Genomic DNA, 288,358 nt, shown 5'->3' on the forward strand with positions numbered 1-288,358 from the left:
TTGGGAGTCCTTGGGCATGATTCCCAAAAAGCTAACATACAATTCAGCAGGTAATAGGGAAGGCAATGGAATGTTGGCCTTTATTTCAAAGGGAGTAGAGTATAAAAATAGGGAAGTCTTGCTAAAACTATACAAGGCACTAGTTAGACCACACCTAGAATACTGTGAACAATTTTGGTCCCCTTATCTAAGGAAAGATATACTGGCATTGGAGGCAGTCCAGAGAAGGTTCACTAAGTTGATCCTGGGTGTGGAGGGATTTTCTTATGAGGAGAGGTTGAGTAGGTTGGGCCTGTACTCACTGGAGTTTAGAAGAATGAGAGGCGGCCTTATTGAAACATGTAAAATTCTTAGGGGGCTTGACAGGGTAGATGCTGAGGTTGTTTCCCCTTGTGGGAGAGTCTAGGACCAGAGGGCATAATCTCAGAGTAAGGGGGTGTCCATTTAAGACAGAGATGAGGAGGATTTTCTTCTCTCAGAGGGGAGTGAATCTGTGGAATTTTTTACCGCAAAGGGCTGTAGAGGCTGGGTTGTTAAATATATTCAAGGCTGAGATAGACAGATTTTTAATCAGTAAGAGAATCAAGGGTTATGGGAAAAAGGCAGGAAAGTGGAGTTGAGGATTATCAGATCAGCCATGATCTCATTGAATGGTGGAGCAGACTCGATAGGTCAAATGGCCTCCTGCTCCTATGTCTTATTGTCTTATAATCTTATTTAAATGACTGTGAAATACAGAGTAAAATTTCAAAATGTGCTGATGATGCCAGACTAAGAGGAGTGGCAACAGTGAGGATAATATCAATTGTATAAAACAGGATATGGATAGGCTGGGAAGCCAAGTAACAGATGGAATTTAATACGGAGAAATATGAGGTGATGCATATTGGCTGAAGAGATTGGAAGAGGAAACCTAAACTTGATGACACAAATCGAAAGAGTGTGCAGGAACAGGGGGAAACAGGGGTTCATGTGCATTGATCTTTGAAAATGGCAGGACATATTGAGAGAGTAGTTAGAAAGGCACTTGTGTTCAGGGGGTAATAGAGCAAGAATATTATACCACAGAGAGTATTAGTGCTGGAATGTTATACCACAAGGGGTAATGGGGTCCTCGGCCAAACCACATTCTTTTTTTAAATTCATTCATGGGATGTGGGCTTCGCTGGCTGGGCCAGCATTTATTGCCCATCCCTAGTTGCCCTTGAGAAGGTGATGGTGAGCTGCCTTCTTGAACTGCTGCAGTTTATGTGGTGTAGGTACACCCACAGTGCCGTTAGGAAGGGAGTTCCAGGATTTTGACCCAGTGACAGTGAAGGAACGGTGATATATTTCCAAGTCAGGATGATGAAACAACATTCAGTTGCTTCATCAATGACCTCCCTTCCATCATAAGGTCAGAAGTGGGGATGTTTGCTGATGATTGCACAATGTTCAGCACCATTCGCGACTCCTCAGATACTGAAGCAGTCCATGTCCAAATGCAGCAAGACCTGGACAATATCCAGGCTTGGGCTGACAAGTGGCAAGTAACATTCGCGCCACACAAGTGCCAGGAAATGACTATCTTCAACAAGAGAGAATCTAACCATTGCACTTTGATGTTCAATGGCATTACCATCACTGAATCCCCCACTATCAACATCCTGCGGGTTACCATTGACCAGAAACCGAACTGGACTAGCCATATAAATACTGTGGCTAAAATAGCAGGTCAGAGGCTGGGAATCCTGCGGAGAGTAACTCATCTCCTGACTCCCCAAAGCCTGTCCATCATCACAAGTTTCAAGTCAGGAGTGTGATGGAATACTCCCCACTTGCCTGGATGAGTGCAGCTCCCATAACACTCAAGAAGCTTAACACCATCCAGGACAAACCAGCCAGTTGATTGGCACCCCTTCCACAAACATTCACTCCCTCCAACACCAACGTACAGTAGCAGCAGTGTGTACCATCTACAAAATGCACTGCAGGAATTCACCTAGGCTCCTTTGATAGCACCTTGCAAACCCATGACCACTACCATCTAGAAGGACAAGGGCAGCAGATAGATGGGAACACCACCACCTGGAAGTTTCCCTCCGAGTCACTCACCATCTTCACTTGGAAATATATCGTCATTCCTTCACTGTCGCTGGGTCAAAATCCTGGAACTCCCTCCCTAACAGCACTATGGGTGTACCTACATCACATGTACTGCAGCAGTTCAAGAAGGCAGCTCACCATCACCTTCTCAAGGGCAATTACGGATGGGCAATAAATGCTGGCCTAGCCAGCAAAGCCCTCATCCATAAATGAATGAAAAAAAGGAATGTTATACTACAGGGAGTGCATAGGAACATATGACTTAGGAGCTGCAGTCGGCCATTTAGTCCTTTGAGCCTTCTCTGTCGTTCAATAAAATGGCTGATCTAGTTGTGGTCTCAACTCCACTTTCCTGTCTGCCCCTCCATAATCCTGGATTCCTTTGTCTAACAAAAATGTGTCTAACTCTGCCTTGAATAAGTTCAATGACTCAGCCTCCACTGCTCTTTGGGGAAGAAAATTCCACAGACTAGCAACCTTTTGAGAGAGAAAAAAAATCTCCTCATCTCTGTCTTAAACGGTAGATCTCATGCTCAAACTCTGTCCCTTGGTTCTATCTTTCCCCACAAGAGGAAACATCCTCTGGGTATCCACCCTATCTAATCCCCTCAGGTTCTTATATATTTCAATAAGGTCACCACTCGTTCTTCTAAACACCAGTGGATACAGGCCCAACCTGTTCAACCTTTCTTCATAAGATAAGCTCTTTATCCCAGGAATGAGTCAAGTGAACCTTCTCTGAACTGCTTCTAAGGCAATTATTTATTTTTTTCAATTAAGAGGTTAAAACTGTACACACTATTCCAGATGTGGTCTCACTCAGGCCCTGTACCGCTGCAGTAAAACTTCCCTATTTTTATATTCCATTCCTCTTGCAATAAACACCAACATTCCACCAGCCTTCCGAATCACTTGCTGTACCTTTTTTTCCCTCTTATTCTTTCAGGGGAAGTGGGTGTCGCTGGCAAGGCCAGCATTTGGTGCCCATCCCCAATTGCCCTTGACCTGAGTGCCGTTTCAGAGGGCAGTTAGGAGTCAACCACATTATTGTGGGTCTGCAGACAGCAGATTTCCTTCCCTGAAGGACATTCATGGACCAGTTGGGTTTTTATGACAATCAATGATAATTTCATAGTTACCTGCACTGGGACTGGCTTCTAATTCCAGATTTATTACTTGAATTGAAATTCCACCAGCTGCCGTGGTGAGATATGACCCCCATGTCCCAAGAGCATTAACCTGGGTGTCTGATTAACTGCTCCAGTGACATAACCACTATGCCACCAATTCCCCATGTGCATACAAACTTTTTGTGATTTGTGAACCAGGACGCCCAGGTCCCTCTGTCCTACCAAATTCTGCCATCTCTCCATTTAAATAATATTCTGCTTTTCTATTCTTCCTGCCAAAGTGGACAACCTCACATTAGAGTCATGGAGTCACAGTCATAGCGTCATAGAGGTCTCCAGCACAGTAAAAGGCCCTTCGGCCCATCGAGTCTGCGCCAGTCAAACAAGTACCTAACTATTCTAATCCCATTTTCCAGCACTAGGCCCATAGCCTTGTATGTCATGGCATCACAAGTGCACATCCAAATACTTCTTAACTGTTAAGAGGGTTTCTGCCTCTACCACCTTTTCAGGCAGTGAGTTCCAGATTCCCACCAGCCTCTGAGTGAAAAAATTATTCCCCACATCCCCTCTAAATCTCCTGCCCCTTACCTTAAATCTATGCCTCCTGATTATTGATCCCTCCACCAAGCCCCAAAGAAACCTCTGAAGAGGAATCTGAAGGCACTGTCCCTGAAATCCCATCGCAGCGTTCACCCACACCCTCCACCAGCGCAGAGACACATACCTCGGTTTGACCTAGCTTTTGAACCATAGAACCATAGAAAAGTTACATCACAGAAGGAGGCCATGCGGCCCATCTTGTCCATGCCAGCCCGAGGACACCCAGGTGCCCTTTCTAATCCCACCTTCCTGCACCCGGCCCATAGCTCTGCAGCTTACAGCACTTAAGTTGCAGATCCAGGCATTTTTTAAAAGAGTTTAGAGCTTCTGCCTCTACCACCAACTTGGAAAGCGAATTCCAGACACCCACTACCCTCTGCGTAAAAAAGTTCTTCCTTATGTCCCCCCTACACCTTCTGCCACTTATCTTGAATCTATGTCCCCTGGTTCTAGAATTCTCCACCAAGGGGAACAATTTTATCCTGTTCACTCTATCTATTCCCTTCATAATTTTATACACTACATTTACCCACATTATACTCCATTTGCCAATTTTCTGCTCACTCACTTAACCAGTCTACATCCTTTTGCAGACTCTCTACCTCCTCTGAATTTCCTACCTATCTTGGTCTCATTGTCAAATTTAGCTACCATGCTTTTGCTCCCTTCATCCAAATAATTTATTTCAATTGTAAATAGTTGAGGTCCAGCATTGATCCCTGTAGCACACTGCTAGTCACAGCTTGCCAACCTGAAAAAGACCCATTTATCCCATCTCTCTGCTTCCTGTTAGCTGACCAATTCTTTATCCATGCCAATATGTTAGCCCCTACATCATGTAATTTTATGTTGTGCAGTAACCTTTGATGTGGCACTTTATCAAATGCCTTCTGGAAATCCAAATACATCACCTCTTCAGGTTCCCCTTTATCCACCTTGCTTGATACTTTCACAAAAAACTCTAATAAATTAATTAAATACAATTTCCCTTTCACAAAACCATGTTGACTCTGCCTGATCCCATTATGATTTTCTAAGTATCCTGCTATAACCTCCTTAATCGTGGATTCGAGCAATTTCCCTATGGCAGATGTTAGATTAACTGGCCTGTACTTTTCTGCTTCCTGTCTCCCTCCTTCCCTGAATAAAGGTGTTACATTTACTGTTTTCTTCCACTGGAACCTTTCTAGGATCTAAAGAATTTTGGAAGATTATAATCAACATCTCTACTATCTCTGCAGCCATTTCTTTTAAGACCCTTGGATACAAGCTATCCGGTCCTGGGGACTTGTCAGCTTTTTGATCTAATAGTTTTTCTAGCACCTTTTCCTGGGTGATGGTGATTGTTTTAAGTTCCACCCTCCATTGAAGGCAGACTCAAAATACCCATTCAATGCCTCCGCCATTTCCTTGTTTTCCATTATCAATTCAAGCTTTAGTTATTCTTTTCCTATTTAAATACTTGTGAAACTCTTACTATCTACTTTTATATTACTAGCTAGCTTTCTCTCATAATCTGCTTTCATCTGTTATTTTTTAGTCATTCTTTGCTGACCAATCTTCTGACCTATTACTCATCTCTGGAGATTTGTACAGTATTTCTCTGATACTAGGTAGATACTTGATTTGATACTCAATTAGATACTATTTGGTGTAGGAATTTTATGCCATCTCATCTCTGCTCTTCTTAAGGAGCAGAGCGAGAACATCAGTTTAAGGGAATTGGAAAGAGATTTGAAGAGGAAGAATATAAGAAACTACCAGAAATGGGTAGGGAAATTTGATTAATATCTCCAATAGAACAGCATAGGTATGATGGGTCACCAGGTCTCCTTCTGTTTCATAATTTCTATGGTTCTATGAAGCCTGATATCCCCTCCCAGCCATGTTGAAATGCTCTACTTCCCCTTGAAACAAGTTGGCACTTTGCCATTTACAATGATCACAATGTTAAAATCGCATTCCCCTTCTGCATCACTGGACCTTGTTCACTCCTCTACTCAATACAATGGAATAACAATGGTCCTCACAGTTCCCATATACAGTGTCAGTAACTCAGCTCTCTCCCAGTAACTCAAGATGCTCTCTTACTTTACATTTTATTAAGATGGATTTCTCTTTGAGCATCATCTCCCTGTGGAACTGAATTTTATACCTGGTAGCAGACTAGCGATGTAGTCTATCAGCGCTCCCACGCTCAATATCCAGCATTTCATATTCCCCAAAATATAAACTGTTAAATATACAATGACCTACATAACTGGAAAAGTACATCTGCTCATGAATATATCAGAAAAACAGTTGCTGCAATACAATTATTCCAATTACCAACAAGACAGACCTATGATCAGATTTCCACTGTACCACACCAGGTGCTCTCACATTTATCAACGATAAATTCCACCCTACATTAACTCTAATATTTTACAGACTCCATTCTCACTGTCTATGCCGAGTCACACTTCCACATCACTGTCTTTCATGTTGTACGTTGTGTCGCAGTATCCAAATTTAAAATTCTCATCCCTTTTGCGCATTTTTTCATGGCCCAGCCCTCCCTATCTGTATAAACCCTACGCCAAACTTTACATAGGGCAGAATTTTGCCATCGTCGGGCAGGCACGGCAGGGGCGAGGGGAGCGGCCACAAAACGGACTGCTGCCTGGGTTCGGGCCGTGACCGCGATTTCACGTTGGGCGGACCAATTAAGGCCCGTCCAGCGTGAACACCAGCTGCAGAATGTTCGAGAAGGGGTGGGCATGGGCGGGGGTCTGTTGGCTGCTGGGTCCAATGGTGACCCAGCGGCTGGTTCAAAAACAGCGCAGGCAGCCCCAGAGAGGCTGCCCACATCAGAGTTGCTGCAACGACATGGCTGCAAACGAAGGTACAGAGAGCAGGCAGGAGGTGAGGTCAGGTGGGCACTTGGTCCCCTGTTTCTCAGCTGAGTGTTTCACTGCCCTCTTGGAGGAGATGGCTGCCAGAAGGGACACCCTTGCCCCCAGGGACAGGAGGAGGAAGCCACTGCACCTCACAAAGAGGGCAAGGGAGGAGATGGCAGCCTGGCTGAGCAGCCACGACATGGCGCGGTGCACCTGGGTGCAGTGCCGGAAGCGCTTCAATGACCTGCTGCGCTCAGGAAGGGTGAGTATGTGTTGATGGTGGACAATTAAATAGTTAACAGGTGGAGAAAGATCCAGAAACATCCGGATCTTCAGTGATGGATGCACACTAAAGCATTTGCAAATTTACCCAGAAGTGCTGAGTGGGTGATTTATTGGCCTCCATTACAAGTCTACATAGGATTATAGAGGATCTATAGCACAGGAACAAGTCATTTAGCCCAACCAGTAATGCTGGTGATTATGCTCGAATCTCCACCCATCTTCACGGAAACACAGAATCACAGTGCAGAAGAGGCCCTTCGGCCTATCGAGTCTGCACCGACACGTGAGAAACACCTGACCTACCTATTTAACCCCATTTACCAGCACTTGGCCCATAGCCTTGAATGTTATGAAGTGCCAAGTGCTCATCCAGGTGCTTTTTAAAGGATGTGAGGCAACCCGCCTCCACCACCCTCCCAGGCAGTGCTCCAGACCGTCACCACCCTCTGGGTAAAAACGTTTTTTCCTCACATCCCCCCCTAAACCTCTGCCCTTCACCTTGAACTTATGTCCCTTTGTGACTGACCCTTCAACTAATGGGAACAGCTGCTCCCTATTCACCCTGTCCATGCCCCTCATAATCTCGTACACCTCAATCAGGTCGCCCAGGTTTCCTCTGGCTGGGGGTCTAGAACAAGGGGTCACAGCCTCAGGATACGGCCATTCAGGACTGAGATGAGGAGAAACTTCTTCACCCAGAGGGTGGTGAACCTGTGGAATTCTCTACCACAGAAGCTGTGGAGGCCATGTCATTGAATATATTTAAGAAGGAAATAGATATATTTCTGGACTCTAAAGGCATCCAGGGGTATGGGGAGAGAGTGGGAGTATGGCGTTGAGATAGAGGATCAACCATGATCACATTGAATGGCAGAGCAAGCTCGAAGGGCCGAATGACCTACTCCTGCTCCTATTTTTCTATGTTTCTATGGGTAGAATTTTTCACTCATCAGGCGGGTGCCTGACCCAAATGAGCGTAAAATGATGCGCGATGACGTCGGGATCGTGCACTCATGCAATATTTCATTTGGTGGACACACCTGGGTGTCAGAGCTGTGCCCGCCATTAATTAAGAGGCCAGTTAAGATCCTTGACTACCCAATTGATGGGGATTTAACGTTGCTCGTGTGCTTTTTTGCTTGTCACATGGGCAAAACGGGCAGGCGGGCAGCCCACAATTTGCAAAACCTCATCCATGGGCAGGATAAGAAGAGTCAGCAGCATCGCTAGTGTGAGTGGTGAGGGGTTTTGGAGATGACTTGCTGCTGGTGGCTTATTGGTACTTGTCAGCTTCATCTCTGATTGAGGCTTCATTCTTAGCATTTCCAGGCTTCATTTCTAGACTCATTGCTGTCTGCCAGGCCCCCTGAGAAGTCGGACCATGTGGACCTTTTCAGGTATCAGACAGCCTTCCCTTTCCCTGGTAATGGGGATTGTGGTCTCTGCTGTAGGCACCACCTCTGAGGAGGAAGAGAGGGGCAGAAGGGAGAGGAGGCCAGGTGACCCAATGCAGCTTCCAGGGGAGGGACCTGTGGGAGGAGAGGCGCAGGCACAAGGGGCGCAGGGCCAGCAGGTAGTCCAAGGCAGAAGGGGCAGCAGAAGGTGCCACTATCCTGCTGCCAGAGTTTACAAGCGGCGTTGCAGCTACCTCAATATGTCCGACGTGCAATGCTGAAGGAGGCTCTGTCTTTCCAGGGAGATTGTGACCTCCATTTGCCAAATGATTGGGCCTGAGATCAGCTCCGACTGTATGGGCGAACACCCAAAGCCAGTGGCTCTGAAGGTCACAGTGGCCCTCAGCGTCTATGCCTCCAGCTCTTTCCAGAGGTCAGTGGGGGATCTGTGTGGAGTCTCGCAATCAGCTGTCCACAGCTGTGTCAAGCTGGTGACAGAAGCTCTGTTCAGGCGTGCACTGCTTTTCCTTCACTTCTACATGGACAAGGCCAGCCAGGCTGGATGAGCCAGAGGCATTGTAGCAATGGCTGTGTTCCCCCATGTCCAGGGTGTGATTTTTTTTTAATTCATTCACAGGATGTGTGCTTCACTGGCTGGGCCACCATTTATTTCCCATCCCTAGATGCCCTTAGAAGGTGGTGGTGAGCTGCCTTCTTGAACCGCTGCAGTCCATGTGCTATAGGTACACCCACAGTGCTGTTAGGGAGGGAGTTCCAAGATTTTGACCCAGCGACAGTAAAGGAACGGCGATATGTTTCCAATTCAGGATGGTGAGTGACTCGGAGGGGAACTTCCAGGTGGTGGTGTTCCCATCTATCTGCTGCCCTTGTCCTTCTAGGTGATAGTGGTCATGTGTTTGGAAGGTGCTGTCTAAGGAGCCTTGGTGAATTCCTGCAAAGTATCTTGTAGATGGTACACACTGCTGCCAATGTGCGTCAGTGGTGGAGGGAATGAATGTTTGTGGATGTGGTGCCATTCAAGCGGGCTGCTTTGTCCTGAACGGTGTCAAGCTTCTTCAATGTTGTGAGAGCTGCACTCATTCAGGCAAATGGGGAGTATTCCATCACACTCCTGACTTGTCTTGTAGATGGTGGACTGGCTTTGGGGGGTCAGGAGGTGAGTTACTTGTCGCACGATTCCTAGTCCCTGACCTGCTCTTGTAGCCACAGTATTTATATGGTTAGTCCAGTTCCATTTCTGGTCAATGGTAACTCCCAGGATGTTGATAGTGGGGGATTCAGTGATGGTAATGCCATTGAACATCAAGGGGCGATGGTTGGATTCTCTCTTTTTGGAGATGGTCATTGCCTGACACTTGTGTGGCGTGAATGTTACTTGGACCTTGTCAGCCCAAGCCTGGGTTTTGTCCTGGTCTTGCTGCATTTGGGCATGGACTGCTTCAGTATCTGAGGAGTCGCGAATGGTGCTGAACATTGTGCAATCATCAGCGAACATCCCCACTTCTGACCTTATGATGGAAGGAAGGTCATTGATGAAGCAGCTGAAGGTGGTTGGGCCTAGGACACTACCCTGGGAAATTCCTGCAGTGATGTCCTGGAGCTGAGATGACTGACCTCCAACAACCACAACCATCTTCCTTTGTGCTACATATGACTCTAACTAGTGGAGAGTTTTCCCCCTGATTCCCATTGACTCCAGTTTTGCTAGGGTTCCTCGATGCCACACTCTGTCAAATGCTGCCTTGATGTCAAGGGCGGTTAGTCTCACCTCACCTCACCTCGGGAGTTCAGCTCTTTTGAACCAAGGCTGTAATGAGGTCAGGAGCTGAGTGGCCTAGGCGGAACCCAAACTGGGCGTCAGTGAGCAGGTTCTTGCTAAGCAAGTGCCGCTTGATAGCACTGTTGATGACCCCTTCCGCTACTTTACTGATGATGGAGAGTAGACTGATGGGGTGGTAATTGGCCGGGTTGGGTTTGTCCTACTTTTTGTGTACAGGACATACCTGGGCAATTTTCCACACAGCCAGGTAGATGCCAGTGTTGTACCTGTACAGGAACAGCTTGGCTAGGTGTGTGGCAAGTTCTAGAGCACAAGTCTTTATTTCCTTGTTCTTTATCATAAATTCCCCCCTTTCGGACTGTAAGGGACCTACATTTGGCTTCACTAATTTTTTTCTTTATCCATGCTTATAGGAGCTTTTACAGTCCTTGCAAGTTTACTCTCATACTCAATTTTTCCCCTCTTAATCATTCTCTTGGTCCTCCTTTGTTGAATTCTAAACTGCTCTCATCTCCCATTCCCCGCTTGGAATTTGCCCTCAGGTCCCATCCCCCTGCCAATCTAGTTTAAACATGACCCCACCTCCTGTGCCCCCCAACAACACCAGCAAATCTCCCTGCGTGGACTTTCGTCCCAGTCCTGTTCAGGTCTAGACTGTCCAGCTTGTACAGGTGCCACCTTCCCCAGAACTGGTCCCAATGCCTCAGAAATCTGATGCCCTCCCTTCGACATCAGCTTACCAGCCACGTGTTCAATCTTTCAATCCTCCTATTTCTGTGCTCACTAGTACATGGGACTGGGAGTAATCTTGAGATTACTGCTTTAGAGATCCTGCTTTTCAATCTCCTTCCAGCTCTCTATGATCTGCTTTCAGGACCTCATCCCCTTTACTACCTAAATCTTGGTCCCAATGTGGACCAGGATCTCTGGCTGATCACCCTCCCCGAGAAGAATGTCCTGCAGCCGATCTGTGACATCCTTGACCCTGGCACCAGAGAGGCAACATACCATCCTGGAGTCACGTCTATGGCCACAGAAACACCTGTCTACTCCCCTAATAAATGAATCCCCTATCACTAGTGCTCTTCCTTCCTCTTCCTCCCGTCCTGTACAGCAGAGTCACCTGGGGTGAGCCTCAGCAGCACTGTGGAGCTGACGCTCTGAATAATTACACTTTATTCTTACTCTCTGCTTTCTGTCTTAAAGCCAACTCATAATCCATTCTGCCACTTGTCCCCTGACTCCAGATTTTGTGACCTTATTTATTTGTCTATTATGCGGCACCTTCTCAAAGGCCTTTGGAAAATTCAGATATTTTACATCTGCTGCATTATCGTTGTCTACTCTCTGTTACCTCCTCAAAAAATTCAATAAGGTTGGTCAAGCAAGATTTTCCCTTTAGAAATCCGCACTGACTATCCATTACTATATTTGAGGATAGCTGAAAAAAGACACGTGTCGAAGCTTTTCATCTTGCACTCATCAGGACATTCACAAGGATACCAAATGTAAAGGAAACAACAATTTCTAATTCATGAGAAGACAGTGCTGAATGGTTGGCAAGTAGACTCTGATAGGTAGAGGTGTTGCCATGAGAATGCACCAGTTAATTGAAGAAAGTTCAGAGAATGTTTACCAGACTAATAGCAGGAATGGGCGGGATGTCTTATGAGGAAATGTTGGACAGGTTAGGCTTGTATCCACTGGAATTTAGAAGAGTAAGAGGTGACTTGGTTTAAACCTTTAAGATCCTGAGGGGTCCTGACAAGGTGAATGCAGAGAGGATGTTTCCTCTTGTGGGAAAATCTAGAGCTAGGGGTCACTGTTTAAAAATAAGGGGTCACTCAGTTAAGACAGAGATGAGGAGAAATATTTTCTCTCCGAGGGTCATGAGTCACAGTATCACAGAATCTTTACAGTGCAGAAGGAGGCCATTTGGCCCATCGAGTCTCCACTGGCTCTCTGAAAGAGCATTCTGCCTAGCCCATTCCCCTGCCTTATCCCCATAACCTTGCACATTTTGTCTTTTCAGGTAGCAATCCAACTCCCTTTTGAGTACCTCGATTGAACCTGCCTCTATCACCTTTCAGGAAGTTTGTTCCAGACTCCAACCACGATCTGGGTGAAAAGATTTTTCCTCACATTGCATTTGCTCCTTTTGCCAATTATTTTGAATCTGTGCCCTTTAGTTCTTGATGTTCTCTCGAGTGGGAACAGTTTCTCACAATTTACCCTGTCCGTACCCCTCAGGATCTTGAATACCTCTATCAAGTCTCCTCTCAGCCTTCTTTTCTCCGAGGAAAAGAGTCCTAATCTCTCCTCATAGCTACAGTTCTTTATCCCGGGAACCATTCTTGTGAATCTCCCCTGTACTCTCTCCAATGCCTTCACATCCTTCCTCGAGTATGGTGCCCATAACTGGACATAGTACTCCAGGTGAGGCCTGACTAGTGTCTTATACAAGTTCAACATGACCTCCTTACTCTTGTACTCAATGCCGTTATTAATAAAGCCTAAGATACTAGATGCTTTATTAACTGCTCTCTCAACATGCCCTGCCATCTTCAATGGCCTATGTACGCATACACTGAGGTCCCTCTGTTCCTGCACCTCCTTTAGAGGCTCTCCCTTTATTTTATACTGTCTCACTATATTTTTCTTGCCAAAACGAATCACCTCACACTTTATTGCTTTGAACTTCATCTGCCACTTGTCTGCCCATTCTACCAACATGAGGGGCCTGGACAGGGTGGATTGGGAGCAGCTGTTCCCCTTAGTTGAAGGGTCAGTCACGGGGGGACATAAGTTCAAGGTGAGGGGCAGGAGGTTTAGGGGGGATGTGAGGAAAAACTTTTTTACCCAGAGGGTGGTGACAGTCTGGAATGCACTGCCTGGGAGGGTGGTGGAGGCGGGTTGCCTCACATCCTTTAAAAAATACCTGGATGAGCACTTGGCACATCATAACATTCAAGGCTATGGGCCAAGTGCTGGTAAATGGGGTTAGGTAGGTAGGTCAGGTGTTTCTCACGTGTCAGTGCAGACTCGATGGGCTGAAGGGCCTCTTCTGCACTGTGTGATTCTGTGATGTCTATGTCCTTTTGAAGTTCAAAACTATCTCCATCACAGCTGACAACATTTCCAATCTTCCTATCATCTGCTTTCCAAGCAGGCAAATTTTGAAATCATGCCCTGCACACCACAGTCTAGGTCATTAATATACAACTGGAAGAGCAAGGGTCCCAACAATGACCCTTGAGGAACTCCACTACAAACTTTCCTCCAATCTGAAAAAACACCATTTATCACTACTCTGTTTCCTGTCACTCAGCCAATTTCTTATCCAAGTGCCTAATTTCCCTTTTGTTCCATGACCTAGGATTTTACTCACAAGTCTACTGTGTGGCACTGTATCAAATGCCTTTTCAAATCCATATGCACCACATCAACAGCGTTTTCCTTATCAACCTTCTCTGTTACCTCAAAAAACTCCAGCAAATTAGTTAAACGTGATTTTCTCTTGATGAATCCATGCTAACTTTCCTTAATTATCCTGCACTTGTCTAAGTGACTGTTGATTTTGTCCCATACTATAGTTTCCAGAAGTTTCCCTACCACTGAGGTCAAACTGACTGGCCTGTAGTTGCCAGCTTTATCCTTGCACCCCTTTTTGAACAAGGGTGTAACATTCACAGTTCTCCAGTCCTCTGGCACCTCCCCTGTGTCTTAGGAAGACTGAAAGATTATCACTAGTGCCTCTGCAATTTCCACTCTCACTTACCTTGGATGCCTTTCATCTGGTCCTGATACCATATCTATTGTAAGTAAAGATCACCTTTCCAATACCACCTTTTTCTCAATTGTAAGTTCTTCTAGTGTACCAGTTATATCCTCTCTCACCTTGACCTGGGTAGCAAGTTCTTCCTCTGTAAAGATAGGTGCAAAGGACTCGTTCAACACTTCCACGATTTATCCAGCCTCCACATGCAAGTTCCCTTTTTTGTCCCTAATCGGCCCTACTCTTTCTTTTACCACCCTTTTATTATTTACATGCTTATAGAAGACCTTAGGATTCCCTTTTATGTTCGCTGACAGCCTCTTTTCATGCTCTCTCCTTGCTTTTCTTATTAGTTTCTTCACTTCCCCTCTATTCCTTCTACATCCAGCTTGATTCTCCATTGTATTTTCCACCTGACATCTGTCGTACGCGCACTTCTTCCTTTTCGTCTTCACCTCTATCTCTCTTGTCATCTGGGGCATTCTTGATTTATTTGTCCTACCTTTCCCCTTCAAGGGAATATACCTTAACATTGCCTGCAATACTTTGTCTTTGAAGGTGGCCCATTGTTCAGCCACCATCTTTTCTGCCAACATTTGATTGCAACTCACTTGACTCAAATGCATTCTCATCCCATCAAAGTTGGCTTTCCCCCAATTAATTATCTTTGTTCCGGATTGTTCCCTGTCCTTTACCATGATTAACCTAAACCTTATGATACAATGGTCATTGTGCCTTAGATGCTCTCCCACTGATCCACTTGGGCCAAATCATTCCCCAGAACTAGGTCCAAAAGTGCATGTCCTCTTGTTGGACTGGAAACATACTGCTGTAGAAAATTATCTTGAACACATTCCATGAACTCTCGCATCTCTTATCCCTTTGTACTATTCCTATTCCAGTCTATATTTGGACAATTGAAGTCCCCCATGATGATTACCCTATAACTCTTGCACCTCTGCGTAATTTCTTTGCAAATTTGTTTCTCCACATCCCTTCCACTCAGGAATATGCACCATTTCCAGGTCCCAATACTACGTCAATTTCCAGTGCTGAATTCCAGTTTGTCCTCTGGAGTGACCTTCTATCATGTGGCCTCCTAACTGGCCATCTCCGTGTTCACTGTCCAATGAGGGACAGCAGGCAGATTCCCGAGGCTACAGAGCCAATCAGAAGGGCCAAAGCTCTGAGAAGCAGGCAATTCCCACTGGGACAGGTGGGCACTGCTCAGGCAGAAAGGAAAGTGTGACGGAGCCTCAAAATGCATCAGATTGATAAAATGATGAGGGTTGAAGCAGGTAGGCCAATCAAAATGGAAGGGAGATTTCTCCTGAGGAGTAGTTTGGGCTGTGGGTGCAGCCTTTCCTCCTAAAGACCCAGCATTGGGGGATAGAGTCTCTGCTTCTGATGGGTAACTGGCTTTCCAGTGGGAGACTGTTGGAATCAGCACCCATTACTGCCAGCCAGCTCACCACCTGCCCCCTGACACGATTGCCCAAAGGCAGAAAACCGTCAGCACACTGACCTGATGCCCTAATCTCCAAGTTTGAAAGCAATTTTTGTGAAACCAACTTTTGGCCTCCTTGCCATATTATCCACTCATGTCCACCACGACACCCGCCACCAACTGGCACGGAAAATTCCAGCCCTAATCTCCAAGTTTTCTCCTGATCCTGTGTTCAAAGGTGCCAGGAGTGGAAAAATCTGCCCTGTTGTCTGAGTTCTCTCATTCTGGCTCTTCCTCTCTGAAACTCTGTCTCTCTCCTTCCCTCTTTGTGTCTCTAACTCCTTCCTGACTGAATTTGTTGCTGTAATTCCCAGTGATCCATTGCTCCTGCTCACACTGTATTCTGTGGCCCTGTCACAAGGATAACTATTTCAATAGCTCTTTCCCTGATGTTGGAGTCCAGCCCAGTCTCTTCCCCAGGGTGTGAGAACTTGTTCAGCAGCTCGGCGTTGACAGTCCAGTCCACTCCAGGCAGCAGCACAAACGCAGGGAACGTAGCCTGAACTGCCACCCAGCCCAGAGTGTCACCCAGCCCGGACTGTCACCCAGCCCAGAGTGTCACCCAGCCCGGAGTGTCACCCAGCCCGGAGTGTCACCCAGCCCGGAGTGTCACCCAGCCCGGACTGTCACCCAGCCCGGAGTGTCACCCAGCCCGGAGTGTCACCCAGCCCGGAGTGTCACCCAGCGACGCGATCCCGGACCCCGGATCCAGCCCATCGGCAGCTCCGCAAACCGGCTTCTGGAGTAAGTTCCGCCCCGGAGTTTTCGCCTCTTCAAATTTTTGGTAAGTTTTTCTTTTTCTTTGATTTCCCAGAGTTGGAAAACTATTGGAATCGTTGTAAATTCGAGCTTCCATTCAATAGGAGTTAGTCTGAACCCTGACCACAGGATCATCTCAGTACAGAGCAGAGGGGGATCGAGTCCGAGCCAAGTCTCTAAACGCTGCTCAGTGACACGTTTACCGACTCCAGCTCATGGCTTAACATCCAAAACAGCAGCTAAAGCGGCAAGAGGACAAACAAAACTAAAACAAATTAGAAAAATGCTAAAAATTGGCACCGACGCTGCCATTAAGACTCAAATAGGGAAGGATGGCAAAAGATAGTAATTGAGCTACAAAAAGGGGATATGAGAAGAAACTTGTAAGAAAGTAAGAGATATCAAATCAGCAGAAACCATGTTTACAATGCCATTAGGAAGAGGGAGGTGAGGAGCAATGTAAACGGTGAACAAAAACAGAAATACCTGGAAAAACTCAGCAGGTCTGGCAGCATCGGCGGAGAAGAGCACAGTTGACGTTTCGGTGACATTGGCAATGGAAAGAAGGAAATGGGAGATGCGAGGAATCATTTTTTTGCCTCAGTATTTATGGTAGAGAAAGAGTTTAAGGTGCAGGGCATCCCAAGGAGACTAATCTTGAACCAGAGACAGGGATGTGCATAAATTATAACAGATTGCAGCCAAGGAGAGGAAAAATCCCACGAAAGTGCGACAAATCCCAAAGCTGAGATGGTTTCCATCCCAGGTTTCAAAGGGAAGTATTATTTTATACATTTATAGGATGTGGGCTTCGCTGGCTGGGCAAACGTTTATTGCCCATCCCTAGTTGTCCTTGAGAAGGCGGTGGTGAGCTGCCTTCTTGAACCGCTGCAGTCCATGTGGTGTAGGTACACCCACAGTGCTGTTAGGGAGGGAGTTTCAGGATTTTGACCCAGCGACAGTGAAGGAACGGCGATAAATTTCCAAGTCAGGATGGTAAGTGACTTGGAGGGGAACTTCCAGGTGCTGGTGTTCCCATCTATCTGCTGCCCTTTGTCCTTCTAGATGGTAGTAGTCGTGGGTTTGGAAGGTGCTGCCTAAGGAGCCTTGATGAATTTCTATAGTGCATCTTGTAGATGGTACACACACTGCTGCCACTGTGCGTCGGTGGTGGAGGGAATGAATGTTTGTAGATGTGGTGCCAATCAAGTGGATTGCTTTGTCCTGGACGGTGTCGAGCTTCTTGAGTGTTGAAGGAGCACTAGTCCAGGCAAGTGGGGAGTATTCCATCACACTCCTGACTTGTGCCTTGTAAATGGTGGACAGGCTTTGGGGAATCAGGAGGTGAGTTACTCGTTGCATGATTCCTGCCTCTGACCTGCTCTTGTAGTCACAGTATTTATATGGCTAGTCCGGTTCAGTTTCTGGTCAATGGTAACCCCCAGGATGTTGATAGTGGGGGATTCAGTGATGGTAATGCCATTGAACATCAAGGGGTGATGGTTAAATTCTCTCTTGTTGGAGGTGGTCATTGCCTGGTACCTGTGTGGCACAAATGTTACTTACCACTTATCAGCCCAAGACTGTGACCCCTTGTTCTTGACCCTCTGGCCAGAGGCAACATCATCCCTTCATCCAGTCTGTCCATCCTTCCCAGAATTCCATATGTTTCAATGAGATCCCCTCTCATTCTTCATCTCCAGTGAATACAGGCCTAGTCGGCCCAATCTCTCCTCATATGACAATCCTGCCATCCCAAGAATCAGTCTGGTGAACCTTCGCTGCACTCCCTCTATGGCAAGTATATCCTTTCTTAGGTAAGGAGACCAAAACTGTACACAATGCCCCAGGTGCGGTCTTACCAAGGTCCTGTACAGCTGCAGTAAGACATCCTTGCTCCTGTCCTCAAGTCCTCTCACAATGAAGGCTTACTGCACCTGCATGCTTGCTATCAGTGATTGGTGTACAAGGACACGCAGGTCCCTTTGTACATCAACATTTCCCAATCTATCACCATTTGAATAATACTCTGCCATTCTGTTTTTCCTACTGAAGTGGATAACTTCACACTTATCCATGTTGTACTGCATCCGCCATGTATTTGCCCACTCACTCAACCTAAATCGCCTTGAAACCTCTTTACAATCTCCTCACCACTTACATTCCCACCTAGTTTTATGTCGTCAGCAAACTTGGAAATATTATATTTGGTTTTCTCATCCAAATCATTGATATATATTGTGAATAGCTGGGGCCCAAGCACTGATCCCTGCGGTACCCCACTAGTCACTGCCTGTCATTCTGAAAAAGACCCATTTATTCCTACTCTGTTTCCTGTCTGTTAACTAATTCTCAATCCATGCCAATATATTACCCCCAATCCCATGTGTTTTAATTTTACACACTAACCTCTTATGTGGGGCTTTATCAAAAGCTTTCTGAAAATCCAAATACACCACATCTACTAGTTCTCCCTTATCTATTCTGCTAGTTACAACCTCAAAAAATTCCAGTAGGTTTGTCAAGCATGATTTCCCTTTCATAAACCCATGTTGACTTTGTCTAATCTCGTTGATATTTTCTAAGTGTCCTTTTATTACATCTTTTATAATAGACTCTAGCATTTTCTCCACTACTGGTGTTAGGCTAACCGGTCTGTAGTTCCCTGTTTTCTCCCTCCCTCCTTTTTTAAATAGTGGGGTCCTCCGGAGGAGGCCAATCATCCACTCAGCACCTCTGGCTGAAGATTGTTGCAAATGCTTCAGCCTTATCTTTTGCATTGCTGTGCTGGGCTCCTCCATCATTGATGAGAACATTACAGATGCCCTAATTATAACTTTCTTGATTTGGATACTGTTACTTAAGATTTGAAAATTGAGGTTGTCACTCCGCTATTTAAGAGAGGGAAACCAGGGAATTGTAGGCCAGTTATCCTAATGTCTGTAGTCAGCAAATTACTGGGGTCTGTGATTAAGGACCTGAATAACTGATCACCTTGAACATTTTCATCTTATCAGAGAGCGTCAACATGGATTTGTAAAGGGTTGGTCATACCTGACCAAACTGATTGAATTTTTTGAAGAGGTTACTAAAGTAGTTGGCAAGGGAATGTCTAAGAATGCTGTTTTATACAGATTTCGAGACGTTTGATAAATTTCCTCATAAGAGACAATTAGGTGAAATTATGGAATTCAGTGCAATTTATTGACCTTCTTAGGAAAATGCATTTGGCAACAGAGAGTAGGTACAAAGGGCAGGTACTCTAATTGGCAGGGTGATGTCTTGCGAAGATCTGTGCTGGGGTCTCAACTATACACTATGTTTATTAACAACTTAGATGATATGATTGAAAACCACTGCTAATGATATAAAGATAGGTGATATTGTAGCAGTGTAGATGGAAGCATAAACTTAAAGAGTGATCTTTGATGGATTAAGTGAATGAGCAAAACTTTGGCAAATGGATTTCAATCCATGCAAATGTGAGGTCATTCAATTTGGACTTAAAAATGATAGAACAGTGGACGTCTAAATGATGAAAAGCTAAATAAGTGGAGCACCAATGAGACTTGAGGATATGAGTTCTGTAAAGAAAATAATCAAAAAAGGCTCATGAAATGCCAGCCTTAATATCCAGAGGACTAGAATACGAGGCGGTAGAAGCAGGATTCAAAATACAGGGGGACAAAATCAAAGCCTGAGATAAAAAATTCAAAATATTGAAAGAAAGATCACCCCTGAACATCAATAGTAATTTCTCCAGTCTGGAAACACCAGTTGTCTGGAATTTTTAATCAGCCATCCTGCAATTCTCAGGCTTGCCACTGGGTGGCACAGCAACAATGCTGGACAGACTGGATCGATCATGAGACCATACGAATTCGGAGCAGGAGTGGGCCATTCGGCCCCCCAAGCCTGCTCCACCATTCAATAAGATCATGGCTGATCTGACTGTGGCCTTAACTCCACTTTCCTGTCTGTCTCCCATAACTCTTGGCTCCCTTGTTGATCAATATCTGTCTAAGTCAGCCTTGAATGTATTCAATCACCCAGCATTCACTGCTTTCTGGGGAAGAGAATTCCAAAGTCTAATAACCCCGAGAGAAATAAATTCTCGTCTTCTCAGTTTTAAGTGGGAGACCCCTTATTTATTAACAGCACCCCTTAGTTCTAGGCTACCCCAGAGGGGGAAAAGTCTTCTCAGTATCTACCTGTCAAGCGAGGATTGGCTGTAGTCTCCAGGAATTGAAGATCAATCTCCAGGACACAGTTGCGTGCAACCCTGAAGAAAAATCATCGGGACATTAAAAATGATTAATTTTTAGTCATTTTTGTTGAACATTCCTTTCTATTAGATATAAGAGCATTAAAATGGGAAAAAGGCTGTGTGACAATCAAGCATCATTCAAATGGGCAATGAGTCTTTTTGATTTTCAACTGTGCAGGAAGGTCGTGTGTCACAAGGGTAGATGAGCTGGCCGACTAATGGCTGGAGTGTAGGGGCAACTCATGTGATGGAACCTCTAGCAATATGTTTATTCCCAGGCAGAAACACTAAGTCAAGCCTCCTCAAAATGTTATATGTTTCAATAAGATCACCACCCATTCTTATAAACTCCAGTGGGTACAGGCCTAACCTGTTTAACCTGAATATTGACGGGTATGTGACAATTAGGAAGGGCAGGAAGCTAGGAAAAGGTGGAGGGGTGGCTCTGATAATTAATGATGGTAGTGACGCATTAGAGAGGGATGACCTAAGTTCAGGAAACCAGAATGTAGAAATGGTTTGTGGAGGGATGAGAAATGATAAAGGCAAGAAGTCACTTGTGGGTATGATGTACAGGTGCCCTAATTGTACATGGTAGGACGGGATATAGAAACATAGAAACAGAAAATATGAGCAGGAGTAGGTCATTCAGCCCTTTGAGCCTGCTCCGCTATTCAATATGATCACGGCTGACCCTCTATCTCAACGCCGTACCCCATTCTCTCCCCATACTCCTTGACACCTTTAGGGTCCAGAAGTCTATCTATTTGCTTCTTAAATATATTTAGTAACTTGGCCTCCACAGCCTCTGTGGTAGAGAATCCCACAGGTTCACAAATCCGAGTGAAGAAGTTTCTCCTCATCTCAGTCCTAAATGGTCTTCCCCATATCCTGAGATTGTGACCCCTTGTTCTTGAACCCCCAGTCAGAGGAAATATCATCCCTGCGTCCAGTCTGTCCATCACTGTCAGAATTTTATACATTTCAATGAGATCCCCTCTCATTCTTCTAAACTCCAGTGAATACAAGGCCTAGTCGCCCCGATCGCTCCTCATACGATAAACCTGCCATCCCAGGAATCAGTCTGGTGAACCTTCACTGCACTCCCTCTATGGCAAGTATATCCTTTCTTAGGTAAGGAGACCAAAACTGCACACAGTACTTCAGATGTGGTCTTACTAAGGTCCTGTACAGCTGCATTAAGACATCCTTGCTCCTGTACTCAAGTCCTCTCGCAATGAAGGCCAACATAACTTTTACCTTCTTAACTGCTTGCTGCACCTGCATGCTTGCTTTCAGTGACTGGTGCACAAGGACACTCAGGTCCCTTTGTACATCAACATTTCCTAATCTATCACCATTTAAATAATACTCTGCCATTCTGTTTTTCCTACCGAGGTGGATAACTTCATACTTATCCACATTATACAGAATCTGCCAAGTATTTTTCCATTCACTCAATCTGTCTAAATCACCTTGAAGCCTCTTAACACCCTCTTCATCAGTCACATTCTCACCAAGTTTTGTGTTGTCAGCAAACTTGGAAATATTACATTTGGTTTCCTTCATCTAAATCATTGATATATATTGTGAATAGCTGGGACCCAAGTACTGATCCCTGCGGTACCCCACCAGTCACCACCTGTCACTCCGATAAAGACCCATTTATTCCACCTCTTCATTTCCTATCTGCTAACCAATTCTCAATCAATGCCAATATATTACCCCTAGTCCCATGTGCTTTAATTTTGCACACTAACCTCTTGTGTGGGGCATTATCAAAAGCTTTCTGAAAATCTAAATATACTATATCCACTGGCTCTCCCTTATCTATTCTGCTAGTTATGTCCTCAAAAAACTCCAGTAGGTTTGTCAAACATGATTTCCCTTTCATAAATCCATGTTGACTTTGTCTAATCCCACTGATATTTTCTAACTGTCCTGTTATCACATCCTTTATAATAGACTCTAGCATTTTCCCTACTACTGATGTTAGGCTAACCGGTCTGTAATTCCCAGTTTTCTCCCTCTTTTAAATATTGGGGTTACACTTGCCACCCTCCAATGTACCGGAACTATTCCAGAATCTGCAGAATTTTGGAAAATGACAGCCAACACATCCACTATTTCCATGGCCACCTCCTTTAGTTCCCTGGGATGTAGATTATCAGGCTCTGGGGATTTATCAGCTTTCAGTCCCATTAATTTCTCCAACTCTATTGTTTTTGGAATACTAACTTCCTTCTATTCTTCCTTCGCTCTAGACCCTTGGATCCCTGGTATTTCTGGGAAGTTATTTGTGTCTTCCTCTGTGAAGACAGAACCAAAGTATTTGTTTAATTGTTCTGCCATTTCCTTGTTCTCTATTATAAATTCTCCCATTTTGAACTGTAAGAGACCTATATTTGCCTTCACTAAGCTTTTTCTTTTTACATACTTATAGAAGCTTTTACTGTCCGCTTTTATGTTCTTTGCAAGTTTACTCTCATTTTCTACTTTTTTCCTCTCAATCAATCTCTTGATCCTCCTTTGCTGAATTCTAAACTGCTCCCAATCCTCAGGCTTGCTACTTTTTCTAGCAACTTTATATGACTCCTCTTTGGATCTAATACTATCCTTAATTTCTTTTGTTAGCCATGGTTGGGCCGCTTTTCCTGTTGTGTTTTTGCACCAGAAAGGAATGTATAACTGTTGCAATGCATACATTAATTCCTTAAATATTAGCCATTGTCTATCCAGCATCATGCCTTTTAATGAAGTTCCCCAATCTGTCATCGCCAACTCACACATCATATCTTCGTAGTTTCATTTGTTTAGATTTAGGACCCTAGTTTCAGATCAGACTACTTCACTTTCCATCCGAATGAAGAATTCTATATGTTATGGTCACTGTTCCCTAAAGGACCCCACACAACAAGATTATTAATTAACCCCTTCTCATTGCACAATACCAAACCTAGGATAGCCTGTTCCCTAGTCGGTTCCTCGACATACTGATCTAAAAAACTATCCCATACACCCTCCCGGAATTCATTCACCACAGTATTATTGCTAATTTGGTTTGCCCTGTCTGTGTGTAGATTAAAGTCACCCATGATTACTCTAGCACCCTTGTTACATGCATCTCTAATTTCATGTTTATTGCCATCCCCTACCTTACACTACTGTTTGGAGGCCAATAGACAACTCCCACTGATGTTTTCCACCCCTTGTTGCTTCTTAGCTCCATCAGACTGACTCGACATCTAGATTTTCTGAGCCAATATCCTCTCTCATTATTGCATTGATTTCATCCTTAACTAACAATGCGACGCCACCTCCTTTTCCTTTTTGCCTGTCCGTACCCTTGTTTGAGTACCCTTGGATATTCAGTTCCCAGCCTTAGTCACCCTGCAGCCATGTCTCCGTAATCTCAACCATATCATACCAGTTTACATCTATTTGTGCTGTTAATTCGTCTAACTTATTGCGAATGCTCCGTGCATTCAGATACAGTGCCTTTAGACTTGTCTTTTAACATATTTCCAGATCTTTTTTTGTACTATGGCCCTATTTGCTGCTAGCCCTTGTTTCCTCTGCCTTCCACTTTTACTTTCCACTTTTCTGTCTTTATTTCTATCTTTGTTTCCCTCTCTTCTGTCTCCCCGCTCAGGGTCCCATCCCCCGCCACTCTAGTTAAACCCTCCCCACAGTACTAGCAAATAACCCTGCAAGGATATTGGTCCCGGTCCTGCTGGGGTGCAACCTGTCCAACTTGTACAGATCCCATCTTCCCCAGAATTGGTCCCAATGTCTCAGGAATCTAAATCCCTCCCTCCTACACCATCTCTCCAGCCATGTATTCTTTTTGTTTTATTCATTCAGGGAATGTGGGCTTCACTGGCTAGGCCAGCATTTATTGCCCATCCCTAGTTGCTCTTGAGGTGGGGGTGAGCTGCTGTCTTGTACTGCTGCAGTCCATGTGATGTAGGTACACCCACAGTGCTGTTAGGGAGGGAGTTCCAGGATTTTGACCCAGCGACAGTGAAGGAACGGCGATATATTTCAAAGTCAGGATGGTGAGTGACTTGGAGGGGAACTTCCAGGCGGTGGTGTTCCCATCTATCTGCTGCCCTTGACCTTCTAGATGGTAGTGGGTTTGGAAGGTGTTGTCGAAGGAGCTTTAGTAAATTCCTGGAGTGCATCTTGTAGATGGTACACCCTACTTCTACTGTGTGTTGGTGGAGGAGGAAGTGAATGTTTGTGGATGTAGTGCCAATCAAGTGGGCTGCTTTGTCCTGGACAGTGTCAAGCATCTTGAGTGTTATGGGAGCTGCACTCATCCAGGCAAGTGGAGAGTATTCAATCACACTTCTGACTTGTGCCTTGGATAGGCTTTGGGGAGACAGGAGGTGAGTTACTTGTCGCATGCTTCCCAGCCTCTGACCTGCCCTTGTAGCCACAGTATTTATATGGCTAGTTCAGTTCAGTTTCTGGTCAATGGTAACCCCAAGGATGTTGATAGTGGGGGATTCAGTGATGGTAATGCCATTGAACATCAAGGGGCGATGGTTGGATTCTCTCTTGTTGGAGATAGTCATTGCTTGGCGCCTGTGTGGCATGAATGTTACTTGCCACTTGTCAGCCCAAGCCTGAATATTGTCCAGGTCTTTCTGCATTTGGCCATGAACCGCTTCAGTATCTGAGGAGTTGCGAATGGTGCTGAACATTGTGTAATCATCAGCGAACATTCCCGCTTCTGACCTTATGATGGAAGGAAGGTCATTGATGAAGAAGCTGAAGATGGGTGGGCCGAGGCATTCAGCTGGTCTATTCTCCTATTCCTGATCTCGCTAGCTCGTAGCACTGGGAGTATATATTCTGCTTTCAGGACCTTGTCCCTCTTTTTGCCAATGTCGTTAGTACAGATATAGACCTCGACCTCTCACTGTTCCCCCCTCCCTTCAGAATTTCCTGCAGCTGCTCTGTGACATCCTTGACCCTGGCACCAGGGAGACAACATACCAGCCCAGTGTCACGTCCGTGACCGTAGATGTGTCTATCTGTTCCCCTTACAATAGAATCCCCTATCACTATTGCCCTCCCACTCTTTCCCCACCACCCCCACGCTGTGCAGCTGAGCAACTCGTGGTGCCACAGACTTGGCTGTTCCTGCATTCCCCTGAGAAACCATCTCCTCCAGCTGTATCCAAAATGGAAAATCTGGTGGAGAGGGAGATGCACCCAGGGGACTCCTGCACTACCTGCCTAGTGCTTTTACTCTGTCTGGTCGTCACCCATTCGCTTTCTGCCTGTGCAATCTTTACCCGCAGTTTGACCAGTTCACTGTACATGCTATCCACGAAGATCTCATCCTCACAAATGCTCCGCAGTGACTCCAGCCGCAGCTCCAGCTCCGAAACATGAATTTCAAGTAGCTGCAACTGGAGACACTTCCTGCACACGTGGTCACCCTGGACACTGGAAGTGTCCCTGACTTCCCACATCGCACAGAAGGAGCATTCCATTTGGTTGAGCTGCCCTGTCATGACTTACCCTTAAATTACTCCCTTTACTTTTACTTCCTCTAGTTTAGAGAATATTAAGGGCTGAAAAACACTTACCAGGTCTTACTTATCAAGGCCTTCGCTCTTCTTACTGAGGAAAGGTAGAAAATGAAAGGATCACCTCCTTCCCTCTTTGGCGAACTCCCTCTATCACCAACCTCCAACTGAAGCACTCTAATGCAGCCCAAAGCAGCACTCGAGTGCAGACAAAAGCAGCACTGTAGATGGCTTGCTTTTATGCTGTCTGAATCTAGCTTTTGAAAAACTATTTAAGCCAGTTAACTAATTTATTAGCTGCAGCTACAAGCAGAGCCTGTATAACCCCTGTTTTAAAGCTGGACTAAAACTCACCTTCTCCTGACCCAAAGATCAACTTTTAGTTAGTTGCTAAATTTAAAGAAAGATTAGACTTTGGATAGAAATTAACTCTTAAAAGTCCCTCTCTCATCAAACTCCAACTGAAGCACTATAATGCAGCCCAAAGTAGCTCTCCAGTATAAAGTAAGAAATAATGGGAGCTTGTCAGAAAGGTACAATGATAATCATGGGGGATTTTAATCTACATATAGACTGGAAAAATCAGATGGGCAAAGGTAGCATAGATGAGGAGCTCATAGAATGTTTTCAGAATAGTTTCTTAGAACAGCACATTCTGGTGCCAACCGGAGAGCAGGCTATACTAGACCTGGTAGTGTGCAACGAGATAGGATTAATTAAAGACCTCATGGTGAAGGTGCCTTTAGGTACCAGTGATTATATTATGATTGAATTTTACATTCAGTTTGAGGGTGAGAAGAGTGGGTCTAAGACTAATATTTTAAACTTAAGGGCAATTATGAAGGCATGAAAGCAGAGCTAGCTAAAATTAAGTCACAAATTAGGTTAAGGGATAGGTCAATAGAGATGCTGTGACAGACATTTACAGGGATATTTCAGAATATCAGGAATATTTCAGGGATACACAGAATAGATACGTTCCAATGAGAAAGAAAAATTCCAAGGGGTGGGCCCACCATCCATGGTTAACTAAAAAGATCAAAGACAGTATCAAACTTAAAGAAAAAGCATACAATTAGACAAAGATGGGTGGCAGGTCAGAAGATTGGACAGAATATCAAATACAACAATGACCAAACTATTGACAAGGAGGGAAAATTAGAATACAAGAGAAAGCTAGCTGGAAATATAAAGGCAGGTAGTAAGAGTTTCTATAGATATTTTTAAAAGAAAGAATAAACAAAGTGAGCGTTGGTCCTATAGAAAGTGAGTCTGGGAATTAATAATGGAAAATAAGGAGATGGTAGATGAATTGAACAAGTATTTTGCATTGGTTTTCACTATAGAGGATAAAAGTAACACCCCAGAATAGCTGTAAATCAGGAAATAGAAGGGAGGGAGGAACTCAGGAAAATAGCAGTCACCAGAGAAGTGGTACTGAGCAAATTGGGGGAGCTGTGGGCTGACAAATCCCTGGGTCCTGAAGGGCTTCATCCTAGGGTCTTAAGAGAAATGGCTTGTGACATAGTTGATCCGTTGGTTTTAATTTTCTAAAATTCCCCAGATTCAGGGAAGGTTCCATTTGATTGGAAAATAGAGAATGCAACTCCTTTATTCAAAAAGGGAGGGAGACAGAAAGCAGGAAATTACAGGCCAGCTAACTTAAAATCTGTCATAGGGAAAATGTTAGAAGCTATTATTAAAGACGTTATAGCAGGGAACTTGGATAAGCTCAAGATAATCAGGCAAAGTCAGCATGGTTTTGTAAGAGAGAAATCATGGCCAGGATTTTCCAGTCATTGGGCAGGCTTGGCAGGAGCAGGCAGGGCGGTCATGTAGCCAACTGTCGCCCGTGATCGGCTCCGTATCGCAATTTCATGCGGGCGAGCCAATTAAGGCCCGCCCTGTGTGGACCATGAGCAGTAGTGCTGAGCGCTACCTGTGTGCAGGGGAGGAGGGGGAGCCGGGCCTCACGCACGGTTCATGCATGCGAAAGAGCGCTTCAATCTCCCTGAGGCAGAATCTGAGGCAATTTGAAATTGAAGCGCTTTTTAAAAAAATAAATAAAAACATTAAAAATTTAATGAAACATGCCCCCTCATGTGACTGTATCACAAGAAATGGGACATGTTTTTAATTTCAAAAGAAAGTTTTTATTTAATTTGTAATTGCTTTAGGAAACCTCATCCCGCTCGTGGATAAAGTTTCCTAAAAAATGTAAAAGCCACTTGGCCTTTTCGCCTGCCCGCCAACCATAAGGTTGGACAGGCAGCATAAAATTCAGCTTAATTAGGTCCTTAATGGCCTTAATAGGTCTTTCAATTATCGGCCGGTGTGCAGCCGACTCCAGTGCACGCCCACCAAATGAAATATCGCGCAAGTTCACAATGACGTCTGGACGCACACCCGAGGTCATCACGCATCATTTTACATTCCAGCGTGTCGGGTGCGTACCTGCAAGCCGAATGTAAAATTCTGCCCCATGTTTAACCAATTTATTCGTGTTGTTTGTAGGAGCCACATGGGCTGTGGATAAACGGGAACCAGTGGATGTGCTGTACTTAGCTTTCCAGGAGGCATTTGATAAAGTGCCACATCAAATGTTATTGTGAAAAATAAAAGCTCATGGTATAGGGGGTAACATATTGACATGGATAGAAGATTGCCTAGCTAACAGGAAACAGAGTAGGCATAAATGGGTCTTTTTCAGGCTGGCAGGATGTAACGAGTGGTGTGCCACACAGGTCTGTGTTGGGGTCTCAACTTTTTACAATTTATATAAATGACTTGGATGAAGGGGCCAAAGGTATCATTGCTAAATTTGCTGACGACACAAAGGTAAGTAGGAAAGTAAGATGTGAAGATGATATAAGGAGACTAAAAAGGGATATAGACAGGTTAAGTGAGTGGGCAAAGACCTAGCAAATAGGCTATAATGTGGGAAGATATGAAATTGTCCATTGTGGCAGGAAGAATAAAAGAGAAGCATATTATCTAAAAGGTCAGAGATTGCAGAGCTCTGAGATGCAGAGGGATCTGGGTGTCCTAGTGCATGAATCACAAAAAGCTAGTATGTAGGTACAGCAAGGAAACGAAATTAGGAAAGCTAATAGAATGTTATCATTTCTTGCGAGGGGAATTGAATACAAGAGTAGAGAGGTTATGCTTCACTTATACAGGGCATTTTTATCATTCATTTACAGGATTTGAGCTTTGCTGGCTGGACCAGCATTTATCGCCCATCCCTAGTTGCCCTTGAGAAGGTGGTGATGACCTGCCTTCTTGAACCGTTGCAATCCATGTGGTGTAGGTACACCCACAGTGTTGTTGGGAAGGGAGTTCCAGGATTTTGACCCAGCAACAGTGAAGGAACGGTGATATATTTCCAAGACAGAATGGTGAATGTCTTGGAGGGGAACTTCCAGATTGTGGTGCTCACATTTAACTGCTGCCCTTGTCCTTCTAGATGGTAGTGGTCATGGGTTTGGAAGGTGCTGTCTAAGGAGCCTTGGTGAATTCCTGCAGTGCGTCTTGTATATGGTACACACTGCTGCTGCTGTGCATCGGTGGTGGAGGGAGTGAATGTTTATGGATGTGGTGTCAATCAAGCGGCTGCTTTGTTCTGGATGGATGTCAAGCTTCTTGAGTCACGTGGGAGCTGCACTCATCCAGGCAAGTGGGGAGTATTCCATCACACCCCTGACTTGTGCCTTGTAGATGGTGGACAGGCTTTGGGGAGAGTCAGGAGGTGAGTTACTTGTCACAAGATTCCTAGCCTCTGACCTGCTCTTGTAGTCACAGTATTTATATGGCTAGTCCAGTTCAGTTTCTGCTTAATTGTAATCCCCAGGACAGATAGTGGGGGATTCAATTATGCTAATGCCATTGAACATCAAGGGGCAATGGTTAGATTCTCTCTTGTTGGAGATGGCTATTGCCTGTCAATTGTGTGGCGCGAATGTTACTTGCCTCTTGTCAGTCCAAGCCTGGATATTATCCAGGCCTTGCTGCATTTGGATGTGGACTGCTCCAGTACCTGAGGAGGTGCAAATGGTGAACATTTTGCAATCATCAGCGAACATCCCCACTTCAGACATAATGATAGAAGGAAAGTCATTGATGAAGCAGCTGAAGATGGTTGGGCCGAGGACACTACCCTGAGGAATTCCTGCAGTATATCCTGGAACTGAGATGACTGACCTCCAACAACCACAGCCATCTTCCTTTTTGCTAGGTATGACTCCAACCAGCGGAGAGTTTTCCCCTTGATTCTCATTAACTCCAGTTTTGCTAGGGCTCCTTGATGCCACACTCGGTCAAATGCTGCTTTGATGACAAGGGCAGTCACTCTCACTTCACCTTGGGAGTTCAGCTCTTTCGTCAATGTTTGAACCAAGGCTGTAATGAGGTCAGGAGCTGAGTGGCCCTGGCGGAACCCAAACTGGGCATCAGTGAGCAGGTTATTGCTAATCAAGTGCCGCTTGATAGTGGTGCTGATGGCCCCTTCCATTACTTTACTGATGATCGAGAGTAGACTGATGGGGCGTTAATTGGCCGGGTTGGATTTGTCCTGTGTTTTGTGTACAGGACAAACCTGGGCAATTTTCCACATAGCCGGATAGATGCCAGTGTTGTAGCTATACTAGAACAGCTTGGCTAGGGGCACGGCAAGTTCTGGAGCACAAGTCTTCAGTACTATTGCCAGAATATTTATTGTCATGGCCCATAGCCTTTGCAGTATCCCGTGCCTTCAGCTGTTTCTTGATATCACGTGGAGTGAATTGAATTGGCTGAAGACTGGCATCTGTGATACTGGGGACCTCCGGAGGAGGCCAAGATAGATCAACCACTCGGCACTTCTGGCTGAAGATTGTTGCAAATGCTTCAGCCTTATCTTTTACACTGATGTGCTGGGCTCCTCCATCATTGAGCCTGGGGATATTTTTGGAGCCTCCTCCTCCTCCAATGAGTTGTTTAATTGTCCACCACCATTCATGACTGGATGTGGCAGGACTGCAGAGCTTAGATCTGATCTGTTGGTTGTGGGATCGCTTAGCTCTGTCTATCACTTGCTGCTTATGCTGTTTGGCATGCAAGTAGTCCCATGTTATAGCTTCACCAGGTTAACGCCTCACTTTGAGGTATGCCTGGTGCTGCTCCTGGCATGCCCTCCTGTACTCTTCATTGAACCAGGATTGATCCCCTGGCTTGATGGTAATGGTACAGTTGGGGATATGCCAGACCATGAGGTTACAGATTGTGTTCGAGTACAATTCTGCTGCTTCTAATGGCCCACAGCACCTCATGGATGCCCAGTCTTGAGTTGCTAGATCTGTTCGAAATCTATCCCATTTAGCACAGTGGTAGTGCCACACAACATAATGGGGAGGGTATCCTCAATGTGAATGCGGGACTCCGCCTGCACAACGATTGTGCGGTGGTCACTCCTACCGATACTGTCATGGACATATGCATCTGTGGCAGGCAGGTCGGCGTGGATGAGGTCAAGTATGTATTTCCCTCTTGTTGATTCCCTCATCATCTGTTGCAGACCCAGTCTAGCAGCTATGTCATTTAGGACTCGGTCAGTATTGGTGCTACCGAGCCACTCTCGGTGATGGACATTGAAGTTCCCCACCCAGAGTACATTCTGCGCCCTTGCCACCCTCAGCACTTCCTTCAAGTGGTGTTCAACATGGAGGAGCATTGATTCATTAGCTGAGGGGGTGGTGGTACATGGTAATCATCAGGAGGTTTCCTTGCCCATGTGTGACCTGATGCCATGAGTCTTCATAGGGTCCAGAGTTGATGTTGTGGACTCCTTGGGCATCTCCCTCCTGACTGTATATCACTGTGCCACCACCTCTGCTGGATCTGTCCTGCCAGTGGTACAGGACATACCCAGGGATGGTGATGGTGGTGTCTGGGACATTATCTGTAAGGTATGATTCCGTGAGGATGACGATGTCAGGCTGTTGCCTGACTAGTCTGTGAGACAGCTCTCCCAATTTTGGCACTAGTCCCTAGATGTTAATAAGGAGGACTTTGCAGGGTCGACAGGGCTGCGATGCCGTTGTCATTTCTGGTACCTAGGTTGATGCAGGTGGTCTGTCCGGTTTCATTCCTTTTTTGAGGCCTTATAGTGGTTTGATACAACTGAGTGGATTGCTAGGCCATTTCAGAGGGCATTTAAGAGTCAACCACATTGCTGTGGATTTGGAATCACATGTAGGCCAGACCAGGTAAGGACGACCGATTTCCTTCCCTAAAGGGCATTAGTAAAGGGCATTAGTATGAGTGTGTGTGTCTGTGTGTGTGTATGTGAGAGAGTGTGTGTGAGATAGTGTGTGAGAGATAGAGTGTGTGTGAGTCTGTGTGTGTGAGAGTATGTGTGAGTGCTTGTGAGAGAATGTGTTATCACACAGCAGTCGGTAAAGGCTCAGTTACTTAAAATCCCAGAGGGAAACTAAACAACAGTCATAACCTATATTTTGAATTGGCATGTTTGAGATGCAGCTCTGAATTCAGGAATAAAACCCACCAAGCCTAAAGAGGCTTTTTATATAACTTAAATTAACCATTTATTTATTTAACAAGGTATTAAACACATACACATCTCTACAAATTACTATCATAATAACTATTAAACAAATCCCCAAATTAATCACTCCCAGGTAATCTTCCTCAAGGCAACAATAACCCATAGACTTAAGCAGACACCAGGCAAAGCACACTTTATCTTACAAATTCAACATAATATTCCTTTCAATTTGGTTCCTCCACACAGTGGTAGGGCTTACAGGTGGCTTAGATCTCACATGACTGACTTCCACACACAAAACTCTTCTGTATACACCTAGTCTTCCCTTTGAATGCAAATTCTCATTGTATCACAAGGCCCTTTGAACTCCACCTCTTCTAACAATAAAACCCCTTTCATAGTACTAATTTTATTAGTAATATAAATATATTGCTTGGTGTTTCCTAGCTAGGTGCAGTCTTTGAATGGTTTATTCAAAAAATGCCAAGGTACCCTCTCCCTTACTGTTTAACATCTCAAAACTATTATACATCAAAGCACTCAGATTAGCTGGCTTTAATCCAATTAATACACACGCATTCACACCCATAGATGCAGACCCTACTACAAGTCCAATTTAAATTAATTTAGAATAACATTATATACATTAATATCTTCATGACAAAGAGTGCATGAGAGGCAGTGTGTGTGTGTGTGTGTGTGTGTGTGCGCAAGGGGATAGGGGCTGATCATTGTATGCGTGTGTGGGAGTGTGTGTGTGGGAACGTGTGTGTGTGTGTGTGTGTGTGAGAGTGTATGTCTGTGAGAGTGTGTGAGTGTGAGAGAGAGTTTGTGTGAGAGTGTATGAGCTGAATTTTGCCCTTGACGGGCGGGTGGGCCCATCCGACTCAGCGGCGGGCAGGCAACCAATTGCCGCCGCCGAAACAGGTCCCACTGTCAATTAAGGCCTGCCCAACGTGATGCCCGGCGGGAAGTGTTATGCGCTTCCTGTGCAGACGGGGGCGGGGATTCCCCAAATGCGAGAGTGCTCTTTCGCGCATGCACACAAAAGAGCCCACGTCTCCCTGAGGCTAAGTGGTGCCTCGGGGAGATCGCTGAAAGGCTGTGAAAGACTAAAAATAGAACAATAAAAAAATCATTAACATGTGAAAATGTCACACGAGATGGGACATGTTAATGAAGCACACAAAAACTTTATTAAACTTTTTAAAATCCAAAATCAAACCTCATCCTGCCACTGGATGAGGTTTGTTAAAAAAATCACTTACCCACCTGCCCGTTGGGCCCGTGTGCCAAGCCGAAGTTTGCACGAGCTCCTCAAATTCCTCGTCAATTGGTGACTTAATGGCCTTAACAAGGCCTTTAATTAATGGCGGGCGCACGTCGCCCGCCGACCTAAACATCGCAATGCTGCACGCTGACGTCAGGACGCGCGCGCAACATTTTAAGTGATGACCTGCGGGCTCCGCCACCCGCACATCAGCCAGAAAATTCAGCCCTATGTGTGTGTTTGAGAGAGAATGTGTGTGTGAGATGTATGTGTGAGAGTGTGTGTGTGTGAGTGTGCGCGTCTGTGTTTGTGTCTGTGTGGCTGTCTGTGCGTGAGAGTGTGTGTGTGAAAGTGTGTGTGAGAATTTGTGAGAGAATTTGTGTGAGTGGGTGTATCCATTTGAGTGTGTATGTGAAAGTATGAGTGAGTGTGTGTGCTGGGTGACAGGGGCTGATGGCCGGATGAGATGCATCCAAGGATATTGAAGGAAGAGAGAGTAGAAATTGCAGGGGACCTGGCCATAATCTTTCAGCCTTCCCTAGACTCAGGAGAGATGCCAGAGGACTGGAGAATTGCAAACATTACACCTTTGTTCAAAAAAGGTTGTAAGGATAAGCCCAGCAATTACAGACCAGTCAGTTTAGCTTCAGTGGCGGGCAAGATTCTAGAAACAATTATTCGGGATAGAATTAGTAGTCACATGGAAAAATATGGGTGGATAAGGAAGAGCTAGCATGGATTTCTAAAGGGGAAATCGTGGTTGACTAACTTGCTCGAGTTTTTTGAAGAGGTAACAGAAAAGGTCTATGAGGGTAATGCTGTTAATGTGGTGCATATGGACTTTCAAAAGGCATTTGACACAGTGCCACACAACAGACTTGTGAAAAAAGTTACTGCTCAGAATAAAAGGGACAGTAGCAACGTGGTTACAAAATTGGCTGAAAAATAGGAAGCAAAGAGTAATGGTCAATGGATGTTTTTCGGGCTGGAGGGAGGCTTGTAGTGGAGTTCCCCAGGGGTCGGTATTGGGACCCTTGCTTTTCCTGATATATATTAATGATCTAGATCTTGGTGTGCAGGGGCCAATTTCAAAGTTTGCAGATGATATGAAGCTTGTGAACTGCGAGGAGGATGATGTGGAACATCAAGAGGACATAGACAAGTTGGTGGAGTGGGCAGATAGGTGGCAAATAAAGTTCAATGTGGAGAATTGTGAGGTGTTGTATTTTGGTAGGAAGAACATGGACAGACAATATAAAATAAGAAGTGAAATTTTGAAGGGGGCGCAGGAGCAGAAAGACCTGGGTGTATATGTGCATAGATCATTGAAGGTGGCAAGACAGGTGGAGAGAGTAATTAATAAAGCACATAGTATCCTGGGCTTTATTAATAGGGGCATAGAGTACAAGAGCAAGGAGGTTATGCTGAATTTATATAAGACCCTCGTTAGACCTCAGCTGGAATGTTGTGTACAGTTCTGGGCACCATATTACAGGAAGGATGTGAACACATTGGAGAGAGTGCAGAAGGGGTTTACAAGAATGGCCCCAGGGATGAGAAACTTCAGCTATGAGGATAGACTGGTGAGATTGGAATTGTTCTCCTTGGAGAGAAGGCGACTGAGAGGAGACTTGATAGAAGTTTCCAAAATCATGAGGGGGCTGGACAGAGTAGATAGGGAGATATTGTTCCCGCTTGTAAAAGGATCAAGAACGAGAGGGCACAGATTTAAAGCGTTTTGCAAAAGAAACAAATGTGATGTGAAAAAAAACTTTTGGGTCTGGAATACACTGCCTGAAAGTGTGGTGGAGTTTCAATCGAGGCATTCAAGATGGCATTAGGTGATTATTTGAATAGAAACAAGGCGCAAGGGTATGGGGCACTAGGTCACAATGCTCATTTGGAGAGCTGGTGCTGACATGATGGGCCGAATGGCCTCCTTCTGTGTTGTTAAGATTCTGTGATTCTGAGAGTGCGTATGTGCGTATTACTAGGATGTTGCCAGGTCTTAAGGAGTTGAGTTACAGAGAAAGATTAAACAGGTTAGGACTTTATTCCTTGGAGCGTAGAAGGATGAGGGGAGATTTGATAGAAGTTTACAAAATTATGAGGGGTATAGACAGAGTAAATGTCACTTAGATTAGGAGAGATAAACACGAGAGGACTTGGCTTTAGGGTGAAAGGGGAAAGGTTTAGGCGGAATATTAGGGGGAACTTCTTCATTCAGAGAGTGGTGAGAGTGTGGAACGAGCTGTCATCTGACGTGGTAAATGTGGGCTCACTCTTAAGTTTTAAGAATAAATTGGATAGATACATGGATGGGAGAGGTCTGGAGGGTTATGGACTGGGTGCTGGTCAATGGGATTAGCGGAATAATATTTCGGCACAGACTAGAAGGGCCAAGCCTGTTTTCTGTGCTGTAGTGTTCTATGGTTCTCTGGTTCTATGTGAGAGTGCGTGTGCGAGTGCTATCCACTCTTAATTAGCACATTCTTTTAGATAATATCACCACCTTCAACACCTCTTTGTTCTTTTGTCTGTGACATCTTTTGGTTATCTCCTCCTATCACTGCTTGCTTGTCCCAACAACCACCCCCCACCTTCTCCACCCCCCCCTTAAACCAGCTTATATTTCACCCCTCTCCTATTTGTGTGCGAGTGCATGTTGGATCCTCGTCACTAGTTTGGTTTTTTTCATTCATTCACGGGATGTGGGGCTTCACTGGCTGGGCCAGCATTTATTGCCCATCCCTAGTTGCCCTTGAGAAGGTGGTGGTGAGCTGCCTTCTTGAACCACTGAAGTCCATGTGGTGTAGGTACACTCACAGTGCTGTTAGGAAGGGAGTTCCAGGATTTTGACCCAGCAACTGTGAAGGAACGGTGATATATTTCCAAGTCAGTACAATGAGTGACTTGGAGGGGAACTTCCAGCTAGTGATGTTCCCATCTATCTGCTGCCCTTGTCCTTGTAGGTGGTAGTGGTCATGGGTTTGAAAGGTGCTGTCTAAGGAGCATTGGTGAATTCCTGCAGTGCATCTTGTAAACGGTGCACACTGCTGCTACTGTACATCGGTGGTGGAGGGAGTGAATGTTTGTGGATGTGGTGCCAATCAAGCAGGCTGCTTTGTCCTGGATGGTGTCAAGCTTCTTGAGTCTTGTGGGAGCTGCACTCATCCAGGCAAGTGCTCCTGACTTGTGCTTTGTAGGTGGCGGACATGCTTTGGGGAGGCAGGAGGGGAGTTACTCTCTGGAGAATTCCCAGCCTCTGACCTGCTCTTGTAGCCACAGTTGGACTTATGGACCCAGGTTGCACGCTTGTTTCAGGTGGCTGAGTTGGTACCATGGACAGAGTAGATCAGCAGACAATTCTTAGGTAGAACACATTCAATTTATTTACAAAGGAACTCAACAGTTACTCTTGTGTGCATTCAATTCAAACTCTAACAATAGGGTACTGACTACTGAGGTAGCCCACACTACTCCGCTATTGGGTATTAAGATCATGTGATCTTCCATTATAACATTCTTAAAAGGTATATTACATATCAGATTACCACATCCCTCCCCCTTTTACTCAAATATATTTTACAGTTACAATTTTCTCAAAATATCAAACTATTTACACAGATAAGTAATTTACAAATTCAGTCTTTCTGGGGGTTTCCTTATGCGTGTAGAATGTCTCAGCGCTACAGCTTCAGATGCTATGCCAGGAACCTCCTTTTCTGGAGTCGTCTGAACATCAGGTTCTTCAGTGGCTCCTGCAAATCTGTTTCCTCAACTCTTGCAGGTACAGCCGATCCTTCAAACACATCTGTACTCAGTGGAGTTCTTTCAAGAGGAAATATTGACACTGTCGTGAACACTGATGGTATTATTTCTTGGTACTTTGTTTCTCTTCTCCTGATATGATCGCATGTCTCCATATAATTCGGTCTTCCACTTTCACATGGTAAGATAGGGGTCCAGTCACTACACTTATTTCACCCGATAACCACTTTGTTTCTTCTCCAAAGTTCTTCATGTATGCTGTCTCTCCAATGGTAAACTTCCCACCACAACTGTGCCAGTCATGTCCAGTTTTCTGACTTCCCTGACTCCTTTCCACCTTCCCCCTAAATTCAGCATTATTAAGCTCAATCTCGTCTTGAGATGGCAGTTCATCAACAATTCAGCAGGTGTAACACTTGTAGTGTGAGGGGTAGTCCTATAATGGAAAAGAAAATGTGCTAGCTTGGTTGCTATGGAATCTCCAGTTAATTTCTTCACACCAGCCTTGAACATTTGAACCACTCTCAGCCAGTCCATTTGAGAAAGGGTGATATGGTGAAGCTTTTACATGAGTGATACCATTGAGGCTGATAAACCATTGAAACTCAGCACTCTTAAATGTTGTGCTGTTATCTGACATGACCACTTCTCATAGTCCGTTGCTGGTGAAACTTTGACGTAGCTTGTCAATTGTAGCAAATGTCGGTGACTTTACTTCATATATGTCAATCCATTGAGTGAGCATCAACAATAAGGAGAAACATTGTTCCCACAAAAGGTCCCACATAGTCAATATGTAATCACACCCATGGCCTTCCTGGCCACTCCCCGGGTGTAACGGAGCTGTTGGAGGTAACTTTCGTACTTGCTGACACTGGATACAACCTCTCACTCAGCTCTCTATTTCTCCATCCATTCCAGGCCACCATAGATAGCTGCATGCTATAGTCTTCATTTGGGAAATTCCTGGATGTGCACTATGGAGTTCAGTTAACAATGGCTTTTGCCCTTAAGGAATAATCACTCAAGCTCCCCAAAATAAGATACCCTCCTGGCTAGTTATTTCATATCTTCTGTGAAAATATGGTTTCATTTCGTCAGATTCCTGCTCTTGTGGCCAACCAAGAGGAGCTTGTTCTCGTACTTTGGAGGACTGGGTCTCGACTTGTCCAATCCCTGATCTGTCTAGCACATACCGGGGATGAATCTAAGAAGTTCAATAATAAAACGAGTTCTTGAGGGACTGGAACATCCTCATCATTTTCTTGCAAGGGCAAACGACTAAGTGCATCAGTGTTTGCAATTTGATTTCCAGGCCTATGGATGAAAGTATACTCATACACTGCCAAGTTCAACGGCCATCTCTGTATTATTGCTGAGGTTATGGGTGGTATAGCCTTGTCCTTGCTGAACAATCCTAGCAATGGCCTGTGGTCTGAAATGATAGTAAAATGACGACCGTGTACAAACTGGTGACATTTCTTGACATCAAAGATGATTGACAGACCTTTTTCTGTGAGCATTCCCCTTCTGCTGTGTGCATTCTTGATACATATCCTATAGGCTGTTCTGAGCCATTGTCCCATCGAGATGCATCAGATGTCAACACCAACTCTTTTCTCTGGTCAAAATAGACCAATAGTGTGGATGAATGCAACAATTGTTTCAACTTTGTGAAAACTTCTCTGTGGTGTTTGCCAAGACCAACATTGGTTTTTCTTGAGTAGGTAATGCAGGGGTGTCAGTTCTGTCGACAAATTAGGCAAGAAACACCCATAGTAATTGATCATCCCCAAGAATGATTTGAGCTCGGAGGTGTTCTTTGGCGCTGGTACCTCTCTATGGCTCTTATTTTTTCCTCAATTGTAGTCTCCACAAATTCAAATGCTTTGGTCGGGTTTAAGGACAGGGATTATTGGTGCTGCCCATTCTGAGAACTGCACAGTCGTATAACTCCCAGTTTCTCTAATCTGTCCAGTTCAGAGTCAACCTTATCTTGCATTGCATAAGGTACTGGTCTTGCCTTCACAAATCAGGGGGTTGCTTCTGGATCCACATGGTTTTTTTCTTGCAGCTCCTGGATCTTCCCAAGTTCGTCCTTGAAGACTGGAGGTATATTTTTGTAGAAGCTTTGGTAGCCCACTGGCTCTCAGCTGGAAGATTTCAGCTCATTCCAATTTAATTTCATTCAGCCAGTTTCATCCAAGGAGGCTTGGCCCTTTGCCTGCTACCACCATCAAGGGTAGTTTTACTGAATGGCTTCCATACTGTCCAGTAAGATTGTTTGTGCCTTTGAATTTGATGTCTTCTCCTGTGTAAGTTTTCAATTTGGTATCTGTTTCTTCCAAATTTAATTTACATTCCCCATAATTCAAATATTTGAAAGTATGTTCACCAATTACTGTAGTGGAAGCTCCTGTGTCCACTTCCATTCTAATAGGTCTATCATTCACTCTCACTGTTACATAGATTGATTGTTCTTCCCACCTTCAAATTATAAAACAAATAAATATCTGAATCTGTTACTTCAAGCTCTTCTACGTTGTAGATCCCACGAGCTATTTTCTTTTGTTTGAAAGTCTGTCTGATTCTATCCTTACATTGTCTCATGAGGTGTCCGTTTCAATGACAGTAAAAACATTCGATTTTTTAAAACTTGCATTCATTACAAAGTTGTCTGCTTCTGCCTCTGTCGCCATTATTCCATGTTTTCGCTGCTAAGTCATTTAACATAGCATAAGAACATAACATAAGAGATAGGAACAGGAGTAGACCATTTGGCCCCTGGCAACACTCCCAGGTTTCGTATCATCTGCAAACTTTGAAATTGTCCCGTGCACACCAAGATCTAGATCATTAACATATATCAGGAAAAGCAATACTGATCCCTGCAAATTCCGCTACAAGCCTTCCTCCAGCCTGAAAAATATCCATTGACCATTACCCTCTGTTTAATATTACTCAGCCAATTTTGTGTCCACGTTACTACTGTCCCTTTTATTCCATCAGCAATAACTTTTCTCACAAGTCTGTTGTGTGGCACTGTGTCAAATGCCTTTTGAAAGTCCATGTACACCACATCAACAGCATTACCCTCATAGACCTTTTCTGTTACCTCTTCAAAAATCTCCAGCAAGTTAGTTAAACATTATTTCCCCTTTAGAAATCCATGCTGGCTCTTGCTTATCAACCCATATTTTTCCATGTGACTACTAATTCTATCGCGAATAATTGTTTCTAGAATCTTGCCCACCACTGCAGTTAAACAGACGGGCCTGTAATTGCTAGGCTTATCCTTACAACCTTTTTTGAACTGGCTGCAGGACAACAAAAACTGGGTCCTTTATATTGAAGGGTAAATGGCATTCAAGAACTATAGGAAGCTAGGTAAAGGTGGAGGGGTAGCACTGTTAATCAGAAGGCATTGGTGCAATAGTTAGAGATGACCTTGGTTCATGAGATCAGGATGTAGAATCAGTTTGGGTGGAGATGAGGAATAGTAGGCGAAATAAGTCATTAGTGGGAGCAGACTACAGGCCCCCTAACAGTAGCCAGTGTAGAACAAAGTATTCAAGAGAAAATATTGTGTGCTTGTGATAAAGGCAGTAATCATGGGTGATTTTGATCTACACACAAACTGGAAAAATCAGATTGGCAGTAATAGCCTGGATGAGGAGCCCTTAGAATGCTTTTGAGATAGTTTCTTAGAGGAGCATGTTCTGGAACAACCAGAGAGCGAGTTATATTAGGCTTGTTATTATGCAATGTGACAGGATTAATTAATGAACTCAGAGTAAAGGCACCCCTAGGTAGCAGCGACCAAAAGATGATTGAATTTTACAGCCAATTTGAAAGGGAGAAGAGTGGGTCTAAGACTAATATCTTAAAACTTCAATAAGGGCAACAATGTGGGGATGAAAGTTGAGCTAGCTGAAGTGAACTGAGAAACTAGGCTACAGAATAGTTCAATAGAGAAACAGTGGCAGACATTTAAGGGGATATTTCAGAGTATTCAGAATAAGTACATTCCTACTATAAAGAAAAATTCTGAGGAGAGGACCCACCATCTGTGGTTAACTAAAGATGTTAAGGAAAGCATCAAACATGAGGAAAAAGCATGCAACACCACAAAGATGAGTGGCAGGACAGAAGAATGACAGAGAATGACTAAAAAGTTAATCAGGAGAAAAAAATTAGATAAAAACAAAAAACTACTGCGGATGCTGGAAATCCATTAGAGTTTGAGAGGAAGCTAGCTAGAAATGTAAAAACGGATAGCAAGAGTTTCTACAGGTATTTAAAAAGGAGAAGAGTAAGTAAAGTGAGTGTTGGTCCTTAAAAAGAGTGATAGTTAGGTGTTAATAGTAGATAATAAGGAAATGGCAGAAGAAATGAACAAATATTTGGCTTCTGTGTTCACTATCGAGGATATGAAAAACATTCCAGCATTAGCTACAAATCAGAAGGTGAACAGGAGAAAGGAACTTGGTGAAATTGAAATCACTAGGGAAATGGTACTGAGCAAATTGATGGAGCTACAAGTCTGAGCCTGGGGACCACATCCTAGGATCTTAAAAGAGGTGGCTAATGAGGTAGTTGATGTGCTGGTGTTAATTTTCCAAAATTCACTAAATTCTGGAAAGGTTCCATCAGCTTGGAAAGTAGCAAATATAATCTCTCTATTCAAGAAGGGAGGGAGGCAGGAAACAGGAAACTATAGACCAGTTATCTTGACATCTATCGTGGGGAAGTTATTAGAACCAATCGTTAAGGAGGTTATAGCTGGGCACTTAGAACAGCTCAAGACAATCAGAAAGAGTCAGCATTGTTTTGTGAAAGGGGAATCGTGTTTAACCAATTTATTGGAGTTTTTGAAGGAGTAACATGTGCAGTGGATAAAGGGGAGCCTGTAGACATACTGTACTTGGGATTTCCAGAAGACATTTGATAAGGTGCCACATGAAAGATTATTGCAGAAAATAAAAGTGCATGCTGTAGGGGGTAACATATTAGCATGGATAGAAGATTGGCTGGCTGGCAGAAAGCAGAGAATATGCATAAGTGGGTCTTTTTCTGATTGGCAGGATGTGACGAGTAGAGTCCCACAGGGATCTGTACTGGGGCCTCAACTTATTAAGATTTACATCAGTGATTTAGATGAGGTGAGTGAAGACATGGTAGCTAAATTTGCAGATGACACAAAGATAAGTTGGAAAGTATGTTGTGAAGAGGACCTGAGGAGGTTGAGTGAGTGGGCAAACATCTGGCGAATGGAGTTTAATGTGGGAAAGTGTGAAGTTGTTCACTTTGGCAGGAAGAACAAAAAAGCAGAGTATTACTTAAATGGAGAACGGCTGCATAATTCTGAGGTGCAGAGAGATCTAGGTGTTCTAGTACGTGAGTCACAAAAGGTTAGTATGCAGGTACAGCAAGTAATTAGGAAGGTTAATGGAATGCTATTATTTATTACGAGAGGGATTAACATAAAAGTATGGATGTTATGCTTCAGTTATAAAGGGCATGGTGAGACTGCACCTCGAATACTGTGTGCGGTTTTGGTCTCCATATTTAAGGAAGGATGTAAATGTATTGGAAGCGGTTCAAAGGAGGTTTACTAAATTGATACCTGGAATGAGTGGGCTGCCTTATGAGGAAAAGTTGGACAGACTGGGTTTGTTTCCACCGCAAGTTAGAAGAGTGAGGGGTGATTTGATTGAAATGTACAAGATCCTGAACAGCCTTGACAAGACGGACATGGAAAGGATGTTTCCTCTTGTGGGTGAGTCCAGAACTAGGGGGCATTGTTTTAAAATTAGGGGTCGCCCTTTTAGGACAGAGATGAGAATTTTTTTTTCTCAAAGGGTCGTACGACTTTGGAACTCTCTGCCTCAGAAGGTGGTAGGAGCGGGGTCACTGAATATTTTTAAAGCAGATGTAAATATAATCTTGTTAGGCAAAGGAATCAAAGGTTATTGGGGTTAGATGGGAATATGGAAATCAAAACACAAGAAGATCAGCCATGTGTGTGGCAAGAGGAGTGTGAGAGTGTGGGAGGGCAGTGTGATTGTTGGGGAATGGGGCTGATCATTGTGTGCGTGTGGATCTGTGTGGGATTGTGTGTATGACATGTCTGACAAATTTGCTAGAGTTCTTTGAGGATATAACAAGCAGAGTTGATAAAGTTGATACAGTAAATGTAGTGTATTTGGATTTCCAAAAGGCATTCAATAAGGAGCCATATAAAAAGTTATTGCACAAGGTAGGAGCTCACGGTATTGGGGATAGTGTATTAACATGGATTGGGGATTGGTTAACACAGAAGTTGGAGAATCGGGATTAATGGTTGGAAAGGTTGGAAAGATATAACTAGTGGAGTGCCATAAGGATCAGTCCTAGGGCCTCAATTATTTACTACCTATATTAGTGACTTGGAGGAGGGGGTCAAAGGGTAATGTATCCAAATTTGCTGATGATACAAAAATAGGTGGAAGGGCATGTTGTGTTGAGGACACAAGGAATCTGCAAGGGGATATAGACAGGTTGAGTGAGTGGGCAAAAACTTGGCAGATGGAGTTTAATGTAGGAAAGTGTGACGTCATGCACTTTGGTAGGAAGAATCAAAAGGCAGGCTATTATTTAAATGGAGACTCCAAAAAAGTGCAGCACAGAGGGATCTGGGTGTTCTTGTGCATGAAACACAAAAAGTTAGCATGCAGGTGCAGCAAGCAATTAAGTCAAATTGAATTTTGGCCTGTATTGCTAGGAGCTTGGAGCTTAAAAATAGGGAAGTCTTGTTACAACTGTACAGTGTTGGTGAAGCCACATCTGGAGTACTGTGTACAGTTTTAGTCCTCGTTTTTAAGAAAGAATATACTGACATTGGAGGCAGTTCAAAGAGATTCACTAGGCTGATTCCTGGGATGAAGGGGCTGACTTATCAAGAACGGCTAAACAGGTTAGGCCTTTATTCATTAGAGTTTAGAAGAATGAGGGGTGATCTTATTGAAACATGCAAAATTCTGAGGGGGCTTGACAGGGTAGATGTTGAGAAGAAGTTTCCACGAGTGGGGGAATCTCGAACGAGGAGACATAGGGGAGAATTTTCTCCCCGTTGGGCGGCCTGGTTGAGAGCAGGTGCAGATGGACGCGGAGCCGATCGCTGCCCATGATCGGCTGTGTGCCACCATTTTATGTGGGCGGGCCAATTAAGGCCCGCCCATCGTGATGCGCACCTGAAAGCGCTCAGTGCTACCTGTGCAGGTGGAGGGAGGAGGGAGAGTCAGAGCACAGAGCTACCTCAGGGATATTAACTTAAGTTTTAAACATGGAAAAAATAAAAAAATAAAACTATTCAGACATGTCCCCTCATGTGACAGTGTCACATGAGCTGGGACATGTTTATGAATTTTCATAAAAATTTATATTTAATTAATGAAACCTCATCCCACCCGTGGATGAGGTTTCATGAAAAATACGAAGGCTGCCTGGGCTCTTCTCCTGCCCGCCAACCTTAAGGTTGGACAAGCAGCTTCCTCAATAGGCTTATTTAATTCATTGATGGCCTTAACAGGCCTTTGACAGTTCGGGATTGCGGATGGTCTGAAAGTGGCTCAACCCCACATTCCTGCCTACCCCCCTGATAACCTTTCACCCTTCTCACCAGTTCCCTGTATAACTGAAGCATAACCTCCCTACTTTTGTATTCAATTCCCCTCACAATAAACAAGAACATCCTATTAGCTTTCCTAATTACTTATACCTGCATACCAGCCTTTTGCTATTTATGCACTAGGACACCCAGATCCCTCTGAATCTCAGGGTTCTGCAATCTTTCATCATTTATATAAAAAGCTTTTTTTATTCTTCCTTCCAAAATGAATAATTTCACATTTGCCCACATTATACTCCATTTGCCAGATCTTTACCCACTCACTCAACCTCCATATGTTCTCGTCACAATTTACTTTCCTACCTATCTTTGTGTCGTCAGCAAATTTAGCCACCATTCCTTCGGTCCCTTCATCCAAGTCATTTATATAAATTGTATATAAAGTTGAGGTTCCAGCAATGATCCCTGTCGCCCACCACTCGCCACATCCTGCCAATCAAAAACTCTCTGCTTCCTGTTAGCTAGCCAATCTTCTATTCATGCCAATATATCAACCCCCTACACCACAAGCTTTTAATTTCCACAATAACCTTTGATGTGGCACTTTACCAAATGCCTTCTGGAAATCTAAGTATAGTACATCCACCAGATCCCCTTTATCCAAGCACATCTGGCTCCTTCAAAGAACTCCAGTAAATTGGTTAAACATGATTCCCCTTTTTCCAAAACCACGTTGACTCTGTCCGATTACCTTGAATTTTTTTTTAAGTGCCCTGCTATAACATCTTTAATAATGATTTCTAACATTTTCTCTATGACAGATGTTAAGCTAACTGGCCTATAATTTCCTGCTTTCTGTCTCCCTCCCTTTTTGAATAAAGGTTAAAGAATAAAAATTTGCCATTTTTCAATCTAATGGAATTTTCCCCAAATCTAAGGAATTTTTGAAAATTAAAACCAATGCATCAACTATCTCACTAGTCACTTCTTTCAAGACATTAGACACTTCCTTCAAGAAATAGACAAGTTGCAAAAAATGTTTTGGATTGGGAGAGAGTGGATTTTAGTAAAATAAGGCAGGATCTGGCCAAGGTAGACTGGGAACAGCTACTTGTGGGGAAATCTACAGAGGAGCAGTGGGGGATGTTCAAAAAGGAAATGGGGAGGGTACAGATTCAACATGTTCCCTCTAAGGTGATAGGAAGGAGTAACAAGCCCAGAGAACCATGGATGACCAGGGACATTCAGGATACGATGAGAAAGAAAAGAGAGGCTTTTAGCAGGTACAAGGGGAGCAAATCAGCAGAGGCATTACTGGAGTACAGAGAGTGCAGGGTGGAGCTTAAGAAAGCAAATAGGGGAGCAAAGATGGGATATGAGAAAGCTCTGGCTGGTAAAAGTTGGGAAAATCCCAAGATATTCTATAAGTAAATCAATGGGAAGAGGATAACCAGGGAAAGAGTAGGGCCCATTAGGGACCAAGGGGGCAATCTATGGGTGGAGCCAGAGGACATCAGTAGAGGGTTGAACGAATACTTCTCATCCGTCTTCACCCAAGAGAATGAGGATGAAGTTATCGAACTTGGGGAAAGAGACTGAGGTTATTGAGCAAATTGATATAGGGAGTGACAAGGTATTGGAGGTGTTGGCAGGCTTAAAAGTGGACAAATCTCCAGGTCCAGATGATTTATGTCCCAGACTGCTGAGGGAGGCAAGGGAGGAGATCGCAGGGGCTTTGACCCAAATTTTAAACTCCTCTCTGCCCACAGGGGAGGTGCCAGAAGACTGGAGAAAAGCTAATGTGGTTCTGCTATTTAAGAAGGGTTGTAGAGAGAAGCCAGGGAACGACAGGCCAGTGAGTCTGTCAAATGCAATGTTGGCATTTATTTCGAGAGGACTAGAATATAAAAGCAGGGATGTGCTGCTGAGGCTTTATAAGGCTCTGGTCAGACCACATTTAGAATATTGTGAGCAATTTTGGGCCCCGTATCTCAGGAAGGATGTGCTGGCCCTGGAGAGGGTCCAGAGGTGGTTCACGAGAATGATCCCAGGAATGAAAGGCTTAACATATGAGAAACGTTTGAGGACTCTGGGTCTATACTCGATGGAGTTTAGAAGGATGAGGGGGGATCTGATTGAAACTTACAGAATACTGAAAGGCCTGGATAGAGTGGACGTGGGGAAGATGTTTCCATTAGTAGGAGAGACTAGGACCCGAGGGCACAGCCTCAGAGTAAAGGGAAGACCTTTTAGAACAGAGATGAGGAGAAACTTCTTTAGCCAGAGAGTGGTGAATCTATGGAATTCATTGTCACAGAAGGCTGTGGAGGCCAGGTCATTGAGTGTATTTAAGACCAAGTTAGATAGGTTCTTGATTGGTATGGGGATCAAAGGTTACGGGGAGAAGGCGGGAGAATAGGGTTGAGAAACTTATCAGCCATGATTGAATGGTGGAGCAGACTCGATGGGCCAATTGGCCTAATTTCTGCTCCTATGTCTTATGGTCTTATGGTCTCACGTCAGTGGTAGGGAAATTATTGGAGAAAATTCTGAAGGAGAGAATCTATCTCCACTTGGAGAGACAAGGTTTGATCAGGGATAGTCAGCATGGCTTTGTCAGAGGGAGGTCATGCCTAACAAATTTGAATTTTTTGAGGTGACCAAGTGTGTAGATGAAGGTTGTGCAGTTGATGTCCTTTAAATGGATTTCAGCAAAGCCTTTGACAAGGTCCCACATGGGAGACTTATAAAGAAGGCAAATGCACATGGGATACAGGGTAATTTGATAAGGTGGATTCAAAATTGGCTGAGTTGTAGGAGGCAGAAGGTGATGACAGAAGGATGCTTTAGTGACTGGAAGCCAGCGTCCAATGGCGTACCATAGGGATCTGTGCTGGTTCCCCTATTATTCATCATTTATATAAACTACATAGATGATTGTGGGGGGTAGGATTAGTAAGTTTGCGGATGACACAAAGATTGGCTGGGTGGTTAACAGTGAGGTTGGGTGTCTTGGGCTACAGGAAGATATAGATGGGATGGTCAAATGGGCAGATAAGTGGCAGATGGAATTTAACCCTGAAAAGTGTGAGGTGATACACTTTGGAAGGAGTAATTTGACAAGGAAGTATTCAATGAACAGCATGGCACAAGGAAGTTCTGAGGAACAAAGGGACCTTGGCGTGTGTGTCCATAGATCTCTGAAGGCAGAGGGGCATGTTAGTGGGGTGATGAAAAAGGCATACGGGACACTTGGCTTTATCAATCAAGGCATAGATTACAAAAGTAGGGAGGTCATGTTGGTGTTGTATAGAACCTTAGTGAGGCCACAGCTGGAGTACTGTGTGCAGTTCTGGTCACCATATAATAGGAAGGATGTGATTGCAGTGGAGGGGGTGCAGAGGAGATTCACCAGGATGTTGCCTGGGATGAAACATTTAAGTTATGAAGAGAGGTTGGATAGACTTGGGTTGTTTTTGTTGGAGCAGAGAAGACTGAGGGGCGATCTGATCGAGGTGTACAAGATTATGAAAGTCATGGAGAGGGTGGATAGGGAGCAGCTGTTTCCCTTAGTTGAAGGGTCAGTCACGAGGTGGGATAAGTTCAAGGTGAGGGGCAGGAGGTTTAGGGGGGATGGGAGGAAAAGCTTTTTTTACCCTGGGGGTGGTGACAGTCTGGAATGTGCTGCCTGGGAGGGTGGTGGAGGCGGGTTGCCTCACATCTTTTAAAAAGTACCTGGATGAGCACTTGGCACGTCATATCATTCAAGGCTATGGGCCAAGTGCTGGTAAATGGGATTAGGTAGGTAGGTCAGGTGTTTCTCACGTGTTGGTGCAGACTCGGTGGGCCGAAGGGCCTCTCTGCATTGTGTGATTCTGTGAAGACCTTAGGATGAAGTCCATCCAGACCTGGGATTTGTCAGCCCACAGCCCAGCAATTTGCTCAATACCACTTCCTTGGTGATTGTAATTTTCCCCGAGTTCCTCCCTCCCATTTCCTGATTAACAGCTATTTCCGGATGTTACTTGTGCCCTCTATAGTGAAGATTGAAACACAATACCTGTTTAATTTGTCCACCATCTCTCTACTTTCCATTATCAATTACCCAGATGCACTCTCTATAGGACCAATGCTCACTTTGTTAACTCTTTTCTTATTTAAATATCTATGGAAACTCTTACTATCCATCTTTATATTACTGGCTAGCTTTCTCTCATACTCTAATTTTTCCCTCCTTATTAATCATTTTGTCATTCTTTGCTGTTCTTTATATTCTTTTCAATCTTCTGACCTGCCACCCATCTTTGTGTCATTATTTGCTTTTCCTTTAAGTTTGATACTATCTTTAACTTTTTTAGTTAACCATGGATGGTGGGTCCTGCCCTTGGAATTTTTCTTTCTCGTTTCTCTGTGTATTCTGAAATGTCCGTTTAAATGTCTGCCACTGAACTTCTATTGACATATTCCTTAATCTCATTTGTTAGTTCACTTTAGCTAGCTCTGCTTTCATGCCCTCATAATTACCCTTATTTATGTTTAAGATACTAGTCTTGGACATACTCATTTCTCCCTCAAATTGAATGTAAAATTCAATCATATTATGATTGCTGCTACCTGGGGGTATCTTCACTAGGAGGTTATCAATTAATCCTATTTCATTGCACAATACCAGGTCGAGTATAGTCTGCTCTCTGGCTGGCTCCAGAACGTGCTGTTCTAAGGAACTATCCTGAAAACATTCTATGAATTCCTCATCTACGCTATCTATGCACATCTGATTTTTCCAGTATATATGTAGATTAAAATCCCCCATGATTATTGCTGTACCTTTCTGGCAAGCTCCCATTATCTCTGCTTTTATACTCTGCCCTACCGTGCAGTTACAATTAGGAGGCCTGTACACCACAAGTGACTTCTTGCCTTTATCATTCCTCATCTCAATTCAAACCGTTTCTACATCCTGGTTTCCTGAACTTTGGTCATTCCTCTCTAATGTGCTAAAACCATCATTAATTAACAGAGCTACCCTTCCCTAACTTTGTGTCCTTCCTAAAATGTCACGTACCCATCAATATTCAGGTCTCAACCTATGTCATCCTGTAGCCATGTTCCTGTAATGGCAATCAGATCATACTTATTTATTTCTATTTGCGCTATCAGTTCATCTGTTTTGTTTCGAATGCTATGTCGCTTTAGATGCAGAGCCTTTAGTTTTGTCCTTATTATTTTTGTAGCATCTAGCTTTATCTGCTGATTTATTCTTAGATTTTGTACTCTGTCCCTCCCTGTCATGGTCTGTTTATCATTTCCCATATTAATACCTGTCTCTCTTGTCTTATCTCTACTCTTTGGTCTAGCACATCTTCCTAAATTTGATCCCTTATCCCTACTATTCAATTTAAAATCCTCTCTACTTCCCTCATTAGTGGCTCGCAAGGTCACCAGCCCCAGCACGGTTCAGGTGTGGACAATCCCAATGGTACTGATCCCACTTTCCCCAATACTGGAGCCAGTGCCCCATAAACCAGAACCCACTTCTCCCACACCAATCTTCAAGCCATGCATTCATTTCTCTAATCTATTTGCCCTATGACAATTTGCATGTGGCCCAGGTAATAATCTAGAAATTATTACCTTTGAGGTTCTGCTTCTTAATTTGGTGCCTAGCTCCTCATACTGACTATGCAGAGCCTTCTTCCTCATTCTGCCTATGTCATTGGTACCTTCTTGGACCATAACCACTGGATCATCCTCCTCCTCGCACTGCAAGTTCCTCTCCAGCCCTGAGCAGATGTACCAACCCCTGGCACCAGGCAGGCAACACAGCCTTATGGACTCTCGCTCCTTGTGAACATTGTCAATCCCCCTATACTGTCCCCTACTACCACTACATTCCTTTTTGCTCCCCCATTTGGATGGCTTCCTCTACCACAGTGCCATGGTCAGTTTGCTCATCCAAACAAGCTGAGAGAACCTCATACCTGTTGGACAATTGCAGAGGCTCACACTCCTGCTCTTTGGGTCACTCACAGTCACACCCTCCTGTCCCCAGCCACTGACCAAATCAGAAGACCCTATCTCCTAAGTGGTGTGACTGCCTCCTGGTACAAAGCATCCAGGTAACTGTCCCCTCCCTGCTGTGTCACAGAGTCTGCAGCTCAGCCTCCAGCTCAATGACTCTGAGCCGAAGTTCCTCAAGCCGCAAACACTTACTGCTGATGTGTTTGCCCTGGATCACAATTGTCCAGGAGCTCCCAGATGCTGCAATTTAACACATCACCTGTCCTGCCATCCTTAATGTGTTTTAAATAATTAATTAGTTATATTAAACACTTAATTACATTGTTTTAGAAACAGAAACATAGAAAATTGGAGCAGGAGTAGGCCATTCAGCCCTTCGGGCCTGCTCCACCAATCATCATGATCATGGCTGATCATCCAGCTCAATAGCTCCCGCTTTCTCCCCATATCCTTTGATCCCTTTCACCCCAAGAGCTTTTTTCAACTCCTTCTTGAAAGCATACAATGTTTTGGCCTCAACTACTTTGTGGTACCGAATTCCACAGGCTCACTACTCTCTGGATGAAGAAATGTCTCCTCATCTCAGTCCTAAATGGTCTACCCATATCCTCAGACTGTGACCCCTGGTTCTGGACTCCCCCACCATTTCCTTTCTGCATCTACCCTGTCTGGTCCTGTTAGAATTTTATAGGTTCCTATGAGATTCCCCCCTCACTCTTCTGAACTCCAGCGAATATAATCCTAATCGACTCAATCTCTCCTCATATGTCAGTCCTGCCATCCCAGGAATCAGTCTGGTAAACCTTTGCTGCACTCCTTCTATAGCAAGAACATCCTTCCTCAGATAAGGAGACCAAAACTGCACACAATATTCCAGGTGTGGTCTCACCAAGGCCCTGTATAATTGCAGCAAAACATCCCTGCTCCTGTACTCAAATCCTCTGGCTATGAAGGTCAACATACCATTTGCCTTCTTTAATGCCTGTTGCACCTGCATGCTTACCTTCAGCGACTGGTGTACAAGGACACCCAGGTCTCGTTGCACATTCCCCTCTCTCAATTTATAGCCATTCAGATAATAATCTGCCTTCCTGTCTTTGCTACCAAAGTGGATAATCTCACATTATACTGCATCTGCCATGCATTTGCGCACTCACTCAGCTTGTCCAAATCACATTGAAGCATCTCTGCATCCTCCTCACAGCTCACCCTCCCACCCAGCTTTGTGTCATCTGCAAATTTGGAGATATTACATTTAGTTCCCTCATCTAAATCATTAATATATATTGTGAATAGCTGGGGCCTCAGCACCGATCCCTGCGGTACCCCACTAGTCACTGCCTGCCATTCGGAAAAAGATCTGTTTATTCCTTCTTTGTTTCCTGTCTGCAGATCAGTTTTCTATCCATCTCAATACACTACCCCCAATCCCATGTGCTTTAATTTCACACGCTAATCTCTTATGTGGGACTTTGTCGAGAGCCTTCTGAAAGTCCAAATAAACCACATCCACTGGCTCCCCCTCATCAACTCTACTAGTTACATTCTTGAAAAATTCAAGTAGATTTGTCAAGCATGATTTCCCTTTCGTAAATCCATGCTGACTCTGTCCGATTCTGCCACTGTTTTCCAGGTGGTCAGCTATTAAACTTTTTATAATGGACTGTAGAATTTTCCCCACTACCGACGTCAGGCTGACTGGTCTATAATTCCGTTTTCTCTCTACCTCCTTTTTAAATAGTGGGGTTACATTAGCTACCCTCCAATCTGTAGGAACTGTTCCAGAGTCTATAGAATCTCGGAAGATGACCACCAATGCATCCATTATTTCTAGAGCCACTGCCTTAAGTATTCTGGGGTGTAGGTTATCAGGCCCTGGGGATTTATCAGCCTTCAATCCCATCAATTTCTCCAATATTATTTCCCTACTAATACTGATTTCTTTCAGTTCCTCCCTCTCACTAAGCCCTGTGTTCCCCAACATTTCTGGTATGTTATTTGTGTCCTCCTTTGTGAAGACAGAACCAAAGTATGCATTTAGTTGGTCAGTCATTTCTTTGTTCCTCATCATAAATTCCCCTATTTCTGACCTGTAAGGGACCTACATTTGTCTTCACTGATCTTTTTCTCTTCACATACCTATAGAAACTGCTACAGTCAGTTTTTATGTTCCCTGCAAGCTTACTCTCATACTCTATTTTCCTCTTCTTAATCAATCCCTTGGTCCTCCTTTGCTGAATTCTAAACTGCTCCCAATCCTCTGGTCTGTTGTCTTTTTTTAGCCAATTTGTATGCCTCTTCCTTGGATCTAATACTATCTCTAACTTCCCTTGTAAGCCATGGTTTGGCCACCTTTCCTGTTTTACTTTTGCACCAGACAGGAATAAACAATTGTTGCTGTTCACCCATGCGCTCTTTGAACATTTGCCATTGCCTATCCACCGTCATCCCTTTAAGTAACGTTTCCCAATCCATCATAGCCAACTTGCGCCTCATTCCATCGTAGTTTCCTTTATTAAGATTCAGGACCCCCCCGCCAGTCTCAGAATCAACTACGTCACTCTCCATCTTGATGAAGAATTCTATCATATTATGGCTACTCATCCCCAAGAGGCCTCGCACAACTAGATTGCCAATTATTCCTTTCACATTACACAATACCCAGTCTAGGGTGGCCTGTTCTCTAGTTGGTTCCTCAACGTGTTAGTCCAGAAAATCATCCCGTATACACTCCAGGAATTCCTCCTCTACGGTATTGTTACTAATTTGATTTGCCCAATCTATATGCAGATTAAAGTCACCCATAATTACAGATGTTCCTTTATTGCATGCATCTCTAATTCCCTGTTTAATGCCATTCCCAACATCACCACTACAGTTTGGGGGTCTATATACAACCCCCATTAATGTTTTTTGCCCCTTAGTGTTTCTCAGCTCATACAGATTCCACATCGTCGGAGCTAATATCTTTCCTCACTATTGCGTTAATTTCCTCTTTAACCAGCAATGCAACTCCACCGCCTTTTCCTTTTTGTCTGTCCTTCCTAAATACTGAATACCCCTGGATGTTCAGGTCCATCCCTGGTCACCCTGCAGCCATGTCTCCGTAATCCCAACTATATCATACCTGTTTACATCTATTTACGCAGTTAATTCATCCACTTTATTGCGAATGCTCCTCGCGTTAAGGAACAAAGCCCTAAGGCTTGTCTTTTTAAGATTACTTGTCCCATTCCCACTATTTTTCACTGAGGCCCTTTGGAAATGACACCAAGATAGGTAGGAAAGTAAGTTGTCAAGAGGAGTTGAGAGTCTGCAAAGAGATATAGACGGGTTAAGTGAGTGGGCAAAAATTTGGCAGATGGAGTATAATGTGGGAAAATATGAACTTGTCCACTTTGGCAGGAAGAATAGAAAAGCAGGATATTATTTAATGGAGAGAGATTGCAGAACTTTGAGGTACAGAGGGATCTGGGTGTCCTGGTACATGAATCACAAAAACTTAGTATGTAGGTACAGCGAGTGATTAGGAAGGCAAATGGAATGTTGGGGCAGAATTTTGCCCCTGGCGTGTGGCCTCGGCAGGGGCAGGCGGGGGCAGGGGGCAGTAGGGATGCCAACCGCCGCCCGCGATCGGGCCCGGAAGGCAATTTCACACTGGCGGGCCAAATAAGGTCCGCTCAGTGTGAAACACTCAGCGCTGCCTGGTGGGTTTGTTGGGGGGGGGGGGGCGGCCGGGGAGTGTGAACGGGGCGAGCATGACCTTTGCGCATGCGCGCGACTGCATGCTACATAATCTCCGAGGCAGCTTTCTGAAGAGATATGAAAAAATATAATTAAAAAAGTAAAAATGTAATGAAACATGTCCCCTCATGTGACTCTGTCACATGATCAGGGAGATGTTATTAATGAAAAAATAAAGTTTTTATTTGATTTTTATTTGCTTTTGGAAATCTCATCCTGTCCATAGATGAGGTTTCCAAAAAGGTGCAAAGGCCGCTTGGCCTTTTCACCTGCACGTCAACTGTAAGGTTAGACGGGCAGCAAAAAACGTATTTTAATTACCTTTTTAATGGCCTTAATAGGCCTTTTAATTGTCGGCGGGCGCGCTGCTAGCTCTGGAGCGAGCCTGCCGACTGAAATATTGCGCGAGTGCACGATGACATCAGGATGCACATCGAACGTCATCACGTGTTATTTTACATTCGGTCGGGTCAGGCATGTTCTTTGTGCAAGGTATGACTCCAACCAGCGCAGCTTTCCCCCTGATTTCCATTGACTTCAGTTTTGTTAGGGCTCCCTGATACCATACTCGGTCAAGGCACTCACTCTCAGCTCACCTCTGAAGTTCAGCTCTTTTGTCCATGTTTGGACTAAGGCTGTAATGAGGTCAGGAGCTGAGTGGCCCTGGAAGAAGCCAAGCTGGGCATCAGTGAGCAGGCTATTGCTCAGTGAGTGCTGCTTAATAGCACTGACAGTCCGTTCATGATCCAATATACTTCAATCAAGTCACCCCTTAACCCACCTAAATTGCAGTGGAAACAAGCCCAGTCTGTCTAACCTTTCCTCATAAGACAACCCAATCATTCCAGGTATCAATTCAGTAAACATCCTCTGAACTGCCTTCAGCACTTTTACATCCTTCCTTAAATAAGGAGGCCAAAACTGCACACAGTATTTCAGTTGTGGTCTCACAAATACCCTGTATGACTGAAGCATAACTTCCTTATTTTTAATGTTCAATTCTGCTTGTAATAAAGAGCAGCATTCCATTAGCCTTCTTAATTACTTAATATACAGAGAGAGGGTATAACGGTAATAATATAACTGGGAGAGAGGGTATAACAGTAATAATATAACAGAGAGAGTATAAAAATACTAATATAACAGTTTATATATTATAACTAAATATAAACTAATTCGGCAGGGGGTGGGGACACAGAATGTTAGCAGAATAGGGACACATCATAATACAGTAAAACAACCAAGTCAGAGGGAGTACAGCTGCAATAAGCTTCAAGGGAGTAAGGCAAGGCTGGATGGCCTCTACTTTAATGCCAGGAGTATTACGGGTAAAACAAATGAGTTAAGGGTGAGGATTGACACGTGGAATTGTGATATAGTAGCCATCACTGAGATGTGGTTGAGGGAAGGGCAGGATTGGCAGCTCAACATTCAGGGATATAGAGTCTTCAGGCGAGACAGGGGTGGGGGTAAAAGAGGAGGAGGCATTGCATTATTAGTTAAGGAGTCAGTTACTGCAATAAGGAGAGATGATATCTTGGAGGGGGCATTGAATGAAGCTTTGTGGGTAGAGCTTAGGAATAAAAAAGGGGCAACCACATTATTAGGTATTAGACCCCCAGATAGTCAGCAGGAAATTGAGGAGCAAATATGTGCACAATTAGCGGAGGTGTGTAAAAACAATAACAATAGGGTAATTATATTAGGTGATTTCAACTTTCCCAACATTAATTGAGATAGACATGGTGTTAAGGGCTTGGATGGAGTGGATTTCTTGAAATGTATACAGGAGAACTTTTTAGGTCAATAGGTACAGGGTCCATCAAGGGACGGTGCATTGCTGGACCTAATTCTGGGGAATGAAGCCGGACAGGTGGCTGAGGCGAGGGTGGGCGAGCATTTTAGCGACAGCGACCACAACATGGTACAGTTTAAGTTTGTTATGGACAAAGAAATAAACAAGTTGCAAAAAAATGTTTTGGATTGGGGGAGAGTGGATTTTAGTAAAATAAGGCAGGATCTGGCCAAGGTAGACTGGGAACAGTTACTTGTGGGGAAATCTACAGAGGAACAGTGGGGGATATTCAAAAAGGAAATGGGGAGGGTACAGGCTCAACATGTTCCCTCTAGGGTGATAGGAAGGAGTAACAAGCCCACAGAACCATGGATGACCAGAGATATTCAGGTTACGATGAGAAGGAAAAGAGAGGCTTTTAGCAGGTACAAGGGAAGCAAATCAGCAGAGGCATTAGTGAAGTACAGACAGTGCAGGGTGGAGCTTAAGAAAGCAATTAGGAGAGCAAAGAGGGGATATGAGAAAGCTCTGGCTGGTAAAAGTCGGGAAAATCCCAAGATATTCCAGAAGTATATCAATGGGAAGAGGATAACCAGGGAAAGAGTAGGGCCCATAAAACACCAAGGGGGCAATCTATGGGTGTAGCCAGAGGACATCGCTAGAGTATTGAATGAATACCTCACGTCCGTCTTCACCCAAGAGAATGAGGATGAAGGTATGGAACTAGGGAAGAGAGACTGCGAGGTTCTTGAGCAAATTGATATAGGGAATGACAAGGTATCAGAGGTGTTGGCAGGCTTAAAAGTAGACAAATCTCCAGGTCCGGATTATTTGTGTCCCAGACTGTTAAGGGAGGAGATCGCATGGGCTCTGACCCGAATTTTTAATTCCTCTCTGGCAACAGGGGAGGTGCCAGAGGACTGGAGAACAGCTAAAGTGGTTCCGCTATTTAAGAAGGGTTGTAGAGAGAAGCCGGAAATGACAGGCCAGTGAGTCTGTCAAATGCAATGTTGGCATTTATTTCGAGAGGACTAGAATATAGGAGAGTGTAACAGTAATAATATAACAGAGGGAGTGTATAACAGCAGCTCCTTCATTGTCTCTTAACCTGAGTACTGTCCTACATCGACTCTTTACCTTTACTCTCTAATATAAGTTGACACCTCCAGATCCTGAGTTAAATGTTGAAGACTGGAGTAGGTGATAAAGGATCCATCAGTTCTTCTTATCTCTGCTCGGAATGCATCACGATATTTATCCTTTGACTATTCTTCCTGACCGAAGATTGCAAACATCCTCTGTGAATAGTAGGTTAATGTATTTCATGGTCTCTGGTTTGACTTCACAGCTGTATGTCTGCAGCAGTTTGGATCTCACGCTTGTCGGATTAACCAGGACATCCTACATCCGGATTGGTGTGAATGACTAAAAACAGTGCAGACGAGACTATTGCTGTAAAAACAATGGAACGCATCCATCACGGCTTTCACAAGCGCACAACATTAGCTAAGAAACGGGTTCAGAGGATGTCCACAGACGATATGAGGAAATTCATGAAGAACAATGGATTTGTGCTGTTCACTGTGGTGGCTGTTATTATTGGTTAGTACTGTCAGGTACTTCAACCTAAAATCATATTAATGACCTTTAACATATCAGTGGGCAAACAGCCCCATTTGCACACAGTCATGTCCTTCCCCAAACCACCCAGCTTTGCCTCCCAAAGATTCCCATCACTCATTTTTGAGAAGGATAATAACGTCTGCCCAATGCCTTCCATCACTTCCCTGTGGCACCCCATCACTATTTGTTCCTGTATTAATCTCAACCTATTCTCACTACCTTGTCCTGTCCCCAAAGCCTTGTCTCAATCCTAAACTAATCCCATGCCCCGATACCCTCCACTCCTCACACCCCAGCACAATATTCCAATATATTCGTGAAATAGGTTGGTCTCCTTCTGCCTAGGCTGATTCCCGTTCTTTGTCCCCAGGTATCATACTCGGTTTCTGTCTCAGGGAATATCAGATGGATTTCCGACAGATTAAGTACTTTTCCTTCCCTGGGGAATTACTGATGCGTATGTTACAGATGCTGGTGATGCCGCTCATCATTTCCAGCTTGGTCACAGGTAGGATCCTTATCACAATACAAGTTCATTTTGTTTAATCTTTTTCAAGTTCCTTCTCAGTGTCAGCAATCCTCTGATTTTACATTCACTAAGTTGGTCAAACAGAAACTGTGCGTTTATATAACACCATTCATGGTCCCAGGACTTGCCAAAGTGACCGGCAATGAAGTTGATTTGAATTACAGCCACATTTGAAATATAGAAAAGACAACAGTCCATTTCCACATAATAATATGCCAGGTAATCATCCATGGTATGTTGCCTTCCTGGTGCCAGAGTAAAGGCAACACTGAGAAGGTGCAGAACATTTTAAGAGGGGAAGGAAACAGCCAGAAACGTGGGCCATGCCGGAACCAATGACATAGGAAGGGACAGGATTGAGGTCCTGCAGTCAGAATTTCAGAAATATAGGAAATAGAAGCAGGAGAAGGCCATTCGGCCCCTTGAGCCTGCTCCACCATTCAATTCGATCATGGCTGATCCTCTATCATAATGCTATTTTGTCTTTATTATCTAGAAATCTATCAATCTCTGTCTTGAACATACTCCATGACTGAGCCTCAAAGCCTTTTGGCGTAGAAAATTCCAAAGATCACCACCCTCTGAGTGAAGAAATTCCTCCTCATCTCAATCCTGATTTGGCCTGACATTAGGGAGCCATTTAAAAAGCAGAACTTCAAATTTAGTCATCTCTGGAGTTGTCCCAGTGTGTATAGGAATAGTAGGATAAAACAGGTGAATATGCAGCTGGAGGAATGGTTCATGAGGGAGGGTTTCAAATTTCTTGGGCATTGGAACTAGGTCAGGGGCTGAAAAAACATGTTTAAAGTGGATGGGTTGCCTCTCAACACAGCTTGGACCAATGTCCTCAAAGGGAGATTAATTGGTACTTTGGGGGAGGGTTTGTAATAATTTGGCAGGTGTATGAACAGCTGGATGAAGGAAGAAGGTGCACAGAGGATTGGGACAGAAAAATAGCACTGGAGTAAAGAATTTTTCAAAAATAGAAGGGATAAGAAAGAGGACAAAAACAAGGCATCCATGGAATGCGGATCTTTATTCATTCACAGGAAGTGAGCATCACTGGCAAGACCAGCATTTATAACGAACCCATAACTGCCATTGAGAACATGGCGACAAGCTGTCTCCTTGAACCACTGTTTAGCAATTTGGTTCCACTGAGTGACTTGCTAGGCTATTTAAGAGTCACATATCACAGAATCACACAACTGTTATGGCACAGGAAGAGGCTATTTGGCCCATTGTGTCTGCACCGGCTCTCCAAATTAGCAACTCACCTAGTGCCATTCCCCAGCCTTCTACCCATAACCCTGCACATTCTTCTTTTTCAGATAACAGTCTGAAATGCTTTTGAATGCTTCAATTGAACCTGCCTCCATCATGCTCTCAGGCAGAGCAATCTAGACCCTAACCACATGCTATGTGCAAAATTTTCTCCTCCAATCACTTTTGCTTCTTTTGCCAGTAACTTTAAATCTGTGTCTTCTGGTTCTCAATCCTGCCACCAATGGGAATAGTTTCTCTCTATCTACTCTGTCTATCCCCCTCATGTTTTTGAATACCTCTATCAAATCTCCTCTCAACTTTCTCTTCAAGGAAAATAGTCCCAACTTCTCCAATCTATCTTCATAACTGAAGTTCCTCATCCCTGGAACCATTCTCACGAATCTTTTCTGCCCTCTCTCCAATGCCTTCACATCCGTCCTAAAGTGTGATGCCCAGAACTGGACACTATACTCCAGTTGAGACCGAACTAGTGACTTATACAGATTCAACATAACCTTCTTGCTCTTGTACTCTATGCCCCTATTAATAAAGCCCAGGATACTGTATGCTTTATTAACCGCGCTCTCAACCTGTCCTGCCACATTCAATGATTTATGCACAAATATGCCCAGGTCCCTCTGCTCCTGCACCCCCTTTAGAGTTGAACCCTTTATTTTATATTGTCTCGCTATGTTCTTTCGATCAAAATGAATCACTTTACATTTCTCTGCATTGAATTTCATCTGCCATCTGTCTGCCCATTTCACCAACTTGTCTATGTCCCTTCGCAGTTTTACACTATGCTCCTCACAGTTCACAATTCTTCCAAGTTTAGTATCATCTGCAGGTTTTGAAATTGTTCCCTGTACACCAAGGTCTAGGTTATTAATGTATATCAAGAAAGTCAAGGGCCCCAACACTGGGGAACTCCACGACAAACCTTCCTCCAGCCCGAAAAAGATCCACTAACTTCTACTCTCTGTTTCCTAGTCACTCAGTCAATTTCATAGCCATGTTGCTACTGTCCTTTTTATTCCATGAGCTATAACATTGCTCACAAATCTGTCGTGTGGCACTGTATTAAACACCTTTTGGAAGTCCATGTACACTACATCTACAGCATTACCCTCATCAACCCTCTCTGTTACCTCTTCAAAAAACTCCAGAAAGTTAGTTAAACATGGTTTTCCCTTAAAAAAACTGTTGCTGGCTTTCTTTAATGAACCTGCATTTCTCCATGTGACTTAAATTTTGTCCCGAATTATTGTTTCTAGAAGTTTCCCCACCACTGAAGTTAAACTGACTGGCCTGTAGTTTCTGGGCTTATCTTTACACCCTTTTTTGAACAAGGGTGTAACATTTGCAATTCTCCAGTCCTCTGGCACCATCCCTGAATCTAAGGAACACTGAAAAATTATGGCCAGTGCCTCTGCAATTTCCACTCTCACTTCCCTCAGTATCCTTGGATGCATCTCATCCGGTCCTGGTGCCTTATCCACTTTAAGTCTAGATAACCTATCAAATACCACCTTCTTATTAAGCAGTTGAATGGTTGGGTCGAGGACACTACCTGAGGAACTCCTGTTGTATTGTCCTGGAGCTGAGTTGGCTACCTCCAACAACGGCAACCACAACCATCTTCCTTTGTGCTAGATATGACTCCAACCAGCAGAGAGTTTTCCCCCTGATTCCCATTCACTCCAGTTTTGCTAGGGCTCCTTGATGCCACACTCAGTCAAATGCTGCCTTGGTGTCAAGGGCAGTCACTCTCACCTCACCTTGGGAGCTCAGTTCTTTTGTCTATATTTGAGCCAAGGCTGTGATGAGGTCAGGAGCTGAGTGGCTCCAGCGGAACCCAAACTGGGCATCAGTGAGCAGGTTATTGCTAAGCAAGTGCCGCTTGATAGCACTGTTGATGACCCCTTCCATTACTTTACTGATGATGGAGAGTAGACTAATGGGGCGGTAATTGGCCGGGTTGGATTTGTCCTCCTTCTTGCGTACAGGACATACCTGGGCATTTTCCACATAGTCGGGTAGATGCCAGTGTTGTAACTCTTTGGAGTAAAAACCAAATAAACTAAATTAACAAATCAGGGGACAAATTAAAAGGCAGCCCCCTAAAGGGAAACTGCAAAAACAAAAGACAAAATTTAAAGGAAACTTACCATCGTTAAACCAAAATGTGATTAAGAGGGTCAATAAAAACCCCCGGTCCCTGCGGTGCCCACCGAGGATGGAAAGCCTCAACAGTGCCGGCAGACACTGTGTGCTCCCTAGCTATACTAGAACAGCTTGGCTAGCAGTGCGGCAAGTTCTGGAGCACAAGTCTTCAATACTATTGCCAGAATGTTGTCAGGGCCCATGCCCTTTGCAGTATCCGGTGCTTCAGCTGTTTCTTGATATCACGTGAAGTGAATTAAATTGTCTGAAGACTGACATCTGTGATGCTGGGGACCTCCAGAGGAGCCCGAGATGGATCATCCACTTGGCCCTTCTGGCTGAAGATTGTAGCAAATGATTCAGCTTTATCTTGTGCACTGATGTGCTGGGCTCCTCCATCATTGAGGATGGGGATATTTGTGAAGCCTCCTCCTCCAGTGAGTTGTTTAATTGTCCACCACCATTCATAACTGGATGTGGCAGGGCTGCAGAGCTTAGATCTGATTCATTGGTTGTGGGATCGCTTAGCCCTGTCCATCACTTGCTGCTTATGCTGTTTGGTATGCAAATAGCCCTGTGTTATAGTTTCACCAGGTTTCACCTCATTTTGAGGTATGCCTGGTGCTGCTCCTGGCATGCCCTCCTGCACTCTTCATTGAACCAGGGTTGATCTCCTGGTTTGATGGCAATGGTAGAGTGGGGTATATACCGAGCCATGAGGTTACAGTTTGTGTTCGAGTACATTTCTGCTGCTGTTGATGGCTCACAGCACCTCATCATACATGTCCAGTCTCGATTTGCTAGATCTATTCGAAATCTATCCCATCTAGCACGGTGGTAATGCCACACAACACGATGGAGGGTATCCTCAATGTGAAGGTGGGACTTCATCTCCACAATGACTGTGCAGTGGTCACTCCTACCAATACTGTCATGGACAGATACATCCTGCGGCAGGCAGGTTGGTGAGGATAAGGTCAAGTATGTTTTTCCCTCTTGTTGGTTCCTTCATCACCTATCGCAGACCCAGTCTAGCAGCTATGTCATTTAGGACTCAGCCAGCTCTGTCAGTACTGGCGCTACCGAGCCACTCTTGGTGATGGACATTGAAGTCCCCCACCCAGAGTACATTTTGTGCCCTTGCCACTCTCAGTGTTTCCTCCAAGTGGTGTCTAATGGAGGAGCATTGATTCATCAGCTGAGGGAGGGCAGTATATGGTAATCATGTTTGACCTGATGCCAAGAGACTTCAAGGGGTCCAGAGTTGATGTTGAGGACTCCCAGGGCAACTCCCCACCGACTGCATACCACTGTGCCACCACCTCTGCTGGGCCTGTCCTGCCAGTGGGTGGTGATGGTGGTGTCCGGGACATATTCTGTAAGGTATGGTTCTGTGAGGATGGCTAAGTCAGCCTGTTGCCTGACTAGTTCAGCACTAGCCTCCGGATGTTAGTAAGGAGGACTTTTCAGGGTCGACAGGGTTGCAATTGCAGTTGTTATTTCCAGTGTCTAGGTCAATGCTGGGTGGTCCGTCCTTTTTTGTGACTTTGTAGCGGTTTGTTACAACTGAGTGGCTTGTTAGGGCATTTCAGAGTCAACCACATTGCTGTGGGTCTGGAGTCACGTGTAGGCCAAACAGATTTCCTTCATTAGTGAACCAGATGGGTTTTTACAAGAATCGAAATTAGACTTTTAAAGATCAGCAAAGATCTGCTTTGGTGGGATTCGAACCCAGGTCCCCAGCGAATTACTCTGGGTCTCTGGATGACTCGCCCAGCGACATTACTACTATGCCATTGCCTCCGCCTGATTTTTTTACCATCCATTTGCTTCTTTTACCACCCTTTTACTATTTATATGCCTATAGATGACTCAGTCTCTTTCCATACTCCCTCTTTGTTTGTCTTATTTCTTTCTTCACCTTGCCTCTGAACCTTCTATATTTAGCCTGGTTTTCAATTGTGTTTTCTACCTGACTGAGGAACATAAGAACCTAGGAATACAGGAGGAATAGGCCATTCAGCCTATTGAGCCTGCTCTGCCATTCAATACGATCATGGCTGAGCAGCCACTTGAATTTTTTTTAATTCATCCACGGATGTGGGCTTCGCTGGCTGGGCCAGCATTTATTGCCCATCCCTAGTTGCCCTTGAGAAGGCGGTGATGAGCTGCCTTCTTGAACCGCTGCAGTCCATGTGGTGTAGGTACACCCACAGTGCAGTTAGGAAGGGACTTCCAGGATTTTGATCCAGCGACAGTGAAGGAACGGCGATATATTTCCAATTCAGGATGGTGAGTGACTTGGAGGGGAACTTCCAGGTGGTGGTGTTCCCATCTATCCTGCTGCCCTTGTCCTTCTAGATGGTAATGGTCATGGGTTTGGAAGGTACTGTTGAGGGAGCCTTGGTGAATTAGTGCAATGCATCCTGTAGATGGTACACACTGCTGCTACTGTGCGTCGGTGGTGGAAGGAGTCAATGTTTGTGGATGTGGCGCCAATCAAGCGGGCTGCTTTGTTCTGGACAGTGTCAAGCTTCTTGAGTGTTGTGGGAGCTGCACTCATCCAGGCAAGTGGAGAGTATTCCATCACACTCCTGACATGTGCTTTGTAGATGGTGAACAGGCTTTGGGGATCCAGGAGGTGAGTTACTCGCTTCACGATTCCTAGCCTCCGACCTGCTCTTGTAGCCATCGTATTTATATGGCTAGTCCAGCTCAGTTTCTGAACAATCATAATGCCCAGGGTGTTGATGGTGGGGGATTCAGTGATGGTAATGCTATTGAAAATCAAGGGGCGATGATTGGATTCTCTCTTGTTAGAGATGGTCATTGCCTGACATTTGTGTGGTGCAAATGTTACTTGCCACTTGTCAGCCCAAGCCTGGATGTTGTCCAGGTCTTGCTGCACTTGGATTGCTTCAGTATCTGAGGAGTCGTGAATGGTGCTGAATATTGTGCAAACATCCCCACTTCTGACCTTATGATGGAAGGAAGGTCATTGATGAAGCAGCTGAAGATGGTTGGGCCTAGGACACTACCCTGAGGAACTTCAGTGATGTCCTGGAGCTGAGATGACTGACCTACAACAAACACAACTACCTTCCTTTGTGCTAGGTTAGACTCCAACCAGCGGATTCCCATTGACTCCAGTTTTGCTAGGGCTCCTTAATGCCACACTCTGTCATATACTGCCTTAATGTCAAGGGCAGTCACTCTCACCTCACCTTGGGAGTTCAGCTCTTTTGTCCATGTTTGAACCAAGGCTGTAATGAGGTCAGGAGCTGAGTGGCCCTGGCAGAACCTAAAGTTTGTGTCAATGATCAGGTTATTGCCAAGCAAGTGCCGCTTGATAGCACTGTTGATGACCCCTTCCATTACTTTACTGATGATCGAGAGTAGACTAATGGGGCGGTAACTCGCTGGGTTGGATTTGTCCTGCTTTTTGTGTACAGGAAATGCCTGGGTAATTTTCCACATAGCTGGGTAGATGCCATTGCGCAGCTGTACTGGTACAGTTTGGCTAGGAGTGCGGCAAGTTCTGGAGCACAAGTCACCACCATTCACGACTGGATGTGGCAGGACAGCACAGCTGACCTGTTGGTTGTGGGATCGCTTAGCTCTGTCTATCACTTGCTGCTTATGCTGTTTGGCACGCAAGTACTCTTGTGTTATAGCTTCACCAGGTTGACACCTCATTTTCAGGTATGCCTGGTGCTGCTCCTGGCATGCCCTCCTGCACTCTTCATTGAACTATGCTTGATCCCCTGGCTTGATGGTATTGGTAGAGTGGGGGATATGCCGGGCCATGAGGTTACAGATTGTGTTCGAGTACAATTCTGCTGCTGCTGATGGCCCACAGCATTTCATGCATGCCCAGTCAGGAGAAGACATACAAGTCAAGGGCATATGTAAAGTCACAGTACAATACAGAGGTCAGACAGTGAAATTACCTTTAATGGTAGTAGCAGGCAAGGGACCTAGTCTCCTCGGAGGAAACTGACTGAAAGAAATTAAATTGGAGTGGACAGGAATCTTCCAACTGAGAACTAATGGGCTATCAGAGCTACTACAAAAATATGCCTCAAATTTCAAGAATGAACTTGGAAAGATTGAGGGTCTACAAGCAAAAATTCATGTAGATCCAGAGGCAGCACCAAGACTCATGAAGGCAAGACCAGTACCTTATGCAATGCAGGAAAAGGTAGACACCGAACTGGACAGATTAGAAAAACTGGGAGTGATACACCAGTGCAGTTTTCAGAGGGGGCAGCACCAATTGCACTTGTTCTCAAACCTGACCGAAGTATTCGAATTTGTGTGGACTACAAATTAACAGTCAATAAAGTGGCTAAATTGGGCAGACGTCCAATACCAAACATTGAAGACTTGTACACCAAACTGGCAGGTGGAACTACCTACACGAAGCTTGATCTGAGTCAAGCCTATCAACAATTGGGATTAGAGAAGGCCTCCCAGATGTTCATCACCATTAATACACACAAGGGGTTGTATCAATATACCAGTTTACCTTTTGTTGTATCATCAGATTGTGCCATACTCCAAACAACCATGGAAAGTTTACTACAGGGATTACCCCACTTTGTAGTTTATTTGGATGACGTTCTTGTGACTGGATTCACTGAAAAAGAACTTGGAGGAAGTTTTGAAACGCTTTTCACAGGTTGGAGTGAGGCTGAAAAAGGATAAGTGCACATTCCAGGCGAAAGAGGTGACTTACCTAGGTCACAAGGTACATTCACAAGGCCTACATCCAGTTGAAGAAAAAGTGAAAGCAGCAGCGCCAAAGAATACATCTGAACTGAAATCATTTTTAGGAATGATCAATTACAATGGCACCGCTGTATTACTTGTTCAAGAAAAACCAGTGACGGTCTTGACAAACACCACAGAAAGAAGCTTTCACAAAAGTCAAACAGTTGTTACAATCACACCTACACCTACAACAATCTACGCCTCCAGTACATTTTGACCCAAAAAAAGATTTTATATTAACGTGTGACGTATCTCCCCTATGGAGTGGGAGCAGTGCTTTCCCATCGAATGGATGATGGATCAGAACGACCTTTCGGATATATCGAGAACACTCAATACTGCAGAAAGAGCATACTCCCAAATAGAAAAAGAAGGCCTGTCAATCATTTTCAAAGTTAAGAAGTTTCACCAATATGTACATGGTCGCCATTTTACTATCATACTGGACCACAAGCCATTATTGGGATTATTCAGCGAAGACAAGGCTATACCCGCTATCGCCTCAGCAACTGTACAAGAATGGACATTGATAGAGTCATAGAGGTCTACAGCACAGAAAAAGGCCCTTCAGCCCATCGAGTCTGCACAGGTCAAACAAGTACCTAACTATTCTAATCCCATTTTCCAGCACTAGGGCCATAGCCATGTATGCCATTGCATTGCAAGTGCACATCCAAATACTTCTTAAATGTTATGAGGGTTTCTGCCTCTACCACCCTTTCAGGCAGTGAGTTCCAGATTCCCACCACCCTCTGGGTGCAAAAATTCTTCCTCACATCCCCTCTAAACCTGCTGCCCCTTACCTTAAATCTATGCCCCCTGGTTATTGATCCCTCCACCAAGGGGAAAAGTTCCTTCCTGTCTACCCTATCTATGCCCCTCATAATTTTCTACACCTCAATCATGTCCCCCCTCAATCTCCTCTGATCCCAGGAAAATAATCTCAGTCTATCCAATCTCCCCTTATAACTAAAACCCTCCAGCCTGGCAATATCCTGGTAAATCTCTTCTGCACTCTCTCTAGTGCAATCACATCCTTCCTATAATGCGGATTCCAGAACTGCACACAATACTCTAGCTGTGGCCTAACCAGTGTTTTATACAGTTATAGCATAACCTCCCTACTCTTATATTCTATGCCTCGGCTAATAAAGGCAAGTATCCCATATCCCTTCTTCACCACCTTATCAACCTGTCCCACTACCTTAAGGGACTGGTGGACATGCACACCAAGGTCCCTCTGATCCTCAGTACTTCCCAGGGCCCTACCATTCATTGTGTATTCCCGTGCCTTGTTTGTCCTGCCCAAGTGCATCACCTCACACTTATCCGGATTAAATTCCATTTGCCACTGATCAACCCATCTGACCAGCCCGTCTATATCCTCCTGTAATCTAAGGGTATCCTCCACACTATTTACCATCCCACCAATTTTTGTGTCATCTGCGAACTCATTGATTAACCCTCCTACATTCAAGTCTAAATCATTTATATTTACCACAAACAGCAAGGGACCCAACGCCGATCCCTGTGGAACCTCACCGGACATAGGCATCCAGTCACAAAAACACCCTCCGCTTCCTGCCACTCAGCCAATTCTGGATCTAATTTGCCAAATTGCCTTGGATCCCATGGGCTCTTACCTCCGTTATCAGTCTCCCATGCAGGACCTTATCAAAAGCCTTCCTGAAGTCCAAGTAGACTACATCAAATGCATTGCCCTCATCTACACACCTGGTCACCTGTTCGAAAAATTCAATCAAATTGGTTAGACATGACCTCCCCTTAACAAAACCATGCTGACTGCCCTTGATTAATCCCTGCCTCTCCAAGTGTAGATTAATTCTGTCCCTCAGAATTGCTTCCAATAGTTTCCCCACCACTGAGGTTAGACTGGCTGGCCTGTAGTTCCCTGATTTATCTCTTCCTTCCTTCTTGAATAACAGTACCACATTAGCTGTCCTCCAGTCCTCTGGCACCTCTCCTGTAGCCAGAGAGGTATTAAAAATTATTGCCAATGCCCCTGCTATCTCCTCCCTTGCCTCACTCAACAGCCTGGGATACATTTCATCCGGGCCTGGAGATTTAGCTACTTTTAAGCCTGCCAGACCACTTAGAACCTCCTCTTTTTCTATGCTAATTTCTTTAATTATATCACAGTCCTTCTGCCTGATTTCCATACCTACGCGTCCCTCTCACTTGTGAACACTGACACAAGGATTCACTTAGAACCCTACCTAAGTCTTCCGGCTCCACACACATATTACCACTATGGTCCTGAATGGGCCCTACTCTTTCTCTAGTTATCCTCTTACTCTTAATGTACTTGTAAAATAACTTTGGATTTCCCTTTATCTTACCTGCTAATGTTTCTTCATGCCCCCTTTTTGCTCTCCTAATTTCCTTTTTAAGCTCCCCCTACACATTCTATATTCCTCTAGGGCTTCTGCTGTTTTGAGCCCTTGGTATCTGCCAGAAGCCTCCCTTTTCCCCTTTATCCAATCCTGTATATCGCTCGACATCCAGGGTTCCCTGGATTTGTTGGTCCCACCCTTAATCTTTACTGGAATATGTTGGCCCTGTACTCTCCCTATTTCCTTCTTGAATGAGTCCCACTGCTCTGATACAGATTTACCTAAAGGTATGCTCCCAGTCCACTCTGACCAAATCATATCTGATCTTATTAAAATTGGCCTTCCTCCAATTTAGAACTCTGATTTCTGGCCCATCCTTGTCCTTTTCCACAACAACCTTGAATCTAACAGAGTTATGATCACTATCGGTAAAATGCTCCCCCACTGATACCTTTACCACTTGCCCGGCTTCATTTACAGAATCAATGTGCAGAAGAGGCCCTTTGGCCCATTGAGTCTGCACCGACACGTGAGAAACACCTGACCTACCTACCTAATCCCATTTACCAGCACTTGGCCCATAGCCTTGAATGTTATGATGTGCCAAGTGCTCATCCAGGTACTTTTTAAAGGATAAGAGGCAACCCGCCTCCACCACCCTCCTAGGCAGTGCATTCCAGACGGTCACCACCCTCTGGGTAAAAAGGCTTTTCCCCACATCCCCCCTATTAGTGAGAGGCAGCATAGTTTTGTGAAGGGGAAGTCGTGTCTCACTAACTTGATCGAGTTTTTCGAGGAAGTGACAAAAATGATCGACGATGGAAGGGCAGTGGATGTTATCTACATGGATTTCAGGAAGGCTTTTGACAAGGTCCCTCATGGCAGACTGGTACAGAAGGTAAAGTCGCATGGGATCAGAGGTGAGCTGGCAAGATGGATACAGAATTGGCTTGGTCATAGAAGACAGAGGGTAGCAGTGGAAGGGTGCTTTTCTGAATGGAGAGCTGTGACTAGTGGTGTTCTGCAGGGATCAGTGCTGGGACCTTTGCTGTTTTGATTTGGAGGAAAATGTAACTGGGCTAATTATAAAGTTTGCAGACGACACTAAGGTTGCAGGAGTTGCAGATAGTGAAGAGGATTGTCAAAGGATACAACGGGATATAGATCGGTTGGAGACTTGGGCGGAGAAACGGCAGATGGAGTTTAATCCGGACAAATGCGAGGTAATGCATTTTGGAAGGTCTAAAACAGGCAGGAATTATACAGTAAATGGCAGAACCCTTAAGTGCATCAACAGGCAGAGGGATCGGGGTGTATAGATCCACAGGTCACTGACAGTGGCAACGCAGGTGGATAAGGTAGTCAGGAAGGCATATGGCATGCTTGCCTTCATCGGCAGGGGTATTGAGTATAAAAGCTGGGAAGTCATGCTGCAGCTGTATAGAACCTTGGTTAGGCCACACTTGGAATATTGCGTGCAATTCTGGTCGCCACATTACCAGAAGGATATGGAGGCGTTGGAGAGGGTGCAGAGGAGGTTTACCAGGATGCTGCCTGGTCTGGAGGTTATTAGCTATGAGGAGAGGTTGAAGAAACTCGGATAGTTCTCATTAGAGCGACGGAGATTGAGGGGCGACTTGATAGAAGTTTACAAAATTATGAGTGGCATGGACAGAGTAGATAGTCAGAAGCTTTTTCCCAGGGTGGAAGAGTCAATTACTAGGGGACATAGATTTAAGGTGAGGAGGAAACTTTAAAGGAGATGTGCGGGGCAAGTTTTTTACGCAGAGGGTAGTGAGTGTCTGGAATTCGCTGCCAGAGGAGGTGGTAGAAGTAGGTACGATAGTGGAGGGGGGTGCAGAGGAGATTCACCAGGATTTTGCCTGGGATGAAACATTTAAGTTATGAAGAGAGGTTGGATAGACTTGGCTTGTTTTCGTTGGAGCAGAGAAGACTGAGGGGCAACCTGATCGAGGTGTATAAGATTCTGAGGGGAATGGACAGGGTGGATAGGGAGCAGCTGTTCCCGTTAGTTGAAGGGTCAGTCACGAGGGGACATAACTTCAAGGTGAGGGGCAGGAGGTTTAGGGGGGATGTGAGGGAAAACTTTTTTAACCAGAGTGTGGTGACAGTCTGGAATGCGCTGCCTGGGAGGGTGGTGGAGGCGGTCCTTTAAGAAGAAAGGCACATCCTTTAAAAAGTACCTGGATGAGCACTTGGCACGTCATAACATTCAAGGCTATGGGCCAAGTGCTGGTAAATGGGATTAGGTAGGTAGGTCAGGTGTTTCTCACGTATCGGTGCAGACTCGATGGGCCAAAGGGCCTCTTCTGCACTGTGTGATTCTGTGAAATCTAAAGCCCTCCCTCCTGCACTATCTCTCCAGCCACACATTCATCTGGACTAACCTCCTATTTCTATACTCACTAGCGCGTGGCACCAGAAATAATCCAGAGATTACTACCTTTGAGGTCCTGTTTTTTAAATCTGCTTCCTAGCTCCCTAAATTCTGCTTGCAGGACCTCATCCCTCTTTCTACCTATGTCATTGGTACGACTATGTACCACGATCTCTGTCTGTTTGCCCTCCCGCTTTAGAATGCCCTGCAACTGTTCAGTGACATCCTTGACCCTGGCACCAGGGAGGCAACATACCATCCTGGAGTCACATCTATGGCCGCAGAAATGCCTGTTTTGTTCCCCTTACTATCGAGTCCTCTACCACTATTGCTCTTCCCCTCTTTTTCCTCCCCCACTATGCAGCTGAGCCACTCACAGTGCCATGAGCGTGGCTGCACTCCCCAGAGGAACCGTCACTCTCACCATTTTCCAACACAGAAAAACAGTTCTCGAGCGAGATGCACCCTGGGGATTTCCTGACTACCTGCCTGACACCTTTCTTCTGACTGATGGTCACCCATTCCCTCTCTGTCTGCACTTCTGTAAGCTGTGGGGTGATGAAGTCTAAAAACGTGCTATACACAAAACTCTCAGCCTCGTGGATGTACCTCAGTGCCTCCAGCTGCTGCTCAAGCTCCGAAACTCGGGGCTCAAGTAGCTGCAGCTGGTGGCACTTCCTGCACACGTGGTCGGTCAGGGCGCAAGGAGTGGCTAGGACTTCCCACATGTTGCAGGCGGTACATAACATGGGACTGAGCTGCCCTGCCATGCCTCTAGTTGAAACAAATCCCTTAATTTAAGTTAAATACAGTAAGAAAATGTTAAATTATTTATGTACTTTAAATAAAAACTAGAACTCTTACCTTTCCTTAACTTAATCTATTTTTAGCTGGAGAAAAACGCTTACCCACTGCTCACCAATCAGCTCTCACCTTTGTGCTGACATCACCTTTTGAAGCTTCCCCGCTTCTAGGTTCTGATCTCTTCACTGCTCTCTCGCGCTGTCTTGTGATGTCACTCTTGTTATTTTCAACAAGAACTGACTGCAGGACACTCTTCCCAGACTGCTTCACTGCGATGCTGACTGCAGGACACACTTCCCAGACTGCTTCACCGCGATGCTGACTGCGGGACACTCTTCCCAGACTGCTTCACCGCATTGTTGACTACAGGACACTCTTCCCAGACTGCTTCACCATGATGCTGATTGCAGGACACACCTCCCAGTCTGCTTCACCGCGATGCTGACTGCAGGACACTCTTCCCAGACTGCTTCACCGCGATGCTGACTGCAGGACACTCTTCCCAGACTCATCTTGGCAGCATACGAGCATACTTTTATTCATAGACCCGGAAGTCAAATTGCAAATGTAGATGCACTCAGTTGCTTGCCCATGCAAGTAAAAGATGAGGATGTTCCAATTTCCCAAGAATTCATTTTACTATCGAACTTCCTGGATTCATCACCGATATGTGCTAGACAGATTAAAGATTGGACAAATCGAGACCCAGTCTTATCCAAAGTGCGTGATCAAGTTCTTCATGGTTAGTCACAAGAACAAGAACCTGATGAAATGAAACCGTATTTCCAGAGAAGATACAAATTAACCAGCCAGGAAGGTATCTTATTGTGGGGAGCATGAGTGATTGTTCCTCCAAAAGGACAAAAGCCATTGTTACCTGAACTTCACAGTGCACATCCCGGAATTTCCAAAATGAAGGCAAATTGAATGAAAACTTTTTTTGAAAAATAAAAACATCCCTTCTCATGTGACACAGTCACATGAGGGTATATGTTTCATTAAATTTTTAATGTCTTAAATAATTTCTTTAAAAAGCGCTTCAATCTCCCTGAGGCAGCTTCGTGCCTCAGGGAGATTGAAGCGCTCTTTCGCACGCATGCGTGCAAAAGAGCGCCTGACCCGACTCTCCCTCCTCCTCGCTCAGTGCTACTGCTCGCGATCCACAATGGGTGGGCCTTAATTGGCCTGCCCACATGAAATCGCGGTGCCGAGCCGATCGCGGGCTGCGGGCGGCTCCGCAACTGCCCCTGCCTGCACCCGCTGAGCCCGCCCGACCAATGTAAAATCCTGGCAATGATCTTGAAAGCCAATAGCAGAGCAGTGCAAGCTACCTCTGTAGTCAGTAGTCTTGAGTTAGAGTCTGAAGAGTAAAGACAGAGTTTTGAGCTATAAGCACACAAGTGTAGTTGCTAAGTTCCTTTTTTCAATAAACAGAGTGTGTTTCTTCTAAGAACGGTCTGCAGATCTTCTCCGTCTTGGTGCCTTCTCGGTCACCCTGAAACAAGCGTGCAACCCAGATCCTTTAGCCCCAACAAATCAGGGCACTAGATCCAACACTGGGATAGACAGGTCTTTGGTGTCTCAGGGAATTAAAGGATATGGGGAGCCGGTGGGAAAGTTTTATTATTCTTTCACGGGATGTGGGTGTCACTGGCAAGGCCAGCATTTATTACCCATCCCTAATTGTTCTTGAATTGAGTGACTTGCCAGACCATTTCAGAGGGCAGTTAAGAGTCAAGCACATCCTTGGGGGTCACAGAGTGGCTGCAGGACATTCTGCTAAGGGAGGGTGATCAGCCAGATGTCGTGGTCCACATTAGAACCAATTACTTAGGTAGGAAGGGGGGTGTGGTCCTGAAATCAGAATTTAGGTAGAAAATTAGCAAACAAGACCTCAAATATTGTAATCTCCGGATTACTCCCAGTGCCACATGTCAGTGACTACAGAAATGGGAGGATAAGGCAGATGAATGCGTAGCTGGAAAGATGGTGCAGCAGGGAGGGCTTTAGATTCCTGGGACACTGGGATTGGCTCTGGGGGAGATGGCACCTGTGGAAGCCGGACGGGTTGCACCTGAACAGAGCTGGGACTGAGTTCCTTGCTACTCCTGTTAGGAGGGCTTTAAGCTAGCTCGGCAGGGGCGTGGGAACCAAGTGTCAATAGAGAGGAATACCAGGGTGCACAAAATACTGTGAAGGACAGGTAGCACTAATATAGAGAATAGTAAGTTAATAGGTAAAGTTGGGGCAAGGGAGAAAGTAACAAAATCTAAATCAGGATTACTATGCATGTATGTGAATGCACGGAGTATAGTAAATAAGATTGGGGAGTTACAGGCGCAGATTGCCATGTGGAAATATGATGTTGTGGTGATAACGGAGACCTGGCTCAAGAAAGGGCAGAACTGGGCATTAAATATTCCCAGGTACAAGGTGTTCAGAAGGGATAGGAAAGGAAGGAAAGGAGCAGGTGTGGTGGTATTGGTTAAGGAGAGCATTGCAGTGCTGGAGAAAGAGGGTGTCTCAGAGGGTTCAAGGACAGAATCAATTTGGCTCGAGCTAAGGAACAAAAAGGGCTCAATTACATTGTTCGGTGTAGTCTATAGACTGCCAAATAGTGAGAAGGATGTAGAAGAACAAAACTGCAGGGAAATTAAAGAGAGATGCAGGCATTATAGAGTAGCTATAATAGGTGACTTTAATTACCCAAATATAGACTGAGACAGTGGTAGTGCAAAGGGCAGAGAGGGGTAAAAGTTCCTAGATTGTGTTCAGGAGAATTTTCTACAGCAGTATGTGTCCAATCCAACAAGAAAAGATGCACTGTTGGACCTGGTTCTTGGAAGTGAGTTGGGTCAAGTAGATCAAGTGTCAGTGGGGGAACATTTAGGAGACAGTGATCGTTGTATTGTACGTTTTAGGATATAGAAAAGGGCAACAGGCAATCTAGAGTAAGAATAATTAATTGGACAAGAGCCAACTTCGATGGGGAAAGAGCGGAGCTGGGCCAAATAGACTGGAACGAAAGATTGGCAGGGAAAACTGTAGCTGAACAATGGGCTACCTTCAAAAAAGAAATGGTTCGGGCACAGTCAAGGTAGATTCCATCGAAAGGGAAAGGTAGGGCAAACAAATCCAGAGCTCCCTGGATGAAAAAGGAGATTGAAATTAAGATAAAGAAGAAAAAGTGTGCTTAAAACAGGTGTCAGGTAGAAAGTACAATTGAGATCCAAAAGGAATACAGAAGGTCCAGAGAGGAGGTGAGAAAGCATATTAGAGAAGTGAAGAGGGATTATGAGAAAAGACTGGCAGCCAACATAAAGGGGAATCCTGAAGTCTCCTATAGACATATAAATAGTAAAATGGTGGTAGAAGGAGGAGGAGGGCCGATTAGGGACCTAACAGGGAATTTACACATGGACGAAGGGACCATGGCTGAGGTATTAAATGAATACTTTGCATCCGTCTTTACCAAGGAGGTGAAGGCTACCCAGGCCATGGGGAAAGATGAGGAGGAAGCTCTGTCACTAGAAGGGTTCAAAATTGATTAGGAGGAAGTGTTGAATAGACTGTTGGTACTTAAAGTTGACAGGGCACTGAGACTGGATAAGATGCATCCAAGGATATTGAAGGAAGTGAGAGTAGAAATTGTAGGGGCACTGGCCATAATGTTTCAGTCTTCCCTAGACTCAGGGGTGGTGCCAGAGGACTGGAGAATTGCAAACATTACACCCTTGTTCAAAAAAGGTTGTAAGGATAAGCCCAGCAATTACAGACCAGTCAGTTTAACTTCAGTGGTGGGCAAGATTCTAGAAGCAATTATTCGGGATAGAATTAGTAGTCACATGGAAAAACATAGGTTGATAAGGAAGAGCCAGCATGGATTTCTAAAGTGGAAATCGTGTTTCACTAACTTGCTGGAGTTTTTTGAAGAGGTAACAGAAAAGGTCGATGAGGGCAATGCTGTTGATGTGTACATGGACTTTCAAAAGGCATTTGACACGCAATTGTGCCACACAACAGACTTGTGAGAAAAGTTATTGTAGCAACGTGGATACAAAATTAGCTGAAAAATAGGAAGCAGAGAGTAATGGTCAATGGATGTTTTTCAGGCTGGAGGAAGGTTTGTAGTGGAGTTCCCCAGGGGTCGGTATTGGGACCCTTGCTTTTCCTGATATATATTAATGATCTAGAACTTAGTGTGCAGGGGACAATTTCAAAGTTTGCGGATGATACGAAGCTTTGGGAGTGTTGTGAACTGCGAGGAGGATGGTGTGGAACTTCAAGACGGCGGACAAGTTGGTGGGGTGGGCAGATAGGTGGCAGATGAAGTTCAATGTGGAGAAGTGTGAGGTGATGCATTTTGTTAGGAAGAACATGGACAGACAATATAAAATAAGGGGTGAAATTTTGAAGGGGGGGCAGAAGCAAAAAGACTTGGGTGTATATGTGCATAGATCATTGAAGGTGGCAGGACAGGTGGAGAGAGCAGTTAATAAAGCATATAGTATCCTGGGCTTTGCTAATAGGGGCATAGAGTAGAAGAGCAGGGTGGTTATGCTAAACTTATATAAGACACGCTTTAAACCTAAGCTAGAATATTGTGCACAGTTCTGGATGCCACATCATAGGAAGGATGCGGGCACATTGGAGAGAGTGCAGAAGAGGTTTACAAGAACGGTTCCGTGGATGAGAAACTTCAGCTATGAGGATAGATTGGAGAGGTTGGGACTGTTGTCCTTAAAAAGAAAAAGGCTGAGAGGAGATTTGATAGGGATGTTCAAAATCATGAGGGGGCTGGACAGAGAAGGTAGTGAGAAGCTATTCCCGCTCATAAAAGGATCAAGAACGAGAGGGCACAGATTTAAAGTATTTTGCGAAAAAAGCAAATGTGACGTGAGAAAAAACATTTTCATACGATGAGTGAATTGGGTCTGGAATGCACTGCCTGGAAGTGTGGTGGAGGCAGGTTCAATCGAAGCATTCAACAGGGCATTAGATGATTATTTGAAAATGCCATAAGACCATAAGACATAGGAGTAGAAGTAGGCCATTTGGCCCATCGAGTCTGCTCCGCCATTCAATGAGATCATGGCTGGTCTTGATAATCCTCAACTACACTTTCCTGCCTTTTCTCCATAGCCCTTGATTCCCTTACTGATTAAAAATCTGTCCATCTCAGCCTTGAATATATTTAACAATCCAGCCTCTACAGCCCTTTGCAGTAAAGAATTCCACAGATTCACTACCCTCTGAGAGAAGAAATTCCTCCTCATATCTGTCTTAAATTGGTGCTCCCTTACTCTGAGATTATGCCCTCTGGTCCAAGGGGAAACAACCTCTCAGCATCTACCCTGTCACGCCCCCTAAGAATCTTATATGTTTCAATAAGGTCGCCTCTCATTCTTCTAAACTCCAAAGAGTACAGGCACAACCCACTCAACCTCTCTTCACAAGAAAATCCCTCCATACCCAGGATCAACCTAGTGAAACTTCTCTGGACTGCCTCTAATGCCAGTATATCTTCCCTTAAATAAGAGGACTAAAATTGTTCACAATATTCTAGGTGTGGTCTAACTAGTGCCTTGTATAGTTTTAGCAAGACTTCCCTATTTTTATACTCTACTCCCTTTGAAATAAATGCAAACATTCCATTTGTCTTCCCTATTACCTGTTGAATTTGTATGTTAGCTTTTTGGGATTCATGTACAAGGACTCCCAAATCCCTCTGTGCTGCAGCCTTCTGCAGTCTTTCTCCATTTTAATAATATTGAGCTCCTCTATTCTTCCTGCCAAAGTGCACAACCTCACATTTTCCCACATTATATTCCATCTGCCAAGCTTTTGCCCACTCACTTAATCTGTCTATATCCCTCTGTAGACTCCTTGTGTCATCCTCACCAATTGCCTTCCCACCTATTTTTGTGTCATCTGCAAACTTGGCGAAAGTACATTCACTTCCCTCATCTAAGTCATTTATATATATTGTAAATAATTGAGGCCCCAGCACTGATCCCTGTAGCACACCACTAGTTATAGGTTGCCATCCTGAAAATGCTCCCCTTATCCCAACTCTCTTTATTCTATTAGTTAGCGAATCCTTTATCCATGCTAATATACTACCCCCAACATCATGGGCTCTTATCTTATTAAGTAGCCTTATGTGTGGTACCTTATTGAACGCCTTTTGGAAATCCAAATATATTACATCTACTGGTTCCCCTTTATCTATCCTGCTTGTTTCCTCCTCAAAGAATTCTAATAAATTTGTTAGGCATGATTTCCCCTTCATGAAGCTATGCTGACTCTACTTGATTAGATTATGTATTTCTGAATGCTCTGCTTTGCATCCTTTATAATAGACTCCAACATTTTCCCAATGACAGATGTTATGCTAACTGGCCTATAGTTACCTGTTTTTTGTCTCCCTCCGTTTTTGAATAAGAGTGTTACATTGGCCATTCTGCAATCCTCTGGGACTTTTCCAGAATCTAAGGATTCTTGGAAGATTACTACCAGTGCATCCACTATCTCTGTAGCTACTCCCTTTAATATCTTAGGATGCAACTCATCAGGTCCAGAGGATTTATCAGCCTTTAGCCCCATTAGTTTCCCTAGTACTTTTTTCTTGAGTGATAGTTATTGTATTTATTCCCTCCCCTCCTTTTGCCCGTTGATTATTTAATATTTTTGGAATGTTATTAGTATCTTCTACCATGAAGACTGAAGCAAAGTATTTATTCAACTCTTCTGCCATTTCCTGGTTCCCCATTATTATTTTCCCAGCTTCATTCTCTCAGGGGCCCAAGTTCACTTTGGCCTCTCTCTTCCTTTTCATATATTTAAAGAAGCTCTTAATGTGCATTTTTCTATTACTTACTAGTTTACCCTCAAAGTTTATTTTCTCTCTCTTTACTATTTTTTTGGTCATCTTTTGTTGGTTTTTAAAACTTTCCAAATACCACTAATCTTTGCCACATTGTATGTTTTTTTCATTCAATTTGATACTGCCCTTAACTTCCTTGGTTAACCATGGTTAGTTTATCCCCTTCCTTGAATTCTTCTTCCTCACTGGGATATATCTTTGTTGAGAGTCATGAACTATTTTCTTAAACATCTACCATTGTTCATCAACCATCTTTTCTGCTAAACTGCTTTCCCAGTCCACTCCAGCCAACTCTGCCCTCATTCCATTGTAATTACCTTTATTTATGTTTAGCACAGTTGTTTCCGACCAAAGTTTCTCACTCTCAAATTGAATACTAAATTCTACCATATTATGGTCACTGTTTCCTAGGGGTTCTTTTAATCTGAGATCATTTATTAAACCTGCAGCATTACACATTACCAGGTCCAAAATAGCCTGATCCCTGGTTGGATTCACAATATATTGTTCTAAGAAACTGTCCCGAATATACTCTATGAATTCTTGCTCATGTCTACCTCTGCCAATTTGATTTTTCCAATCTCCATGAAGATTAAAGTCACCCATGATTAACGTACTGCCTTTTTTACATGCCCTCATTATCTCCTGATTTATCCTCTGCCCTACAGTATAATTACTGTCAGGGGGCCTATAGAGTACTCCCATCAGTGTCTTCTTCCCGTTGTTATTTCTTACCTCCACCCATATGGATTCTACATCATCTGATCTAAGATCCTTTCTTGCTATAGTACTTATTCAATCTTGTACTAACAAAGCTACCCCACCACCCTTTCCTTCCTGCCTGTCCTTTCAAAAAGTCACATGCCCCTGAACATTTAGTTCCCAGCTTTGATCTTTTTACTATGTCTCTGTAATGGCTATAAGATCATATCCATTAACCTTTCTTTGTGCCGCTAATTCATTAATTTTGTTCTGAATGCCACTTACACTTAAGTAAAGAGCCATTATTTTTTGCCTTTTTACCACTTTTTCCACCTTTGACCCTATTTACTGTTTTTTTGTATATGTTTGTACACTCTGTCGCTTCCTGTCACACTCTGGGTATTATTACCTAAGTAGCTGCCCTGCAAGGCTGCCATGTCCTTTTGCTTTGTAAGCCTATGCATCCCCTTTCCAGAACCCTGCCCCCCTCCTATTTAGTTTAAAGCCCTCTCTACAGTCCTAGTTATTCGGTTTGCCAGGACACTGGTCCCAGCACAGTTCAAATGAAGCCTGTCCCACCGGAACAGCTCCCTCCTACCCCAGTACTGGTGCCAGTGCCCCATGAACTGAAACCCATTCCTCCCACACCAATCACTGAGCCATGCATTTAACTCCTTGACTTTATTTACCCTATGCCAGTTTGCCCATGCCTCAGGTAGCAATCCCGAGATTATTACCTAGCAGGTTCTGCTTTTTAATTTAGCTCCTAACTGTTCAAATTCTTTCAGCAGAACCTCCTTTCTAGTCCTGTCAATGTCGTTGGTACCAACATGGATGACGACAACTGGATCCCTCCCCTCCCACTCCAAGTTCCTCTCCAGCCCTGAGGAGATGTCCTTAACCCTGGCACTGGGCAGGCAACACAGCCTTCAGCACTCATGCTCACGGCTGCAGAGAACAGTAACTATCCCTCTAATTATACTATTCCCTACCACTACTATGTTCCCATTTGCTCCACCCACTTGAATGACTCCCTGTACCATGGTTCCATGGTCAGTTCGCTCATCCTCCCTGCAGTCCCCACTCACATTCACACAGCTTGCAAGAACCTTGTAACTGTTGGACAGTTGCAGGAGCCAAGGCTCTTCAAACACAACCCAATGGTCCCCACACTTGTTTCACCTGCAGTCACACCCTCCTGCCCCTGATCACAGACCAAAGTTGAATTACCTAATCTGAGAGGTGTGATCACCTCCTGAAACAAAGTTTCCAGGTAACTTTCCTCCTCCCTGATGTGACGCAATGTCTGCATCTCAGACTGCAGCACCTCAACTCAGATCCGAAGCTCCTCGAGCTGCAAACATTTACTGCAGATGTGTTTGCTCTGGATCACCTTGGTGTCCAGCAGCTCCCACATGCTGCAGCAGCCACACCTCACTCGTCCTTCCATCGCTATTGTATTTTATTCAATTTATTAATTAATTACTCTAGTATCCCCACTCTTGAGACTTTACTATAATTAATTTTTATACACACCAGTATCGATCTTGTACTTAACAAGCTATCTTTAAGAAAACGAGAAAAAAAGAAAAAAAAAGAAAAAGGAAAAAATAGAATAGAATAGAAACAATGTTCAAGGGTAATGGGAAAAGGCAGGGCAATGGCACCAGGTCATAATGCTCATTTGAAGAGCCGGTGCAGACACGATGGGCCGAATGGCCCCCTTCTGTGCCATTAAAATTCTGTGATTCTGTGGAGTCACATGTAGGCCAGACCAGGTAAGGATGGCAGATTTCCTTCCCTAAAGGACATCAATGAACAAGAGGTGGTGGCATAGTGGTATTGTCGCTAGACTGGTAATTCAGAGACCTCGAGTAAAGCTCTGGGGACCTGGGTTTGAATCCCACCACAGCAGATGGTGGAATTTGAATCCAACAAAAATCTGGAATTAAAAGTCTGATGATGACCATGAAACCATTGCTGATTTTCATAAAAACCTGTCTAGTTCAGTATTGCCCTTCAGGGAAGGAAATTGGTTATCCTTGCCTGTGTCTGACTATAGATCCACAGCAATGTGGTTGACTCTTAAATGTCCTCTAAACAAGGGTAGTTAGGGATGGGCAATAAATGCAGGCCTAGCCAGTGATACCCACCTCTCATGAATGAATTAAAAAAAAGATGGGTTTTTACAGCAATCAATGGCAGTTGGCATGGTCACCAAGACTGGCTTTATTTTCCAGATTTTATTAAATGAATTAAATTCCACCAGCTGCTATGGTGGAATTTGAACCCTGACTCAGAGCATTAGGCTGGGCCTCTGGATTACTAGTCTAGTGACATTACTACCACATCAACATCTTCCCCTAAAGATCAGCCATGGTCATATTGAATGGTGGAGCAGGCTCAACAGGCCAGGTCTACTCCTGCTTCTATTTAAGTTGCTATGCTCTGTACTTGCATTGATCTGTCAGCAACATTACCAAGAACATGCACAAAATGGCCATAATAGGCAGTGCAGTGTAACTAGATTGCAAAAGTTGTGGAACTTTTGTGGAATGTGAGAATTCTGGTACATGTTGGTGAGTATATCTCAAATCAAAATTTAGATAAACATTTGGGTTTTTATTAAAACTTTACAAACTGTAAAACAATGGCCCAGCAGCTGATTGGGGTCTGTTGGGTTGGGGGAGGTGGTGGTGAGAAGGGGTTCTCTCAAGTGATCTATCCAGCACCCGCACCCCCCCCAACATACTCTCTTCCTAAACCCACCACATTGTCCTCGACTTGGTCCAGGCTAATGCAGGCTGCCCACATTGCTGGCTGGGAATCCTGGTTGGTCAGGAATGGGGCCTTAATGGATCTCATAATTCAATTTAATTAGCCTCAACTGACTGCTCACCATCTCCCAATGGGAAGCCAATCCAACCCCAAGCCGAACTCTTTTGAAATGGCTCAAAGCTGTGATTGTGGTAGGGAACAAGCAGGGAGGCCAGCAGTTGCAAATTGCACATCCACTCGTCTCCAATCCAGACCCTGAGCCCTTTTAAAAATCCCGGCCAATGACTCTAGGACTAACCTGTTGGTGGCACTGTGTGCTATTGTACCAGCAGAGGTGAGCTACATGAATGGCTTTGTCCAAATCTTCTCACATAAAGTGATTGGCCTATGTGAAGCATCACAGGTTCTCAATTGACCAATGACTGTCCTTGCCCAAATGGGAGGATGCAGCGGATTTATTATGAGAGGACAGCTGGAATCTCCCAGTTAGGTTTAATTTGAGACTATGACATTGGGTGGGTTAGTGAGAGTGTCTGCAATTCAGAAAAATGCAGATAAATGATTAAAAACAAAGCCATATTGAACAGGAGTGAAGTTGAGATAAATCAGAGAACACTTAGAAAATATTGAAATAATAAAGTTTAACTCAACCACAACTGTTATACAAATACTGCACAGATTACAGGTTCCAACCCCAGTACTGTAATACCCATAATGCACAGATTACAGGTTTTAACCCCAGTACTATAATATCCATAATGCACAGATTACAGGTTCTAACTCCAGTACTGTAGTATAAATACTCCACAGATTAGACTCCAGTTTTGTACCACAGACACTGCACAGATTACAGGTCTGTATCCTGAACTGTAATACATATATGGCACAGATTACAGGTTTTAGTATCCAGTACTGTCATACAGATACTATACAGATTGCATGTTCCGACTCCAGTACTGCAATACAGATAATACACAGATTACAAACTCTGACTCCAGGGCTGTAATACAGATGCTACACAGATTACAGTCTCTAACTCTTGAACTGTAATATAGAGACTAGACAGGTTAAAGGTCTATATCCAGTACTGTAAGAATATAAGGACATAAGAAATAGCAGCAGGAGGAGGCCATTCAGCCCTTCGAGCCCGCTCCACCATTCAATGAGATCATGGCTGATCTTCTATTTCAACCCCATTTTCCTGCACTATCCCCATATCCCCTGATGTTTTTAATATGTAGAAATCTATCAATCTCAGTCTTGAACATGCTCAATAACTGAATCTCCACAGCCCTCTGGGGCAGAGAATTCCAAAGATTCACCATTCTCTGAATGAAGGAATTCCTCCTCATCTCAGTTCTAAATGGCCTGCTCTTTACTCTGAGACTGTGTCCCCTGGTTCTTGACCCCCCACAGCCAGGGGGAACATCCTTCCTGCATCTACCCTGTTGAACCCTGTAAGAATTTTGTTTGTTTCAATGAGATCACTTCTCATTCTTCTAAACTCCAGAGAATAAAGGCCCAGTTTATTTAACCTTTCCTCCTAGGACAATCCCTCAATCCCAGGAATTAATTTAGTGAACCTTTGTTGCATTCCCTCTAATGGTAAGTACACCTTTCCTTAGGTAATGAGACCAAAACTGCACACGGTACTCCAGGTATGATGGGGAGGTGATAGTATAGTGGTATTGTCACTGGAATGGTAATATACCTAAGGTAATACCCTGGGGACCTGGGTTCAAATCCCATCATGTCAGATATTGGAATCTAAATTCAATAAACATCTGGAATTAATGATGACCATGAAACCTTTGTTGATCATCTTAAAAATCTATCTGGTTCACTAATGTGCTTTAAGGAAGGAAATCTGACATCCTCACCTGGTCTGGCCTACATGTGACTCCAGATCTGCTGTAATGTGGTTGACTCTGAAATGGCTTCATCAAGCCACTCAGTTGTATCAAACTGATACAATAAAGGGAATGAAACTGAAGGGGGTGATAAGCTGCCTTCTTGAATTGCTGCAGTCCATAAATATCCCCATTAGTACACCCACTGTGCTGTTAGGGAGGAAGTTCCAGGATTTTGACCCAGCGACAGTGAAGGAACAGCGATATATTTCCAAGTCAGGATGGTGAGTGACTTGGAGGGGTACTTCCAGGTGGTGGTGTTCCCATCTATCTGTTGCTCTTGTAGCCACAATATTTATATGGGTACAGGATGCTGATAGTGGGGGATTCAGCAATGGTAATGCCATTGAATGTCAAGGCTGTAATGAGGTCAGGAGTTGAGGGGCCCTGGCAGAACCTAAACTGGGCATCAGTGAGTAGGTTATTGCTAAGCAAGTGCTGCTTGATAGCACTATTGATGACTCCTTCCATCATTTTATTGATGATCGAGAGTAGTCTGATGGGGTGGTAATTGGCTGAGTTGGACTTGTCCTGCTTTCTGTGGTAGGACATATCTGGGCAATTTTCCACAGTGCCAGGTAAATGCCAGTGTTGTATGTACCGAAACAGCTTGACTAGGGGTGAGGCAAGTTCTTGGAGCACAAGTCTTCAATACTATTGCCAAAATGTTGTCAGGGCCCATAGTCTTTGCAGTATCCAGTGCCTTCAGCCTTTTCTTGATAGCATGTGAAGTGAATCGAATTGGCTAAAGACTGGCATCTGTGATGATGGGGACCTCAGGAGGAGGCCGAGAGGGATCATCCTATCGGCATTTCTGGCTGAAGATTGTTGCAAATGCTTCAGCCTTATCTTTTGCACTGACATGCTGGGTTCTCTCATCATTCTGAATGGGGATATTTGTGTAGCCTCCTCCTCCGGTGAGTTGTCTACTTTTCCACCACCATTCATGGCTGGATGTGGCAGGCCTGCAGAGCTTAGATCTGATCCGTTGGTTGTGGAATCGCCTAACTCTATCTATCGCATACTGCTTAAGCTGTTAGGCATGTAAGTAGTCCTGTGTTGTAGCTTCATCAGGTATGCCCTCCTGCATTGAACCAGGGTTGATATCCGACTTGATGGTAATGTTAGAGTGGGGGATGTGCCGGGCCATGAGGTTACAGATTGTGTTCGAGTACAATCCTGTTGCTGCTGATGGCCCACAGCACCTCATGATTGTCCAGTTTTGAGTTGCTAGGTCTGATGAAATCTATCCCATTTAGCGTGGTGGTAGTGTCACAAAACACGATGGAGGGTGTCCTCAATGTGAAGATGGGACTTTGTCTCCACAAGAAATGTGTGGTGGTCACTCCTACTGATACTGACATGAACAGATGCATCTGCAGCAGGCAGATTGGTGAGGATGAAATCAAGTAAGTTTTCCCTCTTGTTGGTTCCCTCAAACCACCTGCCGCAGACCCAGTCTGGCAGCTATGTCCATTAGGACTCAGCCAGCTCAGTCAGTAGTGGTGCTACCGAGCCACTCTTGGTGATGGACATTGAAGTCCCCCACCCAGAGTACATTCTGCGCCCTTGCCACACTCAGTGCTTCCTCCAAGTGGTGTCTAACATGGAGGAAGCACTGATTCATCAGCTGAGGGAAGGCGGTATGTGGTAATCAGCAGGAGGTTTCCTTGCCCATGTTTGACCTGATGCCATGACACTTCATAAGGTCCAGAGTCAATTTTGATGACTCCCAAGGTAACTCCCTCCTGACTGTATACCACTGTGCCACCACCTCTGCTAGGCCTGTCCTGCCAGTGGGACAGGTCATACCCAGGGATGGTGATGGTGGTGCCTGGGACATTATCTGTAAGGTATAATTCCGTGAGGATGACTATGTCAGGCTGTTGCTTGACTAGTCTGTGAGACAGCTCTCTCAATTTTGGCAGAAGCCCTCAGGTGTTAGTAAGGAGGACTTTGCAGGGTCGACAGGGCTGAGTTTGCCGTTGTCATTTCCGGTGACTAGGTCATTGCCGGGTGGTCTGTCTGGTTTCATTCTGTTTTGTAGGCTTTAATACAACTGAGTGGCTTGCTGGGACATTACAGAGTGCCAATGAGAGTCAACTACGTTGCTGTGGATCTGGAGTAACATGTAGGCCAGACCAGATAAGGACGACAGATTTCCTCCCCTAAGGGACATTAGTGAACCAGATGGGTTTTACAACCAATTGGCAATGGTTTCATGGTCACTATTACCAAGGCTAGCTTTTCAATTCCATATTTATTAATTGGATTTAAATTCCATTTGCTGCCATTTTTGTATTCCTTCATGGGGTGTGGGTATTGCTGGCTAGGCTAGCATTTATTGCCCATCCCTGGTTGCCCTTGAGAAGGTGGTGGTGAGCAGCCTTCTTGAACCACTGCAGTCTACATGGTGTAGGTACACCCACAGTGCTGTTAGGAAGGGAGTTCCAGGATTTTGACTCAGTGACAGTGAAGGAACGGCAATATATTTCCAAGTCAGGATGGTGAGTGGCTTTGAGGGGAACTTCCAGGTGGTGGTGTTCCCATGTGTCTGCTGCCCTTATCCTTCTAGATGATAGCAGTCGTGCGTTTGGAAGGTGCTGTCTAAGGAGCCTTGGTGAGTTGCTGCAGTGCATCTTGTAGGTGGTACACACTGTTGCCACTGTGCGTTGGTGGTGGAGGGAGTGAATGTTTGTGGATGTGGTGCCAATCAAGCGGGCTGCTTTGTCCTGGATGGTGTCAAGCTTCTTGAGTGTTGTGGGAGCTGCACTCATCCAGGAAAGTGGAGAGTATTCCATCACACTCCTGACTTGCCTAGTAGACAGTGGACAGGCATTGGGGAATCAGGAGGTGGGTTACTCATCGCACTATTCCTAGCCTCTGATCTGCTCTTGTAACCACAGCATTTATATGGCTAGTCCAGTTCAGTTTCTGGTCAATGATAGCCCCCAGGATGTTGATAGTGGGAAATTCAGTGATGCTAATTGAACATCAAGGTTGATGGATTCTCACCACCCCCTTCTCAAGGGCAACTAGGGATGGGCAATAAATGCTGGCCCAGCCAATGAAGCCCACATTCCATGAATGAATTAAAAAAAGTCTTGCTACAGTTATCCAGGACTTTGGTGAGGCCCAACCTGGAATGCAATGTATAGTTTAGGTCTCTGTATTTAAGGAAGGGCATACTTGCATTGGAGGTGGTACAATGAATGTTCACTAAATTGGTCCCAGGGATGAGAGTTGGGTCTATATTCTTTGGAATTTAGAAGAATGAGAGGTGATCTCATTGAACCATACAAGCCTCTGAAGGAGTTTGACAGAATAGACACTGAGTGGCTGTTTCCCTGGCTGCAGAATCTGGAACGTAGGGACACAGACTCAGGTGTGTAGGGCAAATCATTAGGACTGAGCTGAGGAGAAATTACTTCACTCAAAGGGTTGTGAATCTTTGAAATTCTCTACCCCAGAGGGTTTTGGATGCTCTATTGTTGAATATATTTAAGGCTGGGATAGACAGATTTTTTGGTCCCTCAGGAATTGAGGGATATGGGGAGCAGGTGGGAAAGTGCAGTTGAAGCCCAAGATCAGCCATGATCATATTGAATGGAGGAGCAGGCTTGATGGGCCAAATGGTCTATTCCTGTTCCTATTTCTTGTATACTTAAGGCTTTTCTCCCGATTCTTTACCCCATGTTCTCTTTGGCTCAGGAGAGGCTGCTCTATTCTTGAGCCCTAAGTTGAAATTCTTTCAATTGTGCAGTGTTTTTTGGTGGCTTTACTGAATGAGGTAAGAGCCTGGTAATGGAGAGATTTCCAGAACTGGAGCAACGTCTAAATGCAGTGATGTGAGATCAGTGTGGGAGCATGAGCAATGCTGCAAGACATTTTACCTCCTGCTAAACCATTCTGTGCAAGGTAATACTCAGACAATAGATCCAACATTCTAGAAAAGCTGGGGAAACTATATGGCTTTCAACTTCCAGTCATTCACTGACTTCCTGTGCTTGGGATAAAGTTTACTGAAAATGAGAGTTTAGGCCACAGGAGATTGATCAAGACTTGACACAAACTATGGAAACAAATGGAAAGGTTCTCTGAGTGCTAATTCACAGTTAAAGTTATGGAGCAAGCCGTCTGTTGGTTCACAGCTCAAGGTCAAAGTTAAGTCCAGAATACTAGCAACAGAAAGGAAATGGTCACAAAGACCCCTGCCCTGAAGCTGGACCCTTGTTTTCCCAGCTACATGCTGCACTTCTTACCCACGGGCTAGAGAAGTTGATGTGCAACATTGAATCCATTTATTGGGTTTCAGTCCTCCTGTACCTGTAACTACTGCATACAATTAGCAGTGGCCCCAGAAAACTGTCCATGATCAGATGGGCTAAACAAAGCACAATGCACACCAACCACAACATTCCTGACCAATGATGCATACATGGTCATGTACAGTCACTGCACACATGCAATTTCACACACACATGCATGCATGCACACACACGTACACACAAACATGCACACACACGCACACATGCAATCACACAGACACACACAAACATGCAGTCACACACACACAAACATGCAGTCACGCACGCACACACATACAAACGTAGGCATACACATGCATGCTGTCTCACACACGCACACAAACATACACGCACACATGCAGTCGCACACAAACATACAGCCACATACACACAAACATGCAGACACACAGACATGCACACACACAAACATGCAGTCACACACACAGACACACACACAAACATGCAGTGTCACACAAACATGCAGTCACACACACGTATAGTCAGACACATGCATGCTGTCACACACACAAACATGCAGTCACACACATGTATAATCAGACACATGCATGCAGTCATACACACACAAACATGCAGTCACACAAACACAAACATGCAATCACACACACAAACCCACAAACGTAGTCATACACATGCATGCAGTCATACACACACAAAACATGCAGTCACACACATGTATAGTCATACACATGCAGGCTGTCTCACACACACAGATGCACACACACACGCATGCAGTCACACACATACATAAACATGCACGCACACACACACATAAGCATGCATACACACACACACACACACACACACACACACAGAGTCATACACACACATGCAGTCACAATTGTGCTTGTTCTGTAATAACAAAGAACAAAGAAAAGTACAGCACAGGTACAGGCCCTTTGGCCCTCCAAGCCTGCGCCAATCATATTGCCTGTCAAACTAAAACATTTTGCACTTCCGGGGTCCGTATCCCTCTATTCCCACCCTATTCATGTATTTGTCAAGTTGCCTCTTAAACACCACTACCGTACCTGCTTCCACCACCTCCTCTGGCAGCGAATTCCAGACACTCACTACCCTCTGCATAAAAAACTTGCCCCGCACATCTCCTCTACAGTTTTCTCCTCTCACCTTAAATCTATGTCCCCTAGTAATTGACTCTTCCATCCTGGGAAAAAGCTTCTGACTATCTACTCTGTCCATGCCACTCATAATTTTGTAAACTTCTATCAAGTCGCCCCTCAATCTCCGTCGCTCTAATGAGAACAATCTGAGTTTCTCTAACCTCTCCTCATAGCTAATAACCTCCAGACCAGGCAGCATCCTGGTAAACCTCCTCTGCACCCTCTCCAACGCCTCCATATCCTTCTGGTAATGTGGCGACCAGAATTGCACGCAATATTCCAAGGGTGGCCTTACCAAGGTTCTATACAGCTGCAGCATAACTTCCCAGCTTTTATACTCAATACCCCTGCCGATGAAGGCAAGCATGCCATATGCCTTCCTGACTACCTTATCCACCTGTGTTGCCACTTTCAGTGACCTGTGGACCTGTATACCAAGATCCCTCTGCCCATCGATGCACTTAAGGGTTCTGCCATTTACTGTATAATTCCTGCCTGTATTAGACCTTCCAAAATGCATTACCTCGCATTTGTCCGGATTAAACTCCATCTGCCATTTCTCCGCCCAAGTCTCCAACTGATCTATATCCCGTTGTATCCTTTGACAATCCTCTTCACTATCTGCAACTCCTCCAACCTTAGTGTCATCTGCAAACTTACTAATTAGCCCAGTTACATTTTCCTCCAAATCATTTACATATACTACAAACAGCAAAGGTCCCAGCACTGATCCCTGCAGAACACCACTAGTCACAGCTCTCCATTCAGAAAAGCACCCTTCCACTGCTACCCTCTGTCTTCTATGACCAAGCCAATTCTGTATCCATCTTGCCAGCTCACCTCTGATCCCATGCGACTTTACCTTCTGTACCAGTCTGCCATGAGGGACATGTCAAAGGCCTTACTGAAATCTATGTATATAACATCCACTGCCCTTCCATCGTTGATCATCTTTGGCACTTCCTCGAAAAACTCGATCAAGGAAGGGTGGGTGTCTATTGAAGGATGAATGAACTTTGTGATGTGGATACAGCATTGGAGACCCCTCTTCCTGTTTTTCTCCCTGTAAGACCCTCTTTCAAATCTGCCTTTTTGTCAAAGCTTTGAGATCTCCTTATTGTGTTCAACATCACTTTTTTAATTTTGGTTTTTTGAAACAACTTAGGACATTTTTCTGTATAGATGCTATTTAAATGTAAATTGTTGGCTTCACGAATTGGTTTTGCTCACAATGTTTTCCTTCCTGTTGCTTACGCATACAATTGTGATCTGAATGTTTCAATGTGACAGGTATGGCTGCTCTAGACAGCAAGGCCTCTGGAAAAATGGGTCTTCGTGCAGTGATTTACTACACAACCACGACTGTCCTGGCAGTGATAACCGGGATCATTATGGTGTTGATCATCCATCCTGGAGGAGGAGGCAAGGAGAAGATGCACCGGGAGGGGAAGATTGAAAAAGTGCATTCAGCTGATGCATTCATGGATTTAGTCAGGTCTAACATGCTTCAAACCTTTCTAACCACAAGCAGAAAGTCAAATTCATGGATCTGGAAATCATATTGTCCCCTTCAGCTTAAAATCATTTGTCCCAGTCACTTCAAACCACAATGATAATTTTTTAATTGTGTTGTTGTTCTTTAACTGATAAGAAACACAGACACTAATGGAAATATACACAGACACACACACTCACATACACAATCACACTCACACACAATCACACTCACACACACACACACACACACATAATCACACACAAATAATCACAAACACACAATCAGACAATCCCACTCACATACAGACACACACTCACATACACACACACTCACATACACACAGAATCTCATACTCAGAATCTCACACACACACACAATCACACAAACAGAATCACACACAGAAACAGAATCATACACACACGCCCTAATACACAATCACACGCACACAATCGCACACACAGACACACACTGCACACACACACACACTGTAACATACTCACACATGGCTTTGAACATACATTTAAATTACATGGAGACACTGGAGAAACTAGAATTGTTTCCCTTACAGCAGAGACAGTTAAGAGATATGTTAAAATTATGAGAGTTTTGATAAATAAGGACAAACTGGTTCCAGAGATGGAAGGGTTAGCAAACAGAGGGAACAGATTTAAGGTAATTGGCAAAAGTATCAGAGGTGAGATGAAAATAATTTTTCTATGTGGCAAGTGTTATAAATAGAACACACAGTCTGAAAGGGCAATGGAAGCAGACTCAATATTAACATTCAAAACGGAATTGGACAAATACTTAAATTGAAAAATTTGCAGGGCTGTGGGGAAAAGAATAGGGGAGTAAGACTAATTAGAAAGCTCTTTCAAAGGGTAAGCACAGGTACAATGGGGTGAATGGTCACTTCTTGTGCTGTATCCATCTATGATTCTATAAATCACTCTGTCACCATCATTAACAAAATTGCTCTTCCTCATGCCCTCTTTTTTTCTGCCTAATACCTACTACGTATCCCTTGCTGTAATCCGTCCAGCCAATGTATCCTGCCTAAAGGGCGCAGAGTGTAATCGGCCTGCCCTGGACATCCCCAGCATCACAGATGCCAGTCTTCAGCCAATTCGATCCACTCCACATGATATCAAGAAATGGCTGGAGGCACTGGATACTGTAAAGGGTTATGGGCCCTGACAATATTCCGGCAATAGTACTGAAGATTTGTGCTCCAGAACTTTCCATGCCCCTAGCCAAGATATTCCAGTACTGCTACAACACTGGCATCTACCTGGCTATGTGGAAAATTGCCCAGGTTTGTCCTATCCACAAAAAGCAGGACAAATCCAACCTGGCCAATTACCGCCCCATCAGTCTACTCTCGATCATCAGTAAAGTGATGGAAGAGGTCATCAACAGTGCTATCAAGCGGCGCTTGCTTAGCAAAAACCTGCTCACTGATGCCTAGTTTGGGTTCCGCCAGGACCACTCAGCTCCTGACCTCATTACAGCCTTAGTTCAAACATGGACAAAAGAGCTGAACTCCCGAGGTGAGGTGAGAGTGACTGTCCTTGACATCAAGGCAGCATTTGACCCAGTGTGGCATCAAGGAGCCCTAGCAAAACTGGAGTCAATGTAGTCAGGGAGAAAAGTCTCCGCTGGTTGGAGTCTTATCTAGCACAAAGGAAGGTGGTTGTGGTTGTTGGAGGTCAGTCGTCTCAGCTCCAGGACATCACTGCAGGAGTTCCTCAGGGTAGTGTCCTAGGCCCAACCATCTTCAGCTGCTTCATCAATGACCTTCCTTCCATTATAAGATCAAAAATGGGGATATTCACTGATGATTGCACAATGTTCAGCACCATTCACGGCTCCTCAGATACTGAAGCAGTCCATGTCCGAATGCAGCAAGACCTGGACAAAACCCAGGCTTGGGCTGACAAATGACAAGTAACAATTGCGCCACACAAGTGTCAGGCAATGACCATCTCCAACAGGAGAGAATCTAACCATCGCCCCTTGATGTTCAATAGCATTATCATCACTGAATCAGAGGTGTCAGCCGTGGCTCAGTTCATAGCACCCTCGCCTTTGAATCAGAGGGTTGTGGGTTCATGTCCCACTCCTGGAAAAACCAAGAACTGTGATTGTACTCGAAAAGAGTTGCAATCTGTGACTGTTGATAACTCGAAAAGAGTATCAATTGTTAATATGGCAATCATCTTGTTAAAACCAATTGCTAGTTAAACAGGTGATGGGCATTAATTATCCCAACTGAATAGAATAAAAAAGGTACAGCTGGAACAGTTTGTGTGGAAGCTACTAGGAAGTTAGTAGCACTGGGGAGTTGTTTTGGAAATAAACCAGCTTTAACGAAGAGAGCAGTCTGGATTAATTCTTCCACCACAACCTCTTATTGTGAGTAGCATGGTAGCAGAGGATGAACTTTAAGCTTTGCTGATTGATTGCTGTATATGAAGCTTTCTGTCTCAGTCCTCTGAGGGAAAAGAAGTGCACTGTTGCTAACAATTTAAGTTACAGATTGGCGGAAGGATGGTGCAAAATCACAAGCTTTAACCATCCACCAATTTTTTTCTGACTCCGAACCTTATCAGCAATGGAAGGCTGTAGTTGAAATGTGGACCCGGGTTACTTCCATACTCCAGAAGGAGCAAGGTATGGCTTTGGCGTTATCGTTACCAGCCAAAAGTAAGATAAGGAGTAAAGTACTTTCAGAGTGTAAAGTGGATGATTTGGGTCATGAAGAGGGATTAAACCATCTGATACAATTTTTGGATAAGTTCTACAAAAAGGATGAGTTATTGGAAGTGGATGAAGCTTGGATGATCTTTGATAGATTTAGGAAATCAGATCAGTCCATGGAAGATTATATCATGGATTTTGATAAATGATACAGGAGACTACAGCGATTTGAACTTGAAATTCCAAAATTGGTATTGGCATTTAAATTACTGGACTGTGCTCACATTTCCTATGTTGATAGCCTTTTAGTACTAACAGGGGTTCAGTTCCAGGGAAAGAATCTCTCTTCAATCAAATGGTTGCTGCCCTAAAAGAATTTCTGGGGAAACAGTCGTTCCCTGCCACTTTTTTTAACAAATGTGAACAACTATGCTGTAAAACAAAGGATAGAGGATTCGATGGTGACTGAATTTTGCGGTCGACCAAATATTAGACAAAGATCCCAATACAAAGATGGGTTTCATGACAAAAGGTCTGAAAATGGTCGTAACCCTAGCCAATTTGAAAGTCGGAACAGAAAGTGTGTCTGGGATGGTGACTGTAGATGTTTAAACCCAAAAAATGCACAGGGAATGGTTAATTGATGTTTTTGGTGTGATTCCCAGTACTATTATGCAATGAACTGCCCGCAGGGAAGGAATCATGTTTTTGAAGTGATCCACGAGATGGATTCATCTGAAAATGGTGATGGTGACTGCCGTGATGGAATTGTATTCATCACTTAAGAGTTTGAATCCAATGATGAGTTTCTTGATGGTAGATTCTTTCAACTGTGCAGTTCTGGACAGTGGTTGCACTTCTACAGTGTGCGGCATGGACTGGCTTGACTGCTATCTGGAGTCTCTCGATGAGGCAGACCGGCGAAAGGTCAAGGAATATGAAAGCTCTACCTGCTTCAGGTTCAGAGATGACAATACATTAACCTCCTCCAAACGGGTGGTCCTCCCTTGTAAGATAGCAGAGATCAATCTGTTTATCACTACTGATGTGGTTTCTGGCGAGATACTGCTATTGAGTCAATCTGAGATGAAGAAGGTTCAGATGACGCTAGATATGAAGAATGATAGAGCAGTTGTGTTTGGGGAAAAATGTGGATCTACATTTCACTCGGTCAGGCCATTACTGCTTGCCACGAAGGAAGCCAGAGATTTCTCATCAAAAAGTTCATGAAGTTTTGTTAACTGCTGAGAGTGAGAACTTGGTGGACAAAAAGAAGATCATTTGGAAATTACATAGACAGTTTGCACATCCAGCACCACAGAAACTGAAGACTCTGCTTCGAGATGTGGGAGTGGTCGAAAAAGGATATGATGATCTTATTGAGCGAATCACTGCTCAGTGTGAAATTTGCCTTAAATATCGCAAGGCACCACCGCGTCCTGTTGTGAGCTGCCACTAGCCAGGGAGTTTAACGATGCAGTGGCAATGGACTTGAAAGTTTGGGACAAGGATAGGGGTATTATTTTACTACACTTCATAGATATGGCAACCAGATTTAGTCTATCCACTGTGATCATACTAAAGACAAAAGGACCATTGTCGATAAGGTCATGTAGAAATGGGTAGGAATAGGAACACCAACGAAGTTCCTCACAGATAATGGTGGGGAATTCGCCAATGAGGAATTTTGAGATATGTGCGAAAATTTAAACAATGCAGCTGAGAGCCCATTTAGTAATGGTCTTTGTGAAAGAAACCATGCAGTAATAGATGACATGTTACATAAAATATTAGCTGATCGACCAGGTTGTAAACTGCAAATGGTGCTAACGTGAGCGGTGCACGCAAAGAACTCTCTGCAAATGGTTGGAGGGTACAGTCCATACCAGTTGGTGCACAGAAGAAATCTAAAGTTACCTTCGGTGTTGTCAGTGCTCTAGAAGGGACTAGCATTAGCTCCACTTTTTCTGCTCATCTGAACGCTTTGCACATGGGCAGAAAAACTTTAATTAAAGCTGAGGTTTCAGAAAATTCAGCGGGCCCTACAGCATCGCATAAGACAATCAGGAATACAGTTTAGACAAGGAGACATGGTATATTATGAAAGGGAAGGCCAGAAAGAGTGGAAAGGACCAGGCAAGGAGTGATGGGAAAGTAGTAATTGTGTAACATGGCAATCAGACTGTTAGGGTACATTCTTCACAGTTAATTGGTCACAGTTAATTTGGTACTGACTATACCTTTAACAGGTTCTGAACAGGACATAGAACACGAGGAGGCACCATGCACTTCACATACACTGGGTAGTTATGAGGAGTAGATGACGGCAGATACAGGGTTGACTGACTTTGAACAAAGTAATACTGAGGTACAGGACAATGCTATTCGTCCAAAAGGGCAACTACCCAAAGTAGGAACAAAGGTAACACATGCCAGAAGGGACCAGTGTGTGGAGGGATGCCACCATTATAGGGAGAGCAGGAAAGGCCACTGGTAAATACAAACATTGACTAAATGTGCAGGATGAAGGACAGGAACAAGACCCATCGACTGGCAAACCGAGGTAAAGATGTGGAAACCCAGAAAGCGCAGTATGAGTTCTGACAGTGGACCAGAAAGTGGTCTAGAAAAAGATCATGGACTTGCGAACGGAGTTCTGGTCGCAAGGGAGGACGATCATATAGTCAGTCCAGAAAGGGAGAGGAATGTGAGTAGAGGCCGTAGCTTAAGGAGGACTAGAGAGCAAGCTGTGAATCTCAATAGATGTACAAGTCCTTCTGACAGAGAGATTCCAGTAGCTGCTAATAAATTGGAAAGTAAGCTGATAAAGGAAGCCAAATGGGAAGTTAGAAAGTTGGAAGGAATTTGGGGTATATTCTGAAATATCTGACAGAGGACAGCCAGCTTTATCTCACAGATGGATCTGTACAGAATAGGTACTCCCAGAGGGCACATAAGGCCAAAGTGAGATTAGTAGCCCGAGGCTTTGAAGAGAGACTAGGAGATCAGGATGTCAGAGTGGACTGGCTGACTGCAGGCAAAGTGAGTTTGAAGATTTTTTAGCTATTTTGGCATCGTATTCCTGGGAGTGCAAATCGATTGATATATAAAGGCTGCATTATTACAGGAGAAGAAGTTTCAAAGGGAAGTTTTTTTAAACCACCCAAAGAAGCCAGGGATGTAGAAAGAAAGCAATGGGAATTGAATAAGTGTGTTTATGGGTTGAATGATGCATCACAAGGTTGGTATTTTGCCGTGAGGTCTGTCTTGTTGAAAATGGATTGCATTCAGTTAAAGGCAGATCCTGCGATGTTCTACTGGTATCATAAGGAGAAAAATTCCAGTAGATTTGTCAAGCATGATTTCCCTTTCGTAAATCCATGCTGATTCTGTCTGATTCTGCCATTGTCTTCCAAGTGTTCAGCTATTAAATCTCTTATAATGGACTCTAGAATTTTCCCCACCACCAACGTCAGGCTGACTGGTGTATAATCACCTGTTTTCTCTCTAATTCCCTTTTTAAATAGTGGGGTTACATTAGCTACCCTCCAATCTGGAGGAACTGTTCCAGAGTCTATAGAATCTCAGAAGATGACCACCAATGCATCCACTATTTCCAGGGCCGGTTCCTTAAATACTCTGGGATGTGGATTATCAGGCCCTGGGGATTTATCGGCCTTCAAACACATCAACTTCCCCAACACCATTTACATACTAAAACTGATTTCTTTTAGTTCCTCCCTCTCACTAAACCCTGTGTTCCCCAACATTTCCGGAATGTTATTTGTGTCCTCCTTTGTGAAGACAGAACCAAAGTATGTATTTAGTTGGTCAGCCATTTCTTTATTCCCCATTATAAATTCCCCTGTTTCTGACTGTAAGGGAACTAAATTTGTCTTCACCAATCTTTTTCTCTTCACATACCATTAGAAACTTTTCACAGAATCTCTCAGTGCAGAAAAGGCCCTTCGGCCCATCGAGTCTGCACCGACACATGAGAAACACCTGACCTACCTGCCTTATCCCATTTACCAGCACTTGGCCCATAGCCTTGAATATTATGACATGCCAAGTGCTCATCCAGGCACTTTTTAAAAGATGTGAGGCAACCTGCCTCCACCACCCTCCCAGGCAGCGCATTCCAGACTGTCACCATCCTCTGGGTAAAAAAGTTTTTTCCCCTCATCCCCCGCTAAACCTCCTGCCCCTCACCTTGAACTTATGTCCCCTTGTGACTGACCCTTCAACTAAGGGGAACAGCTGCTCCCTGACCATGCCCTTCATAATCTTGTACACCTCCATCAGGTCGCCCCTCCGTCTTCTCTGCTCCAATGAAAACAACCCAAGTCTATCCAACCTCTCTTCATAACTTAAACGTTTCATCCCGGGCAACATCCTGGTGAACCTCCTCTGCACCCCCTCCACTGCAATCACATCCTTCCTATAATGTGGTGATCAGGACTGCACACAGTACTCCAGCTGTGGCCTCACCAAGCTCTATACAACTCCAACATGACCTCCCTACTTTTGTAATCTATGCCTTGATTGATAAAGGCAAGTGTCCCATATGCCTTTTTCACCATCCCACTAACATGCCCCTCCGCCTTCAGAGATCTATGGACACACACGCCAAGGTCCCTTTGTTCCTCAGAACTTCCAAGTGCCATGCTGTTCATTGAATACTTCCTTGTCAAATTACTCCTTCCAAAGTGTATCACCTCACACTTTTCAGGGTTAAATTCCATCTGCCACTTATCTGTCCATTTGACCATCCCGTCTTTTTTCCTGTCGTACAAGACACTCAACCTCACTGTTAACCACCCAGCCAATCTTTGTGTCATCTGCAAACTTACTAATCCTCCCCCCCAACATAGTCATCTGTCGTTTATATAAGTGACAAATAATAGGGGACCTAGCACAGATCCCTGTGGTACACCACTGGACACTGGCTTCCAGTCACTGAAGCGTTCTTCTGTCATCACCCTCTGTCTCCTACAACTAAGCCAATTTTGAATCCACCTTATCAAATTACCCTGTATCTCATGTGCATTTGCCTTCTTTATAAGTCTCCTTTTATAAGGGACCTTGTCAAAGGCTTTGCTGAAATCCATATAAACTACAACTACACTACCCTCATCTACACACCTGGTCACCTCCTTAAAAAATTCAGTCAAATTTGTTAGGCATAACCTCCCTCTGGCAAAGCCATGCTGACTATCCCTGATCAAACCTTGCCTCTCCAAGTGGAGATAGATTCTCTCCTTCAGAATTTTCTCCAATAGTTTCCCTACCACTAACGTGAGACTCACTGGCCTGTAGTTCCCTTGCTTATCTCTACAACCCTTCTTCAATAGCGGAACCACAATAGCTGTTCTCCAGTCCTCTGGCACCTCCCCTGTGGCCAGAGAGGAATTAAAAATTCGGCTCAGAGCCCCTGCGATCTCCTCCCTTGCCTCCCTCAGCAGTCTGGGACATAAATCATCCGGAGCTGGAGATTTGTCCACTTTTAAGCCTGCCAACACCTCCAATACCTTGTCACCCCCTATATCAATTTGATTAAGAACCTCGCAGTCTCTCCCCGAGTTCCATACATTCATCCTCATTCTCTTGGGTGAAGACGGATGTGAAGTATTCATTCAACACTCTAGCGATGTCATCTGGCTCCACCTATAGATTGCCCCCTTGGTCCCTTATGGGCCCTACTCTTTCCCTGGTTATCCTCTTCCCATTGATGTACATATAGAATATCTTGGGATTTTCCCTACTTTTACCAACCAGAGCTTTCTCATATCCCCTCTTTGCTCTCCTAATTGCTTTCTTAAGCTCCACCCTGCCCTTTCTGTACTCCACTAATGCCGCCACTGATTTGCTTCCCTTGTACCTGCTAAAAGCCTCTCTTTTCATTCTCATCATAACTGAATATCTCTGGTCATCCATGGTTCTCTGGGCTTGTTACTCCTTCCTATCACCCTGGAGGGAACATGTTGAGCCTGTACCCTCCCCATTTCCCTTTTGAATGACCCCTACTGCTTCTTTGTAGATTTCCCCAGAAGTAGCTGTTCCCAGTCTACCTTGGCCAGATCCTGCCTTATTTTACTAAAATCCGCTCAGCCCCAATCCAAAATTTATGTTTGCAACTTGTCTATTTGTTTGCCCATAACAAGCTTAAATTGTACCATATTGTGGTCGCTATCACTAAAATGCTCCCCTACCACCACCTCAGCCACCTGTCCGGCTTCATTCACCAGAATTAGGTCCAGCACTGCGCCGTCCCTTGTTGGACCCTCTACATATTGACCTCAAAAGTTCTCCTGTACACATTTCAAGAAATTGACTCCATCCAAGCCCTTAACACTGTCTATCCCAATTAATGTTGGGAAAGTTGAAATCACCTAATATAATTACCCTATTGTTATTGTTTTTACACACCTCTGCTAATTGTGCACATATTTGCTCCTCAATATCCCGCTGACTATCTGGGGGTCTATAATAAACACATAATAATGTGGCTGCCCCTTTTTCATTCCTAAGCTCTATCCACAAAGCTTCATTCGATGTCCACTCCAAGAAATCATCTCTCCTTACTTCAGTAACTGACTCCTTAACTAATAATACAATGCCCCCTCCTCTTTTACCCCCTCCCCTGTCTCGCCTGAAGATTCTATATCCAAGAATGTTGAGCTGCCAATCCTGCCCCTCCCTCAACCACATCTCCGTGATGGCTTCTATATCACAATTCCACGTGTCAATCCTCACCCTTAACTCATCCGTTTTACCTGTAATACTCCTGGCATTAAAGTACTTTTACAGTCAGTTTTTATGTTCCCCACAAGCTTACACTCGTACTCTTTTCCCCTTCTTAATCAATGCCTTGGTCCTCCTTTGCTGAATTCTAAACTGCTCCCAATCCTCAGGTCTGCTATTTTTTTTAGCCAATTTGTATGCCTCTTCCTTAGGTCTAATACTATCTCTATTTTCCCTTGTAAGCCATGGTTTGGCCACCTTTCCTATTTTACTTTTGTGCCAGACAGGAATAAACAATTGTTGCAGTTCACCCATGCGCTCTTTGAATGTTTGCCATTGCCTGTGCACCATCATCCCTTCAAGTAACGTTTCCCAATCCATCATAGCCAACTCGCGTCTCATACCATCATAGTTTCCTTTATTAAGATTCAGGACCCAAGTCTCAGAATCAACTATGTCACACTCCATCTTGATGAAGAATCCTATCATATTGTGGTCGCTCATCCCCAACTAGATTGCCAATTATTCCTTTCTCATTACACAATACCCAGTCTAGGGTGGCCTGTTCTCTAGTTGGTTCCTCAATGTATTGGTCCAGAAAAACATCCCGTATACACTCCAGGAATTCCTCCTCTATGGTATTGTTACTAATTTGATTTTCCCAATCTATATGCAGATTAAAGTCACCCATAATTACAGATGTTCCTTTATTGCATGCATCTCTAATTTCCTGTTTAATGCCATTCCCAATATCACTACAGTTTGGGGGTCTATGTACAACCCCCACTAACATTTTTTGCCCCTTAGTGTTTCTCAGCTCTACCCATACAGATCCCAATCGTTGGAGCTAATATCTTTCCTCACTAATGCATTAATTTCCTCTTTAACCAGCAATGCAACTCCACCGCCTTTTCCTTTTTTTGTCTGTCCTTCCTAAATACTGAATACCCCTGGATGTTCAGTTCCCATCCCTGGTCACCCTGCAGCCATGTCTCTGTAATTCCAACTATACCATACCTGTTTACATCATTTGTGCAGTTAATTCATCCACTTTATTGCGAATGCTCCTCGCGTTAAGGCACAAAGCCTTAAGGCTTGTCTTTTTAAAATTACTTGTCCCATTCCTGCTATTTTTCACTGACGCCCTGTTTGATTCTTGCCCATGATTTCTCTGCCTATCACTTTTCTTATTCCCCTTTCTGTCTTGTTCTTGATTCCCCCTCCTCTGACTCCTTGCATACATTTCCACCCCCCTGCCATTTTAGTTTGAACCCTTCCCAACCACTCTAGCAAATATTTCCCCTAGGATATCAGTCCTGGTCCTGCCCAGGTGTAACACATCCAATTTGTACTGGTCCCACCTCCCCCTGAACCGGTCCCAATGTCCCAGGAATCTGAAACCCATCCCTCTCACTATTTCTTCAGCCACGTATTATCCGATATATCCTGCTATTTCTACTCTGACTAGCACATGGCACTGGTAGTAATCCTGAGATCACTACCTTTTGAGGTCCTATTTTTCAACTTACTTCCTAACTCCCTATATTCTGCTTTTAGGACTTCATCCCTTTTTTTACCTATGTCATTTGTGCCAATGTGTACCACGACCACTGGCTGTTCACCCTCCCCCTTCAACATACCATACTGGAGTCTCATTTGCAGCCACAGAAACATCTATCTATTCCCCTTATAATTGAATCCCCTATAACTATTGCATTCCCACACATTTTACTCCTGCCCTGTGCAGCAGAGCCAACCATGGTGCAACGAATTTGGCTGTTGCTATTTTCCCCTCAGGCCATTCCCCTCAACAGTATCCAAAGCGGTATATCTGTTTTGCAGGGGAATAGCCACAGGAGATTCCTGCACTGCCTGCCTAGTCCTCTTGTTCTGCCTGGTGGTCACCCATTTTCTTCTTGCCTGTGGACGCTTAGCCTGAGGTGTGACCACCTCTCTATACGTGCTATTCATGATACTTTCTGCCTCGTGGATGCTCCGCAGTGTCCCCAGCCGCCGCTCCAGCTCCGAAACCCCAGCTTCCAGGAGCTGCAGCTGGAGACACTTCCCATACACATGTTGGCCCCAGGCACTAGAAATGTTCCTGGCTTCCCACATGGAGCAGGAGGAGCACACCATGGCTTTGAGCTCTCCTGCCATGACTTACCCCTATTAAATTAAACCTTTTCGAAGATACTTAATATCAAATAATATCAATTATCTAGGGCCCTTCTTCCCAGTTCCTCTTTGTTACAGAATATAGCCCTTACCAACAATAAACCACAAAATAAGACCTTAAAAACTAAGCAATAAAAGTAGTAAATACTTACCTGACCGTACTCAAAGGATCACCTTGTTCCCTCCTCACTGAGCTCCCAAAGCAGTACACCAGTGCAGACTGTGATGCTGACTGCAGGACACTCTTCGCAGACTAGTTATGATGTGTTGGAGCTGAGTACCATGATGAAACATGCTACAGTTGAGAAGTTCTGAGAGCAAATAAAACACTTAAGATTAAATTCTGAGAGATATGTGTTCAATTTCCAGCCTTGGGTGATCCAGAGGATATGAGGTTGGTCATTTTTAGTGGTGCTTCACATGCCAGTCTTCCAGATGGGTACTCTAGCACAGCAGGGTTCATCAGATTCTTGGTGGGAAAGAACAATAAATGTTGCCTGCTGGCTCGGGAGGCCAAGAAAATAAAAAGGGTAGTAAAAAGCACCTTAGCTGCTGAAACGTTAGCCTTAGTAGGAGCATTAGATATGGGGGTTTACTTTGTCAATATATTGACAGGAAATATTAGATAAGGGGCAATGTTGGAAAAGTTTGCCCATAGAATGTTATGTTGATAACCAGTCTCTTTGGGACTTTCGTTCCACGAAAAGTGTCACCGGAAAAAAGGCTACGAATAGACTGAGCCAGCATAAATGACATGTTACAGAGAAAAGAGATCTCTAAGATAAAATGGGTTGAAACAAGTCACCGACTATCAGACTGTTTTACAAAGAGAAGTGCCTGCTGTAAGAGATTATTAAATGTGTCTTGGAAATACACCAGTTTTAACCAAGAGACCAGCCTGGATTAATTCTATTACCACAACCTCTTATTGTGAGTAACATTAATATCTTGGGGGTTACCATTGACCAGAAACTGAACTGGACTAGCCATATAAATACAGTGGCTACAAGAGCAGGTCAGAGGCTAGGATACCACATCCATAAGCATTCACTCCCTCCACCACTGACACACAGTAGCAGCAGTGTGTACCATCTACAAGATGCACTGCAAGAATTCACCAAGGTTCCTTAGACAGCACCTTCCAAACCCATGGCCACTACCATTTAGAAGGACAAGGGCAGCAGATAGATGGAAACACCACCACCAGGAAGTTCTTCTCCAACTCACTCACCATCCTGACTTGGAAATATATAGCAGTTCGTTAGGACATCACAGTCCTAACAGCACTGTGGGTGTACCTACACAACAACTGCAGCGGTTCAAGATGGCAGCTCACCACCAACTCAAGGGCAAGTAGGGATGGGCAATAAATGCTGGCCCAGCCAGTGAAGCCCACATTCTGTATGAATAAAAAAAAACTGATCCTCATTATCATCTTACCCCAAAACCCCACCCCCACCATATCTTTCCTCACCTTCAAAATCTTCCTTAAATTTCACCTTTGAACCCTCATATAAGATAAGAGCAAAATACTGCGTGTGCTGGAAATCTCAAATGAAAACAGAAAATGCTGGCAAAACTCAGCAGCTCTGAGGGACAGGAGGATGTGACTGTCATTGAGGCAGGTAATGGGACCAAACTGACAGTAGTGGAGGAGCCTCAGACTTTGCAATTGTCAAACAGGTTGAGGTGCTCACAATCTGTGTGGATGAAAGTGAAATCTGCAAGGTGGATGAGCTGGCTGGCCATGGCACTGTGGTACAGGAAGCCGTTCAAGCGGACGGAGCAGACAAGAATGTAGTTGGAGTAGGGGACAGTATAGTGAGGGGGATTGATACTGTTCTCTGCAAAAAAGAACGAGAGTCCAGGTGGCTATGTTGCCTGCCTGGTGCCAGGGTTCGGGACATCTGCTCAGGGCTGGAGAGGAACTTGCAGTGGGAGGAGAAGGACCCAGTTGTCATGGTCCATGTAGGTACCAATGACATAAGTAGAACTAAGAGGTTCGCAAAGTCGGTATGAGGAGCTAGGTACCAAATTAAGAAGTAGAACCTCAAAGGTTAGAATCTCTGGATTATTACCTGAGCTGAATACAAACTAGCATAGGGCAAATAAGATTAGAGAGATCAAAAACTGGTGTGGGAGAAGTGGGTTCCAGTTTGTGGGCACTGGCATCAGTATTTGGGAAAGTGGGGGCTGTACTGTTGGGACGGTTTACACCTGAACCATGCTGGGACGGGTGGCCTCACAAATCACACAATTAGGGAAGTAGAGAGGGCTTTAAACTAAACAAGAGGGGTGAGGGATCAAGTTTGGGTAGAGGTAGCAATTCAAGGTGTAGAGTCAAGACAGGAGAGCAAAATAGTAATATGAGAAATGAGGGTCAGAGAATGGCAAGAAGGGGCAGAGGAAAAAAAACCTAAGAATACATCAACAGTCAAGACTAGATATTACAAAGGTAACAAGAAGACAAAACTGAAGGCTCCTTATCTGAAGGCATGTAGCATTCATAACAAAGTATTGGATTGATGGCCCACGTTGAAGTAAATAAATATGATCTGATAACAATTACGGAGACGTGGCCGCAGGACGTCAAAGATTAGGTCTTTAATATTGAGGGATACATGACATTCAAGAAGAATAGGAAGCTCGGTAAAGGTGGAAGGGTAGCACTGTTAATCAAAAGAGGGCATTGGTTAGAGATGACCTTGGTTCAGGCGATCAGGATGTAGAATCAGTTTGGGTGGAGATGAGGAACAGTAGTCATTAGTGCGAGTGGTCTACAGGCCCCCTAACAATAGCCACAGTATAGGGCAAAGTATTCAAGAGAAAATATTATATGCTTGTGATAAAGGGACAGCAATAATCATGGGTGATTGTAATCTGCACATAAACTGGAAAAATCAGATTGGCAGTAATAGCCTGGATGAGGAGTTCTTGGAATGCTTTTGAGAGAGTTTCTTGGAGCAGCATGCTCTGGAACCAACCAGAGAGTAGGTTATATTAGACTTGGCATTGTGTAATGTGACAGGATTAAGTAATGACCTCAAAATAAAGGCACCCCTAGGTAGCAGTGACCACAATATGATTGAATTTTACAGCCAGTTTGAAAGGGAGAAGAGTGGGTCTAAGACTAATATCTTAAACTTAAATAAGGGCAACTATGTGGAGATGAAAGCTGAGCTAGCTGAAGTGAACTAGGAAACTGGGCTAGAGGATAGATCAATAGAGAAGCAGTGCCAGACATTTTAAGGGGATATTTCAGAGTATTCAGAATAAGTACATGCCTACTACAAAGAAATATTCTAAGGGGAGGACCCACCGTCCATGGTTAACTAAAGATATTAAGGAAAGCATCAAACTTAAGGAAAAAGCATACAACTCCGCAAAGATGATTGGACAGAATATAAAGAACGGCAGGTAGCTTTGGAAAAGGACAAAGATGGACCAGAAATAAAGATCCTGAGTTGGGCGAAGGCCGATTTCAATATGATGAGACAGGATCTGGCCAAAGTGGACTGGGAGCAGCTACTTGTAGGAAAGTCTACATCAGAGCAGTCGGAGTCATTCAAAAAGGAAATAGTGAGTTCAGGGCCAACATGTTCCCATAAAGGTGAAGGGTAGGACCAACAAGTCCAGGGAACCCTGGATATTGAGGATTGGGTAAGGGGGGAAAAAAAAGGAAGCTTATGGCAGATAGAGGGCTGAAAACAGCAGAAGGCCTAGAGGAGTATAGAAAGCGTAGGGGGGGATAACTTAAAAAGCAATTAGGAGAACGAAGAGGGGGCATGAAAAAACATTAGTGGGCAAGATAAAGGAAAATCCCATGGCCTTTTATAAATATATTAGGGGCAAGAGGATAACCAGGGAAAGAATATGGACCCAAGTGGCAATCTATGCATGGAGCCGGATAAGATAGGTGAGATTTTAAATGATTACTTTTCATCTGTGTTCACTATGGAGAAGGACAATGTAGGTGTAGAAATTGGAGAGGGACTGTGATGTACTTGAACAAATTAGCATTGAAAGAGAGGAGGTATTAACGGTTTTAGTGGGCTTAAAAGTGGATAAATCCCAGGCCCAGATGAGATCTATCCCAGGCTGCTATGTGAGGCAAGGGAGGAGATTGCAGGGGCTCTGACACTAATTTTCAAATTGTCTCTGGCCACCTGAGAGGTGCCAGAGGACTGGAGGACAGCGAATGTGGTACCATTATTCAAGAAGGGTCATAGGGATAAACCAGGTAATTACAGGCCAGTGAGTCTAACATCAGTGGTAGGGAAACTATTGGAAAATATTCTGAGGTACGGGATTAATCTCCACTTGGAGAGGTGAGGATTAATCAGGGATAGTCAGCATGGCTTTGTCAGGGGGAGATCATGTCTAACAAATCTGATTGAATTTTAAGGGGAGGTGACTAGCACTGTAGATGAGGGTAGTGAAGTTGATGTAGTCTCCATGGACTTCAGTAAGGCTTTTGACAAGGTCCCGCATGGGAGAATGGTCAAGAAGGTAAGAGCCCATGGGATCCAGGGCAATTGGGCAAATTAGATCCAAAATTGGCTTAGTGGCAGGAGGCAGACGGTGATGGTCGAAGGTTGTTTTTGCGATTGGAAGCCTGTGACGAGTGGTGCGCCGCAGGGATTGGTGCTGGGACCCTTAATGTACACATGAATATAGGAGGTATATCAGTTAGTTCGCAGATGACACGAAAATTGGTAGTGTTGTAAATAGTGAGGGTGAGGAGGAAAGCCTTAGATTACAGGATGATATAGATGAGCTGGTAAAATGGGCAGAGCAGTGGCATATTTAATTTAATCCTGAGAAATGTGAGGTGATGCATTTGGGAGGACTAACACAGCAAGGGAATACACAATGAATGGTAGGACCCTAGGAAGTACAGAAGATCAAAGGGACCTTGGTGTACATGTCCAAAGATCCCTGAAGGCAACAGCACACACAGGTAAAGGTGGTTAAGTACACATATGGGATACTTGCCTTTATTAGCTGAGGCATAGAATATAAGAGCAGGGAGGTTATGTTGGAGCTGTATAAAACATTACTTAGGCCACAGCTGGAGTACTGTGTACAGTTCTGGTTGCCACATTACAGGAAGGGTGTGATTGCACTGGAGAGGGTGCAGAGGAGATTCACCAGGATGTCGCCTGGGCTGGAGCTTTTCAGCTATGAAGAGAGACTGGATAGGCTAGGGTCGTTTTCCTTAGAGCAGAGAAGGCTGAGGAGGGACATGATAGAGGTAAACAAAATTATGAGGGGCAGAGATAGGAAGAACCTTTTTCCCTTAGTGGAGGTGTCAATAACCAGGGGGGATAGATTTAAGGTGAGGGGATTTGAGGAAGCATTTTTTCACCCAGAGGGTTGTTTAAATCTGGAACACACAGTCTGAGGGGGTGGTAGATCCAGGAACCCTCACAACATTTAAGAAGTATTTAGAGGAGCACTTGCAATGCCATAGCATACAGGTCTATGGGCCAAGTGCTGGAAAATGGGATTAGGATAGATAGGTGCTTGATGGCCAGCACAGACATGATGGGCCAAAGGGTTTGTTTCTGTGCTGTATAACTCTATCTCTCTATGGCAGAGAATGGCTAAAAGGTTAATCAGGAGAAAGAAATTATAGTATGACAGGAAGTTAGCTAGAAACGTAAAAAAAGATAGCAAGAGTTTCTGCAGGTATTTAAAAAGGAAAAGAGTAAGTAAAGTGAGTGTTGGTCGTCTGGAGAGTGATGGTGGGGAGTTAATAGTAGATAATAAGGAAATGGTGGAAGAAATGAACAAAAAAATGGAATTAGTCCAATTTTTATTTAATCCAATATTTATTTACTTATATTTTATTCTTTCACTTATTGGTTCATTTTTTTCATCCTTGTTCCCCCTCCCCCCGAGGGCCATCTGTCACTTGTTTCTATCTTGTGCTTTCACAGAGTGCTGCCCCTAGTTTTTTTCATTCATTCATGGGATGTGGGCTTTGCTGGTTGGGCCAGCATTTATTGTCCATCCCTAGTTGCCCTTGAGAACGTGGTGGTGAGCTGCCTTCTTGAACCGCTGCAGTCCCTTTGGTGTAGGTACATCCACAGTGCTGTTAGGAAGGGAGTTCCAGGATTTTGGCCCAGAGACAGTGAAGGAATGGTGATATATTTCCAAGTCAGGATGGTGAGTGACTTGGAGGGGAACTTCCACGTGGTGGTGTTCCCATGTGTCTGCTGCCCTTGTCTTTCTAGATGGTAGTGGTCGTGGGTTTGGAAGCTGTTGTCTAAGAAGCCTTGGTGAATTCCTGCAGTGCATCCTGTAGATGGTACACACTGCTGCTACTGTGTGTTACTGGTGGAGGGAGTGAATGTTTGTGGATGTGGTGCCAATCAAGTGGACTGCTTTGTCCTGGACAGTGTTAAGCTTCTTGAGTGTTGTAGGAGCTGCATTCATCCAGGCAAGTGGGAAGTATTCCATCACACTCCTGACTTGTGCCTTGTAGATGGTGGACAGGCTTTGAGGAGTCAGGAGGTGAGTTACTCGTCACAAGGTTCCTAGCCTCTGACCTGCTCTTGTAGCCACAGTATTTATATGGCTAGTCTAGTTCAGTTTCTGGTCAATGGTAACTCCCAGGATGTTGATAGTGGGGGATTCAGTGATGGTAATGCCATTGTACATCAAGGGGCGATGGTTGGATTCTCTCTCATTGGACATGGTCATTGCCTAACACTTGTGTGGTGTGACTGTTACTTGCCACTTGTCAGCCTAAGCCTGGATATTGTCCAGGTCTTGCTGCATTTGGGCATGGACTGCTTCAGTATCTGAGGAGTCGCGAATGGTGCTGAATATTGTGCAATTATCAACGACTATCCCCACTTCTGACCTTATGATGGAAGGAAGGTCATTGATGAAGCAGCTGAAGATGGTTGTGCTTAGGACACTACCCTGTAGTGATGTTCTGGAGCTGAGATGGCTGACCTCCAACAACCACAACCGTCTTCCTTTGTCCGTGACAAGGAAGTATTCAATGAACGGCATGACACGAGGAAGTTCTGAGGAACAAAGGGACCTTGGCGTGAGTGTCCATAGATCTCTGAAGGCGGAGGGGCATGTTAGTGGGGTGGTGAAAAAGGCATATGGGACACTTGCCTTTATCAATCGAGGCATAGATTACAAAAGTAGGGAGGTCATGTTGGAGTTGTATAGAACCTTGGTGAGGCCACAGCTGGAGTACTGTGTGCAGTTCTGGTTGCCACATTATAGGAAGGATGTGATTGCACTGGAGTGGGTGCAGAGGAGATTCACCAGGATGTTGCCTAGGATGAAACTTTTAAGTTATGAAGAGAGGTTGGATAGACTTGGGTTGTTTTTGTTGGAGCAGAGAAGACTGAGGGGCGACCTGATGGAGGTGTACAAGATTGAGGGGCATGGACAGGGTGGATAGGGACCAGCTGTTCCCCTTAGTTGAAGGGTCAGTCACAAGGGGGCATAAGTTCCAAGTGAGGGGCAGGAGGTTTAGGGAGGATGTGAGGAAAAACTTTTTTTACCCAGAGGGTGGTGACTGTCTGGAATGTGCTGCCTGGGAGGGTGGTGGAGGTGGGTTGCCTCACATCCTTTTAAAAAGTACCTGGATGAGCACTTGGCACATCATAACATTCAAGGCTATGGGCCAGGTGCTGGTAAATGGGATTAGGTAGGTAGGTCAGATGTTTCTCACATGTCAGTGCAGACTCGATGGGCCGAAGGGCCTCTTCTGCACTGATTCTGTGAATCATGACCTGACTGTTCACCCTCCTCCCTAAGGATGTTCTGCAGCTGCTCTGACATCCTTGATGCTGGCACCAGGGAGACAACATATCATCCTGGAGTCACGTCTACAGCCACAGAAATGCCTGACTGTTCCCCTAACTATTGAATCCCCTATCACTATTCCTTTTCCACTCTTCTTCCTTCCGTCCATGCAGCTGAGACACCAGTGGTGCCCCGAACGTGGCTCTTGCTGCACGCCTCTGAGGAACCATCACCCTCACCAGCATTCAAAAGGGAAAAATGATTTGAGAGGTAGACTCAGGACTCCTGCACTACCTGCCTGGTCCTCCTAGACTTTCTGGTGGTCACCCATTCCCTTCTGGCTGCATGCTTCAAACCTGTGGTGTGACCACCTCCCGAAGCATGCGATCAGCGTATCCCTCAGCATCACGGATGCTCCACCATGACTGCAGCCGAAACCCCGAACTCCAGTTTCCCCAGCTGGTGATGCCTCCGGCACATGTGGTTGTCTAGGCCACATGAAGTGTCCACGACTCCTCACGTGCCACAGGATGGGCATTTCATGCGACTGAGCTGCCCTGCCATACTCTGGAGCAGTTCCTACAGATTGGAGGGTGGCAAATGTAACCCCACTATTTCAAAAAGGAGGGAGAGATAAAACAGAATTACAGACCAGTTAGCCTAACATCAATAATGGGGAAAGTGCTAGAATCTATTATAAAAGGTACGGTAACAGAACACTCGGAAAGCATTAACGGGGCTGGACAAAGTCAGCATGGGTTTATGAAAGGGAAATCATGCTTAACTAATCTACTGGAGTTTTTGAGGATGTATCTAGTAAAATAGATAAGGGAGAACCATTGGATGTGGTATATTTGGATTTCAAGAGGGCTTTTGATAAGGTCCCACATAAGAGGCTAGTGGGCAAAATTAAAGCACATGGGATCGGGGGTATGATACTGGCATGGATTGAGAATTGGCTGACAGACCAGAAACAAAGTGGGAATAAATGGGTCTTTTTCCGGATGGCGGGTGGTGACGAGTGGTGTACCATAGGGATCAGTGCTTGGGCCCTAGCTATTCACAACATATATAAATGACTTGGATGAGGAAACCAAATGCAATATTTCCGGGTTTGCTGATGACACAAAACTGGGTGGGGTTGTGAGGAGGATGCAAAGAGGCTTCAGGGTGATGTAGACTACTTGCGTGTGTGGGGAAAACACATGGCAGATGCTGTATAATGTGGATAAATGTGAAGTTTATATGCTTCAGTGTGAAAAACAGAAAGGCAAACTATTATTTAAATGGTGATATATTGGGAAATGTGGATGTACAAAGGGATCTGGGTGTCCCTGTACACCAGTCAATGAAAGTAACTAGGCAGGTGCAGCAAGCAATTAGGAAGGCAAATGACATGTTGGCTTTCATTACAAGAGGATTTGATGTCAGAAGTAGGGGTGTCTTACTGCAGTTATACAAGGCCTTGGTGAGACCACACCTGGAGTATTGCGTGCAGTTTTGGTCTCCCTACCTAAGGAAGGATATACTCGCTGTACGGGGAGTGCAGCGAAGGTTCACTAGGCTAATACCGGGGATGGCAGGATTGTTGTATAAGGAGAGATTAGTTCGACTAGGCCTGTATTCACTAGAGTTTAGAAGAATGAGAGGGGATCTGATTGAAATGTATAAAATTCTAACAGGGCTTGACAGACTAGATGCAGGGAGGATGCTTCCTCTGGCTGGGGAGTCTAGAACCAGGGGTTCTAGACTCAGGATACGGGGCAGGCCATTTAGGACTGAGATGACAAAAAATTTCTTCAGTCAGAGGGTGGTCAACCTGTGGAATTCTCTACCACAGAAGGTTGTGGAGACCAGGTCACTGAGTATATTCAAAGAAATTGATAATTTTTTGGATATAAGGGGCGTCAAGGGCATCCTCCTTTTACTACTGATGTGCTTATAGAATACTTTGGGATTTCCTTTTGTTAGCTGCAAGTCTTTTTTCATAATCCCTCTTTGCTTCTCGTATTTGCTTTTTTACATCCCTTCTGAACCTCTGTATTCAGCTTGGTTCTCAATTGTATTTGCTACCTGACACCTGTTGTAAGCACACTTTCTCTTCTTTAACTCAATTTCTAACTCCTTTATCATCCAGGGAGCTCTGGATTTGTATGTCTTACCCTTCCCTTTTGAGGGAACATACCTTGACTGCGCCCAAACTATCTCCCCTTTGAAGGCAGCCGATTGTTCAGCTACTGTTTTTCCCACCAACCTTTCGTTCCAGTCTATCTGGCCCAGCTCTGTTTTTGCCCCATTGAAGTCCGCTCTGTGCCAGTTGATTATTCTTACTCTGGATTGATCAATATCCTTTTCCACTAATCCTGAACCTTATGATACAATGATCACTGTCCCCTAAATGTTCCCCTACTGTCACTTGATCTACTTGCCCATCTCATTCTCAAGAACTAGGTCTAGCAGTGCCTCCTTTCTTTTTGGACTAGACACATTCTGCTATAGGAAATTCTCCTGAACACAATCTAGGAATGCTTGTCCTTCACTGCCCCTTACACTACCACTATCCCAGTCTATATATGGGTAATTAAAGTCCCCCATTATAACAACTGTATGATGTTTACACCTCTGTAATTTCCTTGCAGATTTGTTCTCCTCTATCCTTCCCACTTGCTGGTGATCTATATAGTACACCCAGTAATGTAATTGCACCCTTCTTATTCTTTAGCTCTAGCCAAATCAATTCTGTCCTTGAATCCTCTGACACTTCCTTGTTCTCCAGTACTGCAATACTCTCCTTAACCAAAAACGCCACCCCTCTTTTTCCCCTTTCCTATCCTTTCTGAACACCTTGTAACCAGGAATATTTAACACCCAGATCTGCCCTTCCTTAAACCAGGTCTCTGTTATCGCCACAACATCATAATCCCACAAGGTAATCTGTGCCTGTAACTCCCCAATTTTATTAACTATACTTCATGCATTCAGATACATGCAGTGTAACCCTGATTTAGACTTCATTACTTGCTCCCTTACTCCGACTCCATCTATTAACTCACTATTCTCTATTTTAGTGCGATCTGCCTCTCCCAACATTCCATGCACCCTGGTATTCCCCTCTAATATTCTCTCCTGATTCCCACACCCCTGCTAAATTAGTTTAAATCCTCCCCAGCACTAGCAAAGCTACCTGCAAGGAACTCAGTCCTGGCTCTGTTCGGATGAAACCCGTCTGGCTTGTACAGGTGCCATCTCCCCTAGAGCCAGTCCCAATGTCCCAGGAATCTAAAGGCCTCCCTCCTGCACCATCTTTCCAGCCACCCATTCATCTGTCTTATCTTCCTATTTCTGTAATCACATGCACGTGGCACTGGGAGTAATCTGGAGATTACTGCTTTAGAGGTCCTGCTTGCTCATTTTCTACCCAGCTCCCTAAATTCTGATTGCAGGACTACATCCCCCTTCCTACCTATGTTGTTAATGTCAACATGGACCACGATCTCTGGCTGTTCGCCCTCCCCCACAAGAACGTCCTGCAGCCGCTCAGTGACATCTTTGACCCTGGCACCAGGGAGGCAACAAACCATCCTGGAGTCACATTGATGGCCACAGAAATGCCTGTTTGCTCCCCTAACTAAAGAATCCCCTATCAGTACTGCCTTTCCGCTCTTCTTCTTTCCTTCCCCTCCTGTACAGCTGAGCCACCCGTGGTGACACAGGCTTGGCTCTCGCTGCACTCCTCCAAGGATCCATCACCCTCACTAATATCCCAAATGGAAAACCAGTTAGTGAGCGGGACCTTTGGGGACTCCTGCACTACCTGCCTGTTTCTGTTGGACTGTCTGGCGGTCACCGCTTCCCTATCTGCCTGCTTGCCCCTAACTTGAGGAGTGACCACCTTTCTGAACGTGCTATCCACGTAAATCTCTGCCTCATGGATGCATCTCAATGACTCCAGCCACTGCTCAAGCCCGGAAACACGGAGCTCAAGCTTGTGTAGCTGGTGACACTTCCTACACATGGACCCGTCTGGTCACGAGAAGTGTCCACGACTCCCCACATGCCTCAGGATGGGCATTCCACTTGGCTGAGCTGTCCTGCCATGCCTTAACCTTAAACTTTTAAATCCTACTTAATAAACCTTACCAAAAAGTGCAGTTCCTACTTTATTCTAAACCTTATGAACAGAATAAACCTTACTAGATACTCACCAAACAGCTAGCTTCTTCTCCAACCAGTCAAATTGCTTCTTTTCTGTGACATAACAATATGTTTTTCAGTCAGAGGGCAGTGAATCTTTGGAATCCTCTACCCCAGAGGCTGTGGAGGCTCAGTCATTGAGTATATTCATAGCAGAGGTCGATAGATTTCTAGATACCAATGACATCAAGAGAGATGGGGATAATGCGGAAAGATGGTTTTCAGGTAGAAGATCAGCCATGATCTAGCTGAATAGTGGAGCAGGTTCAAGGGGCCAAATGGCCTACTCCTTGCTCCTTTGTTCAGATGCCACTCTATGGAGCAATCTAGTCAGCTCCATTCCCAACTCCATCCCCATAGCCCTGCAAATTTATTTCCACAAATGCCCATCCAATTTCCTTTTCAAACCATTGATCACGTCCACTTCTAACATCTTCATAGACAGTGAATTCCTGGTTATAGAGTCAGAGAGTCATTTAAGGAGGCCATTCAGCTAATCGAGTCTATGCAAGCTCCCGTGTAGCAATCCAGTCAATCCATTCCTCTGCTTGATCCCAGTAGCACTTAAAAGTTTATTTCCTTCAAGTACCCATCCAATTTCCTTTTGAAATCATTATTTCCACTTCCACCACCCTCATGGGCAGGGAGTTTCAGGTTATTAACACTTGTTCTGTGAAAAGGTTCTTCATCATACATGACATTTCGGAAGGACAGGAATCTAGGAAAAGCTGGAGGGGTGGCTCTGTTAATTAATGATGACATTAGCACATAAGAGAGGGATGACCAAAGATCAGGAAGCCAGGATGTAGAAGTGGTTTGGGTTGGAGATGAGAAATCATAAAGGCAAGAAGTCACTCGTCAGAGCAGTGTATAGGCCTCTTAATTGTAACCACACGGTAGGACAAGGTTTAAAGTAAGAAATAATGGGAACTTGCCAAAAAGGTGCAGTGATAATCATGGGAGATTTTAATCTGCATGTAGACTGGAAAAATCAGATAGGCAAGGGTAGCTTAGATGAGGAATTCATAGAATGTTTTGGGGATAGTTTCTTAGAACAGCACGTTCTGGTGCCAACCAGATAGCAGGCTATACTAGACCTAGTATTTTGAAACGAGATAGGATTAATTAGTGACCTCATAGTGAAGGTGCCCCTAGGTAGCAGTGATCAAAATATGACATTCACTTTGAGAGAGAGAAGAGTGGGTCTAAGACTAGTATTTTAAACTTGAATAAGGGCATGCACAAAATTCCCTGGATTCGGGGAAGGTTCCATCAGATTGGAAAATAGTGAACATAGCTCCTTTATACTTCCTGGTAGTGGGGAAAATTCTAGAGTCCATTATAAAAGATTTAATAGCTGAGCACTTGGAAAACAGTGGCAGAATTGGACAGTCAGCATGGATTTATGAAAGGAAACTCATGCTTGACAAATCTATTGGAATTTTTCAAGGATGTAACTAGTAGAGTTGATGAGGGGGAGCCAGTAGATGTGGTTTATTTGGACTTTCAGAAGGCTTTCGACAAAGTCCCACATAAGAGATTGGCGTGTAAAATTAAAGCGCATGGGATTGGGGGTAGTGAATTGAGATGGATAGAAAACTGGTTGGCAGACAGGAAACAAAGAGTAGGAATAAATGGGTCTTTTTCCGAATGGCAGGCAGTGACTAGTGGGGTACTGCAGGGATTGGTGCTGGGGCCCCAGTTAATCACAATATATATTAATGATTTAGATGAGGGAATTAAATGTAATATCTCCAAATTTGCAGATGACACAAAGCTGGGTGGCAGAGTGAGCTGTGAGGAGGATGCAGAGATGCTTCAGTGTGATTTGGACAAGCTGAGTGAGTGGGCAAATGCATGGCAGATGCAGTATAATGTGGATAAATGTGAGGTTATTCATTTTGGTAGCAAAAACAGGAAGGCAGATTATTATCTGAATGTCTATAAATTGAGAGGGGAATGTGTAACGAGACCTGGGTGTCCTTGTACACCAGTTGCTGAAGGTAAGCATGCAGGTGCAGCAGGTGGTAAAGAAGGCAAATGGTATGTTGGCCTTCATAGCCAGAGGATTCGAGTACAGGAACAGGGATGTCTTGCTGCAATTGCACAGGGCCTTGGTGAGACCACATCTGGAATATTGTGTGTAGTTTTGGTCTCCTTATCTGAGGAAGGATGTACTTGCTACAGAGGGAGTGCAGCCAAGGTTTACCCGACTGATTCCTGGGATGGCGGGACTGACATATGAGGAGAGATTGAGTCGATTCGGATTATATTCGCTGGAGTTCAGAAGAATGAGGGGGGATCTCATAGAAACCTATAAAATTCTAACAGGACTACACAGGGTAGATGCATGAAGGATGTTCCCGATGGTGGGGGAGTCCAGAACCAGGGGTTACAGTCTGAGGACATGGGTAGACCATTTAGGACTGAGATGAGGAGAAATTTCTTCACCCAGAGTGGTGAGCCTGTGGAATTTGTTACCACAAAGTAGTTGAGGCCAAAACATTGTATGTTTTCAAGAAGGAGTTAGATAAAGCTCTTGGGGCGAAAGGGATCAAAGGGTATGGGGAGAAAGTGGGAGCAAGCTATTGAGTTGGATGATCAGCCATGATCATAATGAATGGTGGAGTAGGCTCGAAGGGCCGAATGACCTACTCCTGCTCCTAGTTTCTATGTTTCTATTTAAAACAAAGCAGGAGACTACAGGCCAGTTAGCTTAACATCTGTCATAAGGAAAATATTAGAAGCTATTTTTAAAGATGTTATAGCAGGGCACTTAGAAAAATTCAAAGCAATCAGGCAGAGTCAACATGGTTTTGAGAGAGGGAAATAATTTTTAACCAATTTGTTGGAGTTCTTTGAAGAAGTAACGTGCTGTGGATAAAGGGGAACTGGTGGATGTTCTGTACTTAGATTTCCAGAAAGCATTTGATAAAAGTGCCACATCTAAGGTTATTGCAAAGAATTAAAGCTCATGGTGTAGGGGTATCATATTGACGTGGATAGAAAACTAGCTGGTTAACAGGAAACAGATTGGCATAAATAGATCATTTTCTGGGTGGCAAGATGTAACAAGTGGTGTGCCACAAGGATCAGTGCTGGGACCTCAGCTTTTTACAATTTATAAAAATGACTTGGATGAAGGGACTGAAGGAATGGTTGCTAAATTCACTGATAAAACAAAGATGGGTAGAAAGTTGTGAAGAGGACATAAGGAGGATACAAAGGGACACGAACATACGAATTGGGAGCAGCAGTAGGCCAATTGGCCCCTTAAGCCAGCTCCACCATTCAATAAGGTCATGGCTGATCTGATTGTAAGCTCAACTCCACATTCCTACCCCCGATCACCTTTCGCCCTCTTGTTTATCAAAAATCTATTTAGCTCTGCCTAAAAATATTCAAAGACTGCTTCCATTGCTTTTTGAGGAAAAGGGTTCCAAAGACTCGTGACCCTCTGAGAGAAAGAATTACTCCCTGTCTCTGTCTTAAATGATATAGATAGGTTCAGTGAGTGGGCAAAGATCTAGCAAATGGAGTATAATGTGGTCAATTGTGAAATCGTCCATTTTGACAGGAAGAATAAAAAATAAGCTTATTATCTAAATGGTGGAGATTGCAGAGCTCTGATTCCGAGGGATCTGGGCGTCCTGGTGCATGAATCACAACAGGTTAGTATGCAGGTGCAGCAAGTAATTAGAAAAACTAATAGAATGTTATCGCTCATTGCAAGGGGAATTGATTACAAAACTAGAGAGGTTATGCTTCAGTTATACAGGACACTGGTGCGACCACATCTGGAGTGCTGTGTGCAGTATTGGTCTCCTTATTTAAGGAAGGATGTAAGTGTTGGAAGCATTTCAGAGAAGGTTTACTAGACTAATATTAGAAATGGGAGGGTTATTTTATGAAGAAAGGTTGGACAGGCTTGGACTGTATCTGCTGGAGTTTAGAAAAGTAAGAGGTGATTTGATTAAAACTTTTAAGATCCTGAGGGGTCCTGACAGGGTGGATGTGGAGAGCATGTTTCCTATTGCGGAAGAATCTAGAACTAGGGGCCAGTGTTTAAAAATGAGGGGTCTCCCATTTAAGACAGATGAGGAGAAACTTTTTCTCTCAATGGGTTGTGAGTCTTTGGAACTCTCCCTGAAAAGGCGGTGGAAGCAGAGTCTTTGAATATTTTTAAGGCAGAGGTTGATAGATTCTTGATAAGGGGGTGAAAGGTTAAGGGAGGGGGAATGTAGGAATGTGGAGTTGAGTTTACAATGAGATCTGCCATGATCTTATTGACCATAACATAAGACCATAAGACATAGGAGCAGAAGTAGGCCATTCGGCCCATCGAGACTGCTCTGCCATTCAATGAGATCATGGCTGATCTGCTAATCCTCAACTCCACTTTCATGCTTTTTCCCCATAACCTTTGATTCCCTTACTGATTAAAAATCAATGCCTCAAAAGCATTTAACAGTACATCTTTTTGTAAATTTAATCAATGAACTCAAATAGCAGGTCCAAATCGTCATCACTATAAGAGTTTAATGTATAAAATTAAAGCACATGGGATTGGGGGTAATATATTGGTATAGATTGAGAATTGGTTAGCAGACAGGAAGCAGAGTAGGAATAAATGGGTCTTTTTCGGAATGGCAGGCAGTGACTATTGGGGTACCGCAGGGATCGGTGCTGGGACCCCAGCTATTCACAATATAAATCAATGATTTGGATGAGGGAACCAAGTGTAATATTTCCAAGTTTGCTGACAACACAAAACTAGGTGGGAATGTGAGAGATGAGGAGGATGTTAAGAGGCTTCAAGGCAATTTAGACAGGTTGAGTGAGTGGGCAAATAAATGGCAGATGCAGTATAACGTGGACAAGTGTGAAGTTATCCAATTTGGTAGGAAAAACAGAATGGCGGAGTATTGTTTAAACAGTGACAGATTGGGAAATGTTGATGTACAAAGGTAGGTAGGTCAGGTGTTTCTCACGTGTCGGTGCAGACTCAATGGGCTGAAGGGTCTCTTCTGCACTGTGATTCTGTGACCTGGGTGTCCTTATAGACCAATCACTGAAAGCAAGCATGCAGGTGCAGCAAGCAGTTAAGAAGGCAAATGGTATGTTGGCCTTCATTGCGAGAGGACTTGAGTACAGGAGCAAGGATGTCTTACTGCAGCTATACAGAGCCTTGGTGAGACCACACCTGGAGTAGTGTGTGCAGTTTTGCTCTCCTTACCTAAGAAAGGATATACTTGCCATAGAGGGAGTGCAGCGAATGTTCACCAGACTGATTCCTGGGATGGCAGGATTGTCGACTGAGGAGAGACTGGGCCGACTAGGCCTGTGTTCATTGGAGTTTAGAAGAATGAGAGGGGATCTCATTGAAAGGTATAAAATTCTGACAGGGATAGACAAACTGGATGCAGGGATGATGTTTCCTCTGGCTGGGGGAGGGGTGACAGTCTCAGGATATGGGGAAGGCCATTAAAGACTGAGATGAGGATAAACTTCTTCACTCAGAGGGTGGTGAACCTGTGGAATTCTCTACCATAGAAGGTTGTGAAGGCCAAGTCAGTGAATATATTTAAGAAGGAAATAGATAGATTTCTAGACTCTAAAGGTGTCAAGGGGTATGGGGAGAGAAAGCAGGAGTATGATGTTGAGATAGAGGATCAGCCATGATCATATTGAATGGCAGAGCAGGCTCAAAGGGCTGAATGACCTATTCCTGCTTCTATTTTCTATGTTTCTCTGTCTCTCATGGCATCCAGCTGATAAAATATTTTATTTCTAATGTTACTTCTTGTAGGAAGCACCAACAGCAAGGTGATATCATGTTTCCTTTTTGATTGGGCTATAACTACTTCATTTTTCCACTGATCATATAGTTCAGACTCTAAGAAGATTGGAGTATAACCATACAGTTTACACTTGCTTTCTGTCATTTTCCACAACAGACACTAAGATTGTTTTCTGTCTGAAAATCTTCTTAGTTTCCAACGTTTATCTTTAGGCAACCATGCTCTGCTAACGTATTTTCCAGGAGATGTGTGGGGTGATGGTTGGAGGGCAGATTTTTGTTTTATGTTTAAGTTTTTTGACAGTGCCAGCCAGAGTCCTGAGGCAGGCCTTCTGCCCAGCCTAACTTCACACTCAGCATCCTCTTCACTAATTCTGGGGTCACCTACCCTGATTTCTAATGTAGCCCACCTCCCCGAACTGAAACTCCAATGTCCAGGCAGCCATTTTTAAAAGTCGGGTTCTCTGAGCCGGGATTTCTCCCAACTCTGTCCACCTGACTTGCGGACAAAAGTCCAGGCCTTAGGCTGTGTCTATTTACAGGGCCTCAAGTGAAACCCCAGTTAATCCCCAGCATCTGAATCCAATTAAATATAATTAATATACAATTAATACTCACCTCACCGGTATTTCCAACTTCCTCTTGCTTCATGATCCCTTCAGCCTTTCTCTTACTAGGATGTTTTTCCGAGGACCCTTTCTCCATTCCATCTACAACAATTCTTGGTCTCATTTTTCTGCCTGATCGCTTTTCTAATTCTAACACATAATGCTTATTCTGAATTCCTGACACAGGGCAGTGCTTGTGACAAGGCTGTGGAGGGCAAACCAAGTCTGAGTAGTCAATCAGATTGGGGCCTGGGATAATTGACCTTACATACATCAGTCATCAGGTGCAGAGGGAAGCAGTCCTTGGCCTGCACCACTCTAGTCTTGTGGTTCAAACAGGGGCATTGGTGCAGCAAGTTGGATGGTTTTGGCCCCTTGATCAAGAGTAGAACAGGGAATGGGATGGACTGAAAATAGTGAGGAATGACTGAGCCCAAACTGAACTGATGACAGCAGGAAGATTTCATTGTGGCACAGAACTCAGTTTGTGCCAGGAGAGATTCCAATTAGTAACACTTATTTCTTTATTCCACAGGAACATGTTCCCCCCTAACTTGGTGGAGGCTTGCTTTAAACAGGTAGGAGTCAAATCTCAAGAAGCAAGCTAAATTGTGCAAAGTTACACAGATTTAATGCAAAAAATATCATCCTGATTCATCGTTCACTGTGCAAGTGAACCATCTGGTTTAATTTTCACAAAGTTAGATAACATAGAAATAATGATATTCAACCAGAATACCATTGTACAAAAAAAGGAATGGAATCAATGTCACAGGCCAAACCTCCACAGCTGAAAAGACTCAACATGGCTGGGATGCCTATTAATCGGCTCAGTTCATGGCTTCCGTCCCCACTGGGAGGAGGACATCCCACCTACAAGAGCTGCTGGCCAATCAGATGGCTGGCAGCTGTCCAGTTCCAGCAGCGCCACTGACAGCGAGGCAGCCAGGAGGAGCTGGAGGATGGACACTAAGGTAAGTGGGGCTTTTTGATAGGGACCATGAGGCATTCCCAGTGAGAAAGGTGGGAAGACCATGATCAGGTGGCTAGGGAGGCATGGGGGAAACAGACAGGGCAGGAATCTCCACTGGGAGGGGTGGGGCTTCCACTGGGCATAGGGTGCCCGAACAGGAGGCGCACTCCTGCCCCCAGCCCACTGTCAGGCCACTAAGGTTTATGTGGCCTCACCATGTGGTGTGGGAATCTCGTGCCGCTGATAAAATACCAGGAGCATTGGGAGGAGGCCTTTAGGTTGCCATTAACTGTCTAATAAGGGCTTCAAATGACCGAAGGACACCTAGCCTGTTGCTGATAAATTCCAGTGAATGTGGGTAGGTAAATTCCAAAGCTTTACACAGATTCAGCAAGTGAAGCCTCAATGTGCATTCTTGGCTGACAAGCCAGACATCCAGGTGTCCATTGAAACAGCTATGGCTAAGGGAAAACATTGCTTAAGTGACAGCTATTTCCCTGTTCAATTGCAAAATGTTTATACAAGATAAAAAGGTGTCAAGTACTTACAAGTTTCAGCCATTGAATCATTAAAGGATCTGGATCATTTTCTTTTATTTATTTGTTTTGAGGATTTGGGTGGCGTTGGCTTGGACAGCATTTATTGCCCATCTCTAATTCTCCTTGAAGGTGGTGGTGAGCTGCCTTCATGAATCATTGCAGTCCATGTAGTGTAGGTACACCCAAAGTGCTGTTAGGGAGGGAGTTCCAGGATTTTGACCAAGCGACAGTGAAGGATCGGCAATATATTTCCAAGTCTGGATGGTGAATGACTTCGAGGGAACATCCAGGCGGTGATGTTCCCATGTGCTGCCCTTGTCCTTCTAGGTGGTAGCAATCGTGGGTTTAGAAGGTGCTGTCGAAAGAGCCTTGGTGAATTCCTGCAGTGCATCTTGTAGATGGTACACACTGCTGCTACAGTGTGTTGGTGGTGGAGGGAGTGAATGTTTAAGGTGGTGGATAGGGTGCCAATGAAGTGGGTTGTTTTGTCCTGGATGGTGTCAAGTTTCTTGTGTTGTTGAAGCTGCACTCATCCAAGCAAGTGGGGAGTATTCCGTCACACTCCTGACTTGTGCCTTGTAGATGGTGGACAGGCTTTGGGGAGTCAGGAGGTGAGTTACTCATCATGTGATTCCTAACCTCTGACCTGCTCTTGTAGCCACAGGATTTATATGGCTAGTCCAATTCAGTTTCTGGTCAATGGTAACCCCCCCAGGAGGTTGATAGTGGGAGATTCAGCATTGGTAATGCCAAAGGGAGATGTTTGGATTCTCTCTTGTTCAAGATGGTCATTGCCTGGCACTTATGTGGCATGTATATTATTTGCCACTTGTCAACCCAAGCCTGGATATTGTCCAGGTCTTACTGCATTTGGACATGGATTGCTTCAGTATCTGAGGAGTCGCGAATGGTGCTGAACATTATGCAATCATCAGTGAACATCCCCACTTCTGACCTTTATGAAGGAAGGAAGGTCATTGATGAAGCAGCTGAAGATGGTTGGGCCGAGGACACTACCCTGAGAAACTCCTGCAGTGATGTCCTGGAGCTGTGATGACTGACCTCCAACAACCACAACCATCTTCCTTTGTGCTAGGTATGACTCCAACCAGCGGAGAGTTTTCCCCCTGTTTTCCATTGACTCCAGTTTTACTAGGGCTCTTTGATGCCACACTCGGTCAAATGCTGTCTTGATGTCAAGGGCAGTCACTCTCACCTCACCTCGGGAGTTCAGCTCTTTTGTCCATGTTTGAACCAAGGCTGTAATGAGGTCAGGAGCTGAGTGGCCCTGGCGGAACCAAAACTGGGTGTCAGAAAACAGGCTATTGTTAAGCAAGTGCTGCTTGATAGCACTGTCGATGACCCCTTTCATTACTTTACTGATGATCAAGAGTAGACTGCTGGGGCGGTAATTGGCCGGGTTGGATTTGTCCTGCTTTTTGTGTACAGGACATACCTGGGCAATTTTCCACATAGCCGGGTAGATGCCAGTGTTGTAGCTGTACTGGAACAGCTTGGCTAGGGGCACGGCAAGTTCTGGAGCACAGGTCTTCAGTACTATTGCCACAATATTGTCAGGGCTCATAGCCTTTGCAGTATCCAGTGACTTCAGGCATTTCTGGGGACGTCTGGAGGAGGCCAAGATGGATCATCCACTCGGTGTTTCTGGCCAAAGACTGTAGCAAATGCTTCTGCCATATCTTTTGCTGGGCTTCTCCATCATTGAGGAAGGGAATATTTGTGGAGCCTTCTCCTCCAGTGAGTTGTTAAATTGCCCACCACCATTCACGACTGGATGTGACAGGACTGCAGAGCTTGGATCTGATCCATTGGTTGTGGGATTGCTTAGCCCTATCTATCACTTGCTGCTTATGCTGTTTGGCACGCAAGTTGTCCTGTGTTATAGCTTCACCAGGTTGATACCTATAAATGAGGTATGCCTGGTGCTGCTCCTGGCCTGCCCTCCTGCACTCTTCATTGAACTAGGGTTGATCCCCTGGCTTGATGGTGATAGTAGAGTGGGGGATATGCTGGGCCATGAGGTTACAGATTGTGTTCGAGTACAATTCTGCTGCTGCTGATGGCCCACAGCACCTCACGGATGCCCAGTCTTGAGTTGCTAGATCTGTTCGAAATCTATCCCATTTAGCATGGTGTTGTGCCACACAACACTATGGAGGGTATCCTCAATGTGAAGGCGGGACTTCAACTCCACAATGACTGTGCAGTGGTCACTCCTACCGATACTGTCATGGACAGATACATCTGCAGCAGGCAGGTTGGTGAGGATGAGGTCAAGTGTGTTTTTCCCTCTTGTTGGTTCCCTCACCATCTGCTGCAGACCCAGTCTAGCAGCTATGTCATTTAGCTCGGTCAGTAGTGGTGCTACCAAGGCAGTCTTAGTGATGGACGTTGAAGTCCCCCACCCAGTGTACATTCTACGCCCTTGTCACCCTCAGTGCTTCCTCCAAGTGGTGTTCAACATGGAGGAGCATGGGTTCATCAGCTGAGGGACAGCGGTAGATGGTAATCAACAGGAGGTTTCCTTGCCCATGTTTGACCTGATGCCATGAGACTTCATGGGGTCCGGAATCGATGTTGAAGACTCCCAGGGCAACTCCCCCCCCCCCCCTGACCCTGACTGTATACCACTGTGCCACCACCTCAGCTGAAGCCTGTCCTGCTGTTGGGACAGGGCATACCCAGGGATGGTGATTATCTGTAAGGTATAATTCCGTGAGGATGACTATGTTGCTCGACTAGTCTGAGATAGCTCTCCCAATTTTGGCACTAGCCCCCAGATGTTAGTAAGAAGGACTTTGCAGGGTCGACAGGGCCAAAATTGCCATTGTCAGTGCCTAGGTTGATGCCTGCGAGAGGGGCCGGGCGCGCGAGCAGAGGTGACTGAGGGAGTTCGGTGAGGAGGGAATGAGGTGATCCTTTGAGTACCGTGAGTACGGTTGGGTAAGTATTTACTACTTTTATCACTTATAGTTCTTAAGTTCTTATTTTGTGGTTCATCGTTTGTAAGGGCTATTTTCTGTGAAAACGGGGAGCAGGGGAGGAGGGCCTTAAAGTAATTGATACTATTTGATATTAAGTATCTTCCAAAAGGTGTAATTTAATTTAATGGGGTAAGTCATGGCAGGAGAGCTCAAAGCTGTGGTGTGCTCCTCCTGCTCTGTTGGAAGCCAGGAACATTTCCAGTGCCCGTGGTCAGCATGTGTGTGGAAAGTGTCTCCAGCTGCAGCTCCTGGAAGCCCGGGTTTCGGAGCTGGACCGGCGGCTGGGGACACTGTGGAGCATCTGCAAAGCAGAGAGCATTGTGGTTAGCACGTATAGAGAGGTGGTCACACCACAGGCTAAGAGTCCACAGGCAGGAAGGGAATGGGTGAACACCAGGCAGAGCATGAGGACTAGGCAGGCAGTGCAGGAATCTCCTGTGGCTATTCCTCTGCAAAACAGATATACCGCTTTGGATACTGTTAGGGGTGAATGGCCTCTCAGGGGAAAGCAGCAACAGCCAAATTCGTTGCACCTTGGTTGGCTCTGCTGCACAGGGGAGGAGTAAAAAGTGTGGGAATGCAATAGTTATAGGGGATTCAATTGTAAGGGGAATATATAAGCGTTTCTGTGTCCGCAAACGAGACTCCAGGATGGTATGTTGCCTCCCGGGTGCTAGGGTCAAGGATGTCTCAGTAGCTACAGGACATTCTGAAGGGGGAGGGTGAACAGCCAGTGGTCTTGGTACATATTGGTACAAACAACATAGGTTAAAAAAAATAGGGATGAGATCCTAAAAGCAGAACATAGGGAGTTAGGAAGTAAGTTGAAAATTAGGACCTCAAAGGTAGTGATCTCAGGATTACTACCAGTGCCATGTGCTAGTCAGAGTAGAAATAGCAGGATATATCGGATGAATACGTGGCTGAAGAGATGGTGTGAGGGAGAAGTGTTTCAGATTCCTGGGACATTGGGACCGGTTCTGGGGGAGTTGGGACCAGTACAAACTGGATGGGTTACACCTGGGCAGGACTGGGACTGATGTCCTAGGGGGAATATTTGCTAGAGTGATTGGGAAAGGTTTAAACTAAAATGGCAGGGGGATGGAAACCTGTGCAAGGAGTCAGGAAGGGGAATCAAGGACAAGAACAAAAGACAGAAAGGGGAATAAGAAAAGTGATAGGCAGAGAAATCAAGGGCAAGAATCAAACAGGACCCCAGTGAAAAATAGTGAGAACGGGACAAGTAATGTTGAAAAGACAAGCCTTAAGGCTTTGTGCCTTAACGCAAGGAACATTCGCAATAAAGTGGATGAATTAACTGCACAAATAGATGTAAACAGGTATGATATAGTCGGGATTACTGAGGCATGGCTGCAGGGTGACCAGGGATAGGAACTAAACATCCAAGGGTATTGAGTATTTAGGTAGGACAGACAAAAAGGAAAAGGCGGTGGAGTTGCATTGCTGGTTAGAGAGGAAATTAATCAATAGTGAGGAAAGATATTAGCTCCAACGATGTGGAATCTGTATGGGTAGAGCTGAGAAACACTAAGGGACAAAAAACGTTAGTGGGGGTTGTATATAGACCCCCAAGCTGTAGAGGTGATATTTGGGAATAGCATTAAACAGGAACTTAGAGACACATGCAATGAAGGAACATCTGTAATTATGGGTGACTTTAATCTGCATATAGATTGGGCAAATCAAATTAGTGACAATACCATAGAGGAGGAATTCTTGGAGTGTATACGGGATGTTTTTCTGGACCAATATGTTGAGGAACCAACTGAAGAATCGGCCACCCTAGACTGGGTATTGTGTAATGAGAAAGGAATAATTGGCAATCTAGTTGTGTGACGCCCCTTGGGGATGAGCGACCATAATATGATAGAATTCTTCATCAAGATGGAGAGTGACATAGTTGATTCTGAGACTTGGGTCCTGAATCTTAATAAAGGAAACTACGATGGTATGAGGTGCGAGTTGGCTATGATGGATTGGGAAACATTACTTTAAGGGATGATGGTGGATAGGCAATGGCAAACGTTCAAAAAATGCATGGGGTGAACTACAACAATTTGTTTATTCCTGTCTGGCGCAAAAGTAAAATAGGAAAGGTGGCTAAACCATGGCTTACAAGGGAACTTAGAGATAGTATTAGATGCAAGGAAGAGGCATACAAATGGGCCAGAAAAAACAACAGACCTGAGGATTGGGAGCAGTTTAGAATTCAGCAAAGGAGGACCAAGGGATTGATTAAGAAGGGGAAATTAGAGTAAGCTTGTGGGGAACATAAAAACTGACTGTAAAAGTTTCTATAGGTATGTGAAGAGAAAAAGATTGGTTAAGACAAATATAGGTCCCTTACAGTCAGAAACAGGGGAATTTATAATGGGGAACAAAGAAATGACTGACCAACTAAATGCATACTTTGGTTCTGTCTTCACAAAAGAGGACACAAATAACATACCAGAAATGTTGGGGAACACAGGGTTTAATGAGAAGGAGGAATTGAAAGAAATCAGTATTAGTAGGGAAATGGTGCTGGAGAAATTGATGGCGTTGAAGGCCGATAAATCCCCAGGGCCTGATATTCTACATCCCAGAATGCTTAAGGAAGTGGCCCTATAAATAGTGGATGCACTGATGGTCATCTTCTGAGATTCTGTAGACTCTGGAACAGTTCCTACAGATTGGAGGGTAGTTAATGTAACCTCACTATTTAAAAAAGGGAGGTAGAGAGAAAACAGGGAATTATAGACCAGTCAGCCTGACGTTGGTAGTGAGGAAAATTCTAGAGTCCATTATAAAAGATTTAATAGCTGAGCACTTGGAAAACAGTGGCAGAATCAGACAGAGTCAGCATGGATTTACGAAAGGGAAATCATGCTTGGCAAATCTATTGGAATTTTTCGAGAATGTAACTATAGAGTTGATGAGGGGGAGCCAGTGGATGTGGTTTATTTGGACTTTCAGAAGGCTCTCGACAAAGTCCCACATAAGAGATTAGCGTGTGAAATTAAAGCACATGGGATTGGGGGTAGTATATTGAGATGGATGGAAAACTGGTTGGCAGACAGGAAACAGAGTAGGAATAAACGGATCTTTTTCCGAATGGCAGGCAATGACTAGTGGGGTACCGCAGGGATCGGTGTTGGGACCCCAGCTATTCACAATATATATTAATGATTTAGATGAGGGAACTAAATGTAATATCTCCAAATTTGCAGATGACACAAAACTGGGTGGGAGGGTGAACTGTGAGGAGGATGCAGAGATGCTTCAGTTTGATTTGGACAAGCTGAGTGAGTGGGCAAATGCATAGCAGATGCAGTATAATGTGGATAAATGTGAGGTTATTCACTTTGGTAGCAAAAACAGGAAGGCAGATTATTATCTGAATGGCTATAAATTGAGAGAGGGGAATGTGCAATGAGACCTGGAAGTCCTTGTGCACCAGTTGCTGAAGGTAAGCATGCAGGTGCAGCAGGTGGTAAAGAAGGCAAATGGTTTGTTGGCCTTCATAGCCAGAGGATTTGAGTACAGGAACAGGGATGTCTTGCTGCAATTATACAGGGCCTTGGTGAGACCACACCGGAATATTGTATGCAGTTTTGGTTTCCTTATCTAAGGAAGGATGTTCTTGCTATAGACGGAGTGCAGCGAAGGTTTACTAGACTGATTCCTGGGATGGCGGGACTGACATGAGGAGAGATTGAGTCGATTAGGATTATATTCGCTGGAGTTCAGAAGAATGAGGAGGGATCTCTTGGAAACCTATAAAATTCTAACAGGACTAGACAGGGTAGATGCAGAGAGGATGTTCCCGATGGTGGCGGAGTCCAGAACCAGGGATCACAGTCTGAGGATATGGGGTAGACCATTTAGGACTGAGATGAGGAGAAATTTCTTCACTCAGACAGTGGTGAGCCTGTGGAATTCGTTACCACAGAAAGTAATTGAGGCCAAAACATTGTATGTTTTCAAGAAGGCGTTAGATATAGCACTTGGGGTGAAAGGGATCAAAGGGTATGGGGAGAAAGTGGGAGCAGGCTATTGAGTTGGATGATCAGCCATGATTACGATGAATGGCTGAGCAGGCTCGAGGGGCCTAGTTTCTCCTGCTCTTAGTTTCTATGTTTCGTCCGGTTTCATTCCTTTTTTGTGACTTTGTAGCAGTTTGTTACAACTGAGTGACTTGTTAGGGCATTTAAGAGTCAACCACATTGGAGTCATATGTAGGCCAGACCAGGTAAGGATGGCAGATTTTCTTCCGTAAAGGACATTAGTGACCAGATGGGTTTTTACAACAATTGACAATGGTTTCATGGTCATCATCAGACCTAATGTCAGATTTTTATTGAATTCAAATTCCACCATCTGACGTGGTGGGATTCGAACCCAGGTCCCCAGAGCATTACCCTAGGTCTCTAGATTACTAATACAGCAACCATGCTACAATACCATCGCCCCCCCTAATCCTGAGATTGCTACTTTTTGAGGTCCTGCTCTTTAATTTATTTCCTAGTTTCCGATATTCTGCTTTCAAGGTTTCATCCCTCTTTTTACCTATGTCGTTGGTACCGATATGGACCACAACCTCTGGCTATTCACCCTCCCCCTTCAGAATATCCTGCAGCCGCTCAGTGATGTCCTTGACCCTGGCACCAGAGAGGCAACATACCAACCTGGTGTCATGTCTAAGGCCACAGCAATGCATGTCTGTTCCCCTAGCCAATGCGGCCACGGAAACATCTGTTTCCTTCACAATAGAATCTGCTAGCACTATTGCTTTCCCACTGTTTCTCCTCCACCTCTGTGCAGCTGAGCCACTTGTGGTGCCATGGACTTGGCTCTTGCTGCATTCCTCTGAGAAACCATCTCCCCCAGCAGTATCCAAAATGAAAAATTTGTGGAGAAGGGGATGGACCTGGGGACTCCTGCACTATCTGCCGAGAGCTTTTACTCTGTCTGGCGGTCACCCATTCCTTTTCTCCTTGTGCACTCTTTACGTGCAGTGTGACCACTTCACTGTATGTGCTATCCACGAAGAACTCATACTTGCAGGTGATCCACAGTGACTCCGGGCGTAGCTCCAGCTCTGAAACACTGATCTCCAGTAATTGCAGCTGGAGACACTTCCTGCACACATGGTCGCCCTGGACACCGGAAGTGTTTCTAACTTCCCAGATCGCACAGGAGGAGCATTCCACTCGGCTGAGCTGCCTGCCATGACTTGCCCTTAAATTACTCCCTTTACTTTTACTTCCTCCAGTTTAGAGAATATTAAGGACAAAATAAATACTTACCAGGTCCTAATTACCAAGGCTGCTGCTCTTCTTACCAAGGAAAGGTAGAAAATGAAAGGATCACCTCCTTCCCTTTTCAAGGAACTCCCTCTCTCACCAAACTCCAAGTGAAGTACTCTAGTGCAGACAAAAGCAGCACTGTAGATGGCTTGCTTTTATGCTGTCTGAATCTAGCTTCTGAAAACCTGTTTAAGCCAGTTAACTAATTTATTAGCTGCAGCTGCAAGCAGCCTGTATAACCCATGTTTTAAAGCTGGATTAAAACTCTCCTTCTCCCAACCCAAAAAGCAACTGTTAGTTCATTGCTAAATTAAAGAAAGCTTAGAATTTATATATAAATTAACCCTTAAAAGGTCCTCTCTCACCAAACTCCAACTGAAGCACTCTAATGCAGCCCAAAGCGGCACTCCAGTGCAGACCTTCAATCTCGCCCCTTCTCCTGATCTTTTAACTCTCTGGCTCCACTCTCAGTCTTGCTACTTCTTGCGCTCTTTTAACTTCCAGCTTCATTTTCAGTCTCGCCCTTCTTGCACTCTTTTAACTCTGACTCCGCTCTCAGTCTCACCCCTTCACATGCTCTTTTAGTCTTGTTCCTTCTTGCGCTCTTTTAACTCCAGATACACCACATTCACTGGTTCTCCTTTATCTAGGCTATAAGTAACATCCTCAAAACACTCCAACAGGTTTGTCAAACATGATATCCCTTTCATAAATACATGTTGACACTGCCCAACCCTATCAGTTATTTTCTAAGGGTCCAGTTATCAAATCCTTTATAATAGATTCTAACATTTCCCCCACTACTGATGTTAAACTAACAGGTCTGTTGTTTCCAGTTTTCTGTCCCTCTCCCTCTCTTCTTAAATAGTGGGGCTACATTTGCTACTTTCCAGACCAAAGGAGCCTTTCCAGAATCTATAGAATTTTGGAAAATGACCACCAATGCATCCATTATTTCTATAGCTACCTCTTTCAACTTCTGGGATGTAGCTGATCAGGTCCAGGGGATTGATCAATTTTTAATCCAATTAATTTTTGAGTACTACCTCTTTATAATTCTAATTTCTTTCATTTTCTCTTTTTCACAAGTTCCTTGGTTCCCTAGTATTTCTGAGAGATTTTCTGTATCTTCCTCCGTGAAGACAGGCACAAAGAAATTATTTAGTTTCTCTGCCATTTCCTTGTTCAAAATAAAATTTCCTGTCTCCTGTAATTGGCCCACATTTTTCCTTGCTAATCTTTTCCTTTTCACATTCCAAAAGAAGTTTTTATGTTTCTTGCTAGCTTGCATTCATATTCTCTTTCCCCTTTATCAGTTTCTTGGTCATCCTTTGCTGGATTCTAAATTGTTCCCAATCGTCGAACTTACCACTGTTTCTGGCAACCATTTGCTTTGATCTAATGCATTCCTTAACTTCTTTTGTTAGCCACGGTTGATTCACCTTTCCTGTTGGGGTTTTGTATCTTAGAGGAATGTATATTTGTTGTAGACCATGGACCGAATCTTCAGCTCGGTGAATAGGGGAGGGGCCCGCTCGCCGAGGCGTAAAATGGCATGTGGTGACGTCAGGCGTGCGTCCCAATGTCACCGCACGTCATTTAGATTTCAGCTCGGCGGGCACGCAGTCGAGTCAGCTGCGTACACGCCAAACTGTCAAAGGCTTATTAAGGCCATTTAAATATCAATTAAACTAATAAGCTGAGCTGCCCGTCCAACCTTAAAGTTGACGGGCAGGCGAAGAGGCCAGGGGGCCTTCGCATTTTTCTTGGAACCTCATCCAAAGGCGGGATGACGTTTTATGAATGTTTTAAAAGTTTTTAATAAAATTAATGGACATGTCCCGGCTCATGTGACAGCTTCATATGAGGGGACATGTCCTTAAAATTTTTGTTTACCTTTAATCAATGTTTCATGAGTGAAACTAATCTCCTTGAGGCACCTTTGTGCCTCAGGGAGATTTCTGCACTCTCATGCACATGCGCAAAAGAGCGCACTCCCAACTCAGGGAACCCCCCTGCCCCGCCTGCACAGGGAGCGCACAGCGCATCACGCTGGGCAGGCCTTAATTAGCCCGCCCACGTAAAACGGCAGCATGGACCCAATCTGGGGAGCCGATCGGGTCCGTGCCCGCCCGCGCCCACCCCCACACAACCCCCCTGATGGGGAGAAAATTCTACCCCATGTAATACTTCTTTAAATACTAGCCATTGCCTGTCTACCATCAAACCTTTTAATGTATTTTCCCAATTCACCATAGCCAACCTGCCCCTCATACTTTCATAGTTTCCTCTGTTCAGATTTAAGACCCTACTTTCAGAATGAACTACATCACTTTCAAACTTAATGGAAAATTATATCATATTATGGTCATTATTTCCTAAAGGCTCCGTTGCAGCAAGGTTATTAATTAGCCCTTTCTCATTATATAATACTAAATCTAAAACAGTCCGAGCCTTAGTTGGTTCATCAACATATTGCTCCAGAAACCCATCTCGTTCATGCCCCAGGAATTCATCCTCCACAGCATTAGTACTGATTCGGTTTACCCAGCCTATATGTAAATTGAAGTCGCCCATTATTACTGTATTGCCCATGTTACATGCAGCTCTAAAGATGCCCAACATTACCACTATTGTTTGGTAGTCTATAAACAACTCCCACCAATTTTTGCTGCCCTTTGCTGTTTCTTAGCTCAACCCAAACTGATTTTATCTTGATCCCTTGATCTAAGATCCTCTCTCACCAATTCAGCGATCTCATCCCTTATTAACAGTACTACCCCTCCTCCATAAGACCTAGGTGCAGAAGTAGGCCACTCGGCCCATTGAGTCTGCTCCGCCATTCAATGAGATCATGGCTGATCTGATAATCCTCAACTCCACTTTCCTGCCTTTACCCCATAACCCTTGATTCCCTTACTGATTAAAAATATCTATCTCAGCCTTGAATGTACTTAACGACCCAGCCTCTAAACCCTCTGCGATAAAGAATTCTACAGATTGACTAGCCTCTGAGAGAAGAAATTCCTCCATCTCTGTTTTAAATGGGCGCCCCCTTACTCAGATTATGCCCTCTGGTCCTAGACTCTCCCACAAGGGGAAACATCTCTCAGCATCTACCCTGTCAAGCCCCCTAAGAATCTTATATGTTTCAATAAGGTCGCTTCTCTTTCTTCTAAACTCCAAGGAGTACAGGCCAACCTACTCAACCTCTCCTCAGGAAAAAAAAATCCCTCCATACCTAGGATCAAAACAGTGAACCTTCTCTGGACTGCCTCCAATGCCAGTATATCTTTCCTTAGATAAGGGAACCAAAACTGTTCACAGTATTCTAGGTGTGGTCTAACTAGTGCCTTGCATAGTTTTAGCAAGACTTCCTTATTTTATACTCCATTTCCTTTGAAATAAAGGCCAACATTCCATTTGCCTTCCCTATTTCCTGTTGAACTTGTATGTTAACTTCTTGGGAATCATGCACAAGGACTCCCAAATCCCTCTGTGCTGCAGCCTTCTGCAGTCTTTCTCCATTTAAATAATATTCAGCTCCTCTATTCTTTCTGCCAAAATGCATAACCTCACACTTTCCCACATTATATTCCATCTGCTAAGTTTTTGCCCACTCACTTAACCTGTCTATATCCCTCTGTAGACTCCTTGGGTCATCCTCACCACTTGCCTTCCCACCTATTTTTGTGTCATCCGCAAACTTGGCGATAGTACATTCACTTCCCTCATCTAAGTCATTAACATTTCACTTCCCTCATCTAAGTCAATAACATATATTGAGGCCCCAGTACTGACCCTGGTGGCATTCCACTAGTTACAGGTTGCCATCCATCCCCAAAATGCCCTCCTTATCCCAACTCTGTCTTCTATTAGTTAGCCAATCCTCTATCCATGCTAATATACTACCCCCAACACCATGGGCTCTTATCTTACTAGGTAGCCTTATTGAACACCTTTTGGAAATCTAAATATATCTGCTGGTTCCCCTTTATCTATCCTGCTTGTTACCTTCTCAAAGAATTCTAATAAATTTGTTAGGCATGATTTCCCCTTCATGAAGCCATGCTGACTCTGCTTGATTATATTATGCATTTCCAAATGTTCTGCAATTACATCCTTTATAATAGACTCTAACATTCTCCCAATGACAGATGTTAAGCTAAATGGCCTATAGTTACTTGTCTTTTGTCTCCCTCCCTTTTTGAATAAGGGTATTACATTGACTGTTCTCCAATCCTCTGGGACTTTTCCACAATCTAAGGATTCTTGGAAGATTACTACTAGTGCATCCACTATCTCTGTAGCTACTTCCTTTAATATCCTAGGATGCAACCCATCAGGTCCAGGGGTCTTATTGGCCTTTAGCCCCATTAGTTTCCCTAGTACTTTTTCTCTAGTGATAGTTATTGTATTTATTTCCTCCCCCACTTTTACCCCTTGATTATTTAGTATTTTTGGAATGCTATTAGTGTCTTCTACCGTGACCTCCTTTTTCCCTTTGGTCTATCCTTCCTAAATGACGAATGTCCTTGAATATTCAGTTCATAGTCTCAGACACTGTATAACATGTCTCGTTAATGGCAATTAAATCATATGCATTTACCTCCGTTTGTGCCTTCAAATCATGTACCTTGTTGCAAATACTGCATGCATTCAAATAGAGTGCCTTTAATTCTGCCTTTTTAACATTATTCAACATTCTGATCCTATTTTATGCTTGCCTTCCTCCCATATGCCTTTAATTTCCCTCATTACTTTTCTACTTTCTGTTACCAGTTTTGCTTCTCTTCAATCTGAGCTACTTCTCAGGTTCCCATTCCCTGCCAATCTAGTTTAAACCCTTGCCAACAGCACTAGCAAATCTCCCTGTGAGGAAATTAGTCCCAGTCCTGCTCATGTGTAACCCGTCCAGCTTTAAAGGTCCCACCTGCCCCAGGACTAGTCCCAAAGCCTCAGAAATCTGATGCCCTCCCTCCTACACCAATTCTCCAGCCATGTGTTCAATTGCTCATTCCTCCTATTCCTATGTTCACTAGCACGTAGCACTGGGAGTAATCCTGCAATTTCTGCTTTAGAGATCCTGCTTTTTCATTTCCTTCCTAACTCCCTAAAATCTTCTTTCAGGAGCTCATCATTGGTGCCAATGTGGACCACAACCTCTGGCTGGTCAGTCTCCCCTAGAAAAATGTCCAGAAGCCGCTCAGTGACGTCCTTGAACCTGGCACCATTGAGGCAAGGCACCATCCTGGAATTAATTCCATAGCCACAGAAATGCCTGCTTGTTCCCCTCACTCACAAATCCCCTTTTACTATTGCTCTTCCACTCTTGTTTCTCCCCTCCTGTGCAGCTGAGCCACCTGTGGTGTCACGGACTTGGCTGTTGCCGCACTCCCCCAAGGAACTATCAGCCTCACCAGTATTCAATGGAAAACAGGTTAATGAACAAGATTGAATCAGGGGACTCTTGCACTACTTTCTCTTAGGAACATGCAGACAGAGAGACAGTCTAACCTGCGGTGTGACCACCTCCCGAAACATGCTAACCACATAGTTCTCTGCCTCATGGATGCACCACAGTGGCTCAAGCCCCCACTCAAGTTCCAAAGTCCAGAGCTCAAGCTTCTGCAGCCAATGACACTTGCTGCAGATATGTTTGTCTAAGACACAAGGGGCAGGATTTTCCACACCTGCCCGCCGCTGGGATCTTCCGGTCCTGCTGCAAGTCAATAGTCTTCTGGTTGGGGCGCCACCTCGCCCGCAGTGGGTCCCGCCTGCAATGGAGCTGGAAAATCCTGGCCATGGTGTGTCCATGGCTTCCCACATATCGCAGGATGTACGTTCCATTTGGTCGAGCTGACCTGCCATATCGTAACTCTAAAAACTACTTATTATAATTAGAATAACTTAGCAGTTACTCACCAGTTAGCTCCTTCCCCTGTACCAGAGTAAGAACCAAATACTGGAGACTGAAAAAAGTTGAAAAAAAAGGAGCACCTCTTCACCGAACACCCTCATGCACCAAACTCCCAGCTGCTCTCTGTCAAGTCACACTCTGTGTGATGCTGCACTCAGACACCTGTATTTATACTACCTGAGACTCAGAGCAGAGTCAACTCTGCTGCAGAAACAGAAACCAGAATAAAATAGCTACCTAATTAACTACTTGCAGCTGCTCTCCAGTAGCGAGCTTGTTGCAATGAGGCAGGGTTAATTAGTAATCTGAAAGTAAAAGATCCTCTGAGGAAAAATGATTATAATACAATTGAATTCCATTTTAGGTATGAGAGTGATATATTCCAGTCCAAGAATCTTAAATCTTAAATGATTCCACTTGTTCAACAAAGGCCCATTTCATTAAAAAATTAAAGCTCAGCAAGAAAGATCCATCAGGACTGACTAAGGACATTAAGGATAGTATTAGATTAACAGAGGAAGCTTAAAGCATTGCAAATAATAGTAGCATGTCTGAGGATTGGGAGACTATAGAACCAGCAAAGGGTCACCAAAAAGCTGATGAAAAGAGAAAAATACAATTTGAGAGTAAATGAGCTAGGAATGTAAATGCATATTGTAAATGTTTTTACAATTATATAAAAAGGAGGGGAGTAGCTAAAGTTAACACTAGTTCCTTCAAAGCAGAGAAAGATAAAAAATATCATGGAAAATGATGAAATGATAGATATTGAATAAATATTTGTCTTCACATTAGAAGACAAATTGCATACCAGAAATAGAGCGTAACTAAGGGGATATAAAAGAGTAAGGAAGTTTTTTTTTATTGTTTCATGAGATGTGGGCTTCACTGGCAATGCCAGCATTTGTTACCCATCCCTAGTTTCCCTAGAGAAGGTAGTGGTGAACTGCCTTCTTGAACCGCTGCACTCTGTGATGTAGGTGCACCCAATGTGCTGTTAAGGAGGGAGTTCCAGGATTTTGATTCAGTGACAGCAAAGGAATGGCGATATAGTTCCAAGTCAGGATAGTGAGTAATTTGGAGAGGAACTTGCTGCTGGTATCCTTTGACAATGTCTTATTAATTACATTGTTAAGGTTTAATGGCAATTAAATTGTTAATGTTTAATGGCAATTACATTGTTATACAGGTGATGGGTATTTGTGCACCTATAATTGGGGATAGCTGGGAGATTGGGGGTTTGGAGTAGTGTTGACTGTGAACTGAGCCAATAAACTCTCTCCAGCAAAGAAAGCAGCTGTGTCTTAGTTTTAACTTCACCTACTGGTGTGGATCCAGTTAACATTGATAGTAGAGGATGGTTGCTTAGAGGTGAAAATTGGAAACTGAGACACCTTTTCAGACAGAAGATTGTTATCAGAATTACTTTTGAGAAGAATGGCTGAAACCGTGTAAAGTATCAGGGTATGATTTTCCACCATTACTCTATGAAGCTGAACCTTGTGACCAATGGAAGAATGAAGTGGATACATGGACATGGTTTACGTCCTTACCAAAGTAAAGGCAAGGATGGTATTGGTGCCTTCGCTTCCAACAGAAGCAGGATCAGGTGCAAAGTATTTTCAGAGTTAGAGCTCATCAATGGGACACTGAGGACAGTTTGGATAATCTCTTTAAAATTTATGGACAGAATTTAGAGGAAAGATTATCTGTTAAATGCATATAGGCATGGTCAGATTTTGATAAATTTAGAAGGATAGGTGGTTATTCCATAGAAGAATATATCATGGAATTTAACAGGTTATATACTAGTTGACAGAAATTCTATTTGGTGATCCCTAATTCAGTGTTTGCTTTCAAATTGTTGGACTGTGCTAAAGTATTGAACATGGATAAGCTCCTAGTCTTGACTGGAGTTAGATTCTCAGAAAGAGATACGCTTTTGGGACAGATGTGTGAAACTTTAAAAATATTTGGGGGAAACATTCATTTCCGGCCACTCGTGGCACCAATGGGACCTTCTGCGGTAACACAAAAGATGGAGGGTTCGATGCTGGCAGCTTTTCAAGACCATTTAGATAGGGGGGGGGGCGCAGGCATCAATACAAAAGAAGAACCACAAACAAAAGAAATGAGGATAGAGACCCGTTTGGTAGCTCTAACAGACGACAGGAAGTGGGTAACTATGACAGGAAATGAACCCCAGGAATAACCGGGGAACGGTAAACAGCTGTTTCAGATGTGACTCGAAATATCATCATGGGATCAATTGTCCGAAACAGAATAACTGGGTTTTTGAAACAACAGGTGATGAGGAAAGATCGGAGGGGAAGATATTGATGCTGATCAGTTAGAACATATTGTACCAGTCACCTGAAGCTTTAGTCTGGTAATGGGTGTTCTAGTTGCAGACTACCTTAATTGTGCTGTGTTAGACAGTTGGTTCACATCACAGTAGGTGGAGTGGATTGGTTAAAGTGTTGCCTGGATTCTTTAAATAGTAAAGACTGAAGTGAAGTCAAGGATTATGAAAGTTCTACTTCAGTTCAGGGACAATAACACGTTAAAATCACTAAAGACACTGGTGATTCTGTATAAAATAGCCAGAGTAAACCATTTTATCAGCATAGATGTAATACCCAATGAAATACCCTTATTATTGAGTAAGCTGTCTATGAAAAAGATTCAAATGAAATTAGATATGGAACATGATAAGGCAATTGTTTTTGGGAAATCTATAGATTTACAGTTCACATAATCGGAACGTTGTTGTATCCCCTTAACAAGACCTAACGTTTCTAATCACAATATTAAAAACGTATTGATGACATCAGGGGGTAGGAGTTTACAGGAAAAAAGGCAAATTGGTTTAAAACTACATCAGTTTGCCCATCCACCTTGTCAAAGGTTAAAAATCCTACTAAAGGATGCAGGGGTAATGGATGATGAATATACTAAACTGGTAGAAGAGATCAGTGAGAAATGCGATATATGTAGAAAATGTAGGAGGACACCATCACAGCTCACAGTAGGTCTCCCATTAATGAAACTTAAATGAAATTGTAGCAATGGACTTGAAGGTATGGAATAAGATCAAAAACATTTTTCTCTTAACACTTCATAGGCATAGCAACTAGATTCAGTCTCTCCTTCTCACTGGACTAGTAGTCCAGAGACCTAGGGTAATGCTCTGGGGACCTGGGTTCGAATCCCATCATGGCAGATAGTGAAATTTGAATTCAATAAAATATCTGGAATTATAATCTGATGATTGACCATTGCCAATTGTCATTAAAAACTCATCTGGTTCATTAATGCCCTTAGGGAAGGAAATCTGCCGTCCTTACCTGCCCTGGTCTACATGTGATTCGAGACCCACAGCAATATGGTTGATTCTTAAATGCCCTCTGAACAAAAGCAATTGGGGATGGGTAATAAATGCTGGCTTAGCCAGTGCTGCCCACATCCCATGAGTGAATAAAAAAAGAAACAGTAATACAAAGTGAAGACAAAAAGGTAATTGTGAACAAGACAATGGAAAACTGGATAGGAATTGCCCGGACTGGAGGGCCTGAGCTATGAGGAAAGATTAGAAAGGCTGAGGCTGTTTTCTGTGGAACAGCGAAGGTTGAGAGGGAACCTGATAGAGGTATCTAAGATTATGAGGGGCATAGATAGGGTGGATAGGAAGGCACTTTTTCCATTAGTAGAGAGGTCAATAACCAGGAGGCATAGATTTAAGCTAAGAGGTAGAAGGCTAGGAAAGGAGTTAAGGAGAAATTTTTTCACCCAGAGGTTGATGGGAATCTGGAACTCACTGCCTGAAAGGGTGGTTGAGTCAGAAACTCTCATAACATTTAAGAAGTATTTAGATATTCACTTGCATTGCCGTAGCCTCCAGGGCTATGGGCCAAGCGCTGAAAAATGGGATTAGTGTGGTCAGATCTTTGTTGATTGGCACGGACATGATGGGCTGAATGACCTCCTTCTATGCTTTAGACATCTGAGTCTATGAGAATTGGATTGAGAGCACTGGCTAAATTCCTAACTGACATTGGGGGAATTTGCCAACGATGAATTTAAAAGTATGTGAAAATATGAACATTGTAATAATGAATGGGATTAGTGAAAGAAATCACGCAGTAATTGATGAGATGCTTCACAAAATCTTAGCTGACCAACCGACCTGTAAACTGACATCTGCCCTGGTGTGGGCAGTCCATGTGAAGAATTCACTTCAAATGGTTGGGGGCTACAGTCCCTAACAATTAGTTTATGGGAGAAATCCAAGAATACATCCGGTAACGTGGGATCATCCTCCAGCCTTGGAAGGGACGACGATTTGTTCAATTTGTTCTGAGCAGTTGAATGCCCTGCATGCTGGGAGAAAGGCATTTATCAAGGCTGAGGTTTCAGAGAAAATTCGGCAAGCCTTACGGCACCGCATAATGCCATCAGAAATACCGCTTCATCCAGGGACATGGTACATTACAAAAGAGAAGGGCAGAAAGAATGGAAAGGCCCGGGTAGGTTATCAGCAGTGATGGAAAAACAGTAATCTTACAACATGGCAATCAAACTCTTAGTCACATTCCTCGAGACTAATTGGCACTGATTATACATTTACAGACTCTGAACAGAGCATAGAAAGTAAGGAGAATTGTCCAACATAAGCAGATTATGACAAATAAAAGAATGACTGAATATGAACAAAGTGATACCGAAGCACAGGATAAGGCTATTTACCCCAAAGGACAATACCCAAAGTTGGCACTAGAGTAACACAGATGCCAGCAGTGGCCTGTGAATGGGGGGATGTCACCATTATAGGGAAAGCAGGAAAAGTCATCAGCAAACACAGACATTGGCTGAATGTGCAAGATGAGAGACAGGAGGTAAAACCCATGGATTGCATAATGAGGTAAAGATGTGGAAGACCAGAAAACACAGTGAGAGTTCTGAAAGTGGACTGGGAAGTGATCATGGCCCTAGGAAAATATCACTGATTTATGAAAGGGACTCTGATTGTAGGTGGGAGAAATCGTGTAGCAGTAGTCCAGAAAGAGGGAGCATAGAGGTCATAGTTTAACACGAACAAAGACCATAGGACAGGCTAGGAGTGCCACAAGAAATAGAAGCCCTTATGACTGAAAAGTTTTAGTGGCTACGAACAGATTAGGAATAAGTTGATAAAGGATGCCAAACAGAAAGAGTTGGAAAGTTGAAAGAATTCGGTGTATACACTGAAATACCATACATGGGACAGCCAGCACACAGGTGGATACTTCCTGATGGCATGTATAAGGCTAAAGTTAGACTAGTGGCTCAGGGTTTCAAAGAAAGACTTGGTGACCAAGATATCGTGGATGGTGACCAAGATGGGCGGGTTCCCCTACTGCAGGAAAAGTGAGCTTGAAGATTTTCTTAGCCCTTTTTAGCAACATATTCCTGGGAATATAAATTGATTGATATAAAAACTGCATTTTTGCAGGGTGAGAAATATCAAAGGGCAAGTGTTTTTGAAACCACCTAAAGAAGGTGACGATATGGAACAGAAGCTGTGGAAATTAAACAAGTATGTTTATAGGTTGAATCAAGGGTGTGGTATTTCTCAGTTAGGTCTGTCCTGCTGGAAATGGGTTATATTCAGCTAAAGGCAGACCTAGCAATGTCCAGATATTGATATCACAAGGAGAAACTCACAGGCATCTTTATGATGCACAATGATGATTTTCTGCGGGGAAGTTCCACAGAATCTGAGCAGTGGGTGATAGATAAAATAAAAAAGGAATTTAAGGTTGGAAGTCAGGCTTCGGGGGCCTTTAAATATATTGGGTTAGACATTATGCAGAATAAGTCAGGAGTGACCTTGAATCAACAGAATTATTTAGAAAATGTCAATCACATTCAAATAAATTGAGCCACATCCTCACAAAAAGATGATCTCGCGTCCAGGGAAGGAACAGACCAATTAAGAAGTTTGATCGGACAGTTGAACAGGCTGTGCATTCACTAGACCTGATGCCAGTTATAACATACTGGAACTGAGTACTATGATGATACATGGTAGAGTTGAAGAAGTTCTGAAAGCAAATAAAACATTAAAAAAATTAAATTCAGAGAAATGCACATTCAAGTTTCCAGCTTTGGGTGATTCAGAAGTTATGAGGTTAGTCATTTTTAGTGATGCTTCACATGCCAATCTTCAGATGGATATTCTAGCACAGCAGGGTTCATCACATTCTTAGTGGGAAAGAAAAATAAGTGTTGTCCATTGGCCTGGGAAGCGAAGAAAATAAAAAGGGTAGTTAAAAGCGCCTTGGCTGCTGAAACACTGGCGTTAGTAGAAGCAATAGATATGGGGTGTACTTATCTCATATACTGAAGGAAATCCTATACAAGGGGCAATCTGAGAAAAGTTTGCCCATAGAATACAATGTGGATAACTGTTCTCTTTGGGACAATGTTCATTTGACAAAGGGTGTCCCTGAAAAATGGTCGAGGATTGACCTTGCTAACATGAAGGAAATGTTGGAAAGATGAGAGATTTCCAAAATAAAATGGGTGGATGCGCATCACCAATTGTCAGACTGTTTTACGAAGAGAGGTGCTTGCTCCAAGAAATGATTAGATGTACTGGAAGAGGAATGCTTTGTGTTATAATGAGGATATGGAAAACTGATATTTTCTTTGATTGTTTTGTATTTATTTATATGTATTTAAAGAAGAGGGGTGGAATGTGGGATCCATTAATGATTCATTGTAATGTGAAACATAGGAGATGACAAAATACATGTGATTTTGTTCCTTTTCATTTAGTTTGAAAAAAATTATTCTTGAATTTTCAAATTGTTCTTGAATTTTCAAAAGTTTTTAATTTAAAAAAGAGGGAAATCTGTCAATGTCTTATTCATTACATTGTTAATGTTTAATGGCAATGACACTGTTAAACAGGTGATAGGTATCTGTCCACTTATAAATGGGCATAGTGGCCCGACTGCCTGCCCCTCTTCCACAGCTATGTTCATGGCCAGGTGTCCTTAGACAGGAAGCACACAGTGTCTGCTGGCGCGATCAAGGCGTTCCATGCCTGGTGGGGGCTGGGGTGCTTTATTGACCCTGTCAATCGCATTTTAATTTGAGTTTTGTAAGTTTCCTTTAATATTTGTCTTCGTTTTTGCAGTATCTGTTTAATTTGTCCCTAGTTTTGTTAATTTAATTTATTTGGTTTCATCAAAATAGTATAAATGGGGAGAGTGAGGATGTGTAGCTTAGTAGCACAGCATCTGCACCCTTATCCAAAGGCCTGTGCTTCAAATATAGGTGCCCTATTGGACAATATATATGTTCATAAACAATGTTTGTTAACGTTACACCATCTGTTATTTATCAAAAGAGTTTAAATGTGGATAGCGGCCCGACAGCCTGCTCCTCTTCCACGGCTATGTTCGCGGCCTGGTGTCCCTGGAGAGGGAGCAGACGGTGTCCACTGGCACACTGGAGGCTGGGGTGTATCATTACTCCAAGGACAAGGGCAGCAGATAAATGGGAACACCACCACCTGGAAGTTCCCCTCCAAGCCACTCACCATTCTGACTTGGAAATATATCACCTCCCTAACTGCACTGTGGGTGTACCTACACCACATGGACTGCAGTGGTTCAAGAAGGCAACTCACCACCACCTTCTCAAGGGCAACTAGGGATGGGCAATAAATGCTGGCATAGCCACTGATGCCCACATCTCGTGAATGAATAAAAAGCCCACATTTCGATTTGAGTTTGTTAAATTTCCTTTGTTTGTTTTGTCTTTAGTTACGGTGTCCCTTTAAGGGGTTATCCCCTTTTATTAGCTCATTTGACATTTTGTTAATTTGTCCCCTTTTTTGTTAATTGGTGTATTTCAAAAGAATATAAATGCGGATAGTGGCCTGACAGGCTGTCCCTCTTCTGCAGCTAAGGTTCATGGCCAGGTGTCCTTGGAGAGGGAGTATGCGGTGTCCACCAGCATGATTGAGGCCTTCCATGAGCAATGGGCACCACGGGGCTGGGGTGCATTGTCAACCCCCAAAATCACATTTTAATGTTACGTTTGTAAGTTTCCTTTCAGATTTAGTTTTCAGTTAATGTCCCTTTAACAGACTACCCTCCTTATTTTGTTAATTTGACCCTTTTGCCAATCTGTTAATTTGTGTTTAATTGGTTGCTCAAAAGAGTATAAATGGGGATAGTTGGGCCTTTGAAGGGTTGGAGTAGTGTTGAATGTGAGCTAAGTCTATAAAACTCTCTCCAACAAAGAAAGCAGCGGTGTCTTAGTTTTAACTTCACCTACCAGTGTTGATCCAGTTAAAATCCTTCCATGTGGGAAAAGTCACAGGTCTGGAAGGTGCTGTCAAGAGACTTGGTGAGGTGCTGCAGTGCAACTTGTAGATAGTGCACACTGCTGCCACACACTATGGAAGAAGTGAATGTTGAAGGTGGTGGATTGGGTGCTGATTAAGCAGGCTGCTTTGTTGTGAATTGTATTGAGCTTCTTGAGTGTTTATTGGAGCCGCATTTATCCAGGCAAAAGAAGTGTCGCCTATCACACTCCTGAATTCGAGTCATAGAGTTATACAGCACAGTTATACACCACACTTGTGTCTTGTAGATGATGGACAGGCTTTGCAGACACAGGAGGTGAGATACTCGTTGCAGAATTCCCAGTCTTTGACCTGCTCTTGTAGCCACAGCATTTATATGGCTAGTCCAGTTCAGTTTCTGGTCAATGATAACCCCCAGGGTGTTGATTGTCAGAAATTTAGCCAGCAATACCCACATCCCATGAACGAATAAAAGAAATTCAGCAATGGTAATGCCATTGCATGTTAAGGAGAGATGGTTAGATTTTCTCTTGTTGAAGATGATCATTGCCTGGCACGAATGTTATGTCTCACTATCAGCCCAAGCCTGAGTGTTGCTGAATGGCCAGGTCTTGCTGCATTTGGACATGGACTGTTTCAGTATCTGAGGAGTCGCGAATAGTGCTGAACATTGTGCAATCATCAGTGAACATCCCCATTTCTGACCTTATGATGGAAGGTCATTGATGAGGCAGCTGAAATGGTCGGGTCTCGGACACTACCCTGAGGAACTCCTGCAGTGGTGTTCTGGAGCTGAGATGATTGACCTTCAACAACCACAACCATCTTCTTTCGTGCTGGTATGACTCCAACCAGCAGAGAGTTTTCCCCCGATTCCTATTGACTTTAACTTTGCCAGGACTCCTTAACATCAGCATAGAAACATATTATAGAAACATAAGTGACCCAAAGCCAACAAATTCCCAAAACTTGATGGCCTATATCCTAGGGTTCTAGAAGAAGTAGTTGCAGAAAGAGTGGATGTGTTGTTTATGATCTTCCAAAATTCCCTAGATTCTAGAACAGTCCCTCTGAGTTGGAAGTTAACAAATATAACACCGCTATTCAAGAAAGGAGGGGGAGAGAAAACTGGGAACTGCAGGCCAGTTAGCCTGACATTTGCCATCGGGGAATTGCAGGAATCTATTATTGAAGAGATCTTAACAATGCAGTTAGAATATGATCAGACAAAGTGAATAAGTTTTTATGAAAGGGAAATAGCGTTTGACGAATTTATTACTTTTGTGAGGATGTAACTAGTGAGGTATGTTCTGAGATGGCCCTTCTACCTTGGACTCTCGGTGTGGGACTTGGTTAGTAGACATACTCTGGTATCTGCTTAACACTTGCTTATTAGTATGACATCTAAACAGGTTACAGAGTACGCACATTGCTCCTGGGCCTGATTCCAACCTCTCTCTCTCTCTCTCCTGGGAGAGGGAGAGTCTAGCACATGACTGACTGTCAGTGATACATCATCATCCACGTCATGCATTAGCATAAACCTGTTAACCTTTTATACTATACCTCCCCCTCTGCCACTCATCTGGTAATACGTCATTATCTGCAGAATAGAACAACACTTTAGCAGCATTGCTGGGAGCAGGATGACTGAACTGCAAGGACAACAAAGGGCGGAATCGTCCCAGGTTTGCACTGAGTGCGGTAATGGGCAGGTAAAACAACGTTTTACCTGTTGGCTGCAATGGCGGCTTTTCACACTGTATTGTCCCAATCCTGCCGCATCAATTATTCATTCCCGGAAACACGCAGTTTCGATGGCGGGCAGGCTCTCATTCACCCGTCACGCCATCACCTCACTGCTTCATCACGCCGGGCACCATATTTAAAGTGTAGCTGCGCGCACAATTCTCAGTGCTTCCAGCCCAGAACTGCTGCACAGAAGCCTTGGCCCTAGAAGGCAAGAAGACTACAGCCCCCAGGTTCAATGACACGTCCCTCGATATAGCCATGGAAGAGGGCTTTTGGACGCAGTGGAGGACCACTGTGATGTCCTCTACCCCACTCTGGCCGCAGGATGGACATCACCAATCCGGCTTGGGAGGCCGTGGTCAGTGCTAATGCCCTGAAAAAGATGACAGCCACCCAGTGCCGCTACAGGATGAATGGTCTCATCTGTTCCACCAGGGTAACTCACTCTTCTCATCACTCTCAATTCACACACTCTTAAACCCATCACATCGACAGGGATCTCGTATCTCAAGTGACAACACCACGAACTCTCACACACACCCTCATATCTCCATCAGGTTCATATCCTCTTGAGCTCACGTGCTCTATCCATGGCTCCGCAAACATTCTACGCAGTACCATGTGTCCTGCTCACACTCTTTCCATCTGTTTTCATGCAAGAGAAGCCTGCTAACAAACAGCAGGAAGAGGTCCCAGACTGTGGGTGGAGTGGCCCAAATTAGGCCCCTCACTCACTTTGAGGAGTGCACCATTGTGCTGACTGGTGAGAACAATGACTGTGCCTGCAGCGACAGTGAGATTGGCAGCGAACACCCTCTTGAGGATCCTGCAACACATCATCCCTCTCTCAACGCAACTCTGAATGCTCTCTCTCCTGCTTTTGACTCCGCTGCCATACACTAATTATCTCTATTTTGATTCACAAGGAGCTCTGCCAAGCGACCGACAGCCTCAGTCAGCCAGTCCCTCAGCTCCATCCAGATCCTCACCTCTAGCCAAAAGGCCACCTCCTCCATTAAGGAGCTGGAAATAAGCAGCCTGGAAGACCTGTCACAACACTTACCCACACCCTGCACCAGCACAGTGGGACATAGAGCAGGCTCGGGTTCACAATCTGGTGGTCACCGCACGGATACGTGTCCGCATCAGGAGGAGCAGGTTCAGCCAAGGTCCCTGGCATTCGGAGGGCTGCTGGAGAAGAGATGCTGTGATGTCCGAGTCAAATGATGAGCCTCTGGATTTGGCCTTCCAACTAATCCTGGAGAGTCAGCAGAAGGTGGGGGAACATCATGCAGAGCTGTTGGAAGCCCTCAACAGAGTGGCACACGTGTCGGAGGAGTGCGTCCGCCTGCTCTCTAATGAAGTGGTGCCCACATGTGCACATATGGAGGTCTCCATGGGGAGGATGGCAGATGCCATGGAGACCCTGGTCCAGCAGAACATGGAGATGCACGCAGACCTGCACTCCATTGCGGAGGCCATGATTGAGTTCCCGCAGTGGCGACATGAGGGGGAAACTGGGCTCTTCGACGTCCCTCCAGGTGCTCCTTTCCCTCAGGGAGTCAGGCTGGGGCCCTCGGGCACCCGAAGGAAGGAGGAATGGCAGCTGGACAGGCCTGGGCTATCCACTCAGGAATCTCAGAGGCTGTCCTCTCCCTCCAAGTCCCCTTTGCCTGTGACCCCTCAGCCTCGTCCTCCCTCGCTGTAGAGGAAGCAGCTGGCCAACGAGTGATTCTGGAGGGACAAGTGTGTGTGTGTGTGGCAGGGCCTTCTGGAGCCTCGTGCAAGCATTCTCCCATGCACGCAGATCCTTCACTTCAATGTCCTGAGCATTTCGATTGCTGCCTGTTGGGGTTCACTTTCAGTTGTCCATCTCCACCCACCCAATGATCACATTCCCATGCAGCACCTGATCTTGCCCACCACAACTGTCGTTTCACTTTCGATTTGGACAGCATGGTCTGGATTCACTTTTGTCAGCTCCCCCGTCTTTTCTACTCTGCCAGTCATCCATTTCCTTACCCCCATCACTGTTGACCTTCCTGGCATCACCATCCACCTCCCTTCCGTGACCTACGACAGGCAACCCTTTTCCTTCGGGGATGTCCAGGTGAACATGCATATTCCCTTCCTTCCTGAAAATCTCACCCCCATCCACATTAGCCTTCCCGACCTCCTCCTTCCCACACCCAGGGACCGTGTCTGCCTCCGAGTCCCCAGTAACCATCCTCACCATCCCTTCTACCGCTACCGTCGAACCCTCGCCCTCCCATCCTACCACCTCACTCTGCCCTCGGTCTTTCTCACATTTCCTCATTCCATGCCCACCCTCAGTTCGCTCCCCAGGAGGCAGTCATGGACTCATCAGAGCCATCCCGTGCACATTCCCCTGGGCATCTTACCCCCCACCCCACACTCCGCGCCAGCTTAGTCCTTTGCCCATCCCGACTCCTTCCTCCACCCTTACCCCTTCCTCCCCACGGACCTCCTCCCCTATCTGCACTCCTCCCCTGCCCCCATGGGATTCCCTCCCCTCTCCGCACTCCTCCCCTGACCCCATGGTCCCCCTACCCTCTCCGCAGACCTTTCCCCCCCACTCCCGTGGACTCCTTCCCCTCTCCGCAGTCCTTTGTCCCCCCTCCCCCACCTCACAGATTCCTTCTCTTCTCCGCAGTCCTTCCCCTCCCCAAACTCCCACTGACTCACTCTTCTCTCTGCAGTCCTTTTTCTCCCTCCCCCCTCCACCGCCTGCAGATCTCCCCCCCCCGACCCCCCATGGACTCCCACCCCTCTCGCCGCACCCCTCCCTTCCCACCACACCCCTTACACCTACCTCCCCAGTTACCGTCTTCTCCCGTTACCCCTCTTCTCTGACTGAACTCCCTCCCCCCACCCCCGTGACACCTTCATTTCTGCCCCATCAACCTCACGCCATCCTGACACCTCTTCCTCTCCCAGTCAATCCTAACCCTTCCTCTCCCACTCCCCCGCTACATTTTCCTCTCCCAAACACAACTGGACCTTCCTCTCCACCCCCTGGACCATCATCCGTTGTGAGCAAACCATCAACAGTGACTTTCCAACTTCTGTGAGCTATTTTCCGGCAGACCATGAGAATCCACCCAACATGCCATGGACATTCCTCCAGTGTGCCATTGCTGTCAGGCTCCAGCATCTTCTGCTCCTCGGATGTCTGCAATGAGCAAGGCCCTGACGGTAAGTCCCAACTTCTGCACGTCACACTTGTCAAGACGTGTTCTGCATCGGTGTGCAATCACGCGGACATGGACGAATGATCCAACGGCAGGGGGGGATGGTGAAATGATTCTGGTAGGCTGGCCTTGTAATACATCTGCATATCATTATAATGAGATTCCTGATGTCTGACGGCAGGGAACGCAGCCCGCCATCGGCGGGCTAAGCAGGCAATCACAAACTGGTTTCATGATGTCATGAAACTGATTTTTGGCCTTCCCACCATATTGTCCATTCACACTGCTGAGCATGTTCGATTCCAGCGGGCACGGATGATTCCACACACAGACTTTTCAATGAAGATTGATCCAAGAAAGAAGTCTAAGGAAAATTGACCATTGGACCCTCTGGGACTAGAAGAGAAGAACTCAGAACATTCTGAGAAACTTGTTGCACCCTGGAAGGACATGGGGAAAGAGCTGTAGCATCCACTGCAGTATCAAAGACTGGAAAGGCACTGAAGATCTAAGATTTCAATGAACTTAGATGATGAAGGGAAAAAATCAACCAAATTCCTGTAAGACTGTCAGGAAAATATGATTTCCCAATGATATTTCAGGAGGACCGTCTACTCTCTGCAGGCAGTGATAAGACAGGCACACTTCTCTGTGTGAGGTTGTTCCACTATGGGCAATGAGAAGAATTGTGAAGAATATGGAGACAAGACAGCCCCATCTTTAATGAGAAGAATTTCCTGTAGACAATTAACTCGTACAGGATGTACAGGATTCTGCAGCTTCAGAAATGCTAAAGATTCTGCTGCCATTTTGGGGCTGACCTCCAGCTCTGAACTGCCGCTACATAAATAGATCGGAGAAGTTGGGGCTATTCCCCTTGGAGAAGGGAAAGTTGGGAAGGGTTTTGGTGGAGGTATTCAAAATCATGAGGGGCCTGGACAGAGTAGAGAGGGAAAAATGTTTCCATTGGCAGAAGGAATGAGAACTAGAGGGCACAGATTTAAGGAAATTGGCAACATGAGGAAAAACATTTTCACCCAATGAGTGGTTAGGATCTGGAATGCACTGCCTGAGAGTGTGGGAGAGGCAGGGTCAATTGAGGCATTCACAAGCAAATTGGATCATTGTCTGAAGCAAAAGATTTTGCTGGGCTACAGGGAAAAGGGTAAGGGAGTGGGACTGGGTGAATTGTTCTGCAGAGAGCCAGCATGGATATGATGGGCCAAATAACCTCCTTCTGAATTCTATGATTCCATTCTATAATTGGTGAGGACAAGGTCAATTTGGTTTTTCCTTCCATGTTGGTTCTCACCAGCTGCCGCAGGTCCAGTTTGACAGATGCTTCCTCAGGACTCCTTCAGTTCAGTTGGTAGTGATGCCAGAGAGTGCTGGAGTGCAGTTCTGGCACCACCTCTATCCAGTGACAGCACCCTCGGCTCCCCGCGAACCCAAGGAACTTGCTGCCGCTATCATGGAATTACAGTTCCTGGCAGGCTACAACCTCTGAGGTTTTTTGCCAGGAATTGGCCGGCACACTCACAGTTTGTCTTCTATCATTCCTTCAGCTAGGGAACAGTCCTGCGTGCATGCGCAGAAGAAAAACCTTAAAGGGCCCAAACCCCGCCAAACGATGCAAAACTACAGGTCAGGTGACTGAGGAGGACACAGCAAGGGGGACAGGAAAAAGGTCCAAGAACTTCCAGAACTAAATTTAAAGAGAGCTCCAAGTTAAAGAAACAGCTGCAACAGGAGAAGCAAAGTGGGAAGAGCAAATGCTCCGGGAGCTTCAAGAGTATTCGGACATTACCTGTTCACTATTATGCCAATAAAAAAGCCTGTATAATCAGGAACTTGTGTATTGTCAGGTAGCTGAACTTGAAGAAAACTGTAAAGTCATGTTGTTCCTGGACAATTGTTAAGCACATCCCCCTGTCAAACTTTTGGTGAAGAACAATGTTTTTGTTGTTTACTTTCCCCTCGCGACCCCCCCCCCCCAACCTCAAAATAACATCATTAATTCAGCTGATGGACCAGGGCAATATTTGGGTCATGAAATGTAAATGATAAAAACAGTGATGAAGAGGATGACATAGTGAATCCGGTAGAAAAAGTGCCCATAGACGATATTGAGATGTGTGACAGGTTGATAGATGTGCTCAAGCAACGTGCATTTATAAGTGAGCAAGAAACAATGTCAATCTATAAAATAAAAGACAAACTTATGAAATGAAAACCAATGTTGATGAGACATTTGAAGATGGTAGAACTATTCAAGAATGCCTCCCAGCAGAGTACATCAACACTCTGAACCCTCTCCTCCAAGCAGAATCGAAGATGGTGCCACGGGTGGGACCTTATTACAGGTACCCTGTATTTATTATTCAGTGAAACATTTTACTTTTCTAGCCATTTTATTTACTTTAGACTATAGCTACCCTAGGATTAGGCTATTGTAATGTAAGCAGGCCTAGTCCTGTGTTCGTTATCCGAAAACCAAAATTATCTGAAATCCGAAATGCAGTCAGCCTCGAGGATTTCAAATAACGGATACTTGACTGTAAAATGATGCATTATGAAATTCTAGCTATGCTAAGAACTAATGATTCAAAATACCACATGGTTCAAAATAGAATGCCTACCAGCATTAATATTTTTCACTTAAAGCATAGTTTACTGATTTTTGGGGGTTCAAATGATTAATAGGTAAGAAAAGAACGCAATAGTAGATTTAGAAATGATATGGCCAACATATTTTCTTCGAGTTCCTGCACCTCAATTTTGCATTACGCTGCTGATCAAGTCACTCTTGATGGACATTGAAGTCCCCTACTGAGGGTACATTCTGTTCCTTGCTTTGGGGAGGAGATGGTGTAGTGATATTGTCGCTGGGCTAGCAATCCAGAGACCCAGGGTAATGTTCTGGGGACCCAGGTTTGAATCCCACCACGGCAGATGGTGGAATTTGAATTCAATAAAAATCTGGAATTAGAAGTCTAATGATGACCATGAAACCCATCTGGTTCACTAATGTCCTTTAGGGAAGGAAATCTTTCATCCTTACCTGGTCTGGCCAACATGTGACTCCAGACCCACAGTAATGTGGTTGGCTCTTAAACAAGGGCAATTAGGAATGGACAATAAATGCCGGCAACGCCCACATCCAATGAATTTTAAAAAAATACCCGCAGTGCTTCATCCAAGTGGTGTACTGATTCTTTGGCTTAGTGAGGAGGTGATAATCAGCAGGAGGATTCTTTGATTCTGATTACACCATGAGTCTCCAGCGGCTCTGGAGCCAATGCTGAGGACTTCCAGGATCACTCTCTCCCAACTGAATACCACTGTGGATCTGTTCTGCCTGTTTTTAAAGTTATGAAAGGTTTGATAGAGCATATATAAAGAGAATGTTGCCACTTGTATGGAAGAGCAAAATTAGATGCCATCAATATGATACTCACCAAGAAATCAAATTGGGAATTCAGAAGAAATTTCTTTATCTAATAGAGTGCAGAATGTGGAACTCTCTGCCACAGAATGGCTGCAGTCAAGATATGGATTCATTTAAGGGAAAGATAGATAAGTATATGAGGGGAAGGAAATAGAGGGTTATGCTGATAGATATCTGATTTTAAAAATATATAAAAACAAAAAGCTAAAAGCTACTGCGGATGCTGGAAATCCAAAACAAAAACAGAATTACCTGGAAAAACCCACCAGGTCCGGCAGCATCGGCGGAGAAGAAATCAGTTAACGTTTCGAGCCTTCATGGCCCTTTGGCAGAACTGAAGCATAGTTAGAAGAAGGGAGATATATAAACTGGTTTAAGGTGGGTGGGGGGGAGGGGAGAGAGACATTGAGGGTGTGGTGATTGTGGAGATGAGCAGATAATCAAAAGATGTCACAGACAAAAGGGTCAAAGAGGTGTTGAAGTTGGTGATATTTGTTTAAGAAAAGTGCTAATTAAGAATGGAAGACAGGATATTCAAAGTACAGCTCTAGTGGGGGTGGGGTGGAAAGACTAACGAGGTTTTAGTTTTAGATTTAAAAATAATGGAAATAGGTAGGGAAAGAAGAGTCTATATAAATTATTGAAAAAAAAGGCGGGGGGGTGGGGGGGAGAAACGGGGTGGGGATGGGGGGAGGGAGTTTAAGATCTAAAGTTGTTGAATTCAATATTCAGCCCGGAAGGCTGTAAAGTGCCTAGTCGGAAGATGAGGTGCTGTTCCTCCAGTTTGCGTTGAGCTTCACTGGAACAATGCAGCAAGCCAAGGACAGACATGTGGGCAAGAGAACAGGGTGGAGTGTTAAAATGGCAAGCGACAGGGAGGTTTGGGTCTTTCTTGCGGACAGACCGCAGGTGTTCCGCAAAACGGTCGCCCAGTTTGCGTTTGGTCTCTCCAATGTAGAGGAGACCGCACTGGGAACAACGAATGCAGTAGACTAAGTTAGGGGAAATGCAAGTGAAATGCTGCTTCACTTGAAAGGAGTGTTTGGGCCCTTGGACGGTGAGGAGAGAGGAAGTGAAGGGGCAGGTGTTGCATCTTCTGCGTGGGCATGGGGAGGTGCCATAAGTGGGGGTTGAGGAGTAGGGGGTGATGGAGGAGTGGACCAGGGTGTCCCGGAGGGAACGATCCCTACGGAATGCCGTCGGGGGGGGTGAAGGGAAGATGTGTTTGGTGGTGGCATCATGCTGGAGTTGGCGGAAATGGCGGAGGATGATCCTTTGAATGCGGAGGCTGGTGGGGTGATAAGTGAGGACAAGGGGGACCCTATCATGTTTCTGGGAAGGAGGAGAAGGCGTGAGGGAGGATGCGCGGGATATGGGCCGGACACGGTTGAGGGCCCTGTCCACGACCGTGGATGGAAAAGCTCGGTTAAGGAAGAAGGAGGACATGTCAGAGGAGCTGTTTTTGAAGGTAGCGTCATCAGAACAGATGCGACGGAGGCGAAGGAACTGAGAGAGTGGGATGGAGTCTTTACAAGAAGCGGGGCGTGAGGAGCTGTAGTCGAGGTAGCTGTGGGAGTCGGTAGGCTTGTAATGGATATTGGTGGACAGTCTATCATCAGAAATTGAGACAGAGAGGTCAAGGAAGGGAAGAGAAGTGTCAGAGATGGACCATGTGAAGATGATGGAGGGGTGGAGATTGGAAGCAAAATTAATAAATTTTTCCAGGTCCCGACGAGAGCATGAAGCAGCACCGAAGTAATCATCGATGTACCGGAGAAAGAGTTGTGGGAGGGGGCCGGAGTAGGACTGGAACAAGGAATGTTCCACATACCCCATAAAGAGACAGGCATAGCTGGGGCCCATGCGGGTGCCCATAGCCACACCTTTTATTTGGAGGAAGTGAGAGGAGTTAAAGGAGAAATTGTTCAGTGTGAGAACAAGTTCAGCCAGACGGAGGAGAGTAGTGGTGGATGGGGATTGTTGGGGCCTCTGTTCAAGGAAGAAGCTAAGGGCCCTCAGACCATCCTGGTGGGGGATGGAGGTGTAGAGGGATTGGACATCCAAGGTGAAGAGGAAGCGGTTGGGGCCAGGGAACTGGAAATTGTTGATGTGACGTAAGGTGTCGGAGGAATCACGGATGTAGGTGGGAAGGGACTGGACAAGGGGAGAGAGAAGGGAGTCAAGATAACGAGAAATGCTCCAACAACTCATCGACTCCAACACCCATCTGGGACCCTCCACCCCTGCTTGTCCCTCCGTCCTCACCCCATCTTCCAATCCCAGCCCCAGCCGCGTATTCACTATACCCCCTGACCTTCCCCTCTCCGATGCTGAACATTCAGTGCTCAGCAAAGGACTTAGTTTCATACCCTTACGCCCTCATCTCAATGAATTTCGGGCTCGGCATGATGCTGAACTCTTCTTCCGCCGTCATCGTCTCCGTGCTCACTTCTTTGGGCAGGAGTCCTCTCCCCGTTCAACGGATCCTTTTACCCACCTCCAATATTCTCCCTCCACTTGGACCCCTCCCTCTGGATTCTTACCTTCTCTTGATCTTTTCATTGAGAACTGTCGGCGTGACATTAGCCGTCTCAATTTCTCTGCTCCTCTCACCCATTCTAATCTGTCTCTCTCTCAACTCACTGCACTCCGTTCTCTCAGGTCCAACCCCAACATTGTCATCAAACCCGCTGACAAGGGTGGTACTGTTGTTGTCTGGCGCACTGACCTCTACCTCGCGGAGGCTGAGCGTCAACTCGCAGACATTTCCTCCTACCTCTCCCTGGTCCATGACCCCACCACAGAACATCAAGCCATTGTTTCCAGGACTGTCACTGACCTCATCTCCTCTGGAGATCTTCCTCCCACAGCTTCCAACTTGATAGTCGCCCAACCTCGGACGGCCCGCTTCTACCTCCTACCCAAAATCCACAAACAGAACTGTCCTGGCAGACCGATCGTGTCAGCCTGTTCCTGCCCCACGGAACTCATTTCTCGTTGTCTTGACTCCCTTCTCTCTCCCCTTGTCCAGTCCCTTCCCACCTACATCCGTGATTCCTCCGACACCTTACGTCACATCAACAATTTCCAGTTCCCTGGCCCCAACCGCTTCCTCTTCACCATGGATGTCCAATCCCTCTACACCTCCATCCCCCACCAGGATGGTCTGAGGGCCCTTAGCTTCTTCCTTGAACAGAGGCCCCAACAATCCCCATCCACCACTACTCTCCTCCGTCTGGCTGAACTTGTTCTCACACTGAACAATTTCTCCTTTAACTCCTCTCACTTCCTCCAAATAAAAGGTGTGGCTATGGGCACCCGCATGGGCCCCAGCTATGCCTGTCTCTTTATGGGGTATGTGGAACATTCCTTGTTCCAGTCCTACTCCGGCCCCCTCCCACAACTCTTTCTCCGGTACATCGATGATTACTTCGGTGCTGCTTCATGCTCTCGTCGGGACCTGGAAAAATTTATTAATTTTGCTTCCAATCTCCACCCCTCCATCATCTTCACATGGTCCATCTCTGACACTTCTCTTCCCTTCCTTGACCTCTCTGTCTCAATTTCTGATGATAGACTGTCCACCAATATCCATTACAAGCCTACCGACTCCCACAGCTACCTCGACTACAGCTCCTCACGCCCCGCTTCTTGTAAAGACTCCATCCCATTCTCTCAGTTCCTTCGCCTCCGTCGCATCTGTTCTGATGACACTACCTTCAAAAACAGCTCCTCTGACATGTCCTCCTTCTTCCTTAACCGAGCTTTTCCATCCACGGTCGTTGACAGGGCCCTCAACCGTGTCCGGCCCATATCCCGCGCATCCTCCCTCACGCCTTCTCCTCCTTCCCAGAAACATGATAGGGTCCCCCTTGTCCTCACTTATCACCCCACCAGCCTCCGCATTCAAAGGATCATCCTCCGCCATTTCCGCCAACTCCAGCATGATGCCACCACCAAACACATCTTCCCTTCACCCCCCCCGACGGCATTCCGTAGGGATCGTTCCCTCCGGGACACCCTGGTCCACTCCTCCATCACCCCCTACTCCTCAACCCCCACTTATGGCACCTCCCCATGCCCACGCAGAAGATGCAACACCTGCCCCTTCACTTCCTCTCTCCTCACCGTCCAAGGGCCCAAACACTCCTTTCAAGTGAAGCAGCATTTCACTTGCATTTCCCCTAACTTAGTCTACTGCATTCGTTGTTCCCAATGCGGTCTCCTCTACATTGGAGAGACCAAACGCAAACTGGGCGACCGTTTTGCGGAACACCTGCGGTCTGTCCGCAAGAAAGACCCAAACCTCCCTGTCGCTTGCCATTTTAACACTCCACCCTGTTCTCTTGCCCACATGTCTGTCCTTGGCTTGCTGCATTGTTCCAGTGAAGCTCAACGCAAACTGGAGGAACAGCACCTCATCTTCCGACTAGGCACTTTACAGCCTTCCGGGCTGAATATTGAATTCAACAACTTTAGATCTTAAACTCCCTCCCCCCATCCCCACCCCGTTTCTCCCCCCCACCCCCCCGCCTTTTTTTTCAATAATTTATATAGACTCTTCTTTCCCCACCTATTTCCATTATTTTTAAATCTAAAACTAAAACCTCGTTAGTCTTTCCACCCCACCCCCACTAGAGCTGTACTTTGAATATCCTGTCTTCCATTCTTAATTAGCACTTTTCTTAGACAAATATCACCAACTTCAACACCTCTTTGACCCTTTTGTCTGTGACATCTTTTGATTATCTGCTCATCTCCACAATCACCACACCCTCAATGTCTTTCTCTCTCTCTCTCCCCCCCCACCCCCTCCTCCACCCACCTTAAACCAGTTTATATATCTCCCTTCTTCTAACTATGCTTCAGTTCTGCCGAAGGGCCATGAAGGCTCGAAACGTTAACTGATTTCTTCTCCGCCGATGCTGCCGGACCTGCTGGGTTTTTCCAGGTAATTCTGTTTTTGTTTTAAAAATATATAGTTTTGTGTGGAATTTAGGCATTGCTGGCAATGCTAGCTGATACCCAATTGCCCTTGCAGGTGGTGGGTTGTTAATTTATTCTTTCATGAGATGTGGGATGTGACTGGCAAGGCCAGCATTTGTTGCCCATCCCCAATTGCCCTTGAACTGAATGGCTTGCTAGGCCTTTTCAGGGGGCTGTTAGAAATCAACCACATTGCTGTGGGCCTGTAATCACATGTAGGCCAGACCAGGTAAAGATGGCAGATTTCCTTTCCTAAAGGACATTAGTGACTCAGGTAGGTTTTTACAACAATCACTGATAGTTTCAACATTACTGACACTAGCTTTATATTCCAGGTTTATTAATTGAATTTAAATTCCATTTGAACCCACATCTCCAAAGTATTAGGCTGGGCCTCTGGATTACTAGTTCAGTGACCTTATCATTACACCACTTTCTCCCCCCGAAGGTGAGCTGCCATTTTGAACTACTGCAGTCTGTGGTGTAGGCACAACCATAGTATTGTCAGGTAGATTGTTACCCTATATATAAACCTGCTTGCTTATATTCCAGTCTGTAACTCACTCCCGGGTGTCTGATATTCTATATATAAACCACTCCGAACCCCTCAATTAGATTCCAGTCTGTAACTCACGCCCGGGTATCAGCTATTGCTGAAAAGAGAGACGTATTGCTGAAGCTTATCAGAGCAAACATAAGAATATCAAATTCCAAATGATCTCCACAGTTCCTACCACAGGAGATAACACAGCCTTTTCTCCTGTAGCAGAAATTGTTGTGATCTTTGACATTCTTGCATTTGTCCTGATGAGTGCAAGACAAAGTTTTGGCAATATTTCTCTCTTCAGCAATAAAACCCCCTGAATTCCCCAATTAGATTCCAGTGTGTAACTCACTTCCAGGAATCTGTTATTCTATAAATAACATTCTAAACCCCTCCCTCCCGCCGCCAACACGACCTGGCCTGTGCTCCTGTAATGTGCAACTGTTATTACATGCTGTACTTCTGAGGGAGGTGCTCATGTGTCTCTTGAGCTTATGATGTTGTTCTTGGGCTTGTGTCTTTCTTCCCCTGAATGACCATTCCATGTTCTTTGCTTAACTTTTAGTTTAAAACCAACTACGGCATAAGAAAGGTTAAGCCAATCCTTGCACAGAATGAAACTGTCATCTCCGACTCGGTGATCAACAACGTTTCACAGGCCATGAATCTTCTACTGGAGGTGACAGAAGAACTGGTCCCAATACCAGGCTCCGTCAATGCAGTCAATGCCCTGGGGCTTGTCGTATTCTCCATGAGCTTTGGGCTTGTGATTGGAAATATGAAAGAAGATGGAGCGATACTCCGTGATTTCTTCAACTGTCTGAATGAAGCAATTATGCAATTGGTGTCTGTGAGCATGTGGTATGAAGCTTAAAGTTAAATGTAAATATCAGCTTTGGTTCGAGTTTGGTGCTATTTCTGTGTGTGTGGATTTCTGTGTGGCCTGTGTGTGTGCGTGTATATCTCCTATTTACTATTAAATTTTTCATGTATCCTAATAACTTTCATAATCAGACCTCTGCATCTTGCGTTTTCCACGTGCCTGCTGTTCTGCACCCATTACTTCCATTTCTACGTTTCTTCACAATTCTTGTTCTTTATTCCCCCTAGATCTGTCTCTCCTATCATTATGCCTCCTTTTGCATCCCCCAACCCCACGTATCCTTACCTCCCAAATCCCTACCCCAACCCCTTGTTACTCTTTGACCTTCCTGTCCTCGTGTTGCTGCCCCAGGCTTGGCTCCCTCTTGGATAAGTTTACAGCTTCCCTTTGTGCCTCTCCTGGCATCCTGCAAAGGGTTCATCAAAGCACTCAGCACTGGCTCATTATGAGCAGCAACTCCAATTGCTGCATGCCACTATCTCATCAAACATCCCACTCAGGGATATTCCTGTCCAACTCAACTCTCACTGCTGACCCTGTGGCCTCTGCCAGTGGATCAGTTCTCACCACCTCTCTACACATCTCCCTCCAGAATGCCAATTCACTTGTGAACAAGGCCCTTCGTTTTTAATTCCTTCTTGGGATGTGAGCATCATTGGCAAGGCCAGCGTTTATTGCCCATCCTAATTAAGCCTGTTAACTTGTCTGTAGCGGTTTGACACAGCTGAGTGTCTTGCTAGACCATTTCAGAGGGCAGTTAAGAGTCAACCACATTGCTGTGGATCTGGAGTTTCAAGGAAGTGAGGGTCCTTAAGAGGGTGCAGAAGAGATTTACCAGAATAATTCCAGGGGTGGGGGTTTTAGTTACAAGGTGTGGTTGGAGAAGCTGGAGTTGGTCTCCTTGGAGCAAAGGAGATTAAGGGGAGATTTGGTAGAGGTGCACAAGATTAAGGGCAGAATTTTTTGGTTGGCATGCGAGCACGTGATCAACGCGCTTGAGCATAAAATAGCACATGATGACATCGGGCGAGTGTCCCGACATCTTTGCACACTCGCACGATATTTCAGTTGGCGGGCATGCACAAGAGTCAGCAGTGCGCCCGTGACAATTAAGAGGCCTATTAAGGCCATTAGCGATATTAATCAACTGTGATTTTTCACTGCCCGTCCAATATTACGGTTGGCGGATGGGCAAATTGGCCAGGCGGCCTTTGTCTTTCTGAGGAAACCTCATCCAAGGACAGAATGAGGTTTCTGATATTAATTTAACAAAATAAAAAAGTTTGCACAGAATTTTCATCTTCCATATGTTCAGGTGACTGTTTCTGATGTGTGGTCATTTTTTCCAGATTTTAAAATCTGTTATTATTGGATTTGAATTCTTCTGCTCCCTGAGGCAGCTCTCTGCCTTCGGGGAGCTTTCTGTGAGGACTCCACCATGCCCGTGCTCGCCCCTCCTGGCTCCACCCTGGCAGCGCTGAGCATTTCAGCGTGACTTTCACACTGGCTGGCCGTTAATTGGCCAGCCAGCTTAAAATCGTGGTTGGAGGCTGATCGTGGGCGGCGGCCCATTTCCCGGCTGCTCCCACGTCCACCAACTGCTCCCACATGCTGAACTCAAAATCCTGCCCTTTGACAGGTTTGGATAAAGTAGACAAAGTAAAGCTGTTCCATTTGGCCAATGGTACAAGGACGGGGACACAAGGTTTTGGACAAGAAATGGAGGGGAGAATGTAAGGGAGAACTTTTTCTGCAGCGAGAGGTAGTGGTCTGGAACTCACTGCCTATGAGGATGATGGAAGCGGAGATGATCAATGAATTCAAAAGAAAATTGGATGAACATTCGGAGGAAACAAATTTGCAGGGTTATGGGGATAGAGTGAGGGCATGGGACTGATTGGATTGCTCTACAGAGAGTGGCATGGACTCAATGGGCTGAATGAACACCTGTGCCTTAATAACTATGATATGTAAGCTAGGCTGGCAGATTTCCTTCTGATGACATTAAAAAACCAATTGGGTGTTTTAATATTCACTCATGGGATTATGAGCTTCGCTGGCTAGACCAGCATTTATTTTGCATCCCTAGTTGCCCTTGAGAAGGTGGTGATGAGCTGCCTTCTTGAACCGCTACAGTCCATGTGGTGTAGGTACACCCACAGTGCTGTTAGGAAGGGGGTTCCAGGATTTTCACCCAACGACAGTGAAGGAACGGCGATTTATTTCCAAGTCAGGATGGTGAGTGACTTGGAGGGGAACTTCCAGGTAGTGATGTTCCTATCTATATGCTGCCCTTGTCCTTCAAGATGGTAGTGGTCATGGGTTTGAAATGTGCTGTCTAAGGACCCTTGATGAGTTGCTGCAGTGCATCTTGTAGATGGTACACGCTGCTGCTACTGTGCGTCGGTGGTGGAGGGAGTGAATGTTTGTGGAAGGGGTGCCAATCAAACGGGCTGCTTGTCCTGGACGGTGTCAAGCTTCTTGAATGTTGTTGGAGCTGTACTCATCTAGGCAAGTGGAGGGTATGGCATCACACTCCTGACTTGTGCCTTGTAGTTGGTGGACAGGCTTTGGGGAGTCAGGAGGGGAGTTACCCGCCACAGGATTCCTAGCCTCTAACTTGCTTTTGTAGCCACAGTATTTATATGGCTAGTCCAGTTCAGTTTCTGGTCAATGGTAGCCACCATGATATTGATAGTGGGAGACACGACGAAGGTAATGCCATTGAATGTCAAGGGGCAATGGTTAGATACTCTCTTGAAGATGGTCATTGTCTGTCACTTGTGTGGCACAAATGTTACTTGCCACTTGTCAGCCCAAGCCTGGATATTGTCCAGGTCTAGCTGCATTTGGACATGGACTGCTTCAGTATCTGAGGAGTTGTGAATGGTGCTGAACATTGTGCAATCATCAGCGAACATCCCTACTTCTGACCTTATGATAGAAGGAACGTCATTGATGAAGCAGCTGAAGATTGTTGAGCCGAGGACACTACCCTGAAGAACTCCTGGAGCAGAATTTTCTGCCTGTCGGGTGGGGGGGCCCAACTCAATATCCGGTGGGCGGGGAGCCGATCCCCGCTGGAGAAGCGGGCCCCGGCGCCATTTTAAGTGGGCGGGCCAATTAAGGCCCGCCCAGCGTGACCCCTGGTGGGAAGTGCTATGCACTTCCTGTGCGGGTGGGAGGGGATTCCCCAAATGCGAGAGTGCGCTCTTTCGTGCATGCGCACGAAAAAGCGTGCATCTCCCTGAGGCTAAGTGCTGCCTCAGGGAGATCGCTGACAGCTGTATAAACTTTAAAAATAGAAAAATAAAAAATCCTTAACATGTCCCCCTCATGTGACAATGTCACACGAGATGGAACATGTTAATAAATTTCACTGAAACTTTAATAAACTTTTTTAAACCCTACATAAAACCTCATTCCGCTGGTGGATGAAGTTTCATGTTTTTTCAGAAGCCCGCTGGGGCTCCTGGCCTGCCCACCAACCTTAAGGTTGGATGGGCAGGTCCTTTAATTGTTTTAATTAGCCTGTCAATGGCCTCAATTGGCCATTGACAGGTCGGCGGGCGGACAGCTGATTTCGCTGTGCCCCCGCCTTCCTGAAGATTTAAATGGGGCGGGATGACGTCGGGGGGGCATCCCGTGTCATTCTTGCGTCGGCCAGCGGGCCCTGCCCCCTACTCGCCGACGGCAAAATTCAGCCCCTGGAGCTGAGATGATTGACCTCCAACAACCACAACCATCTTCCTTTGTGCTAGGTATAACTACAACCAGACAGTTTCCCCCCTGATTCCCATTGACTCCAGTTTTGATAGGGCTCCTTGGTAGAAACATTGAAACATAGAAAATAGGAGCAGGAGTAGGTCATTCGGCTCTTCGTGCCTGCTCCGACATTCAGTATGATCATGGCTGATCCTCTATCTCAACACCATACTCTCGTGTTCTCCCAAACCCTTTGATGCCTTTACAGTCTAGAAATTTATCTATTTCCTTCTTAAATATATTCAGTGACTTGGCCTCCACAGCCTTCTGTGGTATCGAATTCCACAGGTTCACCACCCTCTGAAGAAGTTTCTCCTCATCTCAGTCCCAAATGGTCTACCCCATATCCTGAGACTATGACCCCTTTTCTAGACCCCCCAATCAGAGGAAACATCATCCCTGCATCCAGTCTGTCCATTCCTGTCAGACTTTTGTATGTTTCAATGAGATCTCCTCTCATTCTACTAAACTCCAGTGAACACAGGCCTAGTCAGCCCAATCTCTCCTCATACGACAATCCTGCCATCCCAGGAATCAGTCTGGTGAACCTTTGCTGCACGCCCTCTATGACAAGTATATCCTTCCTTAGCTAAGGAGACCAAAACTGCACAGAATACTCCAGCTGTGGTCTCACCAAGGTCCTGTACAGCTGCATTAAGACATCCTTGATGCTGTACTCAAGTCCTCTCACAATGAAGGCCAACATACCATTTGCCTTCTTGACTGCTTGCTGCACCTGCATGCTTGCTTTCAGTGACTGGTGTACAAGGACACCCAGGTCCCTTTGTACATCAACATTTCCTAATCTATCACCATTTAGATAATACACTGCCATTTTGTTTTTCCTACCAAAGTGGATAACTTCACACTTATCCACATTATACCGCATCTGCCATGTATTTGTCCACTCACTCAACCTGTCTAACTCACCTTGAAGCCTCTTAACAACCTCCTCAGCGCTCACATCCCACCAAGTTTTGTGTCATCAGCAAACTTGGAAATAGCACAGGCTCTGAAGAGTCATACGGACTCGAAAAGTTAACTCTGTCTTTCTCTCCACAGATGCTGTCAGACCTTCTGAGTTTTTCCAGCATTTTTTGTTTTTGTTTCAGATTTCCAGCATCCGCAGTATTTTGCCTTTATCTTTGGAAATATTATATTTTGGTTCCCTCGTCCAAATCATTGATGCCACACTCGGTCAAATGCTGTCTTGATGTCAAGGGCAGTCACTCTCACCTCACCTCGGGAGTTCGGCTCTTTTGTCCATGTTTTGACCAAGGATGTAATGAGGTCAGGAGCTGAGTGGCCCTAGCAGAACCCAAACTAAGCGACAGTGAGCAGGTTGTTGCTTAGTAAGTGCGACTTGATAGCACTGTCAATGACACTTTGCTGAGGATTGAGAGTAGGCTGGGGCAGTAATTGCTTGGGTTGGATTTGTCCTGCTTTTTGTATACAGGGCATACCTGGGCAATTTTCCACACAGCTAGGTAGATGCTAGTGTTGTAGCTGTACTGGAACAGCTTGGCTAGGGGCGCAGCAAGCTCGGGAGCACAATTCTCCAGTACTATTGCTGGAATATTGTCAGAGCCCATAGCCTTTGCAGTATCCAGTGCTTTCAGCCATTTCACGATATCACGTGGAGTGAATCAAATTGGCTGAAGACTGGCATCTGTGATGCTCCGGACCTCCGGAGGAGGCCGAGATGGATTATCCAATTGGCACTTCTGGCTGAAGATTGTTGCAAAAGCTTCACTGTCTTTTGCACTGATGTGCTGGGCTCCTCCATCATTGAGGATGAGGATATTTGTGGAGCCTCCTCCTCCAGTGACTTGTTTACTTATCCACCACCATTCACAACTGGATGTGGCAGAACTGCAGAGCTTAGATCTGATCTTTTGGTTGTGGGGATTGTTTATCTCTGTCTATCACTTGCTCACTTGCTCTTATGCTGTTTGGCATGCAAGTAGTCCTGTATTACAGCTTCACCAAGTTGACACCTCATTTTTAGGTATGCCTGGTGCTGCTCCTGGCATGCCCTCCTGTGTTCTTCATTGAATCAGGGTTGATACCCTGGCTTGTTGGTAATGGTAGAGTGGGGGATATGCTGGGCCATGAGCTTACAAATTGTGTTCAAGTGCAAATCTGCTGCTGCTGATGGCCCACAGTGCCTCATGGATGCCCAGTTTTGAGTGCGCTTAAATTGAATACACAACTGGAAATCACCTACAAAAAAGCTCCATTTCCAGACCTGATTGAATGCAGAGTAACAGGACCTAGCCAGAATACAAGAGGCTGAGTAAAATTCAAAGAAAAAAGGCAGAATGGCAGAAGAAAAAGATTCCACTGCGCAGCTAAGGAATCGTGGAGGTCCACTGTGAGTGCCATCATTTACAGAATCAAAGGATTCTGGGTGAGCAAAAATTCACTTATAAGCCAGAAGTAGTTTTAGAAGTCTTCAGTCCTTTAAAAAGAGTCAGAGCAGTCCATTTCCAAACACACTGCGGAGGTTCAGAATTGGCGCCTTAACCATGTGGCAGCCGAGCTCATTTAAATTACTAAGAGTGGAAGGTTAAGAACCTCAGTCAAAGCCAAGAATTGATTATTATACACCTGAAAATCCTCCAATATTACAGGGAAGGCCCCATATAATTGATTTAATAAATTTCTGCAGAGAATAAATCCCAAAGAGGTTGGGACAGCGATCGCCATGGGAGCCCGCTGGGACCTGACGAGCGTGGGTAGAAGTGAAAAAAAGGTTACTGCAGTGCCATCTTTAAAAGCTGCACAACATTTAAAGCTGTACTCACCAAAAAGCAACCATGGACAACAAATCAACATTACCAGACCAGTTGAGCTAATAAATGGGCCAAATCAGACACACAATTGGGTGTCTTGGAGAAGAAAATTAAGTTACCAGAGTATATCAGGATTAAGTAGGAAATCAAGAATTCTAAGTTTATATATATTTTTTTACTCCTTTGGGGTATTTGCTGATGAAGTAATCGTAAGACAAGGTATAGATGAATCCTCAACCACATTTGGTGAGGTATTAAAAGCCTTTGACAAATATTTTAAACTCCCAAGATGTGGAGAGTGCAGATCTTAAAAGAAGGGAGAGAACAAGCCCAAGAACACCAAGAAGGTAAGGAGAATCTAGGGCAAGGGAGACAATACCCAAGCAAACAACAAGATGGTTACAGACCAATGAAATGCATGAGCCCAAGAGTTTAGTGCAGAGCGAAGAAGCTGAGAAGCAGCCAGTTGAGAATGCCGACACACTACCCAAACTGCAACAACGGGTGACAGTGTGGAGCGAGCAGATGGCTGTGAACATAGGCACAGGATTAGGCCATTTGGCCCATCGAACCTGCTCCACCATTCAATTTGATCATGGCTGATCATCTACCTCACTGTGGGAAAGTGGCATTATCTCCATATCCTTTGATATCATTGGTGTCCAGAAATCTATCGATCTCTGTCTCGAACATGCTCAATGATTGAGCTTCCACAGCCCTCTGGGGTAGAGAATTCCAAAGATTCACCACATTCTGAGTGAAGAAATTCCTCCTCATCTCGGTCTTAAATGGCCTGCCCCTTATCTTGAGATTATGTCCCTTGGTTTTAGACACACCAGCCAGGGGAAACATCTTATCTAAATCCACCCTGTCATGTCCCGTAAGAATTTGAGTTTCAATGAGGTCACCTCTCATTCTTGGAATCTCTAGAGAATATAGACCCAGTCTCCTCAATCCCTCCTCATAAAATAATCCTATTATCCGAGGGATTAATCTGGTGAATCTCCATTTCCCTCTTTTGATTGCAATTATATCCTCCCTTAGATAAGGGGACCAGAACTCCACACAATACTCTAGGTGTGGTCTCACCAAGGCTCTATACAACTGCAGCAAGACATCTTTACTCCTGTACTCAAATCCCCTTGCGATGAAGACCAACATGCCATTTGCCTTCCGAATTGCTTGCTGCACCTGCATGCTGGCTTTTAGCAACTCATGAAAAGGACACCCAGGTCCCTTTGGACACCTGCACTTCCCAACCTCTCTCCATTTAAGAAATATTGCCTTTTTGGGGTTTTTTTCTAACATAGTGAAGGAAAGTTATCTGATGTAACTCAAAAGCAACAAAACCCACAAAAATGAAATGAAGCTATTCCACGGGAAAATGTTTGTATCAAAGTTGAGTTGGAAGAACTCAACCAGAACTACAGCTAAACACAACAGCAGACAAAAAAGGTACTCAATGAAGTCGCTGCCCTGAAAGACTCTTTCAAGAATCAATACATGGCCTTTGAAAAACATAAGGAGTTGAAAAAGATGTTGAATGCTACTTCTATAAAAAGCTGTGTTAGAACAATCAGCAGTGATAAAGCAATGCACTGAAGCACAGTGTGAATTTGGAAGAGGTCAACAAGAAAATAAACAGTTGAAAGACAGCTAATTGTCCTTCAAGATCAAATGCAAAAGGAGTACATAACCCTACAGCAGCATGAAGAAATGAAGACTGCCTTGAACAGCAGGATGGAAGAACAAAGTCAGATTCTATTGAATGACTCAAAACTCAATACGAAGCATTTGAGCTTTGCAAAGAAAAGGAAAACCTGTTGAAGGACCTTCAGACGCTACAAGGACCTCTATAAAATTACAAAGAAGCAAAACAAATTTAGTGTCACTCTGAACAAACTGAAGAACCAGTTGGCAGAGAAGACTCAGCAATGTTCAATAGTCCAGAAAGAAGCCAAGAGGAAAAAGAAAGATAAAAGCAAAATACTGCGGATGCTGGAAATCTGAAACAAAAACAAAAATAGCTGGAAAAACTCAGCAGGTCTGACAGCATCTGTGGAGAGGAAGACAGAGTTAACATTTCAAGTCCGAATGACTCTTCATCACAGCTGAAGAGAAATAGAAATGAGGAGAAATATAAGCTGTATAAGGGAGGTGGGACAGATGGAGCTGGATAGAGGGGCAAGGATGGGCGGAGGCAAAGGAGAGATTACCAAAGATGTCATAGACAAAAGGACAAAGGGGTCTTGATGGTGGTGATATAGGCTAAAGGATGAGCTAATGGTGACATTAAGGGTAGAAAGCAGGATGAGCAAGTGACAGATGGCCCAAATGGGGGTGGGGTGGGGGGAAGGGATCGAAATAGGCTAAAAGGTGGAGATAAAACAATGGATGGAAATAAATTTAAAAATAATAATAGAAATAGGAGAGAAAAGAAAAATATATTAAAAAAATATATAATTATGAGAAAAAAGGGGCAGGGATGGAGGACAGAGTTCATGATCTGAAGTTGTTGAACTCAATGTTAAGTCCGGAAGGCTGTAAAGTGCCTAATCGGAAGACGAGGTGCTGTACCTCCAGTTTGCGTTGAGCTTCACTGGAACATTGCAGCAGGTCAAGGACGGACATGTGGGCGTGAGAGCAGAGTGGAGTGTTGAAATGGCAAGCGACAGGGAGGTCTGGGTCATGCTTGCGGACAGACCGAAGGTGTTCCACAAAGCGGTCACCCAGTCTGCGTTTGGTCTCTCCAATGTAGAGGAAACTGCATTGGGAGCAGCGAATGCAGTAGACTAAATTGAGGGAAGTGCAAGTGAAATGCTACTTCACTTGAAAGGAGTGTTTAGGCCCTTGGACAGTGAGGAGGGGGGAAGTGAAGGGGCAGGTGTTGCACCTTCTGTGGTTGCATGGGAAGGTGCCGTGGGAGGGGGTTGAGGTGTAGGGGTTGATGGAGGAGTGGACCAGGGTGTCCCGGAGGGAACGGTCCCTATGGAATGCTGCCGGGGGGGTGAAGGGAAGATGTGCTTGGTAGTAGCATCATGCTGGAGTTGGCAGAAATGGTGGAGGATGATCCTTTGAATGCAGAGGCTGGTGAGGTGATAAGTGAGGACAAGGGGGACCCTATCATGGTTCTGAGAGGGAGAGGAAGGTGTGAGGAGAAAGTAGAAGTTCTCTCAAAGGAATGTGAAGAGCCTCAGAAACAACTGACAGAAGTAAAATTAAAGATGAACTTGAAGGATAGAACACAGGAATTAGGCTCTGCTAAGGGAAAAACTGTTCAGTGTACAGAACCAACTTTCAGGTACAGAAGATGAATTTGTTAATGAAAAATGTGAACTTTTTTTTGTTTGTGGGATGTTGGCGTCACTGGCTCGGCCAATGTTTATTGCCCATCCCTAATTGCCCTTGTTCAGAGGGCATTTTAAGAATCAACCACATTGTTGTGGGTCTGGAGTCACATGTAAACCAGACTAGGTAAGGATGGGGATGGCAGATTTCCTTCCCTAAAAGAACATTAGTGAACTAGAGGGGTTTTTACAACAATGAATTCACAGTCATCGTTAGACTTTTTATTCCAGATTTTTATTCAATTCAAATTCCATTATCTGCTGTGGCAGGATTTGAACCCAGGTCCCCAGTGGATTACTAGTCTAGCAACAATACCACTACGCCATTGGCTTCAAGTATCAGCTACATCTATTAAGTATCGTGAAAAATGCCTGGAACAAGAAAAGGAATTACTGAACCAGAACAGTTGGTTGAAAGCAGAATTGACAACTAAAACTGCTGAAATTCTTCAGTCCTGTCTGAAGAACATGAAAACATGAACATAAGATGTGCAGTTTGGAAGAGCAAATCCAGACTATAAAAGCAGAAAAGGAAAATTCAAAGAAAGTGATTGAGGATCTAATGTGTGAATTGAAAAGTCTAAGGAGCAGTGAGTGACCATGGAAAGATTCCAAAAGGGAACTGAATGCCCAGGTGAAGTTGTTAATCTTGTATAAGGATTCCGCAGATGATACTGAAACAAAGACAACTAAACTCACCAGAGTAGTTGCTGAGCTGAATGAAAGATTCATAAGCTTGAAAAGAATTGGGGAAAAAAATAACAAATATTTAGGTGAATGTTATTTTTTTCAAACGTCAGCTTGCTGTAAGAACATGGCAGGGGAAAAGAAAACCCGAGTCCAGTCTATGAAGGAGCAGACGGAACATTTCCTTTGGGAGGAATGGGACAAACCCATGGTGTCTGAACAAAGCAGACGGGTTGTCGATAAAGAGAAACACAACTCTAAGGAGCACAAAAAGCATACCAGAAACATCGAATACTATTTTAATTCCGAACCAACAAAATCTCCTCAAAGCAACTGAGACTACCAGTACTCTGAATGTGACAAGAACAAGATCTGGAAGAATTGTAAAGCCTCCAGACTGTCTGAATTTGTAAAGTCAGACTTGAGGGGGGAGAAGGGGAGCACGCAAAGAAAGATTATATTGTAAATATGTTGGATAAAGACTTGGAGGGTGCTGTAGTATAAGGGTGTTCTGGTTAGTAAGGGTTAATGTGGGACTGGGGAAACACATTATGGAGGTAGAGATAGTGGACCGAGTACAGTTGTAGTCAGCATGGAGATGGTACCTAGTCAGGGCTCTACCTTGGAGATGTGTATATAGTTAATGAATACTTTAATGTTCAACTATACAAGCCTCCAGACCTCCTTCATGGGACACTGGACAAACCTTACAGCACTAGTAGGTTTGTCCTGTTGGTGAAACAGGACATATCCAGGGATGGTGATGATGAGCCTGTTACTTGACTAGTCTGTGGGCAGCTCTCCAAAACTTTTGGCACAAGACCCCAGGTGTTATTAAGGAGGACTTTGCAGGGCTGACAGGGCTGGGTTTGCTGTTGTCGTTTCCGGTGCCTATGTCGATGCCGGGTGGTCCATCCAATTCCATTCCTTTTAGACTTCCTAGTGGAACTGAGTGGCTTTCTAGGCCATTTCAGAGGGCAGTTAAGAGTCAACCATATTGCTGTGGGTCTGGAGTCACATGTAGGCCAGCCTAAGTAAGGATGGCAGATTCTCTTCCCAAGGGACATGAATGAACCAGGTGGAGTTTTACAACAATTGACAATGGTTTCGTGGTCATTATTAGACTAACTTTTAATTCCAGATTTATTAATTGAATTTAAATTCCACCAGCTGCCGTGGTAAGATTTGAAAACGTGTTCCCAGAGCATTAGCCTGGGCCCTCTGGATTACCAGTCCTATAACATTACCACTGTGCCACTGCCTTCTGTTTTGCCTTGTTAACTGCTGGCTGTACCTGCACACTGACTTTTTGAGATTCATGTCCAAGGATACCCAGATCCCTCTATATCACAACATTCTTCAGTCTCTCCCCATTTAAATAATATTCTGCTTTTCTATTCTTAAGATCATAAGAAGTAGGAGCAGGAGAAAGCCATTGGCCCATCGAATCTGCTCCGCCATTCAATAAGGACATAGCTAAGAGACGAGAAGATTCCTGCCAAAGGATACCATTCACATTTTCGCATTAAACCCCATCTGCCAAATTTTTGCCCACTCATTTAACTTATCTATATCCCTTTGTGGACTCTAGCATCCTCACAACTTGTTTTCCTAACTATATTCAGATCTTCAAATTTGGCTACTTTGCCATCCTGAAAATTACCCATTTATCCTGACTTTCTGTTTCCTGTTAGTTAACCAGTCCTCTATCCATGCTAAAATATCACCTCCAACACTATAAGCTCTTCTCTTGTACAGTAACCTTTTATGTGGTACCTTATCAAATGCCTTTTGGAAATCCAAATACACTACATCTACTGATTCCCCTTTATCTACCCTCCTTCTTATATTCTCAAAGAACTTGAGAACGCTAATAAATTTGCCAAACACTATTTCTCTTTCACAAAACCATGTGACTCTGCTGATTATATTATGATTTCCTAAATGTCCTGCTACTACCTCTTTAATACTGGATTCTAGCATTCTGTCGTCTGGTTGGTTGATCACACAGAATCACAATGCAGAAGAGGCCCTTTGGCACATCGAGTCTGCACCGACACGTGAGAAACACCTGACCTACCGACCTAATCCCATTTACCAGCATTTGGCCCATAGCCTTGAATGTTATGATGTGCCAAGTGCTCCTCCAGGTACTTTTTAAAGGATGTGAGGCAACCCGCCTCCACCATCCTCCCAGGCAGTGCATTCCAAACCGTCACCACCCCCTGGGTAAAAAACGTTTTTCCTCACATCCCCCCTAAACCTCCTGCCCTTCACCTTGAACTTGTGTCCCCTCATGACTGACCCTTCAACTAAGGGGAACAGCTGCTCCCTATCCACCCTCTCCATGACCTTCATAATCTTGTACACCTCAATCAGGTCGCCCCTCAGTCTTCTCTGCTCCAATGAAAACAACCCAAGTCAATCCAACCTCTCTTCATAACATAAATGTTTTATCCCAGGCAATATCCTGGTGAATCTCCTCTGCAGCCCCTCCAGTGTAATCACATCCTTCCTATAATGTGGCAACCAGAACTGTACACAGTACTCCAGCTGTGGCCTCACCAAGGTTCTATACAACTCCAACGTGACCTCTCTACTTTTGTAATCTATGCCTCGATTGATAAAGGCAAATGTCCCATATGCCTTTTTCACCACCCCACTAACATGCCCCTCTGCCTTCAGAGATCTATGGACACCCACACCAACGTCCCTTTGTTCCTCAGAACTTCCTAGTGTCATGCCATTCATTGAATACTTCCTTGTCAAATTACTCCTTCCAAAGTGTATCACCTCACACTTTCCAGGGTTAAATTCCATCTGCTACTTATCTGCCCATTTGACCATCCTGTCTATATCTTCCTGTAGCCCAAGACACTCTACCTCACTGTTAACCACCCGGCCAGTCTTTGTGTCATCCGCAAACTTAGTAATCCTCCCCCCGACATAGGCATCTATGTCGTTTATATAAATGACAAATAATAGGGGACCCAGCACAGATCCATGTGGTACACCACTGGGCACTGGCTTCCAGTCACTAAAGCATCATTCTGTCATCACCCCCTGTCTCCTACAACTAAGCCAATTTTGAATCCACCTCATCAAATCACCCTGTATCCCATGTGAATTTGCCTTCTTTATAAATCTCCCATGTGGGACCTTGTCAAAGGCTTTGCTGGAATCCATATAAACTACATCAACTGCACTACCCTCATCTACATACCTGGTCACCTCCTCAAAAAATTCAATCAAATTTGTTAGGCATGACCTCCCTCTGACAAAGCTACACTGACTACCCCTGATCAAACCTTGCCTTTCCAAGTGGAGATAGATTCTCTCCTTCAGAATTTTCTCTAATAGTTTCCCTACCACTGACGTGAGACTCACTGGTCTGTAGTTCCCTGGCTTATCTCTACAACCCTTCTTAAAGAGCAGAACCACATTAGCTGTTCTCCAGTCCTCTGGCACCTCCTCTGTGGCCAGAGAGGAATTAAAACTTTGGGTCAGAGCCCCTGTGATCTCCTCCCTTGCCTCCCTCAGCAGTCTGGGACACAAATCATCCGGACCTGGAGACTTGTCCACTTTTAAGCCTGCCAACACCTCCAATACCTTGTCGCTCCCTATATCAATTTGCTCAAGAACCTCAGTCTCTCTCCCCAAGTTCGATACCTTCATCCTCATTCTCTTGGGTGAAGACGGATGTGAAGTATTCTTTCAACACACTACTGGTGTCCTCTGGCTCCACCCATAGATTGCCCTAATGGGCTCTACTCTTTCCCTGGTTATCCTCTTCCCATTGATATACTTATAGAATATCTTGGGATTTTCCCTACTTTTACCAGCTAGAGCTTTCTCATATCCCCTCTTTGCTCTCCTAATTGCTTTCTTAAGCTCCACCCTGCGCTTTCTGTATTCCACTGATTTGCTTCCCTTGTACCTGCTGAAAGCCTGCTTTCACCTGGTTCCATTTTTATTTATCTAGTCAGCAACTCGTCCAAACTCAAGTGTCTGCGGTATCTTGTCCTATTTGCAGCACAACCTTCCAGGTGCAGATCGGCCTCAGCAATCACCCACATACCCACTGGAGCCCTACCAAACACCCCAGAGGATGAATATACATACCCACCAGACGTACATACCCACTGGAGCCCTACCAAATACCCCAAATTCACGTACATACCCACCAGACCTACATACCCACTGGAGCCCTACCAAACACCCCAGATGATGAACGTGGTCATCTTTGCCTCAAAGGGTGAACAGGGGAATTGCCATCAATGCCTTCTCTTCCCACTCATGCACTGTTACCTCTGGTATCCCCCAAGGATCTATACATAGCACCCTCCTATTTCTCATCTACATGCTGCCCCAGTGACATCATCCAAAAACATTTCCATTTGTACGCTGATGGCATCCAGCTCTACCTCACCACCACCTCTCTTGATCCCTCCCTCCACTGCCTCTAAATTGTCAGAATGCTTATCAGATATCCATGACAACATAAGAAATAGGAGGAGTAGACCACACAGCCCATCAGGCCAGCTTCACCATTCAATACAATCATGGATGATCTTAGGCTTTACCTTCTCGAGGGCAATTAGGGATAGGCAATAAATGTTGGCCTAACCAGTGAAGCCCAAATCCCATAAATGAATAAAAACAAACTCCACTTTCTCACCTGCTCCCCATATCCCTCAATTCCCTGAAAGATCAAAAATCTGTCTATCCCAGCCTGAAATGTATTCAGGAAATGGAGAATCCACAACCCTCTGGGTTGAGAATTCCAAAGGTTCACAATACTTTGAGTGAAAAAATTTCTCATCATCTCAGTCCTGAATGAGCATCCCCTATTCTGAGGTTGTGCCCGTGTTTTAGATTCCCCAAACAGCGGAAACAGCCACTCCGTGTCTACCCTGCCAAGCCCCTTCAGAATCTCATATGGTTCAATGAGATTACCTCTCATTGTTCAAATTCAGCAGTATAAACCTCCAAAACTTTAATTAACTCAACAGCAATAGAAATCAGTTAGCAACTAACCTGAAAGTGGTTGACGATCCCTTTAATTAGCATTGGTGGGGGGTCCTTTCTAATGCTGAATATATGTTCAGATGTGTAAAGTTAAGAGGGCATTAGCTGGGGTGTTGAGTTCAAAATGGCATCACTGGTGATATATCAGTGTCACACAAACTGACTGAAGTCACGATCTGCCTACTCTGCATACTTCCAGTGTACACTCCTAAGCCAATGCTACAACCTACCCAAAATTATGTCTGGTGCTGCCCACGCCAGAAGTATGCGTACACACTGCAGACATTATTTTGGATCCAAAACTGCACCAGCAAAGCCAAAAATATAGATGCTACACAACCAAATTTTTTGGCTTATATATTCGGGAGCTCTAGCGTTGGATGCCTTTTTTTTCCTTCATGGAAATGTATCAATTACTATTTTTCCACATTTTGATTCCAATCCATCACCCCAGATGCCTTTTGTACCCACCAAAATTAGCCCTCCTCCAGTTAATTTTAATCATGATGTCCTTTTCCATAACTATTCGAAACCTGATGATATTCTGACAATTGTTACCCAAAATGCACCCCCACTGGAACATGGTCCACTTGCTCCATTCAATTCCCAAAACTGGATCCAGTTCTGTTTCCTTCCTCTTTAGGCTGGAAACATGTTAATCAAGGGGGAGAATTTTCGGCTCGGCGAGCGGGGACAGGGCCTGCTCGCCGAGGCATAAAATGACGCGAGGTGATGTCGGGTGTGCATCCTGACGTCACTGTGCATCATTTAGATTTTCAGTTCGGCGGGCGCGTAGCCGAGTCAGCTGCGTACCCACCGAACTGTCAAAGGCCTGTAAAGGCCATTAATTAACCCTATTGAGAAAGCTGCCCGACCAACCTTAAGGTTGGCGGGCAGGCAAAGAGCCCAGGTGGCCTTCACATTTTTCATGGAACCTCATCCATGGGTGGGATGAGGTTTCATGAAGGGTTTATAAATTAAATAAATTTTTTCATTAAAGTTCATTCACATGTCCCAGCTCATGTGACACTGTCACATGAGTGGACATGTCTTAAATTTTTTTTTCTCTTTATTAAAATTTATTAAAACTTAAAACTTATCTCCCTGAGGCACCCCTGTGCGCACTCCCAACTCAGGGAACTCCCCCCAACGCCGCTACCACCGCCTGCACGGAGAGCGCACAGCGCTTCCGGGCGCACGTCATGCTGGGCAGGCCTTAATTGGCCCACGTGTGTAAGATGGCAGCACAGAGCTGATCGGGGGGGCGCCGATCGGGTCCGCGCCTGCCTGCGCCCACCCCCGCACAATCCCCCTGATGAGGGGAAAACTCTCTCCAAGAAAATTTTCTTTGCATTTCAGTATTTCCTTCCCCTCTTTACCTATTACATAGGAACATAGGAGCAGGAGGAGGCCATTTGACCATCCAAGCCTGCACCACCATTCAATAAGATCATGGCTGATCTGGTTGTGGTGTCAGCTCCAATTTCCTGTCTGCTCCCCATAACCCTTGACTCCCTTGTCTAACAAAGAAATGCCTAACTCTACCCTAAATAAAGTCAGTGATTCACCTCCACTACTTTTTGAGGAAGAGAATTCCACACACCAACAATCCTTTGGGAGATAAAGTTCCTCCTCATCTCTGTCTTAAAAGGGAGTTCTCTTATTTCTAAGCTATGTCCCCTGGTTTTAGTCTCCCCCATAAGAGGAATCATCCTCTGGGTATCCATTCTATCCATTGGCCTCAGGATCGTCTATGTTTCAATAAGACCACCTCTCAATCTTCTAAGCTCCAATGGGTATAGGCCTAACCTGTTCAACTTTCCTTCATTAGACAACCCATTCATCCCAGGAATGAGTCCAGTTTCCAAAGCAATTGTATATTTTTTTAAATAAGATCATCAAAACCGTATACAGTACTCTAGATCTGGTCTCACCAAGGCCCTGTACAGCTGCAGTAAATCTCCCCTACTTTTATATTCCATTCCTCTTGCAATAAACACCAACATTCCAATGGCCTTCCTAATCACCTGTTGCACCTGTATTATGCTGTTACTATCCCAGTTTATATTAGGATAATTGAAGTCTCACGTTGTCACTACTCTGTAGTTCTGTTGTTTGATTGAAGGTTTCTTCCTCTTCCTTCTTCCCACGGTTTGGTGTCCTTAGCAAATATCCAGTAGTAATAGTTCCTCTGTTGTTCCTTAATTCTAAACAGATAGATCCATCATCATCCCTCAACTGTAATAGTTTCTTTGATCAATATTGCCACACACTCTCTATTCTCCTCTATCTTTCCTGAATACCTTTAGGCCAGGAGTTTCCCAGTATTCCGCTTCTTTGAGTCAAGTCTCTGTTATTAACACCATATCATTGTCACATCTGGCAACTGGTGCCTACAGCTCATCAACCTTATTTACTGTACATGTAATTATCTCATTAACATTGAATATTCTCAGGAATCCTTTTCAATATGTGAATGTTTTTCACTGTGTTCGATTTTCTCAATTGTGGAATTGCAGGCCGTAATTTTATGCTTGCTCCCAGGGGTTGGATGGCAGGTGGTGGTGGTGGTGCAAAATTGGACACCATGGCAGTGGCGCCAGGCCTGTAGCTTGCCAACCCCAGCCAACGCCCCCCCTCTACCTAAAATTTAGCCTATAGAATCAGAATTTTACAGCAGAGAGAGAGGCATTTGGTCTAATGTGCCAGTGCCAGTTCTTTGAAAGAGCTGTCCAATTCTTTCCTCATATTCCAGCTTTTCCCCCGTATCCCTGCTAATTCGTACCTCTTCAATTAGATGTTCTAATGGCTTCTTATGGAATCTACTTCCACTGCCCTTTCATGTTATGTGTTTCAGATCATAACAACCCTTTGCAAAAATACTCATTTCTCCTCTAGGTCTTCTGCAAATTATTTTATATCTGTGACATCTTATCAACCCACTAGCCAGAGGAATGGTTTCTCCCTACTTGTTCTGTCAAAACCCCTCACAATTTTGAATAACTTACTGGATTTCCCCTTAACTTTCTCTACTGTAAGGAAAACAACCCTAACTTCGCCAATCTTTCCACATAACTGAAGTCCCTCATTCCTGTTATCATACGGGTAAACCTCCTCTGCATCCTCTCCAAGGCCATGGTATCCTTCCTAAAAATGTAGTGCCCAGAATTCAACACATAACTCCAGCTGAAACCTAACCAGACTCCTAAAAGTTTGTTTTTTTATTTAATGCTCCTGTTTACAAGGCCAAGTACACATACACATTTCTTAATCGCCTATCAAGTTCTCATGTCACCTTCAAAGTTTCCATGGGACGTGGGCTTCGCTGGCTGGGTCAGCATTTAATGTCCATCCCTAATTGCCCTTGAGAAGGTGTTGTGAGCTGCCTTCTTGAACTGCTGCAGTCCATGTGGTGTAGGTACACCCACGACCCAGCGACAGTGAAGGAACGGCGATATATTTCCAAGTCAGGATGGTCAATGCCCGTGTTGCCTGGCTGACGTCTACTGTGGAGTAATTGATGAATTCATTCACATGTCAGAAGAGGGCACTGGTCACCTCCTTTGTGCGCCTGTATGTGGCAGTCTGTGATAGGCCACATATATCACCCATGGGGCCCTGAAATGCACTGGCGGTGAAAAAATTGAGCAGTGCAGTCACCTTGAGAGCCACTGTCGTGGGTTCTGCCAAATCCACGTGGCTGTAGTTCTTGCTGCACAATCCCAAATATTTTAGTGACCACTTTCCAAGACAGCCTTAGTCATCTCTAGCACTGCCTCTCCATGATCTGCAGATACTTAGTTCTTGTCCTGGGGACATGGTGATGTACCAGTATCCATCTTCCATAATGCCTTAATAAAAGCAAAATACTGCGGATGCTGGAAATCTGAAACAAAAATAGGAAATGCTGGAAAAACTCAGCAGCTCTAGCAGCATCTATTGAGAGAGAAACCGAGTTAACGTTTCGAGTCCATATGAAGAAGAGTCATACGGACTCGAAACATTAGCTCTATTTCTCTCTCCGTAGATGTTGCTAGACCTGCTGAGTTTTTCCAGCATTTTCTGTTTTTGTTCCATAATGCCTTCCCTGGATGGCTGCATCCTGACTGCCTCCCCTTTTGGTGCTGCCTGTTGCTGGAGTTGCAGCCTAAGTTGTTAACTGGCAAGAGCCCTCCTTTGTTACATCCCCTCATCCTGCTCCTGACCCCATCCTCTGTCCTCCCTTGGATCTCGTTTGCACTCCTCCATGCTCCAGACCCCACACCACACCCACATCCCACCCAACCCCCCCACCCACTCACCCCTGACTTGCCCTTTCTGCTCATGAGGCTCCATGCAAATTGCTATTCTCCTGCTCCCCTCCCTGTGTCACAGAGTTCATCAAGGAAAACTGCTGACCCCAGACACAACTACACACAAAGCTGACTTGTATGTTACCTTTAAACAAATGCGAACTGGGTGCCACGAGATTCCCATGCGCTTCTGATTTAATCTTGAAGGTAGGACATAGTTACAAAAAGTCTTTATACGATGAGTATTCATGGCATCCAGGTGTATTAAAGTAGGAACCCATCATGGGATGGTGTGAGGCCCTGATCCATTGCCGCCATGCTGCTGACTTAATATCTGACTCAATCCACAGGTGGGAAACTGAAATTTTGGCTCCAGTTAATTGAGTCACTCTGCCTGCCAGGTTTCCTGCTCTTACAGGCCCTATAAAACACCACCTTAACTCTTTCTGCTTTGCACCCCTGTCCCAATAGTACCATTTACTTTATATTGCATCTCCAAGGTGTTCCTTCAATAATACTTCACTTCACATGTATCTGCATTAAATTGTATCTGCATGTATTTGCCCACTTCGCCAGTCTGTCTATGTCCTTCCGAAACCTGCTAATGAACAGGATGCTCATTATTTGACATTTCAGCTGTAGTACAGTTATTAACACTCACATCTCCTGGTCACAAGGCTCTGGTTCAAGTCCACTCAAGGGCTTGAGCACAAAAATCTATGCTGACACTCCAGCGTCTTTCAGATGAGGCATTAAACTGATGCCCATCTGCCTGCTCAGGTGGCTGTAAAAGGTCCCATGGCACTATTTTGAAGAAGAGCAGGGGTGTTATCCCTGGTGTCCTGCCCAATATTAACCCTAAGCCAACATCATAAAAAAAGAACTTCTGGTCATATCACATTGCTGTTTGTAGGAGCTTGCTGTGCACAAATTGGCTGTAATATTTCTTGCATTACAACAGTGACTACACTTCAAAAGTACTTCATTGGGTGTAAAAGGCTTTGAGGTGCCCAGTGGTTGTGAAAATATTTTATAAATTCAAGTCTTTCCTTCTTTTCACCATTTACCGTGTTGCCAAGTTTGGCATCTTTCACAAACTCCCAGTGCCCAAGTCTAAAAGCAAAATACTGCGGATGCTGGAAATCTGAAACAAAAACAAAAATAGCTGGAAAAACTCAGCAGGTCTGACAGCATCTGCGGAAAGGAATACAGTTAAAGTTTTGAGTCCGTATGACTCTGCATCAGAACTGACAAAGCTCTGATGAAGAGCTCTGATGAACAGTTCTGATGAAGAGTCATATAGACTCGAAACATTAACGTATTCCTCTCCGCAGATGCTGTCAGACCTGCTGAGCTTTTCCAGCTATTTTTGTTTTTGTTTCAGTGCCCAAGTCTAGTTCCTTTATCTATAACAAGAAAAGCAACAATTTAAATACTGACCCTGGGGCACTCGCTGCATGCTTCTTTTCAGTCTGAAAACCACAACTATTCTCTGCCCTCAGCCTATATCATATCCAAGCTACCACTATCCCTATATCATGTGCTTTTAATTTCTGAATCAGCATTATCAAATGCCTTTTGAAAGTTCATATTTACACCTACCTTCATCAATTCACTCTTTAATTTCGTTAAAGAAATTGTTTGTGTTACTGAGACAAACTGGTTGCATCATTAGCTCCATTAGCAATAGTGGTTTCAGTGATTTTTTAAAAAATTCATCCACGGGATGTGGGCTTCGCTGGCTGGGCCAGCATTTATTGCCCATCCCTAGTTGCCCTTGAGAAGATGGTGGTGAGCTGCCTTCTTGAACTGCTGCAGTCCATGTGGTGTAGGTACACCCACGACCCAGCGACAGTGAAGGAACGGCGATATATTTCCAAGTCAGGATGGTGAGTGATTTGGAAGGGAACTTCCAGATGGTGGTGTTCCTATCTATCTGCTGCCCTTGTCCTTCTAGGTGGTAGTGGTTCTGGGTTTGGAAGGTGCTGTCAAAGTATACTTGGTGAATTCCTGCAGTGCATCTTGTAGACGGTACACACTGCTGCTACTTTGCATTGGTGGTGGAGTGAGTGAACGTTTGTGGAAGGGGTACCAATCAAGCAGGCTACTTTGTCCTAGACAGTGTCGAGCTTCTTGAGTGTTGTGGGAGCTGCACTCATCCAGGCAAGTGGGGAGCATTCCATCATGCTCCTGACTTGTGCCTTGTAGATGGTGGACAGACTTTGGGGAGTCAGGAGGTGAGTTACTCATCGCATGATTCCTAGCCTCTGCCCTTGTAGCCACAGTATTTATATGGCTAGTCCAGTTCAGTTTCTGGTCAATGGTAACGCCCGGGATGTTGATAGTGGGGGATTCAGTGATGGTAATGCCATTGAACATCAAGGAGCAATGGTTGCGTTATCTCTTGTTGGAGATGGTCATTGCCTGACACTTGTGTGGCGCGATTGTTACTTGTCACTTGTCAGCCCAAGCCTGGGTTTTGTCCAGGTCTTGCTGCATTTGGACATGGACTGCTTCAGTATCTGAGGAGCCGTGAATGGTGCTGAACATTGTGCAATCATCAGCGAACATCCCCACTCCTGACCTTATGATGGAAGGAAGGTCATTATTGAAGCAGCTGAAGATGGTTGGGCCGAGGACACTATCCTTAGGAACTCCTGTAGTGATGTCCTGGAGCTGAGTGACTGACCTCCAACAACCACAACCATCTTCCTTTGTGCTAGGTATGACTCCAACCAGAGGAGAGTTTTTCCCCTGATTCCCATTGACTCCAGTTTTGCTAGGGCTCCTTGATGCCACACTCAGTCAAATGCTGCCTTGATGTCAAGGGCAGTCACTCTCACCTCACCTCGGGAGTTCAGCTCTTTTATCCATGTTTGAACCAAGGCTGTAATGAGGTCAGGAGCTGAGTGGCCCTGGCAGAACCCAAACTGGGTGTCAGTGAGCAGGTTATTGCTAAGCAAGTGCCGCTTGATAGCACTGTTGATGATCCCTTCCATTACTTTACTGATGATCGAGAGTAGACTGATGGGGCAGTAATTGGACATGTTGGATTTGTCCTGCTTTTTGTGTACAGGACATACCTGGGCAATTTTCCACATAGCCAGGTAGATGGCAGTGTTGTAGCTGTACTGGAACAGCTTAGCTAGGGGTGCGGCAAGTTCTGGAGCACAAGTCTTCAGTACTATTGCCAGAATGTTGTCATGGCCCATACCCTTTATAGTATCCAGTGCCTTCAGCCATTTCTTGATATCACGTGGAGTGAATTGAATTGGCTGAAGACTGGCATCTCTGATGCTGGGGACCTCCAGAGGAGGCCGAGATGGATCAGCCACTCGGCACTTCTGGCTGAAGATTGTAGCAAGTGCTTCTGCCTTACCTTTTGCACTGATGTTCTGGGCTCCTCCATCATTGAGGATGGGGATATTTGTGAAGCCTCCTCCTTCAGTGAGTTGTTTAATTATCCACCACCATTCTCGACTGGATGTAGCAGGACTGCAGAGCTTATATCTGATCCGTTGGTTGTGGGATTGCTTAGCCCTGTCTATCAGTTGCTGCTTATGCTGTCTGGCCTGCAAGTAGTCCTGTGTTATAGCTTCACCAGGTTGACGCCTCATTTTTAGGTATGCCTGGTGCTGCTCCTGGCATGCCCTCCTGGACTGTTAATTGAACCAGGGTTGATCCCCTGGCTTGATGGTAATGGTAGAGTGGGGGATATGCCAGGCCATGAGGTTACAGATTGTGTCCGAGTACAATTCTGCTGCTGCTGATGGCCCACAGCGTCTCATGGATGCCCAGTCTTGAGTTGCTAGATCTGTTCAAAATCTATCCCATATAACTTGATGGAGGGTATCCTCAATGTGCAGCAGTGTGTGAAGCTAATAGTGAAGATGGTAGTATTTGACATGGAAGAATGCATTTCATGACCTTCATCACTCGTGCAAGGTCATTAAGCTCCTTGCGGCACTGCATCCAAGTCATTGGCAATAGATTGATGGCATAACTGCCACAGCCATCTACTCTTACTGCCTTCTAAGTCCTTATCTGAAGGGTCTTCTGGGCCTCATGAGGGAATAGAACCTCTGTCCTCTGGTCCGTCTCCTGCACCAGGGACTCCATTGTGCCAACCAAAACCCTGGGAGTACACTTTCTTGCCTGTTGCACTATTTCAGGTCCTTCCTGAAGATTTTCCAATGTTGCCTATGCAGTTTCAGCCCTTGCTACAGCATGCTGCAAAGGCACCTTGCCTTTAAGAGATGCAGTCTGGCTTTTGATATTGCAGGTTTATTCTTCTCTTTTTTGGACAAGCATGTAACATTTGCAATCCTCCAATCCAGTCCTATACATGAGGATTGGAAGATTGTAATCAGAGCTTCTGCTACCTCCACCCTAGCTTCCCTCAGTAACCTAGGAATAGGAGGAGGCCATTTATCCCCTCTAGCCTGTTCACCCATTCAATGCGTTCATGAGTGATCTGCAACCTAACTCCATATACCCTCTACGACTCTGAAGAAGAGTCATACAGACTCGAAACTTTAACTCTGTTTCTCTCCTCATAGATGCTATCAGGCCTGCTGAGTTCTACCAGTGTTTTCTGTTTTTATTTCAGATTTCCAGCATCCGCAGTATTTTGCTTTTATCCATATACCCTCCTTTGTCTCACATCCCTTAATAGCTTCGATTAGCAAGAATCTTTGTCAATTTCAAATTTAAAATTAACAAATGACCTGGAATTAATTGCTATTTTCAGAAGAAAGTTCCAAACTTCTGCTACCCTTTGTGTGTAGAAATGCTTCCTAATTTCACTTCTTAAGCATCTGACTTTAATTTTTAAACAATGCCCCCTAGTCCTAGATACCCCAATAAAAGGAAACCATTTATCCCAGCTACCTAGACTATATCCCATCTGAACTGGGTGACTTGTTAAGTTTGAGTGATGCCAAACTATTTAGCACCTCCTTTCTATTTAATATTCCTCATCCCCCCTGATCTATTGCAACATTGGGCAGAGTTGATCCCAGATTTGTACTAAGTGAAGTAGCGGGCGGGTAAAACGCCGTTTTGCCTGCCGGCTGCATTGGTGGCTTCTCAAACCGTATCAACCCAAACCCGCCGCATTAATTATGCATTCCTGGGAAACATGCCGTTTCGATGGCAGGCAGGCTCCGATTCGCCTGCCACGCCATCACCTCGCCGCTTTATTATGCCGGGCGCCACATTTAAAGTACAGCCATGCACAGTGCTTCCAGCCAGGACTGCTGCAAATAAGACATGGCCCTGAAAGGCAAGAAGACTGCAGCCCCAGGTTTAGCGACGTGTCCCTTGAGTGCTTTTTGGACACTGTGCAAGCCCGTCGTGATGTCCTCTATCCCTGCTCTGGCCACAGGAGGGGCAGCAACATTACCACTCTGGCTTGGTAGGTGATGGCAATGGTGATCAGTGCCAATGCTGCACAGGAGTGGTTGGGCATCCAATGCAGATAGAGGATAAATGATCTCATCCGTGCCGCCAGGGTAAGGCAACCATCTATTCACTTTAAACCTACACAATCACAAGCCCATCACACATTCACTGGCATCTCACTCACTGCCAGCTCAAGGGACATCACCACTCACTTCTCACACACACCCTCACATCTCCATCTGGCCTCATCTCCTCTGGAGACTTCCTCCTCAGCCCTTATCACCTTGAGGCCATTTGCTCAGATAAACATGTGCGCAACACACACCCTGGGAAACCCTGCTTCCCCAGGACAGCCCTCACCCTGCAGCCTCTTCCCTTGCCTGAGGCCAATTCTCCCCCTTCCCCAAGCAAGCCCTAGCCCTACAGCCATACAAAGCCACCCCCGCCTTATGGCTGGTCTGGTAGGTAGAGACCTGCCCATGAGTCCCCCTAAAAGTGATGTGGTGCTGTCTACGAAGCCCGGTGCTGATGACTGCGAGTGCTGCCTGAAGCAAGGTAGGCAAACAAACCTTGAAGTCTTGCGTGAAGTGCAGCTCGCCAGGTGCACGTCACTTATGAGCAGTTGTGAAACACATTGACGTACAATCACACCAACATGGGTGGATGATCCAGCAAGGGAGGGCATGATTTCGGCGGGCCAGCCTTATAATGATATGCGGATGTATTACAATGAGTTTCCCAACGTCCAATGGCGGGAAACATGGCCCACCATCGACAATTTGAGTGGATGATCACAAACTGGTTTCACAATGTCATGAAACCGATTTTTGGCCTTCTCACCATATTGTCCACTCACACTGCCGAGCACACCTGACGCCAGTGGGCACGGAAAATTCCGCCCATTATCCTCTTTTGTGCAAAATGTTCATTCAGTGCCTCAGTCCAGCCCTCTGCCTCCACAAGATTTCCTTTTTTGTTCCCCACCATTCCTTAAACTGTCCTTTTACTTTTTAAATGCTTATAATAGATTTTTGGATTCCATTTCACGTTACCCACTATTTTTTATCTCATATTCTCTCTGATGTTCTTATATCCTTTTCCAACTTCTCCTTGCACTTTGCATATTCAGTCTGATTTTCAATTGTATTCTGTACCTGCCATTCGTCCTAAACCTTTTTCTGTTTCATTTTAGCCTCTATTTCCTTTGACATCCAGGGAACTCTGACTTTGGATTCCCCCATCTTTCCTCCTTATGGAATTTTGCCTAGTTTGTAAACTATCCCTGCCTTGGATCTCTGCCTTTGCTCATTTACTGTTTTCTTGGCCAACCTTTGTTTCCAGTCCACCTGTGCTAGATTCCTTCTCTTATTGAAATCAGCTCTATTCTCGTTGGGAATATTTACCTTTGATTTTTCTTTGTCCGTTTCCATAACTACTTTATGTTATGCTATAATTATTTTATGATCATTTTAATCACTACATTCTCCAACTAAAACATACTCCATTTACCCTCTTTCATTCTCAGTTGTTCACATTTCTCCCTCTCTTAGTTACTATCTCTCTATTTTCAGGTATGCTCCAGTGGGTATTCTGTTCCTTATTGCGGGTAAGATTGTTGAGATGGAGGATATGACTGTGGTGGGAGGACAGCTGGGGATGTATACAATCACAGTCATTGTGGGCCTGCTCATTCACGCTCTCATCGTGCTGCCCCTCCTCTACTTCTTCATCACACACAAGAATCCCTTTGTTTTTATTGGTGGACTGGTGCAGGCTCTGGTTACTGCACTTGGCACCTCCTCCAGGTAAGAGAGAATGCTAACATTGGCACTCAAACTTCTTCTTTATCATACATTTATTCCTTGTCTCATTCTCCTGAATCCACTTCAACAAAGAGACTACAGTCCATTGCTGAATTTGTTTTTCACTCAAACACATAGGGTGGGATTTTCCATTCCCGACATGGGAGGGCATCATCGCAGGTGGGACAGGAAAATTTGGAGAGCCATTAAAAGTCAATAGCTCTCCAAACTTTCCCATCCCACCGGCGACGATGTCCGATGGTGTGAGGGCCAGAAAATCCTAGACGAAAAACACATACACACATCCTTAAAGTGAAATAGAGACACGCAAACACAACTCAAACTGAAACACACACATGCACATAAACGTTAAGTAGCATGGCAGCCAGCTCAATGGAGTACAGTTTCTACAAAGTACTTAACTCAGGAATTTAGTGGGTGAAGGAAAAGGTTCCGTATTGGTCTTTTACAAGACAAGGAGAGGTCTGAGAGAGGGAGCAAGAGTCAGTGAGACCTGAGAGTTGAAGTCATGGGGTATTAAGTAGGTGAGCAGATTGGAGAGTTTTACATTTTTTCCTCTCTAAATTTTTTTCTCACTAAACTAGCACAGTAGTTTAAACTAGCACTGGGTAAATATGGAGACGGCATTAAATTTATACCTTAATCACTTAAACTGCTTACTATGACAACAAATAATTGTTAAGTGCCATTTCAAAACTTGAAACCCCAATTAGTTAAATAGAATACGTTAGAGATGGTTGGGGAGGTGACATGTAGTAGCTGTAGCATATCGAGCTGGTGGTCACTTATGTGATATGATAGCCACATCTGCAGTAAGTGTCTGCAGCTTGAAGAACTTCAGCTCAGAGTTGATGAGCTGGAGTCTAAGCTTTGGACACTGCGATGCATCAGAGAGGGAGAAAGTTACCTGGACACTTTGTTCCAGGAGACTGTCATACCCCTTAGGATAGCTACTTCAGGTCTGATCAGTGGTCAGGAACAGGAGGGTATGACTGTGAGTGAGGCAGGTATGGGGATCCAGAAGGTAGCACTGGAGGAGCCTCAGCCCTTGCACTTGCCCAACAGATACAAGGTTGTTGCAGTTTGTATGGGTGAGAGTAGGGACTGCAGGGAGCATAAGCAAATTGACCTTGGCACCATGGTACAGGAGGTCATTCAAGTTGATATGTAGATAGTATTCTTTGCAGCTGAAAACGTGAATCCTGAAGGATGTATTATCTGCCCAACATGGGTACAAACAACATGGGTAGGACTAAGAAAGAGTTTCTGCTGAGGGAGTATGAGCAGCAAGGGGCTACATTAAAAAGCTAATTAAAAAGAACCGCAAAGGTAACAATCTCAGGATTGTTATTTGAGCCACAAGCATTCACATATTGTAAATAAGATGAGAGTTGAATGTGCAGGAAAATTGGTGTCAGAAGAAGAGGCCACTGGCACCAGTAGTGGGGAAAGAGGGAGTTTTACCGTTGGGACAGGCTTCACTTGAACCGAGCTGGGACCAGTATTCTGGCAAATCAAATAACTTATTTGAACTTCATTTACGGGATGTGGGAATCACTGGCTGGGCCAGCATTTATTCCCCATCCCTAATTCCCCTTGTGAAAATGGTGGAGCTGCCTTCTTGAACCTCTGCAGTCCCTGCGATGTAGTTAGGGAGGGAGTTCCAGGATTTTGACCGAGCGACAGTGAAGGAACAGCGATATATTTCCAAGTCAGGATACTGAGTTACTTGGAGGGGAATTTCCAGGCAGTGATGTTCCCATGTGTCTGCTGCCCTTGTCCTTCTTGATGGTAGTGGTTGTGGGTTTGGAAGGTGCTTTTTAAGGAGCCTTGTTGAGTTCCTGCAGTGCATCTTGTAGATGGTATACACTGCTGCCACTGTGAGTTGACGGTGGAGGGAGTGAATGTTTGTGGATGGGGTGCCAATTAAGCGGGCTGCGACAGTGTCAAGCTTCTTGAGTGTTGTGGGGGCTGCACTCATCCAGGTAAGTGGGGAGTATTCCATCACACTCCTGACTTGTGCCTTGTAGATGGTGAACAGGCTTTGAGGAGTCAGGAGGTGAGTTACGCGCCACAGGATTCCTTGCCTCTGACCTGCTCTTCTAGCCACAGTATTTATATGGCTACCCCAGGAGGTTGATAGTGGGGGATTCAGTGATGGTAATGCCAATGAACATCAAGGGGAGATGGTTAGATTCTCTCGTTGGAAATGGTCATTGTATGGCATTTGTGAGGCACGAATGTTACTTGCCACTTCTCAGCCCAAGCCCAGATATTGTCCAGGTCATGCTTCATTCCTACATGGACTGCTTCATATCTGATGAGTCACGAATGGCGCTGAATATTCTGCAATCTTCAGCGAACATCCCCATTTCTGACCATATGATGAAGCAGCTGAATGATGGTTGGGCCCAGGGGACTAACCTGAGGACCTCCTGCAGGGATGCACTGGAACTGAGATAACTAACAGAGCAAGAGGCAGGCGACTCACTTCCCGCAGTGACACAGCGAGAGGCAGCCTGTTCACTACCCGCAGTGACACAGCGAGAGGCAGCCTGTTCACTTCCTGCTCTAACACAGCGAGAGGCAGCCTGTTCACTACCCGCAGTGACACAGCGAGAGGCGGCCTGTTCACTTCCCGCAGTGACACAGCGAGAGGCAGCCTGTTCACTACCCGCAGTGACACAGCGAGAGGCGGCCTGTTCACTTCCCGCAGTGACACAGCGAGAGGCAGCCTGTTCACTTCCCGCAGTGACACAGTGAGAGGCAGCCTGTTCACTTCCCGCAGTGACACAGTGAGAGGCAGCCTGTTCACTTCCTGCAGTGACACAGCATGAGGCAGCCTGTTCACTTCCTGCTCTAACACAGCGAGAGGCAGCCTGTTCACTTCCCGCAGTGACACAGCGAGAGGCAGCCTGTTCACTTCCCGCAGTGACACAGCGAGAGGCAGCCTGTTCACTTCCCGCAGTGACACAGCGAGAGGCAGCCTGTTCACTACCCGCAGTGACACTGCGTGAGGCGGCCTGTTCACTTCCCGCAGTGACACAGTGAGAGGCAGCCTGTTCACTTCGCGCAGTGACACAGTGAGAGGCAGCCTGTTCACTTCCTGCTCTAACACAGCGAGAGGCAGCCTGTTCACTACCCGCAGTGACACAGCGAGAGGCAGCCTGTTCACTACCCGCAGTGACACACCGAGTGGCAGCCTGTTCACTTCCTGCTCTAACACAGCGAGAGGCAGCCTGTTCACTACCCGCAGTGACACAGTGAGAGGCAGCCTGTTCACTTCCTGCTCTAACACAGCGAGAGGCAGCCTGTTCACTACCCGCAGTGACACAGCGAGAGGCAGCCTGTTCACTACCCGCAGTGACACAGCGAGAGGCAGCCTGTTCACTACCCGCAGTGACACAGCGAGAGGCAGCCTGTTCACTACCCGCAGTGACATAGCGAGAGGCGGCCTGTTCACTACCCGCAGTGACACAGCGAGAGGCAGCCTGTTCACTTCCCGCAGTGACACAGCGAGAGGCAGCCTGTTCACTACCCGCAGTGACACAGCGTGAGGCAGCCTGTTCACTTCCTGCTCTAACACAGCGAGAGGCAGCCGGTTCACTTCCTGCTCTAACACCGAGTGGCAGCCGGTTCACTTCCTGCTCTAACACAGCGAGAGGCAGCCTGTTCACTTCCCGCAGTGACACAGCGAGAGGCAGCCTGTTCACTTCCCGCAGTGACACAGCGAGAGGCAGCCTGTTCACTTCCCGCAGTGACACAGCGAGAGGCAGCCTGTTCACTTCCCGCAGTGACACAGCGAGAGGCAGCCTGTTCACTTCCCGCAGTGACACAGCGTGAGGCAGCCTGTTCACTTCCTGCTCTAACACAGCGAGAGGCAGCCTGTTCACTACCCGCAGTGACACAGCGAGAGGCAGCCTGTTCACTTCCCGCAGTGACACAGCGTGAGGCAGCCTGTTCACTTCCTGCTCTAACACAGCGAGAGGCAGCCTGTTCACTACCCGCAGTGACACAGCGAGAGGCAGCCTGTTCACTTCCCGCAGTGACACAGCGAGTGGCAGCCTGTTCACTTCCCGCAGTGACACAGCGAGAGGCAGCCTGTTCACTTCCCGCAGTGACACAGCGTGAGGCGGCCTGTTCACTTCCCGCAGTGACACAGCGAGAGGCAGCCTGTTCACTTCCCGCAGTGACACAGCGTGAGGCAGCCTGTTCACTTCCCGCAGTGACACAGCGTGAGGCAGCCTGTTCACTTCCCGCAGTGACACAGCGAGAGGCAGCCTGTTCACTTCCTGCAGTGACACAGCGTGAGGCAGCCTGTTCACTTCCTGCTCTAACACAGCGTGAGGCAGCCTGTTCACTTCCCGCAGTGACACAGCGAGAGGCAGCCTGTTCACTTCCTGCAGTGACACAGCGTGAGGCAGCCTGTTCACTTCCTGCAGTGACACAGCGTGAGGCAGCCTGTTCACTTCCTGCTCTAACACAGCGTGAGGCAGCCTGCACTGTCACTTTGTCAATATCCTGGAACTCCCTCCTTAACATCACTGAGGGTGTGCCTCCATGGACTGCAATGGTTCAACAAGGCAACTCATCACCACCTTATGATGGGCAATAAATGTTGGCATAGCCAGCAATGCCCACATCCCATGAATGAATAAAGGATAAAGGGGATCCTGGGCTTTGACCCAGAAATAGTGAATGAACGGCGATAAATTTCCAAGTCTGGGTGGCATGTGGCTTGCACGGGAACTTGCAGGTTGTGGTTTTCCCATGCGTCTGCTGCCCTTGTCCTTCTACGGGGTAGAGATTATGGGTTTGGAAGGTGCTGACGAAGGAGCCTTGGTGAGTTCCTGCAGTGCATTTTGTACATGGTACACACTGTTGCCACTGTACATCGATGGTGGAGGGAGTGAATGTTTGTGGATATGTTGCCAATCGAGCAGACTGCTTGATCCTGGATGGTTTCAAGCTTCTTGAGTGTTGTGGGAGCTGCACTCATCCAAGCAAGAGGGGAGTATTCCATCACACTCCTGAATTGTGCCTTGTAGATGGTGGACAGGTTTTGGGGTGTCAGGAGGTGAGTTACTCGCTGCAGGATTCCCAGCCTCTGACCAGCTGTTGTAGCCATAGTATTTATATGGCTAGTTCAGTTCAGTTTCTCGTCAATAGTTCTGGGCTCTCTTCTCCTGTAAGAGAGAAAGAAGACACCTATGAATGTCGGCTGTGGAATGGTTCGAGAAAACAGGAGGACAACATTTTTGGAAGGTGACTGAGGGGTAGATGTGACATTGCAATAAGATGAGGGCGAGGGTCAGTGAGGTTTGTGAGATGGGATGTGCCTCAACATAGAGGGAAAGGTGCACCTGCAAAGTTTGTTGATCTGTAGAGTGATGTAAAGGAGTAAAGGCTGGCAAAGGCAAAGTGAGGGGGTTAGCAAGTTGCACTCTTTTCCTGCCTTGATGAGGTCATTGAACCCCTTGTGGCCCTGTATCCAGGAATTATGTACCAAATTCCTGCTACTGACCTCCTTAGCCACTTCCAGCAATGCATGCTTCGGTTTCTGCAAACAAAACCTGTGCCAGCCAAGATTGGAGCCACATGGTAACACACACTCATACACATATACGCACACACAAACACATATGCACACGCGCACATATATACACACACATATATATACACACACACACACACATATATATACATTCATGCACATATACACACATGTACAAACACGCACATATACATGCACATACTCATACACACGCACATATACACATGCATGCATAAATACGCGCACATGCGCATGCACATGCGCACACACACACACTTATGCACATATGCTCACACCACATGCACATATACACACACACACACACACAAACACAGATTTACAGAAATCCTACTGTTATGACTCATTGCATTTCCGAACTGATATTTACCTCCTATTGTCCCTCCAGCTCAGCCACCTTGCCCATCACATTTCGTTGCCTGGAGGACAAGATTGGGCTGGATAAACGAATCACCAGATTTGTGCTGCCTGTTGGTGCCACAATTAACATGGATGGCACTGCACTGTATGAAGCACTTGCTGCTATCTTCATTGCACAAGTTAACAACTTTGAACTTAACTTTGGACAAATCCTCACCATCAGGTAACAGAGATTTTTATTCAGATAACCACAGTTACTTTTGGGGCTGAATTTTATGTTCTGCAGAGTGCGTGCGTCTGACCCGATAGGGCGTAAAATCGTGCAAAATGACGTCAGGCGAGCTTCTCAATATTGTCGCGCACTCACGCAATATTTTGCTCGGTGGGCACGCACAGCAATTGAAAGTGCGCCATTGACAATTAAGCAAGCAATTAAGAACATTAATGGTGCAATTGAATGCAATTTTTTGTGGCCCAACCAACCTTAGGGTTGGTGGACGAGCCAATGGGCCAGGCAGGCTTTACATTTTTCATGAAACCTCATCTAAGGGCAAGATGAAATCTCCGTTATGAAATAAAATAAAAAGAAATATCTGGGGACAGCATTTTCATGAGATATGCTTGCAGGGGCTTGATTGTGTGCATGAACATTTTTTGCAGCTTTTTATGCTTTCTTTTGTTGCTTGCAGGTGTGAGCTCCCTGAGGCAGCTGTATGCCTTCAGGGAGCTCTCTCAAAGTGCTCACCCGTGTACGTGGTGACATTGTCGCTTGCCCTCCTCTCACCCCCACCCCAGCAGCGCAGAGCTTTTCAGCGCGTGTTTCACATTGGCTGGCCGTTAATTGTCAGCCAGTGTGAAATTGTGGTCGGGGGCTGATCATGCCGATCTAGGTTGCTTTGGAGCTGAAGCAAAGAATAAATAGACACCTAATTCGATATTAGATTACAACTGTATCAGAACTCAAAGGCATATGTCTGTGGGTAGAACAGAACCTGCAGTTGAGGGAAACAGAGAGAAGGCACTTTTTACAAGGAGTTTCATGTGTAATAAAGCTAAAAAGGACAGAAAGCTGAAGACAGGGAGAGCAGGGATTGTGGATTGGACAAGGCCATTGCTACAGCTTCAGTTTTCCCTGAGCCAATCAGACCATTTAAAGGGGTTGAAGAAAGGAGTTTCTGGGGTATCTATGTCATCAAGACAGTTGTGAACCTAGGTTCTGCAGGGGTGTGCTGTTTGGGTGCTAACCATATCCAGCAATTTCAGATAGAATATGGCTGAAGGTAAAAGCGACTCGAGGGCCAAATTTATTGAGTGGAAAGTAAGAGACCCTATTTACCAGAGGCCGAGTCTGAAAGACTATGGGATTGCATGTGGTGTCACATTGTGCGGGAAGCGAAACAAGTGCTTAGAACTATGTGAGGTGTATCTTTGTTGTATTGGCTATTTAAAGTGAAATTTATCCTTTCATTTGAAATATCTTTTGCCTGTTAATTAATGTTTGAATTGTATTGATTTTAGTTGGTTTGTTACTGTAAGAGTTATAAAAAGTAAAATCTTGTCCAATGGGTTTCTTTCCTTTGGTGTCATGGGGATTCCTTTCTTTTAAAAAGTTACTGGTCTGTCCAGGGATCATAACAGTCAACAAAGGCACAATGGGCTGAATGGTCTCATTCTATGCTGTAAGTTTCTGTGATTGACCCAGTGATTATAAAGGGTCAATACTGTACATCCAAAGTCTGGATGGTGTACGATTTGGTCAGGGTAAAGGAGGAGAACATTGGAGACACTTGGTGTTCTCAAGACGATGTTGTTCTTGTCTTTCATGATAGTAGAGAGGGGGCGGAGGGGGGTGTGGTGGCGGGTGCTCTCAGAGTAACCATGATGAATAGCTGCAATGTGTCCTGTCGGTTGTAGTCATAGTACACAGGTACATAATACACAGGAGGGAGTGGATATAGAGTCCAGAACAGGGAGACTAATTGCTCTATCTTGGATGGTGTCAAGCTTCTTGAGTGTTGTGACTGCACTCACCTATCCAGGTGAGTGGTGAGCATGGAATGGAAAGTTGTCTCAAGTAGTGTTCCACAGGGCTCGGTGTTGGGACCTTTGCTGTTTGTGTTATATATTAACGATTTGGACGTGAACGTGAGGAGCATGATTGGAAAATTTGCAGATGACACAAAGATTGGCTGAGTAGTGGATAGTGTAGAGGATAGCCATAATCTCCAAAATGATATAGATGGGTTGGTGGAGTGGGCGGTAAAGTGGCAGATGGATTTTAACATAGAGAATTGTGAGGTTATACATTTAGGGAGGTCAAACAGTTATAGGGGTAACACAATAAATGGGAATATACTAAGAGGGGTAGATGAAGTGAGAGATCTTGGCGTACAAGTACACAGGTCCCTGAAGGCAGCAGTTCAAGTAGACAAGGTTGTAAAGAAGGCATATGGAATGCTCTCCTTCATTGGCAGAGATATAGAATATAAAAGTAAGGATATAATGTTGGAATTGTATAAAACACTGGTGAGGCCACAACTGGAGTATTGTGTGCAGTTCTGGTCACCACATTACAGGAAGGACGTAATAGATCTGGAGAGAGTGCAGAGGAGGTTTACAAGAATGTTGCCAGGGTTAGAAAAGTGTAGCTACGAGGAGAGATTGGATAGGTTGGGGTTATTTTCCTTAGAACAAAGAAGGCTGAGAGGTGACTTGATTGAGGTGTACAAAATTATGAGGGGAATAGATAGAGTGGACAGGAGAAAATTGTTTCCCTTGGTGGTGTATTCTAGAACCAGGGGACATAGATTCAAGATAAGTGGCAAAAGGTGTAGGGGGGGACGTGAGGAAGAACTTTTTTATGCAGAGGTTAGTGGGTGTCTGGAATTCACTGCCCAAGTTGGTGGTAGAGGCAGAAACTTTAAACTCTTTTAAAAAGTACCTGGGTCTGCACCTTAAGTGCTGTAAGCTGCAGGGCTATGGGCCAGGTGCAGGAAGGTGGGATTAGAAAGGGCACCTGGGTGTCCTTGGGCTGGCATGGACAAGATAGGCCAAATGGCCTCCTTCTGTGCTGTAACTTTTCTATGGTTCTATGGTATGGACGACAACTTGACCATCAAGCTGCATCACGCTTTGAATCCCAACGTCTTAATGATGAGGCAGACCAGCGGCAGAGATGTGTAGGATGCAAATCCTACACTCCAGATCCCACTACCTTGTGAGACATCCTGCTTCATTTGCCCAAAGATCTGTGGGTCAAAAGTCAGCCTGCTCAGTCACAAAGACCACTGGCAGAAACTTGTGAACCCAAATAGACGTTATCCTCGAATTGAGGGGCAGCCGATGATATGGTTAGGATCTGGAATGCAGTGCCTGGGAGTGTGGGGGCAGCAGATTCATTCAAAGCTTTCAAAAGAGAATTGGCTGAAGCAAAAAATATTGCCAGGATATGGGGTAAGATAAAGGAATGGGACTAGATGAGTTGCGCTTTCAGAGAGCCAGAATGGACACAACATGCCAAATGGCTTCCTTCTGTGTTGTAACCATTCTATGATTTTGTGTTACATGGCTATGGGGCGAGAGCGGAGCAGTGGGACTAGTTTGGGATTGCTATTACAGAAAGTTGGCCTCCTCACGTACTGGGATTGTCTAGGGTTATTGTAAACATTTCTATTCTTCTGAAGTTCTCACCGTCAGTTTTGTGTAACGTTGATATTTGATACTCTCACATCTTGGGTCTTTTCCATTGGGAAGAAGCCCACTCCCTCCCCAACTGCCTGACTCAGTTTTATTTTATTATGCTGTTAGGCTTGATGTTGATTAGCTGGACAAATTGTTTAATGCCTTTGTTTTTCTCTTAAAACCAGTATCACTGCCACAGCTGCCAGCATTGGTGCTGCTGGCATCCCACAGGCAGGCCTGGTTACCATGGTGATCGTGCTGACATCGGTGGGGCTTCCAACAGACGACATCACTCTGATCATCGCGGTGGATTGGTTTCTGTGCGTATGTCTTTGCAAAGTATTTACAGTACAGGAAAAGGCCATTCAGCCCATCTGGTCTATGCTGGTGTTTATGATACACACATACCTCTTCCCCCCCACCCCTCCCTTCATCTCATTCCATTAACATATAATTCTTTTCCTTTCTCCATCATGATTATCCACCTTCCCCTTAAATACACCTAGGCTATTCACTTCAAATACTTTCTGTGCTCAGAGTTTAACATAACTTCTCTGCTTCTCAGTTCTGTCCCTCTAGTACTGAACCCCAGTGCTTTCTTAGCTTTCTTTCTGGCCTCACGAAAATGTGTCAGTACTTTTAGCAATCTATGTACCTGTACTCCTAGATCCCTATGTTTCTCTACCCCATTTAGATACACGTTTTCCAAGGAGTGTTTGGCCTCCTCATTCTTTCTACCTCACACTGATCTATAATGCAATTTGCTTGCCAATTATATGACAGTTTTAAAGATTATTAATATCTTCAGCACACAGTTGGCCATTCTGTGTATTAATCTGGTTCCTTAGGCATTACGGCATCATCATGGTTATGTTACTGGAATGGCACACTATGAGTCACAACAGTCCCATTCTAAATATGCACTTTTTTTATGAAGTGCGAACAAAGTTTGGAACAAAGTGTCAAGATACTTGCCCTCCCTTATGTCTTGGTGTCATCAACTCTCACTGCAGTTTATTGACTCTGAACCAGAGAGATTTGAGATGGAAACATCTCCTACAGATGTGTTCACACAGAACAGTCTCATTGTCCACAAACCCCTACATATAGCACATACACATAACCTGTTCTCCCAAATTTTAATCTAGCTTTTTTATAACATCTGTATCTTTTTTTTTTTAGTTTGTTGTTGGTTTTTTTTTTGTTTTTTTACATACTAACTTGCAATAAGTGCTAAAATGATGACAAAAGTATTTAAATGCCTCTATTTATTAGACTATCATCTAAACTTACCGGAAATATATTTAAGTCTAGGTTCTGATTTGAGATGGAAAATAACCCATCAGCTACTCACTAATCAACTCCTTCCCTTCCACTAACATCACTTTAGATTTTTTTTTACCTCTATCCCTGATAGGATAGAGGCACTCTCCAATTGAGATCTTCTGTTCCCAATTATATCCCTTTGCTTTTCTGCCCCAACCCCAAACTCTGTTAGATCTGTGCACCTTCAACTCCAGACTCTGTGATTCTGAGAAACTGACCTCTCAAAGACAGTTGCTCATAATCCACTCCTATTGCAGCACCCCACTTTTGAATTTCTTCCTCAGTTTTCCATGTTCAGCTCACAGCCTCACTCCGATTGACTCTTAGACTCTTTCTCCACTCTCACCTACTGATTTACTCTCAGACTCACTGTAATGACTTGATGGAGAGGACAGATTTCAACAGGAAACAGAAATTTTATAACAGCTTTTCAGGTGCTACATGCTCAATCAGGACTCTCATCAAGAAACCCCATCCCCCACACTCAAGGCTTTTTGGTCGGAGCCTCCCAGAAATCACGTGACCTGAGAACGGAGAGGCTATACCCACAGTTAATACATTTCCTCCCCCTTTAGTTTTTTTTTTACAATTTCTATTTACAGGGAAACATTGAATGCCCAACAACATATACATATATACAACTTCAGGTGACTAAAGACCAAGTCTCTGAGGTGTTCTCATACAGCTAGAGCGGTGTAGCTCTACCACTTGAAGTTTCCCGACAGGATCCGGAACTGCAGCATGAAACACATCATTAGAAAATGGCAGTTCTGAGTTTGGCAACTCTACAGAGACACCAGGTATATCTATTCTAGGTCGATTTGTCACCTCAGGAATTGACGTTTATCACAGGCAGAATAGTTGGCTGTTGGAATGTCTCTCTAACACAAATATGATCTATGTGCTTATGGACGATCCTGTCTCGCAGTTGTACTTGGAAAGTTAATGGGCCAGTCTCTGAGACAATGGTTCCAGGAGCCCAACAGAGTCACTGCTGAAATTCCGCACGAAAACTGTGTCACCTACACGGAATGTGCGAGCTTTGCTGTGTATGTCGCAGTTCAATTTTTGATTACTCTGATTCCACTCTACCTTCCCCTTTAAATTTGGAACCACCAGGCTTAACCTTGTACGTAGGCGGCATTTCATCAATTATTCAGATGTTGTTGAACCTGTAGTCAAATGTGGCGTGTACGATAACCGAGGAGAAAGCGGGAAAGTCGAGATTCTAGAGCATCTTCTGATAACCTCTTCATACCAGATTTGAAGTTTGGTTTAGCTGAGAGTGCTGTACATTTGATAAGGGATGGTTTTAATATGTTTGATTCCATTCAGATTCATGAATTTCTGAAACTCTGTGCTGGTAAAGGCTGTACTGTTATCAGAAATGATGATTTCAGGTAGACCATGTATGCTAAAACAGTGACACATCTTCAATAATTGCGCTCGATGTTGGTGATTTGATTTTGTATACATCCATCCATTTAGAATGTGCAGTTTCGATCAACAAAAACATGGTCCTACATAAATCAATGTGTAATCTAACCCAGGGTCGACCAGGCCACTCCCACGGATGTAATGGAGCTGAAACAAATAACTTCTGTTGTTGCTGACAATGGAGACAGTGCTTGACCATGTTTTCAATGTCACTGTCAATGCCTGGCCACCAGACATAGCTTGGCGCATTTTCATCTTTGATATGCCTGGATGTGCATTGAATAGCTGTCAAGAGTGGTTCTCTACCTTGTGAAGGGATGACAACTCTTGATCCCCACAACACAATTCCACCTTGACAGGTTAACTGTGTTTCTGGTATGGAATTTGACCATCCTTGCAAAACAAAGTCTCTGACTTTTGACAATATTGGATCTCTGTCCAATTTCTAATTTGCTTCACATACAGGCGAAGAATCCAAGAAATTCAGTAATAATACAACTTCTTGTGGAACAGGAGAATGTCCAATGCTACCTGGTAATGGGAGACAACTGAATGAGTCCGCATTTGCGATGTGTAAGCCAGGGTGGTACATGAACTTATACGCATACGCAGATAATGTCAGAGTCCAACATTGTATTCTTGCTGAGGCTATTGACGGAATGGCCTTATCCTCACTGAATAAACCCATTAATGGTTTATGGTCTGACACAATGGTGAAATGTCGTCCATGTGGGTACTGGTGGAATCGCTTCACTCTGAATGTCACCGATAAACCTTCATTTTCTAGCTGGGAATAACCCTTCTCGGCTGTGGAGTGGGTTCTCGAGTCATAGCCAATGGGCCTTTCTGATCCATTTTCCATCCTATGTGATAACAAGGTTCCTATGCCTTAAGGAGAGGCATCACATGTTAATACCAACTCTTTTGATGGTTCATCGTGTACCAAAAAAATGATGAATGTAACAGTTTCATTACTTTCAAAGACTTCTTCCTGTTTTGAATTCCATGACCAACGGTGATTCTTTTTTAACAAAAACTGTAATGGTGCCAACACAGTTGATAAGTTACACAAAAAGCAGCTACAGTAGTTGATCACACCCAGGAAGGATTTAAGTTCGGTTACATTGGATGGTGAACATGCTTCCTTTATCGCCTGAACGTTTTCTTCTACCGAAGGCAAATCCATGGCGTACACCCTGTGACCCAGGTAAGTAACTTCTGGTGCTTGAAAAGTGCATTTTTCCTTCTTTAACAGAACATCGGCTTCCATAAACCTTCTTAGCACCTCCTTCAAGTTGGCCAAATGTTCGGTCTCGGTTGACCCTGTGATCAGATCATCTTCCAGGTATACTACCACTCGGAAGCATGCAAAAGACTCTCAATTGTTCTCTGAAAAATAGCACAAGCAGATGGTACTCCAAAGGGTAGGCGAGTGTACTGATAAAGATGTTTGTGTGTGTTAATTGTCACAGAATCTCACAGTGCAGAAGAGGCCCTTCGGCCCATCGAGTCTGCACCGACACGTGAGAAACACATCACCTACCTACCTAACCCCATTTACCAGCACTTGGCCCATAGCCTTGAATGTTATGATGTGCCAAGTGCTCATCCAGGTACTTTTTAAAGGATGTGAGGCAACCCGCCTCCACCATCCTCCCAGGCAGCGCATTCCAGACCGTCACCACCCTCTGGGTAAAAAAGGTTTTTCCTCACATCCCCCCGAAACCTCCTGCCCCTCACCTTGAACTTATGCCCCCTTGTGACTGACCCTTCAACTAAGGGGAACAGCTCCTCTCTATCCAACCTGTCCATGCCCCTCATAATCTTGTACATCTCATTCAGGTCGCCCCTCAGTCTTCTCTGCTCCAACGAAAACAACACAAGTCTATCCAACCTCTCTTAACATAAATGTTTCATCCCAGGTAACATCCTGGTGAATCTCCTCTGCACCCCCTCCAGTGCAATCACATCCTTCCTATAATGTGGTGATCAGAACTGCACACAGTACTCCAGCTGTGGCCTCACCAAAGTTCTATACAACTCCAACATGACCTCCCTACTTTTGTAATCTATGCCTCGATTAATAAAGGCAAGTGTCCCATATGCCTTTTTCACCACCCCACTAACATGCCCCTCCGCCTTCAGAGGTCAATGGACACACATGCCAAGGTCCCTTTATTCCTCAGAACTTCCTAGTGCCATGCCGTTCATTGAATACTTCGTTGTCAAATTACTCCTTCCAAAGTGTATCAGCTCACATTTTTCAGGGTTAAATCCCATCTGCCACTTATCTGCCCATTTGACCATCCTGCCTATATCTTCCTGTAGCCCAAGACACTCAATCTCACTGTTAACCACCCGGCCAATCTTTGTGTCATCCACAAACTTACTAATCCTACCCCCTACAGTCATCTATGTCGTTTATATAAGTGACAAATAATAGGGGACCCAGCACAGATCCCTGTGGTACGCCACTGGACACTGGCTTCCAGTCACTAAAGCATCCTTCCGTCATCACCCTCTGCCTCCTACAACTAAGCCAATTTTGAATCCACCTTATCCAATTACCCTGTATCCCATGTGCATTTGCCGCCTTTATAAGTCTCCCATGTGGGACCTTGTCAAAGGCTTTGCTGAAATCCATATAAACTACATCAACTGCACTACCCTCATCTACACACCTGGTCACCTCCTCAAAAAATTCAATCAAATTTGTTAGGCATGACCTCCCACTGACAAAGCCATGTTGACTATCCCTGATCAAACCTTGCCTCTCCAATTGGAGATAGATTTTCTCCTTCAGAATTTTCTCCAATAGTTTCCCTACCACTGACATGAGACTCACTGGCCAGTTGTTCCCTGGCTTATCTCTACAACCCTTCTTAAATAGTGGAACCACACTAGCTGTTCTCCAGTCCTCTGGCACCTCCCCCGTGGCCAGAGAGGAATTAAAAATTCAGGTCAGAGCCCCTGCGATCTTCTCCCTTGCCTCCCTCAGCTGTCTGGGACACAAATCATCCGGACCTGGAGATTTGTCCACTTTTAAGCCTGCCAACACCTCCAATACCTTTTCACTCCCTATATCAATTTGCTCAAGAACCTCACAGTCTCTCTCCCCGAGTTCGATACCTTCATCCTCATTCTCTTGGGTGAAGATGGATGTGAAGTATTCATTCAACACTCTAGCGATGTCCTCTGGCTCCACCCATAGATTGCCCCCTTGGTCCCTGCTCTTTCCCTGGTTATCCTCTTCCCATTGATATACTTATAGAATATCTTGGGATTTTCCCTACTTTTACCAGCTAGAGCTTTCTCATATCCCATCTTTGCTCTCCTAATTGCTTTCTTAAGCTCCACCCTGCACTTTCTGTACTCCACTAATGCCTTCACTGATTTGATTCCCTTGTACCTGCTAAAAGCCTCTTTTCCTTCTCATCATAACCTGAATATCTGGTCATCCATGGTTCTCTGGGCTTGTTACTCCTTCCTATCACCCTAGAGGGAACATGTTGAGCCTGTACCCTCCCCATTTCCTTTTTGAACACCCCCCACTGCTCCTCTGTAGATTTCTCCACAAGTAGCTGTTCCCAGTCTACCTTGGCCAGATCCTGCCTTATTTTACTAAAATCCACTCCCCCCCAATCCAAAACATCACGTATTCTCTCGACTTGCTATCCAGTTCTAATTGTTGGTAGGCGTGGCTCATATCCAATTTTGTATAGGACTTGTCTCCAGCCAGCTTTGCATATCTATTCTTGGAATGGGGTCTAGTTTCTCTGTCTTATTTATGGTCAATTTATAGTCCCCACAAATGTGTATGGTTTGGTCAGGCTTAACCACTGGATCTATGGGTGCTGCCCATTCAGAGAATTGGACAGGTTGGGTGATGCCCAGTTTTTCTAACTGGCACAGTTCTGCATCCACCTTCTCCTTCAACATATAAGGCACAGGTCTGGCCTTAAAGAGACGTGCTTGAGGATCCACATATATCTTGGGCCTGCATGCCTTTTAACTCCCCGATTCATGCTGAAATACCACATCATATTTCTTTAGCAGTTCAGGAACTCCTGTTTTCAGGTGAAATGAGATGAGGCGAAATGTTTTCACTCAGAGGGTTGTGAGTCTTTGGAACGCTCTTCCTGAAAAGGCGGTGGGAGTAGAGTCTTTGAATATTTTTAAGGCCGAGGTGGATAGATTCTTGGTAAGCAAGGGGGTGATAGGATATTGGGGGTAGGTGGGATGCAGTTTTGATGTTACTATCAGATCAGCCGTGATCTTACTAAATGGCAGAGCAGGCTCAAGGGGCTGAATGGCCTACTCCTGCTCCTTGTTTGTATATCTCAGGCCAGTCAAGCTTGATCTTCTGTGACCAGTCTCGCCCCGGAAGACTGGGTCCTTCTCCTTTCACTATTAACACAGGCAGCTGGGCTGTCTGTTGCCTGTAGGACACTGATACTGTGGCGATGCCCTTTACCTGAACAGATTTTCCCGTATATGTCTTTAATTTAGCGGTTGTCCGCTCCAGGTTTATTGGCTTTCTACCTTCGTTAAGGTCTTTGAAGGTGTGCTCTCCACCACGGTAGTTGAGGCACCTGTATTCACTTCCATTGTTAGTGGCTTCTCGTTAACTTAGTTAGAGACAGCGATATGTTCGGTTTTCAGTGGTTACGTTATACAGGGAATAAATGTCTGTTAGCAGCTTCAGGTTCTGCTGTATTTTTTAATTCAATCATATTGGTTTGCTGCTTTAAGGGCTGTTTCGATTTTGCCCTGTATTGCCTTACTACGTGACCTTTCTTATGGCAGTAATGACATTCTGCCTCCTTGAATTTCAAAACATAGAAAATAAGAAGAGTCGGCCATTCGAGCCTGCTCCGCCATTCATTATGATCATGACTGATCATCCAACTCAATAGCCTGCTCCCACTTTCTTCCCATATCCTTTGAACCCTTTCGCCCCAAGAGCTATATCTAACTACAGGTGTCTGGTCCGTGGTCACCTCCCCGTCTATAACAACTCACTCTTGGAGTCGCTGCTGAAGCATTCCTACTCGGTCTTTTCATGTTTCTACCAGCAGATATTGCATCTCACTGTGAGTATGGTTTTCACGACACACTCGGCGGTAGGTTCCTGCCCCACATGAAGAACAGCGCCAAGGTGTATGTGTTGCAAAGCCTGCAAGTCTCTTGCAGGGCTTTCCATGGCGAGGAAGATTCCTAGGGCATGCTTAAAGTTGAGGTTGACCTCGGCAAGTAAATGGGGCTGTATGGCATCGTCCTGAACTCCATAAACTAATCGGTCCTGCAACATATCGTTAAATGTGTCCCCAAAGTTGCAGTGTTCTATTAACTACTTTAGGTTCACTACATCAGTTGCAACGCTCTCTCCCGGGGCCCTAACTCTGAAATTAAACTTAAAACGCTGCATTATTATGGATGGCTTCAGCTGCAAGTGTGTTTTCACAGGTCCACCAATTCATTTTAGGACTTAGAATTTGGCAGGCTCGGGGTTGTCAGGATGCGGACAAGATTGCATGTCTTACTGCCACATACACTCAAAAGGATGACTTTCTGCTTTTCCTCTGTGGTAATTTTGTTCACTATGAAATAAAACCACAGGCACTCTACATACTGGCTCCGGTCTCCATAGTTGCATCATAAGGATCGATTCTGCGGAAGAGTGGCATTACTGGTGAGTAGTCTTTTCTTTTTCTTAAGATTCGGTGTACTCACAATAACAAGGCGAGGTGCAGTGTCAGAGCTATTTAACGTCGTTGCCAAACATAGTGACTTAACAGAGCGGGCAGGTTTCAACAAGAAACAGATAACTTTATTACAGAGAGCTTTCCAGGTGCTACATGCTCGATCAGGATTCTCGTCAGGAAACCTACCCGCCAGATTGCCCGCACTCAAGAGTCATTGGTCGGAGCCTCTCAGAACATCATGTGACCCTTGATAGATAGCAGGAGAGGCTATACCCACAGTTACTGCTCTGTCTCTCTTTCCATTCTCACCAACTCGGACTTACTCTCAGACTCACTGGGCTGGATTGTCCAGTCCCGTCAAGTGGCAGGCAGGATACGAAAATTTAGCAGTTGGCCAAAAATCAGTTTCCCACCAGAGTAAAGATAGATCGTGATTGTTCGCTCCCAACTTACATGGCGGGTTGGATGGGCTGGCACGCCAGATTGGGAACCATATTTACATGCATTAACATGTCATGAATACTTATTAAAAAGCCAGCTTGCCAGAATCACAGCCCCACTCCTGATCAAAAGTCCATGCCAGCTTCTAACTGGACCAGCCTGATTCACGACGGATACAAGTGACATGCACCTGGCAAACTGCAGTTCACTTTGGGGTATGTTTACCCACCTTTCGTTGCACTACACTTGTGTGGTGGTGGAACAGGCTAGAGGACAAAGGCTTGACGTTGGCGGGGATTGGGGAACATGGAGATGGTGGTGGTGGTGTGAGACAAGACCAGAGGCAGGCGAAGGGGCTGGAGGGCAAGGGCCTCACTGGGGAAGGGTGCACACAGACCCATGACTGGGGGGAGACAGGAGGACCAAAATTATTTGGGGCCCAAAGACAGACCTGAGCAAGAGTACATGAGGTAGTTGGGGCCAGAATGCAAAGACAGTCCTGTGGCTCAATGCCACAATTTAGAGGGTTATGCTTGGAATGACTGTCCAGGGAGGGGGAGGGCCAGACAGTCATGTCCAGCATGGTATGCACAGGGCATGGTCGGTCCCTTAAACATATCAGTCCTGGGGGTTTGACTTCATATTGAGCCACAGATGGCACACAGTCAGGGGGGCATCTCAAGCTTGTAGATGGGGAAGAGGTAATGTAGGGGCAGGCACTCAATGGTCTTATGATGGGATGGGTCTCTGTAGATCACAGTGCAATAGGCCTGAAGATGTGGGGGTGGTCAGGTCTGCATGAGCATCAGGACATTGACAAAGGGTTCAGTGGGTAGGACAGGGATATCAGCCATTATGATGATGGGATCAAGGATTAGAGGGGCAGGAAGGAGAGTGATTGGAGGGGAGGAAACCTGATCATGCTGCTCCTCCAGCACGATGGGAGAGATTTCCACAGACACAGGAGGAGGGACGAAGTTGGTCTGGGAGTAGAACCTCAGCACCAGCATATTCCGAGCTGAATCAATGACACAGTTGAAAAAGAATGAAAAAATATCCAGGGGAGGGCTCTCAGGGCTTGAGGGAGAAGCCAACCACTGCACTCGTGGGCTGGTTGAAGGGGCACCCTACCAATTTCCGATTTTCCTAATGGAGACAAAGGCAAAGCTGAGCCAGGTTAGGAGCAGTCAAGTGGCAATTTAGGGAATTTGGCACCTTAACAGGTACAAGGGATATTCAGGTTATGATGAGAAGGAAAAGAGAGGCTTTTAGCAGGTACAAGGGAAGCAAATCAGCGGAGGCATTAGTGGAGTACAGAAAGCGTAGGGTGGAGCTTAAGAAAGCAATTAGCAGAGCAAAGAGGGGATATGAGAAAGCTCTAGCTGGTAAAAGTAGGGAAAATCCCAAGATATTCTATAAGTATATCAATGGGAAGAGGATAACCAGGGAAAGAGTAGGGCCCATAAGGGACCAAGGGGGCAATCTATGGGTGGAGCCAGAGGACATCACTAGAGTGTTGAACTAATACTTCACATCTGTCTTCACCCAAGAGAATGAGGATGAAGGTATCGAACTCGGGAAGAGGGACTGCGAGGTTCTTAAGCCACGACAAATGTGAAAAGTTCAATCAAAACACCGGATTGCCCCAATTCTACTTAACTGTTTAATTTAGGTTAACAGAATACAAGCACCAGGTTTGTAAACTTCATAAGTAAATAACAGTGTACAGAACATAGGGAGGCAATGACGTAATGGTATTGTCGTTGGACTAGTGATCCAGACACCCAGGGTAATGCTCTGGGGACAAAAGTTGAAAATGCTGGAAAAACTCAGCAGTTCTAACAGCATCTGTGGGAAAAAAAATGCTCTGGGGACCCAGGTTTGAATCCCACCAAGGCAGATGGTGGAATTTGAGTTCAATAAAAATCTGATATAAAATCTGATGATGACCATGAAACCATTGTCAATTTTTATAAAAACCCATCAGGTTCATTAATGCGCTTTAGGGAAAGAAATCTGCCGCCCTTACCTGGTCTAGCCTACACATGACTCCAGACCCACAGCAATGTGATTGACTCTGAAATGGCCTAGAAAGCCACTAAGTTGTAACAAACCGCTACAAAGTCACAAAAAAGGAATGAAACCTGACGGACCACCCGGCATCAACTGAGGCACCGGAAATGACAATGGCAATCGCAGCCCTGTCAACCCTGCAAAGTCCTCCTTACTAACACCTGGGGGCTAGTGCCAAAATTGGGAAGCCATCTCACAGACTAGTCAAGCAACAGCCTGACATTGTCATCTTCATGGAATCGTACCTTACAGATAATGTCCCAGGCACCACCATCACCATCCCTGGGTATGTCCTGTCCCACCGGCAGGACAGGCCCAGCAGAGATGGTGACACAGCGATATACAGTCGGGAGGGAGATGCCCTGAGAGTCCTCAACATCAACTCCGGACCCCATGAAGTCTGATGGCAACAGGTCAAACTGGGCAAGGAAACCTCCTGCTGATTACCACGTACCGCCCTCCCTCAGCTGATGAATCAGTGTTCCTCCATCTTGAACACCATTTGGAGGAAACACTGAGGGTGGAGAGTGTGCAGAATGTACACTGGGTGGGAGTCTTCAATGTCCATCACCAAGAGTGGCTCGGTAGCACCACTACTGACTGAGCTGGCTGAGTTCCAAAGGACATAGCTGCCAGACTGGGTCTGCGGCAGGTGGTGAGGGAACCAACAAGAGGGAAAAACATACTTGACCTCATCCTCACCAACCTGCTTGTCGCAGGTGATCTGTCCATGGCAGTGACCACCGCACAGTCATTGTGGAGACGAAGTCCCACCTTCACATTGAGGATGCCCTCCATCGTGTTATGTGGCACTACCACTGTGCTAAATGGGATAGATTTCAAACAGATCTATCAAAACAAAACTGGGCATCCATGAGACGTTGTGGGCCAACAGCAGCAGCAGAATTGTACTTGAACACAAATGTAACCTCATGGCCCAGCATATCTCCCACTCTACCATTACCATCAAGCCAGGGGATCAAGGCTGATTCAATAATGAATCAGCAGGCATGCCAGAAGCAGTGCCAGGCATATCTAAATATGACGTGTCAACCTGGTGAAGCTATAGTACAGGACTACTTGCGTGGCAAGCAGCATAAGCAGCAAGTGATAGACAGAGCTAAGCGATCCCACAACCAACAGATCAGATCTGAGCTCTGCAGTCCTGCCACATCCAGTCACGAATGGTGGTGGACAATTAAACAACTCACTGGAGGAGGAGGCTCCACAAATATCCCCATCCTCAATGATGGCGGAGCCAGCACATCAGTGCAAAAGATAAGGCTGAAGCATTTGCTACAATTTTCAGCCAGAAGTGCCGAGTGGATGATCCATCTTGGCCTCTTCCGGAGGCCCCAGCATCACGGATGCCCATCTTCAGCCAAATCGATTCACTCCACGTGATATCAAGAAATGGCTGAAGGCGCTGGATAGTGCAAAGGCTATGGGCCCTAACAATATTCCGGCTATAGTACTGAAGACTTGTGCTCCAGAACTTGCTGCGCCTCTAGCCAAGCTATTCCAGTACAGCTACAACACTGGCATCTACCTGGCTATGTGGAAAATTGCCCAGGTATGTCCTGTACATAAAAAGCAGGACAAACCCAACCCAGCCAATTAATGCCCCATCAGTCTACTCTCGATCATTAGTAAAGTAATGGAATGGGTCATCAACAATGCTATCAAGCAGCACTTGCTTAGCAATAACCTGCTCACTGACGCCCAGTTTGGGTTCCGCCAGGGTCACTAAGCTCCTGACCTCATTACCGCCTTGGTTCAAACATGGGCAAAAAAGAGCTGAACTCCTGAGGTGAGGTGAGGTGAATGCGACTACCCTTGACATCAAGGCTGCATTTGACTGATTGTGGCATCAAGGAACCCTAGCAAAACTGGAGTCAATGGGAATCAGAGGGAAAACTCTCCGCTGGTTGGAGTCATACCTAGCACAAAGGAAGATGGTTGTGGCTGTTGGAGGTCAGTCATCTCAGCTCCAGGACATCACTGCAGGAATTCCTCAGGGTAGTGTCCTCGGCCCAACCACCTTCAGCTACTTCAATCACCCTCCTTCCATCATAAGGTCAGAAGTGGGGGTGTTCACTGATGATTGCACGATGTTCAGCACCATTCGCAAATCCTCAGATACTGAAGCAGCCCATGTCCAAATACAGCAAGACCTGGACAATATCCAGGCTTAGACTAACAAGCGGCAAGTAATATTCACGCCACACATGTGCCAGGCAATGACCATTTCCAACAAGAGAGAATCCATCCATTGCTCCTTGGTGTTCAATGGCATTACCATCACTGAATCTCCCACTATCAGCATCTTGGGGGTTACCATTGACCAGAAATGGAACTGGACTAGCCATATAAATACTGTGGCTACAAGAGCAGGTCAGAGGCTAGGAATCCTGCGACGAGTAACCCACCTCCTGACTCCCCAAGGCCTGTCCACCATCTACAAGGCACAAGTCAGAAGTGTGATGGAATACTCCCCACTTGCCTGGATGAGTACAGCTCCCACAACACTCAAGAAACTTGACACCATCCAGGACAAAGCAGCCCGCTTGATTGGCACCACATCCACAAACATTCACTCCCTCCACCACCGACGCACAGTAGCAGCAGTGTATACCATCTACAGGATGCACTGCAGGAATTCACCAAGGCGCCTTAGACAGCATATTCCAAACCCACGACCACTACCATCTAGAAGGACAAGGGCAGCAGATAGATGGGAACACCACCACCTGGAGGTTCCCCTCCAAGTCATTCACCATCTTGACTTGGAAATATATCGCCGCTCCTTCATTGTCGCTGGGTCAAAATCCCTTCCTAACAGCACTGTGGATATACTTACACCACATGGCCTGCAGAGGTTTAAGAAGGCAGCACACCACCACTTTCTCAAGGGCAATTTGGGATGGGCAATAAATGCTGGCCCAGCCAGCGAAGTCCACATCCCATGAATGAAAAAAAAGAACAGATTGTCATTAACCAGTGGCCAAAGTAAAGAAATATGAGCTGCTAATTTCTAACTCTACAAGCTAAACTTTACCCCCTTCTTAAATCCCTGCACACACACACACACACACACACATATACATAAAATCCATGTTTTTGTGTGTCTTAAGGGTCAGATAAAACAGTTCAATAGCACCAATTCTAGAATATAGGATTCGATGGGTTGACTTTGATCGATGTCTTCCAAATTCCTTTCAGTTCTTGTTGATGACACGAGGTGGTCTTCCAGCACTTTCAGTATTCAGTTCACTGGTTAAGCACTTGCCTTTCAATTTCTCTAACAGTGATTTTCCCCTTTGCCTCTTGACAGGGGTTTTCAGAGAGAAGAGGTTATAGAGATATGAAGAGAAAAAACTAGCTAGCTGTTATTTTGGAATTACTGGAATCTTCCATACACAGGAGAGACAAGTTTTAGGTCTTGTTCCTTTCAGTCTAGCAGTTATCCTGCTGCACTGCTCTCACATAAACCTGGTCACCCGGTTAGGAGCCAATTAAAACGTAGCTGCCAGGTAGCTCCCCTGGTCCAGGACTCCTTTCCAGTGCCATCCTGTCTTTCATGGCACACTGTTCCAGGACTGCAACATTGTATATATCTCTCATCCTGTCCCAGTGGGCATATCTTTTGACCTGAAGCCATTGTAATTTTAATCCCCAGTCCAACAGAAAATAAAAAGATATAGTCTTTACATGCCTCCACCCTTAAGAGTTGAAACGCCATTTCAAAAATAAGTTTCATCAGAAGGTATGTGACACATGGATAACAAAACAGGAGACTTAATTTCACTCATCCCTCCTCCCCCTTATACAATCTTCAGCATTTCTTACCCCTTTAACTTATTTTAGTATTTTACACTGGGGACAATACATCTGCAATCACATTATCTTTACTAGCAAAGTGAACAATCTTTACATTGAATGGTTGAAACAATAGACTCCATCTAAACAGTCTCACATTTCAAGTTTTAAACTTTTCAATGAATGCCAGCAGATTATGGTCAGTATAGATTAGTGTTTCTTTGTTACTGTGTCAGACATAAAATGTTGAAGAGACAACAACAATGCTAGAGTTTTTTTCTACTATAGAGTACTTCCTCTGATATTGATTTAGTTTTTTGAAAAAAAGTACCCCACCAGCTTCTCTATCCACAATTTATCATCTTGAAATAGGACTGCACCTACCCCCAAGTTGCTAACATCAATTGCCATTTTAAAACGTTTGGTAAAGTCTGGTTCATTTATTAAGATTGCCTTCAGCTTTTCAAAGGCTGCTTGGCATTCTGCTGACCATACCACTTTTGCCTGTATTCATAATAAATTGGAGAGAGGTACAGTTATTGTGCTGAAGTTAGGCACAAACTTCCTATAAAACCCACACATTCCCAAAAGTCTCAGGATTTCGCATTTAGTTTTAGGAATAGGAAATTCTATTAGAATGTTCACTTTTGCTATTGTTGGCAACACTTGCCCTTGTCCTGCGATGTGACCTAGGTAAGTTACCCTTGCTTTTGCAAATTTGCTTTTGGCCAGATTTACGACTAGGGCAGCCAACTGTAATTGCCTAAACAAGTCCCCTAATTGCTTTACATGTTCTTCTAATGTGTTACTATATATTACGACATCATCTAATTAACCCACACAGTTATGTACTTTAGCTACAACTTGATTCATAAGTCTCTGAAATGTAGCTGGGGTGCTTTAAATTCAAACAGCATGACTAGATATTGATAAAAACAAAAAACTACTGCGGATGCTGGAAATCCAAAACAAAAACAGAATTACCTGGAAAAACTCAGCAGGTCTGGCAGCATCGGCGGAGAAGAAAAGAGTTGACGTTTCGAGTCCTCATGACCCTTCAGCAGAACTTCAGCTAGTCAAATTGTAGGAAGTTCGCTTTGGGCACTGTCTACTTCTCTTTCTACCTTGCTTTTACTGTCTGTCATCCTCCACTATTCCTACCACCTGGCACACTTGGTCTGTGATGATATTGCTTCAACGTGTTTATGTGACATAACTGTTTCTTCTTCCTACGCTCAGGATTATCTATCAGATAAGTTCACCCTGCAAAGGTAATAATGCCAATACTTCATCTCTTGCTTGGAACTTTCTAGTTATAGCATGTCTGTCTGCCCATTCTTTCATTTTGGCTGGGGAAATTTTCAAATGCTCTCGTACTACTTTACATGCTCCTGAGAGTCTTTCTAGAAAGATGGACAAGTAATCCAACATGGAGGATTCATCTTTCTGCTTTAGAAACTTTTCCTTAATCACTTTTAATGGATCTCTTATTTCATAACCATAGATCAATTCGAATAGACTAAATACAGTAGATTCATTCTGGTAGCAAATAGTAAGAAATCTAATCTTTTGTCCCAATCCTTTTTGTATTCATGACAATAGGTTTTAATCATGGTTTTGAGAGTCTGATGGTACCTCTCTAAAGCTCCCTGTGTCTGTGGGTGATAGGCTTCAGTTGTTTGAAACCCAAATTGCTGATTATTTCCTGGAAAATTTTAGAAATGAAGTTAGAACCTTGGTCACATTGTATTTCAATTGGTAGACCATAACGAGTGAAAATCTGAGTTAACTTTTCCACTACCACCTTAGCTGTAATTGTCCTCAAAGCAATAGCTTCTGGAAATCAGGTTGTCATATCCATGATTGTAAGGATATACCGATGTCCTGCTTTCATTTTGGATATTGGTCCTACACAATCTACTAATACCCAACTGAATGGTTCTTCAAAAACTGGTATGGGTATTAAAGGTGCTGATTTGATTACTTGACACGTATGACACATTTTACAAAATTGCTCGACATCCTTAAGAATTCTTGGCCAGGTAAAATGCCTGTTTATTGATGCTTGGGTTTTCCATGTTCCTACATGTCCTGCCATAGGGCTTTCATGTGCTATTCACAATATCTCCTTACGATGTTTGGGTGGTACCATTATTTAATGAACAACTGTCCATTCCTCATCCGCAGGTCTGAGAGGGTGTCTCCACTTCCTCTTCAGAACCCCGTTTTTAAATGTAATAGCACTTCAGAACTCCTTCCGCCTCAGCTTCAGGGTGAGCTGACTGTGCTAACTTGCTTAACTCTGGATCTGCTTTGAGCCTCAATTAAATGAAGACATGCCAAACACTTCCTTTGAATTATCCTCATCCTTAAAGAAAGTTTTGGCTACTCTAACATCTGCTTGGGTATTACTTTGACCTCTGGTGATGGACTTTGTTTAGCCATTGTTCTGGTCACTACATGATGGAAAAATACCAGGAACTTGTTCTTGTAACCGCTCCATCTCTTTAGCCTCTCTTAGACTTTCTGTAATTATGGGCAAAGCTATAATCTTCACTCCTGCCAGATCATTCCCCAGGGGTAAATCAACTCCACCCACGGGTAATTTCTTAACTACTCCTACAACCACAATCCAGACAACAAATCACACTCCAATTGCACTTTGTACAATGGAACCAGGATATGCTCTCCACTTATCCCGTTTACCAATACTTTAGCTTTCATTGAACTCTCTGGAGGGAAAACTAGGTCCTTCTCCAGCAAAAGAATTTGAGTAGCTCCTGTATCCCTCAACATAGTTATGAGTTTAGTAGCATCATATGACGAGGAAGGGGTTATTTTTCCTTTAGACAAAAACACTTCATATCTCTCATCTAGCTTATTCACTTCGCCTGCATTCACAGCGGTGGTTACCTCCAGTCCCTTATTTGTAGTTAAAGCTACAATTTGATCTGTGGCAATTTCTTTGAATTCCCTTTTCAGACTCACTCTTACAAACTCCAATAAGTCCCTTGAGCTTCCATCGCAACTTCCAGCATTCTGAGCGAATATGTCCCACTTTGTTACAATGGAAACACTTAGGGCTGGATTTTGCCGTCAGTGAGCAGGGGGCGGGGCCTGCTCACCGGCGAGCAAAATGACCCGGGATGACGTTGGGGGAAACCCCCGACGTCATCCCGCCCCATTTAAATTTTCAGGAAGGTGGGGGCACAGTGAAATCAGCTGTGCACCCGCCAACCTGTCAATGGCCAATTGAGGCCATTGACAGGATCATTAAACCAATTAAAAGGACCTGCCCGTCCAACCTTAAGGTTGGTGGACAGGCCAGGAGCCCCAGCGGGCTTCTGAACAAACATGAAACCTCATCCACCGGCGGGATGAGGTTTCATGTAGGGTTTAAAAAACTTTAATAAAGTTTGTGAAATTTATTAACATGTCCCATCTCATGTGACATTGTCACATGAAGGAGGCATGTTAAGGATTTTTTATTTTTCTATTTTTAATGTTTGAACAAGTGTAAGCGATTTCCCTGAGGCAGCACTTAGCCTCAGGGAGATTTGCGCTCTTTTGTGTGCATGCACGAAAGAGCGCACTCTCGCATTTGGGGAACCCCCCCCCCCCGGTCCGCACAGGAAGCGCATAGAGCTTCCCGCCGGGCATCACGCTGGGCGGGCCTTAATTGGCCCGCCCACTTAAAATGGTAGTGGGGATCGGCTCCCCGCCCACTGGAGATTGGGTTGGGCCCGCCTGCCCGGTAGGTAGAAAATTCTGCCCTTAGGCTTTCGAGTTTCACCTCTGCCCTCAGTACCTTCCATCCTGATCTGGGAAGAAAATCTCAAGGTATTCCATTCTTTACTCTGTCTACTTGCCTTCCTTTCACTCTCTCACTTTTTATCCTTTTCAAATGTATGGGGGTGATGGAAAAAAGGTTTAGTTTTATGGATCAGCTCAATCGTCAGCCATTACTGCTGCCTGTCTAGCAGTTGCAACCCTTTGATCTTCAACATAGGTGCTTATTGCAGAAGGTAGGGAGTTTTTAAATTCTTCCAAGAGAATGGTCTCTGAGAACTTAATAGGTAATTTCAACTCTTAATGCTCATATCCACCTGTCAAAACTACTTTGCTTAATCCTTTCAAATTCAAAGTAAGTTTGCTCAGGCTGTTTCCTTAAAATTTTAAAACTTTTGTCTGTATGCTTCAGGGGCCAACTCATATGCACTCAAAATGGCCTTTTTCACCACATCATAATCCCTAGAAACCTCCTCTGTCAGTGAAACATAAATTTACAGTGCTCTACCTGTCAATTTACTCTGCATTAGCAATGTCCAGTTTTCCTTTTGTCAATTCATCATTTAGCTATCTTCTCAAATGAAATAAAGAATGCCTCCAACATCCCTTTCCTTAAACTTTAGAAGAGCTTATACAAATTTAAACATCTCCCCACTGGGTTCTGATCTGGAAATAAGTCTTGCCTCACCTACTGGTGTCTCTTTTTTAACTGTCAGCATTTTAAGCTGGAATTCTCTTTCCTCCTTTTCTAACTTTGCCATTTCCAAATCGCTTTAAAATGTCCTCTTTCCTTTTCTGCCTGTTCCCTTCAGAATGCTCTCTCCTTTCCTTTTTCTTTCTCTGCCCTTTTTTCTGCTGCCTCTAGTTCCACTTTTATTTGCAACTGAATTTGAGCCCAGGGAAACTATTGGAGAAAATTCTGAAGGAGAGAATCTATCTCCACTTGGAGAGACAAGTTTTGATCAGGGATAGTCAGCATGGCTTTGTCAGAGGGAGGTCATGCCTAACAAATTTGATTGAATTTTTTGAGGAGGTGACCAGGTGTGTAGATGAAGGTAGTGCAGTAGATGTAGTTTATATGGATTTCAGCAAAGCCTTGGACAAGGTCCCACATGGGAGACTTATAAAGAAGGCAAAGGCACATGGGATACAGGGTAATTTGATAAGGTGGATTCAAAGTTGGCTTAGTTGTAGGAGACAGAGAGTGATGACAGAAGGACACTGGAAACCAGTGTCCAGTGGCGTACCACAGGGATCTGTGCTGGGTCCCCTATTATTTGTAATTTATATAAACGACATGGATGACTATGTGGGGGGTAGGATTAGTGAGTTTGCAGATGACACAAAGATTGGCCGGGTGGTTAACAATGAGGTTGTGTGTCTTGGGCTACAGAAAGATATAGATGGGATGGTCAAATGGGCAGATAAGTGGCAGATGGAATTTAACCCTGAAAAGTGTGAGGTGATACACTTTGGAAGGAGTAATTTGACAAGGAAGTATTCAATGAACAGCGTGACACTAGGAAGTTCTGAGGAACAAAGGGACCTTGGCGTGTGTGTCCATAGATCTCTGAAGGCGGAGGGGCCTGTTAGTGGGGTGGCGATAAAGGCATATGGACACTTGCCTTTATCAATCGAGGCATTGATTATAAAAGTAGGGAGGTCATGTTGGAGTTGTATAGAATCTTGGTGAGGTCACAGCTGGAGTACTGTGTGCAGTTCTGGTCGCCACATTATAGGAAGGATGTGATTGCACCGGAGGGGGTGCAGAGGAGATTCACCAGGATGTTGCCTAGGATGAAACATTTAAGTTATGAAGAGAGGTTGGATAGACTTGGGTCGTTTTTGTTGGAGCAGAGAAGACTGAGGGGTGACCTGATGGAGGTGTACAAGATTCTGAGGGGCATGGACAGGTTGGATAGGGAGCAGCTGTTCCCGTTAGTTGAAGGGTCAGTCACGAGGGGACTGAAGTTCAAGGTGAGGGGGATGTGAGGAAAAACCTTTTTACCCAGAGGGTGGTGACGGTCTGGAATGCACTGCCTGGGAGGATGGTGGAGGCGGGTTGCCTCACATCCTTTAAAAAGTACCTGGATGAGCACTTGGCATATCATAACATTCAAGACTATGGGCCAAGTGCTGGTAAATGGGATTAGGTAGGTATGTCAGGTGTTTCTCACGTGTCGGTGCAGACTTGATGGGCCGAAGGACCTCTTCTGCACTGAGATTCTGTGATTCCAATGAACCACCCCTTGGAGAACTGTCTCTCGGGTATTCCTTCCAACTTCAAATGCTGTGCCATCTCTTCGATTATCTCTGCCTTCCCAGCTTTGGCAGACAATCCTACTCTTAATTTACTTGCCGATTCAATTAACCTGGCTTTTGGGATCCCTTGTAAAATCGTCAGGACACCTCTTCCACCTGCAGGAAAGCTTTAGCAGTTTCCAGTGCCACATTATTTTTGATAGTAGAAACCTGATGTTTCCTTTTAGCTTTTATTACTTAGTAAATCTACACACAAATTGTCACTGTCTTTTGTTCCAAAATATCCCAGACCCGAGCCCCTGAACTTTGTCATGACTCACTGGGGATAGTGCGCTGCAATATCGAGCCCCATTGCTCCTCGAGCTACGACAAACGTGGAAAGTTTGATCAAACCACCAGACTGCCCCAATTCTACCTAACTGTTTAACTTAGGTTTATTGAACAAACTGTCATTAACCAGTTAATATGAACTGCTAATTTCTAACTCTATAACCTAGGGCTGAATTTTCTGGTTAGTGGGGTGGGGGTGGGGGGGGGTGGGGCGCAGAGCGGGAGCGGGTCCGAACACCGCTCGTGATCGGGTCTGCACCGCCATTTTACACAGGCAGGCCAATTAAGGCCCGTCCAGCATACTTCACGTCTCCCGTGCATAACGCTCAGGCCACCAGGTCCAATGGCAACCTGTATAAAGGAAGGCCTGGCAGCCTCGGAAAGGCTGCTTTCAATGGCTGGGCGAAGGGCTGTACAGTGGGACAATGAAGTTCATGCAAATCCAGAGGGTAGCCCTTCGGGGCAGACCAGGCCGGAAAGTAGGGCAGGGGGGGCCAGTGTGCCCCTCGTTTTTCGGATGACTGCCTTGCTGCCCTCCTCAAGGAGGTGGCAGCACGGTGGGAGGTGCTGGTTCCCCAGGATGGGAAGAGGAGGCCACCCTACATGAAGAAACATGCCTGGGAGGAGGTGGCGGAGGTGGTGAGCGCCCGTGACGTGGTGCAGCGCACCTGCATCCAGTGTCGCAAGTGCTTTAACGACTTGTTGCGCTCTGGCAGGGTAAGTACCATGTTGGCATTGGGCATTTAACTCAGCAGGTTGGCTTACCCCCACCCCCTCACCAAGTCGGAGTGTAGTGACTGCATTGAATCATTGACAGCAAGTGTCCTTTGCTGGGTGGGCCAGCAGATATTGCCCATGCTGAGGTCAGCCTGAGAGGACGATGGAGTGATGTGTTTTGCCCCCACAGCATGTGTTACACTGAGTCCCACATGACTGTTTTGGGGGCAACCTGGAGGAGCTGCACCGAGGTGCAGTGCAGGTACTCCAGGATATGTCAAAGTCAGGGTGATGAGATGTTGGGAGGGGAGCTTCAAGGTGGCATGGCAATGAACCATCTGCTGCCCTCTGCACTCCACGTGCTTGTGTCTCCTTGCTATGGAAGGATATACCACGTGGTGCCTAATGTGATGTAGGCAGCATTTGGCAAAGGGAGGCGTGGGGGGGTTGGGGAACAGGCTTAGTATCTTTGTGTGAGTGTTCGGCAGCAGTGGGGTGAGGAAGCATTGGAGCCCTGATATGTCCCACTCTGGTTGGGGTGGGCCGTGTGCCAAGCGAATCCATGTGCAATTTGCACTAATCAATCAACGCTCGTCTCTCATGTTCAGGAGGAGAATGCTCATAATGCGGCAGAGTGTACGAGGACTGGCGGCAGCCAGGCGCAGATCACCATTCTTAGCTGGTTCGAGCAGGAGGCCCTGGATTTGGAGAGGCACCATGCGCCCAGGTCCACTGGTGTCAGTGAGGCTGGGATGCCACAGCCAGGTATTTAAGTGCAACAGTGAGGTCAACATTGTTCTCCCAACAGCCATAGCAGTGTTGAATGTTAATTGATTTAATTTTGCAACATGGCTTGACCATTGCTTATGGAAGGATGAGCACATAATCATCTGGGGGACAGGGATGCACTTTGTCATTGTCTCCACATTAACTGATCCACTGTCCTTCTTCGTTTCAGCATCTTCAGAGCAGGGCTAGGAGAAGCAGCAGAGGCCCCCTCTCACACCTAATGGGCCTGAAGTCTCACTAGTGTCACACCATTTCTCTGAGGCAGGCACCAGCGCAGATATTAGCATCTCGGTGGGAATTCAAACATCGGCTACTGTCCCGGGTCTCAGCGGTGAGGGCACTTCACAGTCACTGGAGGAGCCTGATGATGTGCCTCTGGAGTCGTCCACGACGCAGCAGGGGCAGGAAATGCGGCCGGGTGTGTGGAAGCTTCTGGGGTAGATACATGAGGCTATGCTTGGCTTGATCTCCATGGTAGAGCAGCCTACGTGGATGATCGCCAAAGAAATGAGCCACATGTCCAAGGACCATGCGTCCTCCATGGAGAGAGTGGTGTCTCTGGAGAGGCTCCTCCAGGAGACCCGTCAGGGCTTCCTGGGGATGCGCTCTGACCAGCAAGCCCTCACATCGGCATTGACCTCAGCGTCGGAGATGGTCTAGGCATCAAGTTTCCCAGCTCGGTGCCCATCCATCCACAGTGAGCAGGGAGGTCCAAAGTGACCTCACGTTGACGCAGCAACTGCCTGTTGTTCTGCGGGCTCCTCTCAGGGTGCTCCAGATGAGGACGGCAGCTCCTCCGCTCCTCTTCCAGTGACCGTAGCACCCAGTGAGGCTGCGACAACTGAGGAGATGCCAGCTGTGGAACTGGCAGCTCCCTCCCAGGCGGGGCCTCCACGCATCAGAGAACGCCCACCAAGGTCATCGAGGCCAACAGGACAGCAGAGTCAGCAGGCAGAAATCTGGAGTGCAAAGGGACTTGGGAGTCCTGGTCCAGGATTCTCTTAAGGTTAACTTGCAGGTTGAGTCGGTAGTTAGGAAGGGAAATGCAATGATGGCATTTATTTCAAGAGGACTAGAATATAAAAGTAGGGATGTGCTGCTGAGGCTTTATAAGGCTCTGGTCAGACCACATTTAGAATATTGTGAGCAATTTTGGGCCCCGTATCTCAGGAAGGATGTGCTGGCCCTAGAGAGGGTCCAGAGGAGCGAGAACGATCCCAGGAATGAAAGGCTTAAGATATGAGGAACGTTTCAGGACTCTGGGTCTATACTCGATGGAGTTTAGAAGGACGAGGGGGGATCTGATTGAAACTTACAGAATACTGAAAGGCCTGGATAGAGTGGACGTGGGGAAGATGTTTCCATTAGTAGGAGAAACTAGGACCCAAGGGCACAGCCTCAGAGTAAAGGGAAGACCTTTTAGAACAGAGATGAGGAGAAACTTCTTTAGCCAGAGAGTGGTGAATCTATGGAATTCATTGCCACAGAAGGCTGTGGGGGCCAGGTCATTGAGTGTATTTAAGACCGAGATAGATAGGTTCTTGATTGGTAAGGGGATCAAAGGTTACGGGGAGAAGGCGGGTGAATGGGGTTGAGAAACTTATCAGCCATGATTGAATGGTGGAGCAGACTTGATGGGCCGAGTGGCCTAATTACTGCTCCTAGGTCTTATGGTCTTATGCCACTCTGAGTGATGGAGCAGCACCAAGACGTAGCACCCGGAAATGAAAACATAGGGCACCTTAGGCACACCATGGGTTTTGCACTGGTGCTTTTATGTTGGCCCGAAATGAGGTCCTTATGATTTGTTCTGAATTGTAACACTATTGTCCTTTTTTTTTGCATAAGTTTGTTTGCTTGACATATTAAATTCAGATATGTCACCATGGCTGAGGGTGCCTCTTTTCTTTTGCATGTGGATGGTTTCCAAAGATGTAATGAGTGCTTTGTTAGACATTCAGCTTCATTAACTAGGCCCTTAGTTACTGTTCCTAACCTGGCAGATTTTGCACTGAAGTGTCAAGTATGGAGCCTACAGCCCAGGCTTGTCCTGGCGGTCCATCTGTGGTGTGCCAGATGAAGGTTCGTTGGATTAAAGCCTCCTGGGTGTCCATGCCTCTCTGCAGCATGCCCGGGTCAGTGTCTACCCTCTCAGCATTTCCCTGTGCATACTCGTCCTCGGACTCACTGCTGGACTCATCGTGTGCAGCCATAGCCACTGTGTCGACGTCTTCATTGTCCACTGCGTCCCCCCCTTTCCAGCGCAAAATTGGGGACAGTGCAGCATACACCATCACCGATACACGATCTGGGGGGTACTGGAGTGCGCCCCTGAGCGGTCCAGGCATCGGAAGCGCATCTTAAGACCGATGGCTCTCTCCACCACAGCCCTTGTGGAGGCATTGCTCCTATTGTACCGCTGCTCAGCTTCTGTTCTTGGATGGCAGAGAGGTGTCGTGAGCCACCATCTGAGGGGATAGCCCTTGTCACCCAGCAGCCATCCATCCAGCCGGGGTGGAGCACTAAAGAGCCTCAGCACCTGGGAGGGTCTGAGGATGTAGGCGTCGTGGGAGCTGCCTGGGTACCTTGCACAGACTTGTAGAATCTGCATCCTGTGATCACACACTATCTGCACGTTCATGGAGTGGAAGCCCTTCCTGTTGACGAAGGCACCAGGCTCACCTGCTGGCACCTTGAAGGTCACATGTGTACAGTCTAATGCACCCTGGACACAGGAGAAGCCAGCAATGGCCGTGAAGCCGCTGGCTCGCTGTGTCTGGTTTGGCTGTTCCCAACAGACGTGGATGAAGGTCAATGCACGGCTGAACAGAGCGTCTGTACCTGCTTGACACAAGTGCAGACAGCTGATTGGGCAACACCGCAAAGATCACCCACCGAGCCCTGGAAGGGGCCAGAGGCCTGCCCCCACACGCCAATGGGAAAATTCTGCCCCTAAACTCTATCCCCTTCTTAAATCCCTTTACGCACACGTACAAGGCACATAAGACACACAAAAACATGGATTTTAAGGGTCAGATAAAACAGTTCAATAGCACCAATTCCACAATACAGGATTTGATGGGTTGATTTTGATTGATGTCGTCCAAATTCCTTTCAGTTCCTGTTGATGACACGAGGTGGACTTCCAGCACTTTCAGTATTTAGTTCACTAGTTGAGCACTTGCCTTTCAATGTCTCTAACTGTGATTTTCCCCGTTGCCTCATGACAGGTGTTTTTAGAGATAAAGCAGGTTATAGAGATATGAGGAGAAAAACCAGCTAGCTATTATTGTGGAATTACTGGAATCTTACTCAGAGAAGGGAGGAGTTTTAGGTCTTGTTCCTTTCAAGCTAGGAGCTATTCTGCTTCAATGCTCTCAAAACCTGGTCACCAAGTCAGGAGCCAATTAAAACGTTGTCAGGCAGTCCCCTTGGTCCAGGACTCCTTTCTGGAACCATCCTGTCTTTCATGGCACACTGTTCCAGGACTGCAACATTGTATGTATCTCTCATCCTGTTCCAGTGGATAAGTGTTTCAACTTGCAGCCATTGTAATTTTAATCCCCAGTCCAACAGAAATAAAAAGGTATGTTCCTTACAGCACCACTCATTACATCTTGCCAATCAGAAAATGACGCATTTAAGCCTACTGTTTCCTGTTAGCTAGCCAATTTCCTATCTATGCCAATATGTTCCCCCCTATATCATAAGCTTTTATCCTCTGCAATAGCCTTCAACATGGCAACTTATCAAATTCTGGAAATCTAAGTACTGTACTGGTTGCCCTTTATTCACAGCATATGTTACTTCTTCAAAGAACTCCAATAAGTTGGTTAAACATGGTTTCCCTCTCACAAAACTATGTTGAGTCTGCCTGATTACTCTGAAACCCTGCTATAACATTTTTAATAACTTCCAAAATTTTCCCAATGTCAGATGTTAAGCTAACTGGCCTGTAGTTTCCACTTTCTGACTCCCTCCCTTGTTGAATAAAGGAGTTCTATTTGCTATTTTCCATTCTAATGGAACTTTTACTGAATCTAGGGAATTTTGGAAAATTAAAACCAGCGCATCAACTATCTCACTCGTCGCTTCCTTTAAGACCCTAGGATGAAGTCCATCAGGACCCAGGGATTTGCCAGCCCGTAGCTCCAACAATTTGCTAAGTACCACTTCTCTGGTGACTGTAATTTTCCCGAGTTCCTCCCTCCCTTCAACTTCCTGATTTACAGCAATTTTTGAGATGTTACTTGTATCCTCCATAGTGAAGACCAAAGAAATATAACTGTTTAATCCATCTGCCATCTCCTTATTTTCCATTATTAATTCCCCAGACTCACTTTCTATAAGACCAACAGTCACTTTGTTAACTCTTTTAGATATAGAAACTAGGAGCAGGAGTAGGCCATTCGAGCCTACTCCGCCATTCAATATGATCATGGCTGATCATCTTTTCTTTTTAAATAATCGATAGAAACTCTTAGTACCTGTCTTTATATTTCAAGCTAGCTTTTTCTCATTCTCTAATTTTTCCCTCCTTAATCATTTTGTTATCCTTTGCTGTTCCTTATATTCTTTACAATCTTCTGACCTGCCACCTGTCTTTGCGCAATTATATGCTTTCTCTTTAAGTCTGATACTGTCTTTAACTTTAGTTAAACATGGATGGTGGGTCCTCCCCTTGGAATTTTTCTTTCTCATTGGAAAGAATCCATTCTGTGTATTCTGAAATATCCCTTTAAACATTTGCCACTGCATCTCTATTGACCTATCCCTTAACCACATTTGCCAGTTCACTTTAGCTAGCTCTGCTTTCATGCCTTCATAAATGCCATTATTTAAGTTTGAAATACTAGTCTTAGGCCACTCACCCTCCCTCAAATTGAATGTAAAATTCAATCATATTATGATTGCTGCTACCTAGGGGGTGCCTTCCCTACGAGGTCATCAATTAATCCTATCTTGTTGCTCAATACCAGGTCTAGAATATCCTGCTTTCTGATTTGCTCTAGAACATGCTGCTCTAACAAACTATCCCGAAAACGTTCTATGAACAACTCATCTCGGCTACCTTTGCCCATCTGATTTTTCCAGCCTATATGTAGATTAAAATCCCCCATGATTGTCAGCATACCTTTCTGATAAGCTCCCATTATCTCTTCCATTATATTCTGTCCTACCGTGTAGTTAGCATTTGGGGGCCTGTACACCATGCCTACCTCTCAACCCGAACCGCTTCTACATCCTGGTTTCCTAAATTTAGGTCATCCCTCTCTATTGTGCTAATACCATCATTAATTTCGTACAGAACTAGCAGCTCAAGACTGGGCATCCATGAGGTGCCGTGGGCCATCAGCAGCAGCATTGTACTCAACCACAATCTTTAACCTCATGGCCCAGCATATTACCCACTCTACCATTACCATCAAGCCAGGGGATCAACGCTGGTTCAAAGAAGAATGCAAGAGTGCATTCCAGGAACAGCACCAGGCATACCTAAAAATGAGGTGTCAACCTGGTGAAACTTCAACTCAGGACTACTTGCGTGTCAAACAGCGTAAGCAGCATGCCAGAGGCAGAGTTAAGCAATCCCACAACCAATGGATCAGATCTAAGCTCTGCAGTCCTGCCACATCCAGTCATGAATAGTTGATTGCACCACATCCACAAACATTCACTTCCTCCACCACTGATGCACAGTAGCAGCGGTATGTACCATCTACAAGATGCACTGCAGGAACTCACCAAGGCTCCTTAGACAGCATCTTCCAAACCCACAACCACTAACATAGAAGGACAAGGGCAGCAGATAGATGGGAACACCACCACCTGGAAGTTCCCCTCCAAGACACACACCATCCTGACTTGGAAATATATTGCTGTTCCTTCACTGTCACTGGGTCAAAATCCTGGAACTCCCTCCATAACAGCACTATGGGTGTACCTGCACCACCTGGACTGCAGTAGTTCAAGAAGGCAGCTCACCACCACAAGGGCAATTAGGAATGGGCATTAAATGCTGGCCTAGCCAGTTGACACCAACATCCCATGAATTAATAATAAATAGAAAATGTCCAGATCAACTACTCAGAGCCGAAGTTGCCTAAGCTGCAGAAACTTTCTGCAGATATGGTTGTCCGGGACTGCAGTGCATTCCAGATTCCCACATGCTGTAGTCACGGCATACCACCAGCTCTGTCATTTCCGTCCAGCCTTATTTACATAATTAGTCAATTTATTAATAATTTACACAAATAAAGTAAAAGAAAGTTGCACTCACCTCACTTGGAGACAAGGAAGGAAACTCACCACTCCTGGAGGCTGAAAAAAAGTTGAAAAAGGAGCACCTCTTTCCCCCACTGCCCCGAGTTCCCACCTGAACCAAATGCCCAACTCCTCACTCAATCTACATATCGTTCAGGTGTAGTCTGGTGTCCACACGCCCCTTTCTTTGTGCAAGTTTAAAATCTATCTTTTATAGAGTCTCTGACTCACTAACTAGCTCAGCTTTCTACTATAGTAATTAACACCTAACAAGGGCAACTACTTTCAGCTGATTGAAAGATAACTGCCACTTCAGGCAGCTCCTTGTTTAATTAGGCTGTTGAACTAACAATGTTTGAAAGTAAGAACCTAACTCTTATTCTAAATTTAAAGTTAAGGAAATCTTACCAGCAATTCCCACCGAACCAAATTCCCAACTTCTCACTTAATCTACGTCACACTCAGGCATGGTCTCATGTCCATGTGCCCCTTTCTGCATTTTTATTTACAATTATTTGGAAAAAGAAAGTGGTTAGGAGCAATGTGGGCCTCTTGAAAACAGATATAGGTGACATTTTTCCTCACCTCCCTTCTACTGGTGAATGATTGTAGATTACCCAAATTAGTGTTATTGATCCTTTATTATCTTTTATTCCTATCCATATGGATTCTATTTCTGCCTTACTGATGGCTACATCATATGTTTCTACTGCTCTTATGCTATCTCTAATAAGTACAGCTCCTCCAACTTCTCTTCTTTTCCTTTTTTATCTTTTCTAAGTACTTTATACACTGCAATATTTAATTCAAGTTCTTATTTTTCTGTACCCATGTATGTTACACATGGTTTGATGGTATGTATGTGCTGTTGATTGATTTTGTAGAGATCGACTGCGCACAACGACCAACGTGCTGGGAGATTCATTGGGAGCCGGCATCATAGAACACCTCTCTCGCCATGAGCTTCAGAAAATGGATGCCGAGGCTGGCAAATTTGTCATTGAGGAAAATAAGATGAAGAAACCCTACCAGCTTATCTGCCAGGACAATGAGAACGAGAAGTCCATAGACAGTGAGACCAAGATGTAGACAGCGATGAACACCAAGTTGAACCCACCCTCCTGACCCAGTCAATCTCTTACACTATCTGCATTCAAGCTGATCACTTGGCTAGGCTGTGCCTTCTCCTGTTAGAAGCAAGTCAGAAATTGTTACTCTTAAAATTTGAAATAATTACTGTACACTTTGGATGGAATTTTATGGCCCCATCGTTGGCAGTGGGACCAGAAATGCTGCACCAGAAGATCCCACCGAAGCGAGGGGCCATAAAATTCTGCCCTTTATCTTTAATTTCTACTCCTATTATACAATAGAGAGTGTGGGTACAGTGAGTCCTGTTATACATAGTCAGTCCTATTATACACAGTCAGTTGTGTTATACACAGTCCTGTTACACAGTCAGTCCTGTTATATGCAGTCATTCCTGTTATACAGTGTTATGCAGCAGTGTGTACCATTTACAGGATGCACTGCAGGAATTCACCAAGGCTCCTTCGACAGCATCTCCCAAACCCACGACCACTACCATCTAGAAGGACAAGGGCAGCAGACAGATGGGAACACCACCAACTGGAAGCTCCCCTGCAAGTCACTCACCATCTTGACTTGGAAATGTATCACCATTCCTTCAGTATCGCTGGGTCAAAATCCTGGAACTCCCTCCCTAACAGCACTATGGGTGTACCTACACCACTTGGACTGCAGCGGTTCAAGAAGGCAGCTCACCACCACCTTCTCAAGGGCAGTTAGGGATGGGCAATAAATGCTGGCCCAGCCAGCAACACCCACAACCCGTGAATGAATAAAAAAAAGTCAGACCTGTTATACTCAGTAAGTCCTCCCATACACAGTCAGTTCTCTTATACACAGTCAGTCCTCTTATATGCAGTCAGTCCTGTTACGCAGTCAGTCCTGTTATGCAGTCAGTCCTCTCATACGCAGTCAGTCCTGTTATACACAGTCAGTCCTCTTACATGCAGTCAGTCCTCTTATACACAGTCAGTCCTCTTATACACAGTCAGTCCTCTTATACATAGTCAATTCTCTTATACAGTCAGTCCTGTTATGCACAATCAGTCCTGTTGTACACAGTCAGTCCTGTAACACAGTCAGTCTTGTAACACAGTCAGTCTTGTTCTACACAGTCAAGGCTCCTTCGACAGTACCTTCCAAACCCACGTCCACTATCATCTATTAGGGCAAGGGCAGCAGATAGATGGGAACACCACAGCCTGCAAGTTCCCTTCCATTCACCATCCTGACTTGGAAATATATCGCCGTTAACTTCAATGTCGCTGGGTCAAAATCCTGGAACTCCCTCCCTAACAGCACTGTGGGTGTACATACATCACATGGATTGCAGCAGTTCAAGAAGGTAGCTCACTACCACCTTCTCGAGGGCAACTAGGAATGGGCAATAAATGCTGGCCCAGCCAGCGAAGCCCACATCCCATAAATGAATTTTAAAAAGGCCAGTTACACAGTCAGTCCTGTCATACACAATCATTCCTCTTATACACAGTCAGTTCTCTTATACAGTCAGTCCTGTTATACACAGGACTAGCCGTCGCAGGCTAGAAATAGTGGACAAGTAACTCATCTCCTGACTCTCCAAAGCCTAGTCCACCTAGGCACAAGTCAGGAGTGTGATGGAACACTCCCCACTTGCCTGGATGAGTGCAGCTCCCACAACACTCAAGAAGCTTGACGCCATCCAGGACAAAGCAGCCCGCTTGATTGGCACCACATCCACAAACATTCACTCCCTCCACCACCGATGCACAGTAGCAGCAGTGTGTACCATCTACAAGATGCACTGCAGGAATTCACCAAGGCTCCTTAGACAGCACCTTCCAAACCCATGACCACTACCATCTAGAAGGACAAGGTCAGCAGATAGATGGGAACACCACCACCTGGAAGTTCCCCTCCAAGTCACTCACCATCCTGACTTGGAAATATATCGCTGTTCCTTCACTGTCACTGGGTCAAAATCCTGGAGCTCCCTTCCTAACAGCATTGTGGGTGTACCTACACCACAGGGACTGCAGAGGTTCAAGCAGGCAGCTCACCACCACCTTCTCAAGGGCAACTAGGTATGGGCAATAAACGCTGGCCCAGCCAGCGAAGCCCACATCCCATGAATGAATATTAAAAAAAAGTCAGTCCTGTTACACAGTCAGTCCTGTTATACAGTCCTGTTACGCAGTCACGTAAACTGCAGGAAGATATCAATGGACTGGTCAGGTGTGCAGAAAATTGGCAAATAGAATTCAATCTAGAGAAGTGTGAGGCAATGCATTTGGGGAGGACAAACAAGACAAGGGAATACACAAATAAATAGGATTCTGAAAAGTGTAAAGGAACAGAGGGACCTTAAAGTGTATGCCTATAGATCCCTAATGGTAGCCGGACAGGTAAATAAGGTCAGTGTGAACAACTGTCCCATTTTATACGGGATCATCCTGTAATTCCGCTTATTGTCCTGTCCACCTCATTGTTTTTTCTCGGGACTATATTTGTCCTGTATTTCTAAAGTTATCGGTGCAGCCGCACTCCTGGCATCAACCACAAGGTGGTGTTAGATTGAAGTCCCCAGAGAAGCATGTGTGGCCACAGATTTCCATATTATATGTATCATATCATTATAGTAAGAAAAGCTCCCCTGCTCTCACGGTCACCACCAAACTCCTTGCATCCATCCACCTCCACCTCCCCCCGCCCCCACCACTCCTTCCCCAGTCAAAGTACTCCATATTTTATTTCCTAAGAGTTGGTGATCCTGGATTAGGTGGTTAAGAAGGCTTACAGGATTATTCCCTTTATTAGCAGAGCCCTAGTGTATAAGAACTGTGAAGTTATGCTAGAACTATATAACATAGTGCCAGAATCTAGGGAATTTTGGAAACTTATAACCAGAGCATCTGCTATCTCAGTAGCCATCTCTTTTAGAGTCCTAGAATGTAGGCCATCAGGTTCTGGGGATTTGTTGCTTTTTAGTCTCTTAAATTTCTCCAATACTTTTTCTCTGATGTTATTAATTATCTTAATTTCCTCACTCTTTTTAATCCCAAAGTTAGTAACTTGTGTGTTCTCCTGTGAAAACAGACACAAAATATTTCTTAAAAGCAAAATACTGCAGATGCTGGAAATCAGAAACAAAAATAGAAAATGCTGGAAAACTCAGCAGGTCCAGTGGCATCTGTGGAGAGTCAAACAAAGTTAACGTTTCGAGTCCGTATGACACTTCTTCAGAGCTTGTTCAGACAAAATATTTCTTCTCTGTCTCTGCCATTTTCTCCTTTGCCATGATGATTTCACCTGTCTCTTCCTGTAAGGGATCACTGTTTACTTTAGCTCCTCTTCTTTTTATATATTTGTAAATCTGTTTTTATATTCTTGGCTAGTTTACTCTCATGTTCTTTTTTTTCCCCTTATTATCAATTTTTTTGGTGGCCCTTTGCTGATTTCTACAGTCTCAATCCTCAGGCTTACTACTATCCTTTATACATTTATCTTTTAATCTAATACTGTCCTTAAACTCCTTAGTATGTTGTGGATGGATCTTTGTTGCTGAGTTTTTGTTTTTTAATGGAATATTTTTGTTGGACATTTTGAATTGTATCTTTAAATGTTTCCCATTTTTTATTTATTGCCATACCTTTAATCTATTTACCAAATCAACCTTAGCCAACTGTCCCTTCATTACATAGATTCTAGTTTGAGATTAAGTATGTCACATTCTAACTTAATATGGAATTCAATTGTATTATGATCACTATTTCCCAGCAGATCTTGTACTATGAGATTACTGATTAACCCTGCCTTACACAATATTAACCCTAAAATAACTTTATCCCCAGTTGATTCCACAACATATTGTTCCAGGAAACTGTCATGAAAGCATTCTACAAACTCATCTTCCAGATCACCTTTGCCAATTTGATTGGCCCAGTCTATATGGAGATTAAAGTCCCCCATAATTATGACATTGCCTTTTTCACAAGCTCCAATAATTTCTTGTTTAATGCTCTGTTCAATGGTATAACTACTGTTTGGGGGCCTATAACCTGCTCCCACCAGCATTTCCTGATCCTTGCTATCCCTGATCTCCACCCATACTCATTCTACTTCCTGATCTTTTGATCCAAGATCCTTTCTCACTAACGTCCTTACATCATCCTCAGGGTTACTGCTCCTCATTTCCCATTCTGTCTGTCTTTCTGAGATGATATGTGCCCTGAAATCTTTACTTCCCAGCCTTGTTCACCTTGTAACCATGTCTCTGTAATGTATTGTGAATGTTTTGTGCATTTAGATAATGAACCTTTCACTACTATTCTTTGCATGGACCATATTCGCTGATGTACTATTACTATTAAACTCTATGTCCTGCTCTGCTTGTCTTTACCCACAATGCTACGCTATTCAATTGTCTCAACTTTTGTTTTATGGGCAACATTTTCCCCCCGTTGGGGAGGAAGTGCGGGAGCAGGCAGGCGGCCTTCCGACCGGCACCCCCATTTTACATGGGCGGGCCAATTAAGGCCCACCCAGTGTGACATCCCCCAGTAAGCGCTGTGTGCTCCCTGTGCTGGGGGGGGGGTTGTGGGGGGTGGAGTCCCTTAGCCATGAGTGTGCTTTTTCACACATGCACGCGAAAGAGCGCACAGATCTACCTGCGGCAAAGTGCTGCCTCAGGGGGATCGACTCTGATTGAAAGCTTTAAATAAAGGTGATAAAAAATTTCCCTGCCATGTCCCATCATGTGACACTGTCACATGAATTGGGACATGTCCATAACTTTTATTGAAACATTTCCTAAAAATTTAAATACCCTCTTGAAACCTCGTCCCACCCGTGGATGAGGTTTCATGTTTTTTCTGAAGCCCGCCAGGGCTCCTGGCCTGTCCGCCAACCTTAAGGTTGGACGGCAGGTCCATTAATCATCTTAATTAGTTTTTTAATGGCCTTAAAAGACCGTTGACAGTTCGACGGCGCGCAGCCAATTTGGCTGTGCACCCGCCGAACTGAGAATCTAAATGACGTGGGGAGATGTAGGGACGCATGCCCGACCTATCCCCGAGTCATTTTAGGCATCAGCGAGCAGGCCCCGCCCCCGCTCGCCAACTGGAAGATGCTGCCCTATATTTCTATATCTCCTTTCACCTGATCCCTGCCCCCCTACCCCTCAACATTAGTTCAAAGTCTTATCCATGGCCCTAGTTATATAAATTTCCAGGACTGTGAACCCAGCCCGGTTTAAGTGGAGCCCATCCTAATCAAATAGCTCCCTCTTTCCTGAGTACTGGGGCCAGGGCCCAATGAATCCAAACCCCTTCTTCCCACACCATCCTTTGAGCCATGTATTTAAACCTCTAGTCTGTTTGACCCTATGCCAATTGGTGCCTAGCTCAGGAACAATTTAGAGACGATTACTTTTGAGTTAACTTGAGCACATTTTAATTTGGACCCTAACTTCTCAAATTTTCTCAGCGGAAAATCATTCCTGGTTCTACCTAGGTCTTTGGTTCCTAAGTGGAGCACGATAACTGGATCCTTATGCCCATCCCCCCAAAAGGGGCAGGCATAACCCTGGCATCAGGAGACAACACAACCTTCAGAACTCACAGTTGTGGCTGCAGAGCACAGTACCTAATGGCCTGACTACACTATCATTACCACATTACTTTTCACTCCTTAAACTTGAATCGCTTCCTGCACCGTGGTACCATGGTTAGTTTCCTCATCCACCCTGTAGCAAGTACCTAGTACCTATTGGTCAAAATCAAGGGCTGAGGCTTGTCCATCACTACATGCTGGATCACCATATCTGCCTGATTCGCAGACACACCATCCTATCCCCAGACAGTGACCAACTCAAATGTTCTGCTTAACCTAAGGCTGTGACTGCCTCCTGGCCATTTAAGGACTTCATCCCATCCCACCACTATTTTAACCACAGTAGAGGCCCATGCCAAAGAGGTAACCCAGCAGTTTTTGGTGTGCGCTGGTGTTGGGCAAGAACATCCTTTGGGAGTACCCTGGGCCCATGGGCGGAACATCCCCAAGGACATACCCCATTTATCCCCACCCCCTGACCTCGCATTCCTAGACCCTCACCCACCTCAATCCCCTTGCTAGGGCTGCCAGCCAGGTCACAGCGATAGCACAGACTTATCTTCAGTCCGGCCTCCATGATCTCCTCTTCTTCAAGGATTGTCTGTGGTCCCAATAGTGGCCACTGCTCAATCTTGGTGTTGATGGGACTACAGAGCTGCCAGCCAATCAGATTGACAGACAACTCTCTAAAGTGGGATTTCATGCCCAAATGGGGGCGGAATTCTTGGTCTGAGCCAATTAATGCCCCACGATTGTAAAATGACTGTGGGTGGGGAACATTGCGTTCCGTAGAATCCAACTCTGGCAAGACCAGAATTCACCCCTAATTTCCCTTAGCAAGATGGTAGTGAGCTGCCTTCTTGAACTGCTGCAGTCCCTGTGGTGTTCCAATGTTGTTAGGAAGGGAGTTCCAGGATTTTGACCCAGCGACAGTGAAGGAACGGTGATATATTTCCAAGTCAGGATGGTGTGTGACTTGGAGGGGAACATGCTGGTGGTGGAGTTCCCATGTCTCTGCTGCCCTTGCCCTTCGAGGTCATAGTTTTGAAGGTGCTGTCAAAGGAGGCTTGGTGAGCTGTTGCAGTGCAACTTTTAAATGGTTCACACTGCTGCTGCTTCTGTTTACCAAAGGTGGGGTGCCAATCAAGTGGGCTGCTTAGTCCTGGACAGTGTCAAGTTTCTGGAGTGTTGTGGGAGCTGCACTCATCCAGGCAGTTGGGGAGTATTCCATCACACTCCTGACTTGTGCCTTGTAAATGGTGGATAGGCTTTGGGGAGTCGGGAGGTGAGTTACTCGCCGCAGGATTTCGAGCCTCTGACCTGCTCTTATAGCCACAGTTCCAGCTGGCTGATCAATGGTAACCACCAGGATGCTGATGACTTTGGGAGCATCTTCCTCTTTGATAAAGACAACACTCCCTTTCTAACAGCACTGTGGGTGTACCTACACCACATGGACTGCAGCGGTTCAAGAAGGCAACTCACCACCACCTTCTCAAGGGCAATTAGGAATGGGCAATAAATGCCAGCTTAGCTAGTAATGCCCACATCCCATGAACAAATAAAAAAAGATGCAAATACTGATTTAGTGCCTCAACCATGACCTCTGCTTCCATGCAGAGATTTCCATATTGGTTCCCTAATTGGCCCCACTACCATCTCCAACCTCACTTTTGTCTATAAGGTCCTTGAATGAGTTGTCGTCTCCCAAACCTATTCCCATCTTTCCTGGAACCTCATGTTTGGATCCCCCCGCAATCAGGTATCCACCCAGCCAAAGTACCAAAAGGGCTTTTATCAAAGTTACAATGGCATTCTATGTGAATGTGACAAAAGTAAACTATCCAGTCTTGTGCTGTCTGCAGCCTTCAAGATGGTTAATCACAGGGAGGCAATGACATAGTAGTATTGTCACTGGACCAGCACTCTAGTGATCCAGGATAATGCTCTGGGGGGTCCAGGTTCAAATCCCACCATAGCAGATGAATTCAATAAAATTTGAATTCAACAAAAATCTGGAATTAAAAGTCTGATGATGACCATGATACCATTGCCGATTGTCATAAAAATCCATCTGGTTCACCGATGTCCTTCAGAAAAGGAAATCTACTGTGTGACTCCAAACCCACAGCAATGTGGTTGACTCTTAAATGGCCTCTGAACAAGGGCAATTAAGGATGGGCAATAAATTCTGGCCTAGCCAGTGACACCCAAATCCCATCAACACATAAAAACCCTTCCTGCTGCAATGCCTCCACTATCATCTAGGTGGAATAGGATTGCTCTTGCCTGGCTGATTCTTATCTATTTATTCATAGCCAAAGTATCACTTGCAATGGCCATAGTTTACACAAGATCTTTGGCCAGGAGCCAGTTAGAGCCCACATTCTGAAAGAAAAATTGAGGTGTGACATCACAGGGAAGCAGGTAGGTGATTGACTGGTGAATGTTTCCTATTTATTTTATCTAAACTAGGGAATAAACTGATGAAACTTACTATTCCTATTTTAAAGGCTTATCACTGCTAGTAAGGTGTATTAAGTATTAGCAGGGTTTATCAGTATTAGCAAGGTTTATCAATATTGGTAAGGTTTATCAATAGTAGTAAGGTTTATTAGTATTGATAAAGATTTATTTGCAGCAGTAAGATCTATTAGGAGTAGCAAGGTTGTTAACTAACAAACGCAAGGCAAGGCTGCTCCAACATCTAGAGTGCACGTCATGTGCTAAGTGGGAACTCCAGGACACTTCCCATTTCTGCAGGAAGTGTCAGTCTGAGCTCTAGGTTTCAGAATTTGAACAGCAACTGTCATCACTGCATTGCATCCGTGAAGTTGAGAGCTTTGTGGATAACACATTTCTAGGTGTGGTCACCCCGCAGCCTGAGAGTATGCAGGGAGAGAAGGAATGGGTGACCTCCAGACAGTAAAGTAGAAACAGGCAGGTAGTACAAGAGTCCCCTGAGTACATCCCGCTCTGCAACCAGTATTCAGTTCTGAACTGATGAGAGTGATGGTTCATCTGGGAAGTGCAGCCAGAGTCAAGTCCATGGCACCACAGGTGTCTCAGCTGCATTTGCTAGTGCTGTTGGGGGGGGGGTTTAAACTAATTGGCAGGTGTGTGGGAACCAGGAGATAATATCAGAGAGGAATATCAAGGTGCATAGAATACTAGGAGAGATAGATAGCACTAGAAAAAGGAAGAGTAAGTTAATAGTTGGGGGTCAGAGTAAGGGAGAAAGTAATAAAATCTACATCAGGGTTACTGTGCATGGATGTGAATGCACGGAGTGTGGTAAATAAGGTTGATGAGTCGCAGACGCAGGTTGCCATGTGGAACTATGATGTTGTGGCTATAACAGAGACCTGGTTCAAAGAAGGCCAGAACTGGATGTTAAATAAAAAAGGGAGGGGTGGCGGTATTGATTAAGGAGAGCATTGCAGTGCTGGAGAAAGAGGATGTCCCAGAGGGTTCAAGGGCTTTATTAATAGGGCCATAGAGTACAAGAGCAAGGAGGTTATGTTAAAGCTGTATAAGACATTAGTTTGGCCTCAGCTGAAGTATTGCATCCAGTTTTGGGCACTGCATTTTAGGGAGGATACGAAGGCATTGGGGAGAGTGCAGAAAAGATTCACAAGAATGGTTCCTAGGATGAGGAACTTCAGTTATGAAGATAGAATGGAGAAGAAGAGAAGGTTGAGAGGAGATTTGATAGAAGTGTTCAAGTGCAGACTCGATGGGCCGAAGGGCCTCTTCTGCACTCTCTAATTCTGTGAAAATCATGAGGGGTCTGGACAGTGTAAATGGGCAGAAACTGTTCCCACTTGTGAAAAGATCGAGAATGAGAGGACACAGGTTTAAAGTAATTGGCAAAAGAATCAAAAGCTTGATGATAAAAAACTTTTTCATGCAGCAAGTGGTTAAGGTTTGGCATGCACTAGCTGAGAGTGTGGTGGAGAGGTTCAATTGAAGCATTCAAAATGGAATTAGACTGTTATCTGAAAAGGAAGAGTGGCAGGGTTACGGGGAGAAGGTATGAGAATGGCACTAAAGGGGCTGCTCATTCAGAGAACTGGTGCCTACATGATGGGCTGAATGACCCCATCCTGTGTTGCAACAATTTTGTGATTTTGTGCTTCTCTTTCCATCCCTGCATCCCTATTGTCCCTCAAGGATCTATCCTTGACCCCTCCTATTTCTCATCTACATACTGCTCCTGAACAACATAATCTGAAAGCACATTATTAGCTTTGATAGGTATGCTGACAACATCCAGCTGTCCCTCACAGCACTTCTCTCGAATCCTCCAACGTTGCTAAATTATCAGACTCCTTATCCAACATCCAAGAGCGGATGAACAGAAATTTCTTCCAATTAAATATTGGGAAGACTGAAGCTATTGTTTTTGGTCCCCAACCAAAACTTCCCTAGCTACCAACTCCATGGGTTCACTTTTCACCCCAATTAGAAAGGCTGTGGGCAGGCGCATTATTTCACTCCATCAGCCAGCATCACCTGCAAGCGGTAGGTAGCCAATTAAGGTAAGGCCAATTATCTGACTGGATATTTTCTAGTTGTCCTGAGAGTCCCTGTGAGGTCAGGAGCATGCTAACTTCCTGGAGGTGGACTCCTGGCAGCAGACTAGGGGGTCAGTACCCCAGGCAGGCTTTGAGTACCTTCCCACCTACCTGGCCTCAGTTGCAGTCACAGGCCACAGTTCCTCCTCCATAGTGGTGGTCTGGCAGCTGTGGCCATTTTTTAACTGAAAAGTTGTAGAAGTGCTGAGAGGGCACTTCAAGATGAAGGCACTGTCATCTCTTACCTGAAACAGCTGGCTGCTGCTCCTTCTGAGTTGGGGGTGAGCTGGAGGGCATCCTATTGACCTTTGAAAGCTCTTCTGCTTTTCTTAATTAGACAACAAGTATGCCCTCTGACCACTAATTGGACAATTCAGGGAAAATCACTGCAAGGTGAATGCTCCCAACACAGTTTGAGGTTGGGACCTGCATTTAACCTTGATGTTGGGATCCCAACCCAAAACCCAAAATCCTGCCCTAAATCTCTCTCTGCTAACTACCTGCAACTAAGACAGACTGTTTGCAACCTTGGTGTCATATTTGACCCACAGATGAACTTCCAACCACATGTTCACATTATCACTAAGACCACCTATTCCTATCTCCGTAACATGGCCTGACCTTGCCCCTGTCTGAGCTCATGTGATGTTGAAACCCTTATCCATGCAGCCTTTACCTCTACACTAGACTATTCCAATGTACTCCTAGCTGGTTTCCCATATTCTACCTTCTGTAAAATGGAGGTCATCCAAAACTGCAGCCCATGTGCTGACACATACTATCCCATTCACCTGTCACCCCGTGTTCATTCCTGGTTAAGCTTGATAAGTCTTGATCTTAAAATTCTCATTCTTGTTTTCAAATTCTTCTATGGCCTTGTTCCCCCCTATCTCTGTAATGTCCTGCAGCCCCGCAACCCTTTGAGATAAGTGTGCTCCTCTAATTCCGGCTCCTAAAACATCCCTGATTTTAATAGCTCCATCATTGGTGACAGTGTCTTCAGTTGCCTAGGCCTTAAACTCTGGAATTCCCTCCCTACACCTGTAGAAACATAGGAAATAAGAACAGGAGTAGACCATTCAACCCTTTGAGCCTCCTCTGCCACTCAATATGACTAAGGCTGATTTTCCATATAATTGTAGCAAGACTTCCTTATTCTTATACTCCAATACCCTTGCAATAAATGCCAAAATGCCAATTGCCTTCCTATTTGCTTTCTGTACCTACATGCTAACTTTCTGCATTCCTTGTATGAGTATTTGTAAAAACTCTTACAATTTATTTTTATATTCCTGGCTAGTTTACTCGCATATTATATTTTTTCCCTTTATATCAACTTTTTGGTCACCCTTTGCTGGTTTGTAAAGCAATCCAATCCTGAGGCTTTTCACTACCGTTTGCAACATTATAAACATCTTCTTTTAATCCATACTATCCTTAACCTCCCTAGTAAGCCACAGATGGATCTTTCTTGTTTTTAATGGAATGTAGTTGTGTCGAAAATTTTGAATCATTTCTTTAAATGCTTCCCACTGTTTATTTACTACCATATCTTTTAGTCTATTTACCCAATCAACCTTAGTCAACTTTCCCCTCATACCCTATGTAGTTGGCTTTGTTTAAGATTCTTGTTTTGGACTCAAGTATAGCACTCAAATATAATCTGGAATTCAGTTGGCTAAGCCCACAGAGAAGATCATTCCCTGCATCATGGTCCTGGTTGTGAAGGGGCCCACATCATCTGACATCCCTGAAAACATCGATGGTGGTGGCATCTTCATCTCTTATGTCCCTTCTCAATTCCCAGCACACCATCACCCTAAATCAAAACAGAACATACAAACATACGAACTAGGAGCAGGAGTAGGCCACTCAGCCCCTTGAGCCTGCTCTGCCATTCAATAAGATCATGCCTGATCTGATTGTGGCTGCAACTTCACATTCCTGCCTACCTCCGATAACTTTTCACTGCCTTGTTAATCAAGAATCCATCCACCTCTGCCTTAAAAATATTCAAAGATTCTGCCTACACCACCTTTTCAGGAAGAGAGTTCCAAAGATGCACAACCCTCAGAGAAAAAAATTCTCCTCATCCCTGTCTTAAATGGGTGACCCTTCATTTTTAAATAGTGACTCCAACTTCCAGATTCTCCCAAGAGGAAACATCCTCTCCACATCCACCCTGTCAAGAACCCTCAGTATGTTTCAATCAAGTTGCCTCTTACTCTTCTAAACTCCAGTGGATACAAGCCTAGCCTGTCCAATCTTTCCTCACAAGACAACCTGCCCACTCCAGCTATTAGTCTAGCAAACCTTCTCTGAACTGCTTCTAATGCATTTACATCCTTCCTTAGATAAGGAGACCAATACTGTACACAAGCCCACCGACTCCCACAGCTACTTCGACTACAGCTCCTCACACCCTGCTTCCCGTAAGGACTCCATCCCATTCCCTCAGCTTTGCCTCCACCTATCGCTGGCCTTCTATCCAGCTTCACCTGTCCCATCCCCCTTAAACAGTATATATTTCGCCACATTTCTACTTCTCTTTAGTTCTGAAGAAGAGTCATATGGACTCGAAACGTTAACTCTGTCTTTCTCTCTACAGATGCTGTCAGACCTGCTGAGTTTTTCCAAGCACTTTTTGTTTTAATACTGTACACAATACTCCAGATGTGGCCTCACCAATACCCTGTACAACTGAAACATAACCTCCCTACACTTGTATTCAATTCCCCTCGTAATAAATGATAACATTCTACAAAAATTTTAGAAATACTCAACAGTTCCGGCAACATCTGTGGAGAAAAAACAGCGTTAACATTTCAGATCTGTGACCTATCATCAGAATGAGGCAAGTTGCAGTTGGCATGGCCATAGACCTCCTGCTTCTCACCCCAAACCCCTTTCTCTCACATTAACTTTCCTCTTCTGAATTCCTGTTTTCACACTGCCACCTGGCCAGCCACAGGAGCCAAAGGAGACGGAAAGAGAGCAACAGCACAAAATCGATGAAGAGGTCCCTTCACTTGATCTAACACTCACAGCCACTAACTCAAACACTGGAATTCCACAGATTTTGGAGGCTAGTATAGGGTTGGAATCAGCTCATGGTGTGTCAACGGGCATGAGTAGACTGCAACCAGAACAGGGACAAAGATGGTATGTTTGCTGGCTCTTGGATGGTGAGGTGCAGACAAGTACTGCTGCAGAAGAATGAGATGAGAGCCTTGATGGGGTGGCATGCAAGACAGTGAACATAAGAAATAGGAGTAGGAGTAGGCCATGTGGCCCCTTGAGCCTGCTCTGTCATTCAATAAGATCATTCCTGATCTAATTGTGGCTTTACCTCCACTTCTCTGCCTGCCCCCCATAATCCTTGACTCCCTTGTAGATCACACACTCAAACACACACACACACCCATGCTCACATCCACACTCAAACACATGCATTCACACCCCGACTCAAACACCCCCACTCAAACACCCACACACACATCCACACTTCCACACTCAAACACACGCACTCATACTCAAACACACGCATCCACACTCACATCCACACTTAAACACATACACACACTCATATCCAGTCTAACACACACACTCACATCCATACCCACACTCAAACACACACACTCACATCCACACTTAAACACACACTCACATCCACTCAAACACACACTCACATCCACTCAAACACACACTCACATCCACTCAAACACACACTCACATCCACTCAAACACACACTCACATCCACAGTCTAACACACACACTCACATACGCATTCAAAGTTCCTTAGGCTAGGGTCCTAATCTCCTGCTGCTTCATCAATGACCTTCCTTCCATCATAAGGTCAGAAGTTGGGATGTTCGCTGATGATTGCACAATGTTCAGCCACATCCTAAACTGCTCAGATACTGAAGCAGTCCATGTCCAAATGCACAAGACCTGGACAATATCCAGGCTTGGGCTGACAATTGGCAACTAATATTCATGCCACACAAGTGCCAGGCAATGACCATCTCCAACAAGAGAGAATCTAACAATTGCCCCTTGACATTCAATGGCATTACCATCACTGAATTCCCCCACTAGTAACATCCATGGGGTTACCATTGACCAGAAACTGAATTAGACTAGCCATTTAATACTGTGGCTACAAGAGGAGGTCAGAGGCTAGGAATCCTGTGGTGAGTAACTCACTACCTGGCTCCCCAGAGCCTGTCCACCATCTACAAGGCACAAGTCAGGGGTATGATGGAACACTGTCCATGTGGCTGGATGAGTGCAGCTCCAACAACACTCAAGAAGCTTGAAACCAATCAGGACAAAGCAGCCCACTTGATTGGCACCACATCCACAAACATTCACTCCCTCCACCACCGATGCACAGTGTCGGCAGTGTGTACCATCTACAAGATACGCTGCAGGAACTCATCAAGGCTCCTTAGACAGCACCTTCCAAACCCACGACCACAACCATCTAGAAGGACAAGGGCAGCAGATAGATGGGAACACCACCAACTGGCAGTTCCCCTCCAAGTCATTCACCATCCTGACTTGGAAATATATCGCTGTTTCTTCACTCCGTCCCTAACAGCACTGTGGGTGTACCTACACCACATGGACTGCAGTGGTTCAAGAGGCCAGCTCACCACCTCCTCCTCAAGGGCAATTAGGGGTGGGCAATAAATGCTAACCCAGCCAGCATCCCATGAATGAATAAACAAAAAACCTCACTCATACACTGACACCCACAAACTCACACCCATACACTCATGCCCACACTCAAACACTGAAGCCTACAATTAAACATACCACACCCAGGTGCACTCGTCCCCAATCACATCGAGTTGAAATCTCCCAGTCCCCTCGTGACATTTTATGAGTTGGGTGGTGGGTTGGCTGGAAAATTAGGGGACAGTCACAGTGGGACAGCTCCCTGCTACTTAGGGGGAGGTCACTGGGCTAGTATTCCAGAGACCTAGGGTAATGCTCTGGGGACCTGGGTTCGAATCCCACCATGGCAGCTGGTGAAATTTGAAATCAATAAAAATTGGAAATTAAAAGCCTGATGTTGACCATGAAGCCATTGCCGATTGTCGTAAAAACCCATCTGGTTCATTAATATCCTCTAGGGAAGGAAATCTGCTGTCCTTACTTGGTCTGGCCTACATGTGACTCCAGACCCACAGCAATGTGGTTGACCCTTAAATGCCCTCTGAACAAGGGTAATTGGGGATGGGCAATAAATGCTGTCCTAGCCAGTGATGACCACATCCCATGAATGAATAAATAATAAAAAAAATTGAGGAACTTTCCTGGGGCTGGCTGCGAGGCAGATTAGCTGCCCACTCCACACAGATGGGCAGTTAATTTGCATTTTTGAAACCTCAAGTAACAACAATTTTGAGGTGTTTCAGTCTTGGCATTTTGCTGGTGGTGGAGCAGTCCCTGCCATGTGTGGAGACAGCCTGCCTATGGCAGTCTGGAGTGACGTCAGGGCTAGAGTCTCCATGCCGCAAAGAGGGGGCTACATTAACAAGAGGTCACAGTTGTGGTTGAGACCTATTCATTCATAATTTCCCCCTCCACCCCTCTTGAAATACTGGTCTCAATCTTGTTTTTTTATTCACTGATGTACAGGCCAGTGATGGCGGCTCCATGTTGAGGCTAGCCATTGACCTGCCTCAGCTCCATTCACCTGCCCCGATGGGACTGCTGAAGCTCCAGAGCTCCTGGCCCTCTGATTAGATCAGCAGCATCAAGACCCTGCTCGGCCAGTCTCACTCCCGACAGATGAGGGCTCCAGATCAGGATTTGGTCCTGATGGCGGTATCTGGAAACCTGCAGCAAAATCCAAACTATCAGTTCTTTAGAGTGAACGCAGAGCACTTTGGAACACCACAGGCGCACATTCAATGCGCTCCAAGAACTATGTAACCAATTACACCACAGGCAGCATCAGGTGTGAGCCCCACAAACTCTATCATTGTCCTATCCCACCCCCCAAAATCATCTTGAAATAAAAATATAGCGTTTCACTGACAAAAGGCAGGGAATGACTGATGCACACATTGTTCTTGGGATGTAGACAACACTGTTATGAGGTCCGGTTTATTGCTTATACACAGGTACCCTGAGATGGTGGTAGTCAGCTTTCTCCTTGACCATGTTGCTCCCACAAGATTATGCTAAATCCCAAGTGACAGGTTCCTGATCAATGACCAGTTTCCTAACATGTGATTCATGGTCAATCAGGTTTAACTTTAATCAGTCAATGGTCAGTCTTGATCTCTGAGTTCTCTGTTTCATTGTTCACTGTATAGATTGTGCTGGTGGTGCCAGCTCAGTCTCCACTTCAAATGGGTTTAGTAATCAAACATTTCCTCTTCTATTATTCTTCACTTAAAATCTATTACGCTTAAATAAAAGATATAGAGAAAGAATGTTTAAGCTTGATTCTCATTTGTCATTCTTGTTACAATCACTACTGATGTTAATACTCATAGACTCATAGATGTTTACAGCCATTCAACCCATCGCGTCCATGCCGGTCAACAAAGATCTGACCACACTAATCCCATTTCCAGCACTTGGCTCATATCCTTGGAGGCTATGGCAACACAAGTGAATATCTAAATACTTCTTGAATGTTATGAGAGTTTCTGACTCAAGCACCCTTTCAGGCAGTGAGTTCCAGACTCCCACCACCCTCTGGGTGAAAAAATTTCTCCTCAACTCCACTCTTAGCCTTCTACCTTTTACCTTAAAACTATGCCCTCTGGTTATTGACCCCTCTACGAATGGAAAAAGAGCCTTCCTATCCACCCTATCTATGCCCCTCATAATTTTATACACCTCTATCAGACCCCCTCTCAACCTTCGCTGATCCAAGGAAAACAACCCCCAGCCTATCCAATCTTTCCTCATAGCTCAGACCCTCCAGCCCAGGCAGCATCCTGGTAAATCTCCTCTACACCCTCTCCAGTGCAATCACATCCTTCCTATAATGTGGTGACCAGAACTGCACACAGTACTCCAGTTGTGGCCTAACCAGCATTTTATACAGCTCCAGCATAACCTCCCTGCTCTTGCATTCTATGCCTCGGCTAATAAAGGCAAGTATCTCATATACCTTCTTAACCTCCTTATCTACCTGCCCTGCTACCTTCAGGGGTCTGTGGATATGCACACCAATGTCCCTCTGATCTTCAGTACTTTCTAGGGTTCTACCATTCATAGAGTAATCCCTTGCCTTGTTTGCCCTCCCCAAGTGCACTACCTCACACTTTTCGGGGTTGAATTCCATTTGCCACTGCTCTGCCCACCTGACCAGTCCATTGATATCCTCCTGCAGTTTACAGCTATCCTCCTCATTATTTACCACCCTACCAATTTTCATGTCATCCGCGAGTTTCTTGACCATACCCCCTACATTTAAGTCCAAATCATTTATGTACACCACAAACAGCAAGGGCCCCATCAGCAAGACCTGCGGAACCCCACTGGAAACAGACCTCCAGCCACAGAAACATCCCTTTACCATCACCCTCTGCTTCCTGCCTCTCAGCCAATTTTGGATCCAACGCCATTTTTACTTTGGATCCCATGAGCTCTTACTTTCTTGACCAGTCTGCCATGAGGGACCCTATCAAAAGCCTTGCTAATGTCTATGTAGATCATATCAAATGCATTACCCTTATCAACACTCCTGGTTACCTTCTCAAAAAATTCGATCAAATTTGTCAAACACGACCTTCCCTTAACAAATCCATGCTGACTGTCCTCCAGTCCTCCAGCACCTCACAACCTCACATGTGGCCAGAGAGGATTTTAAAATTACTGTCAGGGCCCCTGATATCTCTTCCCTTGCCTCCCTCAACAGCCGGGGATACATCTCATTCCGGCCTGCAGATTTATCCACTTTTTTGGCCGCTAAACCCGCTCGTACCTCCTCTCTCTCTATGTTAATGTCCTGTAATATTTCACAGTCCTGATGTCTATACCTGCGTCGTCCTTTTCCACTGTGAACACCAATGGAAAGTATTCTGTACCCACGTCTTCCGGATCCAGAGACAGATTACCTCTATGGTCCCTAATTGGCCCTACTCTTTCCCTAGTTATTCTCTTGCTCTTTATATATTTAAAAAATCCCTTTGGGTTTTCCTTTATTCTACCCACCAATGCTTTCTGCTTTCTCATGCACTCTCTTCGCTTTCCTAATTTCCTTTTTAAGTTCCCCTTTGTACTTTTTAATAGTCCTCTAGGGACTCTGCCATATTGAGCTCTTGCTATCTGCCATAATACTTTCGTAATCCTAACCTTTATGTCCCTTGACATCCAGGGTTCATCTAGACTTGGTCCCCCTCCCCTTGTCTTTGCAGGAACATTTTTTTTAATTCATTCATGGGATGTGGGCATTGCTGGCTAGGCCAGCATTTATTGCCCTTGTTCAGAGGGCAATAAATGCATTTTTAAGACCACATTCGTCTGGAGTCATATGTAGGCCAGACCAGGTAAGCACAGCAGATTTTCATCCCTAAAGGGCATTAGTGAACCAGATGGGTTGTGGGTTTTTATGACAATCGTTTCATGGTTGTTTTAAGTCCAGATATTTTATTGAATTCAAATTCCACTATCTGGCATGGTGGGATTTGAATCCAGGTCCCCAGATTACCAGTCCAGTGACAATACCACAATGCCACAGCCTCCTGTGCTCTTGCTAGTTCCTCCATGAATGCCTCCCACTGCTCTGTCACAGTTTTATCTGCAAGTACTTGCTCCCAGTGCACTTGGGCCAAATTGTATCTCATCTTCATAAAATTAGCCTTTCCCCAGTTTAGAACTTTTATTTCCGGCCCAACCTTTTCCTCTTCCATAACTAGAACAAAGAACAAATAACAAAGAAAAGTACAGCACAGGAACAGGCCCTTCGGCCCTCCAAGCCTGCGCCGATCATATTGCCCGTCAACTAAAACATTTTGCACTTCCGGGGTCCATATCCCTCTATTCCCATCCTATTCATGTATTCGTCAAGCTGCCTCTTAAACACCACTATCGTACCTGCTTCCACCACCTCCTCTGGCAGCGAATTCCAGACACTCAACCCTCTGCGTAAAAAACTTGCCCCGCACATCTCCTCTATAGTTTTCTCCTCTTACCTTAAATCTATGTCCCCTAGTAATTGACTCTCCCACCCTGGGAAAAAGCTTCTGACTATCTACTCTGTCCATGCCTCTCATAATTTTGTAAACTTCTATCAAGTCGCCCCTCAATCTCCGTCGCTCTAGTGAGAACAATCCGAGTTTCTCCAACCTCTCCTCATAGCTAATAACCTCCAGACCAGGCAGCATCCTGGTAAACCTCCTCTGCACCCTCTCCAATGCCTTCATATCCTTCTGGTAATGTGGCGACCAGAATTGCACGCAATATTCCAAGTGTGGCCTAACCAAGGTTCTATACAGCTGCAGCATGACTTCCCAGCTTTTATACTCAATACCCCTGCCAATGAAGGCAAGCATGCCATATGCCTTCCTGACTACCTTATCCACCTGCGTTGCCACTTTCAGTGACCTGTGGACCTGTACACCCAGATCCCTCTGTCCGTCAATGCACTTAACTGCCATTTACTGTATAATTCCTGCCTGTATTAGACCTTCCAAAATGCATTACCTTGCATTTGTCCGGATTAAACTCCATCTGCCATTTCTCCGCCCAAGTCTCCAACCGATCTATATCTCGTTGTATCCTTTGACAATCCTCTTCACTATCTGCAACTCCTCCAACATTAGTGTCGTCTGCAAACTTACTAATTAGCCCAAATACATTTTCCTCCAAATCATTTATGTATACTACAAACAGCAAAGGTCCCAGCACTGATCCCTGCGGAACTCCACTAGTCACAGCTCTCCATTCAGAAAAGCACCCTTCCACTGCTACCCTCTGTCTTCTATGACCAAGCCAATTCCGTATCCATCTTGCCAGCTCACCTCTGATCCCGTGCGACTTTACCTTCTGTACCAGTCTGCCATGAGGAACCTTGTCAAAGGCCTTACTGAAATCCATGTATATAACATCCACTGACCTTCCATCGTCGATCATCTTTGTCACTTCCTCGAAAAACTCGATCAAGTTAGTGAGACACGACCTCCCCTTCACAAAACCATGCTGCCTCGCAATAATATGCCTATTTGCTTCCAAATGGTAGTAAATCCTGTCACGAAGAATCTTCTCCAATAATTTCCCTACCACTGACGTAATTATCCCTGGATTATCCCTGCTACCCTTCTTAAACAATGGAACAACATTGGCCATTCTCCAGTCCTCTGGGACCTCACCCGTAGCCAGTGAGGATACAAAGATTTTTGTCAAGGCCCCAGCAATCTCCTCCCTTGCCTCCCTAAGTACTCTGGGGTAGATCTCATCTGGCCCTGGGGACTTATCCACCTTAATATTCTTCAAGACGCCTAACACCTCCACTTTTTTGATCTCAACATGATCCAGGCTGTCTACATACTCTTCCCTAGACAAATTGACCACTAAGTCCTTCTCTTTGGTGAATACTGATGAGAAGTATTCATTTAGTATCTCTCCCATTTCTTCTAGCTCCACACACAGATTCCCACCTCTGTCCCTGAGTGGGCCTACCCTTTCCCTGGCTACCCTCTTGCTTTTTACATATGTATAAAAGGCCTTGGGATTTTCTGAAATTTAACTGAGTCATGGTCACTATCTCCAAAATGCTCCCCTGCTGATACGCCTTCCCTCTGCTCGGACTCATTTCCAAATATTAGTCTAGAACTGCCCCCTCCCTTGTTGGCTTTCTCCGTACTGGCTAAAAAGGTTCTCCTGGATGCAATTTAAGAATTTTTCTCCCTCCCCACCTTGCACACTGAAACTATCCCAGTTGATATTTGGGTAGTTAAATTCCCCTAATATTACTGCCCTATTATTCTTACACTTCTCTGAGATTTGATTACACATTTGATCCTCTATCTCTCCCTGACTGCTTCGGGGCCTATAGTACACACCCAACAGCGTGTTTGCCCCTTTTGTGTTTTTAACGTCTACCCATATGGCCTCATTTGATGATCCTTCCAAGATATCATCCCTCCTCGCTGCTAATTGATTCCTTGATCAATATTGCAACCCCCCCTCCTCTTCTATCTCCATCTCTATCTCATCTGAATACCCTATAGCCAGGAAAGTTGAGCTTCCAATCCTTTAACAGGACAAGTCATATCCCAGGGTGAAACCTGGCTTGATAGATCCGAACTTTTCTTAGAAACTCTGGAAGAGAATTAGTGAACAAATTCACACGAGTCTGCTGATGAACTTTTAACACAAAGAATAAAATATTAATTAAATGAGAAAAATGAATGATATTACATCGGACAAAAAGGTTTAACAGATCTCAATACAAACACAAGAAAACGCTTCAAATTCACACTATTCCTTTATCCCAGCAGCATCTCTACAGACGCATGAACCAGTGAAGAGTTACCACTAGCTTGACACAGAGGCTTCTCACTTGGGACTGGCACAGTTGCAAACAGTTTTCTTTCGGTGAATTCCTGAGCATTTCACCCAACTCGTATCTCTCCCTGAGACACCCAAGAAAACTGTACTGTAAATTCAGCCTTCCAGTAGCACCTCAGCTAAACTGATTACTGAGTTTACTGAGTTCTATAACTGACCATTCAGTCAACCACAGTCCCAATAGCATTGTAAGGTTCACTTCTCAGAGAGTTAAAAATCCCTGTCTTCACTCTCTGACACACACTGAACTCTCTACCTCTCAGCTCATGTTTTTTGTTTTTGTGTCGGTGTCCTTGGACCACTAGCGCTAGATAACAGTAAAGTTTTTTCTACTTTGTGTTTTCCTCCCCCCAGTCAATAAACTTTTAACCCATCTCTTTAAATTCAGGGTTGTAAAACCTCATTAAAAATGTATATATACAAACAAACCCAAAAGACCTGACCTTTAGTCAGGAGTCTATCCAGACTCCCATGCGCCAAGGCTCACTAACAACCTAAATGAAACTGAAACCATTTTACCTTTCTTAACGCACATATATATATATTCAACTTAAAAATTATACATTGGGCTGAATTTTGCCGTTGGCGAGCAAGGGGCGGGGCTTGCTCACCGATGTGTAAAATGACACGGGATGACGTTGGGGGGGAACTCCCAACGTCGTCCTGCCCCATTTAAATTTTCAGGAAGGCGGGGGCACAGCAAAATCAGCTGCGGGCCCGCCGACCTGTCAATGGCCAATTGAGGCCATTGACAGGATCATTAAAGCAATTAAAGGACCTGCCCATTCAACCTTAAGGTTGGTGGGCAGGCCAGGAGCCCCAGCGGGGAATAGAAAAAACATGAAACCTCATCCACCGGCGGGATGAGGTTTCATGTAGGGATTTGAAAAGTTTAATAAAGTTTTAGTGCAAATTATGAACATGTCCCATCTCATGTGGCATTGCCACATGAGGGGGACATGTTAAGGATTTTCTTTTTCTATTTTTAATGTTTTAGAACTGTCAGCGATCTCCCTGAGGCAGCACTTAGCCTCAGGGAGATGTGCGCTCTTTCGTGTGCACGCGCAAAAGAGCTCACTCTCGCTTTTGGGGAATCCCCTCCCGCCTGCACAGGAAGCGCATAGCACTTCCCAGCGGACATCACGCTGGGCGGGCCTTAATTGGCCTGCCCACGTTAAATGGCAGCGGGGCCCACTTCTCCAGCAGGGATTGGCTCCCCGTCTGCTGGAGATTGGGATGGGCCTGCCCACCCAGAAGGCAGAAAATTCTGCCCATTGTTCACAACACCTCCCTGCAGAAAAAAAATGAAAAGGCATCTTTAAGAGCTGTTTTTATTTTCTACTAAACAATCCCTTATCACTATCTCTCGTTTATACAAACCTTACTCTAGCAGTAACAATGTATTTACATCAAATATACAAGGATACCTGACTTTTCAATATAAATTATATTTCACACAATTCTATTCTGATCAAGACATTCATGTTCCTCCACATTTAAACTCTTGATAAAGCATCTGCTATGATATTATCTCTTCCTGCTACATGAATAATTTTCAAATTATATGGTTGTAGCATTAAGCTCCAATGGAATAGTCTCAGGTTCTTGGCATGAAGCTTTGCTGTAAAAGTTAAAGAATTATGGTCCATATAAATAATAGTCTCTGCAGGGTTGTTAGAGATGTAGAATGGAACTTGCCAATATCCCTTCAATAAATCAATTTTTGTAATGAACATTGCCTGCCCAATCTTCTCAATAAAATCTTTTAACCATGGAATTGGATATGAATTCGCCTTTGTTGCCATCATTAACTTTGTGATAACCTATACGTATTCGCTGTGACCCCTCCAGTTTTGGTGCCATTACAATAGGTGAGCTCTGGCTACGATGACTCAATTCAATAATGTCATTTTCCATCATGAACTTGATCTCTTCCCTCACTTGGGCTAACTTTAGTCTGTAAGAACGTGGAGTTATGGGTAACACATCCCCATATCATGGCCAAAAATGTTTTCCCTGGCCTATTCACACAAGTAGATTCATGAGTTTGTAATTGCTTTCATAAGTCACCTCGACGGTTTTCTGGAAGATAGCTTAATATTGCATCAAAATTTTTAAGCACTTCCATATTAACCGATCTGATTACCGGAAGGTTGGCTTTAGAATTTTCAACTTTTGATTCATTCTCAGAGTGTTCTGATTGTTTTTTCACTCACTACTTCTTTTACCACTGCAAATTCACTCCTATCCTGACCATCTTCCCTGTCATGATATTGCTTTAACATATTAGCGTGACACACTCGCTGAGGTTTCCTCCTGTTTGGAGTACTCACTATATAGTTTACATCACTGAGTTTCTTTTTGACTGGATAAGGTCCAGTGACCCTTGCTTTTAACGGTTCACCAGAGACAAGTAATAATACTAACACATTGTCTCCAGTGGCAAAATCTTGAGCTTTGGAATTTTTTATCTGCTCTAACTTTCATTGTTAAGTGGTTTTCAAATGCTCTTTGGCCAATTCACATAGTTTGGTTAATCTTGCCAGGAAATTTGATAAAAGGCCAAAAGTGTAGTCTCTGAGCTTTGGTTTATAAATTTTTCCTTAATTTAAGGGGTCTTCTCACCTTATGCCCATATATCAGTTCAAAAGGACTGAATCCTGTTTAATCATTAGGGGTATTCTAATGACAAACAGTAAAAATGGAATTCCTCTATCTCAATCATTAGGCCATTCCTGACAATAGGCTTTAATCATGGTCTTTTAAGTTTGATGCCATCTTTCTAATGCTCATTGTGACTACGGAGGATAAGCTGAAGACTTGTTTTATTCCCAAACTATTCATTGTTTCTTTGAAAACTTGTGACATAAAATTTGAGCCTTGATCTGATAGTGTTTCCTTAGGTAGTCCATATCTTGTAAAATATTGAACTAACTTTTCCACTCTCACTTTTGCTGTAATTTCCCCCAAAGGCACTGCCTCAGGAAATCTTGTCCAAACATCCATAATTGTTATAAGATATTGATTCCCACTTCTAATTTTAGGTAGGGGGTCCTACACAGTCTATTAAGACCCTGCTAAACTGTTCTTCAAAAGCTGCTATCAGAACTGATTACAAACATACGAAATATGAGCAGATGTAGGCCATTCAGCCCTTGAGCCTGCAAAAAGATCATGGCTAATCTGTTAGTGTTTCGAATTCTACATTCCCATCTACCCCTGATAACCTTTGATTCCCTTACCTAACAAGAATCTATCTACCTCTGCCTTAAAAATATTCAGTGACCCTGCCTCCATCACCTTTGAGGCAGAGAGTTCCAAAGTCGCACAACCCTCTGAGAAAGAATTTCTCCTCATCTCTGTCCTATAAGGGTGACCCCTAATTTTAAAACAATGCCCCATAGTTCAGAATCACCCATGAGAGGAAACATCCTTTCCACGTCCACCTTGTCAAGATCATTGAGGATCTTGTATATTTTAATCAAGTCACTCCTTACTCTTCTAAACTCCAGTGGAAACAAGCCCAGCCTGTCTAACCTATTCTCATAAGACAACCCACTCATTCCAGGTATCAATCTAGTGGCCAGTTCCTCATCTGCAGTTATTTGAGGTGATCTCCATTTCCTCATTAGCACTTTGTCTTTTAAATAATAACACTTAGGTATTGCTTCTAATTCAGTCTCTGAGTAGGCAGTTTGATACAGCTCTCTCAACTCAGGATCAGCCTGTTGCATTTCTACTAAAGAAGCTGGGTAAACATGTCAACCTCATTTTCTTTATCTTCCTCCTTTTTGCTTAAGTTTTTGAAATTAGTTTCAGATAACTGAATTCCTCCTTCATCTCCCTTTTCTATAGCTTCTTCCTCTTCCTATCTAATTTTAAGGGCCTGAGATATAGTCACTATACAGTCAGGAAACAGTTGAGGATGTTCCTCCTGTAGCATTTCAGTTTCTTTCAATGCCACTGGTTATTCCAACACCATCGGTAAAGTTAATATTTTTGAGCCAGCCAGATCATTCCCCAAAATAAAATCAATCCCTGCTATAGGCATTTTATGCACTACTCCAGCTGTAACCTCTCCATTTACTAAATCACTTTTTAATCCAACTCTGTATAATGGGCCTGGTTTATAACAAACATGGATACCTCAAATTAATATTTTTTCATTCATTAACTCCTCTGGAAGACAAACTGTATCATCAGCCAACATCAGTGACTGGCTTGCTCCAATGTCTCCCAACATCTTTATTGGTTTACCTCCTTGATGAGATGAATAAGGGAATACCTCTCCATTATAAACAAAATCTTTAAACCCTTCCATAATTTATTTTTTTGAATTTACTTGACTAGTCTAAGGAATTATCCCTACCTATTCAGTAGATTCCTAACCTTCATTTTGCACTTGCACTATGGCTACTGTTTTGTTTCATTCCCTAAGTTTGTTTTTCCTAAAGATTCTTTAGGCGTCCCTATTACTGCAATAAGTCTCCCAACTAATTGCCAGGAATTAGCTTTAGTGTGTCCAGTTTTATTGCAACGGAAGCATACTTTTTTCTTTTCATCACTTTTATGTTCTAGCATATCTCCTTTATTATTTTGGTGTTCTTTTGTCTGTTCCCTAGAACTAGTACCTTTCCCATCACCAGATATTCTACTCTTCCAATTTTCCTGTTGATTCCCCACATGTAACTGTCTGTGTGAGATATCATAGGTATCTGCCAAACTTTCGCTTCTCGGATCTGTGATACTTGACGCTCATCTAAATAAGTCTTATTGGTTAATGGAATGCTATTTCAGAATTCTTCCATAAACATAATTTTCCTCACATTCTCAAAAATTTTCTCTAACTTCAGTGATCAAAGCCATTGATCCCACAGCATTTCTTTTTCCCTTGCAAATTCAGCAAATGTCTGATTAGGTTTTGTCCTTATGGTCCCAAACTTTAATCGATAAGCTTCAGGGACAAGCTCATAAACATTTAGTTTTGCCCTTTTAACCACATCATAGTCTGCAGATTGCTCTTCTGACAAACTAGTGTACACATTCATAGCTGTACCTGTCTTTGTAACATTGAGGTCCAAGCATCTTTTGGCCACTGCAAATTCACAGCTATCCTTTCAAATGAGGTGAAATATCTTTCAACTCCATTCCCTGTAAATTTAGGCACAACAAAGATTTTTAGTTAAATCAAAATTCTCACGTGAATCAGGATAAAACTCTGAACCACTATGTTTCATTTCTTCCTTTATCCTAAGTGTCCTGGCCAGAAGACAGGAAGGAAAATATATATATATGTCAACCTGGCCACTCTATAAAATTATTATTATTTTATTTAAATGGCAAAGGCTTTTCCCTGACTAGCCATGAGTCATACCAGAGGAATTTCTGACCTTTGGAAACCAGCAGGGACCTTGTTATCTTTAAAGAGGTGCAAATGCCCCTGTGACTGCAGAAAATCAAATTCAAAAGAAATGAACCAACCCCATTACATTTTGAAGGCAGAGCTGGCCAACAGAGATGGTATGTCTGCGAGGACAAAAGGGACCCTGACTCCTCTATTGAACACTTCAAGATTCCAGACCTGGGAAAATATGCCCTTTGTTCAACACTCAGGAGAAGGAGTGGGAGGTATGTCACATGACCTACCAAGCTGCTAGAACCTGTAATATTGCCGTGTGGAACTGGACCAGGCGGTCTACCATTTTACCATCTAACAGGTAGCAGCAGAAAGCACTCTGTCCAGGTAAATTCCCTGGCCCTGATCTACACTGTGAACTATTGGAACATTGGAACTTCTGTATCCGTGCCTTCAAAGCTAACTCACCTCTATGTACCTTCTCCCATTGTGGAAGTCCTCGTTTCTGGAGAGTCAGATCACCCTGCAACAGTCAGCCTGCTATCATATGAAGGAATAAGCCATTGGACTTATGATTCTGGACTCTGGACTCTTGTGAAACCATAACTCTTATTTTTATTGTGGTCCTGCCCTGCACCCCTTTCTTTCCCTTATCCTTCTTGTTTGTATGAATGGAAAAAGGGACGAACATTGCGAAACCCCTTCCTGCATTTTGTGTATGTGTAAAATAAACTAACCCTCTTATTTTACCTTACCTCAAGTTTGCTGTGGGGTTATTAATAGAGGATTGGATCACTCCAAGCTGAAGGGCCACCACTTATAAAGGGGCAAATCAGAAATCAAAAACACCTTTTTGTTTATGGATGGGTAGTAAGAGGAGATATCAGGGCTGTTTAAATTAATCCCCCTCCTGTCTGCAACATAGGCCTGAATTTTCAGCTCGGTGGGTGGGCGCGATCAGTGGGTCCAGAAGCAGTCGGGAAACAGACTGCAGACCCTGGTCAGCCCCTGACCACGATTTCACGCTGGCTGGCCAATTAACGGCCAGCCAGCGTGAAGTACGCGCTGTTACGATCAGTGCTGCCGGGCTGGGGGAGGGCAAGTGCTGAAGTCAGCGTGGGCACAGGGGGGTGCGGAATGATAGCTCCCTGAGGGCAGGGAGCTGCCTCAATGAGCTAAAGAGTTTAAAAACAAATAATAAAGATTTTAAAATCTAGAAAAAATGCCCACGCATAAGAATCAGTCACATGTGGATGAAGAAAATTCTGTGGAATCATTTTTTAAAAATTAATATCGGAAAAATGCAAAGGCCGCCTGGCTGATTCGCCCACCCGCCAACCATAACAGTGGATGGGCAGTGAAAAATCCCAGCTAATTGCGCCATTAATGGGCTTAATAGCCCTCTTAATTGCTGGCGGTCGCATTTCCGAGTTTAGTGCGTGCCCGCTGACTGAAATATCGTACAAATGCGCAATGACATTGGGATGCTTGCCCGACGTCATCGTGTGTTATTTTATGCTCGAGTGTGTCAGGTGCATGCCTGCACAATGAGCGAAAAATTCTGCTTTTGTCCAGACAGGTCATGTGTCTGATTTCTCTCTCTCTTTGAAACTTGACCTTTTGCATTACCATTTCTCTTTCTTTTCCCTCTTTTTCCCATTATTCTTTTCATTCTTTTACTTCCTTTCTTAACTTCTTTTCTGGGGCAGAAATTTTCGCTCAGCAGGTGGGCGCGTGCCTGACCCACTCGAGTGTGAAATGACGCATGTTGACGTCGGCCAAGTGTCAACGTGCAGTCGCGCGACATGTTAGTTGGCAGGGGTGCACCAGAGTCGGCAGCACGCCTATCAACAACTAAAAGGCCTATTAAGGCCACTAAGTAATCAATTGACTTACATTTTTCACTGCCTATGCAACCTAACGGTTGGCGGGCGAGTGAAAAGGCCAAGCGGCCTTTGCATTTTTTTGGAAACCTCATTCAAGGGTGAACCCGCTCTGGATTGCCTCCAATACCAGTATATCTTTCCTTAGATAAGGGGACCAAAACTGTTCACAGTATTCCAGGTGTTGTCTAACTAGTGCCTTGTATAGTTTTAGCAAGAATTCCCTATTCTTATACTTCATTCCCTTTGAAATAAAGGCCAACATTCTATTTGCCTTACCTATTACCTGCTGAACTTGTACGCTAGCTTTTTGGGATTCATGCACGAGGATCCCCAAGTCCCTCTGTGCTGCAGCTTTCTGCAGTCTTCCTCCATTCAGATAATATTCAGCTCCTCTATTCTTCCCGCCAAAGTGCATAACCTCACATTTTCCCACATTTTTTTAATTATTCATTCATGGTATGTGAACATTGCTGGCTAAGCCAATATTTATTGCCCATCCCTAATTGTCCTTATTCAGGGGGCAGTGAAGAGTCAACCAGAAGGCCTTTGATAAGGTGCTGCACAAAAGATTAATACACAAGATAAGATCACATGGAGTTATGGGTAATATATTAGCTTGGATAGAGCATTGGCTAACCAACAGAAAGCAGAGAGTCGGGATAAATGGGTCTTTTTCTGGATGGCAAGCTGTAACTAGTGGGGTGCCACAGGGTTCGGTCCTTGGGTCCCAACTATTTACAATCTATATTAATGACTTGGATTCAGGGATAGAAGATACTATAGCTAAATTTGCAGATGATACCAAAGTAGGTGGGAAAATAAGTTGCAATGAAGAAATAAGAAATTTACAAATGGATATGGACAGGTTAGGTGAATGGGCCAAAATCTGGCAGATGGAGTTTAAAGTGGATAAGTGTGAGGTTATCCATTTTAGTCGGAAGAATAAAAAGGCGACTTATTATTTAAATGGAGAGAAACTTCAGAATGCTTCAGTGCAGAGGGATCTGGGTGTTCTCGTGCATGAATCGCTGAAAGCTAGTATGCAGGTACAGCAGATAATAAGGAAGGTAAATGGAATTTTGGCATTTATTGCTAAAGGAATAGAGTATAAAAATAGGGAATTATTCTTGCAGCCGTACAAGGCATTGGTGAGACCGCACCTGGAATACTGTGCACAGTTTTGGACACCTTACTTGAGGGAGGATGCGGTTGCACTGGAGGCGGTACAGAGGAGGTCCACTAGCTTGTCTTATGAAGAGAGATTGAGCAGTTTAGGCCTATACTCACTAGAGATTAGAAGGATGAGAGGAGATCTAATTGAGTTATATAAGATGCTAAACGGGATAGACAAGGTAGACGTGGAGCGGATGTTTCCCCTTCTGGGGCATCTAGAGCAAGAGGCCATAGTTTTAGGCTAAGGGGTGGTAGATTTAAATCAGAGATGAGGAGGAATTATTTTTCTCAAAGGATCATGAATCTGTGGAATTCACTACCTCAGAGTGCAGTGGATGCCGGGACGCTGAACAAATTTAAGGAGGAGATAGACAGATTTTTAATTAGTAATGGGTTGAAAGGTTATGGGTAGAGGGCGGGAAATGGGAGTAGAGTTCGAAATGAGATCAGCCATGATCGTAATGAATGGCGGGGCAGGCTCGAGGGGCTGAATTGCCCACTCCTGCTCCTAGTTCTTATGTTCTTATAACCACATTGCTGTGGGTCTGGAATCACATGTAGGCCAGACTAGGTAAGGACAGCAGATTTCCTTCCCTAAAAGACATTGGTGAACCAGATGGGTTTTTACAGCAAACGAGAATGGTCATCATCAGACTTTTAATTGCAGATTTTTATTGAACTCAAGTTTCACCATCTGCCATGCCGGGATTCGAACCCAGGTCCCCAGAGTATTACCCTCAGTCTCTGGATTATTAGACCACTGACATCACCACTACACCACTGTCTCCCCAATTATATTATATTCCATCTACCACGTTTTTGCCCACTCACTTAACCTGTCTATATCCCTCTGTAGACTCTTTGTGTCATCCTCACCACTTGCCCTCCCACCTATTTTTGTTTTATCCGCAAACTTGCCGATAGTACATTCACTTCCCTCATCTAAATCATTGATATATATAGTAAATAATTGTAGCCCCAGGACTGATCCCTGTGGCACTCCACTAGTTACAGGTTGCCATCCTTTGTCAGAGGGAGGTCATGCCTAACAAATTTGATTGAATTTTTTGAGGAGGTGACCAGATGAGGGTAGTGCAGTTGATGTAGGTTATATGGATTTCGGCAAAGCCTTTGACAAGGTCCCACATGGGAGACTTATAAAGAAGGTGAATGCACATGGGATACAGGGTTATTTGATAAGGTGGATTCAAAATTAGCTTAGTTGTAGGAGACACAGGGTGATGACAGAAGGATGCTTTAGTGACTGGAAGCCAGTGTCCAGTGGCGTACCACAGGGATCTGTGCTGGGTCCCCTATTATTCGTAATTTACATAAACGACATGGATGACTATGTAGGGGGGAGGATTAGTAAGTTTGTGGATGACACAAAGATTGGCTGGGTGGTTAACAGTGAGGTTGAGTGTCTTGGGCTACAGGAAGATATAGATGGGATGGTCAAATGGGCAGATAAGTGGCAGATAGAATTTAACCCTGAAAAGTGTGAGGTGATACACTTCGGAAGGAGTAATTTGACAAGGAAGTATTCAATGAACGGCATGGCACGAGGAAGTTCTGAGGAACAAAGGGACCTTGGCGTGTGTGTCCATGGATCTCTGAAGGCGGAGGGGCATGTTAGTGGGGTGGTGAAAAGGGCATATGGGACACTTGCCTTTATCAATCGAGGCATAGATTACAAAAGTAGGGAGATCATGTAGGAGTTGTATAGAACCTTGGTGAGGCCACAGCTGGAGTACTGTGTGCAGTTCTGGTCACCACATTATAGGAAGGATGTGATTGCAGTGGAGGGGGTGCAGAGGAGATTCACCAGGATGTTGCCTGGGATGAAACATTTAAGTTATGAAGAGAGGTTGGATAGACTTGGGTTGTTTTTGTTGGAGCAGAGAAGACTGAGGGGTGACCTGATTGAGGTGTACAAGATTATGAGGGGCATGGACAGGGTGTATAGGGAGAAGCTGTTCCCCTTAGTTGAAGGGTCAGTCATGAGGGGACATAAGTTCAAGGTTTAGGGAGGATGTGAGGAAAATTTTTTTTACCCAGAGGGTGGTGATGGTCTGGAATGTGCTGCCTGGGAGGGTGGTGGAGGCGGGTTGCCTCACATCCTTTAAAAAGTTAAAAGCAAAAAACTGTGGATGCTGGAAATCCAAAACAAAAGCAAAAGTACCTGGAAAAACTCAGCAGGTCTGACAGCATCTGCGGAGAGAAGCACAGTTAACCTTTCTAGTCCGAATGACTCTTCATCAGAACTAAGGAAAAATAGAAAAGAGGTGAAATATAAGCTGGTTTAAGGGGGGGCGGTGGGACAGGTAGAGCTGAATAGAGGGCCAGTGATAGGTGGAGATTGCCAAAAGATGTCATAGACAAAAGGACAAAGAGGTGTTGAAGGTGGTGATATTATCTAAGGAATGTGCTAATGGTGACATTAAGGGTAGAAATCAGACTCGAAATGTTAACTGTATTCCTCTCCACAGATGCTGTCAGACCTGCTAAGTTTTTCTAGGTATTTTTGTTATCCTTTAAAAAGTACCTGGATGAGCAGTTGGCATATCATAACATTCAAGGCTATGGGCCAAGTGCTGGTAAATGAGATTAGGTAGGTAGGTCAGGTGTTTCTCACGTGTCGGTGCAGGCTCGATGGGCCGAAGGGCCTCTTCTGCACTGTGTGATTCTGTGATCCTGAAAATACCCCCATATCCCAACTCTCTGTCTTCTATTAGTTAGCCAATCCTCTATCCATGCTAATATACACCCCCAACACCATGGGCTCGTATCTCATTAAGTAGCCTTATGTGTGGTACCTTACTGGCTCCTTTTGGAAATCCAAATATATTACATCTATTGATTCCTGTTTATCTATCCTGCTTGTTACCTCCTCAAAGAATTCTAATAAATTTGTCAGGATTGATTTCCCCATCATGAAGCCATGCTGACTCTGCTTGATTATATTATGTATTTCTAAATGCTCTGCTATTACATCCTTTATAATAGACTAACATTTTCCCAATTATAGATGTTAAGCTAACTGGCCTATCGTTACCTGCTTTTTGTCTCCCTCTCTTTTTGAATAAGGGTGTTACAGTAGCAGTTTTCCAATCCTCTGGTACTTTTCCAGAATCTAAGGGCAGGATTGTTCAGTCGGAGTGTGGGGGCGGGCCCGACACGCCGAAGCGTAAAATGACGTGCGATGACATCGGGCGTGTGCCCCGACGTCATTGTGCTGTCTCGCGATATGTAAACGGCCTATTAAGGCCACTAAAGAAGTGATTAAGGTAATTGCTAACTTTGCCCATCCAACCTTAATGTTGACGGGCAGGCGAAAAGGCCAGGCGGCCTTCACGGTTTTTCGGAAACCTCATCCACGAGCGGGATGAGGTTTCCTAAAGCTTTTATTAATTAAATTTTTTTCCAAAATATAAAAACATACCCTTGAGGGGGTGGTGGTGAGCTGCCTTCTTGAACCGCTGCAGTCCATGTGGTGTAGGTACACCCAAAGTGCTGTTAGGAAGGAAGTTCCAGGATTTTGACCCAGCGACATTGAAGGAACACTTTTCCAAGTGTGGGTGGTGATTGACTTGGAGTGGAACTTCTAGGTGGTGGTGTTCCCATCTATCTGTTGCCCTTGTCCTTCTAGATGGTAGTGGTTGTGGGTTTGGAAGATGCTGTCTAAGGAGCCTTGGCGAATTCCTGCAGTGCATCTTGCAGATGGTACACTTTGCTGCTAATGTGCGTTGGCGGTGGAGGGAGTGAATGTTTGTGGATGTGGTGCCAATCAAGCGGCTGCTTTGAACTGGACGGTGCCGAGTTTCTTGAGTGTTGTGGGAGCTGCACTCATCCAGGAAAGTGGAGAGTATTCCATCACGTTCCTGACATGTGCCTTGTAATTGGTAAACAGATTTTGGGAAGTTAGGAGGTGAGTTACTCGTCGCACGATTCCTAGCCTCTGACCTGCTCTTGTGGCCATAGTATTTATACTAGGAAGGAGATTGAAAAGCAGGACTTCTAAAGCAGCTAGAAAGGAGATTGAAAAGCAGGACCTCTAAAGCAGTAACCTCAATATTACTCCCAGTCGCACGTGCTAGTGAGCATAGAAACAGGAAAATTGAGAGATTGAATATGTGGCTGGAAAACTGATGTAGGAGGGAGGAGTTCAGATCTCTGAAGCATTGGGACCAGTTCTGGGGAGGGTGGCACCTTTACAAGCTGGACAGTCTACACCTGAACAGGACTGGGATGAATATCCTCGTAGGGAGATTTGCTAGTGTTGTTTGGCAGTGGGGTGGTTTAAACTAGATTGGCAGGGGGCTGGGAACCTGACAGCAAATTCAGGGCAGGGAACAGGAGATGGAGAATTAGTGAGTGACCCTGAAAGACAGAAGAAGCACAGGTCAAGAAAAGTACAGCACAGGAATTTGGCCATGTTAAAAGGTGTATATGTAAATGCAACGAGTATGGCAAATAAAGCCGATGAGCTGAGGGCATAGATAGACACATGACAACATAATATCATTGCTATAACGGAAACTTGGCTTAGAGAGGGGCAAAAATGGCAGCTCAACATCCCTCAATATAGAGTTTTCAGGCAGGATAGAGAGGAGGACAAAAAAAGATAGGGTGTAGCATTATTGGTTAAAGAATCAATGACAGCTGTGAGGAGGGATGATATATTAAATGAAGCATCAAATGAGGCATATGGGTTGAGCTCAGAAATAAAAAAGGGGCAGCTACACTGCTAGGAGTGTACTATAGACACTCAAATAGTGGAAAGAAGTTAGAAGAGCAAATATGAAGGCAAATTTCTGAATGTAAAAACAACAGGGCAGTAATCGTTGGGGACAAAAATAGGTGGGAGGGCATGTTGTGATGAGGACTTAAGGAATCTGCAAGGGGATGTAGACAGGTTGAGTGAGTAGGCAAAAACTTGCCAGATGGAGTTTAATGTAGGAAAGTATGAGGTCATGCACTTTGGTAGGAAGAGTCGAGACGCAGACTATTATTTCTGTGGAGAGAGACTCCAAACAAGTGCAGCACAGGGGGATCTGGGTGTTCTTGTGCCTGAAACACAAAAGGTTACCATGCACGTAATTAAGAACGCAAATGGAATTTTGGCTTGTAATTCTAGGGGGTTGGAGTTTAAAAATAGGGAAGTCTTGTTACAACTGTACAGGATACTGGTGAGGCCGCACCTGGAGTACTGTGTACAGTTTTGGTCCCCGTATTTAAGAAAGGATATACTGGCATTGGAGGCAGTTCAAAACAGATTCACTAGGCTGATTCCTGGGATGAAGGGGTTGACTTATCAAGAATGGCTAAACAGGTTAGGCCTTTACTCATTAAAGTTTAGAAGAATGAGGGGTGATCTTATAGAAATGTACAAGATTCTGGGGGGCATTTGACAGGGTAGATGTTAAGAAGATGTTTCCACTAGTGGGGGAATGTCGAATTAGGGGACATAGTTCCAAAATAAGGAGACAATCATTTAAAACTGAGATGCAACAGAATTTCTTCTCTCAGAGGGTAGTGAATGTCTGGAACTCTCTACCCCAGAGAGTTGTGGAGGCTAGATCATTGAAAGTATTTAAAGAGGAGGTAAATAGATTTTTGAAATATCGGGGAGTTGAGGGCTATGAGGAGCTGGCATGAAAGAGGAGTTGAGGCCTGGGGCAGATCAGCCATGATCTTATCGAATGACGGAGCAGGCTTGAGGGGCCGAATGGCCTACTCCTGCTCCTATTTCTTATGTTCTTACTTAAACTATCCTAATATCAACTGGGATACGAACAGTGTGAAGGGCATAGAGGGCATAATATTCTTGAACTGCATTCAAGAGAACTTTTTCAGCCAGCACGTAACAAGCCCAATGAGAGGGGGTGCAATTCTAGATTTAGTCTGAGGAAATAAAGCTGGGCAAGTGGATGAAGTAGCAGTGGGGAACCATTTTGGAGTTCGTGACCATGATACAGTTAGATTTAGCATTATTATGGAAAAGGACACAGAACTGGAGTAAAAGTTCTAAATTGGGGGAAGACAAATCTTACAAAGCTGAGAGGTGAACTGGTGAAAGGGGACTGGATATAGCTACTAGAAGAGAAAATGGTGTCAAATGAGTGAGAGGCATTCAAAATCGAGATTCTATGCCCACAGTGTAGACATGTCCCCACAAAGAAAAAGGGTGGTGCTGTCAAATCTAGAGCCGCTGGTTATCCAGAAGCATTCAGGGTTAGAAAAGCAGAAAAAAATTATGGGCAGAATTATCTGAGCCCACTGGTAGCAGGCATGATAGGTGGCGTGCGTAGCAAATATGGCAGGACCCATTTCACAATTGCATGAAGGCAGGTCGCAATCTTCCGCTCAGTCCGCCGATGGCAGGCCACGTTTCTCGCCATCAGTCAGCGTGGAGCTAATTGTAATACATTAGCACATAATTAAAAGACCATCCCACTAGGTTCTTGGAACCCTGCCGTATCATCTGCCCACATCGGTGGGAAAGCACGTTGACGTGTTTCACAACAGCACGCAGGCGACGTGCACTTGGCAGCCTTCACTTTGGGGGAACTGCAGTGAGTGAGCAGCAGCGTTCTCCATGGCTTTCCTGTTGTTTACAGGCCTCAGGGGCACCGGGGAGCAGGGGAAACTGACGCCTGGCCCTGCAGGTGACTGCTGAGGGGCGGGGGCTGTCCAGGGGTAAGTGCGGGCCAACCTTGGAGGCGACAGTTGAGGGGTGGTGGAGTCAAGTGCTGCACTGGTGCTGCATCCCACGCACAGGTGGGCAGGGGACAGGGTAAGTGAGGGAAGTGGCCACACATTCGGGATACCTGTATAAACCTCTGTAACTGAGACAGATCAGGCGCAGCCACAGTGATATGATTAGGGTCAGGCTCATGGTCTGCCCGCCCATGCAAGCAACGTGGAGGCACCAAAGGGCCACCAAGCGCTCCATAACTTACCCCCACCCTGCCCGCCCCGCCCAGCACAGACTTCAAGTCCGCCATCATTTGATTGGACCATGGAGCAGTTGGACTGCACATGTTGTACAATCTCCTCGCCAACCCTGGCCATGTAGCAGTCACTGCCGGAGGTGCTCACAGCCCCTTGTGATCTCAGCATCCTGGTTTGGACCAGTGTCCTCCATGTCGCAGAATGACAGGGCAGCCATGCAGCGCACTCAGCTCTGGCCATCCGAGAGGTGACCAGAACTCTCCGGGAAGCATTAAGAGGTGGTCACACAGGGCCAGGAAAGGTGATAAGTACGGCCATGATAACCACGTCTCTTTCTCTTTCATGCTGCAGGAGGACCACGTCAGGATCATGGATCCTGGTGACGTAACTGTAGGCCTGATGGCCTACAGAGACCATAGGAGAAAGCGATTGAGGCACCTGGTGCACAAAGGCAAGAGCAGCAACCTCATGAAGAAGGGGCAGCAGGGGCTCCCGCACATGCTGCTCAGAAGCGACAGCGCGTCGTGACTGGTCAGCGCCTGATGACACCCAGGGTCCATAGACGCCGCCTGCCAATCCTGCAGATGACTGAGAACCAGTGTCGCCAACGACTGCACATGTCTAGGGACTTGGTGGCTTACATCTATCGCTTACAGCAGGGCTTGGCGCCAAGGGGACATGGAGGGCATCCACTGGCAGTGGCTGTGAAAGTGACCGTGGCACTCAATTTCTATGCCAGTGGCTCTGTTTAGGTGACCTCTGTGAGGTTTCACAATCCCCCATCCACAAATGCATCCATGAGGTCACAGATGTCTCCATGGCAACAACTTTGTGCATTTTGCCCGGGACCAGGACAGCCAGGATCATTGGATTCGCCCTGATCTCGGGATTCCCACAGGTGCAGGGTATGATAGACTGCACTCATGTGGCACTCAGGTCTCCATCGCTACACTCAGTGGACTTCATCAAACGCAAGGGCTTCCACTCACTGAACATGCAGCTGGTGTGTGACCACCAGAAACGCATCCTACAGGTATGTGCACGGCTTCCAGGGTGTGTGCACGACGCCTACATCCTGAGTCACTCGCAGATCCCTGCAGTCTTCCAGGGTCCACAGAGGCAGCAGGGTTGGCTCCTTGGGGACAAGGGCTACCCACAGAGGCCGTGGCTGATGACACCCGTACGGCGGCCTTAGACTGCAGCTGAGTGGCGCTATAATGAGGCTCATACAGCATCTCACAGCTTGGTGGAACAGACCATCGGGATGCTGAAGATGCCGTTCCGGTGCCTGGACCAGTCTGGTGGGGCCCTGCAATACAGTCCACAGAGGGTATCACACATCATCGTCGTCTGCTGCACCCTTTACAACCTGGCGCTGCAACAGGGAGAGGAGCTGGCTGAGGAGGAGATGGAGGAGCTGGAGGTTTCCTCTGATGAGGAGGACGCTGATGGGGATGAGGGTGGGGGGGTCCTCGGTGGTGATGACGATGGGAACAAGGCTCTTGCACTAGTTAGACGAGGCAGGCGCACTCGGGAGGCCCTCATAGCTGCCAGAATTGTGGAGGTCGATGACGACATGCAGTGAAGTGTCCTCGTAGATCCTCACATCGCAATTATGAATGTTTGGCTCCATTCTGACTTATCGCAGTGCCAATACCCTCTGTGAGAATGCTCCTGTCATGGAGATGCAGTGGAGGCCCTAATAGTTGCTTGATCACAGGAAGATGATGATAACATGCAGTGAGGACACTCCATAGATCTTCACATAGCCTCTGAGAATGTCTGACTCCTGTCTGGCCGAGGGTAGCTCCCTTACGCTCCATGATCAGGGCCATCTCAGAGACGCAGCCATGAAATTTTAGATGCATCTGATGCTGTGTCCACCTTCAGCACCTCAGCCCTTCAGAAGCTGGTGCACAGCATCACTGGTCACAGATGCTGGTGTGATGGGGGCCAGCCCCACCTTAATGGTGCTGAGAGCACACAGAGAGTATGAGGGAACTCTGTGGCGCCTGCCCACTACATCCTGGCAGCAATGACCAGCACCGTCGAGGTGCAGACATCAGTAATATTTCCAGGGAGTGTGAGGCTAGACCATCACTGTGGTCTGAAGGCCGCACAGACACAGGGAAGAGGCCCTGGACTGAGACATCTCCCTTTATCCTGTGCAGAAAGGTTTCACATCTGAGTGACACGAACACTGCTCATCAGAACAAGGAGCCACAGGCAGGGAGACATTGTTGGGAGTTTATTGACAATAGTGAACAGTCTGTACAAGTGATTAACACCCGTGCCCAGGCTGTGCAACTACTATTACCTAACTTCCTTTACGTCGAGCCTCCTCCGAGATGGTTGCCCTGGCGACGTATTTCTTCCGCCAGGTGCACGGCCTGAATTATGACGTGCAGCTCCTGTTTATAGAGTAGAGGGGCCTCGGTGGCTCCTTACAGGCGTTGCCCATCTTTTACCAGGACCTGATCAAAGTCTGGAACGTGGTCGCCTCGTGACGCAGCTCTCCCCCATCAGGAGTAGCGGCTATCGTCAGAGAGCCGCTGCTCAGGAATCCGCCCCTCCGTCCCTTTCAGTGGCTGGCGGAGAGGAGGGCTGTGGCTGCCGGGGTGACCAGGGTCGGGGACGTGCTGGGTGGCGGAGGACTGGGCTGGATGCTCCCGCAGGAGTTGGCGCGTCGCGCGTCAGTGAGTGTCCAGGTCGCAGCCGATGCCATCCAAGACCTAAAAACGGTCGTGCTCGGACCCGAAGTCATTTTAGGTCTGGAGGTGGCTCAGGTGCGCGGTGATCTTCCGGCTGAACGTTCCCCTGTTCGGACGGAATTCCACATTGGCCCCAAGCCCCGAACCCTCCCTCGGGTGCCGGTGCCCCGCAATAATATGAGCCGCCTCGGGGACATGCCCTCCGTGCCATTTGGCACGGCGCGGAGGGGTTTTCTGTACGGACTGCTGCTGCACACCTTCCATTTTCTCGCCCTGGTCCGCCGCCCGGACACGCCCTGGCGTGCCTTGTTGCCGTCCGGCGGCGGAGGCCCCCGATGGGAGGCCCTCTACGGAGGTGTTCTCCCTCTTTCTATCGGGGACCTGGGTTGGAGGGTGTTGCATGCAGCAGTCCCCTATAATCGTAAAATGTGTAGGTTCACGGACTCCCAAGACACCTGCCCTTTTTGCGGTCTTGTGGAGTCCGTGGACCACGTGTATATAGGGTGTCTTAGGCTGCACTCCCTTTTTAGTTATTTAAAAAATCTTTTGTTACTGTTTTGGTTGCACTTCAGTCCCACGCTCCTGATCTACGGACACCCGGTGCGGAAGGGGGTCGGGAAGGAGGAGGACCTCCTCGTGAACCTGCTCCTGGGCCTGGCCAAGTTGGCCATCAACAGGTCCAGGCAGCGGGCGATCGACGGGGGAGTCCCGCCCGATTGTTTGTCCCTCTTCCGCGGCTACGTTCGCGGCCGGATGTCCCTGGAAAGGGAGCACGCGGTGTCTGCCGGCACCATCGAGGCCTTCCGTGCTCGGTGGGCACCGCGGGGTCTGGGGTGTTTTGTTGACCCCTTTAATCACATCTTAGTTTGATGTTTGTAAGGTTCCTTTAAAGTTTTTCCTTGATTTTACAGCTGACCTGAATTAGGGGCTGTGCTTGTTTTCTCCCTTGTTCCTTTTTGCTCATTTAGTTTATTGTTTTGACTCAAAAGAGTTACTATTACCTAACTTCCTTTACGTCGAGCCTCCTCCGAGATGGTTGCCCTGGCGACGTATTTCTTCCGCCAGGTGCACGGCCTGAATTATGACGTGCAGCTCCTGTTTATAGAGTAGAGGGGCCTCGGTGGCTCCTTACAGGCGTTGCCCATCTTTTACCAGGACCTGATCAAAGTCTGGAACGTGGTCGCCTCGTGACGCAGCTCTCCCCCATCAGGAGTAGCGGCTATCGTCAGAGAGCCGCTGCTCAGGAATCCGCCCCTCCGTCCCTTTCAGTGGCTGGCGGAGAGGAGGGCTGTGGCTGCCGGGGTGACCAGGATCGGGGACGTGCTGGGTGGCGGAGGACTGGGCTGGATGCTCCCGCAGGAGTTGGCGCGTCGCGCGTCAGTGAGTGTCCAGGTCGCAGCCGATGCCATCCAAGACCTAAGGATGGTCGTGCTCGGACCCGAAGTCATTTTAGGTCTCGAAATGGCCCAGGTGCGCGGTGATCTTCCGCCTGAACGTTCCCCTGTTCGGACGGCATTCCACATTGGCCCCAAGCCCCGAACCCTCCCTCGGGTGCCGGTGCCCCGCAATAATATGAGCCGCCTCGGGGACATGCCCTCCGTGCCATTTGGCACGGCGCGGAGGGGTTTTCTGTACGGACTGCTGCTGCACACCTTCCATTTTCTCGCCCTGGTCCGCCGCCCGGACACGCCCTGGCTGCCTTGTTGCCGTCCAGCGGCGGAGGCCCCCGATGGGAGGCCCTCTACGGAGGTGTTCTCCCTCTTTCTATCGGGGACCTGGGTTGGAGGGTGTTGCATGCAGCAGTTCCCTATAATCGTAAAATGTGTAGGTTCACGGACTCCCAGGACACTTGCCCTTTCTGTGGTCTTGTGGAGTCCGTGGACCACGTTTATATCAGGTGTGATAGGCTGCACTCCCTTTTTAGTTATTTAAAAAACCTTTTGTTGCTGTTTTGTTTGCACTTCAGTCCCACGCTCCTGATCTACAGACACCCGGTGCGGAAGGGGGTCGGGGAGGAGGAGGACCTCCTCGTGAACCTGCTCCTGGGCCTGGCCAAGTTGGCCATCAACAAGTCCAGGCAGCGGGCGATCGACGGGGGAGTCCCGCCCGATTGTTTGTCCCTCTTCCGTGGCTACGTTCGCGGCTGGGTGTCCCTGGAAAGGGAGCACGCGGTGTCTGCCGGCACCATCGAGGCCTTCCGTGCCCGGTGGGCACCGCGGGGACTGGGGTGTTTTGTTGACCCCTTTAATCACATCTTGGTTTGATGTTTGTAAGGTTCCTTTAAAGTTTTTCCTTGATTTTACAGCTGACCTGACTTAGGGGCTGTGCTTAATTTCTCCCTTGTTATTGTTAATTTAGTTAATTGTTTTGACTCGAAAAGTTACTATTACCTAACTTTCCTAACCCTGCTGCTACATCTTGGTGCTCCCGGGACATCCACAGTGGAGGTGGAGGCAGCCTGCTGACTGTGACACCCTGTCTGTGATGACTTTGGCGGGCGTCCTCTGGATGGCTGAGACCTGGAGGGTCCTGGCCTGCTTTCAGGGTCCTGCTGTGTGGCAGTGTCACCCTCCTCGGCCTGTGGAACTGGAGCTGCTGAGGTCACAGGAAGAGGGGATTCGGATGGGCCGGTCACTCCCAGAGTCACCTGGGAGGATGACTTCGGACTGAGCACCTGCTGATCCTCCTCCCTATGGGTGCCCGAGGGCCCCAGGCTGACTCCGTGAGGAGAAGGGGTAGCTGGAGTGAGATCGAGCTGCCCCACGCCTCTCTCGCGTTGACACGGTTGACACTTTGGCATCAGCGATGGGGTTAAGCCCGCGCAGCAGTGCAGGAGCGATGTCCTGGACCAAGGTCTCCATGGCGGCTGCCATCCGGCCAGTGTTGACCTCGGTGCGTTGCAATGCCGGCGCTATCACCTCAGCCTGAAGGCGGACGGACTCCTCCATCGTGCCTTCCAATCTGAGGAGTGCAGCGGACATCCCTTCCTGATGTTCCCGAGCTTGTCTTTGCAGCTCCGGCAACTGTGACATGACCGAGTCCAGAGGCTCCTCATCTGACTCGGACTCAGTAATGTTCTGGCCTCCAGCAGCCCTCCGAGTGCCGGGGACCTGGGAAGTCCCTGCCTCCGCCTGCTGTGGATCAGACTGTGCGATGTGCTCACCAGATTGTGATCCCGAGGCTACTCTAAAGCTGGGTCCCACCGAGGTGTGTGTCTCTCCGCAGGTGGAGGGTTTGAGTGGGCGCTGTGATGGGACTTCAGGGAAGGTGCCTTCAGATTCCTCTTCAGAGGTTTTTTCGGAGCTTGCTTGGAGGCCCTGGGTCATGGACTCCGTCAGCTGCTTCCCAGATGTGCCTGCGCAAGCAAGGGGAGGTAATGAGTGCATGGTAGTGGCCTGTGAAAGAGGACACAGCACTCACAGCATGGTTGTCTGATGGACGTTGCACTGCTGCGTCCTCACTTGGTAGAACAGCGTCGACCTCACCATCAGCACAGGACCGACCCCGGTCATCGCCGGCCAGCTGGATGCCTCTGTTTTCAAATTCTGTGAGAGCTTTGAATTCTGGCATCCCTCCACCTGCTTACGACCTTTCCCTCCTGTTGTGAGCCAGTTTGTCCTGCATGGATAGAGGTGGGGAGAGTGTATCGGGATTCCTGCCGGGCCAGATGATAAGTAAGCTTGGCCTGTGTGGGTGGTGAGTGGTCCCATGGATGGGATGAGGACAATGAAGGTGTGTGTGAAAGAGTGAATGGTGATGTCCCTTGCACTGGCAGTGAGTGAGGGCCCTGTGGGTGTGTGATGGATTTGTGAGTGCGTGAGTTGGGAGTGATGAATAGAGAGACTTACCCTGGCGGAACAGAGGAGATCATTCATCCTTTTGTGGCACTGGGTGGCTGTCCTCCTCTGCAGGGCGTTCGCGCTGACCACCGCTGCCTCCCAAGCCGGGTTGGTGACATTGCTATCCATCCTATGACCAGAACAGCGGCGAGCACATCCTGGGGAGGCCTCCATAGCATCCAGCAGTCGCTTGAGAGATCCACCTTTGAAGCGGGGGGCTGAAGTCTTTTTCCCTTTGCAGGCCATGTCTCCCAGACAGCAGTGGTGAGCTGGTGGTGATGAGCGCTTTGCTGGCAGCTGTCTTTTAAAGATGGTGGCTGGCGTGATGCAAAAGTGGGGTGATGGCAGGTGAATGAGAGCCCGTCTGCCATGGAAACAGCGTGGTTCACGGGAGTGAATATATGAGGCAGGCTCGGGAAAATACGGCTTGAAAACCTGACATTTTCATCGGCAGGTAGGGCTCCATTTTACTTGCCCTCTACCACACTTAGTGCAATTCTGAGATAATTCAGCCCTATGACAGTTGTGAGGATAGATTTTAATGTTTCGGGGAATATTGTGTTATTCTGTAAAAAAGGTTAGGTGTCTGTGTGTGCGATTTAATTAAGCTGGGCAAGGGATTGATAGGAGTCAGGTTGTCTGGGAATTGGAAACATGAAAAGGGATAGAGGTGTTAAGTTTGAGGTACAAGTAAATAGGTTAAATCTAACATATGCATTTTTAGATAAATTGAGAGTTTGTTTGAATATCAAAGGGGAGTCAGAGGCACCAAGAAAGATGTTTGCAAATTGCTGGTGTCCATAGGTAAATAGTAGTGGGGAAATTGCATTTTATTGACCCGAAAACAAAGACAATTTGGAAATATGAAAGATCTTATATTTGGAAGGGTTTGAGTTTCAAAGGGGCATGAGAACAATGGAACTGAGATGAAAAGTTAAAAAAAAGGTATATTAGAGTTGCTGTTGAGCTGCAGCAATAGAGATAGCTAGAGTTATTTGAACTGTTGAACTATAGCGGGAGCTCTGGGCTGGGAGAGGATGCAGTTTGAATCATCTGTCCGGTTAAGCCAGAAAAGTCTTGGGTTACGGCAAGTAACTTTATTCTGAAGTGGATTCCACCGCAGAGTGGAAGAGGGTGATGTCATGTGGTATGCCTTTATTGAAGCTGCATCAGTTTGCCTTGTGTAATATTACTGGATTTCATAGTAGGCTGTATTGTCTAGAAGGTGTTTACTTGTGGGCTTGAGCAAGTAGAGAATTTTTGGGGGAATGTTTTGTAAGACTAACCTTAACTGTGTAACTGTAATCTTGTGTGCTTAAGTTTTCTTTTATTTTTGTTAATAAGCCCTAACTTTTAATTTTTACTGGATCTTGTACTGTTGAGATGTGTATGTTTTCTTTTCATTTTCAGATAACAAAAAAAAGGGTATGGCCCGTAAGCCAAGTTTCCCTCTAGGATTTGGGTTGGGAAGCAATTAATACTGGCTGTGGTCATAACACAGTGACAAAAAGCTTAATACTGCAGAAAGCCTAGAGAAGTACATGGGCGAAGTAAAAAAAGGAAATTAGGAATGCAAATAGACCATCAGATCACATAATTGTTATGGTGCAGAAGGAGGCCATTTGGCTCATCGAGTCTGCACCGGGTCTCTGAGCATTTTCCTGCCTTTTCCCTGTAACCCTGTACATTCTTTCTATTTAAATAATCATCCAATGCCCTCTTGAATGCCTCAATTGAACGTGCCTCCACCACACTTCCAGGCAGCGCATTCCAAGCACTAACTACTCGCTTTGTGAAAAAGATTTTTCTCACCTCGCATTTACTTCTTTTGCAAAACACTTTAAAACTGTGTCCTCTGGTTCTCGATCCATTTATGAACGGGAACAATTTCTCCCTATCCACTCTGTCCAGACCCCTCATGATTTTGAATACCTCCATTAAGCCTTCTCCTCTCCAATGAAAACAATTCCAACTTCTCCAATCTTTCCTCATAACTGAAGTGTCTCATCCCTGCAGCCATTCTCGTAAGCCTCTTCTGTACTCTCTCCAATGTGTTCACATCCTTCCTAGAGTGTGGCGCCCAGAACTGTACACAATACTCCAACTGAGGACTAACCAGTGTCTTATATAAATTCAGCATAAGCTCCCTGCTCTTGTACTCTCTGCCCCTATTAATGAAGCTTAGAATACTGTATGTTTTAGTAACAGCTCTCTCTACCTGTCCTGCCACCTATAATGACTTATGTACATATACACCCGGGTCTCTCTTCTCCTCCCCACCCTTTAGAATAATATCCTTTATTTTATACTGTCTCTCCACGTTCATTGTACCAAAGTGTATCACCCCACACTTCTCTGCACTGAACTTCATCTGCCACCTATCTGCCCACTCCACCAATGTGTCAATGTCCTTTTGAAGTTCTATACTGGCCTCCTCACAGTTTACAATTCTCCCAAGTTTTGTGTAATCCGCAAACTTTGAAATTGTCCCCTGCACACCAATATCTAGATTATTTATATATATCAGGAGGAGCAAGGGTCCCAATACCGACTCCTGGGGAACTCCTCTACAAACTTTCTTCCAGCCCGAAAAATGCCCACTAACCATTACTCTCTGTTTCCTATTCCTCAGCCAATTTTGTATTCACATTGCTAATGTCCCTTTTATTCCATGACCTATAACTTTCCTCACAAGTCTGTTGTGTGGCACTGTACTGAACGCCTTTTGGAAGTCCATATGCACCACATCAACGGCCTTGCCCTTATCAACCATCTCTTCAAAATACTCCAGCAAGTTAGTTAAACACGATTTTCCTTTAACAAATCCATGCTGACTCTTCTGAATCAATGCACATTTTTCCATGTGACTATTAATTCTATCCCGAATAATTGTTTCTAGAAGTTTCCCCACCACCGAAGTTATACTGACTGGTCTGTAATTGCAGGGCAGATCTTTACAACTTTTTTTGAACAATGATGTAATGTTTGCAATTCTCCAGTCCTCCGGCTCCTCCTCCAAATCCAGGGAAAATTGAAAGATTATGGCCATTGCTTCTGCAATTTCTACTCTCACTTCCTTCAATATTCTTGGATGCATCTCATCCGGTCCCGGGGCCTTATCAACTTTAAGCACTGACAGCTTATCCAATACCTCCTCCTTATCAATTTTAAACCCTTCTAGTGATGATACGAAAAAATATTGGCAGGTAAAATCAAAGAAACCTGAAAGATGTTTTACCAGTACGTTAAGAGCAAGAGAAACTAAGGAAAGGTTGGGGCCTATCAGAAATGTACATGGTAACTTGTTTATGCTGAAGGTGTAGGCAGGGTTCTCAGTGAGCACTTTGTCTCTGTTTTCACTAAGGAGAGGGATGATGCAGACATTTCAGTTAAAGAGAAGTGTGGAATATTAGATATAATAAGCATAATGAGATAGGAAGTAGTAAACGGACTGACATCCTTGAAGGTGGATAAATCACCAGGACCAGATGGATTGTATTCCAAGTCATTAAAGGAAGACAGGGAGGAAATAGTGGATGCCTTGAGGATCATTTTCCAATCCTCACTAGATATAGGTGAGGTACCAGAGGATTGGAGATCTGCGAACATTGTACCAATATTTAAAAAGGTTGTGAGGGATAAGCCAGAAAATTATAGGCTGGTCAGTCTGACTTTGGTGGTGGGAAAATTATTGAAAACGATTCTGAGACACAGGATACACTGTCACTTAGAAAGGCACAGATTGATCAGGGATGGTCAGCATGGTTTTGTTAGGTGAAGTTCGTATCTTACTAATTTAATTGAAATTTTTGAGAAAGTAACAAGGAGGATTGATGAGGGTAGTGCAGTGGGTGTTGTCTCCATGGCATTTGACAAGGTCCCACATGGCTGACTGGTCAAAAAAGTCAGATCTCATGGGATACGGGGAAGGTGGCAGGTTGGATCCAAAATTGGCTCGGTGACAGGGAACAAAGGGTAATGGTCAATGGATATTTTTGCAAATGGAAAATGGTTTCCAGCGGCATTCCACAGGGCTCTGCGCTTGAGCCTTTGCTGTTTGTTGTATATATTAATGATTTGGGCTGAAATGTGGGAGGCATGATTGGGGAATTTACAGATGACACAAAATGCATTTGCGGAGGGCAAACAAAGCAAGGGAATACTCAATAAATGGGAAGTTATTGAGAGGGGTTGAGGAAGTGAGAGATCTTAGAGTGCATGCTCACAGGTCCCTGAAGGTGGCAGGACAGATGGATAAGGTGGTAAAGAAAGCATATGGAATGCTTTCCTTTATTGGATGAGGTATTGAATATAAATGCAGGGATGTAATGATGGAACTGTATAAAACACTGTTTAGGCCACAGCTGGAATTTTGTGCACAGTTCTGGTCGCCACATTACATGAAGGACATAATTGCTCTGGAGAGTGTGTAGAGAAGATTTACAAGACTGTTGCCAGGGCTTGAAAATTGCAGCTATGAGGAAAGATTGGATAGGTTGGGGTTGTTTTCCTTGGAACTGAGGAAGCTAAGGGGTGACCTGATCGAGGTGTACAAGATTATGAGGAGCCTAGATAGAGTGGACAGGAAGGACTTGTTTCCCCTAGAAGAGGGGTCAATTACCAGGGGGCACAAATTTAAGGTGATTGGTAGAACGATTAGTGGGGCCATGAGGAAGAAATTTTTCATCCAGAGGGTGGTGGGTGTCTGGAATTCGCTAAGTTGGTAGTTGAGGCTGAAACATTCAACTCATTTAAAAGGTACCTGGATTTGCATCTGAAGTGCTGTAACCTGCAAGGCTGCGGACCAGGTGCTGGAAAGTTGGATGAAAAATGAGCAGCTAGTTTATTTTCTTCTCTTTTACATGATGGGCTGAATGGCCTCCTATGCTATTGCATTTCTAAGGTTCTACAGCTGTGTGCTACCCCCATATTATTTACAATCTACCTGACAATGGCTATTCACCTCATTAAAGATCAAATGTCCTCAGTTGTGAGTATTAAATACCACCTAGATGGAAAACTCTTTAACCTCAGTCTCCTCCATGCTCAAATAAAACTGATTACCTTGACATACATGATGTACAGTTTACGGATGATTACAGTGTTGTTGCCACTCTGCACTAGATTTGTGAGCCACACGCAATCTCTCCAATTCTACGTACAAGAGACTTGGCCTGACCTTTAATTTTGCCAAAATAACACTCATATCAACCCATACCTGGTCAGTCAAATATTCCACCTCCCATGTGTGTGGAAGGAGAGACTCTGGACTATGTTGAGCACTTTCATACCTCTGTCAAAAGGCCACCATTGATGAGGAGATCCAACACTGGATCAGCTGTGTAAGCTCACCCTTCTACAAACTATGGCAGTGAGCGTTTGACAATAAATCATAGAGTCATAGAGTTATGCAGCACAGAAACAGGTCCTTTGACCCATCATGTCTGTGCCAGCCATCAAGCACCTATCTATTCTAATCCTATTTTCCAGCACTTGGCCTGTAGCCCTGTATGCTATGGCGTTTCAAGTGTTCATCTAGATACTTATTAAATGTTGTAAGGGTTCCTGCCTCTACCTCAGGTAGTGTGTTCCAGATTCCAACCACCCAAATTTCCTCAAATCCCCTCTAAACCTCCTGCTCCTTACCTTAAATCTATGCCCCCTGGTTATTGATACTTCTGCGAATGGGAAAACTTTCTTCTTATCTACCCTCTCCATGCCCTTAATAATTTTGTTTACCTCAATCAGGTCCCCCCTCAGCCTTCTCTGCTCTAAGGAAAAACAACCCAAGCCTATCCAGTCTCTCTTCATAGCTGAAACGCTCCAGCCCAGACAACATCCTGGTGAATCTCCTCTGCACCCTCTCCAGTGCAATCAAATCCTTCCTATAATGTGGCGACCAGAACTGCACACAGTACTCCAGCTGTGGCCTATACAGCTCCAACATAACCTCCTTGCTCTTATATTCTATGCCTCAGCTATTAAAGGCAAGTATCCCATATGCCTTCTTAACCACCTTTACCTGTGCTGCTGCCTTCAGGGATCTATGGACATGTACACCAAGGTCCCCCTGATCCTCTGTACTTCCTAGGGTCCTACCATTCATTGTGTATTCCCTTGCTGTGTTAATCCTCCCAAAATGCATCACCTCACACTTCTCAGGATTAAATTCCATTTGCCACTGCTCAGCCCATCTGACCAGCCCATCTATATTGTTCTGTAATCTAAGGCTTTCCTCCTCACTATTTATGACACCACCAATTTTCATGTCCTCTGTGAACTTACTGGTAATACCTCCTATATTCACGTCTAAATCATTAATGTACACTACAAACAGCAAGGGTCCCAGCACTGATCCCTGCGGTACACCACTTGTCACAGGCTTCCAATCGCAAAAAACCACCCTCGACCATTACCTTCTGCCTCCAGCCACTAAGCCAATTTTGGATCCAATTTGCCAAATTGCCCTGGATCCCATGGGCTCTTACCTTCTTGGTCATTCTCCCATGCAGGATCTTGTGAAAACCTTTACCGAAGTCCATGTAGACTACATCAACTGCACTACCCTCATCTACACTAGTCACCTCCTGGAAAAATTCAATCAAATTTGTTAGATATGATCTCCCCTTGACAAAGCCATGCTGACTATCCCTGAATAATTGCTGCCTCTCCAAGTGGAGTTTAATCCTGTCCCTCAGAATTTTTTCCAATAGTTTTCCTACTACTGATGTTAGACTCATTGGCCTGTAATTACCTGATTTATCCCTATTGCCCTTCTTGAATAATGGTACCACATTCACCGTCTTCCAGTCCTCTGGCACCTCTCCTGTTGCCAGAGAGAATTTGAAAATTAGTGTCAGAGCTCCTGCATTCTCCTTCCTTGTCTCACATAGCAGCCTGGGATACATCTCATCTGGGCCTGGGGATTTATCCACTTTTAGCTTGCTAAAACTGCTAATACCTCCTCCCTTTCAATGCTAATTTGTTCATGTATATCACATTCCCCCTCCCTGGTTTCTACACCTACATCGTCCTTCACCATAGTGAACACAGATGAAAAGTAATCATTCAAAATCTCACCTAATAAAGACCTCAGCAAGTCAATAAAAGTCCTAATGTACAAAGCAGTTGTCATTACTGCACTCCTGTACTGCAGTGAGACCTGGACTTTATATCAGCAACACACAGACAGCTAGTGAAATTCCACCAACAATGTCTCCACTGCAACCGTTGGATTCAATGGGAGGACCACTGAACAAATGCTGGTGTCCTTTGTGAAGCCAGTTCCACAAGCATTCAGGCAAAACTCCTGCAAAATCAACTTCAATGGACTGGACACGTCCGGGTGGCTGAAAAGTATCTCCCCTGCCAGGTCCTGTTTTCTCCATTCTCAAATGGCCAGTGTTTCAGGGGAGGAGAAAGGAAATGCTACAAAGACACTCTGAATCTCTCCTTGTAGCGTGGCAGCATTGATATTAATGACTGGGAGGAGCTTGCTGCCAATTGATCAAATTGGCAACAGTTTGTTTATCATGCTGCATCATGCTTTGAGTCCAAATGCCTCAGTGATGAGGCTGAGTGGTGCAGAGAAGAAATATAAACAAATCCTGCACTCCAGATCTCACTACCTCAAGGGATGTCCTGCCTCATGTGCTCATAGATCTGTGGGTCGAGAATCGGCCTGTTCAATCACATGAAGACCCATGGCAGAAACATGCAATCCTGAATAGATGTCATCCATGAAGTGAGAGACAGCCAATGATGATGCTGAAAGCGGGAAGTAGAACAAAAGAGAAGGGATAGGGTAGAGGATGGGAGAGTTTAAATAACAAAGATGCTATGGAACAAAAGGCAAAGGGATTGGAAATGGTTGTAGTAAAGAAACAAAGCGTTGGTTCAGATTAAGTGTTAATCGTAAAATAAGGTTTAGCTCTGTCTTAAAGCAAAAATTGAAAAATAGACAAAGACTGGCATTTGACAAGAAAAATCAAAATGAGGGCTAGAGTTCATGGTCTGAAGTTGTTGAACTCAATGTTGAGTCCATAAAGCTGTAAAATGCCTAATTGAAAGATGAGGTGCTATTCCTCAACCTTCACTGTTGAGCTTCACTGGATCATTGCAGCAAGCCAACAACAGAAATGTAAGTTTGAGAGCAAGGTGGTAAATTAAAATGGCAAACAAGTGGAAGATAAGGATCGTGCTTGCAGGCTGAATGGAGGTGTTCCACAAAGCAGTCACCCAGTCTGCATTTGATCTTCCCAATGTAGAAGAGACCGCATTGTGAGCAGTGAAAACAGTAGACCAAATTGAAATTGAAGTACAAGTGAATCGCTGCTTCATCTGCAAGGAGTGTTTGGGGCCTTGGACAGTGAGGAGGTAAAGGGCATTACACATCCTGTTATTGCAGGGAAGGTGCCATGGGAAGGGGATGAGGTGTCAGGGCGATAGCGGTGGGCCAGCTGTTATGGCACAGCCAATGGTAAATGCTGAGTTGTTCAAACCCCAAAGGAAAACTAAACAACTGCCACAACTTGTTTCGCAATTTGTATAAATTTCGAGATGCATGCCTTGTATTCAGTAGTTATAGGACCACCAAGTCTTATAGGTTTTTACAAAACTAGATTAAACATTTATTATTGGAAGAAATGACTTTAAATACATACAGAGTTACAAATTACTACTATGATAACTTCTAAACCCCCTACTTACTCTGACTCCCAGTTGCACTTTCATTAAGGTGGCAGTAAGACGTATTTTTAAAAGGCCCAGGCAAAGAGACATGATATTCTGAACCAGTCAAATTCAAAGTGAGTTTTCTTAACTTCAGATTTTTGAAAACAGCAACTTGAGGCATAGATACTGAAGACTTTTCACACTGGTTAGTTCTTACGATGCCTACCCTTACAGTTAGCCTTCGCTCCTTTATATATATTTTCCCCTTTGAATGCAAATGCCAATTGTTTCACTATGTCTTTGGACTTTACCTTCCTGATCATAAAAATTTAGCATAGTACCAATTTTACCAGTAATCTTTGGGAAAAATAAACACACTGTTTCTAAACTTCAGCTGGCTAAGTGACACATTTTGCCCCTCCTTTGAAAACAATCTAGTCTGGTTTATTTCAAAATGCAAATGTCCTTTTACCTTACATTCTAAACTTCCCCCATGTTTACATCAAAGCCTTCAGACCAGCTCCCTTTAATTCAATTAAGTCTCACACATACACACACACACAGGTACCACTATTTTACAATAAATTCCAATAACACTATTAGAATTATTATAGCTTCCTGACACAGGGTTTTGCAAAGGGAACAGACCCTTTAGAATGCTGAAAGGGGAGGGAAGGGGAAGATGTGTCAGGTGGTAGCATCATGCTGGAGGTGGCAGAAGGGTGGAGGTCCTTTGAATGTGGAGGCTGGTGGAGTGAAAAGTGAGGACAAGGGGAACCCTATCGCAGTTCTGGGAGGGAGGGGAAAGGGTGAGAGCAGAAGTGCAGGAAATGGGTCAGACACAGCTGAGGGCTCTGTCAACCACAGTGGTTTGGGGGGACTGGTGGGGTGAAAGGCGGGGGGATTCTTTGCTTGAGGAAAAAGGAAGACATGTCAAAAGTGCTGTTGTGGATGTTAGTAACATTAGAATAGATGTGATGGAGATGGAGAAATTGAGAGAATGGAATGGAGACCTTACATCATTTTGCTGATGATTTTAAATACATCTTTGCTGTTCACTTCAGCCACACCTTGTAGTAGTATGTTCCACATTCTCACCACTCCTTGGGTAAACAAGTTTCTTCTGAATTTCCTATTGGATTTCTTAGTGACTATCTTATATTGATGGCCACTAGTTATGCTCCTCCCCACAAGCATGTCCACTGTATCAAAAAGAACAAAACTGGATGGACCACCCTGTAACAACCTTTGCATTGGAAATGACAATGGCACAGCCTGCCCAATTGACCCTGCAAAGTCGTCCTTTCTAACATCTGGGATCTTGTGCCAAAATTGGCAAAGCTGTCCCACAGACTAGTCCAGCAACAGCCTGACATAGTCATACTCACCAAATCATACCTTACAGCCAATATCCGAGTCTTTTCCATCACCAGCCCTGGGTATGTCCCGTCCCACTGACACGACAAACTCACTAGAGGTGGCAGCACAGTGGTATACAGTTCACAGAATGTTTACAGCACAGAAGGAGGCCATTTAGCCCATCATATCTGTGCTGGCACTCTGTAGGAGCAATTTACCCAGTGCCACTCCCCTGACTTCTCTCTGTAGCCCTGCACATTTTTCCTTTTCAGATAATAATCCAATTCCCTCTTGAATGTTTTGATTGAACCTGCCTCCCCCACACTCTCAGGCAGTGTGTTCCAGATCCTAACCACTCGCTGCATTAAAATGTTTTCCCTCTTGTTTCTATTACAGTTGGGGGGGGGGGGTGGGGGGGAGTTTCTGTGGGAATTCTCAACATGGACTCTGGACCCCATGAAGTCTCGTGGCATCAGGTCAAACATGGACAAGGATCCCTCCTGCTGATGACCACAACCCGCCCTCCCTCAGCTGATGAATCCGTGCTTCCTCCATGTTGAACATCACTCGGAGGAAGCGCTGAGGGTGGAAAGAGTGCAAAATATGCTCTGGGTGGGGGTCTTTAATGCCTTATTAAGTAGGCTGCACTTTCTAACCCTATTTCCCTCTGCATCCTCAAACTCATCCATCCAGGTGACTTATCAACTTTAAGCACAGTCAACCTTTCAAATGCTCCAATTCCTGGTTGTGGTACGAGGGCTGGGAACCGGGGCTCCTGCTCCAATTCTTGGCCCGAAATCCTGCTGGGAGGCGAGTGATAGACCCACCCGGTCGAATATCTCATTGACACTCAAAGCTAAGGTTGGCATAAAGTCTGCGCCGGGAGCAAGGGTAGAGGAAGGTCGGACAAGGCCGTGGAAACCATAACCGAGGCTGAGGAACTTTTCGAGAAGGACGGACAACCGTTGACAACATTCCGGACACTCCCTCCCTTCGCCGTCCGAAAGCGCGCCAAAAGCACGTGCAAACTGCCGGCAGCATAGTAGTTGCGCCTGCGCGGGCCGGGGCGCGGAGCTGCGCCTGCGCTGAAGGGCAGTGTGGAGCTCTCCCTGCGCGGAAGGGCGTTGTGGATCTGCGCATGAGCCGGCCTCTTGTGCTCGAGCCGTGGAGTGAGCGCGTGGGGGCGCTGCAGCCGGAAGTGATCCCGTTTGGCGCCTTCTTCCTCCCTCCGCTCGCGCTGGTTTCGTTCACTTCCGGTCGGCATTTTGTCTGCGAGAGAGGAATCGTCTTCGAGGCTGAGCTGGAGTTTCCGCCGCCGTCCGGCGCCGTCACCAAGGCTCAGGGAGCGAGCCAGGATAACATAAAGAAGCCGAGGCCGCGATCCCCGAGCCTAGGGCCCGCACAGTCGATAGGCTCAGGCAGGCGGGCGGGCGGGAGAGAGAGAGGGAGGGAGGGAACGCGCCGCCACTTCACGTCCCTTCATGTCCGCTTGGTGTTGTTGTTCTGCCCGCCGCCCCTTCAGATTGCTTCAAATTCCGGGAGTCAGCGACTCGCATCGACATCAGCATCGACAGCGGCTTCTTCCCTGAGGTAAAATCCGAAAGGGGATTTAAAAAAAACCGGCATCAGTATTGTGGGTTCTAGGGAGCCGGGAGGTCGAGTAGGCGAGGCCGCGGATTTGGGCCTACTCGGTTACTTTCACCGTTCTTGTGACTTTCTCGCTCTCCCGGTGACGGCTTAGACTCTGGGCGGATTGTTGATACGGGCCCTGTCCCATCGCTCAGGCCCAGGCTGAGGCCCTGCTCCGGTGGGAGTGGAAGGAGGAGGAGGGGGGGCTATCGGGCCCCAGGCCTGAGGCCCAGGGAGGAAGTACGGCCCTGTCTGGTATTGCGGGGCTGGTCTGGGCCATCCGAGAATGTCTCCGCTCCGGATCCGTCAGAAAGTGATCAGAGCCGGCCGGCCGGTCCGGAGGCGGCCCCGGTTCACCTAGGCCCAATGAAGCCGGGACACTCGCCTGAGTTAACAAAGGAGAAGTGGGGGGTGGGGGGGGAGCGGGCGCCGGGGTCGCAGCAGAGGCCGAGTGATCGGAGCTCGAGTCGGCCGGAGGGAGGGAGGGCGGACAGCCGCCCCCTGTCGAGGGGCTGGGCCCGGGGCGGGGGGAGATGGGCGTGTTTGGGGCCGGGGCTGTGTCAGCCCCCGGGTAAGAGGATGTGGATCCCGCTGAGAGCTCGGCCTCAGTCTCGGCCACTTCTTTGTGCTCTTCTCAGCCTGGCGGGTTCAGTTAGACTGCGGCCTGGCTGGAGGCAGCTCGCTGTTGAAGGGCTGCAGTTTGGGAATGTGTGCGGCTGTTTGAGGTGGAAGCAACCGCTTGTTTTAATGAGGCCTGGTTGTCGTCGAACCCGTCGGGGCATCAGTTGAATGCGGGAGTGTTGAGCGTAAATGTTCCACATTCAAGTGTGTGGTGCATTTTGTCACTTAACATTATTTTATCTGTTTATAAATATAAAAATAGCCGATTTCTCTTGTGCTGGTAAACGTGAGCAGTTTATAATCGACTCTCTGGTGCAGATTGGACCTGGTACATTGTGGGGTTTCTCTCACCCCGGTCCTTTCTGCCAGTGGTGGGATTATAAAGAAGGCTGTATTGTTTTCTAGTTATTCATATGTGGGTCGGCTCGTAAACTTTGAACTATGATATACGCTGCGTTCACCCTTGTAGCTGTTGATGTGGTTGACTTTAAACAAGCAACTTGATAATTGAAGTAAAAGCAATGTAATTTTGAGTTTGATATTTTTGATAATTGTATCTTTCGTGATATCGTGCTGGTTGAGGTGACGGATGTAAGTAACTTCGTTAAGTCTTGTACAGTGAATCAGAAGAAAAATGAATGTGTTCAAATAAATGTACGTTCTTTAAATTTTAGTGTTGCAGGTATTCACATCTGTTGATGGGTGTGTAGCTAGTTCGTGTTCAATGACCGGGCGCTGGTGCGTCATTGCTTCACTTGTGTGGGCGAAACTATTGTATCAACATTTGACTGACAGTATGCTGCAGTGTAAACAGATGCTGAGCCTCTTTGTTTGCAAACACTGAAGCTTTAGCTTATGTTGTATTGAGGATGGTGTTTGTAGCTTCAAATGTGTAGGACAATCTATATATTTCAACAGGACGGTATGGCGTCTCCCTCTGAAGCAGGTATGACTCCAAAATGCCCAGAATTAGTCTGAAAGAATTTTACAATTCCTTCAGTGACTGTAGGATATTATATATGAAAATTGAACTGACCACAATTATTTCATCCCAGTGTATGTCACTGGAGTGCTGTTTGGTACATGCAAGCGTGTATTAATACTTCCTGTTAGTTCTGCAAATATTGTAACAAATCATAAGACTTGGTCTTGGAGGAAAGAATGGCTGCTTCCACTTGTAGCCACTACTGGTCACTAAACTACTTTTGAGCTGTGGTAACGTTGAATGCATGTGGTTAAGGGTTTAAGATTAAGAAAAGCCTATGTTCCAGATGCAGTGCTTACTTCGAAAGCTCTGACATTTTTCAGGTGATTGTCTGGAATTTCAGTTTTGGATAAGAATATCAACTCGTGATTTTAAATGCAAGATTGGGTCTCAAACAGAAATACATTTGTTTGGTTTGTTCATACACTACCTTAGTAGCCACTAGATTTTTAGGAGGACTTTTCTAATCTGCTTTACCAAGCACAAAACTATTTTTTGTTTTCTCAATGTTAGAAACATGGGATTCTAGAGATGTAGCATCTCACTCCTGTCTCACATTGCAGGAACACAATATCATAAGTGCCAGCCCAAAACTCCCAATCACTGCTTTTTTGAGTTATATTTCCATGAAGTGATTTTAAAATAAGTACCTTTTGAACATGACTGTTTTTGTTTTAAGTACTGCTTAGAAAGAGAAGGCAGGTGTTACTTTTGACAGGTTTTATCCAGCCTCTGACACAAATTGCTATTTTCAATTTCCATTGAAATTTAAAAAAATGAAGGTGGGGCAATTTCTGAAGTTCTGCCTAAAATTTATAATTACATATACTTATGATTCAGTGTGTAAACTAAAGACGTAAAATTCAGAGAACTGGGCTGAAATGTGAAAGATATCTGTCTTTTTTGATAGTTTCCTGTAGTTTGTAGAATCCTATACATGCAGATTACAGAAAGTCGAAAATCCCTGAATTGGAGGCCATCATTGGTGATACGTTTTTACTTTTATTATGTGGGGGAGGATAAACCATGCAGTATGGGAAAATAGATTGCAGCAGTGTTACAAGGCAGTAATGCAATGGACTGAAATGAATGACATCAGAAATTACGATAAAAGATCAAATGGTTATGAACATCTGCATGAACCCAGGTATTGAATTGTCACATTGGCTGCCATGTATTTGTTAGTTTAAAATAAGTGATTTTAAAGCTTTCTATGATTAATCAATAGGTGGACTATAGTTGTAATGTAGGTAGCGAGGGAGCAAACACAGTAATGTAGCAGTGCAAGGAGTCTGTCATTACGTTTTGCTAAATTGATTTTTATCCTTGGTAGTGCATTGTGAGGATATGTTTAACAAAACTATTACCGGACTCTTGCAAAATTAGTTAACGGATCTATTATAGTTTTGCATGCAGTTCAGTCATGAAAAAACACAAAGGGCTCTAGGAACATAGGACTTGGGAGCAGGAGTAGGCCATTTGGCCCTTCAAGCCTGCTCTGTTATTCAGATTAGCCATGATCTTATTGATTGTGGCCTCAGCTCCACCTTACTAACCCTTGACCACCTTGTCTATCAAAAATATATCCAACTCTCCCTTGAATAAACTCAATGACCCAGCTGCTGCTGTATTCTGGGGAAGAGAATACCGTAGATTAACAACCCTCAGAATTTCTTTTTCCTCATCTCTGCCTTATTTTTAAACTGTGTTTCCTTGTTCTAGTCTCTCCCACAAGAGGAAACCTCTGTCTAGTATCCACCCTATCAATCCCCCTCAATCTTGTATGTTTCAGTAAGATGACCTCTCATTCTCCTAAACTCCAAAGGGCATAGGCCCAACCTCTTCAACCTTTCCTCGTAAGAAATGCCCTTCATCCCAGGATTGAGTTCTGAGCCTTCTTTGAACTGCTAAGGCAATTATATCCTTTTTCAATTAAGGAGACTAAAACTGTGTACACTACTCCAGACGTAGTCTCACCAAGGCCCTGTACAGCTGCAGTAAAACTTCCCTACTTTTATATTCCATTCCCCTTGCAATAAACATTTCAAATTCCATTTGCCTTCCTAGTCACTTGCTATACCTGCATACTAACTTTTTTGTGATTCATGTGCCAGAACACCCAGATCTATTTGTACCGCAGAGTTCTGCAATCTCTCTTCATTTAAATATTGTAATGCTTTTCCATTCTCCCTGTCAAAGTGGACAAGTTTGCATTTTCACACATCTGTCCAATTTTTGCCCACTCACTTAAATTATCTATATCCTTTTGTAGATCCTTTATTTCCTTCTGACAATTTACTGTCCCACCTATTTTGGCATCATCAAATTCAGCTACCATACATTCGGTCCCTTCATCCAAGTTATTGATACAGATTGTAAATAGTCAAGGCCCCAACACTGATCCCTGTGGCATTCCACTTGTGATAGCTTGCAAAGACTAAAGACGACTCATTTATTCCCACTCTCTGCTTCCTGTTAGCTAACCAATCCTTTATCAATGCTAATATGCTACGCCCTATCATAAGCATTACAAAATTTAAGAGCTCAAGTGTGGAGGACAAGATTCAGTGTCAGCTTTTGCTTGGTTTGTTATACTCCCATCTTTATTGAAAGGTTGTGGTCTCGAACTCTGCTGCAAATACTTTAACATGTCTAAGCTGGCACTGAGTGTAGCACTCCCACAGTATTACCATCGTTTGGATTAGGTTATCTAGTCTTTTAAATTATTGCTATTTGCAGGACCTTGCTGTGTGCAAATTTACTTTGATGTTTCCCCACGTTGGCATAGTGACTGCATATCAAAAAGCACTGGTTGTAAAATGTTTTGGTATGCTCAGAACATGGAAAGTGAAAGGGTAGAAGTTCCATTTGTATCTTTTCTTATACCCTGCTTACTCTGCTGAGTAAAGTAATTTCAGCCTGAGAAGGATGGACTGGTCTAATGCTTACAGGCTTAGAAGAGAAATTAGTTTTTTTGTTTCTGATCATTATTTATTGAATCTTGTAAGTGCATTTCATTAGATGAGGGTAGGATTGATGCCACCAGGTCACAGAGCCTGCCACCACTTCACTCATACCTTGAATAAGGTACTAGGGACTGCCATGTGGCTTGGCTGGTGCCAATGGCAATAAGAATTACACAACGTTTGAGAGCATGAGGTCCAGATGTACTGAAGAAAATAATATTTTGCACAGTAGTCATCTGGAATTCACTGCCTGAAAGGGTAATGGAAACAGAATAAATAATAACTTTGAAAAGGAGATTGGATACAGACTAGTAGAGGGGAACATTTGCTTGACAGTGGGGAAAGAGTAGTGGATAATTGGTTAGGTCTTTAAAAGAGTTTGCCCAAATTACCACCACCTGTATATTTCTAATCAGTTGCATGTGCCTACTGGGGAAATCATTTTCATGTATCCTTTTATTTTTTTTCAAATACTCATTAATTCCCCTTCAAATGACATTCTGCCTCAATAGATAGTCGTGGTAAAGCATTCAATGTGAGAGAATTTTTCAAACTTGCCCCTTTGTTCTTCAGTCTTTGCTACTTTGAAAGTTTGTTTATTTTTGCAGGTTGCGGAATCAAGAGAATAAGTTGAGATGGCAGTGAAAGATCCTACTTGGTCTTCATTTTATTAGCATCTGTTTATAATGGTGACGTCTAATTCTATTGTGGAATTAGATTTTAAATGTATCCCTCCCATAGCTCCTATGATGTGTGTCTGGAACTACCATGCAGTATTCCATTTGTGGGCTGACCAGTGCCTTTTAATGGCCTTTGCTACTTGCACTCTAGCTGGTTAACAATGTATGCAGCT

At 45.0% G+C, this 288,358-nt stretch overlaps 2 protein-coding genes across 11 annotated transcripts in view; both read left to right on the plus strand.

The window, feature by feature from the left end:
* The first annotated feature begins 58,200 nt into the window (after positions 1–58,200).
* On the plus strand, positions 58,201–227,639 carry LOC144691690 (excitatory amino acid transporter 1-like). Of its 4 annotated transcripts, XM_078560044.1 has the most exons (9): positions 58,201–58,381; positions 58,773–58,910; positions 91,705–91,909; positions 122,448–122,490; positions 160,528–160,823; positions 187,734–187,967; positions 193,946–194,140; positions 197,784–197,918; positions 227,435–227,639. In XM_078560044.1, the coding sequence occupies exons 1-9, from the start codon at positions 58,201–58,203 to the stop codon at positions 227,637–227,639; spliced, it is 1,632 nt and encodes a 543-aa protein (XP_078416170.1). The 4 variants fall into 4 exon arrangements, with proteins under 4 accessions (XP_078416170.1, XP_078416186.1, XP_078416195.1 ...); XM_078560060.1 differs by lacking the exon at positions 197,784–197,918 and having other exon boundaries at positions 58,276–58,381; XM_078560069.1 differs by lacking the exon at positions 58,773–58,910 and having other exon boundaries at positions 58,276–58,381.
* A 54,850-nt stretch (positions 227,640–282,489) lies between these two features.
* The window catches only part of LOC144691642 (nipped-B-like protein), a 564,605-nt gene continuing 558,736 nt past the window's right edge, over positions 282,490–288,358 (plus strand). For 3 of the 7 annotated variants that reach the window (XM_078559947.1, XM_078559954.1, XM_078559995.1), the window contains exon 1: positions 282,535–282,894. The gene's annotated coding sequence lies outside the window, so the exon portion shown is untranslated. Of the gene's footprint in view, positions 282,895–288,358 lie in introns of all 7 variants that reach the window. The other 4 variants (XM_078559962.1, XM_078560004.1, XM_078559985.1 and 1 more) reach the window with 2 other exon arrangements.

Source organism: Cetorhinus maximus, chromosome 2 (genome assembly GCF_964194155.1).
Source record: "Cetorhinus maximus chromosome 2, sCetMax3.hap1.1, whole genome shotgun sequence".
In the NCBI taxonomy this organism is placed as follows: Eukaryota; Metazoa; Chordata; class Chondrichthyes; order Lamniformes; family Cetorhinidae; genus Cetorhinus; species Cetorhinus maximus.

Coding starts and splice junctions, on each gene's coding strand:
- LOC144691690 (XM_078560044.1), top strand. CDS start 58,201: ATGACTAAAAACAGTGCAGACGAGACTATTGCTGTAAAAACAATGGAA. Junction 160,824..187,733: donor TTGGTGTCTGTGAGCATGTG/GTATGAAGCTTA, acceptor CTCTATTTTCAG/GTATGCTCCAGTGGGTATTC. Junction 197,919..227,434: donor ATCGCGGTGGATTGGTTTCT/GTGCGTATGTCT, acceptor TTGATTTTGTAG/AGATCGACTGCGCACAACGA.